We start from the raw sequence: 243793 nt of genomic DNA, 5'->3' as shown, positions 1-243793 counted from the left end.
TATTTATAGTTCCAGCTCCAAGCCCCAGCAATAACCCTGGAGGGAAAAAAATGATTTCCTTCAGTTCCATACTTGTTATAGCAAAAGATATTTCATCATTTCTGACAGTGAAGAGGACTCTGTGTTGTGTGTATGTGTAGCCTGTACTCTGTTTGCTTCCTGCTTACTCCCACTTTCCCAAATGTAAAGAGTTACTCAGTCTTCTGGAATAAATGATTCTTCTCTACCACCAAACACAATCCAATAAATTTGCTTTTTCCATGGTAATCTGGGTTGGTTTTGCCAATTATTAGCTTTTCCTTATGATTCATATTATTGTATATCTTTCAAGTTAAGCTAGTTGTAATCAATACTTCTTTTTTTTACTTAACTTTCTTTTCTTCCAGTGGTTTTGATGAATATTTAATAGAAAATCTACAGTGCCTACTTTTATACATCAAGATATATTCAAATTTACTCAAAGATAAAATCACCTGTACTATTGGAGAACCCTGCATTAATAACACAAGAGCTGTTTCAGACCTGCATGTAATAATATTGCCTACTTTTGATCTGCATAGGTAATAGAAATGTCTTCTTTTAATATGGTCCTTCTGCTCTTTTTCTCAACTTTAACACATTAATTTTTGCTACTTCTGGCAATGCTCTCCAATACAAAAGATAAAATTTCAGTTATTTCACCACTTAAAATAAACATGAAAAGCCAACCAAAACAAATAAGCAACCTCCCCCAACCTGTATTAATAGAGACAGTTATTTTAAGAATTAAAAACTGTCTTAATATTCTTAGGATTACAATGGTAGTTCTTTGGCCAAGTTGGATATAAACCAAAAACAACAAATGTAGATTATGGCACAAGTATCAATCCATTCTCATCACTGTATTTAGACTTCAGGATGAAAATCCTTCCTTATAGTTTTCAATAGTCAAGTAAAACCTGGTTTTTACTAGAACCGATAAAAGGCAAAGTATGGTAAATTAGATGCATGTAACAAACACGGGAGGTCGCGATATGTTTCCAGGATATGGAATCTTGCCATTTACCACAGCCACTTGGAACAAGATAAAGTCATTGAAATAGTTAACAGATGTTAGCCTTACTTGAAATATAAAAGTTCTACTGCTAAAAATTATGTAGGGTCAGATGGAGTTTTGGCACTTGGTCCATAACTTAACTGACTTAGCAAATAGAAAGTCAAGATCCAGAGACAGAGAGCATAACATCAAGGCCACACACTTTGCACACTGTGCAGGAGTTCATAAACCACTGACAATATGTACACTGTGTTAAGCCAGCTTGATTAAGTATTAACATGGCATTTGATACTTAGGGAAATCTGAAGTCAATTTTCACGTCTACTAAATTAAAAAGTTATTTCTGCAAAAGCAAAAAAGTAGACTTTTCTCCAAGTTCAAGAGCATGTCTATAGGTTTTATTATTAATCCTTTACTTGCAAAATTCTAGCTGATAACCAGCATGGCTTTTTTGTTGACTTTGTAATACTTTTCAAAAGTATCTTCATTTTGCCACTCTTTTATATTATTTCAAATTTCAAATAAATTAAGAGTAACGATTTTCAGACCACTCTCCATAACTGAAATGAATCTACTCAGCTTTAAGTCACAAATTTATTCAGGTCAAGCACTGAAGGAGGTTTGTGCTACTTTAGAGTTTGTTGTTTTATTCACAGCTTTGCAAATAAAGTCACCAGCTTCCATCACTTTATAAAGATCCACACCCTAGTGAGAGGAACAAAAAATATCAGGTAGAAAGGGAACTTAGAATAAAGAAGACAATTCTATTAGTAAATAGTCATTTAAATTCAGTAAACAATCATTGTCATTATTGATTTGGAGATAACAAGTTATTTTTATGAATCATTTCAGAGGACATTTCACATTTTTCTGCTTTATTAATACATATCTTGATTTCTCTCACTCTTGTATAAAGTTACTGACATAGTTCACTTATCTGATTGTAATTCAAACTGGCACCTGAACTCTAGAAGAGAGAATGAATCTAGGAACACTATAAAATGTCAAAGTAGACTAATTAAAATAATAATGGCTTGGTGGAAATGTAATAGATAAGAATAGAGGAAACATGTTCAGTGGGGAAACAATTACAGAAACCAGACCTTCCACCTTCTGTATCCCACAATGACCTTTGGTCCATACTCCCAGAGGGTTAAAGAATAGGAAAGCTATCAGAGGAGGGGATGGGATAAGGAGTTCTGGTGGTGGGAATTGTGTGGAGTTGTACCCCTCTTATCCTATGGTTTTGTCAATGTTTCCTTTTTATAAATAAAAAAATTAAAAAATTAAAAAAATGTTTAAAAGAAGAGGAAACTTAAAGGAATTACAGATAGAAAAAAACATTTATGACTGAGTTCTCTCTCTCTCTCTTTTTTTTCTGTCCTTCTCAGTTACCTGACTTTGTAAAGTCAGGTATATGTATTTTTTCTTCATTAAAATAAAATAAATATGCTGGCTATTAAAAAAAAGAATAATGGAAACAGCAATAGTTGATTAAACTCTTAAGAAATGCAGGAAAGATGAAGGTTTATTTTAACCATGCTTAGAATTATTGCTGTTCTTGAACATTTATGTTATTTAAGGAGATATGTGTAGGCCAAATAAAGTGAAGTAGTATTTAGTCCACATCTGAAACTTGTTCGCCTAACTATACTGTCTGAAAGCATAAACAGGATCAATAAAGGCTTAGGTAAATCCATGGATGACAGATAGGTAGTTGGGTCTGAAGGCCATGTTCGGTGTATCATTATCTAAGGTTGAATAGGTCACCATCCAGTTCTCCTGCAGCATCTTTGCTACCACTAGGGGAGGTAGAGTATTGGATTAACCCAGAATTTGCCCTCATATAGTGCTTCATGAACTCTTGTGTCCTCCCTCGTTATGAATACAAATACTGAACACTTTAAACTGAGCATGCGCAAGTTTTCTACTCAAAAGTATTTTTTACTATTTATGTCAGTCATTTTCTTGAACTCAACAAATGTAACTGTTCACAGGGGCTTTTCATAATGATTGTAAAAAGATCATCATTTAATTTAGTCAGTGCTCTCAAGAATGTTCAGAGTACCATTTTTCCATTGTAGTTTACTTCCGTCTATTTGATTTTTTAAAAACTTCTTTTTAAGATATTTACTTATTTATTCAATAGAGAAATTGAGAAGGGTGGGGGAGATTCTTGCAGCCCCACTTCACCACTTGTGACGCTTCTCCCGTGGCCAAGTGTGGACTGGGTGCTTGAACCTAAGTTCTTGAGCATTGTAACATGTGCACTCAACTGGATGTGCCGCTGCCTGGCCCTTCTCTCTATTTGAGAATGATCAAGAAAAATATTTTGAAAAGCTACAGGAGTAAGAGATTTCCATAACCTATTCTAAAGTTGTTGATAGGGTACTAACATTTGCTTTGGTTTGAGGTACTTGGTTTTGATAAGTGATTTCCATAACCTACTTTAAAATTGTTGATAGGGTACTAACATTTGCTTTAGTTTGAGGCACTTGGTTTTGTTGCGATAAAGGAGGAGTAGATGGAGTACCTATTAGGCAAACTTCAGGTCACCATCCTAATGCAATGATAATTACAATTTATAATTAGCTATATGTGTCTTTTTCTAAATGGAATGGTAGGAAGATTTTAGTCATCAATTTTCACTACTTTACAAAGAATTCCTTTCATGAAAGTTATACAATAGAATTTGGCTTCAAATCCAAGAAAACCATTCACATTGTCCTATCATTTTATTAACTGCATATATAATAATGTAATATTGCATTTTTTTCTTAAATAACTTCTCAGGAGCTTTAGAATGCCACATGCACTGGGATATGTTCCTGGGTTCTGAGAAACTTTGAGTGATTTCTGCCTTTAAGATACCTATAATTAAGAATGTAATATCAACCACAAAAGAGAAAAATTCATACTAGAGTTAAAGAGTACAGATGTAGACATGCTTAGACAGTTAGGATAGCAGGGATGCAGGGCAGTCAACTCACTGAGGAAAAGGAAACAGAAGCACTGTTTCCAGGAAGGGTACTAGAAATGTAGTTACCAACATGTGTATTATGTTTAGGGTATCAATAGAAATGATAGGGCATTTTAGCAAAGAGTAGGTGCCTTTATAAGAGTTGTGAAAAATATCATGGCATATGTGGAGAGTGATGACCAGAGGGGACTATAAAATGTTTAAGCAGGCTGCTTATGTAAAAGGACACAGCCCTATTTTTCAGGAAATGAGAATCCACTGATTAAAGTACTAGAAGAAGCAAAGAATAATTAATTTTATAAAACATAATTTTGTTATATTCTATTTATTTTTATTTCCTCCTAGGTTATAGGTGGGGCTCGGTGTCTACATAAAAAACAAAAAAACAAAATCACCATTCTCAGTGGCCATTTTTCCCCTTTCTTTTTTATTTAATAAGACACAGAAAAATTGAGATAGAAGGGAGAGGTAAAGAGGGAGAGAGAAAGAAAAACACTTGCAGCACAGTTGTACTGTCCTTGAAGCTTCCCTCCTGTAGGTGGAGAACAGTAGCTTGTGCCTGGTTCCTTGACTATGGTAATGTGTACGCTCTACCAAATATACTACTGTCAAGACCTAAAATTTTATTTAGGGGGCAGAGCCAAGATTCCAGATGCTAGCAGGATGCGACCAGACTACCCTGGACAGAAAAAACCCACCAACATGCCTTGGAGTTTCACTTCCCCAGAGTCCTTCCCCACTAGGGAAAGAGAGACAGGATGGGAGTATGGATCAACCTGTCAACGCCCAAGTTCAGTGGGAAAGCAATTACAGAAACCAGACCTTCAACCTTCTGCATCCCACAATGATCTTGGATCCACACTCCCAGAGGGTTAAAAAATAGGAAAGCTATCAGGGGAGGGGATGGGATATGGAGTTCTGATGTTGGGAATTGTGTGGAGTTGTACCCCTCTTATCCTATGGTTTTGTCACTGTTTCCTTTTTATATAAAATTTATTTTAGATGAAATTCTCAGGGCTGGGTGGTGGCGCACCTGGTTGAGCACATGTATTACAATGTGCAAGGACCCAGGTTCAAGCCCCCGGTCCCCACTTGCAGGAGGAAAGCTTTGCGAGTGGTGAAGTAGTGCTGCAGGTGTCTCTCTGTCTCTCTCCCTCTCTATCACTCTTGATTTCTGGCTATCTCTATCCAATAAATAAATATAATAATAAAAAAATTCTCTGATGGTAGCATGGTAGAAGCACTCCAACTTATTAAGAAGTCAGCAGACCAGGTAGAGAATGACATATAGGAAAGTAAGGACTTGGTGTTAACTAATGAATCCAAGGATATTAAGGAAAGGGCAAACAGCCACAGAATTTTAGATGTCAAATCAGTTCTTGGTGTTTGATTAGGTTTTGGAGTGATAGTGACTCTGGGCTCTGAAGAGAATTTGTACTTATTAGCTTGCTGAATTATATTCTGATACCCAACATGATAATCTTCCTTGAATTGTCATATTTCTAGCAATAAGACATTATGCATTTGACACGTATCAAGCATCAGCTGGGTTCAATTTAGTCATCTACATAGAAAAGAAAGGATTTCTTTTTTCATATAGTTTTTGTAGTGGTAGTATATTTCTTCTAGAAATGATCATTACTTTGTAAATACAATGTATATTTATTTCTATTCAATTAGCAATAACTATTGTTTAATGCTAAATGATGTTGGTCTTTCAATGAATATTAATGGACAATTCAACAAGCATTGGGCATACATAATGTAATGATTGTTCTCTGGTGCATGGGGACCTAGATAAAGAAACGAAGTCACCATGCATTTAAAATTAAATGTAAAGAGTGGTGTAGCTCCTGGTAGTTGAAAGCACAAGATTAAGTGGTGGAGGTGAAAAATACAATGGTACAGAGTTGATGTTGCAGAAATGTTATGTTTGTGTAAGTAAGAGGAGAACAGAGAAGAAAGATGCTTTAGAAAGAGAAATTTTCATTTTGACATCCAGATGTTGCTTCTACCACTCAGAAAACATTTTTAACCAATTCTACATATAATTAACTTCTGAAAACTTTTCTGTTTCCATTTGTGCATATTTCTTATTTTCTTACAAATCATTTTATTGGGTGGATAGTAATTTAAAGTATGGTTGCTAACACATGCATGTACTTTTTCATCTCCTCAAAAAAGGTGTCTGCACACTCTCCTACCCCCCAACTTAGGTCCTCCCAGTATCTTGCATCAGATCCCTAAGTATTTTTTAACTTGCATATTTCTCTCTCTCTCTCTCTCTCTCTCTCTCTCCCTCTCTCTCTCTCTCTCTCCCCCCCCGTGTGTGTGTGTGTGTGTGTGTGTGTGTGTGTGTGTGTGTGTGTGTGTTTCTTTAAAGCTTTATAGATTAAAAGGTCATGGTAGGTGCCCACCTGTGGCTCACTTGGTTGAAAGCACCTGGGCTCAAGTCCCTGCTCCCCACCTGTGGAAGGGCAGGGGGAGCTTCACATGTGGTGAAGCAGTGCTGTATCTTTCTCTCTCTCATTGTCTCCCATTCGTTCTCAATTTCTCTCTGTTTCTATGCAATGTTTGTTTTTTTTAATTTGTCACGTTAATAATCACATGACAAAACATACTTTTATTATTTATTTATTCTCTTTGGTTGCCTTTGTTGTATTCTTGTTGTATTTATTATTGTTGTTGTTGATGTCGTCATTGTTGGATAGGGCAGAGAGAAATGGAGAAAGGAGGGGAAGACAAGAGGGAGAGAGACACCTGCAGACCTGCTTCACTGACTGTGAAGTGACTCTCTGCAGGTGGGAAGCTAGGGGCTCAAACTGGGATCCTTATGCTGGTCCTTGTGTTTTGCTTCACCTGCACTTAACCCGCTGCACTACAGCCTGACTCCCAAGGGGCTTACTTTCATGGAGATTAGATCTTGTAGAGAGCTTTTTTGTTTGTTTGTTTGCTTGTTATCCAATAACCTACATGCTAAGTATTATTAAGCTCTATTTTCCATTGGCCATTTAAAAAGTGTCTGGGCTTTTGTCCAAAAGTCCTGTTGTCACTGTGAGAAAATCAAGATCTCAGTTTCCTCCAAGAAAAATATCCACACTAAAAAAATAAAAAAAATAAAAAACCTTGGTGTATGCAAATTCAAATCAGTACTCTGTAGGTCATGAAGCATTGTAAAAATGGAAAATAGTAGCATTACTGGTTTTTCTTCAAAGAATTACTGTACACTTGAATAAATAGCTAAAGTACAGTAAAACTTTGACCTCAAAATTGTTTACTAAATCTGAAACACATTTCAATTTGGATCTGTAAGGAATGCGTGAATATTAAAACATGTCAAATTAACTTACTGTGTTGAGCCCCAGGCCATTAAGCATATATAGCAAATCTTCTGTGGCTACATTTCCAGAAGCACCTTTTGCATAAGGGCAACCACCTAATCCAGAGACAGCAGAGTCCACCACGTTAATCCCCATCTGAAAAACAAAGTAAAGCACCCCAGGCTTGTTTATTCATTCCATGGAAAATCTGGCATTTATATTTAACATTTCTAAAGAACCTGTCATCCAAACATTCTTACTTAGCCACCTGCTGCTAGAACAGTCCTTGAGGTTCTAAGGGGAAAGAAGTTGATTTATTTACTAATTCTGTCTTATTCAGTAACAATGTCTAAATAACTTGGATATTATGCTAAGGATATTGGAAACGTAAATAGGTTTACATAAAAATTAAAATGGTACTGTCCATTAGTAATAGAACAAATGTAGGTACACAAAATTTGAGAACCTATATTCCCAGGATGTATAGGTTCTTCAACTAATAGTCTAGGTTTATTATTCTTTTTTTGATTTCTTTATTGGGGAATTAATGTTTTATATTCGACAGTAAATACAATAGTTTGTATATGCATAACATGTCCCAGTTTTCCATATAACAATACAACCTCCACTAGGTCCTCTGTCATTCTTTTTCTAGCTTTATTTTTAAAACAGTATATATAATTAAGCATTCCCTCCAGCATCTCAACTCAACATCATGAAGACAGGTTGAGGGTGGAAGGAGACACTTTATTTGAAATAGTACTTCAACCAGTCAATCCACTCACTATTTCTTGAAATCATTTCAAAATTTGAAATTCTTCAAAAATTATTTCATAATTTTGCACCTCAAACCCTGTTGCTTTGAAAGAAATGAAATGATTAAGCACCAGTTCACATGTATTGTGTCATTAGTATATGCTAAATTTTCAAGTATTAAAATCATATAAAAGTGCACAAGATAAACTCTTCTATAGTTCTCAAAGCATAGATGAAGTAACTTCAGTGTCTTTTGAAAATTTGTAGTTATGATTTGTGACCTCTGAAACTGCAAGTTTGTAAATGTTTTATTTATTTTGGATATTAAAGGTGTAAGAGGTCAGTGTAGCATGAACAAATTATAGAAACTGAACACAAATGAGTCTAAAACAGACACAGGTTATCAGATTTGAATGATGCAGAAGATAGGCAGATATATTCCTCTGTTAAAGGTGAGAGCTGATTGTTAAAAGCCATCAACATACTTTATCTGATTCCTTGCCCCTGGGAATTGGTGAAAAAGTAACATGACCTCACCTAAAATGAGAAACACTTGAAAGTTGACCTCTTGCCCTCTAATCAGATTAGCGGATCTCAATTATGGGATCAGGGTTATAATTTGCTGCATATGCACAGAACTTGTGATTTAAGTGAGCAATCTAGTTTGGGATCTGAAATACTCATTTATAAACAATATCCTAGATACTGGCCTTCAAAGTACTTTCTTTTTTGATAAACTCTTCTTTTTTCATTATTGGGGGGTTAATGGTTTACAGTTGACAGTTAAATACAGTAGTTTATACCTGTGTAACATTTCTCAGTTTTCCACATAACAATTCAATCTCCACTAGGTCCTCCTCTGCCATCATGTTCCAGTTCATGAACCCTCCTCCCACCCGAGACTTTTACTTTGAATTTTAGAATAGTTTCAGATAAAAAAAATAAATAAATAAAGGTTAAAAAACAAAAGTGAAGAACAAAGAATTCCAAGATAGTACTCACTTAGTTTCCCTTTATCTTTCACCATTATGGCATATTTCTTGCAACCAATGAACAAATACCAGTGCTGTTGACTAAATTTCATACACTACTCATAGTTATTTAATTTTCAGCCCAATGTCTTTGATCTGTTGTAGGAACTCTTCCAAGATACCACATTATGTTGACTCTGGTTCTTCTGGGATGTGATAATTTTGCAGGTTCTATCTTTGCTGTTCTTGACAACTTTGAGTGGTACTTAACATGTTTTCTACAATGTTCATGTTTTTTGGTTTATCTGATGTTTTCCTCATACTTTGAGTCTTATACAACTAATGTTCTTCTACAGCTAAATAATGTTCTGAAAATTTGTTTGGAATACAGAGCTGAACTGCAGTCTCAATGCATAATATGAAGGACTTATGTGGACTATCAACATGATTTATGACTGATGAGGTAGTGTCTGCCATGGTTTCTGCACTGTAAAGCCCCCAATCCACCTCCCAATTTACACACTGTACTCTGCAAAAAAAAAAAAAGTCACTGTATAATTTACATTATATAAGCAAATAGAATATCTATATAAATTAGCTAAAAGTATCCCATATGGGAGATTAGCTTATTATCTCATGATTTCTGTCTTTATGAGTAGGGATCATGAACATTGTTTTGTACTTCGAATTATATTCCAATATGAATTTATATAGATTGTTGTTCAGGTTATTTGAAATTTGGTTCTCGGTAGTTCTTTCATTTGGTTCCTATGGCATGCCAAGGGGTACATTTTTTGAGTTTCTCTTCTACATTGTCCCGTGCATGACTTACAATGTCTACCTAGACTTGAGATATAAGATACAAATCTATTCCCAAATCCATGTCACTCTTTGAGCCCTTTAGTAGGTTCTCAAATCTAATCTGTTTGCTCATGCCCCTTTATCACTTTATTCCTCAATATGACAAGGCTTGAATAGCTTTTCTCCAATCATCACAAAATCTCTCCAGTAATGATCTCAAAAGTTCAATTATTTTTCAGTGTTAACAATGAAAAAGCTAGCATAGATCCATTTAAGATAGTCTACATTTGTTATGAAGCAAAATACTAAATACAAGGAACTATGCTCCAGAAGTGAAATCTACAGCATTGTCAAGTAATTGGGAAAGACAAATCTTAAGGGAGTGCAGTACATCTGAAACTTGCAATGTATGCTGCAATATTTCTTCAATAAAATGAAATAAGGTAACTGAAGGGAAATGAAGAACAAAAAGACAATTTTTTTCTAGTGTTAAATTTTTCAGAGCTTTTTTCAGTAATAATTCATGAATCTTAAGTAAACAGAAGAGGCATAAAAGTGAGTAGATATGGCTGAATTTAGGTGTTTTACTATAAAATATAGCACAACTATATACTCACAACAAATAAAATTTAAAATAATTAAAATTAAAAACCAATCCAAACTATCTATATTAATCATACTATGATTATAAAATGATATGATAAACCACATATGGCTAAATTACATATATATATATTTAAATATTCGTTTATTCCCTTATGTTGCCCTTGTTGTTTTATTGTTGTAGTTGTTATTGTTGTCGTCGTTGTTGGACAGGACAGAGAGAAATGGAGATAGGAGGGGAAGACAGACAGGGTGAGAGAAAAATGGACACCTGCAGACTTACTTCACCACCTGTGAAGCAACTCCCCTGCAGGTGGAGAGAAGGCTCCAACCGGGATCCTTATGCGTTCCTTGCTCTTTGTGTGACTAAATTATATTTTAAAGGGAATAAGTAAAATAGAGAATGCTATAACTAAATAGGTTTATCCTGTTAAAAAAAAAAGAGAATGAGAAAAGTACACAAAAATGCTAATAGTAGTGATCACTAGGTAAGTGATGTACTTATAGGCACGTATTTTAATTTTGGTTTTGTTTCCAATGATCTTTCAAAGAATAATTACATATAAAATACAAAATGAAAAAATTATAAACTTTGCCCTATAATGGTAGCAAAGTAAATAAATGAGACTTCAGTATGAGGAAATCTAAAACTCTGGTAAAGTATCTGTATCTTCCTGTATATGAGGCCCTGGGTTAGAGTTCCAGAAGCACATGGAAGCACCACGGGTTGTGAAGTAGGGCTGTGATGTGTGTGTGTGTGTGTGTGTGGTGTGTGTGCATAAACACACAGAATTATTATTGTTGCACTATAAATTACAGAATCAAGAGTATATTTTGTTTAGAAAGTGCATCTTGAAAGTAACCACCAGGTGGCAGTGTAGCACCAGACTCCACTAAATTATCTTCAACTATATTATATCCCAGTCCAAGAAAATGGTTTATAAATAAAATGTTTATTTACATTCAAATAATTTTTTTATTCCCTTTTGTTGCCCTTGTTGTTTTATTGTTGTAGTTATTATTGTTGTTGTCATTGTTGGATAGGACAGAGAGAAATGGAGAGAGGAGGGGAAGACAGAGAGGAGGAGAGAAAGATAAGACACCTGCAGACCTGCTTCACTGCCTGTGAAGCGACTCTCCTGCATGTGGGGAGCCAGGGTTCGAACCGGGATCCTTATGCCGATCCTTGAGCTTTGTGCCACCTGCGCTTAGCCCGCTGCACTACAGCCCGACTCCCTCAAATAATTTTTTACCTTAAAAATGAGGAAGTTTCATTAATGATATAAACCACACAAACTGGCTCAATATATTCAGTATCCTTTCCTTTTAATATGTTTACTAGGCACATTATATGTGCCAGGAACTCAAAATCCTATAACTCAGGGAGCTGCAGCAGGAAGAAGCTTATTAGAAATTTTATTTACTACATATTTTCTGGGTCCCTATGAAGTATTTCATTATTATAAAATGCACAATTCATTATATTAATTCAATATTTCATTATTATAAAATGAATAATTCTAGAGTTCAGGGAAATCATTTTCCTTAAGTTTCAACAAACCCCAAACTCAAAATATTGAGATTTTTATGACTCACATTTTTCTCAAAGGTTCATGATTAAAAACATTAATCCAGTGACCTCTTAAAATGCCATAAACTTGCTGAATTGTTATTTATATATTGTCTGCTTAACTTATCCAGATTGTGCTAAGACTGAAGAGCTGAGGAAGATGAGAGAAATATCAGTAGTTATATTTTATAGAAACTAGGAAGACGGGAGTCGTGCTGTAGCACAGTGTTAGGTTAAGCGCAGGTGGCGCAAAGCACAAGGACTGGCAAAAGGATCCCGGTTCGAACCCGGCTCCCCCGTGCAGGGGAGTCGCTTCACAGGCGGTGAAGCAGACTGCAGGTGTCTATCTTTCCTCCTCTGTCTTCCCCTCCTCTCTCCATTTCTCTCTATCCTATCCATCAACGACAACAACAATAATTACTACAACAATAAAACAACAAGGGCAACAAAAGGGAATAAATAAAAAAAATAAATATTAAAAAAAAAAAGAAACTAGGAAGACTGCTGGAGAGGGATCAGGAACACAACTGTCTGTACTGCAATACTAGATGGGTCCTGAAGAATCAACTTGTGTGCTGCTTACATATCCAGACCAAGCTGAGAACTCACTGAAAGTCCCATCATGACATTTTCTTGCTGTTATATAGTTCCCAAACAAAACAGAGATGCACTAAGGAACAGAAAAAAACAGTGAAATTTATAAGAATTCTCTATTTGCATGATTTCAGGATATCTACACAACTAAATTGTTATGTATTGAGGATACTTTACTTTCATTGAATAAGCAGAATTTTAGTTTTGTTAATATATTTTTTCTCTTTGCATAACCATTATGCTACCTCCCCACCCTAACCCCCACCATCAAGAATATTTCCTAACAAAGGTAACGTCGGTTAAGCGCATGTAGCACAAAGTGCAAGGACCAGCATAAGGATCCCAGTTTGAATCCACAGCTCCCCACCTGCAGGAGAGTCGCTTTACAGGCGGTGAAGCAGGTCTGCAGGTGTCCGTCTTTCTCTCCTCCTCTGTCTTCCCCTCCTCTCTCCATTTCTCTCTGTTCTACCTAACAACAACAACATCAATAACAACAACAATAATAACTGCAACAACAATAAGAAAACAACAAGGGCAACAAAAGGGAAAATAGATATAGATATAGATGATATAGATATAGATAATGTCTGATAGGAAGTCTAACAATGAGTAAGAGCTACTCAAGAGACATTAAGGCCCATTATTCTAGTTTTAGGGGTACTCATTTGGGAATTATCACATTTAGTACTTCTTCCTTGTTCCTATACTCCACACCATGCCTTTAGGCTAAAAAAATCAAGCACTCACATAAATCCCCAAAGCCTAAATGCCTATGAATTGTCTCCATGACCATGATTTTATTTGTGATTAACTAATTAATTAAGATGATTAAGAAAGCAATTGAGAGGAAAGGAGGAGATAGAGATAAGATACACCTGCAACACTGCTTCATCACTAGTGAAGCTTTCCTTCTGCACGTGGGGACTAGATATTTGAACCCAGGACCTTGTACATGGTGAGCACAACCTTGTACATGCTGTATCACTGCTGGAAACTGACCATGATTTCATTTTATCTCATGAATTTGGCTGAAGTTTGAAGCTACTGACATTCCTGGAGACCAACAGTGTTTGCCTGAACCTTAGAAAACAGAGAGATAGAGGAGAAGTAATCTCCAGTATTCTGGGAGGTAGAAAAAGGTACTGATAGAACATCTTTTTTGCTTCTGTTCTTATTTTTCAACTTTTGTCTATGAGTGGGATCATCCCATATTCATCCTTCTCTTTTTGGTTTGTCTCACTTAACATGAATCTGTCAAGCTCCATCCAAAATGAGGTGAAGAAGGTGAAATCACCACTTTTAATAGCTGAGTAGTATTCCATTCTGTTTATATACCACAAGTTACTCAGCCAAGCATTTGTTTTTGGACACCTGGGTTGTTTCCAGGTTTTGGCTATTACAAATTGTGCTGCTTTGAACATATGTATACACAAATCTTTTTGGGTGGGTGTGTTGGGTTCCTTAAGATATAAGGAATTGCAGGGTCATACAGTAGGTTCCAATTGTAGTCTTCTGAGAGTCCTCCAGACTGCTGTCCACAGGGATTGGACGAATGTACATTCCCACAAGCAGTACAGGAAGGCTACTTTGTCGCCACAATCTCTCCAGCATTTGTTGTGATTACCTTTTTGGATATATGACATTCTCACAGGAGTAAAGTAGAATCTCATTGTTGTCTTTATTTGCACTTCTTTAACAATCAATGACGGAGCATTTTTTTCATATGTTTGTTGGCCTTCTGTATGTCTTTTTTGGTGAATATTCTGTTCATATCTTCTCCACATTTTTTGGATAGGGTCATTTTTGTTGTTGTTATTGAGTTTGGTGGGCTCTTTATATATTTTGGTTATTAGCCTCTTATCTGATGTATGACATGTAAAGATCTTCTCCCATTTTTGTAAGGGGTTGCTTTGTTTGGGTGGTGGCTTCTTTTGCTGTATAGAAGCTTTTTAATTTGATGTAGTCCAATTGGTTTATTTTTGTTTCAGTCCTTCTTGCTGGATTCATATCACTAAAGTGACCTATGCAATTTAGATGTGAAAGAATCCTCCCAATATTTTTCCTCTAAGTATTTGATAGTTTGATTTTAAAATCCAAGTCCTTAATCCATGTGGAATTTATTTTTGTGTTTGATGAAATATAGTGGCCCAGTTTCATTCATATGCATGGTTCCCAAATTTTCAAACGTCATTTGTTGGAAAATCTCCTTTCTCCCATTTAATCGTCTGGGCACCTTTGTGAAAGAATAGATGCCTATAGACGTGGAGGCTTATTTATGGGCTCTCAATTCTATTCCAGTGGCCAGTGTGCCTATTATTGTTAATATTTTTGAAATGCTATCTACTTATTTTTTATCTATTTTATGTAAAATTTTAGATACGTTAAGTAAAATAAGCATTTCTAATAAAGAGAATTGTTCACTTTAGATTTAAGATATTTTGGCGAAAGGCAAATACTCATGTAGGATAAAGTAATTAAAATAAAGGTATTTTTCTGAACTTGTTCCTCATAGCCAATGCTCCTTCTAATAAAGTTACAGTTATCCATTTATGAGACTTTTTTTTTAATTTTTTTTTTAATTTATTTACCCTTTTGTTGCCCTTGTTGTCTTTTTATTGATGCTGTAGTTGTTGTTCTTGATGTTGTCGTTGTTGGATAGGACAGAGAGACATGGAGAGAGGAGGGGAAGACTGAGAGGGGGAGAGAAAGACAGACACCTGCAGACCTGCTTCACCACCTGTGAAGCGACTCCCCTGCAGGTGGGGCGCCGGGGGCTCGAACTGGGATCCTTACGCAGGTCCTTGCGCTTTGCGCCACGTGCGCTTAACCCGCTGCGCTACTGCCCGACTCCCTTATGAGACTTTTTTAAAAACTAGGATAGATACCATTGGTGAATCACTGTACTCTTTACAAAAGCTGAGATTTTGTGTTAAGATGTTTCTCAACCAGCACTTATAGCTATTGTACATCGAATTATAGAAACAACTGAGAAAGAATCTTTATTGTCACACACCTGTGTTGTGAACAAAGCAACATACTTTGCACAGATAATATACAGTCCAATACTTAAATGATCTAAGATATGTATAAAATTTCTATGTAACTAATAACAGGTATATATGTTTTTAAAAGACAACTAAATTGAATCTGATTTATTACTAGTGAAAAGCAGTGTCTTAGTATAACATTTTTCTTCTTTGAAACTTAAATGTCTCATTCATTCACAGTGAGGTGAATTACATACTTAACTTTACTGAGTATACTTCAAATTGAAACAGCAGTTGGGAATAAGAAAATGGAAAATATTTTTTTAAATTTCAATAATGAGAAAATAAAGAATATTAGTGAACATATAATGAAAGCTGATTATATACCACAAATATTAGCTCATGTGTAATACATCTGATAAAACTCCACAAAATCAGTGTAAAGTTGGTAAAATAATGCATGTCCATTTTCCTCAGGAGGACACAGGCTTGGAGAGAACAAACTTATTGATATTACTTTTAAAAAATTTTTATTTATTGGGGGATTAATATTTTACATACAATTGTATGTAAATACAATATTGTAAATACAATAGTTTGTACCTGCATAATATTTATCAGTTTTCCACATAACAATACATCCCCCACTAGGTCCTCTGTCATCCTTTTTGGGCCTGTATTCTCCCCCCGGCACCACCCGCACCCACCTCAGAGTCTTTTACTTTGGTGCAATATGCCAACTCCAGTTCTGGTTCTACTTGTGTTTTCTCTTCTGATCTTGTTTTCCTTTCTTTCTTTTCTTTCTTTCTCTCTTTCTTTCTTTCTTTCTTTCTTTCTTTCTTTCCTTCCTTCCTTCCTTCCTTCTTTCTTTCCTTCTTTCTATCTTTCCTTCTTCCTTTTTTTTCCATTTTTTTTTTTAACCAGAGCACTGTTCAATTCTGGCTTATGGGGATGTGTGGGGGATGATTACAGATGATTACTCTAGGGATATTCTAACTTTGTCTGTTATTAAGTGGGTATCAATAGAAAGTTAGGTAAGTTATTCTCAAATTTTGATGAGCATATAATTTTACTTTAATATGTTTGATATGCACCCTGTGTGCCTAAGAAATTTACTCCGATTCTGCTGGTACCAGAATGCACTTAAGTGACAATGGATTCTGGTCCTTTCAGAAACATCTCAAGTATGAAGGTATCCAGCTCCACCTCCTGACTCCTGTAATGCTTCTAAGCCTGAGACAATCTAGCACCTGAGGTGCTGGCTAAACATGCAATTTCTCTCCTGTGCACCCAAACATTATTTCTTTTCTTATAAAGCATAAGTATATGACTTGTTGCAAACAAAAAGAGGACTTTTATGAATAATAGGATTTGAAAATTACTAACCTTTCAAATTAACTATTTTTTATATTTATTTATTTATTCCCTTGTTGTGGCCCTTGTTGTTTTATTGTTGTAGTTATTATTGTTGTCTGTCTTCATTGCTGGGTAGGACAGAGAGAAATGGAGAGAGGAGGGGAAGACAGAGAGGGGGAAAGAAAGACACCTGCAGACCTGCTTCACCACCTGTGAAGCGACTCCCCTGCAGGTGGGGAGCCAAGGGTGGGAACCGGGATCCTTATGAGGGTCCCTGTGCTTTGCACCATGTGTGCTTAACCCGCTGCACAACCGTCTGACTCCCTCAAGTTAAACTCTTTATATGTAACAGAAAGTATTACTATTCTACCAAACATTGGTTTCCTCTTCTAGAACTTAATCAGTTCCAGAAGAGCTAAAATATATATCTCACCTTTCAGCCACCAAGTTGCAGATGCTACTATGATTCTATCCTGACTTCCCTGGGTAGACCACCTCACTGATGCGTCACTGCTCTGGTCAAAAAATAAAAAAGAAAGAAAAGAAAAGAAAACAAACAAAAAAACACAAGAATGTTGGACCATGTTCCCAGAGGGATAAAGAATAAGGAAGATTCCAGTGGAGGGAATGGATGCAGAATTCTGGGGGTGAGAACTATTTAGAATTATACTTTTGTTACTTTACAATCTTGTTAAACATTATTAAATCACTATTAAAATTTTTAAAAAATGCCTTTTTGTTTATGTATATCTAGCCATTGATGTCCAAGCAAAATAATGAAAATAATTTCCAGAGCTACTTTATTTTGTTTTTAATTTATTATTTCTGCTATTGCCACTAGGATTAATGCTAGGGCTCTGTACCCTATGATACATATGATAAATTCACTGCTCCAGTGGCCATTTTTCCTACATTTTTTTAACCCCGTTTATATTTTATCTAATAGAATAGAGAGGAATTGAGAGGGGGAGAGAGAGGAAAGAGAGAGGGAGGAGAGGGAGAAAGAGAGAGAGAGAGAGGTGTACCTGAAGGCCTGCTTCACTGCTCCTTGCTTGTGAGGACAATGGACTGGAACTCAAGTCTTAGCATTTGGTAATGTGTGAGCTCCACCTGGAGTGCCATTGGCTAGAGCAAGACTTTTATTTTTTAAATATTTATTTATTTATTTATTCATTCCATTTTGTTGCCTTTGTTTAATGTTGTAGTTATTATTGTTGTAGTCATTGTTGGATAGGGCAGAAAGAAATGGAGAGAGGAGTGGAAGACAGAGGGGGAGAGAAAGATAGACACAATGCAGACCTGCTTTATGCAACTCCCCTGTGGGTGGAAAGCAGGGGCTCGAATCAGGATCCTTAGGACAGTCCTTGCACTTTGCGCCACCTGCGCATAACCCACTACACTTAACCTGCTGCGCTACGGCCCGACTCCCCCTAGAACAACTCTTTAACAGTCACATGAAGATATCATTGACCGCTTACAGAATGAAAGGTATAAAATGGAAGGATCCGAAGATCATGAATGACCACCTGGAGGAGAGATGCTCTCTGACAGGAACATGTACTGCAGACTTTCTAGTAAGCAAAGAACAAATATCCCTGTGTCTGAGTCATTCATTTTGGCGTATGCCTTGACTTCAGTATAGTTATTAGAATTAATATACTATTTCATGTGGTTAGACAAAAATCTCACTACTTAACATCTGTATCATTTTTTAACTTTTTGTTAACTATTTGGACTTTTATTCCATTTTATCTCATCTAATGATTTAATATTTCCAACTATCCTTTATATTAATTATTAGGTCTCTGAATTACAATATAAGTAAGTAATTAATCTCAATCTATTTTAAAAACCCAAGCTTCATGTAAGGAAGGACCTAGTAGTATATTTTCAGTTCCTTCATGTTATAATACCCTACCTTTTATGTTTACATATATAAGCCAACAATATGCTGCTACTTCTCTCCTCTTTAGACAGTTATCTCTTAGAGCAGTTAACATTAAGAACAATGCAATTTAATATTGATTTATTAAATACTTGAGTTATCTCAATAAATTTGTCTTGAGTAAGAATAGCAAAGCTTTAGAAGATTAATTAGTAAGTGACAAGGAGTTTGGGAGAAAGTTCAATATCATAAGCCAGTAGGGAAAATGTTTCTCTAAATTCTTACACCATACTTATATATGCTTCCACAATTAAAGAAGATGACAGGTTTAAAAATCTACTGGATTTTTCTATTGACAAATTTTGAAATACTTTCATCAAAGGCAGGACAGGAGGAGAACTGCAATAGATTTAAATGCAGATAGGGAGCATATACTATAGTGTTTAAGAGTTTCAAAATTCAGACTTCTATTTGAAAATGTTCCGTAAACTAAACTTTAATCTTGATAGTAGTACTTTATACCCCTTTCTTTTCAACTGTAAAATTGACACAGTAGACTGATCCATAGGCATGTTATACATTCCATAAAGATTTCCATATCATACGCTTAATATATGATGGCTTGAACTAGTATGTGATGAAGATGTAGAGTGAGAATTAGGACAAAGGGCTGATCAAATAATGAAAGTTAGGGAGGGTTTGTGAACAGAGAGACATGGATAAAATGTGAGAAATCTAAATTGGAAATCCCAAAACATACATCTAACTGAATGGGGCAAAGAATGATACCATACATAGAGAAGAAAATGAACCAATAAAACCTTTAAGAAGTGTGAATGAGATTAAGGTTAGGATAAAAAGATGGAGTTGAGCCAAGGCATTAGTGGAGAAACAGTCCATTAAGGTAAGAGAAAAGATAATTACAGAGATATAGTGTCGCTGTTGGCCCGCAACAACGACACGGACACCAGAGTCTTCTTCCTCAATTCCCTTTATTTTCTTCTTATGGCCACCTTAAGTACCTTTCACTGTTACATAGTCAGCCAATGGGCATTAAGCAAGCATACAGCATTCATAGATGATGCAGCCTTCTACCAATCATAAAACAGTTCACGTGTACAGCACGCAGTCTGTGAAGTTGGATCGTCCAACTTCCGCAAAGTTGTTTACCACTTTACTGGTTTAGCCACCACGTGGCCGGTGCCACCTTAGGGGCGTGATGTGCAGTGTCATTATGGCTCCCAACAATATAGTAAAGGAATAAAGACTTTGAAGCTCTTGAAGAAAATAGATGAATTCCTATTAGAAATATAGTACTCAAGTTCATCTGCTGACAGGAAAAGTTACTCTTATTTCTAGCCCCTACTACCAGGATTCTCTTAGACTCAGTTCTCTCACAGTATTCTTCAATGCATATACAAAGAGAGATGGATGGGGATAACGGAAATAAATATAGAAGATGAGGAAAAATAAAAGGTGACACATCAGTAAGTAACACTGAATAAAATAATAGAACATTTGTTCTATAATGGTGAGTCACTGAAGTCATAAGAATTTACAAAATCATGAATTTTTATATCTAAATATTTACTTGAAGTTCCTTATATTTCTAGTTTATTAATCAATAGATTTAAAATAAATGAATCCCTAGAGTTCTTGGGGAGTTACAGTGACCATCAGCTGTCAGTAGAAAGATTGGTTGGATCTGGAACTTAGAACTTAGTGTTTCTGGAATTTCATATTTTTAAATCAAATAACTTCTGTTCCAAAATGGGTTTGAGTGGAGACTTACCTAGTGTAGAGAAATACAACTAATTAAAAAGAAGACTTTTTCCAGAATGAATGTTGAAAGAGAAATATATGAGAATTGTAACTGACAAAGAGTGAATAATATCAATACAAGTCAGGGAGGACTCAGAACAGAAAGGCAAAAAATTTTAGAAGAAAAGTAAAAATAGCAAATAGCTATATGAAGACAAGGACTTCATTCATGTTGACATTTAAGATACCAAGATCATAACAAGTTATTCAGATAGTTTGAAAAACAACTTAATAAATGGATATTAGGTAACAATAATATATTCAATATCACCTCTGGGTACAAGTATGACTAGACACAGTAACTGAGTAAAAATCAATCTAACTGATGATGCAGACAAACATCCTAGGAACACCAAAGTAGATGAAACATCAGTAGATCACTATCATTATTGCTTGCTTGCTCTCTAAATGTTTTCCTCTTGATAGTGCCTTTTCATAAAATAAGTTTGTGTAATCTTTTTGCTCAGTGATTATTATTTCTCGCTGCACTTGATTAGACCTAAACTGGATCAGTAGTAGGGTCCTCCCCAAAATTTAGAATAGAAAGAATCTATCTTTCTAAGAGACATGCAGCCAACAGGCTATGAACAATTAATATTTTTCAATGGGTAATTTTGGGGTAGGGGAAAGGTAGCAGAGGAAATAGAGCTGCAGTAAAAGGGGGAAATGAAACACAGCTGAATCACAGAAATTTCACCTGATTTCCAGACAGATTTTTAGTTTTTTCTGAGATTCAGCTTCATTTGTTTCCCACTTTTGTTTTTGAAGTAACATATAGTGTGAGAGCCATGCCAAGTGCTTTAAATCATACAATATAACTTTAGGAAGCAAGTACCATTACTATCATCCATATTTTATAAATGAGAAAACTGAGCCACAGAATGTTTAATATGATCATGCATAATGTTACATATTTGGTAAGTGGTGAAAGCTGAAATTCAAAATCAGGTGGAAAGCTTCCAAATCCCTACTCTTGACTTTTGTATATACTTCCTCTCAGAGGTTTCCATGAGACAATCTTGTGCCTTTATAATAAAGCCTTCTTTTTCTTTAAGGTAGTATGAATTGGCTATTGTCACTTGGAAATAAAGAATAGGAACTAACACATCATTAAGTTAATGACTTGGCATAAAAGGTATTCATAAATACAAAGAATTAAATGCAAAGTATAATGTGGTAGTTATGAGAATTATAAACAAAGCTATTCAAAAACAGCAGTGCAATGGTTTCTATATTTTGTAGTGGAGCAGAGGTTAGGGTGAATAGGTTGATGAATAATTTGGCTCTGAATTGGTTCTTGAAGGATGTTGACAAGTGGGGGAGGGTAAGGGAAAATATTTTCTATGGAGAGGGGACAAGTTAAGAGAAGACATATGATCTACAGTCGATGGATGTACAAAGATTTGAGTAAGAATTTATTTTAGGGAGTGTTGGGATGTGGATGGTGTACAGCTACTGAACATGTAGGCTCAGGATCTTTCTCTAATGTGTAAACTTTAGTATCTAAGAAATAACGACCTGCCTAATGTTTATGAATAATTATGCTACAATCTGTATTTATTACAGAAGACATATTATATAAAAAATCAAAAGAACAAAACTTGATATCGATAGGAAGTTGAGAAATAAGTATATAGAAATATTAGCTAGAAAATCAATGCATTGCATCAAGTTAATGATGTAAGTATATAAACTGAAGCTGAAGAAAAGATCTATTAAAATGAATTTGAGAGAAATCCTAAATCAGGGGTGGAAAAACTTATTTTCTGCCAATGGCCATTTAGATAGCTGTAATGTCATTCATGGACCATACAAAGTTAATAACTGAAAAATTAGTATTTAATGTTGCTGTGAATAAAAGTTCTGATTGCCTTGGCAGGGCCTGACCAAATGATTTCCCACAGGCCAGAAGCTCTCTATCCCTGAAATGAATGAGGAAAGAAGGTTTATTAATAAAAGCACTGTGATTTCTGCCTTACAGAAATGATCCATTCACTTTAGTGAAATATAGAATCAACTTTGGTGAATGGCAGAAATTACATTCTTAGAAAATATTATATGCATAGAAAATTTTAGTATTTAACACACAATGTTTTCTAGAGTATCCATGATTTTTCAAAACTATCTTTAAATTACTATATTCAATTTTATACCCATATCCACTTTCTTACTTGTATCTGAGATGATTTTATGACTTAGTTAATACTCTAATCCATGATTAAACATTCATCAAACCCAAAGAATTGGGCAGTACAATTATTTTGAAGGTTATGACATTGTGCTTCTTAAGCATTTTAAATCGCTTTACTGGGGGCTTAGTGATTTACAGTACAGTTGTTGACATATGGATACAGATTCTTATATACATATGATAAGATTACTTCTCTCTGATGAGTACCAGGTGTATGGTTGGGGTACTAGATGATAGATGTTACACACCGGTCTAGAGGAGCCCTAAAACAGAAGGGACTTGTCCTGAGTCCAAAGGTAATATGCTAATGATATTAACAAAGACTAAAAAGTTCCCATCCAGGTGGCTAGTGTTACCATGCCAATAGGGAAGTGAAAAGACCTTGCTTTTTCCCAGCCATTAAGACTCAGAAACTGGCAACTGGAACCCCCCTATTTTCACGTGAGACCAGCAGAGACCTGGGCTGCATATCATGACTAAATAACAATGGAATACCTGATTTATCAGCATGTGACTTGACAGCAGGCCTTGAACACTAAGCTGAATGCAATGATCTGTCTAATGGAAGGAGGAAGACAGAGATGGGAAATTAGAGTAGAGCATGGCCCCCAATCTCTGCATGGTACCATGGTTTTACTTGGGTTTTAATTAATAAATCTTTCTTGCTAGCACCAATATTGTCTTAGACTATAACTTATGGCTGGTAGATAAACTTGTAAGGGGTTTCATATTCTGTAAGAGCTATTTCACTAGGATGCCAGGGCATTATGGCAATATATGTGACTCAAAACAGCCTTGAAAATAATACAGCACACAGAAAGCATATAGCAGTTCAAATATTTCCCAGTAGGGTTTAAAGCAAACTGTTGTTTACAAAGAAAATATACACAGCGACCATGGTTAGGGTACTGCACCAAATATGAAGACTAGATAGGTTGGAAAGTGTCATTTCAGAATAAACAAGGGAAGATTAAGGATGCCATCAGACTAGGCAACATTTTAACTGTTGTAGGAAAAGATCCTTTCAAACTTAATTACACACAGGAAATTTAAAAAAAATGGGGTAGGATAAATTTGGAATACTGTGTTATGAAAAATGGCTAAGTTAATTAACATATATTCAGTTACTAAGATATTTACTTTGAGGCATTTAAACTGAAGGATTCATTAAGTTGTACACTATCACAAATTTACATAGATACCAACTTTAAAATATTTTATATTATATCACAGCATGAGTATTGCCACTCATAGTTATAGTTAATTTCAAATATTTAACTTGATTTCTAAATAATCCACCAATAATCTTGCTTACTCTAGAGATAGCACTAAAATATCTCACAAAGTATTTATGATAACAATAGTATCAATTTTTCTAATCAGTGACCATGAATGCCATAAAAATAAGTGCATATGAAATCAGGATGAGTTTATCTCTAGTAAAAGTTATTCAAAGAAGGTAGGGAAATACAAGTAAGCATAATTATAGTTAAGTATATAGGAGATGAAACAGGTTTGGAGCAAACCAATGTGTCTGGAAAACATGATAGAATCATGGTTGAAGCAGTTGTGGGTATTTATTTTGGATAAAACTTGGAGATAGATGATAGTTGTAGTTACATAGTTCAAGATCATTATGTGGTCAAGAAAACATACATATTTTGTTATGATTCTATAGGAAAATAGAGGGTAATTTGAGTTGATTATGAAGCATAACGTTAGTTATGTAAGGCTGTCCATACTTAAATGAGTTAGCTCTCAAAAAGTATTAACTCTACTATTGAAAGTATTAAAATCCTAAAGGTTATAAAAATAATCCTTCTGTAGTTGAATGAATGAGGCTTTTGACTCTGCTGACTTTAGGGTTTAATCTAATGTCAAGGCAATCTGTAAATGCATGCTGAATTGAACTCACTCACTAACACTAATTCTGCCACAAAATTGTAAGCATAGTCAAACAATTTAAATATCAAGCTTCTGCTATTGTATTTTAAGACCACATATTACTATGGTAGGCTTATTCCTTGGTATCTGTGAATAAGGCAAATTCTAAGCAAAGGCACCCTGACTTCTTGAACAACCACATGCAATAAGCCTCCAGATAGGATACACTTATGATATCCGGTGCTAATAGCCAAGAAAAAGTCATATAAAACAGTTATGAAAGAAAAAAAAACTTGAAGATTTTTCTGAAGGGGGCCAAGTCTACACATATTTGGTAGTTGTAGCAAGGCTGTCAAATACCACAATACTTGCAAAAGCTTCCATATGACCTGTAACTTATTTTGGGATTACTTTTGTTAGACTTTAATCTTTTAAGCATCTAAAATTCAACACAATACTAGTTAAGAAAGAAAATAAGGGGCCTGGTGCACCTGTAAGAGCACATACATGAACTGCCTCCCTGTGGGTGAGGTGCAGGGCTATAAACTAGGTCCCTGCGCATGGTGATATGTGCACGTAACCAGTGCACCACTGCCTGGACCTCCCCCTACACAACTCCATCACTATTAACAGCTAAATAGAATATATATATATATGACAAATTTCTTAGCCACTCCGTTGTTGGACACCTGGGTTGTTTCCAAATTTTATTTATTACAATCTGTGCTCCTATGAACACAGGTGTATATAGGTTCCTTTTTTTCCCTTTGGATATATTCTCAAGAGATGAATTACTGGACTATAGGGTAGGCCTATTTCTAGCCTTCTGAATGTTCTCTAGACTGCTCTCCACAAAGACTGGACCAGTATGCATATTAATATACACAAGGATTGGATAATTTATCAGCAATACAGAAGGATTCTTTTATTATCTGAAGCCTCTCAAAAATTTGCTATTATTGTTTTTTCTGATGTATGACATTCTCACAGGAATGAAGTGATAACTCATTGTTGACTTTATTTGCATTCTTTTGACAATCAGTGACTGAGCATTTTTTCATGTTTGTTAGCCCTTTGGGTCTTTCCTTTGGTGACTATCTTGTCCACATCTCCTCCCCACTTTGGACAGGTTCATTTTTGTTGTTGTTTCTGAGTTTTCACAAACTTTTCATATATTTTGTTTATTAACCTTTTATCTGATGTATAGGATGTAAAGATCTCCTACTCTGTAACAAGTCTCTCTGGGTAGTATTTTCCTTTGCTGTGCAGAAGCTTTTCAGTTTGGTGCAGTTCCACTGGTTTATTTTTGGTTTTGTTTTTCTTGTAATTGGACTTGAGTCATTGAAGAGACCTTTAAAACTTAGATATAAAAGAGTTCTGTTAATGTTTTCCTCTAAATACTTTATGGTTTCTGATATAACATCCAAAGTTTTGATCCTTTTGAAGCTTGCTTTTATGTGTGATGAAATGTAGTGGTTTAGTTTCATTCTTCTACACATTTTAACCCAATTCTCCCAACACCATTTGTTGAAGAGACTCTCTTTCCTTCATTTAACATTTTGATCCCCCTTGTCAAAAACTGCATGTCCATTAATGTAGGGGCTTATTTCTGGGCTTTAAATTCTATTCCACTTATGAATGTGTCTATTTCTGTTCCAGTACTAGGCAGTTTTGATTATAATAGCACTATTATATAGTTTGAAATTCAAGACCTCAGTCTTATCCTTTATTTATCCTCAATATTGTTTTGGAAATTCAAGTAATTTTCTTACTTAAGGTAAACATTTGTAGATTTTGTTCTATTCTCTTAAAAGAAATTTGGTGGGACCTTGATTGGGATTACATTAGATCTGTATATGATTCTAGGTACAACAGTCACCTTGATGATATTAATTCTTCCTATATTTTAACATGGGATATCATTACATCTCTTTGTATCTTTTTCTGTTTTATAGTATTTAGACCTCAGTCTATATCAAGTGTTACTAACGTCACTACTCTGGCAACATTCAAAGGAAAACATCACTCATGGGATATAGAAACAAATACAGCAAATATTAATCATGAAAATATGATACAGACAACTAGTCTTCCTGGGTAAAAAGGCATGTTACATTCCTCAATTTACACAACTGAAAAAGAAAAGGTTCCATGTACACATCTTCTCTACAGAAGATATACAGCCTCATGAGTACGAAGTGTCTGTTTGCTCTGACAGGTCTTTGTTGTCTATTACTGTGCTACTACTTAACACATTGGACTTATTAAGGCAGACGGCATTCCTCAAGCTCCAATATGAGTTGAATTACTACTAATTTCACCAAGTCAAAGGCCCTGACCTACACAGAGATCAAAATATGCTCCCCTCTTTCTCTTTGACTACTTCAGGTGGTATTTCCAGAAGAACATGTTTTCTCCATTGCTCCTTTTTACCTTTGGTGATGAGGACAAATCCTTACAAATTTGATGCTGGACTCCAGTAATACAGTCTTCTTCCTCTGTGTATCTAACCTAGAAGCCTCACTATTAATACACTGGTGATTTCTAGCTGTCACGAATATTAAGAATGACTCCTTCAAAGTGAGAGAGAGTCACTCACTCTGTGTCAGGAAAGTATAGAGTCAGAATCTAATAATGAGTGCTTTCTAACTTTTATTTAATTTAATTTATTTTTTTAATATTTATTTTATTTATTTATTCCCTTTTGTTGCCCTTGTTGTTTTATTGTTATAGTTATTATTGTTGTTGTTGTTGGATAGGACAGAGAGAAATGGAGAGAGGAGGGGAAGACAGAGAGGGGGAGAGAAAGATAGACACCTGCAGACCTGCTTCACCGCCTGTGAAGCGACTCCTCTGCAGGTGGGGAGCTGGGGTTCGAACCAGGATCCTTATGCCGGTCCTTGTGCTTTGCACCACCTGTGCTTAACCCACTACACTACAGCCCGACTCCCGCTTTCTAACTTTTGTTCCACAGTGCTTGGTTTGCTTTACACTAAACCAGGCCCTGTACACCTCTATATAGCCTCATTGTCTGATTAGTTTCTAAGCTCTCTCATCAACTATATAACCAAGTTCCTGTATTCAGTCATGAACATCTCATTGCAACCTCACAAATCTTGAGTGTTCCATTCATGAAGTTTAATCCTGAATAATGTATCCCTTGTTCTTGTCAAAACAAGTTTGGGGAAGTCGTAAAGACAGTTTAAGGACAATCTGCTCATCTGTCCAATGTATCTGAAGTCTATTCTTTTATCAGTTTAGTTCACCAGAAATTTATATACATGGATCTCATTAACTCAGACTGCTTCAGACATAGGATTCATAAATCTCATAATAGGGTCATTCTTTTGCATGTATTAAAAGGCATTATAAAATATTAAAAGCAAATGTTTTGTGACTGAGTTACCCCACTTTTATCCTAAAAGTTTCTGCTGGATATGTTGCCTATTAATTTTAATATATTATATCTTGTATTAATCAGGGTGATAAAGCTAATTTTTTCTATCACTGGGCCTTTGTACTTGCTTGCTCTGCTGTCTATCCTCCCCTCCCTTTTCCTCACTTCCCCTTTCTCTTCCTCTGTCTCTCTTTTTACTTTTAATTTAGGAGAGATGTAGATAGATACCTGCAGCACTGCTTGACTATTTCTATAAATAGGAACCAGGGGTTTGAACTCAGGTAATTTTTAAAAAAATATATTTATTTATTTTCCCTTTTATTGTTCTTGTTGTTTTATTGTTGTGGTTATTGTTGTTATTTTGTCATTGTTGGATAGGACCAAGAGAAATGGAGAGAGGAGGTGAAGACAGAGAGGGGGAGAGAAAGACAGAAACCTGCAGACCTGCTTAACCACCTGTGAACTGACTCCCCTGCAGATGGGGAACCGGGGGCTCGAACCAGGATCCTTACTCAAGGTCCTTGCACTTTGTGCCACCTGCCCTTAATCTGCTGCGCTACCGCCTGACACCCTGAACTCAGGCAGTCTTTATGCCCTATCTGGTGAGCCACCACATGGTTGAATTTTTAAGAAAAAGATAGGAGTAAGTTGACTGTGGAGTTTTACGAAAAAAATAAATCAATAATTTTAATATTTAGCCTTCCTTTCTCCTATTTTCCCATTTAGTCTTCCCTTCTTTCCTTAACTTTTTTCTTTCAAGCTTTCCTTATCGCTTTTTTCATCTACTTTCCCTCCCTTTCTTCATTCATTTTCTTCTTTTTTCTCTTTGTGTTTCTTTTTTTTTTATTTCCCCCCTTCTTTTTTTTTCTCATGACTTTTTATCTCAGTGTTGCTTTTGTTTTTTTATGTTATATTAAAAGTAGAGTGTTTTTTAAAAATACATCATCAAGTACTGTTTCATAAAGCATAGCCAGATAGTTCTTAGGTAAAGAATCTTTATTGACATATTTTATTTGCATTTTCTCTCTAGTTATAGAATCTGATGTATAAGAGTACAAATAGGGGGTAGATAGCATAATGGTTATGCAAACAGACTCTCTTGCCTGAGGCTTCATCAAGTTCCAGGTTCAATCCCCCGCACCACCATAAGCCAGAGCTGAGTAGTGCTCTGGTAAAAAAAAAAAAAAAAAAAAAAAAAAGTACAAATAATGTTAGTAGTTAGGCTATGTGTCCAGCAATATACCTAGTAGGAGTATTAGGATATTAGGAGAGAGAGAGAGAGAGTTTGATGGTGGTGTGGTGCTGCAATTTCTAGACCCACAAGAACCACTCTATGTGGTGGGAGAATAATTTCCTAGAAAAAAAGCATGTTCATGATTTCCCTGGGCTAACCACCTCATCAATGTGTCCCAGCACCTCACCTCTCCAGAGCTCTTTCCCACTAGGGAAAGATAGAAACAGGCTGGGGGTATGAATAAACCTGCCAGTGCCCATATAAAGTGGGGGAAGTAGTTACAGAAGCCAGACCTCCTACCTTCTGCATGCCAAAAAGAATTTTTTGTCCTTACTCCAAGAGGGGGAGAAATGTAAGGAGAAGATGACCAGAGGGCTCTGAAGTCCAACTTCATCAGGACTGGTGGACAGAAAAAGAAAAAAGGAGGGCTATTTCATTCAGAAGTAGTAAAAGATATAAGTGTGACTTAGAGAAGACATGAAGATAAAAAATGGCCAACTATATACAAATATAGACATATAGTTGTAGAAATAATAGTTAATCAATATCTACAACCTTGGGAAAACTACTGTAGCTTCCAATAGAAGGAAGGGGGATACAGAACTCTGGTAGTGGGAAGAGTGTGGGGTTATATCCCTGTTACAATAATTGTATAAATTAATATTAAGTCAGTCATAATGTTTTAAAAGGGAATAATAAAAAATAGAGGATGTTGTTTTAAGTAGGCCAAATGATTATTTACTACATTCTTTTTGCAGAAGTTACTCTATATATTCCATTTAAAGTTTAATACCATTAAAAGACTAATTAGGGGTGGAGGTAGATAGCATAATGGTTATGCATAATACCCTTGTATTTAGGGCTTTTAAAAATAATCATTAAATACTTGGTAGTGACAATTATTCATCCCATTGTTGAACTAACTTTTTACATTTTCTGGGTACCAGAGAGAGGACAGTCTACAAAACCTGTTTTCTTATAAAGTCAGCTTTCTGATGGTGACAAAAAAAAAATGATACTCAACCAATATAATACTACTACTACTACTACTATTAATACAGAAAAGGAACTGATAGGGGAAGTATGCTAATTTCTACTGCTCTTTTAAGAATCACTATTCTGGTAAGGAATATTTAAACTGAACCACAATGAAGTTGGACAACGAGCTAGAGCTATGAATTTACATAAAGTAATAATGTTTCAGGCAAAGTGGAAAAAGTCGAAAAAATCTGTGGAAAGTATGGAGGTTTGGTGTATTTAGAGAACAGTAATGAGACTATTCTGAGTGGAATAGATTAAACCTGGAGACAGAAGTAATCACATTACAAGAAAAGAATATTTTAATCAAGTAAATAGCATTACTGTAGCAGTTTGGAGTTCAAGCAGCATGTTTTCCCAGTAATAAGTACAGAACAGAGCTATCCTTGAGCATTTTGCCTTTTTTTTCCATATCAAACAAAACAAAATAAATTCTTATTTGAAAGACCAAAATGCTTTGGATTAATAAATCCCCATCTACAGGGCCTGCATTAGAACACAGTATTTATATGAAGTTAAATAACAATTAACTGGAGTTTTTTTTTTTTTGGTATCTTATTTGAATTTCTCCAACAACTGGAGTTCTTTTTATATTTTCCCATTAAAAACAAAGTTTTCTTGAACACAAGTCACCTATAATTAACTGAAAGAGGGCCTGGGTGGTGATACACCTAGTTAAGCACACATGTTAAAATGCACAAGGACCCAGGTTTGAGCCCCCAGTCTTCACCTGCAAGGCAAAAGCTTTGCACGTGGTGAAGCAGCACTGCAGGTGTGTCTCTTCCTTTCTCTTTCCCTGTCTCCCCTTACACTCTCAGTTTCTGGCTGTCTCTGTCCAGTAAATAAATAAAGATAATAGATTATAATTAACTGAGATTTTATTTTCTTTAATTTTTTGCCTCCAGGGTTATTGCTGGGGCTCAGTGCCTGCACTACTAATCCACTGCTCCTGGAGGCCATCCCCTCTCTTTTTTTTGTTTATCGTTGTTTTTGCCCTAGTTGTTTATCGTTGTTGTTGTATAGGACAGAGAGATATCGAGAGAGGAGGGGAAGACGGAGAAAAAGATAAACACCTGCAGACCTGCTTCACCACTTGTGAAGTGACCCCCTGCAGGTGGGGAGTCAGGGGCTCAAACCAAGATCCTTACACAGGTCTTTGCGCTTTGCACCATATGTGCTTAACCCGCTGTGCTACCGCCAACCCCCCGACCCGAAGTTTTATTTTCTTTTCTATTTTATTTTTTTGATTAATAAAATATAATAGTTCATAAGTGTCTATTACTTGGAGTTCTAATTTCATAGAGATGTCTTCTGTCAAAATTTACAACAGAATGAAAACTGGGAGTGTACTTAGTTGTATGTAAACTGAAGAATTAACCATGAAGTCAGATAATATGTACTATCTCTAACTCGAAACCTAAGTTGTGTATGTTAACACTTAGAGAGAGTCTGCAAAAAACTCTTGTTCAGGGTAATTGAGAAGATATTTCAAGAGTTCAAGGAGGAGAAAATTAGTTCAGGTTGGATTGACAAGGTAGACTTCATGAAGAAAATGCCATTCTAACTTAGCCTTCCAAAGTATGATTCTCCAAAGACACAAATTTGGGAAGCATTTATTCGAGACGAATTAAACACAATGCCAGTGACTGAACTTCTTAACAATTTTTCTGTCCCTGATATCTAACATTAGTTCTCGCCTAATGTAGTTCTCTCCTACTCTGTAGCACAATTTGGTAAAAGTACCTCAAATATCATGCATTCACTAATTACTGAAATATGCTTATTATGTGATTTCTGTAAACAATCAACTATGAGGAGTATAAACAGAATAGGATATAATATCATAAATGGCTAGATGCTTAATAGAATGGGTTTTGATGATTGGACTATGATATCCATATCCATATATTATAAAGTTTACTCAAATGCTACATTGCCAAGTGTGTTTGTTATCTACATATACAAATAAACATACATATGTAGAAATAGTTAGATATAGATATGCATAGCTTTGTTGTGTACATTTTGAGTCTATCACATAGTAATGTTTAATGTAGGATTCTCATTGTTAGATGTTCTTTTTGAGATTCTGTTTTTATAGCCAGTGTCTGTAGGACATCTGTAAGTACTATTGCATTTCTTAACAAGCATGTCTGGTTTTGCTCAGTACTTCAGGTCAGAACCTAAACTTGTATCAGTTACTTAGATCATCTCAAATGCCCAAGAAGAATTTATATCAGTTTGGGAGCTATCTAACAAATGCATGTGTACTTCTGTAGTATGTAGCTATATTTTAGAAATGTTATAGAGGCTAAATTCCTCTGGACATTATATCTCACTAAAGATAAGAGCTATTCAAAACTTCACACTAAATAGTGTTTAACATATTGTATTTACTTTAATAAGTGCTATTTAAACTTAAGTGAACCCCAAATTTTTGCTGTTTTTCTCTAAACTAAACAATTTATGTGCATAACAACTCATTTTTACTTTACTAAAGACAAACGACAATCAAAATCATTGAAAACATTTAAGTTTAATTTTATCTAAGTTTTTGTCCCTTTCTCTAATTATGTATTTATGCTTTAAACTAGACTAAGTTATTTGAAGAAACTTTACCTTCAGTTCTTCAATAACTGAATACTTGTCTTTGAAAAAAAATCATTGAACTTCTTTGGACTTTACTTTGTAATTGTGAAAAATGAGGTATTGAAATAGTCCCTCTGAAGTTTTATATTTCAATGACATTTAAAATTTTTAAATTATCTTTATTTTATTTATTGGACAGAGACAGCCAGAAATAGAGAGGGAAGGGGGTGATTAGGGAGAGACAGAGAGACATCTGCAACACAGCTTCACCTCTTGCGTAGCATTTCCCCTGCAAGTGAGTACTGAGGGCTCAAACCCAAGTCCTTATACACTGTGACATGTGTGCTCAACCAGGTGTGCCATCACCTGGTCCCAAGAACTTTTTTTTTAAGTAGCAGGAATCCTGTTAGAGTAGAAGTTGGCATGTAAAACCCAAGAGGTCAGATTCAGTCCTAACACTACCTTATGCCAAAGCTAAGCCGTGCTCTGCTTCCCTTTCCATCTCTTCATCTCTCTCATCTAGCATTCTAATAAGTAATAATAAAAAATAATAATAAATAGTAATAATAAATAATAAATAAGCAAACAAAATTAAAACAGAAATGAAATATAGTTTAAATATATTTTTGAATTTTATTAGTGATTTAATAATGACTAACAAGATTTTAAGATAACAGATGTATTACTCCATACAGTTCCCACCACCAGAGTTCTGTGTCCTATTACCTCCATTGGAAACTTCCCTATTGTTTCTTCCTCCGGGAGTATGGATCAAATTCTTTATGGGGTACAGAAGGTGGAACGTCTGGCTCCTGGTTTTGTTTGTTTTTATCTATTTATTTTTTTTGGCACCAGAGTTATCACTGGGGCTCAGTGCTGGCACTATGAATCTGCCCCCCCCCCCAGTTGAGAGTGGAAGGGAGAAAGAGAGGAAGAGATAAAGGAAGACACAAGGAGCTGGGGGACTCCAACTGGGATCTTTGCATTTTGTACTATGTACCCTAACACAGTGTGCCACCGCCCAGCCCTTAGGTCTTGCTTCTGTAATTGCTTCTCCTCTGGACATGGACATTGGTAGGTCAATTCATACCCCCAGCCTGTTTCTGTATTTTCCTAGTGGAAGAGGGCTTTGGAGAGGTGATACTTTGGGACAAATTGATAAGATTATCTGCCCAAGGAAGTCAGGATAGAATCCTACAACTTGGTGACTGAAGGCAGTAAGATATAAAATTGGACAAATTTTTTAATAAACAGGAACACAAGGTAGGTAGGAACAGAGCAAATGAAACTAGGGGTCTTTGTGTGGGAAGAAGCTAGGAAGTCTATTTTAGGTATGTTCCAAGGGGTCCATGACTTTTGTACTTTTTGCCTGAGCCTGACAGCTAACATGCAGCTGGACTAAATATTGTCTGGGAAGATGGTGGCAGAATTGAGAATAGGGCTAGAAAGCTGGATTAGGGCAAAGAGTAGCTACCAAATATGAGAAAATTATATAAATACTATTATCTGCAAACCGTATCAATATGAGCTAGGGCCCACATCTATTCATATTTAGCACAGAAGCCTGTGTGACTTTTGAGTCCCTGCTACCCTTATATTGCAGTCCATGGTCACAGCTAGGAACATTCTAAGCTGCACTCATTTCAGAACTAGTCTTTTCGAGGGGCAGAGCAGGATGATCCCATTTTCCTTCAGGGTGGGGCAGTCCCCACCATTGCTGTTCTACAGTTAGGGCAAGGTCCTAGAGAAGCCCACAGAAGGGCTTATGATGATGCTCCTGATAGAAGTGACCAGTGATGGTGGAGGGAGGGATACATTATATGTCTAGGCCCATCCTATCAATATGGGAATCCAAGGGTTTCCTGACTAGAGCCCCAGATGATCAAAAAGTCCATCACTATAGCAAGTCGTGCCCATATACAGTTTTTACAATCCTTTCTTTATCTGATAACATTAGTCTTTCTCCCAGTTGTTCAATCATTGAGTGTATCCAAACTGGTATAGGTTTTATGCAATCTGGTCTCAAGTTAGGGAGGAAATAGACCTACAGTTTAAGTGGAATCTACGTTAACCTTAAGTTTTACTGCATTTTACTTGTTTGATGATTATAATAGAGGTTGTCATGGGGACAATAATTTTCCTTTAGTTGATCTACAGTTTTGTCAGTATACCTCATGGACAATTGTACATAGCATTTCTTCTAGAGATTATTTAGGGGGTAACATTAATGCTACTGCTATCAGAAGTGATAAGGGGATATCTCTTTTGTGTAGTTATTGAGTAGATCAAGTGATTGAGGGAAGTGAAGTAGGGGTAGGAGAGGAGGGTGTCTAGGTCTAAGTGATGAATATTTGATTAAACACTTTATGATGTCTTCCTTAGGTCTTTCTACTTGCTTACTGAGATTATTAAGTCTAGGTCTAATCACAACAGGCTATTGAGAGCACCTTTATGGTTTAAATATTTATTTATCTATTTTTAAAAATATTTATTTATTTATTTCCTTTTTGTTGCCCTTGTTTTTATCGTTGTTGTAGTTATTGTTATTATTGTTGATATCTTCATTGTTGGATAGGACAGAGAGAAATGGAGAGAAGAGGGGAAGACACAGAGGGGGAGAGAAAGATAGACACCTACAGACCTTTTTCACCACCTGTGAAGTGACTCCCCTGCAGGTGGGGAGCGGGGGCTCGAACTGGGATCCTTATGCCATTCCTTGCGCTTTGCACCACATGCACTTAACCCACTTTGGTACCGCCTGACTCCCTGTTTTAAATATTTTTTAAAGGGAGAAATTTTGGAGTTCATAGTTACTCTCCTACTTATACCAAAATTAAAGAAACATGAAAGATCCATTCAAGGTACTAATATTCACACCTGCCAAGTGTCATCAATTTATAGCACAATTTGCATATGGTAGGAAGCAGTATATAAATATTAATATAGCAAATATTGTGTACTTCTGATGCTACTATACTGACAAGTGCATTTATTTTAAAACATATTTAGCATAAAGAGGATACTATTTTTATTGTGCTGTACATCTTCAAGCTTCTTAGGACAAGAGCAAAATATATTATATAAGTCTAAATATTATGTAAGTCATCTTCTATTCATAGTAACAGTTCAAGAACATTTGATTCTTTTATTAGGAAAAAAACCTCACTTTGTGTTTTCCCTTCCTATCCTTGTTTTTAAGTCCCACCTACGTGTGAGATCATCCAGTATTCAATCTTCTCATTTTGACTTACCTAACTTAACAGGACTCCTTCAAGCTTTATCTAGATGAAGCATAGGAGATGACTTCATCATTTTCATAGTTGAGTAACATTCCATTCTCTATATGTATAATATTCTTATCCACTCATCTGGTGTGGCCATCTGTTTCCAAGTCTGGACAATTTACAGATTGTGTTGCTATGTATAAAGGCATACACAGATCTCACTGGATGGGCATTTTAGCTTCCTTTGGATATATCACCAGAAGATGATTTGCTGGGTCATAGGGTAGGTCCAACACAAACTAAAACTTGGATTGAGCTTAGTGTATTACACTAAAGCAAAGGATTCTGGGGATGCAGGGGAAGGGAGGGGGCTGGGTTCCTGGTATGTGATGGTGTAAAGACTTAAGTTGTGGATGTTTTGTAGCCACTTACCACAGGGAGACAAGAAATTAAGCTCATGTGTCAACAACTGTTCTGTGCTCTATTAACCCCCAATAAAGAAAATAATAAAAATAGTTAAAAAAAGAAAAAAACTGTATGTACATATACATATATTCAAAATTGTATGTATTGATCAACCTCTACTAAGTGAAACACTTTCCAAAAACAAATCTATTAATTTCATTTGCCAGCCTTATCCTTACGGGAAAAGCAATTTATTGTCACTTTTGAGCTTCTGGTTCATGTATCTAAATATATCTATGCCAAAATTTTTTACAGAAATTTTCAAAACTAATTATGAAGATAAGTTTTAATATCAACATTCCTTATGTATTGTTACAACACTTGTAACATTTAAACATTCATCTGAACAAGTAAAGCTTGATAGAGAATCTCTCTGAGCCATATAAAGTATAAGTTGTAATATGTTTTCATAAAAAAAAGCCTTAATGTGTTTTATTAAGACTTTTGCCCTTATGGTGCTGCTATAGAATTTGAAACCAAAATTATTTAATATTATGCCCTGAATTTAGAAAATAAAAATACATCCTAACTTATAGAATCTATTCTGTAGTGGCTTGGGGGCAATAGTATAAACATCTTAAAGAATAATGATCCACTATATGTTCAGCCATCTATACATTTTTAAAACCAACAAAGATTTTTTTTAGAGTAAATGGATTTTTTGAGAGTCAAAAGAAGAAACATGTGGAATACATTCTTCAACTTTCTGAAATCTCCAACTGGGAGTGACACATATAGTATTTTGAAATTGCTTTTAATGAAACAATAAAGGCAAGTCATATTATAATTTTCTAGATAAATACTATGTTCACCCAACTTACTGCTATCAGAAAGTTTTAACTAGTCTTTTTAAACCTACAGTTATAGACAATACTATTATGTACAAGATTTGCTAATTTAAAAATATAGTAACAATTGGGAAGACTACTTGGCACTAAAAATAAGAATATGTACTAAATAAATAAGAATATAATACTAAAAATAAGAATATATCTAGTTTCCCTTTAATAATAATTTGACTACTTTCACTCCCTGAAAATTATATAATTTTAATTGATTTCATTTAAAATTAAATTCACCTAATGAGTAAAAGAACTTGTTACCAACTTGTTATGAGAACTCAAAAATAATAACGTAGATGTGTTAACAAAGTAATAGCTTATGTTTTTTTATTGATGAAATGTCATTTCATAAGACTGTGTTTTGTTCCCAAAATATGCGTTTGTACATCTCACCTTCCACTAAATTGCCACATTCTGTCTACTGTATTCCATTGTGTAGGTGCACTTGATTAAACTTGAACAAACTGAAGAAGTACTCAAGACAGTCAATTAGAAACTGGCCACTCTGACCTCTCTAAAATATATAGACGTGAAAAGTACATAACTAATAAAAATAATAATATCCCTCACTTTAGAGATATGATTTGGATTTTTTAAAAGTAAAATTCAGGCTGGCTGTTTATGAATGTGGCTAAATGTATGATTCCTTCAAGTTGCATGAAAAACAAATACAGCAAATAAAGATAGTATTTCGATGCCATCTGATATCCCAAATATACATGTAATTAGAGGACTTTGGGGACATCTCAGTGCAAACTTCGTCAAAAGTCAAATAAGGGAGACTGAAAAGACCTTATAAAAATTTAAACAATGTGACAAGCAGGACTTCTTCCTTTTCTGTGCTTACCTTTCTAAAACAGTTACTTCTCTCTGCTCTCAGAGAGGTCCTGTCTTCCTCAAAAACTCTCACCTTTATCTGTTACAAATGTACACATAGTCATTTCCTCTCTTTCTATGCTGAACATTTTTGTTCACCTTTTAAATCTGATGTATTCACTTTTCCAGTTATATTACAACATAGCTCACCCCTCTCTTCTCCCAGTCCTTATGACTTCCAGAACTCGCCTCTCATTCTCGTTATCTGCCATCTACCTCTATATGCAGAATAACAACTGCATTATTTTATTCTTACATAAATATTTAAATTTCCAAATGTAGTCCATAGTGTTGCTAGTAAAATCTTAAGCAGTTTTTTTAAACTGATCTAAAATACAGCACACAAATGATAATGCAAAAGCTATCTTCACCTCTGCTTGGATAAACTGCTGTTAAAAAAAAAAGTCTAAGGATTACTATTAATGTCACCTAAGATAATCTGTTTATGCTAACATCCTTTGTTGTAAGGTTTGTTCCAGATGCGTAGGTTTTCTAGGTTTCATACTAACACTACATTTCAGTCAGCAGGCTTTGTAGGAGTAGTAAACTGTGGAATATGTAGACAAAACAATGACTCCGTCACAATTAGAAACACTGCTTATGAATGCAAATTGTGTGTGGAAGGTACAAAGAATCTCTAACTGGAACAATATGTGAGGTCAAAATATACAAAAAATAATGCTAGATTTGGAGTGTTGTGCTCATGCAACCTTTGCATGAGAGAGAGAAAGAACATGGAGAAAAAGTAGCTGCTGCAATGTAAAAAAAAAAAAAAGTGCAGATATTTTACAGCAAATATAAAACAGGAGGTTACTTCATAATTTCTAATTTATTCGCTTTATGACTTAATTTCCATGCTTTTAAGACTCTACTGTAAGGAGGACATTCAAGAAATGCATGGTAGAATATGTGAATTTTCAATGACTCCTGGTAAAATAAAATATATTCTGATACAAGTGCTTCAGAATATAGTAACAGAAACATGAACCACTTATTCAACTGCAGACTCAGAATCTCAAACAAAACATCTACTCCCCCCCCCCCAAATATAGTAACCTCTAGGCACCTCTCCAGACGGAATCATCACTGAAAGAAAGCAAGCTTTGTCTTTTGTTCTGTTTCTGACTGAGCTGTTCATTTTTCTACTCCAAATACTCCTGCTTTCCCGAGAGAACACAAGGGATATACTTTCAGGATAAAATATTTCCCCAACTTCTTTTGAATGTCTTGAGTCTCACCTACAGGGCAACACTCAGTATGTATCGGATCATAAAAAGAGAGAGAATAGAAAACAGGTGAAAATAGAGAAACAAACTAGTCTTTAGAATTAAATGTCTTATTTCATTTTTCATTTTAGTTGGATTTATTATTCACTCCTTTATATTTAAACATGTAATACAAAATTGATAAAGAAGCAATTGTGTGAATAATAAGAATTCATTTTCTGTCAAAATACACATTTCTACATACTGTGAACAGTCATTCTTAATGTATCATATCAACTAAAGACAAAAATCTATGCTATTAGATTTTTATGAGGATTATTTTATTGTTTTTCAGGTCTTAAAAGATTACTATAAAATATATATATACTTAGTTGTGAGCAGAAATCAAATGACAAAAGGCATTAAAGTCCTATTATGTAGCCACAATTCTGACTAATATTACATAGTGTGATTGAATTAATCCTGAGTTAAAAAATATTGTTGACAAGGTTTTTATGTGCACATATAAATAATTACCTATATTTTATGTAAATGTATGAAAATATCATCAAATAGACAAATCATATGTAATAGATTTTGCTGAGAAGTCAGATTATGTATAGTCAGATTAATAACCAAATTATGATTAAGAAAAAAGTTCCTTCTTTATGAATCTCCAAAGGTACAACAGAATTTTTACAAGTGTGAGAACTCATACTCAAGAATTCAGTTCTCTCTCTATCTCCTAGTTTGTAGCCTATTAGAAATACTTCAGTTTAGGATTCCAGAGAGAATCATTCTTGCAGGTTTCTTTAGCATGAAGAAAATCTTTGATAAGAACTCGACAAGACAGGTTCCTCAATGTTATCCGAAAATATTTTGGTTCCTTTTTGCTTTTTACATCTCTGGTTTTTATAAGTTTTATTGAAATATAGTCAGCAAGCAATAATGTATGTATTTGATTCATTAATATATTGCAAAATGATAAAAACTTCACCTCCTACGGGAGTTAGGAAGATGGCGAGCTGAGAAGTCGCTAACAGCGAGTGCTCTGATAGCATCGTCGGCAACGGTAGGATTTTCTGCCTTTAGCAGGCCAGTCAATAAGGGGGGACACCAAAGAAGTGATTACAATTTAATTTGGGTTAAGAATTAGAGTAAAGGTGACATGGAGTAGCGGGGCGCCAGAATTTCCAGGCGGCGCCGGGCAAGGCGAGTGCGCCGGGCATTGTCCTCCGCCAGCCCAGGAAAGCGGCTCCTCCGCTGGTTGCAGAGCGTGGCGGGCAGAGGACCCGGAGAGAGCACTTTAGCTCGGGGGCTTCCTCTTGGGAGTCTCCAGGGTCCACCGCGACCCTGAGGGCGGATCCAAAGACTTCTTGACTATAGCTCTAATTGGATCAAAGGACTTGGAGCTAGTTTTCATTTTTGAGAAATCCTTTAAAAAAGTCTGGAGGGGGGGGTTTCCTGGAAGATGGTGGACTGAGAAGCGGCTAGCCTTGGAGCCCCAGACACATCTCTTGTAAACAATAGGATTTTCTGCCTTTAGCAAGCCTGCCAATAAGGGGCCATAGCGTTGACAACAAGGAGGTGTCTATAACTTAATTTGGGTTAAGAATTAGAGTAGGGGAAAAAAATTCTTTTTTCTTCCTTTTAATTTTCAAGCATACATCCTTCCCGCCACCCCCCCCCCCATAAGCAGTGCCTGGGACCAGCTACTAGCAGGATACCCCATACCACCAAACAGGGTGTGTTTTTTTTGTTGTTGTTGTTGTTTTTTTTTAATTCACTGATACACATTTGGGAAGTTCCTTGCACTGCTCTTTAATTACAACTCTTCTTCTTATCTTCTCCCTTTTCTCTCTCTTATCTCTCTCTTTTTTTTTTTAATCTTGTCATACACTTCTTTCTTCTTTGCCTTTCTGAATTTGTGAATTACTTTGGGGAAGAAATCTGACCCAGAGTGGACTCTCTATGTGTGTATCTCTGCTCTAGTTCCCTTTACACTCTTGTTACCCCTAGAATATACACTGGATAGTAGATTTGCATAACTGTCTATTCTTGATATCCTCTCTTTCTTTTCTCTTTCTTCACTGGGATTTGGTTACTATTTTTTCACGGACTGGAGAAATTGTTTGGCTAACTGGTAACGATTAAACGCCTTCAATACTTACTTCAGTTGCTACTGTTATTCCGGAGGTTGGTGAGTGCAATTGTCATAAAGGTATTTAGTACAGTGTTACTTGTGCTCAAAACACAACAACTGAGGAACAACAGAGCATAAAAAAAAAAGAGAGAAACACATAAATAAAAAAAAAAATGGGTAGATTAAAAACAAATAAAACTGCTACCCCAATGAATGAAGACAAGAGCCCAGAAGAAACCACAAATCAGTCAGAAGTAACCATAGATAAGAAAAGTATGCAAGCAATAATAAACTTATTAATCACAGAAATGAAAACAACATTGGAGGAAAGGAATGGCAGTATTAGGGAAACAACAGTTACGACCCCCAAGGAAAATACTGATTATCTTGAGACAATTAGAGAACTGAAAGCTGAAATAGCTGTAATGAAGAAAGAAGCTGAGGCAAGGGAAAGCAGACTAACAGAAGCAGAAAACAGAATTAGTCAGACAGAGGATGAGTTAGAGAAAACTAAGAAAGAGGTGAAAGAGCTTAAAAAGAGATTCAGAGACACTGAAAACAACAACAGAGACATATGGGATGATCTCAAAAGAAGTAACAAGTATAATTGGCCTGCCAGAGGAAGAAAGAGAGGAAGGGGAAGAAAACATTCTAGAGGAAATAATACAAGAAAACTTCCCAGACCTGAATAACAGAAAGGATATCAAGGTTCAAGAGGCCCAGAGAGTCCCAAACAGAATCAACCCAGACCTGAAGACACCAAGATACATCACATAGTTACAATGAAAAAAAGCAAGGATAAAGAAAGGATCCTAAAGGCTGCAAGAGAGAAACAAAAAGTCACATACAGGGGAAAACCCATATGACTATCTGCAGATTTCTCAACTCAAACTCTAAAAGCCAAAAGGGAGTCGCAGGATATCTATCGAGCCCTGAATGAAAAAGGGTTTCAACCAAGGATAATATATCCTGCTAGACTTTCATTCAAGCTAGATGGAGGGATCAAAACATTCTTAGACAAACAACAGTTAAAAGAGGCAACTATCACCAAGCCGGCCCTGAAAGAGGTACTAAAAGACCTCTTATAAACAAGAACATCACTATAATACTTGCAATATATCAGAGCAAAATAAAAATTGTTGAATAATGGCACTACAATACATTAAATCCATAATATCAATAAATGTCAATGGCTTAAACTCACCCATCAAAAGGCACAGGGTGGGGGGATGGATCAGAAAACATAACCCAACCATATGCTGCTTGCAAGAATCCCATCTGTCACAACAAGATAAACACAGACTTAAAGTGAAAGGATGGAAAACTATCATACAGGCTAACGGTCCACAAAAAAGGGCAGGAATAGCCATTCTCATCTCAGACATGATAGATTTTAAATTAAATAAAGTAATAAAAGATAGGCAAGGACATTACATAATGATTAGAGGATCAATCAGCCAAGAAGACTTAACAATTATTAACATCTATGCACCCAACGAGGGACCATCTAAATACATTAAGCATCTACTGAAAGAATTTCAAAAATACATCAATAGTAATACAATAATAGTGGGAGACTTCAATACCCCACTCTCACACTTAGACAGATCAACAAAGCAGAGAACCAATAAAGATACAAGAGAATTGAATGAAGAGATTGACAGACTAGACCTCTTGGACATTTTCAGACTCCTCCACCCCAAAAAACTGGAATACACCTTCTTTTCAAATCCACATAACACATACTCAAGGATATACCACATGGTAGGCCACAAAGACAGCATCAATAAATTCAAGAGCATTGAAATCATCCCAAGTATCTTCTCAGACCACAGTGGAGTAAAACTAACTTTTAACAACAAACGGAAAATTATTAAAAGACATAGAATTTGGAAACTAAACAACATGCTCCTTAAGAACCACTGGGTCAGAGACTCACTCAAACAGGAAATTCAAATGTTCCTGGAAACTAATGAAAATGAAGACACAACCTATCAAAATATTTGGGACACAACGAAAGCAGTACTGAGAGGGAAACTTATAGCCATACAATCACATATTAAACACCAAGAAGAAGCTCAAATGAACGACCTTACTACACACCTCAAGGACTTAGAGGAAGAGGAACAAAGGAACTCTAAAGCAACCAGAAGGACAGAAATCACTAAAGTTCGAGCAGAAATAAACAACATCGAAAATAAAAGAACCATACAAAAGATCAATGAAGCCAAATGTTGGTTCTTTGAAAGATTAAACAAAATTGACAAACCCCTAGCCAGACTCACCAAACAAAAAAAGAGAGAAGACTCAAATTAATAGAATTGTAAACGATACAGGAGATATCACAACTGACACCACAGAAATCCAGAGAATTCTGCGAAACTTCTATAAAGAACTATATGCCACCAATCTAGAGAATCTGGAAGAAATGGAACAATTCCTAGAAACCTATGCACTTACAAAACTGAACCAAGAAGAACTACAAAATCTAAATGCACCAATCACAGACAAAGAAATTGAAACCGTTATTAAGAATCTCCCCAACAACAAAAGTCCTGGACCAGATGGCTTCACAAACGAATTCTACAAAACTTTCAGGAAACAGTTAATACCCATACTTCTTAAGCTATTCCATAAGATTGAAGAAACAGGAATACTCTCTTCCACCTTCTATGAAGCCAACATCACCCTGATACCAAAAGCTGATAGGGACAGAACAAAAAAGGAAAACTACAGACCAATATCTCTGATGAACATAGATGCCAAAATATTAAACGAGATCTTGGCCAACCGGATACAGCAACACATCAAAAAGATTGTTCATCATGACCAAGTGGGATTCATCCCAGGAATGCAAGGCTGGTTCAACATCCGTAAGTCAATCAATGTCATTCATCACATCAATAAAAGCAAAGCCAAAAACCACATGATTATCTCAATAGATGCAGAGAAAGCCTTTGACAAAATCCAACACCCATTCATGCTCAAAACTCTACAAAAAATGGGAATAGATGGGAAATTCCTCAAGATAGTGGAGTCTATATATAGCAAATCTACAGCCAACATCATACTCAATGGACAGAAGCTGAAAGCATTCCCCCTCAGATCGGGGACTAGACAGGGCTGGCCACTGTCACCGTTACTCTTCAACATAGTATTGGAAATTCTTGCCATAGCAATCAGGCAAGAGAAAGAAATCAAAGGGATACAGATTGGAAGGGAAGAAGTCAAGCTCTCACTATTTGCAGATGATATGATAGTATACATAGAAAGACCTAAAGAATCCAGTAGAAAATTACTGGAAGTTATTAGGCAATATAGCAAGGTATCAGGCTACAAAATCAATGTACAAAAATCAGTGGCATTTCTTTATGCAAACACTAAATCTGAAGAAGAAGACATCCAGAAATCACTCCCATTTACTGTTTCAGCAAAATCAATCAAATACCTAGGAATAAAGTTGACCAAAGAAGTGAAAGACTTGTATGCTGAAAACTATGAGTCGCTACTCAAGGAGATAGAAACTGATACCAAGAAATGGAAAGATATCCCATGCTCATGGATTGGAAGAATAAATATCATCAAAATGAATATTCTCCCCAGAGCCATATACAAATTTAATGCAATACCCATCAAAGTTCCACCAGGCTTCTTTAAGAGAATAGAACAAACACTACAATCATTTATCTGGAACCTGAAAACACCTAGAATTGCCAAAACCATCTTAAGGAAAAGAAACAGAAATGCAGGCATCACACTCCCAGACCTTTAACTATATTATAAAGCAGTCATCATCAAAACAGCATGGTACTGGAACAAAAATAGGCACACAGACCAGTGGAACAGAATTGAAAGCCCAGAAGTAAATCCCAACACCTATGGGCATCTAATCTTTGATAAGGGGGCCCAAAGGATTAAATGGAAAAAGGAGGCTCTCTTCAATAAATGGTGCTGGGAAAACTGGGTTGAAACATGCAGAAGAATGAAATTGAACCACTTTATCTCACCAGAAACAAAAATCAACTCCAAATGGATCAAAGACCTAGATGTCAGACCAGAGACAATCAAATACTTAGAGGAAAACATTGGTAAAACACTTTCCCACATACACCTCAAGGACATCTTTGATGAATCAAACCCAATTGCAAGGAAGACCAAAGCAGAAACAAACCAATGGGACTACATCAAATTGAAAAGCTTCTGCACATCCAAAGAAACTATTAAACAAACAGAGAGACCCCTCACAGAATGGGAGAAGATCTTCACATGCCAGACATCAGACAAGAAACTAATCACCAAAATATATGAAGAGCTCAGCAAACTTAGCACCAAAAAAGCAAATGACCCCATCCAAAAATGGGCAGAGGAAATGAACAAAACATTCACCACAGAGGAGATCCAAAAGGCTAACAAACATATGAAAAACTGCTCTAGGTCACTGATTGTCAGAGAAATGCAAATTAAGACAACACTAAGATACCACCTCACTCCTGTAAGAATGGCATACATCAAAAAGGACAGCAGCAACAAATGCTGGAGAGGATGTGGGGACAGAGGAACCCTTTTACATTGCTGGTGGGAATGTAAATTGGTACAGCCTCTGTGGGGAGCAGTCTGGAAATCTCTCAGAAGGCTAGACATGGACCTTCCATATGACCCAATAATTCCTCTCCTGGGGTTATAGCCCAAGGACTCCATAACACCCAACCAAAAAGAGGTGTGTACTCCTATGTTCATAGCAGCACAATTCATAATAGCTAAAACCTGGAAGCAACCCAGGTGCCCAACAACAGATGAGTGGCTGAGAAAGCTGTGGTGTATATACACAATGGAATACTATGCAGCTATCAAGAACAATGAACCCACCTTCTCTGACCCATCTTGGACAGAGCTAGAAGGAATTATGTTAAGTGAACTAAGTCTGAAAGATAAAGATGAGTATGGGATGATCCCACTCATCAACAGAAGCTGACTTAGAAGATCTGAAAGGGAAACTAAAAGCAGGACCTGATCAAATTGTAAGTAGGGCACCAAAGTAAAAACCCAGTGTTGAGGGGTAGCCATGTAGCTTCCTGGGCCAGTGGGGGGTGGGAGTGGGTGGGAGGGATGGGTCATAGTCGTTTGGTGGTGGGAATGGTGTTTATGTACACTCCTAGCAAAATGTAGACATATAAATCAGTAGTTAATTAATATGAGAGGGGGAAATCAATTGTATGTCTCAAAGTTTCTCAAAAGACAAACTGAATCTTCTTAATATATAGGCTACGTATTTGATATGCGGACTCTCTCAAAAGCCTAGACCAAGTAAATTAGAAGCTTCCAATAGCACAGCTATATACAAGATATTGGGTACTGTACAGCAAACCATAACAAAGGGACTTTTCAAAGTTAACCCAATTAACAAATAATGTGATGATAATATTAACTATCGATTGTCTTTTTGAACCCTATTACAGCAGGAACCTCACATATTCACTATAGAGCCCCTACTTCCCCCAGTCCTGGCACCCTTGGATAGGGCCCACTTTCCCGTATGCATCTCCCAATCCAAACCAAATAATATTGCATCCGCCGATCACAACCTAACCAAAGCAACGATTGCCATCTCAACATGCTTCACCTCAGACTGTATCCAGAGACTTCACGTGTGGAATGACAACCCTTCAGCTTCATTACTCAGGTGAGACCTTTCCTTTAAGTACACTCTAATTTCATCTCAGGTAGTTCACTTTCTAACAAAGTCCCATAACCTAGATATACACCAGTTTCTGTGAGAGAGAGCTTATGTGCACACGTATCCATAAACTACTGCAAAATATATACCTGAAAGCAGGATTACACTAGAGTTTGCAGTGATTACCTCCCTAACACTTCCTCTCCACTATTCCAAGCTTGGGATCCATGATTGCTCAACAAATTGTTTGGCTTCATATGTTAACTCTCTTTTCAATCACCAGGTTCTAGATGCCACCAGGATGCTGGCTAGGCTTCCCTAGATTGAAGACCCCACCAATGTGTCCTGGAGCTCAGCTTCCCCAGAGACACACCCTACTAGGGAAAGAGAGAGGCAGACTGGGGGTATGGACCAACCAGTCAATGCCCATGTTCAGCGGTGAAGCAATTACAGAAGCCAGACCTTCTACCTTCAGCAACCCTCAAGGACCCTGAGTCCATGCTCCCAGAGGGATAGAGAATGGGAAAGCTACCATGGGAGGGGGTGGGTTATGGGGATTGGGTGGTGGGAATTGTGTGGAGTTGTACCCCTCCTACCTTATGCTTTTGTTCACTAATCCTTTCTTAAATAAAAAATTTAAAAATAATAATAAAAAAAACCAAAAAACTTCACCTCCTGTATTTGCTAAAATACCTACATTTTATCATATAATGGTTTTGATGAGGAGGACATTAAAGGCTTATACAATAGCAGATCCACAACAGTGTTATTACATTCAAGGTTGTTTTGCTGTTGATGAGAAAAAGATGATCTCCAGTACCACAGTTTATGTGGAGTTTGCTTACTTTCCACATGTCTGCATGAGTTTTCCAAAATACCCATTTCTCCCATTCTCAAAATTTGTCTACTGGACTAATTAATGTGTCTCATTTGCTGTAGTCTGAATAGGTGTGTGCCAAAGTGTGTGTGTGTGTGTGTGTATGCTCCCTATGATGAAAAGGTTTTCTGTACAGAATTACAGGATAAACTTGTTCAGTTACTGAACATATCTCTTTAAGATAGTGACTTTATTTCTTCTGCATATATACCCCCAAATGGGATTGCTGGACCACATAATAGATCACTTTGTATTTTTTAATGTTTATTTTTCATTATAATTTAACAGAGTACAAGAATTTCTTTTTTCTCTAGACATTTGCAATACTTGTTATCTCTTGTTTTTGATGATAGCCTATCTTACAAACATGAGGCAACATCTCATACTTGTTTCACTTATTATTAATGATATTTATTTATTTATTTATTTTCCCTTTTGTTATCATTGTTTTTTTATTGTTATAGTTATTATTGTTGTTGTTATTGATGTTGTCATTGTTATATAGGACAGAGAGAAATGCAGAGAGGAGGGGAAAACAGAGGGGGGGAGAGAAAAATAGACACTTGCAGATCTGCTTCACCGCCTGTGAAGTGATTCCCCTGCAGATGGGGAGCCAGGGCTTGAACCGGGATCCTTATGCTGGTCCTTGTGCTTCATACCATGTGCACTTGACTGCACTACTGCCTGACCCCCTGATGGAAGGTTCTTAATGTGATTAAAAGCCACATTACATAATACATATGCTGTGTTGTTAAAATTTGTAGGCTCTGGCCGGGCTGGCTTGCTTCACTGGCGGGTAACAGAGACGCAGAGACAACGGCTGGGCAGGGAAGCTGTATTTCTTTATTCAGGAACAACGATTCACAAACTAAGACAAACTAATCACCAAACAGAACTCTGCTGTCTCTTTGCGGCGGCGCAAACACTCTTTCTTTTACTCTGGAACTCGGGAACTCTCCAACTCTGGAACTCTCGTACTGGGGAATCCTCTGAAACTCTGGCACACTGGAACTCTCTCTTACTCTGTAACCCTGAAACTCTCGAACTCAGGAACTCAGGAACTCTGTCACTCTCGAACTCAGGAACTCAGGAACTCTGGCACTCTCCAACTCAGGAACCCTCTCCCCGGGTTTTCTCTGGGGCGGGGCCAAGCGGGCCGCGAAATTAGCAGGCCTGATCCAATTCTCTTGGCGGGGGGAGGGCTAGGACAAACCAATGTAAAGCATTCGACAATGCTGTTTCATGTTTTTGTCTAAAATATAATATTTTAATATTTATTTATTTATTTTGAAAGGCAGGCTGCCACATGCAGCACATCATTTGGATGTGTCTGGAGTATTGGAAGCTTGACTACCCTATATTCTCCTACAAATGGACCTTGAGAACTTGTTTGGTGGTTCTAGCAGGGGAGTGCAGCTACACCCTCAGCTGAAGACCGGTCTGTCTATTTGGGGAAGGCTATGCTCTTCACAGAGCGCACAGCTTTGAGAGCGACACACGTGGAGTGGTGAGGGAGAAATGGGACACAGACCTAGCTAGCTGGATCAGCTGAATCAACCCTGGTAATCAGTGAGGTGAAAGATGTTACAGTCAGATCACCCTCACATCTAGTACAATATTATTTTACATATACAAGGAGATGGAGAGAAAGTGACCACAGCTTCCTTCTATGTAGTGGAAGCTGGGCTCGAACCAGGGTTGCACACATGGCATACTGTCCATGTGAGCTATTTTTTAGACTGAAAAAATACAAATTTTCAAAAGAGATGAACTAAATGATTATATGTATTGAGATGGAAATTTGAGTAAAAGTCTCTTAAACAATTTAATTCATAAAGGAACAATATTATTAATTGTGCAAGAAGGAAACATGTATTTGTAGGAAGCTTCTAAGAGACAAGTCTTTAGAATAGTAATAGCTGAGGAGAAAGAATGAAGCAGAAAAGCAAGCACAAAAGTTTTGTCATCAAGTGTTGCTAGACATTGATGACAAAGTCCAGTTTTTTTCCCTTATACCTATAGCCACTGCTTCACCACTTATGAAGTTTCCCCCTGCAGGTGAGGACCGGGAGCTTAAACATGGGTCCTTGTGCTTGGTAATGTATACTGAACCAGTTCCACCAGCACCCAGCCCCCAAAGTCTCAATTTTTAAAGCTAACCTGGTGGGTCAGTATAATAACTCACCTGGATAGTGTGTTGCTTTGTCATGTTTGCAACCCAGGTTCAATTCAGGCCCCTACCACATTGAAAGAAGTTTTGTTGCTGTGGTCTCTTTCACTATCTTAAAACAAACAACCAAACCCAAAAATACAAAACAAACAAACAAACAAACAAAACTTCCTAAAGCTAACCTGATGATCTAAAGTGAATATAGTATTTTATCACTTCTCAATGCCTCTCCCACCCCTCAAATATGATTGTTTTCTGTTGGGGGAGGGGGCAGTAACATCAATTCAAGAAATACAGTATTTATGGATGCTGGGTGGGGCACCTTGTTGAGTGTACACATTAACATGCACAAGGACCTGGGTTCAAATTGTCCTACCTATAAAGGAGCAATAGTAAGGACAGCCCCACTCTCTGAAGGGAGGCTGGGTCATCCTACCCTGAAATGAGTGCAGCCTAGAATGTCCCCAGCTGTGATCATGAACCCAACAGTGACTCAGAGGTTACATAGGCTCCTGTGCTAAATTGAAATATATATGGGCCTTGGGTCAGGTTGATGGGGTAAACAACTGATTTTATTCATAAATTTACTCTAAGATTGGGAGCTACTCTGCCCTAATCCAACTTTTTGGTCCTATTCTCAACTATGACACTATCTTCTCAGACAACATTTTTGTCCAACTACATGTTAGCTATCAAACTCAAGCAAAAGCTATGAAAGTCATAGGCCCCTAGGAACATACCTAAAATAGACTTTCTCACTTCTTTCCATTCTTATGTCCCTATTCTCCTCTGCTCTATTCCTACTGTTTGGTTCCTATTAAATATATCCTTTTTTCCTGATGTATATCTTACTGCCTTTCAGCCACCAAGTTTCAGATGCTATCATATCATGATCCCCCCCTGACTTAGCTGGGCAGTATCACTAACGTATCCTGGAATCTTACCTCTCCAGAACCCTACATGACTAGGAACAGACAGAAACAAGCTGGGGGGTATGGATCAACCTGCTCACACCCATGTCCAGCAGAGAAGTAATTATAGAAGCCAGAACTTCCACGTTCTGCAACCCCAAAAGAATTTTGGTCCATACTCCCATGGAGGGAGAAATGATAGGGGCAAGATGACCAGAGGGCTCTGAACTACAATTCCACCAGGATCTGGAAAGAAAAGAATAAAAATAAAAATAAAGGAAGGAAGGAAGGACATTCAGAAGTAGTGGTCAGTGTAGGTGTGACCTGGAAAGGAAGAGGAGACCATAATATAAATATGGTAAGAATATTATAAATAATGGAGATCCACAAAAGATTTTAATCAAGGAAGTAATATTAGCAATTTAAATTTTAGAAAAATCTAGAATATTTTAGTGAAAATAAGATTTAAAGAATCCAATAAAGTGTAAGATTAAGGTGAATATGAGTATTTGATAGGAAGAAAAAGCAGCTAATGGAATAGAGCCCTGCATATTTCTAAATACTAGCCTGATGATAACTAGTGTTATGCACTGTAGTGCATATATGTGATTTATTAATCAACTAGTAATAGAATACTTGACAGCTATACAGATCCAATATATGTATTTAATAATATTTGCTTGAAGGAACTAAGGGAAGTAAAGAACATAGGTCAAAGCAAGGCATATCACAGACTCAGCTGAACCAAACAAGATAAATTTATGCACTTATGTATAATTATACATTTGTGTAAAAAATAAATACTCCAGAGGAGAAGAATGCTATTAGAAACACATTTAGGAGATAATGTCAGTAGGATTTCATCATTAAAATTAATATTCTATCCAGAGCCATATACAAATTTAACGCAATACCCATCAAAGCTTCACCAAGCTTCTTTAAGATAACAGAACATAAACTGCAATCATTTATCTCGAACCAATAAACACTGAGAATTGCCAAAAACAATACTGAGGAAAAGAAACAGAAATGGAGGCATAACACGCCCAGATTTCAAACTACATTATAAAGCCATCATCATCAAAACAGCCTGGTATTGGAACAAAAGTAGGCACACAGTCCAGTGGAACAGAATTGAAAGCCCAGAACTAAACCCCCATACCTATGAGCATTTAAACTTTGATAAGGGGGCCCAAAGTATTAAATGGAGGAAGGAGGCTCTCTTCAATAAATGGTGCTAGGAAAACTGGGTTGAAACATGCTGAAGAATGAAACTGAACCACCTTATCTCAACAGAAACAAAAATAAACTCAAAATGGATCATGGACATGGATGTTAGACCAGAAAATATCAAATACTTAGAGGAAAACATTGGTGAAACACTTTCCCACCTAAACCTCAAGGACATCTTTGATGATACAAACCCAACTGCAAGGAAGACTAAAGCAGAAACAAATCAATGGGGCTACATCAAATTGAAAAGCTTTTGGACAGCCAAAGAAACTATCACACAAACAAGGAGACTCCTCAGAGAATGGGACAAGATCTTCACATGGCATACATCAGACAAGAGACTAATCACCAAAATATACAAAGAGCTCAGCAAACTTAGCTACAGAAAAGGAAACGATCCCATTCAAAAATGGACAGAGGATATGAACAGAGCATTCACTACAGAAGAGATCCAAAAGACTAAAAAACACATGAAAATTTGTTCTAGGTTGCTGATTGTCAGAGAAATGCAAATAAAGACATAATTGAGATTCCACCTCACTCCTGTAAGGATGGTATATATCTAAAAGGACAGTAGCAAAAAATGCTGGATAAGCTGTGGGGACAGAGAAAACCTTGTGTACTGTTGGTGGGAATGTAAATCAGTCCACTCTCTGTGGAAAGCAGTCTGGAGAACTTTCACAAGGCTAGACATGGACTTGCCATATGATCCAGTAATTCTTCTTTTGGGGATATACCCCAAGAACTCCATTAACACCCATCCAAAAAGATATTTGTACACCTATGTTCATAGCAGCACAATTCATAATAGCTAAAACCTGGAAGCAACCCAGGTGCCCAACAATAGATGAGTGCCTGAGAAATCTGTGGTATATATACACAATGGAATACTATGCATCTATTAAGAACAATGAACCCACCTTCTCTGATCCATGTTGGACGGATCTGGAAGGAATTATGTTAAGTGAGCTAAGTCAGAAAGACAAATATGAGTATGGAATGATCCCACTTATCAACAGAAGTTGAGAAAGAAGAACAGAAAGGGAAACTAAAAGCAGGAGCTGATTAAATCGAGACAGGGCACCAAAGTAAAAACCTTGTGGTGAAGGGGAGGGTGGCCATTGGGCTTCCTGGAGCGGTGGGGGGGTTGGGGGTGGGGGTGGGTGGTTGGAATGGGACACAGTCTTTTGGTGGTGGAAATGGTGTTTATGTACACTACTATTAATTTGTAGTCATATAAATAACTATCTAATTAATATGAGGGGAAAATTTATTGTATGTCTCAAATTTTTTAAAGCACAGAGTCTTTTTAATACATAGGCTGAGTCTAAAGGACATAAATTATGGTGATGTTGGGTATTATACAGCAAATCCTAACAAAGGGATTTTTCAAAGTTAACCCAATTACCAAATAATGTGATTGTAACAATAACTATCTATTGTCCTCTTAACCCTAAAACAGCAGGAACCACCTCACATTTCCACTATAAAGCCTATATTTCCCCCAGTCCTGGAACCTTAGGGTGGGGTGCACTTTCCTGCATGCTTCTCTCGATTAATATCAAATAATATTGCATCCGCCAATTACAACCTAATCAATGCAATGAGTCCCACCCCACCATGCTTCACTTCATACTGTGTCCAGAGACTTCAGGTATGGAATGATAACCCTTCAGCTTCATTACTCAGGTGAGATTTTTACCTTTCATAGTATTCACTAATTCCATTCCAGGTGGTTCACTTCCTAACAAAGTCCCAAAACTAGATATCAACCAGGTCCCATGAGATAGAACATATGTTCACATGTATCCATAAACTAGAACAAAATATATACCTGAAAGCAAAAGTGCACAATAGTCTGCAGTGATTAACCCCCAAAACTTAATCTGCACTCTTCCAGCCTTTAGGTCCATGAATGCTCAACAATTTGTTTGGCTTTGCATGTTAACTCTCATTTCAGCCACCAGGTACCAGATGCTAGCATGATACTGACCAGACTTCCCTGGACAGAGGACCCCACCAATATGTCCTGGAGCTCCGCTTCCCCAGAGCCTCACCCTACTAGGGGAAAGAGAGAGGCAGTCTGGTACTATGGATTGACCAGTCAATGCCCATGTTCAGCGGGGAAGCAATTACAGAAGCCCAACCTTCCACCTTCTGCAACCCACAGTGACCTTGGGTCCATACTCCCTAGGGATAAAGAATAGGAAAGCTATCAGTGGAAGGGATGGGATACAGAGAGCTGGTGGTGGAAATTGTGTGGAGTTGTACCCCTCTTATCCTATGGTTGTGTCAATGTTTCCTTTTTTTTGTAGTTATTTCTTTTTATTTTATTTTTTTAAATTTCATTTAAGAAAGGATTAATTAACAAAACCATAAGGTAGGAGGGGTATAACTCCACACAATTCCCACCACCCAATCTCCATGACCCACCCTCTCCCCTGATAGCTTTCCCATTCTCTATCCCTCTGGGAGCATGGACCCAGGGTCATTGAGGGTTGCAGAAGGTAGAAGGTCTGGCTTCTGTAATTGCTTCCCTTTTTATAAATAAAAATTAAATAAAAAATAAAAATAGCAGTGCTATTACATATTTACTTAATTTTCTATGTATTTTCTCACTTATTTTGACTAGAAATCATTCGATATGTTTAGGATCAGAAAAACAACTTTGAAGTGGCTAACATTTTAGGAGGAATTAAATAGATGTACATATTTTTGTGCATATTGTATTACTATAATTTGTGTTGTAGGTTTGAATATAGGTATTTTTTGCTTTGTAATTTTATTTTATTTTCTCTTTTTCTTATTTATAAAAAGGAAACGTTGACAAAACCATAGGATAAGAGGGGAACAACTCCACAGAATTTTTACTACCAGAACTCCATATTCCATCCCCTCCCCTGACAGCTTTCCTATTCCTTAACCCTCTGGGAGTATAGACCCAAGGTCTTTGTGAGATGCAGAGGTGGAAGGTCTGGCTTCTGTAATTGCTTCCCTGCAGAACATGGGCATTGACAGGTCAATCCATACTCCCAGCCTGTCTCTCTCTTTCCCTAGTGGGGTGGGGCTCTGAGGAAGAGAAGCTCCAGGACACACTGGTGGGGTTGTCTATCTAGGGAAGTCTGGTCAGCATCATGCTAGCATCTGGCATCTGGTAGTTGAAGAGAGTTAATGTACAAATCCAAACAAATTGTTGACCAATCATGAACCTAAAGGCTGGAATAGTGCAGATGAAGAGTTGGGGGGTCCTCCATTTTGTATATAGCTAATAGGCATATTTTAGTTATATTCCAAAGGGCCTGTGACTAGTTTTTTTTTTCTTTCCCTGAGCCTGAAATCTGATATGCAGGTAGATCCTAGTTATTGTCTGGGGAGATGATGCCATGGCTGGAAAAAGGACCAGAAAGCTGGATCAGGGAAGAGAGTATCTCTCTAATAGGGGATCGGGGTATAAATATTGTTTACTGTAAACCCCATCGATTTGATGTGACCTGGGGCCCATATTCAGTTTAGGAGCCTATGTGACCTCTGCATCCCCATAGACCAGAGCTCACGTTCTGTGATCATGAGTAGGACCATTCCATGCTGCCCCAATATTAACCCATCTTCCTCAGGTGTAGCATAGAGTATGTTGTCCATCTTCCCTTTGGAGGATGGTAATATAGGTATTTTTTTAAGAGAGCCTTTTGAAATTGTAATGGATATGTTTATGTTAAGAGGAATTTAGTAGATGTTAAAACTGCTGGAGAAGACTTAAAGAAATAAACCTCATGGTGCAGTTTGAGACAAGGATACATGCTATATGAAGTAGGAATCAGTGGGCAGACTAAATCAGCTTGGAAACTGAAGTTACTAATGAGACACTTAAATCATGTCTATATTTAACATGTGGATATTGCTATATAGAGGCAGCTTCTACAATTTATTCATCTTGAAGACACATTTATGCTACAAATCTAACAGTTACTGATAACAAGGAATTCCAGGTATGGAAAAAATTCTTTTGTCTTAATTGTGAGATGATTTGAACTATATACTGAAAGGGGAGAAATGGTAGAAGAGAAAGTCTGAGTTAACAAGAAGGTGGGACAGACAAAAGAGTAATAGAGAAGGGAAAGGAGAGGAGAGGTAAACACATTCTTGCTACTGTTCATTAATTTCTGCTAGCCAAGTGGAACCAATGTGAATAGGAATAAATTACAAAACCCAAGTGAAAACATGGAATCTGGGAACTTCTTATGTCACGTAGTTGAGGCAGGTATAGATTCATTTGGGGGCACATTTGGGAAATAAAAAAATCTATTTTTTATTCAAATACTATTAAGTTATTTACAACTAGATCTGGAGGTTTCATATTTATCATCATGAAGTATAATGCCAAATGTCCTTTTTCAGGAGCACCAAAGATTAACAGATTAGAATGTTTTCCACATGTCCATTTTTACTGTCAAGAGAATTTTAAAGAAGTTTTCCAGCTTCTGCAGCTGAGCCAGATGTCAATGGGTCCCACAGTGAAATAAAATTGGCAGAGTAGCCTTCTCATGACCCCAGGGTTGTTTTATCAAGGATCAGTTTAATGCCTGAGAGCCATTTCTTGCTGAAGACTATAAAGTTTGGGGCCCAATCTGCCATAATTACAGAAATCTGCTGACATGGTTGAACCACTGAAACCCAGCAATATTTCTTACAACTTTTCTCACATGGTGCTATAATTGTTGTTTGTGTTGGCACAAGAAAAGTAAAGGGTTTCATTTCCACTGTGTTTCCGGTCTCTGGTTTCAAAAACATCAGTAGAGAATATTTTACCAGCCACATTTTTTCTTGTTGTGTAAACAAGTCTTGGTGATTTACCCTATAGGTCCCTTCCACTGTGTTCTCAAATGACTGCCGGCTAAAAAATATCAGATGAACACTTTCTAAAATAACTACAGGAGGTAACATTAAAATGTTTTTTTTAAATTTTAATTGACAGCTTTAGTCCAGGAAATCATGATCAAAATGTATATGTGGTTATTCTGACATAACTCATTTTTTAAAACTTTATTGTTTTTGTTAATGTAAAAATACTAAAATATATGGCTTAAAAAACAGAATGGGCATACTTCTATTTACCACATAGTTTAAAGGATAGATCACCAATATTTTAAAATCCTCTGTAATCTATCCTTGATTGAATGTTCTCTTTCCTTTAGAAACTTTCATAAATCATTCTTTAGATTTTCTTTCATTTTATAAAATTTTGATGAGTTTATTTGTTTTTGAACTTTGCACAACCATATTTTGTGCATTCTTCAACAAACTTTTTTTCCACACATTACTAAGATTCTTGGATCAATCCATGTAACTATAGATATGTGTATTTTTTAAAATGTAAAAAATCATTATGTAAATATATTACACTTTACTCCAGTTCACTTGAGATGGAAATCTGAACCATTTCAGTTTTTTCTTTTCTGACATTTTTGGCTAAATTGGTTTTCTGTGCCTTCTGCTGTACACATAGGATTTTTTTCAAGCATACACAAAGGGAAGAATTACCGGATCATAAGAGTTTGCATATGTGAAAATTTATTACAGTCGAGAATCGGGCAGTAGCTCAGCGGGTTAAGCACATGTGGCACAAAGCACAAGGATATGCTGAAAGATCAGTTTGAGCCCCCCACTCCCCACCTGCTGTGAAGCAGGTCTGCAGGTGTCTATCTTTCTCTCCCTTCTCTGTCTTCTCCTCCTCTCTTGATTTCTCTTTGTCCTATCCAACAACAACGCAGCAGTAACAAGAACAGTAAACAAGAAGGGCAACAAAAGGGAATAAATAAAAAAATTATTACAGTCAACCTTGTTCAAAGTTATTGTATCAATTTATATCACAATCAGATTATGATATTTTATGTAAACATAGATCACTATCAACAATAAATACTTTCTGATAGTCAAATAGTTGCTAGTATAATAAGAAATAAAGTTGAAACATACACTTTAATTTGCATTTTTGATTAATAAAAATGCTGAATATACTTTACAAATGTGTAACATTTGTATGCTTTTCAGTGTATATAACTAGTTAAGTTCTTCCACCATTTTCTTACTGATTTCTTTTTTTTTCTTCTTTATTGGAAGGGCTAGTGGATTACATACAGTACAGTTGTTGACACAGTACAATTTCTCATTTCCCTGTCATAGGTGTCTGCAAAATACTCTCAACTCCAACATGGGCTCTTTTTGACCCACATGTACCAGGATCCCAATGCCCACCAACACCCATACTCCTATCTCTCTCCCCCTCTCCTTCTCCAGAGTCCTTTGCTTTGGTGTTTTTCAAGTGCAATGCACAGCTAGAGAGAGCACAAATTATATGATCAATGAAAATCAATTACATGAAAAATACTACCCATTTCAGATTAAATAAATTTCCTTCTAATTCCAATTCCCACATTATTCTACTTCTGAGTATCTGTTACCATAAACTAGATAAGTGTTTGACTATTATATGAAAGTAAGTACTATACTATGTAAAGGTGTCATGTTTCATTTATCTAATTCAACATTTTTCTGAAAATCAGTTACACTGCACTTATTAATTTATTAATTTTCATATAAGTGTATGTAGCATAAACTGCAAAGTTTATGATTAATATTACTCAAGTTGCTTCTAGTTTTAATTTATAACAAATATAAACATATCTTTTGGTGAATATGTGTAAATACTTTTTAGTTATATATTTAGGAATGGAGCTCTGGTTCCTAGAGTATATATGTGTTACTAAGTAGTTGTCCAACTTAAACTTCCACCAACAATGCATGTGTATGAGATTAACATATGTTCCATATCCTTACCAGTGTTTGATATTGCCAGAATTTACAATTTTTCCACTTTCATTGCTTGTGGTAGTATCTTATTACATTCTTAATGTAAATTAGAAAATGACTAATGAAGTTGAGTACCTCTTTATAAACATTGCTGATGAGCATTATATTTTTGTGGAATTATGTTCATGCCATTTGTATGTTTATTAATTACTATTTTTTAATTTTTAATAGACTAGTCAGAGTCCCATATGTATTTTGCATCCTGTCCCTTTGCCAGATAAATTGCAAGTATCTTATCCCCACATTCATATTTTATCTTTTTGCTGTTGTTGTTTTAATAAACTTTTAAAGACAGCTTTAGATTTCCTGAAAATAGTACAGAAAATTGCTATATTAACCATATTCAATTACTATATCAATTTTCCCATTTACATTTTTCACTAGTGTTGATTATATTATGAATGAATAGTACATTCTTCATAGAATTAAGCATTTTATTTTAATTATTCATATGATTCTATTGTATCTTTTATATTAGAATAAAAATTATACTTTCAATTTTATTATATTCTTAGCTCTCAATATTCAGTTGTATTGTAGACAAATTAAGAATTTAAGAATGGAGTTTACCTCCATTTATTGAGTCTTATATCCTTAACTTCTTTCAGGTTTTCTGACACATACATACCTTCTTACCTATGAAGATTTTCTTTTATCATTTCTAGTAGGGAAAATCAACTGATGATAAAATTTTCCAGAGTCTGTCTGAAAAAAGGACTAGTTTCTCTTATACTTTTGAAGTATAATTTTCTTGCATGCAGTATTATATATAGGCTGGTGGTCTTTCTTTAAATATCGTACTCTATTCTTATGTTACTTTGAATGATTTCTGATATAAAGAAAAAGAGGGAGTGGTATATACAGCATATACAGTAGTCATCATAAGCAAGAACCTTGATGTCATAAAACAAGATGAAAATCAAGCAAGCAGATGAAATTTTGGGTCTTCATGTTTGAAGGAGCTGGGAAGCTTATTTTAGGTATATTCCAAGGGGCCCATAACTTTATTAATTTTTGGCTGAGTTCCAACAGCTTTGTTTCCTGATTATTAAACAATTTATTCTGACTTATATTTTTTTGTTTTAATTACTTTTATTTGTGATTTAATGATAGACAATATTGAGGTATGAGGGGTACAATTGCATACAATACCCACCAAAGTTCCATATCTCCTCCCCTCCATTGGAAGGTCCCCTATTTTTATTCCTCTGGGAGTATGAACCAAAGATCTCTATTGGGTGCAGAAGGTGGGAGGTCTGGCTTCCGAAACTGCTTCTCCAGTGAACATGGGTATTGACAAGTTGATCTGTACCCACAACCCATTTCTATATTTCCCTAGTGGGACAGGGCTCTGGAGACATGAGGTTCTAGGACACACTGGTGAGGTCATCTGCCCAGGGAAGTCATGTTGGTATCATGGCAGCATCTGTAACTTGGTGGCTGAAAAGCATTAAGCAGAGCAATATTTTTTAAATCACCAGGAACCAAAAGCTAAAATTATAGCAGATTAAATTAGTGGTCTTCATGTTGGAAGGAGTTAGAAAATCTAGCTAGGTATATTCCAAGGGGCCCATAACTTTGCTAATTTTTGCCTGATCCCAACAATTAACTAGGAGTATTATCCGGGAAGATGGCATCAGAGTTGAGCAGAGAACCAGAAAGCTGGATAAGGGCAGAGAGATGCTTGCAAAATTTTGGAAAAGTATAAATACCTTAACTGTAAACCCATCAATCTGATCTTGGGCCCATGTCTATTCATATTTAGCACAGAAGCCTGTATAACCTCTGTATCCCTGACAGTCTGAACTCACATTCCATGGTCATACCTAAGAACATTCTAGGCTGCACTCATTTTACAACTAACCTTCTTCAATGGCAGAGTATACTGACCCAGCCTCCCTCTGGCAAGTGGGGCAATTTCTATCACTGTTGTTCTACATTAAGGGCAAGGTCCTTCAGAGGCCCACAAGAGGGTTTATGATGTTGTTCCTGATGGAGATGATCAGTGATGGTGGAGAGATGGATCTGTTAGAGGTCTAGGCCAATCACATCTGTATAGGAATCCAAGGATTTCCTGACTAGGGCCCCAGATGATGGGGTGATCTGGTAGTGACCAAAAGGGCCATCATTAATGTGTGCCAGTCTCTTGCCCTTATTCAGCTTTTGTAGTCCTTACTTTACATAAAAGGAATAGGTGAGGAGGGTATATAGGTCGAAGTAGAAACTATTTGATTAAGTACCTTGTGTTGTCTTATTTAGGTCTTTCTACTTGTTTGCTGCACTTATTGAGTCACTGCAGACTACTGTACACTGAAGCAACCTGGGTGCCCAACAACAGATGAATGACCAAGAAAGTTGCAGTTTATATACACAATGGAATACTACTCAGCTATTAAGAACAATAAACCCACATTCTCTGACCCATCTTGGATGAAACTAGAAGGAATTATGTTAAGTGAGATAAGACAGCAAGAGAAAGATGAGTATGGGATGATCCCACTCATAAAAAGAAGTTGAGACAAGATGGAGACTTTGGAGCCGCAGCTGGCCTGAGCTCCAAGAGGCAGCAGCTTGCAACCCGGATCTGCTGGATAGGGTAGGATACTGGGCTCTCTGTAGGAGGGTGAACATGGGCTGGTCAGAGTGATACCTACATACAGTCCTATAACTCTCTCTTGGGCTGACAAAGGGAGGTCAGGCTGACAAAAGAAAATCCTTTGATTATTTCTGAGCTCAACCCCCCAGCCCAGTACCAGCCCCCAGGGGCAGCACAGCCTCTCCTAGCAGGCTCCCTGCTGAGCTATTTTCTTTACCAAGATTCCTGGCTCACCAAGAGTGTCATTCCAAGTTTCTTTAACTTTTCTCTCTCTCTCTTTCTTTTTAATAAGTGGCTGGAACTCTATTTGAGTGATAAAAATACCTGACCAATTAGAGCCTCATCCCTGCCTGGGAAAGGGAAAGACTAACTACCTAGAAGGTTGTTTTTTTTTGTTTTTTTTTTTGGATACTTCTTACAATTGGCTATCTTTGCTCAGGTTGCCTGCAGCCAATCTAGCAGTACAAGCTGCAGACTTACTGTTAGGGGTTTTCTACTCTATTTTTTTAAATTTTATTTTATTACTACTTTATTATATACACGTGTCCCTTTTCCATCCACCTTCTTCAGGTTGACCAAAATTAACCATTGTTGTATTTTACCATTGGTAGGTGACTAGGTGTCCTATCCATTGTGAGAGGAACTTGTTTCTCTCTACCTCTTCTTTCCACTCTCCTTTTTCCCTCCTCCTAATTAAAAACAAAACAAACAAACAAAAAAACAGGTGGTCCAGGAGGTGGCAGAGTGATAAAGCTTTGGACTCTCAAGCATGAGGTCCCGAGTTTGATCCCCAGCAGCACATGTGCCAGAGTGATATCTGGTTCTTTCTCTCTCCTCCTATCTTACCCATTAATAAATAAATAAAAATAAAAAACTCTTTCCTTTCACTGTTCTTCGTTTTTTCTTCTTCCTTTATTTTTTTAAATTCTTTTCTTCCTCCTTCTTTTGTTTTCTGAATTCACTGATACTCGCTTGTTAATTATTTTGGGGAAGAAATCTAACTTGGAGTAGAATTTATGTGTGTGTGTCTTCTCTACTTCCCTTTCTCCCCTTTATATCCCTAGAACTTATAGTGGACAGTAGATTTGCATAACTGTCTATTCTTCTTTCCCCTTTTCCCTGTCTCTTTCTTTTTCTTTTGTTTAGTTGATATTTTTTCTTGGAGTGGAGGTGTTGTTTGGCTAAATGGTACTGGCTGAACTGAATCAATCCTTGCCTCAGTTTCAATTGTTGTAATTTCTGAGGTTGGTGACTGCACTTGTCATAAAGGTCTTTAGTACAGTCTGGCTTGTACTCAAAACACAGCAACTGAAGAATGACAGAACAGAAAAATAAAAAACACATCAATAAGAAAAAAAAAGGTTAAATTAACAGCAAATAAAACTACTACCACAGTGATTCAGGAAAGGAGCCCAGAAGAAACTCCAAATCAGTCAGAAGTAACCATAGATAAGAAAAGTATGCAAGCAGTAGTAAACCTAACAATCACAGAAATGAAGACAACTATGGAGGAAAGGGTTATCAGAATTAGGGAAACAACAGAGAAGAGCCTCACAGAAAATACAAGCACCTTGAGGTAAACAGAGAAATGAAAGCTGAAATAGCTGAGCTAAAAGGACAACTAGCAGAACAAGCTAATATATAACTGAACTGAAGAAAGAAGCTGAGGGAAGGGAAAGCAGATTAACAGAAGCAAAAAACAGAAGTAGCCACACAGAGGATGAGCTAGAGAAAACTAAGAAAGAGCTAAAAGAGCTCAAAAAGAGATTGAAAGACACTGAAAACAACAACAGAGACACATGATATGATTTTAAAAGAAGTAATATTCTTATAATTGGCCTACCAGAGGAAGAAAGAGAGGAAGGGGAAGTAAATATTCTAGAGGAAATAATGAAAGAAAACTTCTCAGACCTAAACAATAGAAAGGACTTAAGACTCAAGAGGCCCAGAGAGTCCCAAACAGAATCAACCCAGACCTGAAGACACCAAGATACATTACATAGTTACAATGAAAAGAAGCAAGGATAAAGAAAGGATCCTAAAGGCTGCAAGAGAGAAACAAAAAGTCACATACAGGGGAAAACCCATAAGACTATCAGTAGACTTCTCCACTCAAACTCTAAAAGCCAGAAGAGAATGGCAAGATATCTATCGAGCACTGAATGAAAAAGGATTTCAACCAATGATAATATATCCTGCTAGACTTTCATAAAAACTAGACGGCGGGATCAGAACCTTTTCAGACAGACAACAGTTAAAGGCGGCAACCATCATCAAGCCTGCCCTGAAAGAGGTTCTAAAAGATCTCTTATAAAGAAGAACATCGCTAAAATACTTGCAATATATCAGAGAAAATAAAAAATTGTTGAATAATGGCACTACAATACATTCAATTCATAATATCAATAAATGTCCACAGCTTAAATTCACCCATTAAAAGGCACAGAGTGGGAGGATTGATCAGAAAACACAACTTAACCATATACTGCTTGCAAGAATCCCACCTGACCCAACAAGACAAACACAGTCTTAAAGTGAAAGGATGGAAAGATATCCTCCAGGATAATGGACCACAAAAAAAGGGCAGAAATAGCCATTCTCATCTCTGACACCATATAATTTAAATTAAATAAAGTAATAAAAGACAGGCAAGGACATTACATAATGATTAGAGGATCAATCAACCAAGAAGATTTAATAATTATTAACATATATGCACCCAGTGAGAGACCATCTGAACACATAAAACACCTACTGAAAGAATTACAAAAATACATCAATAGTAATACATTAATAGTGGGAGATCTCAACCAAACCAATGCAACCAGTGCCACCTCTTCATGTTCGACTTTTGACTCTGTCCAGAGACACCAGGTGTGGGATGTCAACCCTCCAGCTCATAGAATTACTTAAGTCCATTTTGGGTGGTGCGTTTCCTAACAAAGTTACAGAGCTTAGATATAAACCAGGCCTGCGGGTCACTCCAGATAGCCAGCCTCCCTGGTCACTGGTGGTGTGGATCCAAGCAGCCCCTGGGCATCATAGGGAAAGACACACACACACACACAGCCAGTCAGCTCCGGGAGAAGCTTCTGAGGGTCACCTCGTATATTCACAGATACAAGCAAGCAGAAATACCCATAGTCTAGAGAGAAGGTTGAGGTAATCATTAACCCAAACACAGCACATCTTTACACAGTTAGTTACATCTTGACCTACAAAGTATTTGATCACAACTGGAATGTTACCATGTAAGGCTTGGTCATGAGTTTACAATGCATTTTCCTCTGAAGGTAAATTACAGGCACTTCAGGGAAGCAGGGGAGGGAGCAGTTGAGTAAAACCAGAATATTTGCGTTGAGTTTCAAGTTAGCCATACCTTTGTTTCACGCCCTTTGTTTTAAGGGGATGGAGGAGCATGTGCAGAAAGGGTGACCCATTTAGGGAAGCCCATCCATCGTAAGTTCATGAGGTCAGGAGGGACCTGCCTAACTTCTCCCCCAGGAAAGGAAGTGAATTCAAGGTCAACCCACTCAGACTCTCATGGAAACAATGGCCTGGACTTCCTGGACAGTGGGCCCATTCCCCACAAGGACATATATGCACATGTATCCGCAAGTTCGAGGAATATGTATACCTTAAAGTAAAACTGCTTTATATCTTAATTTTCAGCCACCAAGTTGCAGAAGCCAACTGACTTCCCTGAGCAGAGGATCTCACCAATGTGTCCTGGAACCTCACCTCTTCAAAGCCCTCCCACACTAGGAAAAGATACAAACAGTCTGGGGACATGGACTGATCTGTCAATGCCCATGTTCAGATCAGAAGCAATTACAGAAGCCACACCTCCCACTTTCAGCACCCCACAAAAATATTTGGTTCTTACTTCCAGAGGGATAAAGAATAGGGAACCTTCCAATGGAAGGGATATGGAACTGTGGTGGGAACTGTATGAAATTAAAGCCTTCTATACCACAATCTTGTCAACTGTTATTAAATCACTAATAAAAAAAACTAAGTGATCCCTATGAGTACTCCTTTGCCCCATAACCTCTCCAACAATTGGTGTTTCAGTCTTTTCTAATGTATGACATTTTTACAGGTGTGAAGTGGTAACCCAGTGTTATTTTTATTTGAATTTCCTAGATCACCAGTGATTTTGAGCATTTTTCATGTTTTTTATGGCCCTTCAGATCTCTTCTTTGGAAATGACTGAGCCCATATCTCCTTCCCCTCCCCCTCATTTTTGAATGCGGTTGTTTGTCCTTTTATTGTTGAGTTTGATAAGTTGTATATTTTGGTTATTATCCTTCTGTCTGATATATGATACATAAAGATCCTCTCTCCAGGGGGAGAAAAATTCTTTTTGTTAAGCAGAAGCTTTTTGGCTTAATGTTGTACAAATGGTTTATTTTGCTTTTGTTTACCTTGCAACTGGATATGAATCACTGAAGATATTTTGAAAACTTACATCAAAACCAGATTTTTTTTCTAAGTTTTTTTACTCTAAGTATTTGATGGTGTCTGGCCTAACATGCAAATATTTTTTCTTACAAGAGTCTATTATTCTTTTAGTAGATATTTAATAAGCCTGTATAGTATAATTAGAAAGAGTATTTCAATCCCATTCACAATAGCAGCAAAAGCAATAAGGTAACTAGGAATAAACTTAACAAAGGTGGTGAAAAACTTGTATGCTGAAATTCTGAGTTGCTTTTAAATAGACAAAGTCATTTTGTAACATCCAAATCTTTAATCTATTTGGGCTTTACTTTTGTACATAGTAAAATGTGTTGGTCCAGTTTTATTCTTCTGTACTTTTCAACTACTACTGATTTTTTTCTTTTTTTTTTTCTTTTTTGCCTCCAGGGTTATTGCTGGGGCTCTCTGTGCCTGCACTACAAATCTACTGCTCCTGGAAGCCATTTTTTTCCCACTATTGCCATTGATATTGGATAGGACAGAGAGAAATCAAGAGAGGAGGGGAAGATAGACACCTGCAAACCTGCTATAACGTGTGTGCTTAACCAGGTGTGCCACCACCCAGCCCCGATAACATATTTTTCTATGCAAAAATATACCATGATTTTTCTGACAACCCAATATTATTATTTTCCTGATGCCACAGTTAGATACAAATATCATAGTAGGAGACAGTTTATCATTTCCAAATAACAATTACTCTGATCAGCACAGTCATATACATATTATAGGGGAATTCTGTGTCTTTTATTTTTAAAGAAATAAGATACCAATAAAATGGAATAAAATCTGGAATTTATTGAAGTTATATCTTATTTTTTATAATTTTTTAAATCTTTATTTGCTGGATAGAGACAGTCAGAAATTGAGAGGGAAGGGGGTGATAGAGAAGGGGAGAGACAAAGAGACACCTGCAGCACTGCTTCACCACTTATGAAGCTTTCCCCTTGCAGTTGGTGGCCAGGGGCTTGAACCTGGGTCCTTGCGTACTGTAACATGTGCACTCAACCAAGTGCACCACCACCTAGCCCCTGAAGTTATATCTTATAAACCATTTTTCTTTTTAAATATTTCATATTTTAGTAGATTTGACTACATATAGCTGTTCTTACAGCTGAACTGGGTACTAAATCCTTTTCAGTCTAAAGCCTGTTACCTATAAAGTCAAGGAGAAGTGGCTCAAAATATCTATGCAGAAAAATAAGTAAGATTTTCTTGCTTACAGAATAGAAAAAGTATTTTTTTAAATTTCAACCTTCCGAGAAAACCGTGCTTCGATTATTGAAGCAAATGTTTATTTTAAGAATGTTTACTGCACTTAAAACACTTCACTAGGAATGTGAGCTTTATGTAGTTATCTGTAGTTATTTATAAGATCAAAGTAAAAGAAATGAGAGAGGTGGAAAATTAAGTTTAAAGCTAGAAAGGAGCTTGTGTTAGATGGAAATGAAACACAAAATAGTATTAGAAGATAGATAACAAAGATAGTGTATTTTTCACACATTTTGGTAATTTTGTAAAGTTACATGAGAAGAAAAACACAATTATTGCAAAAATGGTTTTACTTAATTTGTCAGCTGGAATAGTATGCATGCATTATATAATTTTAGTTATTATAGTTTAAACATTTTAATAATATTTTTTTTCTTTTTTTTTTTATTTTTCCTCCTCCATGGTTATTGCTGGGCTCGGTGCCTGCACCATGAATCCACCGCTCCTGGAGGCCATTTTTTTTCCCCTTTTGTTGCCCTTGTTGTAGCTTCATTGTGGTTATTATTATTGCCCTTGTTGACGCAACTCGTTGTTAGATAGGACAGAGAGAAATGGAGAGAGGAGGGGAAGACAGAGAAGGGGACAGAAAGATAGACACCTGCAGACCTGCTTCACCGCCTGTGAAGCGACTCCCCTGCAGGTGGGGAGCCGGGAGCTCGAACCGGGATCCTTACACTGGTCCCTGCACTTTGCGCCACATGCACTTAACCCACTGCGCCACCGCCCGACCCCCTTAATAATATTTTTAAGAGAAAGAGATAAAAAGCACCACACTAGCACATGTAATGCTTTGATTCAAGTCCAGAGTTCCATGCATGCCAGTCCTACAATCTACCTAAAGAATCTATGATAGGGATTCTACATATTTGTCTTGAACCTACCAAGATCCTCATCCTCCATTATCTTTTGGCCTTGATTCTAACCTTTACTGATGCTAATTTATAACTCTGCTTTTGGAAAATAAAAAATAATTTTATAAAAATAAATAAGTGATCTAATTGTAATGAATAAGGATTCCCTGTCTAGACATAATAGAATTAGCTTCAAGACCACCACAACTCTACAATCTTGACTCAGTCTTTCCTATCAGCTATGTTCCTTGGTGGAATAGGGCCATTCACTGGGCTCCTGAATGGAGATTAGTTCTGCTTAATCCATTCCCTGCTCAAGTGTTTCTAGGTTACACAGAAGTTTATGAATATTCCTACCACTCTTCTATCCAAAGGGACACAAGGTTCATGCTGTATGTTAGGTCTGAGGAATTTCCTGTACTGTGGTCTGAGAGCAGTCAACTCTGCCTAGTTTCTATTTGGCTTGAATGTGGATATGCAGGTTCCAGTTCTTGCTGGAGGTTATACTTTTATTGGACTGGGACCCATGTTTCAAATGGATGCAACTATAATTCAATTCTTATAAGTTGGGACTGGGAGAATGTACATCAGGAAACTCACATTGTTTTGTCTTTTTCTTCTCCCAAATCATCTTATTGGGGGTAATAATGGTTGATAGGACAGTTATTGATACATGAATAGTTTCTTTTTTTAAAAATTTATTTTCCCTTTTTGTTGCCCTTGTTTTTCATTATTGTTGTAGTTGTTGTTGATTGTTAGGACAGAGAGAAATGGAGAGAGGAGGGGAAGACAGAGAGGGGGAGAGAAAGACAGACACCTGCAGACCTGCTTCACCGCCTGTGAAGCGACTATCCTGCAGGTGGGGAGCCCGGAGCTCAGCTGGTCCTTGCGCTTTGCACCTTGTGCGCTTAACCCGCTGCACTACTGCCTGACTCCCCATTAATAGTTTCTTATCTTATCTCCTTTCATAGGTGTCTGTACACCACTCCCACCATCCATCCAAGTCTCTTTTCACCATGCTGTTCTGAGTACCTGATACTTTCCCCTATGCCATCTTTCAATCTTCTTATAGTCCAGAGGATTTTGCTTTGTTGCAGTATACCTTGATCAGTCCAGGTTTCACCTTGTGCTTCCCTTTTCCTGCCTTGTCTCTTAAATACCATGTATGAGTGAAATTGTCCTTCAGGCTTATCTCACTTATGATGATTGCTTCATGTTCTATCCAAGATATGAGAAAGGAGAAAATTCCATTACTTCTTACAGCTGAGTAGTACTCTAGTGTTAATAAATACCACAACTATCTTAATGGATCATCTGCCCACTAGACATCTAGGTTAATTCCAGATTTGGGCTATGAAAAACTGTGATGCTATGAACATACGTACAAATAGGTCTCTTTGTATAGATTTGTGATATTTGGATAGATCCCTAGAAGTGGAATGTCATTTTATTGGATAAATTCACTTCTGGTGTTCTGAGGAATCTCCAGACTATTTTCCACAGGGGTTGAACCAATGAAGATTTCCACCAACATTGTAGAGGAACTCTTTCCTCACATCTTTGTAAGCACTTATTAGGAGGTGTCAGGAGTCTTGACATGTAGTTGGTGAAGCTCTGACTCAACTTTCCTGCCTGGGTGTGGGTAGACCAGGCTCCAGGGACAATTAAACCCCCTAACATCATCCCAAATCAGCACTGGTTATTAGAAGCTCTTCCTTTGCCACCACAAACAGATTCCAGTGGTTGTGCTGGTAGATTCCTGTCATCTCCATAGGTAAAAATTAAAATAGGGATTTTCATGTAGTGACCCAAAGTTCTGGGTGAGTAGGTCCTCACTGTTGGGCTCTCACTATAGGAATAAAAGACTTATGGAAGACAGCTTGAGGTTGGTGCTGCATTGAGCTGGGGATACAACAATGTGGTAGTCATTCTTCTGACATTCTTAAAGTAGTCTGTCTGTCTTCTGGTAAAAGATAGTGGCTCATTATCTTTCCTTTGTTCTGAGATTCTCTCACTAGTGGTTATATTGAAGACTAGTTGTTATTGATAATTCTTATGAGGGGAACCAAAATAAAAAGTGACCTCTTGGTGCTCTCACTCCATGCTATGGTGATGTCTTCCACAGCGTCGATGAATTGCTACAGGAGTGGCAGGACTATTCTGGATGTGTTTTCATTCTTGATGAGCTGAAAACATGATATAACTGTAATAAGGTCCATAAATATTAAATAATTTTATATTGGCATGTTACAAGAGAATTCACGTGTTAATTTAAAAGGTTAATTTACTGCTAGTATAAAATAGCCTCTTGCTCAGAAATGGGCCTTCATTTTACTTTATTATTATTATTATTGGTTGGGGGAATTAATGAATTGCAGTTGACAGTAAGTACAGAGTGTGGTCCAAGAGGTGGTGCAGTGGATAAAACACTGAATTCTCAAGCATGAGATCCTGAGTTAAATCCCCGGCAGAGTGATGTCTGGTTCTTTCTCTCTCTGCCTATCTTCCTCATAAATAAATAAGTTATTTTAAAAAATAAAGTAAAAAATACAGAAATTGGTATATATGTAAAATTTCTCAGTTGTCTGTATAGCACTCTAATCCCCACTCCCATCACCACTTAGGTCCTCCTCCACCATCATACTCCAGGACCTAAACCTCCCTCCTGAGAGTCATTTACTTTTGTGCAATACACCAAAGTCAGTCAAGTTCTGCTTTGTGCTTGCCCTTTGTTCTTATTTCTCAATATCTGTCCATGAGTGAAATCATATCATATTCATCCTTCTCTTTCTGGTTTATCTCACTTAACATGATTCCTTCAAGCTCCATCCCATATGAGGCGAAGGAGATGAATTCACCATTTTTAATAGCTGAGTATTATTCCATTGTGTATATATACCACAACTTACTCAGCCACTCATCTGTTGTTGGACACCTGGCTTGCTTCCAAGTTTATCTATTACAAATCATGCTGATATCTCTATCTATAGAGATAGATAGATAGATATCTTTTTGCATGGGTGTGTTTGGTTCCTTAGGATATATCACCAGGAGAGTAATTTCAGGACATAGTATAAGTACATTTCTAGATTTCTGAGGGTTCTCCAACTGCTCTTTACAGGAGTTGAACCAATTTCCATTCCCACCAGCAGTGCAGGAGGATTCCTTTGCCTCTAAGACCACTCTAGCATTTGCTGTTGTAATAGTATCTGATGAATGACATTTTCACAGGGGTGATATTGTATCTCACTGTTGTCCTTATTTGCATTCTAGACTTGGAGCATTTTTCATGTCTGTTGGCTTTTGGGATCTCTTCTTTGGTGAATATTATGTTCATAACCTCGCCCCATTTGTTGATAGGGTCATTTGCTATTTTATTGCTGATTTTGGTGAGCTTTTTATATAATTTGGTTATTAGCAGCCTTTTTGCTAATGTACATCATGTAAAGACCTTCTATTCTATGGAGTAGCTTTGTCTAGGTGGTGGTTTACTTTGTTGTGCAGAAGCTTTTAAATTGTATGTAGTCCCATTATTTATTTTTGTTTTAGTCTTCCTTGCAATTGGATTTACACCATTGAAGATGCCTATAAAATTTAAATGAAGAAGAGTGCTGTCAATATTTTCTTCTAAATACATGATAGTTTCTGGTCTAATAATGGCCCTTGATCCATTTAGAGCTTACTTTTGTGCATGGTGAAATTCAGTGGTTCAGTTTCATTCTTCTGCAAGTTTCTGCCCAATTTTGTCAACACCATTTGCTCCAGAGACTTTTCTTCCATTGAATACTCTGACCCCCTTGTCAAAAACTAGATGAGCATAGGTGTGAGGACTTAGAAATGGATCTTTTAAAAACCACTCTTTAAATACTTACGGGTATAGAGAAATTCATAAAATTATATTATCTCTAAAGACAAAACCAACTGTTCAACTATTATAAATATCTCTATACTTCCTAATATGTTGAAGATAAACAACTGCTCAAGCACTTATTCATTTTTGTTTACAGACTGATTTAATTGAATTCATTAAAGCAAATACAGAAATATAATTTACAAAAGTATATGCAGCAATATACTTTTGTTCATCCTCACTGGATTTTATGGCTTGGGAGTCTTTTTTTTTTACTTCCATAAGTACTAGTAAGTATTAAGTGCCTTAAAGATCTGTAGGAACTATACATCTTCTCTCAATTTTACTTGACAATATACGCATTACCTTACCCTCTTACGACGGCAATTTTCAATAGAACACCATGCTAGAGAAAGTCAGCTTCCTCTAGCAAGAAAAACTATTTCACAGAAGCAAGAAAAATTCTTTCACAACCTGAAAGTTTTTGAAAAAAAAATTAGTTAAACTAAACTAGTTCTCTTCAAAGGTGTATTAATTATGAACATTAACATTTGCAATTTTGTCTGACAAGATATCTGTTTAATAAATTAATGATAGTATTTTATAAAATCTCTGCATGGGCACCCAATTTTCAACACTGCTCTTTCTTATTCAATATTACACTTAATGTCTTAATAAGTGTTTTAGAAATTAAAACTATAGAATACATTTACTGAAAATATACTTGTATTCTGGGGATGGATGGTGGTGCACCTGGCTGAGTGCACATGTTACAATGCACAAGGACCAAGGTTTGAGCCCCTGGTTCCTACCTGTAGGGGGGAGGCTTCATAAATGGTGAAGCAGCTACAGGTGTCTCTGTCTCTCACCTTTTCTATCACCCTCTTCCCTCTCAATTTCTGGCTATCTCTACCCAATAAATAAAGAGAAATATATATATTTGTATTCCTGCCTCTGTTCTTCGATAATTATAAAGTTGTTATTTAGGAGTGCTTTCAATTATAACAGAAGTAACAGGATATATAACAGGATATATAACAGGATAGTCTCAAAGTGAAGTAGTAGTTAGAAGGGCTGGGTTGTGGCATACCAGGTAGAGTATATATATTATCATGTGCCACAACCAGGGCTCAAGCTCCCTATTCTCGCTGACAGCAGGGGAAGCTTCATGGGTGATGGAGCAATGCTGCAGGTATTTATTTCCTTATCTCTCCCCTTACACTGCCTTTCTGTATCAGAAAGAAATGAAATTAAAAAAAAAAAAAGAAAGAAAAAAAAAGGCTGATAATAGTGGTGGTTTATTGTGAAGGCACTGAGCCCAGTAATAGCACCAATGGAGGGGAGGGGGAGAAAAGAAAAGAAAGAAAAAGTAGTGGTTTGAGTTGTAATGACTCTAATGGTTCAACTAACCAAGAGTACTGTTACCAAGGTTACTGTTTTAGTAACTTCATCTCATTTTAAATTTGTCTGATTTGATTTTTTACCATATACAATTTTATTTATTACTTATTGGTTAGAGACAGAGAAATTGAGAGGGGAAGAGGAGAAAAAGAGACACCTAGCAGTACTGCTTCACTGTTCCTGAAGTGTTACCTCTCTACATGGAGACTGGGGGCTTGAGCCTACATCCTTATTGTGATATGTGCACTTAACTAGATTTGCCACTGCCTGACTCTCAAATTTGCTTAATTTGAAAGGATATACCTCACTGCATCCATTCAACTGATAATAAAATTGAGGAACAGGAAGAAACATTTGGTTAGTGATTAGAATTCCAAAATTTTTTTGGGAAGTTAAACAAATTATACAAATAAATACATGTAAATATATTTTCTATTTGGTTCTATTTAAGTACCAATATAAAATATATTTGATGAAAAAAACTAGTTAACAGTTTGCTCTCTAAAGATAATAATAGACATATGAAATAAAAATGAAAGTCATATTAGCTAAGACTTCATTAGCTTGACAATGAAAAAAAAAGTAAAAATTTTATCTGTTTAGGGGTCAAATGAATGCTGTCTGTTCTGTTTTGTCTTTATGCTACCAATTAACTTGATATCCTTATTTTAGTGTTCAATATAATTTGTATTTTCTTCTTTGCCTAGTTATGAAGAGTCACACTATTTCAAGTGGAGGAAAATAAACTGCAAACATTTGGTATTAAGTAGATTAAACTTTTTGTTATAACTAGTGCACAACTTAATTATTAAGGATATGCAGGAGGTTAAGGCTCATTTTTTAATGTAATATTAAGACAAGTATATTCAGTCATGCATGTTTCTGCCATTACTAAAATATTATACCTATGTCACTTCATTTTCTTGTTCTCTTGGTTGAATGGCGAGACATATCCCACACTTAAAACTATAGCCCAAGTGTTATTTTGCTATATTAACTAGTATCTGGTAGTTGTGAATTCTTGACTTCAGTAGCCTACATTCCTATAAGTCATATGTTTAAGTAATAAAAACTACAATAAAACTGGGAACCCAAGAAAGATCCCTCTACTACATAATTAGTATATGCTTCCAGACACAGGAGGATGTTTCATTTATAACTCTCATTTGTTTCCTACCATTGTATCCAACTTTCCACTTATTATATGTTTCCTTGCCTTAATATTAACTTCCAGTTCAGAGCACTGTAAACCATTTTTCTCTACCAGTAGATTAAAGCAAGTGATATTCACTCCACATCCAACATAAGTTTTACTAGAAGCCACTTCAAAGATTCCATTTTACAAAATGAGTATGGTCGCTGTTTCCTGAAACCAAGGTTAGCCTGCTCATAATCAAGTAGGACTTTCTCAGACTTCCCTTCTACTTAAACACAGGCCGCTGTTTCCTAGACATTTTTTCACCCAACAGTAAAGAAAAAAAAAGGCTATTATTATTATTGTTATTATTGCTATTGTTGGTAAAGGAACTAGAGTTAAGAAAATGAAAATAAAGCGGTGTGGACTCTGCTTTATCTGGTGTTGCTTGGGACCGTTCTACATGTGTGTTTGCAGCGGCATGCCAGTACTACATTGGACTGTCTTTACAAAAAGAAAAGTTCCAAAAATATTTAAAGATTACATAAGCAACTCAATTTCAAAGACAGCAAAAGTGTATATGCCTTTCTTATGTTGTCACTGGCTAATGTAACTGGATAAAAGCAGAACACAAAAAAGTTAAAAGAAAAACAAAACTCTCCACAATAACTTTCAGCTTTCTCAGAAGTCTGTGTTTTTTTTTTCACCATTTCCTCAATAACTCATTTATATTAGTCTCTCTAGCTTCATGCTATTTTGCTAATTATAAAAGACACTGCTTCTGTCTTTTCCCACCTACTTATTTAAGCTATGGGACAATATAATACCAACCTAGAAGTACATGGCATCCTTCCTCTATGAAAGCCCATATAGAGAGATAGAGTGGTGGCACACCTGGTTGAGCGCACACGTTACAATGCACAAGGACCCAGGTTCGAGCCCCCAGTCCGCACCTCCAAGGAGAATACTTTGTGAGTGGTGAAGCAGGGATGGAGATCTCTCTCTGTCTCTCTTCCTTTCTATCTTCCCCATACCTCTCAATTTATGACTGTCTCTATCCAATAAATAAATAAACATGATTAAATGAATTTAAAAAAAAATAAAAAGCTTGAAAGTCCACAGAGAATTTTTGCACTGAGTTATAAAATAAAAAATATAATTACAGCTACACATAGACACACTTCCCACTAACAACCACAAGGGCTTTCTGAAAAGCTAAGTATCCACCTTACCAGCACAAAAGCACACCAAATAATACATCTCAAATTGAATCTGTCTTCCTTGAGAAAAGATCTATCATTCTTCTTGGCACCTGATGGTCTACAACCATTAGAAAATAATGGATCTCCTTGAGTATATTAAATTCTGTAGGCAATGTAGAGTTGAGCCTTTAGCCTATATTACAGCCTCCAAAATGTTATGAAGTACAAAGGAAGCCTGAAATTTTTCTTCACATAACCGAGGTCATGAGAATGAATATGCTCACATTCCCCTTTGTCAAGGTTAAGTTTTGTCAGGTCATCCTTTGACCAAATGTATGATTTGGGGGTAGTGGTAGGGGTAGGGGTGGGGCATGTATGTTTAGCTTTATACAGATTCTCACCAATATTCCCCATCTTGGTTGGGCCCAGGTATGTTTTCTGTTTCCCTCCAGGACTATTAAAAGAATGGAAGCATACCCCACAATTTCAGTTCTCATCTCTCTGCAAATAGAAACTGTGCAATTCAACTAATGCACCCAGTATTGTTAAGTTTAGTTTTTCTCTTCTCTAATTATATTAGTTTTCTTCCAAAGCATAGGGCATGATCCTCTCTTCTCTCAAAGCCTTTTGCCTAAGTGTTCTTTTCTCCACTTACTAGAACTATTCTTTCATGCATATGCACACATACATCCATATGCCTTATTGAAATTAGACTGTCATTATTTTAATCTGATTTTAAGATTCTTTTTTCTTTGACAGACTTTCCTTAATCCTTACAATTGCAGGGGAGTATTAACAGTGATTTTGCTTTAGCATATTTTTAAGTCAGACAGTGTCCAAGAGCAAGTGTTTGGGTTCCTATGTTTTACAGTAAATTCCTTTGTTCCAAAGAACTAAACACTCATCTATTATGTAATAAATATGCTACCTAAAACATAACTGGCATAAAACAGACATAAAAGAGAGAAAAGAGAAAGACCTCTTTAGGAGCTTACTGGTCAGAGAGCACCTAATAAGTTACAGTTACAGCTAAACACAAAATACTGAAGTGATGGCTAGGTTTCTATTGTTTTAGAAACTGGAATACCGAGGGAGGAAAATTATTAAAATTCTCATGCCTAAAAGTCCACAGGATATCATTTTCTCTGGCCTCTAATTCAATACAACATTTTCTGCCTCCTTCCAGGAGACAAATAAGGGTCTGTGCACATGTGTTACAAAGTCAAAATAAGCCCGTGTGGGGCTTGATCTTTACATTGTTGTTTTAAGTTCTGCCAAGTAACTATACACTGAGGCTGTGACATTAAGCTTTACACAATGTTCTCAAAATCTTGTATTCTATGAACCTCAAACGAATCTATTTTAGGCAGTTTAAGATTGTAATATTAGTTTTAAAAAAATAGCCTTATATACATTTATATCTATTCTTTCAAATAAAAACATTCAAAATAACTATATAGCATTAGCCTGAAGTAATACTTAATCCTTTGTCTATTACAACTTTTTATTTTGATCATATAACAGAAAAAATACTTATTTAAAACAGTAGTTCATTCACATGCATGCTTGCCAACATTAGGAAGATACTTTTAACAAAATACGTTAAATTTCAATACTATAGAGTCTCATTATCGATCGGCAAATCATCAAAGAGCATTAATTTGATGATTATAATAGTACACTGCTTTATTTGTATTTTGTTGTGACATGTACAACCTGTCACAGTATTTCAGTGAATGATTAAATCAGAGGTTGACAAAAAGAAGACATACATCTCTGTGAGGATTAATATATTTTCTTTTTTCTTTTTCCCAGGGAGTAAGAGACAGATAGAGAGAGACAAAGACTCAATGAGAAGGAAAATCACTCCAGCACCACTCTGCCATTTGTGAAGCTTCCCTCTGAGGGTGTTCCCATGTGGTGGTCAGGGGCTCAAACTTGAGTCCTCAGGTGCACTTTACCTTGGGAGCTGCCTGTTAGTCCCAGATGTTTGATACTTCTAAAGCAACATTTCTTTTTTGACCCCAGGATTATTGCTGGGGCTTGGTGCCTGCACTATGAATCTACTACTCCTGGAGGCTATTTTCCCCTTTTGTTGCCCTTGTTGTTTATCATTGTTGCTATTATTGTTGTTGTTATTACTGTTGTTGTTGTTGTTGTTGGATAGGACAGAGAGAAATGGAGAGAGGAGGGGGAGATAGAGAAGGGTGACAAAGATAAACACCTGCAGACCTGCTTCACCAGTCCTGAAGCAACCCCCCTGCAGGTGTGGAGCTGGGGCTTCAAACTGGGATCCTTAGACTGGTCCTTAAAGTAACAATTTTAGTGACATTCATCAATAAAAACAAGTTAAGAGTAATAAGAGATATCACTGTCATAAGTAATATGTGCAATTTACAATGTTTCTTGAGTGCTTGCCATGTGCCAGCAATGTTTAAACATTATAGAAACACAGTCTAAACAAAACTCTTAATAGTTTTATATTGCAAATAGAAGAAAATACCTGAAGGGCCATTAGTATATTTGCTAAGGCTTGTCCATACGTATCATGACAGTGAACGGCAAGAGCGCTTGGTGGAATTTCTTTCATGACATTTTCCAGCATTCTCTTCATGCTTCCTGGGGTTCCCACTCCAGTTGTATCTCCCAGGGAGATCTCATAACAACCCATACCATACAATCTTTTAGATACCTATTGAAGAAAACAAAGTGACTGTCAAACAATGGAAATGAGTAGGTACAAACCCTGCTGGTCCTTAGAAAACATATTCTAGAAGCAAAACATCAAGACTGAGATCAGCTATACATCCATGGAAAACTTATAATTCAGTTTTATGGTTCTTTCCCTTGCTCATTAAGCCCCAAGCATAATAAAACTTTGATGAAGTTAATGTAATTATCTTTTTAAATATTCAATCTGCCATAAAGTCATGCCTATCAAAGTTCATTTATGAAATGATAAGGTCCAATTCAATTATGGGAGGCTTACTTCCCACCATTCTTTAAACAGAAGTATAACATTCTCTTTGGATATAGTATTACCTATTCTTAAGCTAAAGGTCAAGAAATATTAATACTAAGTTTAACTCTGTCACTAGTAGCTGCAATTTCTTGAGTCACTTATAATTTTTGGATATATTTCCTGCTTCAAAACTACTCTGATTATGTGAGGTATATAACAAGGTTCCTACAAGTTGAATACTAGTGCTCCTTTCAAAGAAAGAAGCCTGGTATATTGACAAGAAACAGGGATTCTGGAATCATAACGGCCTGATTTAAATCTCAACCACCACTTGCCCTACAAATGTTTAGTTGTAGGTATGAAATGAAAATATATGATAATCTACATAAAGCTCTTATCAAGACAGAAAGGTAGATTATCAGGTAAGATATTTGCCTTGCAATACTTGTGGCTGAGGCTCAGCTCAATCTTTGACACAATATTGGAGGCACTATGCTCTATTCTCTCTCTTTTTTCCCCTCTCTCTCTGAAGGAAAAAGTGGCTCAGAGTGGTGAAATCAAGGATCAAGATATGCAAAATAACAATAAAAACTGATACAAATATAATGTAGAGTCGACCATAAATATATTCATTTTGTATTTCTTCAGTGTCAATTTTATGCCAGGAACCCTGTTGGGTGCTGTCAGTATGATACAAAAGAAGAAGCAGCTCATAATGTCACTGAGCCAGATATTAAATGAGGACAAACTTAATTCCACTTAGGAATGTGTGAATACAAGCTAAAATATATTCAGAGCAAAGTCAAAGGGCTCTAAAAGCATGTAGAACAAATGATATTGACATAGTTCTGTCAAACAAGAAGGATTCAAGTGATAGCTTGTGATAAAAACAAAAAAGAAGAAGAACTTACTGAAAAGGTGACAAGGGATGAAATTAGAGGGATGTAGCAGGTGGAAAATAAACTGCAATGGTTGGAGAAGAAATAAAATTCAATGGGCAATGTGTTGAAAAAGCAAAAACTGGAGAGGAATGAAACTATTTTGCAGCAAGCAGGGCTGCTCCTCAGTTACTAAAGACAAACAGCAAGACCAAGAGACACCTGGGAGAATAGGAGTGTATTTATTTACACTAGAGGGTCCAGTTCTCCAGAAAAACCAGAACTCCAGATGGGGTTAGAAGCAGCCTTTTAACTGTGGTCAGCAGAGAGGAGGGGCTCACTGCTTGTGGGGCGCTGCTGGTAGGAAAAAGCTTCAGGCAGTTTCATAGAAGCAGAACTCAGCTGTTAGGATGTAGGCTTTCAAACTTTGCAGGTTGCTTTTAATTTCTCCCAGAATCAGTTTATTATGGCTGTAGTGTCTTGACTTCTCTGTGCCTCTGCCCCATTCCATCCTCTTCACGTATCTCTGAATTCTTCCAGAGTCCCCATGGCACAGCTTATACTCTGCCATTACCATCCTCATCTTTACTGTTTTGATCTGAAACTCGATGAAGCAAGTCCGGCAGTTAAGCAGGAGGGGACAAACATTAGCATCAGGAGAATAGAGACTAGGGGCCTTGTCAGTGGTACCAGTCACAGAACTAAGTGGACCCACCAGGACTCTGTCCCATCAGCTGCCAGGGCTCAATCTTCAAGGCCAAAGCAATCTCTCAACTAGTCTAAAGTCTCATGAACTATGCCTGATGATTGGCATAGATAGACCCAGCACTTTTCTCTTTTGGCTAGACATAACTAACCCTTGGGGAATGTAGAGCAGGTCTACTCTCCATCTGTTTGGGAAGACTACCTCTGCCAAGGAGTTTATGTGCTGCTATAATTTTCTAGCTACTTCTTGGACACCTGTAACTGTTCTATAAGGAGTCTACTGCCCTGCAAGTACTGAAAAACAACTTTGGATCTGTGTCTCCAGCTTTTTACTTGGTGAAATTAAGCAGTATTCCTGTCTTCAGATTAGCTAAGTCTTTCTTTTTTTTTTTTTTTTATTTAAGAAAGGATTAATTAACAAAACCATAGGGTAGGAGGGGTACAACTCCACACAATTCCCACCACCCAATCTCCATATCCCACCCCCTCCCCCGATAGCTTTCCCATTCTCTATCCCTCTGGGAGCATGGACCCAGGGTCATTGTGGGTTGCAGAAGGTAGAAGGTCTGAGCTAAGTCTTTCTTATCAGGGCTGTAAGTCAGGACCTGTTGCATTGTTTCATGATGAACAGCAGGTCATGGTGGTTGGAATCAAAAGTGGCTGAGTTGAATGCTTCTTTGGCAGCCTCTTGGGCTACACTGTCAGCCAGGGCAATTTTGTTGGGTCCTTTTAATGAGCTTGGCAGTGGATAACAGATACTTTGCTTAGGGCTCACACAGCTTCTAAGAGGTCCAAAATTTCTTATAATTTTGCTTTATTTGCCTACATTTGTGAGCATTCCTGGCTCATTGCAAATTGTCTTCTGGATGTGCAGGGTAGTAAAGGCATGCCTGTAGTCCATGTAGATATCGTCTTGTTTCTCTTGTCTTAATTTGAAGGCTCTCCTCAAAGCCATTAGTTTATCACCCTAAAAAAACCAGTGAAATGGGAGAAATTCTGTTGGTAGAACCTTGGTTGCTGAAGTCACTGTATATCTGGTGAAGTTCTGGACAGTCTAGTGAACTGTTAGGGTTTGATTCATAGTTGCTGTTTTAATTTTTTTATTTATAAAATGGAAATACTGACAATACCATAGGAAATACCATAGGATGAGAATGGTGCAATTCCACAGAATCCCCAGCACCAGAGTTCTGTATCCCATCCCCTCCCTTGATAGCTTTCCTATTATTTGCCCCTCTGGGAGTAGGGACCCAGGGTCATTATGGGGTGCAGACGGTGGAAGGTCTGGCTTCTGTAATTGCTTCCCCACTGAACATGGGTGTTGGCAGGTCGATCCATACTCCCAGTTTGCTCTCTTTCCCTAGTGGGGCAAAAACTCTGGGGAAGCAGGGCTCCAGGACACATTGGTGAGGTCATCTGCAAAGGGAAATCATGATGGCTTCATGGTAACATCTGGAACCCGGTGGCTGAAAAAAGAGTTAAGATATAAAGCTGAACAAATTGTTGACTAATCATGAACCTGAAGGCAAGAATATTGAAGATGAAGATTTGGGGTTTCCGTTTTGGAAAAAGCTAGTAGGTCTATTTTAGGTCTATTCCAAGGACCTGTGACTTTACTAGTTTTTATCTGAGCCTGACATCTAATATGCAGGTGGGCACAGGTTACTGTCTGGGGAGATGGCATCATAATTGGAAAACGGCCTAGAAAGCTGGATCAGGGAAGAGAGCAGCTCCCAAACATGGGGGAAAGTATATAAATATTGTTAACTGTAAACCCTATCAATTTGATCTAGGGCCCATATTCAGCACAGGAGCCTATGTAGCCTCTGCATCCCTGTAGGCCTGAGCTCACATTCTGTGGTGACGGCTAGGAACATTCCAGGCTGAACTAATTTTAGGATTCATCTTCCTCAGGTGGCAGAGTATGTTATCCAACCTCTCTTCAGGGAATGGAATAGTCCCTACCATTGTTGTTCCACATTGAGGACAAGGTTGTAGAGGGGCCCACAAAGGGGTCTATTATGTTCTCTCTAATGGAGGTGCTGGTCTTCTTAAAACTGCTCCAGTAGGTGAAGAGTTCTACATCATAGTCCTGCCAAGGGCTGATCTTTTAAGCCTGGGTGCAAAGAATAGACCTTGTTGACCACTTCTTCACAGTCATGTACCAGGTTGCCCTTGTATTCAGGCAGGTAACTAGCTGGGTTAAAGGTCCAAATGGTCTTAGCCCTTACCTGGGAATTTTCACATAACTGGGTTTGATCCTAGATGACTCTCATCCCAGAGAGCCACCCAACGGCTATCCCAGTCAGGAATGACGGCATGTGATAAGATTTTTTTAATTATTTATTTTCCCTTTTTTTTTGCCCTTGTTTTTTTTATTGTTGTTGGTGGTGGTGTTGTCATTGTTGTATAGGACAGAGAGAAATGGAGAAAGTAAGGGAAGACAGAGAGGGGGAGAGAAAGAGAGACACCTGCAGACCTGCTCACCACCTGTGAAGTGACTCCTCTGCAGGTGGGGAGCCAGGGCTTGAACTGGGATCCTTACACAAGTCCTGTGCTTTGCTTTGCACCAGGTGCACTTAACCTGCTGCATTGAGTGTTCAGTATGGAAAATGAAAATTAAAAAGTGGTTTGTCTTCAAGTAGTTTCCTTAGAACGATGGGAAATATGTATGCAAATAACTATGATGTTGTCATCAAAGTCCAAGTATATGAAGAGAGTTATAGATGAGTCCTATTAGAGTTTAAAGTAATATTATGAAATTTCCCTGGGGATATTTAAAGTAACTTTATGGAGTATTGTAAATTTAGATAATTTAAGATAACTTTTTATATAGGAACAATAACCTTTTCAAGTAAGATTATTTATTTATGCCCATGTTCAGCGGGGAAGCAATTACAGAAGCCAGACCTTCCACCTTCTGCAACCCTCAATGACCCTGGGTCCATGCTCCCAGAGGGATAGAGAATAGGAAAGCTATCAGGGGAGGGGATGGGATATGGAGATTGGGTGTCGGGAATTGTGTGGAGTTGTACCCCCCATCCTATGATTTTGTTAATGCCTCCTCTCTTAAGTAAATTAAAAAAATTAACAAATATTTAAAAAGAAAAAAAAACATTTATTTATTTATTTGCATAGCGAGACAGTGAGAGAGAAGTGGGAGGGAGAGAGGATAGACACCTGCAGCATGGCTTCTTTTCTGCAGGTGGACCTAGGGGCTGAAATCTAGGCCCTTGCATATTGTAATGTGTGTGCTCAACCAGGTGCATTACCACCTGGCCCCTGGTCTTGCATTTATTTGTGCAACTGATAGATATTTCATTAGAATGAGTAGCATAAGTTTTATATGATAGAGAGTTGATGGTATACAAGAAATGAAAATCACTACTACAAACAACTTCTTGAAATGAAGATAGTCAATAAAGAGAAGATGCTAAATTCAGCAAGATTAAGAAGTGTTCAAATGAAAGGTGAATCAACATGTTTAAGTATAAATAGACAGAACTTTGTGCCATTGTATATAAAGAGGAGACATGAGAGGAAGAACTACAAATAGGAACACAGTCTGAAATAGTCACTTCAGAGAATATGGAAGTGATCATACTATTCCATGTACCTTTTTACATCCAAATGATAGTAACACATAAATCTTATTGAAGTTTGAATAGTAATAGAATATATATGCCTTTAGAGATAAAGTAAAACTTAAGTAAGTGGCAAAACATATCTTCAAATGTAGTCTCCCACTATATGGTTTTAATTAGTCTTTATTGTGCAGATGCAATAAACACTAAGAAAAATAATGCACTGAAATAATGCAAAATATTTACTATGAACTAGAAAAATGGAGGTTACTTACTTCTGTCACTTTTTGAGGTGTGATATTTCCTTCATATGGACAGCCCAGGGCACAAGATACATACCTAAAATTAAAATAGAGAGATATATGTTTGGGATTTGGATAAGTTATCACTAAAGTTTAATTTCATACAAATATAAGGTAGACAAAAACACATAAAGAAAATTTATTTTATATCATTCTTTCAGTATCATTTTATTTCAAACCCCCCAATTCTAGCATTTTCAGTTTATCTCACTTTGTTTTTTCTTTGTAGTGATTAAAATTTAAATTTAATTGATGACAGATGGGGATAATAAAGCAGATATTTCTCTTAAGTAGTTGTTTACACTATCAAAACTATAAACATCCAAAGCAGAAAATATCCATGAATTATATAGTTTTATTCAAGTAAGTACATACATCCATGTATTTGGATTAATATAGAAAGAACATGTAGATGACAACTGAATTTCTCTCTTTATTCACATCTGGATGTCTTGACCTTATTTAGAAAAAGTCATTAATCACCACCCAAACTTCAAAAAATGACCATAACTTCACCTTGTTTACCAATCATGTACTTAAATCATTCAACAAAGAAGAATGTCTAGTCTGTATAAAAGGCACCATATAAAAATATTTTATAGAATTCAACAATTTACAAGGACAATGTAACATTTCCACCTTAAAGTATTAAGTTTTGGGGAAAACCCATTTTAGTTATTTTCAGCTCAACATCAATTTTTGTGAAGCTTTTCTCAAAGACTTCACAATTGCATTAAAATAAATCTTTCTGTATCTGATTTTCAGGAATAAAACAATTCACATGAGTAGAAATGAGTGATGGGGAATGATCCTGGTGGTCCAGGTCTTCGGGACAGACTGTCAAATGTTTTAGATAGCAAGACACTTGAAGGCCATGCCAAGGAATATTATCTTTGAAATCACAATATTAATTGAAACTAGTCAAAATATTAGGTAAGTTGTGACAAAGAAAACACTTTTCCATAAATGTAGCTCTGGAATAACTCTGGAAGTGGTCATCAAGAGGAGAGGTGAAAATAAAAATACTGGAGATGATAATATCATATTCCTTGACTAGTGAAAATTATGACAGATTTTAGCATATATATATATATGATGTAGAATGATTTCAGAAATAGTAAAATGTAAATTTTTATTTACTTTTTGCTTCCAGGGTTATCACTGGTGCTCAGTGCCAGCACTATGAATCCACTGCTCCTGGCCACTATTTTTTCCATTTTATTAGATAGAATAGAGAGAAATTGACAAGGGTGGGGGAGACAGAGAGGAATAGAGAAAGATGGTTACCTGCAGACATTCTTCACTGTTTGTGAAATGTCCCCCCTGCACCTCGGGAGCTGGGGACCTAATTCTGAATCCTTGGTGGGTCCTTGAGCTTAGTACTATGTGTGCTTAACAAGGTGTACCACCACCAGTCCCTGAATTTTTTTTTTAATTTCCTAATTTTACAGTTGAGAAAACTGACATTCAGCTAGAGTTAGCTCCTTATTGATGATCACAAAGGTCATCATATTTTGCATTAATCATTTAACTATTAATATCATTGCCTATTAGTACCTGGAGATTTAAAGACACTAAGAAATGAGATATCATTACCACATACATGTTTTCTCTTACTTTATGAGTCATAGAAACATTAAAGGGGAGATGTCTCAATTAAGTGAAATATTTTCCGGATTGAATCTAAACATACAGCAAGAACTCTCAATTATTTTTGGAAGTATTTATAGTTACCTATTTTTTCCAAATTAATTTATTTTGGTGGGGGTTGCTTAATGGTTTACAGATAAATTGTTGTCATATAGCTACAATTCTCATCTTCCCATTAAATGTGCCTATAAAATGCTCTCATCCCCAACTTAGGTTATTTCTGTATTTTTCCTGGTGATTCTAAGTTTTGAGTTATTTAAATATGTCTATAAACTAGACATAACTCATCTCTTTCTTTCCCTGCATATATTTCCAGTTCCTGCTAAGTGTTCTAGCTTCTCAACTTGAGTTCTTAAAGATTCATTCCATAAATTGTCAACATATAACAATACCTGGCACAGGTTTCATTCTTGAGGGGGGTCATCAATCCTCCAAGAATATTTAGTTCTAAATGCATGTTTTCTAAGTATAGGTATCCATCCCCACATAGATTTTTCAAATCATATCTCTAAGCCACCAAGAGACATATCTAAGGTAATACCCCATATGCTACTATGACATCAGCTTGCGTGCTTACCATACTATCTTTGGTAAATTTGGGCAGTTATCTGTATATAAGCATATATGTGGTTGTGGGGGCACTCTGGTCAAGTTCATGTACAAGTTCACCACACTGGGTCAACATTTTTTTCATGTTTTCATTACACACACACACACACACACACACACACACACACACACACACACACACGTGCATGGTGGAATCCATCACACAGTAGATCTTCTCCCAGTTTCATGACACTTTCTTGTGGTGTCAGGCTCTAGCCCAAGCTGCATGTATGTATACCTTATCACTCTGAGGTAAACTAACTTCAAACCTCAGAATATGTCTTCTTAAATTTGATAAGTGTTTTCAGAAGTTGTAATGTTAAAAAAGGGCAACGATTGCTACCTCAACATGCTTCACCTCAGAATGTATCCAGAGACTTCACGTGTGGAATGACAACCCTTCAGCTTCATTACTCGGGTGAGACCTTTCCTTTAATAGTACACTCTAATTTCATCTCAGGTAGTTCACTTTCTAACAAAGTCCCATAACCTAGATATACACCAGTTTCTGTGAGAGAGAGCTTATGTGCACACGTATCCATAAACTACTGCAAAATATATACCTGAAAGCAGGACTACACTAGAGTTTGCAGTGAGTACCTCCCTAACACTTCCTCTCCACTATTCCAAGCTTGGGATCCATGATTGCTCAACAAATTGTTTGGCTTCATATGTTAACTCTGTTTTCAATCACCAGGTTCCAGATGCCACCAGGATGCTGGCTAGGCTTCCCTGGATTGAAGACCCCACCAATGTGTCCTGGAGCTCAGCTTCCCCAGAGTCACACCCTACTAGGGAAAGAGAGAGGCAGACTGGGGGTATGGACCGACCAGTCAACGCCCATGTTCAGCGGGGAAGCAATTACAGAAGCCAGACCTTCTACCTTCTGCATCCCTCAACGACCCTGGGTCCATGCTCCCAGAGGGATAGAGAATGGGAAAGCTATCAGGGGAGGGGGTGGGTTATGGGGATTGGGTGTTGGGAATTGTGTGGAGTTGTACCCCTCCTACCTTATGCTTTTGTTCACTAATCCTTTCTTAAATAAAAAATTAAAAAAAAAAAAAAAAAAGGGAAACTCTGTATTAGCTTAGTCACCTCCATAAATTCTCTTGTTATCATACAGGAACAACTTTTAAGCTTTGAAAAACTTTAATGACTTACCATTGTCTACCACATAGACATTGTATTCATGTTCAGAAAATGTGAAAATTCAATCTAATATTCTGTCTTTTATTACAGAGAATTAAAGGCCTCCATCTCTATAATATACATGTTTTTCCATAGTACAGTCATAACAAAAACTACTTTGTGTTACCCAATACCCTTGATATTTCTATTCACTATGACTTTATTTTTTATAAATAATCTTACTTGAAAAGGTTATTGTTCCTATATAAAAAGTTATCTTAAATTATCTAAATTTACAATACTCCATAAAGTTACTTTAAATATCCCCAGGGAAATTTCATAATATTACTTTAAACTCTAATAGGACTCATCTATAACTCTCTTCATATACTTGGACTTTGATGACAACATCATAGTTATTTGCATACATATTTCCCATCGTTCTAAGGAAACTACTTGAAGACAAACCACTTTTTAATTTTCATTTTCCATACTGAACACTCAATGTGTCTTTATATAATTAATCCACAGATATGTTAGCTAGGAAGTCATTTTCACTGTCTGAATATTTTTTCTCTTTTAAAATTAATTAATTAATTAATTTTAGTTAATAGACATGTATGTTAATGCTATTCCCGCAAAAAAAGGTCTGTGTCCCTACCCCAACACCCCTATACTGAAGCAAAAAAAAATCTACCTTTACCCCCCACCCAGAGTTTTTTATTTTGGTACAATACTCCAAACTCAGTCAAATTCTGCTTTGCATTTCCTTTTCTGTTCTTCTTTCTCAACTTCTGTTATGAGTGGGATCATCCATACTTTTCTATGAATTTCTTAAATGTTCAGTGCAAAAAGGCTATGTCAAGACCCCACATGATTTTTTTGTTGTTACTGGAGTTTTACCTCTCTAAACAAGCTTTTTTTTCAGACAAGAGAGAGTGATAGAGAGAGTGAAGGAAAGATATCACATCCTTCAACTTCTTCCAATGGGAGCTAGGGTGGTAAATTTTCTCTTAAAGGGAAAATCAGTTAAGATTAAACACTTAGAGGAGAAAGACTGGCTCTTCATACTAATTAGTAAGAGTGTCATTATGACCATGGTATTCTCACAGGTGAAAAAGACCAATTCACCATTGAATATGATGGTTGTTGTGTGTCTAACATATACAAACCTTAAATTTTAAAAATTATCTTTATTTATTTATTGGATAGAGATAGCCAGAAACTGAGAAGAAGAGATACAGAGAGGGAGAGAGGGAGAGAGACACCTGCAGCAATGTTTCACCATTTGTGAAGCTTTTCCCCTAGAGGTGACGACTGAGGGGCTTGAACCTGGATCCTTGTATATTGTAATATGTGTGTTTAGCCAGTTGTGCCACCACCCATCCCTGACATATACAATCTATTATGTTAAAATATGTACATATTGGCGCTAATTCACTGAGATTCTTTCATCATGAATGACTAATATTGTCAAATGCTTTCTCCACATGTACTGATATGAACATATGACTGTTATCTTTAATTTTGTCATGATTTATTACAGTAATTGATTTGCTTATGTTGAACAATTCTTGAATCCCTGGAATGAATTCCATTTGGTCATGACTTATGAACCTTTCAATGTGTTGTTGAAGTTTACCAGCGGAGATCTATTTGCAGATTGCTGAACTTATGTCCATTAGTCTACTTTTTTTTTTTTTTTGTAGTGTGTTTGCCAACTTTTCAAGTTAGGGTAATGTGACTTCATAAATCGTTTTGGAGAATTCACTATTTCTAAATGTTTTGAAATATTTTGAGAAGCAGTTATCTGTTCCTCTTTAAAAGTATGCTAAAGCTCACTAATAACACCATTTTGGTCCTTAGTTTTTGATGTGAGGGAGATTCTTTATTACTGCTTCAATTTCCTGACTTATTGATTTTCTTCAGCTTTTTACCTTTTCCCTGATTCATTCTAGGGAGGTTGTTCAAGTCTAGATTGTACCTATTTCTCCTGGGCTCACCAATTTAGTGGTGTAAAGTTACTTAGAGTATCTTTCCTATTATCCTTTCTGTATCTGAGGTATATACTCTAATGTCCCCCTTTTCATTTATAATTCTTCCAGGACTCTCTCCCTTATTGACTTAATGAATCCTAATTTTATTTAAACTTCAAAATAATCATCTCTCAGTTTCATCGATCTTTGTACAGTCTCTCCTTAGTCTCATTTATTTCAGATTCAACTTCTATTATTTCTCTCCTACTAATTTATGATATCATTTGTTCTTCTTAAAACATTAAAATATTTAATAGATTTTCTAATTAGAACTAAATAATTAAAACATCAAGCATTTTCCAAATCTATTTTCCTATAATTAAATCATGCCTTACAATAGCCCTGAGGAAAAAAGAAATAGAAAGGATGAGTAAAAGTCTTGAATGAATGTCACATACACTTGTAGTGGAAAGTATTGCTCACTGTTATCCTAAGAAGACAAAAATTATTCTAAAAATTATGAAATGTTATGGTAAAGGTAATTTAGACGTTTAAATATAGGATCTGCTTTAATGTAACCATGCAAAATGTAACAACAATAAAGAAAACTACATAGTGTCCCATTATTAATAAGCTAAAGAAAAATATTTAGAGTCTATTATATACATATTACCTTGGATAATATAAAAAATACTGCCCCTTGGACTCAAGGATAAATATGCTAAGGTTCTCCTTTTGCTATAGAATGCTAATTTAATGAGAAATGATAAAACACATTCTCCCTTTAAGAGTTCCACATGGGGGAAAAAAAAAAGTTCCACAGGGGACCAGCATGCCAACTTTTTTGAAAGGGCTCCTGTGTTTCTATAAGTGCAACCAAGACTTGAGCCCAGCCTCCACTGCAGTGAGGGAAGCTTTGGTGTTGTGGTGTCTTCCCCTTTTCATTTGTCTGTCCTTCTATCAGAAAAAGTCATTTTGAAGTCAAGTCTTGATGAAGACAAAAACAAACAGAAACACCCCCTCAACAATAATGCAAAAGCACAGCTTAAACATTAGATATTGCTGGGTATTTGTTATCTTGGCATAGTGCTATTCTGGAATAATACATCAAGTTAAACAATTATGAACTATCAAGCAAACCATATGCAGAATGTAAAACCAGAATGTAAAACAAATGCCTCATTTTTAGAGTATTATGTATTATGTTTTGGTTAATCTTTTTTTTTTTTTAATTTACTCTTTGAGGCCAACACAAAACCCTGAATTGAGCCATAGATACTAGAAAGGAACCTGAATAAGCTGCCCAGTGATAGGAAGACAATGTCAAATATGTATATAAATCCCCCTGGAGGAGATCATCCAATGTAATATATATTATTATGACGCTAGTCATGAAAAATACTGGCTGTGTGTTTAAAAAAAAAAAAAAAAAAAACCTAAAACCAACTTCTAAGTAAGCAGGGTCATTATCTCACTCAGTGAGACTGCTATGACCTTCAAGGTTAAGATCACAGCCCCTAACATGCAGCATTGGACAGGGAAAGAACAGGAAATAAATTGCTGCAACATAACCTAGAAAGCAATAAGCTGGCTTAAAGTTTCTGAGTAAATGTGTTGAGTTGGAAATTATTTCTCAAAGGGAAAATCAGTTAAGATTAACCACTTAGAGGAGAAAGACTGGTTCTTCATACTACTTAGTAAGAGTGTCATTATCAATACTAATGTTTACCACCCCCTCCTCCCACTGCTGAATGTTTTTTTATCAAATACATTGTTCACTAATATTTATCATGCAGCCTTCTCTGGATGACCTTCAAACAGATTTGATCTTTACTGATTATGAATAAAGTAGATGATGAGAAGTGAAAGTAGTTGAAGAAATGTATAATGTATACTACTGATACTTTACAACTCTAGTAAAATTGAATTATCTATAATATTAGTTAACTATAATATTAATCATATTTTATACAAAAGTTATGATCAAAGTAAGCATTATTGCATTCTAAAACTGTCTTTTTCTGCTAAAATAAATGTTTGTCGATAAATTAGATTTTAATTTGTCGCTTACTACTTGTTTTTATTATTTTACATTTTTGCTCTTTATCAGAATTTGAGAAATCAAGCAGTTAAAATAATTTTTCATATGTCATTTTTAATATTCAGACTTTAAGAATTATCCTTTTAAAAATTATCCTTTTAACTACCAGGTGGCTCAGACATTCAGGACATCAATCATAGATTAAATCAATCGTTCAAAGCGATTTTCTCCTACTTTTTGATTTTAAATAGAGGACATGTTGTTTTTACAAATCTGCTGTAGTCTCTCCAAGATTCTGTTTCAAACATCTCACTCATCACCAAAGTGTCATCACTCACCACCACTATAGGGCAATGGGCTTTCTCACCTCTTTTACACTTTTCTTCTGTCCCCTCTGTGACCACAGATCTGCAAGGGGCTGAAGGCTTATGCATATTTCACCCTATTTGTTCCCTTGTTTTTTCTACATGAGTAAAATTGTCAGTTATTTTCTCCCATTCAAGGTGGTTTTATAGGAGGGGCCTTTATAATTAAACTTTATGTAAGACAATCTTTCTCATTTTATTGGGGGAGTATAATGACTTATAAGAAAGCTGTTGTCATATATGTACAGTTTCTTCTCTCCCAAATGATAGGTGTCGGCACAACTATTCCCCACCACCTAACATTTTCCTCTACCATCTTTCATAGGTCCTCACCCTTCTACCTACCCTCTTCTATCTTCTCATTTACAGTGTTGGTATCTGCTGCAATAGATCAAAGCTAGTCTGTTTATGCTTTGATATATGTAGTCACTAACACTGTGGGTTTGTAATATACATCTATGAGCATTTTAATAGTGAAAATCATAATGGTACCTCAGTGACAGTTTTATTTTTTAGTTTAATAATCCACAAAAGATATCTATGTGATCTCATTAATCACCTCAGACAGGAAGAGAAAAATATGACTATCTTATAAATTAGACCCCTATCTTGTATCTCATCATTTCAAATTTTAAAGGTCCTGACAAGCCAAGATATAAATGTTATTGCTATGAAGAGAAAATGATTTCATCAATCACCAGGTTTTGTTTTTCTTTCCTTTTTTAACTGTTTAAAACTTTAGAGAGATCATATAAAATAATCTAGATTAAAAAAATATGTCATGTGAGTTACACATTAAAGGATGATGTTAAAATGTGGACATTTCACTGCTCACTCATATATTGGTAGATGGGCAGTAGTTAGCTTACTCTGCATTTTATGTCAATGATTAGGCATGGTATCTTTTCTCAATGTGTCACAGATGTTATATAGTTTTGAGCATGTATAAAGATATACATACGCATGAATGTGTGTTTAAGGCAGGAGAATAAAACAATGGTTTTCACATCTTTAATAAAAGTTGTTATTTGTAACATATTGAAATTTTATCGTTTTGTAAAAATGTAAATGGTTTTAATGAGCATTTCGAAAACGTTGCCTCACGAACTTTAAGTCAGACAGCTGACAACATATGTTTTCTGGCTAATGATTAAGTACATGTTGATGCAGCCATTGCCATGCTAAGACTTGCGGAGGCATCTACTTCATTTTCAAGTAGTTGAACATGGTTGTCTTTTCCTTAAATGAGCATCAATAGCCTGTGATTTAAAATAATAGTACCTGAAAAACAAGACTTTAATGAAAAATAAAATCTAATCTAAGCTCTGTAAATGTTTGAGTTGGATGAAGATCATTTTCAACTACACAAATAGTGAACTCATATATTGAAACTCCTGTTTAAAAATATGAAGTGCGGGGACTGGTCAGTGGAACAAGAACCCAAGTTCAAGCCCTCACTCCCCATCTGCAGAGGAGAAGTTTCACCAGTTATGAATCAGTGGTTGCTCTTTTTTCCCTCTGTATATCCCTTCCTCTTTCAATTTCTCTCCATATCATCAAATAAATAAATACAAAAACAAGATTTAAGTAAAAAATAGGAAGTTTTTAAAAATATCCAGTAATTGTTCTTCAAGAAATAAATTTTATTGAAGAATGTAACATCTGTCTATACCAATTTTTCTCTTCCTTTCTAAGTAACACCAATACCTACTACTACTTCTGAATGTTCTTCCTTTTTTCCTCTTCTCTATGATTCTGATAGAACTGGAGTTCAGAGCCCTTTGGTCATCTTCCCCTAACATTTACCCCTCTGGGAATATGGACCAAAATTCTTTATGGGAAACAGAAGGTGAGAGTCCTGGTTCCTGTAATACGACAGTCCTCATCATAAAAGTACAACTTAGATACTCTATGACTTCTCTCTATATAAATTTATGTAAATGGCAAAAATAAGATATAAGTAATTTAGAAGTGATGTTTGCAATAGATATTACATAAAGAGAATTTTTGAAAATGCTTAAGTACCCTCGTGCTGGAATATTCATTTGCCGTGAAGACTTAACAACCTCTTCAAATTTTTCCATACTTTCTTCAATAGAACAATTAATATTCTTCTTAGTAAAAGATTCAGATGCAGCACCAAAAACTGATATCTCCGTTGCTCCAGCTGCAACCTGAACAATTTAAAGACAAAAGGCAATAATTTCAAAAATGTAATGATACTGGTAAGAATACTATTAACTATTCTATAAAGACAGACTTGTATATCTAATATCTGCTTCTGATTTAATATTAGGTTCCTCTAATATTGCCAGACCCGTCTGTGAAGTACAAAAATACAATTAGAATAATTTTACATACAGCACTCAAATCTTATAATTTAATGCTGTTTTCTTTAATTATATGCTATTATTAACTTTAAGTAAGAAAATATCATTGGACCCTGAGGGCAGATCCGAGGACATCTTGAGTACAGCTCTCATTGGATCAAAAGGACTTGGAGCTAGTTTTCATTTTTGAGAAATCCTTTAAAAAAGCTTGGGGGGGGAGGGTGTCCCAGAAGATGGCAGACTGAGAAGCTGCTAGTGGCTGAGCTCTGACCACATCTCCTGGAAACGGTAGGATTTTCTGCCTTTAGCAGGCCAGCCAATAAGGGGTCCTAGCGGTGACACCAAGGAGGTGACTATAACTTAATTTGGGTTAAGAATTAGAGTAGGGGAAAAAAATTTTTTTTTTCTTCCTTTTAATTTTCAAGCATACCTCCTTCCCTGCCCCCACCCCCATAACCAGTCCCTGGGGACCAGCTCCTTTTTTGCTAGGAGCTCCTTTTCTTTACCAAATTCCTGTCCCACCAGGGAGTATCATTAATTCTAAGTCTATACCCTTCTGAAACCTCTGGCCTTTCAGTATTCTGAAAACTATGAATCGCTACTCAAGGAAATAGAAGCTGATACCAAGAAATGGAAAGATATCCCATGCTCATGAATTGGAAGAATAAATATCATCAAAATGAATATTCTCCCCAGAGCCATATACAAACTTAATGCAATACCCATCAAAGTTCCACCATGCTTCTTTAAGAGAATAGAACAAACACTACAATCATTTATCTGGACCCTGAAAACACCAGAATTGCCAAAACCATCTTGAGGAAAAAAAACAGAAATGGAGGCATCACACTCCCAGACCTTAAACTATATTATAAAGCCATCATCATCAAAACAGCATGGTACTGGAACAAAAATAGGCACACAGACCAGTGGAACAGAATTGAAAGCCCAGAAATAAATCCCCACACCTATGCACATCTAATCTTTGATAAGGGGGCCCAAAGGATTAAATGGAAAAAGGAGGCTCTCTTCAATAAATATGCTGGGAAAACTGGGTTGTAACATGCAGAAGAATGAAATCGAACCACTTTATCTCACCAGAATCAAAAATCAACTCCAAATGGATCAAAGACCTAGATGTCAGACCAGAAACAATCAAATACTTAGAGGAAAACATTGGTAAAACAGTTTCCCACCTACACCTCAAGGACATCTTTGAAGAATCAAACCCAATTGCAAGGAAGACTAAAGCAGAAACAAACCAATGGGACTACATCAAATTGAAAAGCTTCTGCACATCCAAAGAAACTATTAAACAAACAGAGAGACCCCTCACAGAATGGGAGAAGATCTTCACAGGCCATACATAAGACAAGAAACTAATCACCAAAATATATGAAGAGCTCAGCAAACTTAGCACCAAAAAAGCAAATGACCCCATCCAAAAATGGGCAGAGGATATGAACAAAACATTCATTACAGAGGAGATACAAAAGGCTAACAAACATATGAAAAACTGCTCTAGGTCACTGATTGTCAGAGAAATGCAAATTAAGACAACACTAAGATACCACCTCACTCCTGTAAGAATGGCATACATCAAAAAGGACAGCAGCAACAAATGCTGGAGAGGATGTGGGGACAGAGGAACCCTTTTACATTGCTGGTGGGAATGTAAATTGGTACAGCCTCTGAGGAGAGCAGTCTGGAAAACTCTCAGAAGGCTAGACATGGACCTTCCATATGATCCAGTAATTCCTCTCCTGGAGTTATACCCCAAGGACTACATAACACTCAACCAAAAAGAGGTGTGTACTCCTATGTTCATAGCAGCACAATTCATAATAGCTAAAACCTGGAAGCAACCCAGGTGCCCAACAACAGATGAGTGGCTGAGAAAGCTGTGGTATATATACACAATGGAATACTATGCAGCTATCAAGAACAATGAACCCACCTTCGCTGACCCATCTTGGACAGAGCTAGAAGGAATTATGTTAAGTGAGCTAAGTCAGAAAGATAAAGATGAGTATGGGATGATCCCACTCATCAACAGAAGTTGACTAAGAAGATCTGAAAGGGAAACTAAAAGCAGGACCTGACCAAATTGTAAGTAGGGCACCAAAGTAAAAACCCTGTGGTGAGGGGTAGACATGTAGCTTCCTGGGCCAGTGGGGGGTGGGAGTGGGTGGGAGGGATGATGGGTCACAGTCTTTTGGTGGTGGGAATGGTGTTTATGTACACTCCTAGCAAAATGTAGACATATAAATCAGTAGTTAATTAATATGAGAGGGGGAAAATCAATTGTATGTCTCAAAGTTTTTCAAAACACAAACTGAATCTTTTTAATATATAGGCTGTGTATTTGACATGCAGACTCTCTCAAAAGCCTAGACCAAGTAGATCAGAAGCAACCAATAGCACAGCTATATACAAGATACTGGATACTGTACAGCAAACCATAACAAAAGGACTTTTCAAAGTTAACCCAATTACCAAATAATATGATGATAACATTAACTATCCATTGTCTTTTTGAACCCTAAGACAGCAGGAACCTCACATCTCCACTATAGAGCCCCTACTTCCCTCAGTCCTGGAACCCTTGGATAGGGCCCACTTTCCCATATGCCTCTCCCAATCCATACCAAATAATATTGCATCCGCCGATCACAACCTAACCAACGCAACGATGGCCACCTCAACATGCTTCACCTCAGACTGTGTCCAGAGACTTCACGTGTGGAATGACAACCCTTCAGCTTCATTACTCGTTCCAGATGCCATCAGGATGCTGGCCAGGCTTCCCTGGATTGAAGACCCCACCAATGTGTCCTGGAGCTCAGCTTCCCCAGAGACACACCCTACTAGGGAAAGAGAGAGGCAGACTGGGAGTATGGACTGACCAGTCAACGCCCATGTTCAGTGGGGAAGCAATTCCAGAAGCCAGACCTTCTACCTTCTGCAACCCTCAATGACCCTGGGTCCATGCTCCCAGAGGGATAGAGAATGGGAAAGCTATCAGGGGAGGGGGTGGGTTATGGAGATTGGGTGGTGGGAATTGTGTGGAGTTGTACCCCTCCTACCCTATGGTTTTGTTAATTAATCCTTTCTTAAATAAAAAAAATTTTAAAAAAGAGAAAATATCATCATTATAATAAAACACCTTAGTACTAGGAAGACATTATTTTAGGCTAATTATAAACTATAATATTCCAAATACTTCCTGATTTCTCTTACTATAGTCAGTAAAAAAATAAATTCCATCTCATTTACTTTTTGTTTTAAATTTTATATGTATTACTTAACCTAACTTCCACAGTTTCATACTTCAACTTCTGTAACATACTCCAGTGTGTCTCATTCTTTTCACTCCCTTGCCACTATTTACATTGAAACTGTTAATTAAATCAGTTTCCTCCTGTGCCTCCTTTACTCTCCATAGAGCTTCCCAACCCACATCTCAGATGTTTTGTTTTCAAATGTAAAGTTTCCTAAATTTACATCCAATTCTTAAAGTGTTCTATTAATATATCTTTAGCACTGTGCTGATACCATACTAATGCCCTAATGAATCCCTAATAATATTAGGAAAGAAACTATTGGACCAGCATAGTATCTTGCTTGGTCATGTGTGTGGACCCAGGTTCAAAAGACATCTTACCATACTGAAAAAAGCTTTGGTGCTGTGATCTATTTCACACTTTCTCTAAGTCTCTTCCTCTTGTATCTATCTAGGGGAGAGGAGACCTGTTATCTTTAATTTAACATTTAGAAATATTAATTTCTAGACCTCTACCCAAGACAAATTATTAATTTTTAAAAATATTTATCTATTGATTACTTAACTATATGCCAGTATTATCACTAATTATCATTTGTATATCCTGCTTTCTAATCCAAGATCACATAAATGAGGTGATCATTTTGTAGTTGTGAATAAATAAAAACAACTGTGGTTTAAAGAAGTTAAGTACTTCAAGGACATCTTTGATGAAACAAACCCAATTGCAAGGAATACTAAAGCAGAAACCAACCAATGGGACTACATCAAATTGAAAAGCTTCTAACAGCCAAAGAAACTATCACACAAACAAGGAGACCCCTCACAGAATGGGAGAAGATCTTCACATGGCATACATAAGACAAGAGACTAATCACCAAAATATACAAAGAGCTCAGCAAAATTAGCAACGAAAAAGCAAATGACCCCATCCAAAAATGGGCAGAGAATATGAACAAAACATTCACATCAAAGGAGATCTAAAAGGCTAACAAACATATGAAAAATTGCTCCAGTTCACTGATTGTAAGAGAAATACAAATAAAGACAACATTGAGATACCACCTCACCCCTGTCAGAATGGCATACATCAAAAAGGACAGCAACAACAAATGCTGGAAAGGCTGTGGAGACAGTGGGAATGTAAATTCGTCCAGCCTCTGTGGAGAGCAGTCTGGAGACCCAGTAATTCCTATCCTGGGGATATACCCCAAGGATTCCATAATGCCCAACCAAAAGGATATGTGCACACATGTTCATAGCAGCACAATTGGTAATAGCTAAAACCTGGAAGCAACCCAGTTGCCCAACAACAGATAAGTACCTGAGAAAGCTGTGGTGTATATACGCAATGGAATACTACGCAGCTAGTAATAACAATGAACCCACCTTCTCTGACCCATCTTGGATGGAGCTAGAAGGAATTATGTTAAGTGAGCTAAGTCAGAAAGACAAAGATGAGTATGGGATGATCCCACTCATCAACAGAAGATGAGAAAGAAGAACAGAAAGGGAAACGAAAAGCAAGATTTGACTAAATAAATGTAGAGTAGGGCACCAAAGTAAAAACCCTGTTGTAAGGGGTGGGTGGATATTTGGCTTCTGGGGCGGTGGGGGGGTTGGGGGGGACACAGTCTTTTGGTGTTGGGAATGGTGTTCATGTACACTCCTATTAAATTGTGGTCATACAAATCACTATTTAATTAATATGAGAGAGGAAAAATTGATTGTATCTTGCACTTTTTTAAGCACAGACTGAGTCTTTTTAATACATAGGCTGAGTCTTTGATATGTTGACTCTCTTAAAAGCCTAGACCAGAGAGAACAGAAACAACTGGTGGCACTGCTATATACAAGATGTTGGCTATTATACAGCAAATCCTAACAAAGAGACTTTTCAAAGTTAATCCAATTACCAAATAATGTAATGATAACAATAACTATCCATTGTCTTCTTGAACCCTAAGACAGCAGAAACCTCACATTTCCACTATAAAGCCTATATTTCCCCCAGTCCTGGAACCTTAGGGTGGGGTGCACTTTCCTGCATGATTCTCTCGATTAATATCAAATAATATTGCATCTACCGATCAGAACCTAATCAATGCAATGAGTGCCACCATACCATGCTTCACTTCAGACTGTCTCCAGAGACTTCAGGTGTGGAATGATAAACCTTCTACTTCATTACTTGGATGAGACCTTTCCTTTCACAGTATTTTCTAATTCCATTCCAGGTGGTTCACTTCCTAACAAAGTCCCCAAACCTAGATATAGACTAGGTCCCCTGAGATAGAGCATATGTTAACAAGTATCCATAAACTAGGGCAAAATATATACCTGAAAGCAAAAGTACACAATAGTCTACACTGAGTACCCCCCAACACTTCATCTGCACTGTTCCAGCCTTTAGGTCCATGATTGTTCAACAATTTGTTTGGCTTTGTATGTTAACTCTCTTTTCAGCCACCCGGTTCCAGATGTCAGCATGATACCGACTAGACTTCCTTGGACAGACGACCCCATCAATGTGTCCTGGAGCTCCGCTTCCCCAGAGACCCACCCAACTAGGGAAAGAGAGAGGCAGACTGGGAGAATGGATCCACCAGTCAACACCCATGTTCAGCAGGGAAGCAATTATAGAAGCCCAACCTTCCACCTTCTGCAACCCACAATGACCTTGGGTCCATACTCCCAAAGGGATAAGAATGGGAAAGCTAACAGGGGAGAGGATGGGATATAGAGATCTGGTGGTGGGAACTGTGTGGAGTTGTACCCCTCCTATCCTACGGTTTTGTTAATGTCTCCTTTTTTTAATAAATAAAAATAAAAAAGAAAAAGAAAGAGGTTAAGTAGCTAGCTGGCACTATGTTACAAACTAGAAAAACTTCTGGAGCTACAATGAGCCAAGGTGCCTTGATTCATGAGCTCTATTTCTTATTCTCTATCAAATGTTGTTCTTTGAAGGTAGATATATTTTCTTTATTATTAGGACTAGATGGCAACAATATATATATAATTCCTTTTTTTAAATTTTTTACTTATTTATTTTATTTTTGCCTCCAGGGTTATCACTGGGGTTCGGTGTCTCCACTATGAATCCACCACTCCTGGAGGCCATTTTTCCCATTTCGTTGCCCTTTTTTGGTTGTTATTGTTATTGTTATTGTTGTTACACCTGTTGTTGTTGTTGTTGGATAGGACAGAGAGAAATGGAGAGTTGAGGGGAAGACAGAGAGGGGGAGAGAAAGACAGCTGCAGACCAATTTCATCACTTGTGAAACAACCTCCCCAGCAGGTAGGGAGCTGGGAGTTTGAACCGGGATCTTTGCAACAGTCCTTGTGCTTTGCATCATGTGTGTTTAACCTGCTGTGCAACCGCTCAGCCCTCTATATAATCATTTTTAAAATACTTTTATGCACTCAAAGAACAATTCAGAGGCAAAAGGCAATACTCGTATGTGTGAGGTTCTGCGTTCTATCCCCAGAATTGCATATTCAAAGTGATAATCTGGGCCTTTCTTTCATATTCACTCACAAACTCTCTTACTCATTCAATAAATCTTCAAATTAAAAAAGTAAGATTCCTTTTAATTTATAATTCTACATAACTAAAATCACAGCTTAAACAAGATACAGTCAAATAACACTGACAACCTCAAGTTTATACAACATAGTCCCAAATATATACTTGAAAAATTAATAGCAGAAACAGCTATAGCAAAACTTCTATAAGACCACATATTCATATCACTTTAGACCTTCACTTAAAAACGTAGTCTTCAGATTCTGTTGAAGTATAATTGACTTTACATCACACAAAATTAAAATGTACAATATATTCAACTTTTATTAACATTTCAAAATGATCACCATAGTGGCTTGGTGGTGGCTCGCCTGGTTGAGCACACACATTACAGTGTACAAGGACATGGGTTCAAGCCCCTTGCCCCCACCTGCAAAGGGAAGGGAGATTCATGAATGGCAAAACAGTACTGCAGGTATCTCTCTCTCCCTGTCTCCCCTTCCTGCTAAATTTTTCTCTTTATCCAAAATTAAAAAAAAACATATATCTTTAAAAATTTAAATCTTTTAAAAATGTCATATTTACCACCTGTCACCATCCAAAGGTATCTTTTCCACAGTGAGAATGTTTCAGATTTGCTTTATCAACCTTCAAATTCATATTGTAATGTTATTACTTTTTTGATAGAGACAAACAGTGAGTGAGTGAGACTAGAAACCAAATGTTTCCTTCAATAAAGTAGGGGTCAGCCTTGATCCTAGGTAGTAAGCATGACAAAGTATTGCCCTACCCAAGTGTCTATTTAGCTGGCCCTACTGTGGTATTATTAATCAAAATATAAAAGTTATATACTATAGTCCTTTGAATTATTATAACTGAAATTTCAGTCCCTCATGGGTTCTTTTGTGCTCAGTTTGCCTCACAACACTACCAAATCTTATCAGGCAAAAAAAAAAAAAAAAACAATTTTCTTTATGAGTCTTGATTTTTGGATTCCACATGTAAGTGATTCATATTTATATCTCTTTCTATTATGCATTTCATTTAGCTAAGTACCCTTAGGATTCATCTATACAGACATAAATAATAAGATTTCATTACTTTATGTGGCTGAATAATATTAATAATATCCATGTACATGTGTACATACCACTGCTTTTATCTCTATACATCTATCAGTAAAATATTTCCAATTCTTGGTTAGTCCAGCGGTAGCACAACAGGTTAAGTGCATGTGGAGCGAAGTGCAAGTACCGGTGTAAGGATCCCTGTTAGAGCCTCTGGCTCCCCACCTGCAGGGAGTCACTTCACAGGCGGTGAAGCCGGTCTGCAGGTGTCTATCTTTCTCTCCCCCTCTCTGTCTTCCCCTCCTCTCTCCATTTCTCTCTGTCCTGTCTAACAAAGACGACATCAATAACATCAATAATAATAACTACAACATAAAACAAGGGCAACAAAAGGGAATATATATATATATATATATATATATATAATACTACAATGATTATACATATGAATATAGCCTTTCAAATTAGGGTTTTTGCATTATTTGGATAAATACTCAGAAGTAGATTTGCTGGATTATATAGTACTTCTGATTTTAATATTTTGAGCAACCACCATGCTGTTTACCACAGTGGCTGTATCAATTTACATTTACATTAACAGGGCAAAAGATGCCTTTTTGTCACATCCTCAGTAATACTTGTTAATTTTTTTTCATCTTGATACTAGCTATTCGGACAGGTGTCAGATGATTTTGGGGTTTTTGACTCAGATCTCCTTGATGATTATCATACAATTGTTGGTCATCTGTGTCTTTGGAAAAATATTAAAATATTCTACCCATTTTTAATTGGTTAAGCTGTATGCATTCTTCATATATTTTGCAGATTATTTCTCCCTTTCATTCTTCTGTCTTTTCATTTCTGTACAGGAGCTTTTTAGTCTGATGTAGGTCATTTTTGTTTAATTTTGCTCTTGTTACACTTGAGTTGAAACCTTATCCACGAAATCACTTGAACTGATAAAAGTTTTATGATTCTAAGTCTTATAGGTAAGTCTTTACTTTGAGGTAATGTGTCTGGTGAAAATAGTGGTCTCATTTCTTCTGAATGTAAAATTGTTGCTATCATCATGGGCCCCAAGGAACATACCGAAAATAGACTTTCTAGCTTCTTTTCATGCTAAAATCCTTATTCCCATCTACTCTATCCCTACCTTTTGGTTCTTGTTTATTAAACATTTTGTCCTGCTTTATATCTCAACTGCCTTTTAGACACCAAGTTGTGAATGACTTTATCCTGAACTACTTTGGCAGACAATCTCACCAATGTGTCCCAAAACCTCACTTCTCCAGAGCTCTACCCCACTAAAGAAAGTTAATGTATGGGTCAACTTGCCAGCACCCATGCCCAGCAAAGAAGCAATTACAGAAATTAGACCTTCCGCCTTCTTCATCCCAAAAAGAAATTTGGTCCACACTCCCAGAGGGGAAGAAATGTTAGGGAAAGATAACCAGAAGGCTCTGAACTCCAACTTTATCAGGGCACAGAGAGGGAAGAGGGAAATAAAAAAGGTAGGACACTCATAAGTCATAGATGTGACTTAGGAAGAGAAGGCGGGACCATAGAAAATAAATGGGCATTTTAAAATCTTTTTTTTTTAATTTTACTTATTTTCCCATTTGTTGCCCTTGTTGTTTTTATTGTTGTTGTAGTTATTATTGTTGTTGTCATTGTCAGGACAGAGAGAAATGAAGAGAGGAGGGGAAGACAGAGAGGGGGAGAGAAAGATAGACATTGCAGACCTGCTTCACTGCCTGTGAAGCGACTCCCCTGCAGGTGGGGAGCAGGGTGTTCGAACTGGGATCCTTATGCAAGTCCTTGCTCTTCGTGCCAAGTGTGCCCAACTCCCGCATTTTTTAAATATATATAAAATGGAAGTATTGACAAGACCATAGGTGAAGAGGGGTACATTTCCATATAATTCCCACCACCAGAACTCTGTATCCAATCCCCTTCTTTGAAAGCTTTCCTATTCTTTGTCCCTCTGGGAATACGGACCTAGAATCATTATGGGGTGCAAAAAGGTGGGAGGTCTGGCTTCTGTAATTTCTTCCATGCTGAACATGGGTGTTGACAGGTCAATCCATACTTTTAGCCTGTCTCTTTCTTTCCCTAGTGGGGTAGGGATCTGGGGAGGCAAATTTATATAAATATAGAGAGATAGTTACAGAAATAATAGTCAACCCCCATCTGTGATCTTAGGAGAACTAGTGTGTTTTCCCATGGATGGAAACTCAAAACTCTGGCGGTGGGAAAGGCATGGAATTGTGTCGTTTTCGACGGGTTAGGTTGTTTTCACCGGGCTGGCTTCACGGGCAGGTAACAGACGACCAGGGACTCATAGTTGAGCTGTAGGCAGTATCTCTTTATTCATGCAGGACGCAGCACAATCTAAGCCGAGCTGAGCTAAACTAAAGGTAAAGTACTCTAAAACTCACAATGCTGTCTTTATATATACTTGACAAGTAGGGTGGAAACAGGGTGTGACATAGAGAGGGTGGAGAGAAAAGTGACTGGTGACAATCAGAGTGTGACAAGGAGGGGGGGTGGAGCAAAAACATATCATGAAACAGTGGGGATTGAACCAATGCCCTGGAGGGAGGTGCTTGTTAACAGCGGTTATATAAATAGAATGAAGTGGTTATGTAAATAGAATAGTGTTAAGCAGGGGGGATTTAAACCAAATGAAACAGAAGGGGTCTCATGCATACCAACAATTCCCCCTTTCTTTTTAACTAATGGCCATTGTGGGGTGAACAGAAACGTATATCCTACAGGCGTTTTCAAAAGAACTGGCATAAGACATGGAAAACAAAATAGGCGAGCAGCAATAACCAGTGTGATGCCAAGTGGAGCTTTTCTTGCCTCAAAGGGCAAGGCCTAGCAGGCGAAAGGGCATTTCTTGCCTCTGGGAACGCTTCATGCCTCTGGGGGCATCTCTTGCCTCAAAGGGCGTTTCCTGCCTCTGTGGGCATCTCTTGCCTCTTGGGGCGCTTCACGCCTCTGTGGGCATAACCTAATAAGGAGGGGGAGTTTTCTGCCTCTGGGACAGAGCCTGCAGGCGAGGGGACATGGTCTATAAAGTCTCAAGGCAACTGGCTGAAGTTAGTCTTTGAGAAACACAGCAGCGTGTACCAGTAAGTCCGATGGAGGTGTCAGTCCAAAGTAGCTGACCACAGAAGAAAATGCCAAGGGATGAAACGCTGTACGTCTTGTCTTGATGGGGAATGTCGGCCACCAGAATTCTGCTTTTCTGTAGAGAGTGAGCTTTGGAGTCTGTGAATCTGTTTCTTCAGGTCATGCCAGGTCTCATCATTGGTTTCCGGGGGCGATGTCAGAGAACAGGGGTCCAAATGGATTTCCAGAAATTTCCATTTGAGTAGATGCTTTTTCATGTGAAGACTTTGACAGCTGAAATTCACTTACTTGTCAAACAAAACTTGTAGCAGATTAGAAGTTTACTATAATTGATAACTCCATTAAAATTGGAAGTCCTTTCTAGTATGATTTTAAGGTTGTTTAAACAGTTTAAACTCAATAAAATGTGGAAAGGTAAACAGAAGAACCACGGTTAAAAGCCTCAGGCATGAGAATAATTAACATAATCATTGCACTATCTGCCCCACCCATAACTCATACAGTTTTCAGGATTAAATGTTTCAGATTCATGTCAAGACGTAAAAGAGAAATCAAAGGAGGGAAAAAACAATTTTTTGCATTGTTTCTGGATGTCTCTAGAAATCATGGCTGCGTCCAGCATTTTTTTTTTAAGTCAATGTCAAACAAAAATTCAGTCATTCAAATCATTCTCTTATGAAACGCAACTTGAACCAGATTATCAAGATCTCACCATGTAGGATTAAGAATCCCCGGAGGGCGACCTAGTCCAAAAAGGTCCTCGAAATTCCATTTAGGGTGTTTCTGACTGTTCCTGCTGGATTGCTTCAGGCACCCATTTTTAAAAGTGTCTTCCCATCGAAGAAAGTATCCAATCAGGAGAGTAGAACTAACCACATGTCTCCATACTTGGGAACTGCCAGGGTACTCGAGAATGTTCTTCAAATTAGAGTCCTTCTCCATGGGAAACATTCGAGAAGAAGTCCAGAAAGTCCCAGGGGAAATCCCCATGCATATCCCAAGTTCTATGATCACAGTCATAAAGAACCAAATTGTGGCCCGGAGCAAAATGTAGTCCTTTTCCTCAGGAAACATGGGAGAGGGAATCCAGAAAGTCCAAGGAGAAATCTCCGTGCATCTCCCAGGCTCTATGATCCCGGTCATAAGAAACCAAAGTTCCCAGTCAGGGAACCGAAATGTGGCCCAGAGTAAAATGTTCCAGAGACAGACTAACTGTCTCATGATGAAACAGTAGAGGCTTTGGCAAACCTCTTCGTAAGTAAAAGAGAAGACCATAGTGCATAGGTAGGCAAAGTCTTCACTTATCTGGGAGTTGCGCAGGTCTGGTCCCACGTTGTTGCGCCATATGTCGTTTTCGACGGGTTAGGTTGTTTTCACTGGGCTGGCTTCACGGGCAGGTAACAGACGACCAGGGACTCATAGTTGAGCTGTAGGCAGTATCTCTTTATTCATGCAGGACGCAGCACAATCTAAGCCGAGCTGAGCTAAACTAAAGGTAAAGTACTCTAAAACTCACAATGCTGTCTTTATATATACTTGACAAGTAGGGTGGAAACAGGGTGTGACATAGAGAGGGTGGAGAGAAAAGTGACTGGTGACAATCAGAGTGTGACAAGGAGGGGGGGTGGAGCAAAAACATATCATGAAACAGTGGGGATTGAACCAATGCCCTGGAGGGAGGTGCTTGTTAACAGCGGTTATATAAATAGAATGAAGTGGTTATGTAAATAGAATAGTGTTAAGCAGGGGGGATTTAAACCAAATGAAACAGAAGGGGTCTCATGCATACCAACAGAATTGTACTCCTATTATTCTGTAATTTTGTAAATCAGTATTAGATCACTAATAAAAAATTTACAAATGCTGCTATCCTGTTATCCCAAAATTTATTTAAGATAGTACCTTTTCCATGGTCTATATTATTACAACCCATACCATAAATTAATTGACCATACACTGGTGTGATCACTTACTATGGTCCATTAATCTACATGTTTATTTTCATATCAATTTGACCGAACACCGTATCTTTGTAATGTAGTTGAAATCGAGGAGGTTATGTTTTCAGTTTTTTTCTTTATTGTTTTCAATTTGGATTTGGCTATTCAAGTCTTTTATGATTTAATGCAAATTTCAAAATTGTGAAGATGTCACAGGCATTTTAGTGAACACTTTATTGAATCTATAATCACTCTGAGTAACATGAACATTTAAACTATTATCCTAAGTTCATAAGAACAGAATATGTGTGCATTTATGTCTTAAATTTCTCTTATGATTGTTATAGTTTTCGGTATGCAGCTATTTCACCTCTTTGGTCAAATTCATTGATTGGATATTTATTCTTTTTGATAAAATTTTAAATGATATTGTTTCCAATTTTTTTTCTCAGTCTTAATTCCATCATTTCTGAATCAAAGCTTTGTTGGGTTTATTATTAGCTGGGTACCTTTTTCTTCTTTTTTCTATTGATGCTGTTGCTAAGGTCCTGTTGTATGATATTGAAAAGGAGCCTAAGTTGGGGTGCAATAGTGTTTTTCAGACACTTACCACAGGGAGAAAAGAAATTATACCGTGTCCACAACTGTACTGTAAACCACTAGCCCTGAAACAAAATGATTTTGAAAAAAAAAAGATATTTCTTGTTAGTCTCCACAGCTTCACCTCTCTAGACTAACTTCTTACCTTTCTCTCTTCTCAACTTTTAGAATGAGAATGTTATTCCACAAAATGCATTTCCATACTTTCTTATTTTTTCTTTTTAAAGTTCCATTTTTCCTTTTGCTGTTCTCTGCTCAATCTGATCTGCTGTTGTGCTTACTGGTGATATTTTTTAGTTATTACTGTATTATTTGATGAACCTCACTTACACTTGTGAGTTCACTGACCATATATATGACCACTACTGAGGGATAAATTATTATTTTTTAAAAATTTTTTCAGAACATTATTCTGACTTTCTACTTGACATTTTCTTTCCATGCATTCGCTTTCAAAAGCAAAACAGTCATTTCTCTTAAGAGTTACATGTATAAAGTGAACTTTATTACTTAATCTTGTCCTTTCTTCTTGTTGTTTCTCAAACAATTGTGACAGTCTAGCAGTCTGAGTTTATTTTATTTATTTATTTATTTTTGCCACAAGAGTTTTCTCTGGACCTCACACCTGCATGGTTCTACCATTCCTCAAAAAATACTTTATTTTTTTGTCATTTAAGATAGAAAGTGAGAGAGGAAAAGACACCACAGCACTGTCACAGCACTCTTGAGGCTTCCCCTGTGCATATACTTCTATTTAAAGACCACAGACTTGAACCTGGTTCTATTCACATAACATTTCCTCTATCAGTAGAGCTATCACTAGTGCTCCCTGCCTGATTTTTCTTCTTGATGGGTTCCACAATTTATCTCTTCAAAATTTCAGATACCTTGGGGGTGCCAAAACTCAAGTCACTTTGATCACAGGCCAGGTGCTCAGGTAGCATTCAGTTAGTTAAAGAGACAGATAAAATACACTTATTAGCTCTACCTAAAGTAATTAAGTAATTATAGTAATAGGAGCTAGGCAGTGCCTTACCTGAACACACACATTACAGTGCACAAATACCTAGGTTCAGTTCTCAATCCTCACCTGCAGGGGAGAAACTTTGCAAGTGTTGAAACAGTTCTACAGGTATCTGTTTCCTCCTTCCCTTTTGATTTAAGCTTCTCTAGTAACATACTATAGAAATGATCCCTGAAGGTCTATGTCTTCGATTTAAGTTTCAAGCTTCTATTCTAAATTATCAATTCTAAAAATTTTAAATCTCTATTTTAAATACATAAAAGATTTTTAAAAATTAAATAATGGTAACAGGAAGACAGCTGACAAGAGAACATATTATAATAATAATATTAAGTTGATAATTATATGCTATATTATATAGTCCTTATCTAAGAAGGAAAAACAAAATAGAACTTCAAAATGGATACTTGTACTTTGTGTTTTGTTAAACTGGAAGAACCACATAAGGAAAGACTATAGTCACAAAATTATGCCCTAAGATTATCTTTACATGTTACCATTAGTATTAACACAGAATTTATGTAGGATGGTAAATCAGTTACATATGATAGCTAGAACTCTATAAAGATATATAAAACTATTAGTAGTGTTCAGAAAAATTAGTAGCATACTCACAGCACGATGAAAACCCTGGAGATTTGGAGTAAGGACAGGATATCGAACTCCTGGATATCGATAAATTCCTCTCAGTACTTCAGTGTGATCTGCCATCTTTAATATAAGTTGATTATTTATAAATAGCCTATTAAGCATGCTTTTAGTTTTTCCAGTAGGTTATTAAAATTACCGATACATAAGCAATTATATTCGATGAAGTAACAAATGTTTGAAATGAAGAAAAACCTGTTTATGTGGCTAGAGATAAGTAGACTTCAGTAACAGGTCTGTGTTTTAATATATTAATATAGAAATATCTTGTTAGATGAACAAGGTTTTTAGAAGGAGATAAAACATGAGAACAGAAATAAATGAAGATTAACTAAACCAAGAACAGTTCTTCAGAAAGATAAACAATATTGACAGATCCTTAGCTAGATCAATAAAAAAAAGAGAGGACTCTAATATGATCTGGAAAGAAAGATGAGAAATTACAATGGATACCACAGAAACACAAAGAACATTGAGAGACTATTTTCAAGAATTATGCCAATAAGCTGGAGAATGAAATGAAAAACCTAAAAATTATTAAAAACATATATTCTCCCATGATTTAATAAGGAAAAAAACAGCAAGCCTGAAAGACCAATTACAAGCAGAAAATTAACACTGTAATTAAAATTTTCCCCAGCCAAAAAAAAAAAAAATCAGTGCCCCAGAACAGATGTTTTACCAGTGAATTCTACCAAATCTTTTATTGTGATCTAATACTTCTCACTTTTAAGTGTTTCAGAAATACTTAATATAAGGTAATACTCCATACTTGTTCAGTGAAACTAATATTATTTGGATACTAAAAGCTGGCAATGCTGAAACAAAACTACAGAAAAGTCTCTCTAAAGATTTATAACTGCTTAGATCATTGGCAATATCTGAGCAAATTGGCTGCAGTTTCATATTAAAAGATTGCAGGATCAAAATGGGCGACATTTTGTCCTTTGGGACAAAATGGATAGAACTGGAGGTGATTATGCTTAATAAAATCAGTAAAGAGATTAAAGACAACTACAAGATGGTTAAACTCATATGTGGAATCTAGAGTTCTGACTGGCATGAAAAATTCACCCTCCCAAACCCAAACAAAACAGAAACAAGGAAAATGTAAGATTTGTAAGAATGATGGTGGTTGGGAGTCGGGCTGTAGCGCAGCGGGTTAAGCGCAGGTGGCGCAAAGCACAAGGACCGGCATAAGGATCCCGGTTCGAACTCCGGCTCCCCACCTGCAGGGGAGTCGCTTCACAGGTGGTGAAGCAGGTCTGCAGGTGTCTATTTTTCTCTCCTCCTCTCTCCATTTCTCTCTGTCCTATCCAACAACGACAAAAACAATAATAACTACAACAATAAAACAACAAGGGCAACAAAAGGGAATAAATAAATTAAATAAATATAAAAAATAAATAAATAAAAATTTTTAAAAAAAGAATGATGGTGGTTATCTTTGGGAGGTTGGGGGTAAGGATACAGAACTTTGGTGATGGGCATGGTAGGGAAATATATACTGTAAATTTACAATCATGTAATAAACTAAGAACAAATAAAAATATATTTTAAAATGTTACACATGTAACAACTATTGTATTTTACCATTAATGTTCCTAGTAAAGGGGAAAAAAAATCACAGGGTTGGAAAGATAGTTCATCTCTATACATGTACCTCTACTACCAAGTATAGAACTCAGATTGAAACCCCAGAGTCACATGGGAGGTGTTATTCCAATGGAGTAATCTCTACTACCAAGTATAGAACTCAGATTGAAACCCCAGAGTCACATGGGAGGTGTTATTCCAATGGAGTAATCTCCAATGCTGTGGTCTTTCTTATTCTCTATATATTTCTATCTGAATGAAAGAGTGGCCCTGAATAGTGAAATAAGAAAGGTACACTGTTTACTAACTAGTTTGTACATCAACTTCAATTTCTTCAGAGGTGTAAGACTAGTTCAACATATGCAAATCAACACAGCAAAAGGAAAGCCAAAGATTACATGGTTATATTAACAGATGTAAGGAAAGCTTTTGAAAAGATCCAGTGTCCATAGATGATAAGGAGAGTGGATGGATAGGCTGTTGAGAACCTGGTGTATGGTGGAGGAAAAGGATCTAAGATGGGACTGAGAATGTTTTGCAGGCATTTATCATTAAGAGATAAATTTTACCCATCTGTCAACAACTGTACTGTAAACCATTAATCACCAAAAAAATGATAAAAAGGAAATATATTTGTCCCTCTATTAAAATAGTGAAGGGGAGGGTGGCCATTGGGCTTCCCGGCACGGCGGGGTGGGTGGTGGGGATAGGACACAGTCTTTTGGTGGTAGAAGTGGTGTTTATGTACAATCCTATTAAAGTGTAAACATATAAACCACTATTTAATTGATATAAGAGGCAAAAAATTGATCATATGTCTAGAACTTCTTAAAACACAGACTGAGTCTTTTAAATACATAGGCTGTCTTTGATATGTTGTCTCTTCCACAAGCCTCCCACAAGACCAGGGAGAACAGAAGCAACCGGTAGCACAGCTATATACAAGATGCTGGGTATTATACCCCAAACCCTAACAAAGGGACTTTCCAAAGTTAACCCTATCATCAAATAATGTGACGATAACAATAACTATCCATTGTCTTCTTGAACCCTAAGACAACAGGAACCTCACATTTCCACTATAGAGCCTGTATTTCCCCCAGTCCTGGAACCTTAGGGTGGGGCCCACTTTTCTGCATGCTGCTCTCAATTCAAATCAAATAATATTGCATCCGAAGATCACAACCTAATCAACGCAACAAGTACCACCCCAGCATGCTACACTTCAGACTGTGACCAGAGACTTCAGGTATGGAATGACAACCCTTCAGCTTCATCACTCGGGTGAGACCTTTCCTTTCATAGTATTCTCTAATTCCATTCCAGGTGTTCCACTCCCCAATAAAGTCCCCAAACCTAGATATAGACCAGGTCCCCTGAGATAGAGCATAGATTCACACATGCCCATAAACTAGGGAAAACTATATACCTGAAAGCAGAAGTACACAAGAACATGCAGGGAATACCCCCAACACTTCACTTGCACTATTCCAGTCTTTAGATCCATGAGTGTTCAACAATTTGTTTGGCTTTGTATGTTAACTTTCTTTTCAGCCACCAGGTTCCGGATGCCAGCAAGATGCTGACCAGACTTCCCTGGACAGACGACCCCATCAATGTGTACTGGAGCTCCACTTCCTCAGAGCCCCATCCTACTAGGGAAAGAAAGAGGCAGACTGGAAGTATGGATCGACCAGTCAACGCCCATGTTCAGCAGGGAAGCAATTACAGAAGCCAGACCTTCCACCCTCTGCAACCCACAACAACCCTGGATCCATACTCCCAGAGAGATAGAGGATGGGAAAGCTATCATGGGAGGGGATGGGATATGGAGATCGGGTTATGGGAATTGTGCGGAATTGTACCCCTCTTATTCTATGGTTTTGTTAATGTCTCCTTTCTTAAATAATAAAAAAATAGTGCTATTAAAACTATAGAAACACTGGCAGAATTAAATTGAACCCTCCTTTCATAAACCTCATAAAGTTAACATAAAATGTTTTAAAGGTTTAAACATAAGGCTTGATACCATAAAATTCCTGGGGAAAATTGTAAACAAGAAATTCCTCAATATTAGTTTTGGCAATAGTTCTTATAGCCATGATGCCAGTTACAAAAACAAGCAACTCAATAATCAATATATGGGACTACATCATATTTAAAATATTAATAGCAAAGTAAAATAATCTAAATAAATGAAAAGACAAGCTATAATGTGGGAGAATATTTTGCATTCATTGTGTAAGATATTTATGTAGAAAATATATAATGAACTCTGAAACTCACAGGTTAAAAAAGGAAAGAAGAGAGCCAGCAGTAGCATGCACATAACCATTCACAAGGACCTGGGTTCAAGACACCAACCTAGCCCCCATTCCTGACTGGGAGGGGGGCTTTACAAGTAATGGAGCAATGCTAAAGGCATCTCTCTCTCTCTTTTTTTTAAATCTCCCTGCCTCTCATTCCCCCCAGTTCTATCAGAAATAATAATAAAAAGATGACCATCTTGAGTGATGGAGCCCTCATACAGGCATCAAGTCCCAAAAATAACCCTTGTGGTGATGGAAAGAGAGAGAGGAATGACACTATACTGATATTTTTCTAGAGAGGGCATCATAATGATTAAGAAATACATGAAACAATGCTCAATATAATTAATCATTAAGGAAATAGAATTTGAAACTATTAGATATCATCTTACTCATGTCAGAAGAGATAATAGATTTGTTGATGAGCATTTGATGAAAAATGTACCATTAATTACTGTTGATGGGAATGTGGAAAAGCATGATTGCTCCTCAAAGATGTATAGATTGGTTATATTATCCAATAATTTAACATCTGAGTATATACTTAAAGGGAATGAAATCTGGATACCAGAAATACTTGATTCTCATGCTTTTTTGTTTAAATTCTTTTAAAAAAATTTTATTTACTTTTATTTTATGTACATTTATTTTATTTATTTTAATGAGATAAATAGAGAAATACACAGAAACATCAGAGCACTGATCAGCTCTAGCTTTTGGTGGTGTTGTGGATTGAACTGGGAACCTCAGAGCCTTAAGCATGAGAGTCTTCTGCATAACCATGTTGCTATCTCCCAGCCTAATGGTCATATTTAATATACCATTTTTATAATACTCAATGTATATAGACAAATCAGGTATACCAGAAACTAATAGATAAAATGTATGAAATATATGCATGGGATTGAGAAATAACATTCACTTGAGGCAGATGAATAGATTTTGAGCACATTATACTGATTTAAGTCAGAAAGAGGTTCATATGTGTCAAGTAAATTTGATCACCAGCATCATATGTTGCAGTATTATGATAATTCTTGCTCTCATTCTCTTCCAACCCTTATCTTTCTCAATAATAACTCTTTTAAAAAATCAAACCCAAAGGAAAAACATACTGTAAAAATGGTATCCACCAAAGGAAAGGAAGAGAGAGATTAACAGGGAAGATAGATAGTATTAAACAGTGAAGATTTGAAACAAGCACAAATAAGTTTTGGGATTTAATGTGCTATGTTATAAATACAGACAATAAGAGTGTACTCTGGTGATATGATGTGATATACATTGTCCTTATTGCCTAAATGACAACTACTAACATATCACAATATGTAGACTACATCAAAGTAATATACTGTACATCTTATATTTAACAAAATGTAACACATCAAATAAAACAATGAGAATATAAAGAACAACACTTTTTGAAGAAAAAAAAATACTTGCCTTTCTACTTTTCTTTTTCTCTTCCAACATCAGTCACATTAAGTTTTGATGTGATTCTAATGTCTAAGGTTTAACTATTTTTCAGCAATAAAGAATTGTTTCATTACTCTGATATTTTGACATTTTAACACAAAATTTTCAACATCTGGCTTGATTTAGCATATTTTTAGGACTTTACTATGATTTTTCATTTAATATAATAAAAAATTACTCATGATTTTGCTGGTAACATACTTTGTCATCATCTGGCCACAGTATGGGAACAGCAATACTTATGTCTATCTAGCAAACAAAACAAGCTACACCATAATTAATCAATTTTTTAGGTATCCACATTTTTCTATGAATTCAAGGAAGTATTTGTGGCTCAATCTGCAAATTTTAAAGTTATACATAGGGTCACAAGGTGTTGTATGCTTTACATTGGTTTGGTCTAGCTCTCCCCCTGCCAGGAAAATTGGTTTAGTCCTGGCAGTTTCACGGGCCGCTTGTCCCCGCCCCAAAGAACCCCGACAGAGTTTGAGACTTCTTGGTGCCGCCATGTGAGAAGGATGCAGGAGAGTTCTGTTTGGTGATTAGTTTGGGTTAGTTTATGAATCGTTGTTCGTGAATAAAGAAATACAGCTTCCCGGCCCAGCCGCGTGTCTCTGGTCGTCTCTGTTACCCGCCCGTGAAGCCAGCCCGGATAAAACAACAAGGATAGCATTTAATAAGAATTTTCTTTATAGGTTTGGTTTTGTTTGCTAATAAGATGAATGCTTACATTTGAAAAGTCAGCATATTTAGACAAATTAAGGATAGTGTAAGTGACTTATCCAAATTCCTCAAGATTAAGGAAGCTTGAAGATAATGTATTGAGTATGTAAATATAAGCAATGATGGCTAGTTTCTCACAAGTTTGTAAAGGAAAATAGTAGTAGCTTAAATTATGTTTTATAAATAAATATGACTGCCTAACAGAAGAAACCAATGTTATTTTTAAAAATATGATAGCAATTTAATGAAAATAATTCTTAAAACATATTTCAGATATCAATAACAAATGCTAGAGAGGTTGTTGGGGCAAAGCACCACTGGTGGGAATGTAAACTGGCCCAGCTCTTATGAAGAGTAGTCTGAAGAACTCTCAGAAGGCTAGACTGAAAGAACTTGTACTCAGCCTATGGCCTATGCATCAAAAGTTTGAGACATTCAATCCATTTTTTTCCTCTCTTTGAATCAAATAGTTATTTGTGAGTCTGTAAGTTAATAGTAGTGTATATTAACACCATTCCCATCACAAAAGGTCTGTGTGTGCTCCCCACCCCCCACCCCCACATCCCCCCATCAGGGAAGCTGAACATCTACCCTCACCCTCAACCCAGAGATTTTCACTTTGGTGCCCTACTACAAACTCAATCAGATTTTGTTTTGAGTTTCCCTTTCTGTTCTTCTTTCTCAACTTTTTTTTTTTTATTTAAGAAAGGATTAATCAACAAAACCATAGGGTAGGAAGGGTACAACTCCACACAATTCCCACCACCCAATCTCCATATCCCACCCCCTCCCCTGATAGCTTTCCCATTCTCCATCCCTCTGGGAGCATGGACCCAGGGTCATTGTGGGTTGTAGAAGGTAGAAGGTCTGGCTTCTGTAATTGCTTCCCCAATGAACATGGGCATTGTCCATACTCCCAGTCTGCCTCTCTCTTTCCCTAGCAGGGTGTGTCTCTGGGGAAGCTGAGCTCCAGGACACATTGGTGGGGTCTTCAATCCAGGGAAGCCTGGCCAGCATCCTGATGGCATCTGGAGCCTGGTGACTGAAAAGAGAGTTAACATAGGAAGCCAAACAAATTGTTGAGCAATCATGGACCCAAAGGTTGGAATAGTGGAGAGGAAGTGTTAGGGAGGTACTCACTGCAAACTCTAGTGTACTTCTGCTTTCAGGTATATATTTTGCAGTAGTTTATAGATACGTGTGAAGATATGCTCTCTCTCACAGAAACTGGTGTATATCTAGGTTTTGGGACTTTGTTAGAAAGTGAACCACCTGAGATGAAATTAGAGTATACTATGAAAGGAAAGGTCTCACCTGAGTAGTGAAGCTGAAGAGTTGTCATTCCACATGTGAAGTCTCTGGACACAGTCTGAAGTGAAGCATGTTGAGGTGGCAAACATTGCATTGGTTAGGTTGTGATCGGCAGATGCAATATTATTTGATATGGATTGGGAGAGGCATACAGGAAAGTGGGCCCTATCCAAGGGTTCCAGGACTGGGGGAAGTAGAGGCTCTATAGTGGAGATGTGAGGTTCCTGCTGTCTTAGGGTTCAAAAAGACAATCGATAGTTAATGTTATCATCACATTATTTGGTAATTGGGTTAACTTTGAAAAGTCCTTTTGTTATGGTTTGCTGTACAGTACCCAGTATCTTGTACTGGGTGTGCTATTGGATGCTTCTGATCTACTTGGTCTAGGCTTTTGAGAGAGTCCGCATATCAAATCACAGCCTATATATTAAAAAGATTCAGTTTGTGTTTTGAAAAACTTCGAGACATACAATTAATTTTCCCCTTCTCAAATTAATTAACTAGTGATTTATATGACTACATTTTACTAGGAGTGTACATAAAAACCATTCCCACCACCAAAAGACTGTGACCCATCCCTCCCACCCACTCCCACCCCCCACTGGCCCAGGAAGCTGCATGTCTACCCCTCACCACAGGGTTTTTACTTTGGTGCCCTATTTATAATTTGGTCAGGTCCTCCTTTTAGTTTCCCTTTCAGATCTTCTTAGTCAACTTCTGTTGATGAGTGGGATCATCCCATACTCATCTTTATCTTTCTGACTTAGCTCACTTAACATAATTCCTTCTATCTCTGTCCAAGATGGGTCAGAGAAGGTGGGTTCATTGTTCTTGATAGCCTTTCTCAACTTCTGTTGATGAGTGGGATCATCCCATACTCATCTTTGTCTTTCTAACTTAGCTCTTTTAACATAATTCCTTGTAGCTCTATCCAAGATGGGTCAGAGAAGGCGGGTTCATTGTTCTTAATAGCTGCATAGTATTCCATTGTGTATATACACCACAGCTTTCTCAGCCACTCATCTGTTGTTGGGCACCTGGGTTGCTTCCAGGTTTTAGTCATTACCAATTGTGCTGCTATGAACATAGGTGTACACTTATCTTTTTGGTTGGGCATCATGGAGTCCTTGGGGTATATTCCCAGGATAGGGATTACTGGGTTGTATGGAAGGTCCATGTCTAGCCTTGTGAGAGTTCTCTAGACTCCATTCCACAGACGCTGGACCAATTTACATTCCCACCAGCAGTGCAGAAGGATTCCTCTGCCCCCACAGTCTCTCCAGCATTTGCTGCTGCTGTCCTTTTTGATGTATACCATCTCACATGGGTGAGGTGGTATCTCAATGTTGTCTTTATTTGCATTTCTCTGACAAGCAGTGACCTGGAGCAATTTTTCATGTTTGTTAGCCTTTTGGATCTTTTCTGTAGTGAATTTTCTGTTTATATCCTCTGCCTTTGGATGGGGTCATTTGCTTTTTTGTTACTAAGTTTGCTGAGCTCTGTATATTTTGGTGATTAGTCTCTTGTCTGATGTATAGCATATAAAGATCTTCTCCCATTCTGTGAGGGGTCTCTTTGTTTGAGTGATGGTTTCTTTTGAGGTGCAGAAGCTCTTCAATTTTATATAGTCCCATTGTTTTTGGGGTTTTTTTTGCATAACATTATGCTATCTCCCAGTCTGATTGCTGTGGACTGAATGATACCACCACAAAATTATATATTTTTGTAGTTTATTGATGAGACAGAGTGTTTGATAGGGCAAGACAATCAAGAGTTTATCTTCAAGCTGTTACTAAATGGCATAAATATTTAGAGTAGAATCCAGAGTACATTTGAGGAAAAATTAAGATAGCACATCTTTATAAGGAACTCTGTAAAGTAATATGCATAAAATTATATACATATGCATAAAATTATATATATATATATATTATCTCTCTTAAAACTATATATTATAGCCTAAATATGAACTCTGCTTTTTCTCATTTGCTGTCTTCCTTGGACCAGTCAGTGTGACTGAGTTGAGAACTGTAATTTGGTGAGTTATTAACCTACTATTTCTTTCTTTGCTCTCATCTGCCTGCTCAAGAGAGCTCAAATCATTTCTTTACATTGCATTTTGACAATATTATCACACTGATTTTTGTATGTTCTTCTTCTAGATATGATGGGCCTAGACAACTGGGAGATCCCTCTCTCCACTATCTCTGGTCATCTCCATCATGAACAGGCTCATGGACCCTCTTGTGGGTCTCTCAGGGGCCTTGCCCTCAATGTGGAACAATAATGGTGGGGACTGCTCCAGTCTCTGAAGGGAGACTGGGTCAACACACTCTGCCATTTGAAGAAGGCTGGTGCTGAAATGAGTGCAGCCTACCATGTTCCTAACTATGACCACAGAATGTAAGCTCAGACCTACAGGGATGCAGAGATTATATAGGAGTCTGTGCTTAATATGGGTCCCAGGTCAGATCCATGGGGGTTATAATTAATGGTATTTGTATATTTTTCCCATACTGGGGAGCTGCTCTCTGCCCTGATCCAGATTTTTAGACTTTCTAGACTCCAGCTTTCTGGTGGTGGGAACTGTGTGGAATTGTACCTCTCTTATCCAATGAATTTGTTGGTCATAATTAAATCAATAAAAAAATAACTTTTTAAAAATTGGTATATTTCTTTTATGTATGAATCCTCTACTTGGGTGAGCTCATAAGTGTCATGCTCTTAAGAAAAATTGTGCAAAAATTGTCCTATATATATATGAACCATGTTACATAAAATAAAGGTTTTTTTTTGTTGTTGTTGTCTCTTTCTTCCTTCCTTCCTTCCTTTCTTTCTCTTTCTTTTTTCATAAGATAGAAACACTGACAAGACCATAGGATAAGAGAAGTGCATTTCCACACAGTTCCCACCACCAGAACTCTTCTTGACAACCCAGAACTCAGTATCCAATTCCTTCCCTTGATAGCTTTCCTATTCTTTATCCCTCTGGGAGTATGGAACTAGGGTCATTATGGGATACAGAAGGTGGAAGGTCTGGCTTCTATAATTGCTTCCATGCTGAACATGGGTGTTGGCAGGTCGATCCATACTTCCAGCCTCTCTCTCTCTTTCCCTAGAGGGGCAGAGTTCCAGGGAAGCAGGGCTCTAAGACACATTGGTGGGGTCATCTGCCCAGGGAAGTCTGGTTGGCATCATGGTAGCATCTGAAACCTGGTGGCTGAAAAAAGAGTTAATATATAAAGCCAAACAAAATGTTGACTAATCACGAACCTAAAGCCAAGAATATTGCAGATGAAGATTTGGAGTCTCCGTTTTGGAAATAGCTAGTAGGTCTATTTAAGGTCTATTCCAAAAGGCCCATGAATTCACTAGTTTTTGCCTGAGCCTGACATCTGATATGCAGGTGGACACAAGTTATTGTTTGGGGAGATTATGTCATGACTAGAAAAAGGGCTAGACAGCTGGATCAGGGAAGAGAGTAGCTCCCAAATATGGGAAAATGTAACATACACAGTTTTAAGAACACTGATAAAAAATGTAGTTCTAACACTAACCAAGGATTTATATACACCATCCTCAACAATACTAGCACCAGAATGATGTAAATGTTTGCAGAGAAACACATTTCAAAAGATACAGAACCTGAAACTAATATATTAAGTGTTCTCCATAAGAGATTATATATATATATATGTATATATATATTAAATAAAAGAAGCATTTTTTATCAATGTGAAATGAAATGGGGAAAATATAGAGATGATACAGATATATAGATAGTTATAGAATTAGTCCATATCAGTGACCTTGGGAGAATTCCTGCAGTTTCCAATGGAGGGGGTGGGGACACAGAACTCTGGTAGTGGGAACTATATTGAATTGTACTCCCACTATCTCACAATTTTGTAAATCAATATTAAATCACTAATAAAATATATAAAAATTAAATAAACATCTTTAACAAATTATTAATATATAAAATATATATAAAGTATCAGCCTGGTGAACACTTATTTGTATAGATTGCAATTATATTCTAACATAGGACCCAAGAATCTGTAGATTCTGAATTTCTCAGGAAATGATAGACTGGGAATTTCAGTGGGTTTAGTTACAAATACACTTGACAGAGACCAAAGGAGTCATTCAAAGTCCCCACCCGATTCTTTATTTTTTTTCACAAGTTTTTATTACTAGTGATTTAACAATGTTGATAAAATTCTAGGCCTTCAGGAATATAATTTAACATTTATGCATGCTGTGTGTAAGTTTCCACGCCCAATAACCAACTCACCCTCCTTCAATAAGCCCCCTCCCCCATAGCCACCATAGTTCTCACAAAATCTAAGAAACAGTTAGTTTGTTTACTATTTGTTTTGCAATTCTTTTCTCTTCTTTTAATTTATTTTATTGCCACACAGTTTATTGCTGGGGCTTGGTGCCTGCACAATAAATCCACCACTCCCAGTGAGACCATTTTTCCTTTTTTTTCTTTCTATTTTATTCAACAGGATAGACAGAAATTGTGAGGGGTGGGGAGACAGAGAGGGAGATAGAAAGATAGATACCTGCAGACCTATTTCACTGCTCCTAAAACATACCCTCTATAGGTGGGAAGTGGGGCCTTGAACCAGGTCTGATGTAGGGTGATACATGTGCTTATTAATTAGGTGCACCATTGCCAGGCCCATTTTGCAATTCTGTTCACTTTAATAATCTATAATCCACACTGTGAGTGAAACCACCTAGTAGCTGTCTTTCCTTCCTTATTTATTTCATTTAGCATAAACACCTCCAATTCCATTTTGTCCCAAATGATATAATCTCATCTTTTTAAAATTTCAGAGGAATTTTCCACTGTGTATATGTGCCACAATTTCTTTATTTAGTAATCTGCTATTATTGGGCATTTAGGTTGCTTCAGTATTTTAGAGACTGAGAGTAGTGCAGCTGTGAATATAGTGGCGAATGTTAGTGTTTTCATGTCCTCTAGATGCATGTCTAACAGTTATGCTGCAAGATCACATTTCCATTTTTATGTAAGTAATTTCCATGCTACTTTCCATAGTAGTCATACAAATACCCACCAAAGGTATCACATACCTCTAATATCTCTAAGGCTTTCCCTTTCCCACTTTGCTCGTATAGCCCAGTCTCACAGGTGTGAGGTGGTATCACATTGTAGTTTTAATGTGCATTTTTGTAATGTTAAGTGGAGTATTTTTCATGGCAATGTGTTCTATCACTGAGATACTTTCCTAGCCTTAGTAAGATTTCTTTGTTAAGACTCTTCGAAACTAATCTTTCTGAAGGACATACTCATGGTGTCTATAACATTCATTTTCCTCACCATTCTGGAAGCACTATCAAGAAAGAAGAAATATCAATTTGTCATGCATTATCTGTGAAAAATCCATAATATTTATAAATATGTCTATGTGCATAAACTCTCTTTTTAACAAACTATTTAAAACTTTTTCAGGAAATACACCTAGACTTGTAGACCTACATATAACCTTTCATTTTCCCTGATCATTCATAGAATTTGCTGAGTAGCTGAAAACATTTTTTGGAGGGCTAGTTTTCTGAGAGACAGAGAGAGAGAGACATGGCCATCACTGGGTTCTGGAATCTGGTGTCAGGGATCAGATCTGTGACACCAATGAAGAATTATTTGCTTCTGTTGGTCTTCCCACTACCACTGATACTAGGACAAACGTCATACCTTTTTTTTTTTTTCCAACAGCATTATCACTGAGGCTCAGCGCCTGCACAGTGAGTCCACTATTCCTACTCACATTTTTTTCCTTTTCCTTTTTTCTGATATAGAGAGAAACAAAGAAGAGAGAAGGGTAGAGAGAGAAAGAGAGAAAGAAAGAAAGAAAGAAAGAAAAGCAGAAAGGAAGGAAGGAAGGAAAGAAGGAAGGAAGGAAGAAAGAAAGAAGGAAAGAAAGAGAGAGAGAAAGAAAAGAAAAGAAAAGAAAGAGAAAGAAAGAGAGAGAAAGAGAAAGAGAAAGAGAAAGAGAAAGAGAAAGAGAAAGAAAGAAACCTGTGGCATTGCTCCACCACTTGTAAAGCTCTCTCTCCACCTCCTGCAGTTGGGGACTTCAGCCAAACCCTTGCTCATGGAAATGTGTGTACTTTAGTGGATATACCACCACTAATCTAGCTCTAAGACTTACCTCTTTTTAAAATAAACAGAAGATATCTCCAAGTATTTTGCCTTATAATGTCTACTAGCTAGATGAGATATAACTGAAATTATCACTTTCTATATGCACTATCTAGGTCTAAGTCTTCTCTTTTTAAAATAAGCAGAAAATATCTCAAAGTATTTGCCTTATAATGTCTACTAGCTAGATGAGATATGGCTGACATTATTACTTTCTAGATGCAAGAGTGCAACTGAAAGATGGATACAACACACACATTTTCTTCAACGCATTTCCATCAGTTACTATGTAAATGGAAATAATATGGTTTCAGAGCTTATAACTCAAAACTCAAGTTGAGCAGTAACTCTTCTTAAAAGTAGAACATTTATAAATTCAGTAATGAGAAAAAATGAGACCAGAGCTCTTCTTGACAACCCAGGGTAAAAATGCTCTACTCAGCTATGAAAAGCATTGTAGTCTGGGTACTATAACCCGGTCTCATTCACAGACTATGCACAAGCCTCATATATCTTAGCCTCAGTAGCACAGAGGAAATCTTGGTCTGCTTGAAGAAGTAAGACAGTTTTAATAAATCACAGCCTTACAATAATAAACACAGGAAATCTCTGGAAAATTGAACATCCAGTTTTTTTTTTTCCATACCCAATATGCTGTCTTGGCTGCCACAGCTAAAATAGTCTGACACTATACTCAACAAAATTTCATAAGTCCAGAAGCCTTAAAACTAATTTTGTGTGATATATAATTTCCTGTACTTCCTTATTCAACATTACCTTTGCATTCCCTGTATCTTGCAAAGCCCTCTACTGGATGGAATGCACATGCTTCTTAAGAATGACCAAAGCATATAGCATTTGATCTTGACTATCTGACTATGAATGCATGCAAGGCATATTTATTATAATTTACTATATATATGTAAATACTCATTTTAAAATTATAAAATAGACTCAATATACCCAATGAATGCATGAGAGACTGGAAGGCCAATGATATAGGAAGAGAAACCAGTCATTTTATTCAGTACCATTCCCAGTTTCTGAAGATAAACACAGCAAATATGCATCAGTTATTCTTTGCTCAGGTCACTGCCTTCTATGACCACCCTCCTCGTCTTCCTGTGTCAAAACAATCATGTTCTCAACATTAGTCTAAAGTAGGGGCAAGAAGTCTCAAAGCTCCCAGTCTAATTTTCTTTCCACTCAAGTCTGTTACCACCTTCATATATCATATTTTTGTATTTTACAGTAATGCTGTCAACATTATTTTTCCCCATATAGAAGAAGTAATTTTGAAAACACCACATCTAAGTATACTCATCCTACTAAATTAAATGTTAATTCCCTTCTGTACATATTATAGAAGATATAATAAGAAAAAAGTAATTTAAGTTTTCAAGAGGCTAAGTCACTGATAATGAAATACTGGAACCAAAAAATACCTGTAACAAAAAGAGTTTATTATTACTGCTACAAGCAACGTCATCACTTCAGTAGCTAGTATGAGCATGATAAAACTACAGTGATTAAGCTACCATATGAATCTGGAGGTTTTACTTTTGGTAAACTGTATTGAAGGCAAAACTTATAAGGTTGACCAAGGACTGAGGCAATAGTTAGATAGTTAAGAGTATCAACTCATACATCTGAAGCTTAAGAGGTGCCAGTTTCAATTCCCAGCACAATCTGATACCAGAGCTGAGCAGTGCTTTGGTTCCCATTCATTCATTCTCTCCATCTCTCTCTCTCTCTCTTTCATAAATAAATCTTTTTTAAAAAGTTGATCAGAGTGAGCAATGACAAACTTTTAAAAATTTTCTGGTTACTAGTTATACTTTATTATAATTATTTTAAAGATATTCACTTGAAGGGCAGGGAAGATAGCATGATGGTTATGCAGAGTTTCTCATGCCTGGGGCTCCAAAGTCCCAGGATCAGCTCCTTATACCACCTTAAGCCAGAGGTAACTTCTCCAGGTTTATGGATGAAACCTATTGCTATTAGCTGATATTAAAACTACTCTATAATGGTAGAAAAAACAAATAAAGCTATTTAAAGCACAAAAAAAGCATTTGATTTTTAAACTTCTTTAAATGAGTCTTACATTTTTAATGACTTATTTATTTTTTCTAATTTAACTTTACACTTAGCTTATCTGGTTGATATCGTGGTTACCATTCACAACTATATGGTATTCCATTTCTGGTCCCAGGAAATAATGTAGTTGAACTCAATAAAAGTAATGAGTAGATGAATGAATAAACAGAAAGGATCCAAGACACGGAAATATGAAGATACTTTTCCAAATAAGAGTCAGGTGTCAAGGTCCAGGCTAACATAACCACGCAGTTAAAAATAAAGAAAACAATATAGAGGCCTCAAAATTTCTCTTACATGTTATTATAGCCAAAGAACAGAGCTAATAATGTTATCAAAAGCTCAGTCAACCTGCAACCTGAAGAATTCTGGAGGTAAGTATGACTATTTGGGGGATACAAGAATATATATATATATATATATATATATATATATATATATATATTTCAAAATTTACCAATCATGCATAAGAGTAGTGTTACAATTTGTTAGTGATTTCCACATGACAGTAATACCAAGTCTAGAATAAGTAGTATGAGTGCTATGAAGTTGTTAGCACGAATTTGCTTCAACATATTGACTTTCATAACACGTTACTGTCCTTTTAAAAGTAAACATGAATGTCAGCACCAAGAACAACCAATCTCCTGAACTATAACGTATGAAGTTACACAATGATAAATTTGAAATTGTCCATAGTTAAAAAATTAGAATCTTCAAGAATGTCTTGCATACTAACAACTACTTGAACCTGAGATATTATAAAGTATTCTATTATTTTTGAGCTATAATATTACATTTAGAGGCAAGGCAGTAGTACTTCCAGTAGAGTACATACATTACAGTGCGTAAGGACATGGGTTCAAGCCCCCATTTCCCACCTGTAGGTTGAGAAACTTCACAAATTGTGAAATGTTACCGTAGGTCTCTCTCTCCCCAACTCTTTAGATTCCTCTCAATTTTTATACAAAAAGTAAGGAATATGTTAAAATATTACATTTAACAGTCATATATACCTAATGAGTTTGCTATTTATTACTACTTATAGAGATAATTACAAAATTTAACCAGATGATTTAGATCTATGTAAGTGTGCCTGTGTATGTTTGTGTGTGTACCACCAAATTATAACAGTTATGATTTGAGAAAGAAACTAGAAAGTACAATTTTTGTAAGCATAACAAAACATACCTTTTATGACTGTTTAAAAGTAATTTAAATATAAATCACCAGTTAATTAATATGAGAGGGGAAAAATTAATTGTATGTCTCGAAGTTTTTAAAACACAGACTGAGTCTTCTTAATAGATAGGCTGTGTATTTGATACACGGACTCTCTCAAAAGCCTAGACCAAATAGATTAGAGGCAACCAGTGGCACAGCTATTTATAAGATACTGGGTACTATACAGCAAACCCTAACAAAAGGACTTTTCAAAGTTAACCCAATTACCAAATAATGTGATGATAACATTAACTATCGATTGTCTTTTTGAACCCTAAGACAGCAGGAACCTCACATCTCCACTATAGAGCCTATATTTCTCCCAGTCCTGGAACCTTAGGATAGGGCCCACTATCCCGCATGCCTCTCCCAATCCATATCAAATAATATTGCATCAGCCGATCGCAACCTAATCAACGCAATGATTGCCACCTCAACATGCTTCACTTCAGACTGTGTCCAGAGACTTCAGGTTTGGAATGACAACCCTTAAGCTTCATTACTTGGGTGAAACCTTTCCTTTCATAGTATTCTCTAATTCCATCCCAGGTAGTTCACTTTCTAACAAAGTCCCCAAACCTAGATATACACCAGTTTCTGTGAGAGAGAGCATATGTTCACACGTATCCACAAACTACTGCAAAATATATACCTGAAAGCAGAAGTACACTAGAGTTTGCAGTGAGTATCCCCCTAACACTTCCTCTCCACTATTCCAACCTTTGGGTCCATGATTGCTCAACAATTTGTTTGGCTTTGTATGTTAACTCTCTTTTCAGTCACCAGGTTCCAGATGTCATCAGGATGCTGGCCAGGCTTCCCTGGACTGAAGACCCCACCAGTGTGTCCTGGAGCTCTGCTTCCCCAGAGACCCACCCTACTAGGGAAAGAGAAGGCAGACTGGGAGTATGGACCCACCAGTCAACATCCATATTCAGTGGGGAAGCAATTACAGAAGCAAGACCTTCCACCTTCTGAAACCCACAACAACCCTGGGTCCATGCTCCCAGAGGGATAGAGAATGGGAAAGCTATCAGGGGAGGGGATGGGATATATGGAGATTAGGTGGTGGGAATTGTGTGGAGTTGTACCACTCTACCCTATGGTTTTGTTAATTTATCCTTTCTTAAATAAAAAATAAATTAAAAAAATAAAAATAATTTATATGTTTCATTGTGAATACTCAGTATACAGGGGTTATGGATTACTAAAAATAAGTGATTTTTGAACATTAAAACTACTGCACAATTCCATTAACATTTAAAATATTAACACTATACACGTTAAAGTACTATACATTACTCTCCATATGAGAATCTTAACAATAATATACTTTAAGAATATTAGTTCTTTTGAGTCTAGTCCCACAAACCATACTCTACTTCTCAAAGAAAACTGCTCCAGTGGAGCTAAAATGGCAGTCAGAAGCAATGCCTAGGGAAATTCTCCTCAAGAATCTCTCCAGTACCCTTCTTATCCATGGTTTTGTTAACATTCCCATTTTATAAATACAAAAAAAATCTCTCCAGATTCTGATTTATCTGTCCAGAAAGGAGAACACAGATATTTCAAGGAACTTCAAGAATAAGATGCAAAAAAGCCACAAAAGAGTCTCGTAACATTATGTGAAGAGCAAAACTAAGAATGCTGAAGGAAAACATAGGAGATCTGTGAGATTTGTCCTTGCCTCTACCACTGTCAAGTATGTGCAAATCCATATACTCATACTTGCTAATTTTTTTTTAATTTTTTTTTATTTAAGAAAGGATTAATTAACAAAACCATAGGGTAGGAGGGGTACAACTCCACACAATTCCCACCACCCAATCTCCATATCCCACCCCCTCCCCCGATAGCTTTCCCATTCTCTATCCCTCTGGGAGCACGGACCCAGGGTCATTGTGGGTTGCAGAAGGTAGAAGGTCTGGCTTTTGTAGTTGCTTCCCCGCTGAACATGGGCATTGACTGGTCGGTCCATGCTCCCAGTCTGCCTCTCTCTTTCCCTAGTAGGGTGTGTATCTGGGGAAGCTGAGCTCCAGGACACATTGGTGGGGTCTTCAATCCAGGGAAGCCTGGCTAGCATCCTGATGGCATCTGGAACCTGGTGATTAAAAAGAGAGTTTTGGGTCCCATATATCCAGTCACTTTATGATGTTCTTAGGAGTTTTGCTCAGGATGATGACACCCCTGTCAATAGTAGCTGAAATGTAGGGCATGGGTAGCTGATACAATGACCACTGAGACTCCTATGTTCAAATAGTAGAGAGACACTGACAAACTCGGGAGTACAAAAACAAGCAAAATTACAATACACACACACACACATCTAAAAGAAGAAGAAGAAGGAAGAGGAAGAGGAGGAGAAGAAGAAAAACAGAACAAATCAAACCTCAATTACCACAATAGAAAGAGCATAGACAGAGAAGGAATAAATGGACTAATAAGGCAAGTAAAGACTCTCAAAGGGAGAAAAAGAGATAAACCGAAACAACACAAAACAATCGAGGAAAAAAATAAAAAATAAGCAAGTCCTACAGTGGATTCTTACCAGAAATTTCAGGCAGTATCTACACACTAAAGTGACTGAAAGCCATAGAGGAACGTCACTGACTACTGAAGTTACTGAAGTTACTACTGCTCCTGCACACAGAATCTAAAACCTGACATAGATTTCAATGGCAAATGCCACAAAATGTGTACACTGATGTAAGAGAAACTTGACTCAAGTAAGTAAGGCAAAATCCTAGCTCTGTGGGGTTCCCATAACACTCTTTCTTGGAACTCAATTGTATCTGTAGAGGAAATAGGCAACACACATCCTGAAAAGAGTTAAATACATTAAAGAGAACATCTGTGCAAACCAACATAGGTAAACATCAGGGCATAAATTTCAAAAGACACCAAATATAATGGTCAAACGAAAAAAAAAAAAAAAAAAGAAAGAAAGAAAATTATGCAGCAATGAACAAGGCCAGAAACTCAGGGGGGGGGGAGGGCGGGAATCCAAAAGACCTGAAACAAATAAAAACGATGAAAACATTACACATTAATCTATGTGATAATCACAGGAGTGAGAAAAGTCTTTGATGGAAATATTATGAGAAATAGGAAAACAACATATGAGACTGTGAAAGAAAACACAAACTAACTTAAAGTAATTAGAGAGTTCAAAGCCAGAATAGCTGAATTCAGAGCTCAACTAGGGGCTGGGTGGTGGCACACCTTGTTGAGCAGATATGTTATGATGTACAAGAACCTGGGCTCAAGGCCTCAGTCCCCACCTGCAGGGGGAAAGCATTGCAAGTGTTGAAGAAGTACTGCAGGTGTCCCTGTGTCTCTCTCCCTCTTGATCTCCCTCTTCCCTCTCTTGATTTCTGGCTGTCTCTATAAAATAAATAAAGATAGAGATAGATAGAGAGAGAGAGAGAGAGAGAGAGAGCACTCAAATAGCTAAACAAGCTAATACACTGAGTATGGTAAGGAATAGCCAGACTAAGGAATAGAGCTGAGTAAAGTGAGAGCAGAAAAACTGTGGCAGACAACAGAATTAGCCAGATCAAGACTGAATTATAGAAAACTGAGAAGTAAAAGAACTAAAAAAGAGATTAATAGATATTAAAAAAAACAACAGAGGCATATGGTATGGCTCCAAAAGAAGTATTATACACATTTGGTTTGCCAGAGGAAGAAAGAGAGGAAGGGGAGAAAGCATAGTAGATGAGATAATAGAAGAAAACTTCACAATCTAAATAGAGGAAGGATACAAAGATTAAAGAATCCCAGAGAGTCCCAAATAGAATATGTCTACATACACTAAGACACATCATAGTTAAAATGGAAAGGCATAAGGATAAAGAAAGGATCCTAAAGGCTGCAAGGGAAAAAGAAAGGCACATACAGAGGAAAATCCAGTGGAGTAAGAGCAGATCTCTCTACACAAATTCCAAAATCCAATATTAAAAATAGGTATGGGGGGTGGTCAGGCACAGTGGGTTAAGCACATATGCCACAAAGTGCAAGGACTGATATCAAGATGTTAGTTTGAGCCCCAGGCTCCCCACCTGCAGGGGAGTCGCTTCATAAGAGGTGAAGCAGGTCAGCAGGTGTCTATCTTTCTCTCCCTCTCTTTGTCTTCCCCTCCTCTCTCCATTTCTCTCTGTCCTATTCCACAACAATGCCATCAATAACAACAACCATAATAAACACAATGATAAAACAACAAGGCAACAAAAGGGAAAAAAAAAAAAAAAAAGCTTCCAGGAGTAGTGGATTCATGGTGCAGGCACTGAGCCCCAGCAATAACCCTGGAGGCAAAAAAAAAAAAAATAGGTATGGACATTACATAATGCTCTGAGGAACATTCAACCAAGGGGCCGTAATAATTATTAACATTTAAGCACCCATTGACGGGTCATCAAAACACATCAAACATCTACTTAAAGATCTGCAAAAATATACCTATAGCCACACAGTAGTAGCAGGAGAAATATATAACCTTCCAAACTGAACCAAGAGGAACTATAAAATACAAGCAGGCCAATCATAGCCAAATAAATTGAAATAGTTACCAAAAACCATCTCAGCAATAAAAGTGTAGGCCAAGATAATTTTACAAATGAATTCTATAAAACCATTAAGAAAGAGTTAGTACCTATAATTTTTAAGTTCTTTCAAATATTGATGACACTGGAATACTCCCACTTTCTATGAAGCTAAGATCACCTTGATACCAAAAGCAGGCAGAAACATAATAAAAATATAAAACTAAAACCAATATCTCTGATGAACAAAGATGCTAAAATACTGGACAAAATTCTAACCAAGCAGATAAATCAGTATATTAAAAAGATTGTACATCACAAACAAGTGGGATTTATTCCAGGAATGCAAGGCTGGTTCAATATATGTAAATCATAAATGTGATCCACCACATCAATAAAATAAAAACCTAAAACCAAATGATTATCTCAATAGATGTAGAGGAATCCTTTGACAAATGCAAACATCCCTTCATGATCAAAACACTACAAAAAATGAGAAGTGGAAAATTCCTTAATCTGTTAGCATTCATATACAGCAAACCTATAGCCAACATCATACTCAATGGTGAGATATGAAATAAGTTCCTTTTAGATCAGGTGCTAGACAAAACTGCCAACTATCATCATTACTATTCAACATGGTGCTGGAATTTCTTGCTATAGCAAGTAGGCAAAATAAATGAATTAAAGGGATACAGACTGAAAGAGAAGTTAAACTGTCATGATTTGCAGATGATATGATAGCATATTTAGAAAAACCTGAAGAGTCCAGCAGGGACCTCCTCAAAATCATCAAACAATATATTAAATATTATATTATTAATATAATATAAATTATATTAATATAATTTTTTTTCCTTTATCTCCAGGGTTATTGCTGGGGCTCAGTGCCCTAGCACTGAATCCAAAGCTCCTGGTGGTCATTTTCACCCCCCCAATAGGACAGAAAGAAACAGCCACCAGGTTCCAGATGTTACCATGATGCCAACCAGACTTCCCTGGGCAGACGATCCTACTAATGTGTCTTGGAGCCTCGCTTCCCCAGAGCTCTACCCCACTGGGGAGGCAGAGAGAGAGAGAGGCTGAGAGTATGAATCCACCTGCCAAGGCCCATGTTCAGCAGGCAAGCAATTACAGAAGCCAGACCTTTCACCTTCTGCACCCCATAATGACCCTGGGTCCATACTCCCAGAGGGATAAAGAATAGGAAAACTATCAGAGAAGAGGATGGGGTATGGAGTTCTAGTGGGAAATGTGTGGAGTTGTAGCCCCCTTATCCTATGGTTTTTATCAGTGTTTCCTTTTTATAAATAAAATTTTTAAAAAAAGAAATTGAGAATTGAAGGGACACAGAGAGTGAGAGAGAAAGAAAGACACTTGTAGATCTGCTTCATTGCATGTGAAGCATGCCCTTTGCAGGTGGGGAACGGGGCTTAAACCCATATCCTTGCATGGGTTCTTGACATAGTACTGTATGTACTTAACCGGGTACACCACTGTCCAGCCGCTAAAAATAACATACAAAAGTCAGTGGAATTCCTTTATGCAAACAGTAAGCCAGAAGAAATAATCCAGAAATCCATCACATTCACTACAGAAGCAAAAACAAACAAACAAAAATATCTAGGACTAAAACTAACAAAAGAAGTGAAGGGCTTGGGGAGTCCGGCGGTAGCGCAGTGGGTTAAGCGCAGGTGTTGCCAAGCGCAAGTAATGGCGTAAGGATCCAGGTTTGAGCCCCTGGCTCCCGACCTGCAGGGGAGTCGCATCATAAGCAGTGAAGCAGTTCTGCAGATGTCTATCTTTCTCTCCCCTTCTCTGTCTTACCCTCCTGTTTCCATTTCTCTCTGTCCTATCCAACAATGACGATGACAATAATAACTCAAACAATAAAAAAACAAGGGCAACAGAAGGGAATAAATAAAATAAATATATATATAAAAAAAGAAGTGAAGGGTTTGTATACTGGAAATTGAGTTACTATTCAAGGTAATAGAAAAATATAGAAAAAAACCCCAACAACGGTAGAGAATGTTTCATTCTCTAAAGGAAGGCTGGACAATATACTCTATGCTCCACCTGAGGAAGATGGTTCCTGAAATTGGGGCTGCTTGGAATGTTCCTATTCACCACCACAAAATGTGAGTTTGGATCTACAGGGATGCAAAGACCACATAGACTCTTAAGCTTAGTAGGGGCGGGCCCCAGATCACATCAAATCGATGGGGTTTACAGCCAAGCCATCTTCAAAGCAGCTTCCCAAGCTATTCCTCGTGGGAGACGTGCTAACTATGCGCCTTGTCTTGATGCTGAATGCGAGCAACTACTAAAGCAGTATGATGAGTCGGGCGACCCAGATGTGGCTGACCATCTCATTGCCTCCCTGGATGCAGCATGCCAAGCCCACTGGCAACAACTCACGGAAAGTCTGAACTTCACCCACTCATGTAGGAATGCCTGGAAGCTTCTTCACAGACTGGGTGCTGGTAGACAACCCCCTCCCGTCTCCCATCCTCCCGTATCTCCAAACACAGTGGCCAGTCACCTAACTCAAGTTGGACGTGCTAAGATCGACCCAGTCTGGAAAAGAGAAATTTCCCATGAGTGGTCATCCCACTTCCGGTTATCTTGTCCATCTCCAAAACCCTCTCCCTTTACACTGTCTGAACTGGAAGACGCTTTGAAGAGGGTTAAACCGGGAACAGCTGCTGGCTATGATAACATCACCCCAAAACTCATTCTTAACTTGGGCCCCGCGGCAAAGAAGTGGCTCACTTCATTCCTGTCCCACATCTTGGAATCTGAATCTATGCCCAAAATTTGGCGTCGTGCGAAGATAATAGCAGTTTTGAAACCAAAGAAAGACCCAACACTGGCCGCCAGCTACAGACCAATTTCTCTCCTCTCCGTGTATTACAAACTCCTTGAGAGGCTGCTTCTGTCACATATTTCTCCTCTTACAGAGAAATTCCTATCACCCGCCCAAGCTGGTTTCCACCCAGGAAGATCTACCTGCGAACAAGCCCTGGCCCTCTCAACTTACATTGAAAATGGATTCCAGAAGAATTTAAAGATGGGTGCTGTCTTTGTTGATCTCACTGCAGACTATGACATGGTCTCCTAGTCAAGATCTCAAGATGCCTGCCTCCATGGGTGGCCAACACTATATCGTTTCTTCTCCAAAACAGAAGATTCCAGGTGCATCTGGGTGACAAGTCTAGCAGATGGAGACTTGTCTCAAGTGGCCTTCCCCAGGGCTCTGTTCTGGCTCCTATGCTATTTAATATTTACATCAAGGACCTCCCAGAAACTTCTTCAAGGAAGTTCATCTACGCCGATGATATCTGCTGTGCAACTCAGGCATCAAAGTTCGACATCCTCGAGGAAACACTCATGAAAGACATGTCTCTGATATCTGATTACTGTAAAAAATGGCGACTAATCCCTAGCACTGCAAAAACGGTATCATCTGTTTTCCATCTACACCATGCCTCGGCCTCGCGTGAGCTTAATGTGCAACTTGGCGATACGAGAATCCGGCATGAAGTCCAGCCAGTCTATCTTGGCGTTACTCTCGATCACACTCTGTCATTTCATGAACATCTCATAAAAACTGCAGCAAAGGTGGGCGCGAGGAATAACATCATTGCAAGACTGGCCAGCTCCTCATGGGGCGCGAGCGCTTCCACACGACGATCATCATCTCTGGCATTATGCTATTCCACTGCAGAATACTGTGCCCCAGTATGGTTCCGTAGCCCCCATGTCCACTTGGTCGATTCCAAATTATATTCCTTCATGAGGATAATTTCTGGAACCATCCATTCCACCCCAGTTCCATGGCTGCCAGTTCTTAGCAACATCGCCCCGCCAGATATTCGTTGGGATGCGGCATCATCTAAGTTCATTTCCCACGTCTATGCTCGACCGGACCTGCCAATATACGCGGATATCTTCGCCCACCCTGTCCAACGCTTGAAGTCTCGTCACCCAATCTGGTCCCCTACGCCTACACTGAACTTCTCTGTTCCAGACTCTTGGAAACAGAGTTGGCAGTCAGCTGCGGTAAAGAACAAACACCTCATCACAGACCCCTGCAAGCGTCAACCTGGCTTTGACCTAGCACGTTATGATTGAGCCCTCCTCAATCGCTATTGAACAGGCCATGGCCGGTGCGCCGCTATGTTCCATCGCTGGGGAGCCAGAGACGACCCGAACTGCCCCTGCGGCTACAGACAGACTATGACCCACATAGTCAACGACTGCCACCTCTCCAGATTCAAAGGAGGTCTCGAAACTTTACATCAGGCTCAACCTGACGCTGTTGACTGGCTACAGAAGAAGGGCAAATGCTAGTAGTAGTAGTACAGTCAACAATATTTCTACCCCTTTCCCATATTGGGGAGCTACTCACCATAAGGGAGCATGAAAGAGTAACAAGAACAGCTGTTTGCATAACCACTATGCTGCCAGTGGAGGAAAATTTCATTGGTAGCAAATGTGGTGTGCAGAGTTACCACTGGGATATAAGAAACAGTGCACATATGACAATTGTAAGCCATGATTTCCCCAAATAGAGTTGACAGTTTAAAAAAAAAGATTTTAAAATTATGTAAAACTCAATGCTAAAAATTTTATAAGGCTTATTTAGAAATGGTATGCCACTTTTGCTTACTTCTTGGAACAATCACCTATACAGCTCTGAGTCACTTATATGTCTAAGACTCTCCAGCTGTGAGGTAAATCCAGACTAGCCTTTGCAAAGGACCACATGGAGAGACTCTGAGAACATTATAAGAAAGAGGGATCTAACAGGCCCACAGTTGCCTCAGCCTCTTAGTTAGACTCCACTGATCCAGTTCTCACCATGTGCTTTGAAAATCTTCTAGCTAGTGGGGGTAAATTGAATCATTTGAGACTTTTTTTTTCCTACCAGAGCATTGTTCAACTCTGGTGTATGATAGCCCTAGGGCTTGAACCAGAGACATTTGGTGCTTCAGGCATGAGTTGTTTTTTTTTTAATCTTTTTTTTTAGGGGTTGATGGTTGACAACACCGCTGCTAACATATGGGTATTTTCTCATCTCCCCATGCTAGGTGTTTGCAGAACACTCTCAATTCCAAACTTAGGCCCTTTTTCTACATCAAGCCGCGGACATCTTTTTTCACAGCCATAATTCTGTCTCCCCAGCACATATTCCTGATTTCTTTATCCACAGAAACTATAAGCAAACACAACTATTGCTGATATTTTAAGCATTGTTACACAGAGAATTAAAAGAATCAGCCCTTTTACTCGGTTTCAGGGATATGTGGCTATTGTACATACATGCACACAGATCTGCACAAACATTAATCTAGAGCATTTGCCACAAGCTATAGAATCAATGAAGAAATATTGAACATACTGCAGAAATCTGAGGAGTCTACAGTGTATGCCATTTAATGTCTGGAACAAAATGAGGCATAATATATATATATATATACTCAAATCTCCTTACGTCATTAAAAGAAGCACTAATGCATGTTTCTAGCCCTTCAGGTAAAAAGGAGACATAACCAATGAGCCAAGAGTGCATAAGCGGTTTATCAGTTAATCTTTATTTTTAGTTGAAAACAGTGTGTGTACTAAGCAGAGAGTTCCACATTCCAAGTCCATTTCCTTCAAAGAAAGTTCGGGTGAAATCTCACTCCCCTTTCAATTCACTATGCCAACCTATCTGTGTGAAATAATTCCTATAACTTTGTGAGATGAGAACTCTGGTCTTGGTAAATTTCACCAGGACCCTCTTGGGATATTGTGGAGGCCAACTCATCTGGGCTATATAATGAATGAAGCTCCCCCTGGAAAACTTCCCAGACTACAATATTACTGTGCATCATATGCCTCACAAGCAAAATAATTTGATGGTTCTGTATTCATATTTCGACTCTTTTTAAAAAATATATATTTATTTATTTTCCTTTTTGTTGCCCTTGTTGATTTTTATTGTTATTGTAGTTATTATTATTGTTGTTGTATATTTCGACTCTTCTATCTAGCACACATATACTAAAAAACGTTGAACGTATACTCATAATCATTCTCTTTTTTGCTTCTTCCCACACACCCATTCCGATGAAGAAGAGCAGAGCAAGGAAGTGAATGAAACCAGGAGAGGACTCAGTAGTGTAGGCAGCAGTCTGCTGTATCTCACCAAAGTAAAACTAAATCTTACACTTTAATCCAATAAATGTGTTGGTCACCAGTAAAGAGTTAGCTGTATTACATAGTAAAAGAAGACTATGAAAAAGATATATACACTCCTCCTTCCCTACGTTGTGTTTTGACTATAATTTTAAAAAGCTAGACTAGGGGAAAAATATATATCTGAAAGCAGAGGTACATAAGAGCATGCAGGGAATACCCGCAACACTTCATCTGCACTATTACAGTCTTTAGGTCCATGACTATTCAACGATTTGTTTGGCTTTGTGTGTTAACTCTCTTTTCAGTCACCAGGTTCTGGATGCTGACCAGACTGCCCTGGACAGAAGACCCCATCAATGTGTACTGGAACGCCACCTCCTCAGAGCCCCACCCACTACGGAAAGAGAGACAGACTGGGAGTATGGATCGACCAGTCAACGCCCATGTTCAGCAGGGAAGCAATTACAGAAGCCAGACCTTCCACCCTCTGCAACCCACAATGACCCCGGATCCATACTCCCAGAGAGACAGAGAATGGGAAGGCTATCAGGGGAGGGGGTGGGATGTGGAGATCAGGTTATGGGAATTGTGCGGAATTGTACCCCTCTTATTCTATGGTTTTGTTAATGTCTCCTTTCTTAAATAAAAAAAAAAAAAACTAGACTAGTTTGTAGATAACTGTTAGCCATATATATATTTCAAATTTTATAGAGAAAACAGGTGCCAACCCCTTTCTCACAAATTACAACTTGTAACCCACTCATGTCTATAGTTAAAAATTAACCAGAGAACTAATATTTCAAATTGATAGTTCTTATATGATACAAAAACACTGTTAAATACTTATTTTAAATTATAATGTTCACATGGATGACTCATGTGAGATGAATATATTGAAAATCACTAAATGTTTATACTGAAGATGAATGCCAAATTCTAGATTACTGTTTAAAAGTTATTATTTTTATAATAGCTTAAATACTGAAAGATTTTTACTTAATATACACACTCCAAAGTTGAAATAACCCTATCTTTTTTTTATAAGTATGCATTCATTCTGTTATTATTATTTGTTACATTGATGTGAAAGAGTATCTGAACTCATGTCAAATTTTCTTATTTTACAAATAATTCTAAGGACATCTTTTTCCAGATAAGTTGTAAAGAACATGTATTTTTTAATGGGCAGTGCTTTATCATTTCTAGTCATTTAGATTATAGGTGTGGGATCCTGTTTTATATGGCACCCTGCTACTTTGGAACTTTTCTTTTAGCTTCTTAGTTAGAAAGCCATTGCCAAACAAAACAGTAGGAGGGAAACAGTAAAAATGCCTTTAAATGCTAAAAAAAGAAGTAAGTGAACAAGCAGCAATCTAAACATAAACCAGAGAACTATTCCCATGACCTATGTTTAAGGAAAAGAAATAAAAGAAGCACAGAATGAGTAGAACACCAGTTTAAAGCTACCTTCATTTTTAGAAGCAAAACATTACTTCAGATATATTCATGTAAAATGTTGTACTGCATTTTTTACCACAAATCTGAGATATGACATTATGTTCAAAAATTAGAAAAAAATTTAAAAGCGATTTATTTGAGTTAGCTCTACTGATTTAAGACTTTAGCATGAAAAAACAAAATAAAATTATCAAGTCCATGAAAAGAAAAATCTGCGCTAGCATACTTGATGAAATATAAAGCACAAACTATCGGGAATTAAACTGCAAAATACAGATATTCTCAATATTGCCCTCTGACAAATACTTTATATGTCTTATCCATACTATGTTTTGTTCAGAAACAATTTTTAACTAATATTTGATTTGAAAAAAGACTGGACTTTTGGTTTGAAAGGCATATAACTAAGTCAATATTAGTTATTAATAAGATGAATACCTCTATTCAGGTTAGACCTAATTTGATATTTAAGCTGCACATATAATTATTTGTTTGTTTATTAGACAGAGACAGAAAATGGATAAAGAAGGGGGAGACTGAGAGGGAAAGAGACAGAGAGACATTTGCAGCCCTGCTTCACCACATGTGAATCTTACCCCTTGCAGGTAGGGACCAGGGGCTGGAACCCAGGTTCTTGCACACTGTAATGTGTGCACTGAACCAGGTGCGTCACCGCCTGACCTCCCATATAATTTATTTTTTAAGGAGAAAGAGAAGTCAGTTAACTTACATAGAGTCTACAATAAATCATTCATTCGGTTCTAAGTTAGAAAACACTCTGAAGTGTGTTGTATGAAAGGAGAGAAGGTTAGCACTCCCCTTGACAAGGATGGAAGAGGCTTCGGCCTGCAACACACATACGGTTAAGGCATTGCCACCTACTTCATGGCATCTAACTGCCGTTTTTGCTTTCTCTTGGGAGTCTCCAGGGACCACCGCGACTCTGAGGGCGGATCCAAAGACTTCTTAAGTATAGCTCTCGTTGGATCAAAGGACTTGGAGCTAGTTTTCATTTTCGAGAAATCCTTTAAAAAGGTCTGGAGGGGGGGTTTTACCGGAAGATGGCGGACTGAGAAGCTGCTAGCCGCTGAGCTCCGAACACATCCCCGGAAACAATAGGATTTTCTGCCTTTAGCAGGCCAGCCAATAAGGTGTCATAGCGGTGACAAGGAGATGACTATAACTTAATTTGGGTTAAGAATTAGAGTAGGGGAAAAAATTCTTTTTTCTTCCTTTTAATTTTCAAGCATACCTCCTCCCCACCCCCCACCCCCACATAAACAGTCCCTGGGGACCAGCTCCTAGCACAGCACCCCACACCACCAAACAGGGTGCTTTTTTGAATTCATTGATACACATTTGGGAAGTTCCTTGCACTGCTCTTTAATTACAACTCTTTTTCTTATCTTCTCCCTCTTCTCTCTCTTGTCTCTCTCTCTCTTTTTTTTTTTTATCTTGTCAGACACTTCTTCCTTCTTCTTTGCCTTTCTGAAATTGTGAATTACTTTGGGGAAGAAATATGACTCAGAGCGGACTCTCTATGTGTGTATCTCTGCTCTAGTTCCCTTTCCCTTCTTGTTACCCCTAGAATATACGGTGGATAGGAGATTTGCATAACTGTCTATTCTTGCTATCCTCTCTTTGTTTTCTCTTTCTTCACTGGGATTTGGTTACTATTTTTTCATGGACTGGAGAAATTGTTTGGCTAACTGTTAACGATTAAACTATTTCAATACCTACTTCAGTTGCTACTGTAATTCCAGAAGTTGGTGAGTGCAATTGTCATAAAGGTATTTAATACAGTGTTACTTGTACTCAAGACACAACAACTGAGGAACAACAGAGCATAAAAAAAAAGAAACACATAAATAAAAAAAAATGGGTAGATTTTTGAATGAAGAGATCGACAGACTAGACCTCTTGGACATTTTCAGACTCCTCCACCACAAAAAACTGGAATACACCTTCTTTTCAAATCCACATTACACATACTCAAGGATATACCACATGTTAGGCCACAAAGACAGCATCAATAAATTCAAGAGCATTGAAATAATCCCAAGTATCTTCTCAGACCACAGTGGAGTAAAACTAACATTTAACAACAAACGGAAAATTAGTAAAAGACACAGAATTTGGAAACTAAACAACATGCTCCTTAAGAACCACTGGGTCAGAGACTCACTCAAACAGGAAATTCAAATGTTCCTGGAAACTAATGAAAATGAAGACACAACCTATCAAAATATTTGGGACACAGCTAAAGCAGTACTGAGAGGGAAACTTATAGCCATACAATCACATATTAAACACCAAGAAGAAGCTCAAATGAACGACCTTTCTGCACACCTTAAGGACGTAGAGGAAGAGGAACAAAGAAACCCTAAAGCAACCAGAAGGACAGAAATCACTAAAGTTCGAGCAGAAATAAACAACATCAAAAATAAAAGAACCATACAAAAGATCAATGAAGCCAAATGTTGGTTCTTTGAAAGATTAAACAAAATTGACAAACCACTAGCCAGACTCACCAAACAAAAAAGAGAGAAGACTCAAATTAATATAATTGTAAACGATGCAGGAGATATCACAACTGACACCACAGAAATCCAGAGAATCCTGCGAAACTTCTATAAAGAACTATATGCCACCAAGCTAGAGAATCTGGAAGAAATGGAACAATTCCTAGAAACCTATGCACTTACAAAACTGAACCAAGAAGAACTACAAAATCTAAATGCACCAATCACAGACAAAGAAATTGAAACTGTCATTAAGAATCTCCCCAACAACAAAAGTCCAGGAGCAGATGGCTTCACAAACTAATTCTACAAAACTTTCAGGAAACAGTTAGTACCCATACTTCTTAAGCTATTCCATAAGATTGAAGAAACAGGAATACTCCCTTCCATCTTTTATGAAGCCAACATCACTCTGATACCAAAAGCTGATAGGGACAGAACAAAAACGGAAAACTACAGACCAATATCTCTGATGAACATAGATGCCAAAATATTAAACAAGATCTTGGCCAACCAGATACAGCAACACATCAAAAAGATTGTTCATCATGACCAAGTGGGATTCATCCCAGGAATGCAAGGCTGGTTCAACATCCGTAAGTCAATCAATGTCATTCACCACATCAATAAAAGCAAAGCCAAAAACCACATGATTATCTCAATAGATGCAGAAAAAGCCTTTGACAAAATCCAACACCCATTCATGCTCAAAACTCTACAAAAAATGGAAATAGATGGGAAATTCCTCAAGATAGTGGAGTCTATACATAGCAAACCTACAGCCAACATCATACTCAATGGACAGAAGCTGAAAGCATTCCCCCTCAGATCGGGGACTAGACAGGGCTGGCCACTGTCACCGTTACTCTTCAACATAGTATTGGAAGTTCTTGCCATAGCAATCAGGCAAGAGAAAGAAATCAAAGGAATACAGATTGGAAGGGAAGAAGTCAAGCTCTCACTATTTGCTGATGATATGATAGTATACATAGAAAGACCTAAAGAATCCAGTAGAAAACTACTGGAAGTTATTAGGCAATATAGCAAGGTATCAGGCTACAAAATCAATGTACAAAAATCAGTGGCATTTCTGTATACAAACACTAAATCTGAAGAAGAAGACATCCAGAAATCACTCCCATTTACTGTTTCAGCTAAATCAATCAAATCCCTAGGAATAAAGTGACCAAAGAAGTGAAAGACTTGTATGCTAAAAACTATGAGTCGCTACTCAAGGAAATAGAAACTGATACCAAGAATTGGAAAGATATCCCATGCTCATGGATTGGAAGAATAAATATCATCAAAATGAATATTCTCACCAGAGCCATATACAAATTTAATGCAGTACCCATCAAAGTTCCACCAAGCTTCTTTAAGAGAATAGAACAAACACTACAATCATTTATCTGGAACCTGAAAACACCTAGAATTGCCAAAACCATCTTGAGGAAAAGAAACAGAAATGAAGGCATCACACTCCCAGACATTAAACTATATTATAAAGCCATCATCATCAAAACAGCATGGTACTGGAACAAAAATAGGCACACAGACCAGTGGAACAGAATTGAAAGCCCAGAAGTAAATCCCAACACCTATGGGCATCTAATATTTGATAAGGGGGCCCAAAGGATTAAATGGAAAAAGGAGGCTCTCTTCAATAAATGGTGCTGGGAAAACTGGGTTGAAACATGCAGAAGAATGTAATTGAACCACTTTATCTCACCAGAATCAAAAATCAACTCCAAATGGATCAAAGACCTAGATGTTAGACCAGAAACAATCAAATACTTAGAGGAAAACATTGGTAAAACAGTTTCCCACCTACACCTCAAGGACATCTTTGAAGAATCAAACCCAATTGCAAGGAAGACTAAAGCAGAAACAAACCAATGGGACTACATCAAATTGAAAAGCTTCTGCACATCCTAAGAAACTATTAAACAAACAGAGAGACCCCTCACAGAATGGGAGAAGATCTCCACATGCCAGACATCAGACAAGAAACTAATCACCGAAATATATGAAGAGCTCAGCAAACTTAGCATCAAAAAAGCAAATGACCCCATCCAAAAATGGGCAGAGGATATGAACAAAACATTCACCTTAGAGGAGATCCAAAAGGCTAACAACATATGAAAAACTGCTCTAGGTCACTGATTGTCAGAGAAATGCAAATTAAGACAACACTAAGATACCACCTCACTCCTGTAAGAATGGCATACATCAAAAAGGACAGCAGCAACAAATGCTGGAGAGGATGTGGGGACAGAGGAACCCTTTTACATTGCTGGTGGGAATGTAAATTGGTACAGCCTCTGTGGAGAACAGTCTGGAAAACTCTCAGAAGGCTAGACATGGACCTTCCATATGATCCAGTAATTCCTCTCCTGGAGTTATACCCCAAGGACTCCATAACAACCAACCAAAAAGAGGTGTGTACTCCTATGTTCATAGCAGCACAATTCATAATAGCTAAAACCTGGAAGCAACCCAGGTGCCCAACAACAGATGAGTGGCTAAGAAAGCTGTGGTATATATACACAATGGAATACTACGCAGCTATCAAAAACAATGAACCCACCTTCTCTGACCCATCTTGGACAGAGCTAGAAGGAATTATGTTAAGTGAGCTAAGTCAGAAAGATAAAGATGAGTATGGGATGATCCCACTCATCAACAGAAGTTGATTAAGAAGATCTGAAAGGGAAACTAAAAGCAGGACCTGATCAAATTGTAAGTAGGGCACCAAAGTAAAAACCCAGTGGTGAGGGGTAGACATGCAGCTTCCTGGGCCAGTGGGGGGTGGGAGTGGGTGGGAGGGATGGGTCACAGTCTTTTGGTGGTGGGAATGGTGTTTATGTACACTCTTAGCAAAATGTAGACATATAAATCAGTAGTTAATTAATATGAGAGGGGGAAAATCAATTGTATGTCTCAAAGTTTCTCAAAACACAAATTGAATCCTCTTAATATATAGGCTGTGTATTTGATACGCAGACTCTCTCAAAAGCCTAGACCAAGTAGATTAGAAGCATCCAATAGCACAGCTATATACAAGATACTGGATACTGTACAGCAAACCATAACAAAAGGACTTTTCAAAGTTAACCCAATTAACAAATAATGTGATGATAACATTAACTATCGATTGTCTTTTTGAACCCTAAGACAGCAGGAACCTCACATCTCCACTATAGACCCCCTACTTCCCCCAGTCCTGGAACCCTTGGATAGGGCCCACTTTCCCGTATGCATCTCCCAATCCAAACCAAATAATATTGCATCCACCGATCACAACCTAACCAACACAACGATTGCCACCTCAACATGCTTCACTTCAGACTGTCCAGAGACTTCATGTGTGGAATGACCACCCTTCAGCTTCATTACTCGGGTGAGACCTTTCCTTTTATAGTACATTCTAATTTCATCTCAGGTAGTTCACTTTCTAACAAAGACCCATAACCTAGATATACACCAGTTTCTATGAGAGAGAGCTTATGTGCACACGTATCCATAAACTACTGCAAAATATATACCTGAAAGCAGAAGTACACTAGAGTTTGCAGTGAGTACCTCCCTAACACTTCCTCTCCACTATTCCAAGCTTGGGATCCATGATTGCTCAACAAATTGTTTGGCTTCGTATGTTAACTCTTTTCAATCACCAGGTTCCAGATGCCACCAGGATGCTGGTCAGGCTTCCCTGGATTGAAGACCCCACCAATGCGTCCTGGAGCTCAGCTTCCCCAGAGACACACCCTACTAGGGAAAGAGAGAGGCAGACTGGGAGTATGGACCGACCAGTCAATGCCCATGTTCAGCGGGGAAGCAATTGCAGAAGCCAGACCTTCTACCTTCTGCAACCCTCAACGACCCTGGGTCCATGCTCCCAGAGGGCTAGAGAATGGGAAAGCTATCATGGGAGGGGGTGGGTTATGGAGATTGGGTGGTGGGAATTGTGTGGAGCTGTACCCCTCCTACCTTATGTTTTTGTTCATTAATCCTTTCTTAAATAAAAAATTTAAAAAAAAAACACTCTGAAGTGCCAGAAACCAGATGCTCTGAACTACGGGCATTTATACACAGGGCCTCATTTATTTCCCTTGTTATCTCTTGAACTCCATCCCATACTGTATCAGGCATACTTGTACATCATTACAGCAATCCTCAAGATTTATGTGAAGAATTCTGTCACTTATTCAGTAATACTTTGAGTCCAGAATGAGTTCATTGAGGTTAAGTGCCAAATTCAAATCAGGATGAGAACATAGTAAGTCATATTGTGTTAAAATTCTTTCACATTCTTATACATAATATGCAACTTATACTATTTACAGACAGTATCTTCCTGTTCCATACAACTTTTCTCTCACCTAGTTTAACAAGAAACATAGCTCTCTAGAAGTGGTTCTAGTCTCAACCTTCTAATTATCATTTTTGTGTCAAAGATCAATCTAAATAATGATCTAGAGATGGAAAAATAGCACACCTGGATAATAGCAAAACTATGGTTTGTGAACCATGTCTGAGTTATGCTCCCACTGCGTTGGACGAAGGGTCATACTGCACTGTAGGTGCTGTGGTATCATTTCTCTTCTTTGTGTCTGTCTCCGTCTCCTATCTGAAAAAGTCAGCTTGAAGAAGCAAAACCCCAGTAACAACAATAAAATAATATTTTGATTAGTTTCTAGTATTATGTAAGAGAACATCACCATGAGCATATTTTGTAGACAATTTTCTGTGATCTTGTAAAAATAATAGTATATTGAAGAAGACTAGTAAAATAATAGGGGGCTACATGTTGGCACAGTACAGTGAAGTAGAGGGAAAATTTCACAAGCAATGGAACAAGCTGCAGGTATCTCTCTTTTTATCTTCCTCTCCTATCTCTCTTTAGGAGAGGAAGTCTTTCTGTGTCTATCATAAAATAATAAAAAAGGAAAATATATTAAATATGATTTTGATTATCTATTTACAATACTAAGAACTATCTTCTTTCCAAACACCAACTCTATACCAATAAACCCAGAATATCGCCAATAACAGTCAAATATGTGAAATGAGAACTGACTCAATTAAATATAAAGGATTTTCTTTTGTTTTTGTTTTTTGCTTCCAGGGTTATGACTGGGACTCAGTGCCTACAATACGAATCCACTGCTCTTGGTGGCCATCTTTTTTCCATTGTTGTTGATATTGTTGTTGCTGATATTGCTGTTGTTGTTAGACAGTACAGAGAGAAATGGAGAGAAGAGGGGAAGACAGAGAGAAGGAGACAAAGACAGACACCTGCAGACTTGCTTTACCACTTGTGAAACAACCCTCCTGCAGATGGGGAGCCAGGGCTCAAAGTAGGATCCTTGAGCCAGTCCTTGAGCTTCACACTATGTGTGTTGCACACAGGCCGCTACTGCCCAGCCGACACTACAGAGGAAATTTTATAAAAAGTTAAAAGATAACTTCAAAAAGAGTCTCATATTCCCTTAAAATTAATAACAGCTGATAAAATACTTGTTAGAGTTTTACAAAATAAAAATACAAAAAAAAGATTAATTTTACCAAAGGAAAAATATAGCCTTAAAAAGTTGAAAGTAATCTGGCATAGTATCTCAGGTTGGCTGAGCCATTATTCATTTCACAATTATTTACTATATACTCACTAAATGGCCAAACATTTGGGATACAGTGATGACCATTGAGGGTTAGTGAAAAATACCAATAAACAGGAAAGCCGAAGAAATATGTTCCTTGTGACATTTTATTACACAATACTAGAAATGAATAAAAATATGATTTTATTATTGTTGTCACTGGGGATTCCCTGCTCCCATTTGACTTTTTCAAATAAGGAAACAGAGACAGACACAAAGAAAAGAAGATATGCCATAGCACCTCCAGTCCAGCAGGAGTCTTCCTCCACTGCAGTTGGAGCATAACTCAATCCTGGTTCACAAACATAGCAGAGCTGGCTCATTCCTTCTAGATAGCTTATAATCTAAGAAGCAGATAACTGAAAAGATATTTTCAAATATTTACAAAATATATACATATCATTATAAACAGTGACAAGTAGAATGAAGAAATGTTAGTCCACTAATGAGAAGTAATTTTGGTGTTTGAATACTATGTTGAAATAATATATAACTTGCACTATTGATTTTATAACTAACCTTACTGTGACTTCTGTTGCATCTAATGCCTTGTATTAAGTTCTTTAGAGTGGTGGGGGGAATACCCAGCATTCCATATTATTTAGTTTTCCCTGCCAAGGCAACCAGAGGTGAGAATAAAAATTCAACAAATTTAGGAGCTTTAGGGGACCAGGCGATGATGCAACTGGTTAAGCACACATAATACTATGCTTTAAAAAAATGTATTCCCTTTTGTTGCCCTTGTTTTACTGTTGTAGTTATTACTATTGATGTTGTTGTTGTTGGATAGGACAGAGAGAAATTGAGAGAGAAGGAAGAAGAGACGGGGAGAGAAAGACACCTGCAGACCTGCTTCACTGCTTGTGAAGTGACTCCCCTGTATGTGGGGAACCCAGGGCTCAAACTGGGATCCTTCCTCAGGTCCTTGCTCTTTGCGCCACCTGTGCTTAACCCACTGTGCTACTCCCACACACATACTATGCACAAGGATCCAAGCAAGGACCTGGAGTTCAAGTCCCTGCTCTCCACCTTCAGAGCAGGGAAACAATTCACAAATGGTGAAGCAGGTCTGCAGTTGTCTCTCTTTCTCTCTTTTCTATATCCCCCTCCCCTCTCAATTTCTTTGTGTCCTAGCTAATAAAATGGGGAAAAAGAAAGGAAAAAATAGCCACCAGGAGCTGTAGTGCCATCTGAGTTCCAGCAATAAGCCTGGAGGGGATATATATATATATATATATATATATATATATATATATATATATATATATATATTAATCATAGAAAATTTTTCCATAGCAACATTACGTTGACAAGTTTGTATGGCCCCAAAATGATGTTATAAATAGCCAAATTCTCCTTGGTGGGTAAAAGTTTTTCCATTTCTACTGCTGAGCATGCAGAAATTGAGATGTATACAAGTTAGCAGGCAGTGCCACATAGCTATGAGACAGGGCATACAAAAGCACGTTTGGCAGAAAAATTGCATGGGGAAATGACAGTTATCCCTAGGAAGGAAAGAAGGGAACAGATGTGAGTAATATTAAAGAGCAGGTCAATGTTTCTAGACTTTTTCAACAGCAAGAGGAAGCTCCAAAGAACTATTTCTAGAAGATTATTTTAGAAGCAATGTATAAAATATGTGAGAAGTGGTATGGGAGGTGGCACAGTGGATAAAGTATTAGACTCTCAAGCATGAAGTCTTGAGTTCGATCCCCAGAAGCACATGTGCCAGTGATGTCTGGTTCTTTCTCTCACCTCCTATCTTTCTCAGCAATTAATCAATAAAATCTTTATTTTATATATATATATATATATATATATATATATATATATAACAACATGGGAAGTGGTGCAGTGTATTGAGCATTGGATTCTCAAATGTGAGAACCCAATTTTTATGCCCTGCATCACTTGTGCTGAAAAAGTAGTATTTTTTTATTTATCCCCTTTTGTTGCCCTTGTTATTTTGTTGTAGTTATTATTGTTATTGTTATTAATGTCATCATTGTAGGATAGGACAGAGAGAAATAAAGAGAGGAAGGGAAGATAGAGAGGAGGAGAGAAAGACACCTGCAGACCTCCTTCATCACTTGTGAAGCGACTCCCCTGCAGGTGGGGAGCCAGGGGCTCAAACCAGGATCCTTATGAGGGTCTTTGCGCTTGGCACCACCTGCGCTTTACATGTTGTGCTACCACCCATCTCCCACTGAAAAAGTAGTATTAGTCAACTTATCAATTTATTATAATTATAAAAAGTTAAAACACTTGGCTATGTGCCAATCAATCATAATATCAGCAAAATGTGAAGTGAAGAGTAGGCCCCTATATGTTTGCGTAAGTGCCTTTCCTCTACTATACACATTTGTGTTTATGTGGTATGTGATGCATACATATACATATACACATACACATATGTATATGTATACAGATTTGTGTATATATATATATATATATATATATATATATATATACATACATATACACATATGATATATTTGGAATTCAAGTTTAGTATCAAGTTCCAAATAAGTTTTTAGGGCTTAAGTAATATGAAACACTTTATCAAAAAGCTTTTTTAAAAATATTGCATCCATGCATGGGTTAATATTTTCTAAGAACTTATCAAACTATTTTATTATCTTAGTATCACAATATCAGATGAGATCCGCACATTCAAGGTGGTGTGACCACAGACATAATACTACAACAAATATCACACAGTTTACTAAGTCTTGGCAAATTTTAATTAAGGTTCTAATTACAAAAAATTATAGATTTACCTACCTGTGGTACCCATCTGGAGGACACAAAACTGGTCACTTCTATCACTGACAATCCAGTTTGGGAAAGTTGGTTGATAAATTCAATTTTTATATCTGTAGGAACTATAACCTATGAAAATAAAGTTTCTGCTTAAGTAACTGTTCAAGGATAATTGAAGCATAAACATAAAATTTCTTCCTACCTGAAAGTCCTATTTTATATTTAGAAATTTAAAGATAAATTTTAAACAAAAATTATGTAACTTATGAATTCCATGTAATTTTTATACATTAAATAAAAATTAACATTTAGAGTTAGCACTTGAAGTAAACTGTGAAAAACTAATACCAAGCTACCTTTTCATTCTGTAATCCATCCCTAGGTCCAACTTCTACAATTTTAACATATTCAGGAAGTCCCAATAACTGGTATGTTTCCTGAAATAAAAAAGGGGGTTAATAAAAATGTATTTGGCTGTTTGAAAAGACAAACATCTATACCTTGTTAGCCTAGGTTCTTATCTCAGAAAGTTCAAGTAGTAAGAAATCAATATAGTAATGGAATCCAGATGCTAAGTTCCTAATATTAGTATTATAAAGTCAGTTTTTCTTACAATTATAAACATTAAGGATAGTGATAATTATAATTCAAAAGATTAAGTACTAAGATATGTGTTGAATCAAAAGAATAAATCTATGGAACAATTCTTCATGTGATAACAAACTTAACAGAGTTAAACCATGAAAATCCTACTCATGACCACAGAATGTGAGCTCAGATCTACAGGGATGCAGAGGTCACATAGGCTCCTAAACTGACTATGGGCCCCATACCAAATCAAACTGATGGGGTTTACAGTCAACAATATTTATACACCTCTCCCATATTAGGGAGCTACTCACTACCCTGATCCAGCTTTCTGTTCCTTTTCCAGCCATGACATCATCTTCCCAGACAATAACTTGGATCCACCTGCATATCAGATTTCAGGCTCAGGGAAAAAAAAAAAAAAAAGGAAAAAACTAGTATATCCACAGCCCTTTAACTAAAATATGCCTACTAGCCATCTACAAAATGGAGGATCCCCCAACACTTCATCTGTGCTATTCCAGCCTTTAGTTCCATGATTGGTCAACAATTTGTTTGGCTTTGTATGTTAACTCTTTTAAACCACCAGGTGCCAGATGCTAGCATGATGCCGACCAGACCTCCCTGGACATACAACACCACCAATGTGTCCTGGAGCTCACTTCCCCAGAGCCCCACCCAACTAGGGAAAGAGAGAGGCAAGCTGGGTGTATAGATCGATCAGTTAACACCCATGTCCAGCAGGGAAGCAATACAAACGCCAGACCTTTCACCTTCTGTATCCCACAATAACCTTGGGTCCATATTCCCAGAGGGATAAAGAATGGGAAAGCTACCAGGGGAGGGGATGGGATAGGGAGAACTGGTGGTGGGAATTGTGTGGAGTTGTACCCCTTTTATCCTATGGTTTTGTCAATGTTTCCTTTTTTTTAAATTTTTTTTAATATTTATTTTATTTATTTATTCCCTTTTGTTGCCCTTGTTGTTTTTATTGTTGTAGTTATTATTGTTGTTGTCGTTGTTGGATAGAACAGAGAGAAATGGAGAGAGGAGGGGAAGACAGAGAGGAGGAGAGAAAGATAGACACATGCAGACCTGCTTCACCGCCTGTGAAGCGACTCCCCTGCAGGTGGGGAGCCGGGGTTCAAACCGGGATCCTTATGCCGGTCCTTGTGCTTTGCGCCACCTGCGCTTAACCCGCTGCGCTACAGCCCGACTCCCCAATGTTTCCTTTTTATAAATGAAAATTTTTTTAAAATCACTATATATATATATATATATATATATATATATATATATATATATATATATTTTTTTTTTTTTTTAAATACTTTCTACCATGCACAGTCACATAGAGGTTACCATGTATATCTTGAGCTTGAAGAGTATGGATTTGCCTTTGTGATTTGTGCTCAGGAAATTATAGCTAAAAAAAGGTGCACTAATTATTTCTTTCTGTCATATAACATAACTAGCTTCTAGACTTTGCTTCCTGAAGGATGTACCCCACCCTACCAGCTAAGATTTCATCCTCAATATCCTACTTGGAATACACTAGCACTACTCTAGCCTAACACTTCATTCTACCTTTTTGCCCAAATCCGAGATGGTTTTAAGTCAGAATTCTGGAACTTTGGTGTTGTCAGACAGCTCATGAATAGGACTCTGGGACTTGATTAGAATATGGCTAAGGCTGTATGTGGGAACATAATTAGCATAAAGCTGAAGTCAGGCTGGCAGACTTTCATTAACCAAGTGATTTAACTTCCAGGCAGCTGAAAGTCTACCCTTTTCCCCAAATTCCTTCTTTTCCTGCACTCTCCATGCCAGCTCAGAGCCCTGAGGGACTGCCATGGTCACTCCTCCCAGGACATGTAGCTTAAGTCTGGTAATTAACTCTTGGACTCATGGACCTGGCCTAGTCTTACCCCTGCTGATAATGACCTATTTTGCTGTGCCTAAAACATACCATTCAGTAATGCTGTAATGCTGTACTGAGATGTAATAAACCTTGATTGTTTTAAACCAGAGCCAGCAGCCACACCTCCTACAAAGTCTCCTTTTTTTTTTAATTACAATACTTTGGTCCTTACACCAAATATAATGGAAATACCATATTTAGAAGGGCAGTTACTCACTATAGGAAAAAATGGAAGCAGTCTTTCTAAACTTCACATTGCAGTTAAAAATTGATGTGGACAACATCTTCAGACTACACAAACAATCTCCAGATGGAAGACTGACAGAATCAACTCAGATCAGCTGAACAGGCCCTTGAATACTTATCTTGCTTTTCATTAGAAATGATAGTAGTGTCTCACTTTGTCCTTTTAACAATTATTTGTGTAGACCGGTGAAATGATTCCTTTGGCTATAGAATTCAGGTTGTCTCTATGACACAAATATTCTTACTAGCCATTTTAAAATAAAGCTGTTATTTGGTTATATCGGCATTCTGTACTATCTTCATGAAATAACCCAGATGGTCCCTGTTACAATGTTTACATACCACTCTTCACAAGTTCCATGAACTTTTACTTACTGGTGATTCAGTAAGTAAAAACAAATCAAGCTGGGGAAGAACTCTCATTTCTGCATTTTGTGAATGGGCTAAGATGCACACAGCTTAATAGGAAGAGAAGTGGTTTAAGAGAAGCACCATGGGTTTCCTTAGTTTTAGACTCAATTATTTGGATGGAAGTCATGATACCATGCTTCATTTACAGAGTGCTAATAATTTCAGACAGGCAATAATAGGTAACAATGCTAAGACAGGTAGAGTAAGTAAAGAGTAAGCCTTAAGTATGCAAAATTGAAAATGAAACAAAATGGAAAACAAAAGTAGGAAGACTTCAGCTATATAATTTTCCTATTGCTGATCATTTACTGAGTCATCATTTTTATAGAAGTTAGCTTGGGATAAATCTGTACATAGGATGAACTTTTAAAAAAAAATTTTATTTATTATGTAATCCCCCCCTTTTGTTGCCCTTGTTGTTTATCTTTGTTGTTGTCATTGTTGCTGAGTAAGAAAGAGAGAAATGGAGAGAGGAGGGGAAGACAGAGAGGGAGAGAGAAAGATACACATTTGCAGACCTGCTTCACCACCTGTGAAGGGACCCCCTGCAAGTGGGGAGTCAGGGGCTCCAACCAGGATCTTTATGCCTGTCTTTGTGGTTTGTGCCACCTGCACTTAACCCTCTGCTCCACCACCCAGCTCCCAGGACCAACATTTTATTAAGCAGAGATGTTTAAGCTAAACAGAAGAGGAATACTGTTAAAAGTGATAAAAAAAAAAAAAAACATTTTGAAACCTTTTTTTTTGGAGTATGTGCATATGAAGTTTCTGTGTCTGTATATATGATTGAACTCAGGACTTCATGCTTGAGAATCCTGTGCTTTATCCACTACACCAGCTCCCAGATGACACTGCATTTCTACTCTAATAGTTATATCTGAACAAGTTCAAATCAGAGGAACACATAAGTACATGGTAATAAGTTTCAGATTGGCCCATGAAAATAGTCCACATATGTTCCTCTTCAGTCAGGTAGATATTAATGACTGCACCAAACAATACAAATTGATAAAGCAAAATAAGGCTATAACCTGGAGTCACAGCTTGAATAAGAATCTCATGACATGGAATGTCAACCCTTTACCCTCATTACTCGGGTTAGACCTTTCTTTTCATAGTATTCTCTAATTCCATTCCAGGAGGTTCACTTCTAACAAAATCCCAAATCCTAGGTGATATATACCATGTCTCATAAGATAGAGCTTATGTTCACATATATCCATAAATTAGGGCAAAATATATACCTGAAAGCAAAAATACACAATAATCTGTAGTGAGTCAATATCCAGTTCATAATGAACTTAGATACCTTCCTCATCTACTTCCTATCACAGATCTCTCACTCACTCCAAAGCTAGCCTCATCAAAATAAGGACTGCAAAAGCTAAATAATAGCAAAAGATTGGCATACCTTAAATATGACTCTTTAGTCACTATCAGGCCACCCCATCAGCTGGGGCTCTATTCAGAGAGTCCTGAGATTCCCAAACAGACATGATGGGCCTAGACCTCAAATAAATCCCTCTCTCCATTGTTACCTGTCATTCCTAGCAGAAACAACACAATAGACCCCTTTATGGGCCCCCATAGGACCTTGCCCTCAACTTGGATCAACAGTGGTAGAGAATGTTCCATTCTCCGAAGGGAGGATGGACAAAATACTCTGTGCTACACCTGAGGAAGATGGGTCCTGATATTGGGGCAGCTTGGATGTTCCTACTTAGGACCACAGAATGTGAGGTCGGATCTACAGGGATGTAGAGGTCACATAGGCTCCTAAGCTAAATATGGGCCCCAGATCACATCAAATTGATGGGGTTTGCAGTCAACAATATTTATACACCTTTCCCATATTTGGGAGCTATTCTCTCCCCTGATCCAGTTTTCTGGTCCTTCTGCCAGCCATGACAACACCTCCATAGACAATAATTGGGTTCCACCTGCATATACGATGTCAAGCTAAGGCAAAAAAAAAAAAACAGTATAACCACAGGCCCTTTGGAATATAAATAAAATATGCCTATTAGCTATCTACAAAATGGAGGAACCCCCAGCTCTTCATTTGCACTATTCCAGCCTTTAGAGGTCTATGATTGTTCAACAATTTGTTTGGCTTTGTATGTTAACTCTCTTTTTAGCCACCAGGTTCCAGACGCTAGCATGATGCCGACTAGACTTCCCTGGACAGACAACCCCACCAATGTGTCCTGGAGCTCCTTCCCCAGAGCCCTTCCCCACTTGGGAAAGAGAAAGACAGGATGGGAGTATGGATCAACCTGTCAACGCCCATGTTCAGCGGGGAAGCAACAACAGAAGCCAGACCTTCAACCTTCTACATCCCACAATGACCTTGGGTCCATACTTCTAGAGGGTTAAAGAACAGGAAAGGTATCAGGGGAGGGAATGGGATACAGAGTTATAGTGGTGGAAACTGTGTGAAGTTGTACCCCTATTATCCTATGGTCTAGTCAATGTTTCTTTTTTATAAATAAAACTTAAATTAAAAAAAAAAAAAAAAGAAAAAATAGGAAAGCTATCAGGGGAGGATATGGGATACAGAGTTCTGGTGGTGGGAATTGTGTGGAGTTGTACCCTTTTATCCTATGCTTTAGTCAGTGTTCCCTTTTTATAAATAAAAAACTAATCCCATGACAAGAAGAAGCAATTTGTACTTTTGTATGGAAAATAAATAAATGTCAACCTCACACTACTGAGATTAGATGTACACTTTTTTATTGAGTAGTGTTGGATGAACAGATTGTATATGTTTTAGTGGAACAATTCCATAACTATTCAAAATATTTGTTTCTGTACCGTATCTACTGCCTACATTGTCTACCATAGTCCACTGGACACTGTCTTTCCTTTACAGTCTCCTTCCAGTTTGGGTAGTTCAATTTTGTGGTCAATGTTTAACAGATATTTTGTTTTACTTTATCTTGATTTGTTTTAGGTAGCAAAATAGGCAGTAGAGGACAACTTTTCTCTCTCTCTCTCTCTCTCTCGTTGTGTGTGTGTGTGTGTGTGTGTGTGTGTGTGTGTGTGTGTCTGACAAAGTAATGGGGAAAGGTTAACTACTTTATTGAATTTACTATTTACCATTTCTGTAAGTTATATTGAAAATCTCTTGTATCTAGCTGATTATTGAGTCCAAGATAGGCATCCCTCCCTTGATAATAAAAAAAGGCCAAAGAATCACCAGGTCTCTCTGACTCAGGTTTTCAATTTTAATAAGAAGTCAATTACAAGATAATGACAGTATCTGTGTCAGTCCTATGAGTCCAGTATCTCAAGTGGCACCTTAAGGTGGCAGCTGCCTGATTTGGTCTCAAACTCCAGTTTATAAAAGTAACAAGTTAAGAGACATTAACAGTTCAAAAGATGCCATTAGGATTTAGAAAGTCACATTTAACTAAATGTATTCTTCCTGAGATTACTTATGCTGCCATGTTGGTAATTAAATACAGAGATTTATAGTCACATACTTTGTCTATTTTTACTATACATTCCTATGTGTAATTAACATTAAATTGGTTTCAAAGATTGTGCCCACAAAAATACTTCAGCCCCCCTTACCAATATGAACATGATATAAAACTCATTCGTTGATTAAGGACTCTTTTTCCATAACACTGAGTAAAATAGTCATTCTGAATACTTAAGAGATCACTAAAAGTTTGAGTTTCTGTTCTTCCCAAAGTTCTCCAGAAAACTCAGATGTATGATCTTGATACACCAGTATTCATCTTTCTTCAATAAAGCAGATAAAGGAGTAAAGTTGTATACAGTTAAAGGACACAGAGGAAGAAATCAACTGTGTCAATAAATAAAGCACATTTAATTTCAGTTGTATGCAACTTAATAGCTGCTCATCAATTCAATGAAGTAAACTGACAATATTTCTGGTGATTACAAAATGCAATACTGAGGGACCAGGTGGTGGCATACCTAATTAAACACACACATTACATTGCTCAAGGACTCGCATTCAAGTCCCTGGTCCCTACCTTCAGGTGGAAGTATCACTGTAGGACCCGTGAAGCAGTACTGCAGGTGTCTCTGTATCTGTCTTTCTCTCTCTCCCTCTCCCTCTCTATTGTTCCCTCCCATCTCAACTTCTCTCTCTTTCTCCCATCCAATACACAAGTACATAATTTTTTAAAAAGGCTATACTATACTAGTCATAAAAATCAGCAATGATGATACTATTTTGATTAGTACTTAAAACTGCATTGTTCTCCTTCAACTCAATGGGTTTTGATCCATGTAGTATATAGGGATATTATACAACCCATTATCAAAATGACATCTCATATGTCCTCATACAATTACAATACTATGGCTAAGGTTCTTTTCTAAAAAAGCAATACTGACTATAAAATTTGTCAAGAACTCAATGGAAATTTTCTTTTCTTTTCTTATTCTCCAGTTGGTTGTCTTTCAGCATTATAATAAGCACAACCAGAAGGATGGTAGGTAGACAGCAGAACCCTACACACACAAGTCAATGACTCATCTGTGGTTCCTCAGTAGTTTTTCTATACTAGTATGATCTGTCAAAGAAGAATTGCTGTTTCTGAATAGTAACCAAACACACAGGGAAAAAAAAAAGCTTTGAGGTTATATACTGTCATCTTCAGTTGTATCTACACTTTGTAAGCTACACTGCAGAATAGGCTAAACTATAAGGTCAGTGTTGATAGTATTATAGTTTCTACTCTTTCCTAGCTGTTGAACTAACACTGCCCAATCCCCCTCTCAATTTCTCTCTATCCTATCTAATAAAAATTAAAAAGAGACAAAAAATGGAAAAGATGGCCACGGGAAGTGGCAGATTCATAGTGCCAACATCATGCCCTAGCAATAACTCTGGCAGCAATAAAAAAATAATAAAATGAATAAATAGGACTACAACAAACTAAAAAGTAACTATATATTGAAAGCAAACTACACAAAGGTAAACTGGCAAACAAGTAGTTAAGTGTAGACACATGCACTCAACATATATAACAAGCAATTGATATCCAGCATATCTATAAAGATACCATACATCTCAACAAAAGAAAAACACTAGTAAAATGGCAGACAAATGAACTAAATAGACACTTTTCTAATGAATAGGTACACATGGCCCAGAGACATATGAAGAAGCAGTGTACCTCACATATTATTAGAGAAAAATCAAACCTACAGTGAGCTTGCACCTCATATCTATAAGAATGGCCTACATCAACAAAATAGGAAATGACAGGTGTTGGTAGGGTTGTGGAGGAAAAAGGACTCTGTTACACAATTGAAGGGAATGCAAACTGGTGCAGCCCCTGTGGAAAACTGTCTAGGGAATCCTCAAATAAAAATGGAAATACCTTATGTTCCAGAAATAGCATAACTAGACATTTATCCAAATGACATGAAAACACTAATTTAAAAGGACATATGCACCCCCTATATTAGTAGCTGAATTATGAAGTTATGAAGCATATATTTACTGGGATATCACTCTGCAATTAAAAAATATAATATTGTGTCATCTGGGACCAAATGTATAGAACTGGAGGTAACTGTGCTTAGTGAATTAAGTAAGGAAGTGAAAGACAACTACCAGATGGTTTCATTATATATTAAACATATATGACTGAAACATTTGAACTTGCAAAAAAATATGCAACATTCTCTGAGACTTTGTGAGAAGTATAGTGGTTATTGTTGTGGGTGTGGGAGTAGAAATTTGCCGGCAGGTACAGTGTGGAACTATACTCCTATAATCTTATAATACTATAAAGTGTTATTAAATCATTAATATTTTTTATTCTGGTCAACATATTTGTTACTGCTTATCATGGACTTCTTACATTCCCTCTAATTCACCTGGAATGCCCCCATCCTTCCTTTTTGCCACTGTTGTGTATCTCTGAACAGCCCATTTTCATCAATAAAACTGTTAAATTGCTCAATGAATAGTTAGCTATAGGCCAGCTAATAAGCATCCCTAACAGTTTTTTTATCTTGTTTGTTTCCAATTCCAATATCACTTTATTGAGGAAAGGCTGATTGACAGGATTTTTTTGTTGTTGTTGCTGTTGTTGTCACAAGAGTACATTTCAACATTTCCCCAAGATAGGTATCAGTACATTTCACCCTCAAGCAAAAGACCACATGCCTCAAATCTCCCCCTTAGTAATGCATCTCCCCCCACCCCATCCTTGAATCTATTGCAATATATTTCACAAATTTTTCTACTATGAACATACGTATACACAGATATCTCTGAATGAGTATTTTTGATTCCTTAGGTTATATCCCCAGGGAAATAATCACCAGGCCTTAGGGTAGGTCCATTTCTTTTTTTTTTTCAAATATTTATTTTCCCTTTAGTTGCCCTTGTTGTTTTATTGTTGTAGTTATTTTTGTTGTTGTTATTGATGTCATTGTTGGATAGGACAGAGAAAAATGGAGAGAGGAGGAGAAGACAGAGAGGGAGAGAGAAAGATAGACACCTGCAGATCTGCTTCACCACCTGTGAAGCGACTCTCCTGCAGGTAGGAAGCTGGGGGCTCGAACCGGGATCATTAAGCCGGTCCTTTTGCTTTGTGCCACATGCACTTAACCTGCTGCGCCACCGCCCCGCTTCCTGTAGGTCCATTTCTAACCTTCTCAGAGTTCTCCAGACTGCTCTCCACAGGGGTTGGACAACTTCCATTGCTACCAGTAGTGTAGGAGGGTTCCTTTATCTCTGAAATGTCTCAGGCATTTGTTGTTACTGTTTCTGATATGTGGCATTCTCACAAGAGTGACGCAGCATCTCATGGTTGTCCTTATTTGTATTTCTCTGATAATCAATGACTTGGAACATTTTTTTTTGTTTCACATGTTTGTTGGCCTTTTGGATCTCTTCTTTGGTGAATATTTTGTTCATATCCTCTCTCCATTTTTGTATGGGGTCATTTTGGTGTTACTGCTGCTAAGTTTGGTGAGCTTTTTCTGTATTTTGGTATTAAGCTTTTTCCTGGCATATACCATGTAAAAGTCTTGTATTCTAAGGAGTCTCTTTGTTAGGGTGGTGGTTTCTTTTGCTGTGCAGAAGCTGTTCGATTTGATGCAGTTCCACTGGTTTATTTTTGTTTTAGTTTTCCTAGTAACTGGACTGTGTCACTGAAGATATATTATTTGTTGAAGACTCTACTTTCCCCATTTAATATTTGGGGGGCCATTTGTCAAAAAGTAGATATCCATAGGTGTGGCAGAGGCCTAATTTTTGGCTCTCAATTCTATTTCACTGGTCAGTGTGTCTGTTTTTGTTCCAGTACCAGATAGTTTTGATTACTGTGGTACCATTACATAGTTTAAGATCTGGGAGTGTGATATCTTCAGTTTTGTACTTTTTCCTCAAGATTTTTTTTTGCATTTCTAGGTATTTTATGGATGAGATAAATTATATAGCTTTTCTTTTATTCATTTAAAAATACTGTTGGGAATTTTATTAGGATTGCATTAAATCTGTATATAATGGGGGATGGAGGATAGTGCATCAGGTTAAGTGCACATAGTACAAAGCACAAGGATCCATGCAAGGATATTGGTTCAAGCCTTCAGTCCCTCACCTGCAAAAGGCTAGCATCACAAGCAATGAAGCAGGTCTGCAGGTGTCTATCTTTCTCTCCCCTTATCTTTCCCTCCTCTCAATTTCTCTTTATTCTATCCAATAAAATGGGGGGAAATAGTCTCCAGGAGCAGTGGATTCATAGTGCTGGCACCAGGCTCCAGCAATAACCTTGGAGGAAAAAAAAATGTATATGGCTCTTGGTAGAACAGTCATTTAGATGTTAATTCTTCCACTCCATAAACATGGGATGTCTTTCTTTCTTTTCTTTTTCTTTCTTTCTTTCTTTCTTTCTTTCTTTCTTTCTTTTCTTTTGTCTTCTTTTTTTTTTGTCTCCAAGGTTATTGCTGGGACTGGGTGCCTGCCCTACAAATCCACTGCTCCTGGAGGGTATTTTTTCCCTTTTGTTGCCCTTGTTTATCATTGTTGCTATTGCTGTCATTATTGTTGTATAGGACAGAGAGAAATGGAAAGAGGAGGGAAAGGGAGAGGGGGGAGAGAAAGATAGACATCTACAGACCTGCTTCACCGTCTGTGAAGTGAACCCCCTGCAAGTGGGTAGCCAGGGTCTCCAACCAGGATCCTGATGCCAGTCCATGCTCTTTGCACCATGTGCGCTTAATATGTTGCGCTACCGCCTGGCTTCCATGGGATGTCTTTCTACTTCTTTGTATCTTTTTCCATTTTCTTTAATTGTGACTCGTAGTTTTTAGTATACAAGTCTTTTGCTTCTTTTGTTAGGTTTATTCCTAGATATTTTAATAGTTGTGCTGCTATAGTGATTGGTACTGATTTCTATATTTCTTCTTCTTACTGTTTGTATAAAGAAATGCCACCAACCTTCATATATTAATTTTGTAGTCTGACACCTTATTACTGTTAGAAGCAGTAGTTTTAAGGAATATTAGAAGTAGTTTTAAAAGTTCTCTTTCATGCAGGTATTTGTTAAGTGCTTTTAGTATAAGTTGTTTGTGGTGTGAGATGGAAAATTCCTTGCCCTTTCCCCCTTGGAAAACAGGACCTAATCAGTGAAAGCCATCAGTTGTTTTGCAGGTTTCTTGAAGGACCCTGCATAGGGCAAGCCGTATCACGGCCTTTGCACAGGATTTGAGGAATGCTGTTTTCCCGGATGGGTGCAGCAGAAGGCCGGATGGTTACAGCAGATGGCAGGAGGATGTGGTGACCCTACCTGGTTAGATTCTATTGGTTGTGTGACTTTGCAATGTTTGAAACTAAGCCCGCACTTTGCTTTGAATGGATCATGCTTTCGTTAAGTTTGAAATGATTGGGTTTTTGTGTTCTCTATAGCCTATTATTGGATGTAGGTTGATAAGGTGATGTGTTCCCCCTCCCTGAATGTATTCAGAAATCCTATAAATTGTATGGATTGAGCCCTGTTTGGGGTTGAGCTTGGTAGACTAACACCAGTCACCATCTCAGCCCGGATTGCAATTCGTGAATAAATATCTTTTGCTTCCTTGCAGTGGATGGTGGTTAATTCTCGCGCTGTAACAATTACCTTGCTTGATAATTTCTAGGAGCTTCCTGCTGGATTCCTTAGGTTTTTCTAGGTGTACTATCAAATTATCTGCAAATAGTGACAGTTTAACATCGTCTCTTCAATCTTCATCCTTTTAATTCTATTCTCATGCCTAATTTCTATTGCAAGAGCTTTCCGAACTCTGTTGAACAATTTGAATAAGAAGATGGGTCAGAAAACACAATCCAACCATATGTTGCCTGTAGGAATCCCACCCTAATCAATAGGACAAACAGAGACTCAAAGTGAAAGGGTTGAAAACTATCATACAAAGTAATGGACCACAAAACAAAACAAAAAGGTAGACCAGCTATTCTCATATCTGACACAATAGACTTTAAAATAAATAAACTAATAAAAGATAGGCATGGACATTACATAATGCTCAGAGGAACATTCAACCAAGAGGACTTAATTATTAACATTTAAATAGCCAATTAGGGGTCATTAAAATTCATCAAACATCTACTGAGAGAACTATGAAAATACACAGATTGTAACACAGTAAAAGGAGACTTCAATACCCCATTGTCTCAAACAGATCATCTAGGCAGAGAATGAATAAAGAAATAAGATAATCATGGGCCACCCTATCATCTGGGGCTCTATTCAGAGAGTCCTGAGATTCCCAAACAGATATGATGGGCCTAGACCTCAAATAAATCCTTCTCTCCATTGTTACCCGTCATTCTTAGCAGAAACAACACAATAGACCCCTTTGTGAGCCCCCACAGGACCTTGCCCTCAACTTGGATCAACAGTGGTAGAGAATGTTCCATCCTCCAAGGGAGGATGGACAACATACTCTATGCTACACCTGAGGAAAATGGGTCCTGATATTGGGGCAGCTTGGAATGTTCCTACTTAGGACCACAGAATACAAGCTCAGATCTATAGGGATGCAGAGGTCACATAGGATCCTTAGCTGAATATGGGTCCCAGATCACATCAAATCGATGGGGTTTACAGTTAACAATATTTATACACCTTTCTCATATTAGGGAGCTACTCTCTCCCCTGATCCAGCTTTCTGGTCCTTTTTCCAACCATGACATCATCTTCCCAGACAATAACTTGGATCTGCCTGCATATCAGATTTCAGGATCAGGGGAAAAAACAAAAAGAAAAAGAAAAAAAAAAACTAGTATAGCTACAGGACTTTTGGAAAATAACTAAAATGTGCCTACTAGCTATCTACAAAATGGAGGAAACCCCAACTCTTCACCTGCATTATTCCAGTCTATAGGTCCATGATCGGTTAACAGTTTGTTTGGCTTTGTATGTTAAGTCTCTTTTCAACCACCAGGTGCCAGAAGCTAGCATGATGCCAACCAGACTTCCCTGGACAGACAACCCCACCAATGTGTCCTGGATCTCTGCTTCCCCAGAACCCTTCCCCACTAGGGAAAGATAGACAGGGTGGGAGTATGGATCAACTTGTCAACGCCCAAGTTCAGTGGGGAAGCAATTACAGAAGCCAGACCTTCCACCTTCTGAATCCTACAATGACCTTGGGCCCATATTCCCAGAGGGTTAAAGAATAGGAAAGCAATCAGGAGAGAGAATGGGATATGGAGAGCTGGTGTTGGGAATTGTGCGAAGTTGTACTCCTATTATCCTATGGTTTAGTTAATGTTTCCTTTGTATAAATAAAAAATTAAAAATAAAAGAAAAGAAATAAGATAATCAAATGAATAGGTAGACTAGACCTACTGGGTATTTTCTAAGAAACTGAAATACATATTTTTTTTTTGTCTACATGAAACATTCTCAAGGATATGTTATGCCACAAAGATGGTGATAGCAAATTTGAGAACATTGAAACCATTCCAGTCATCTTCTCATACCACAATCGAGTGAAAGTAACACATAAAACCAAGGAAAATTAGTAAGAAACACAAAATAGAGAAATTCAATAGTACACTGCTTAATAACTACTGGGTCAAGGGGAAATTAGAGAGAAATTAAAATAATAATTAAAGAGAAATTAAATTAAAGAGAAATTAAAATAATCAAAATATTTGGGACACAGCTAAGACAGTTCTAAGAGTGAAATTCATAGCCATGAGTACACATGAGGATAAAAAAAAAAGTCAAAAAAACCAACATGATTACACACCATAACACAGTTTTGTAGATGATGGGAAAGATATGTAACTCAAATAAGAAAACAAAGAGATTTCAAAGTATTAGTAACAATTGTTAAAGCATTGGTATTTTCCTACACAGGAAAATTCAGGAAAATGGCATTCCTATTTTCCTATCTGAGCATGATAGATGGTCTGTTTGGAGAAGCTGAATATTCCATAGTGGGCAGAAAACATGCCTGCTATTTTCTCTAGAGAAAATGCTATTTGCTAGACAATCACCTTGAAAAAAATATTCCCTAAGTGAAAGAGACAAAGGGACAAGATGAAGGGGTCCTGGTATATCTCCTAGACACCAATCAAAAGGAGATGAAAGGTTTTGCCTATGAGTTAAGGATTATACTGAAAATCATTATCCCCCAGTAAAATTTTTAAAAATCACATGTGAGCAAAAATAAAATATTTCCAAAGAAAGATAATAAATTCCTTGATTGTAGTACATAAAGAAACATAAGGCACTGTTTCTCAGTAATATTATAAACTCAATAAATTCTGAATTATCTCCTTGAACTGTTGGGACCTGCTTGGCCTCGATCTAGGCCCAGCAGACACTCCCTAAGCCTGGCTGGAGTTTCGCTGAAGGTCACTAACTTCCTCAGAGTGACACAGCACTTCCTGTAGGCCATGCCTGAATTCACCTCTGCCCTCCAGCTGATGATGTGTAAAGAGCATAGGCCCCACCAATGGTGACGCCACCTCACACCACCTCTAATGTCATCTCACCCTACCTTTCCATCCCTGCCTCCCCTCCCCCCCCCCACCCCCCGCGCCTATTAAAAATGGCCTTTTCCTCAATAAAGCGAGTCACTGCCTTGACAGAACTCCCGACTTGGTGTCTTTTCTTTTCTCAAGTCTTCAACACTGTCCCTCCCACTCAGCCCCAGAAGGGGTGTCCTGCTGGTCCAGATCTCCCTCCTCGCGACTACCTGTTGGTGAGAACCCGACATTGAACCAAAGGTTTTAGTACTTGTCCAAGAATAAGTTTGTTACCTAGTCAAGATAAAACTTTATTTCTCCATTTGTAATTTCATTTTTGTGATCATATAGGACTTCATAGACACATATTTAAATTATGTCTAAATTACCACTTTTCACATTTGCTTCTACTTTTTAATTATTAACCCTAAATATGACTGAATTTTTGCTCCTGGTGGTGATAGAGTAATCTAACCAGACACATACTAAATACTTGTCTAATGAATTAAGGCACATCTAAAATTTAGAAAACTATACTTGATCTTCCATTTATTTAGCACAATAGCAAACATGATTACAATTTCTACATATATAGAAATGAACCAACCAAATAAAAGTCCATGCCTATGACAACCTTAGCTTGTAGTAGCATAGAAACTTGCATGTTACCTTCTGGCACTTGAAGCAATGGGGACATAGCATTTTTTTCTTATACCCTAAATATGTTAAGAGTTAATGAATGGCTTGTAAGTTCTAAGGATTTAAGTTTTAAAAGAGTAGTTAGAAATTACTAACAAACTACTACATATAAATTTATGTCCTGACCAAATTGTAAGTAGGGCACCAAAGTAAAAACCCTGTGGTGAGAGGTAGACATGCAGCTTCCTGGGACAGTGGGGAGTGGGAGTGGGTGGGAGGGATGGGTCACTGTCTTTTGGTGGTGGGAATGGTGTTTATGTACACTCCTAGTAAAGTGTAGTCATATAAATCACTAGATAATTAATATGAGAGCGGGAAAATTAATTGTGTTTCAAAGTTTTTTAAAACACAGACTGAGTATTTTTAATATATAGGATTGTATTTGATATGCGGACTCTCTCAAAAGCCTAGACCAAGTAGATCAGAAGCAACCAATAGCACAGCTATATATATACAAGATACTGGGTACTGTACAGCAATCCCTAACAAAAGGACTTTTCAAAGTTAACCCAATTACCAAATAATGTGATGATAACATTAACTATCCATTGTCTTTTTGAACCCTAAGACAGCAGGAACCTCACATCTCCACTACAGAGCCTCTACTTCCCCCAGTCCTTGAACCTTTACATAGGGCCCACTTTCCTGTATGCTTCTCCCAATCCATATCAAATAATATTGCATCTGACGATCGCGACCTAATCAACACGATTGCTACCTCAACATGCTTCACTTCAGACTGTGTCCAGAGACTTCACATGTGGAATGACAACCCTTCAGCTTCATTACCGGGGTGAGACCTTTTCTTACATTGTATTCTCTAATTACATCCCACGTGGTTCACTTTCTAACAAAGACCCAAAACCTAGATATACACCAGTTTCTGTGAGAGAGAGAGAGCATATGTTCACATGTATCCATAAACTACTGCACAATATATACCTGAAAGCAGAAGTACACTAGAGTTTGCAGTGAGTACCCCCCTAACACTTCCTCTCCACTATTCCAACCTCTTGGTCCATGATTGCTCAACAATTTGTTTGGCTTTGTATGTTAACTCTCTTTTCAGTCACCAGGTTCCAGATGCCATCAGGATGCCGGCCAGGCTTCCCTGGACTGAAGACCCCACCAATGTGTCCTGGAGCTCCACTTCCGCAGAGACCCACCCTACTAGGGAAAGAGATAGTCAGACTGGGAGTATGGACCAACCAGTCAATGTCCATGTTCAGCGGGGAAGCAATTACAGAAGCAAGACCTTCCACCTTCTGCAACCCACAACAACCCTGGTTCCGTGCTCCCAGAGGGATAGAGAATGGGAAAGCTATCAGGGGAGGGGGTGGGATATGAAGATTGGGTGATGGGAATTGTGTGGAGTTGTACCCCTCCTACCCTATGGATTTGTTAATTTATCCTTTCTTAAATAAAAATAGATTTAAAAAAAAGAAAAGAAAACTTGTATTCCTACAACTATATACAGTTTTTTTTTAATCAAATATACATTGGGAAAAGGAGAATAGCAAACTTTTAAGACTCTCTATGAGAGAGTTTATAAATTTATATTGACACCTGGAGTCCCAAAGTATCATTATATCCCTTTGGTTGCATTGAGAACTAAGGAGATCACAAAATGGACTCCTGAGTTAAATTTTCCCAAAGGTCATTCTTCTGGTACTGAAATACAAAACTGGAATTAGAGGTATTTGGTAGTTAGAAGAGTCTATACACACATTCATTCCTTCACCCATACTAAAAGGATAATAAAAGTTATCATAGTAAGGAAGGGTAAATGAAAGCTTTGTTTAATCCTACTGGTCAGCACAAACAGGCTGGGGTATGGATCAACCTGTCAACGCCCATGGTCAGTGGAAAAGCAATTACAGAAGCCAGACCTCCCATCTTCTGCACCCCATAACGATTCTGGGTCCATGCTCCCAGAAAGATAAAAAATAGAAAAGCTTCCAGTGGAGGGGATGGGATATGAAACCCTGGTGGTGGGAAATATGTGGAATTTTACACCTCTTATCTGTGATTTTGTCGATATTTTCTCATTTTTATTTTATAAGTAAATTAAATTTAATTTTTAAAAAAATTAAAGAAAGGAATAGAGAAAGGAAGATGAATGAGTGAATGGGGGGAAGGGGGTGAAGAGAAAGAAGCAGGAAATAGTATTAGCTTTTGTGGCTCTGTGTCATTCATGGTAACAAGAACAAATCAAAAACTGCCCTAGGTTTATACATGTAGTCACTGATGAGGAGAATATATTCTTTCCTATTATGAATTTCCTTTTTCTCAGGAAAGATATTTATCAAATTAGACATATATAACATTCTCCTAGGACTATCGTAACTCTCTTACCATCTTATATATTTCAAGAAACATGAAACAACTGGAAATTTTACAAACTATCACATAATCCACTACATCAATGAATGGCTAAATCAGTTATAAGAGGATATAAAAGAATAAAACTAAAGGAAATAAAAAGGTCAGCTGAATACAGAGTATTCTGTACTCAGAATTAAGTGTATCAAAGAGTGAGATATATATCACAGAAAAATTTCCTATGGGGCACTATGCAGACCAAAAATGGATAGTATTAAAGCTACCTGGCCTTTATTTCTGGCCCTGGCTGAGCAAATGTAAAGAAAGATGGCAATGTTATATAAGGAATCCAGTCATGATGCCCTAGTCCTTCTGGAAACAGATCTTCTTAGTATAGCTATGTACTCCAGTATAGACCATCACGGTAGATATCAGGTGGATATTACACTCCAAGCTGATACTACTACCCAAATCCAGGTATCAATACAGTGACTGAACCTAGTACCCAAGACCATCTATTTGCCATCCCCAGTATAGTGGAATTGTTCCTCAGATCACTTGGTAACACACTTATTTCTCTATAAGACAGAAATCATAACAGCTTTTGTGTTTAAAATGACAGTCTTACCATCTTCTGAGTCATATGGAATTTATCTCATAAGTGTACTATAAAGATTAAGTGAGATTTTGTATTAAAGCATCTAGCACCATACTTGAAGTTAACTTGAAAACATGAAAAGTATTTTTCCTTTTTAAAAAAGGTCATTATATTTATTTATTTATTGGATAGAGACAGCAAGAGATAGAGAGGAAAGAGGGTGAGAGAGAGAGAGAGACAGATAGATGGAGAGACACCTGCAACACTGCTTCACCACTTGCAAAGCTTTTCTACTGTAGATGGGGACAGAGGGCTCAAATCTGGGTCCTTGCACTTTGTAGCATGTGCACTCAACCAGGTCCACCACCACTCAGCCAGCCCCCAAAGTATTTTATTTATTTTTTTATATTTATTTACTTATTTTCCCTTTTGTTGCCCTTGTTTTTTATTGTTGTTGTAGTTATTATTGTTTTTGTTATTGATGTTGCTGTCGTTATATAGGACAGAGAAATAAAAAGGAGGGGAAGACAGAAAGGGGGAGAGAAAGATAGACACCTGCAGACCTGCTTTACTGCCTGTGAAGCGACTCCCCTGCTGGTGGGGAGCTAGGGGCTGGAACCTAGATCCTCATGCCAGTCCATACGCTTCTCGCCATGGGTACTTAACCTGCTGTGGTACCACCTTACCACCCGACTCCACCCAAAAGTATGTTCTCTAATACTTTAAAATAAGTATATCTTAAAAGTATTTAACTTATTATTTTGAAACATACCTATTTATTTAAGTTTTGCAATGAAAGGCATCATTGTTGATAGCAGAGCAGATTACCTTATACATTTCTTGCCACAATCAAAATAATACATGGAAATTTTTCAAGGCCTTTCAGCAAGGAGCTCAAAACACTTTAGAGACATTATCCCATTCTGGAGCCTGCCAACAATTTTATCCACCTCCAGTGGCGACACTATCAACTCCACCCATCCTGTTCCACTTGGCAATGTCAGCTTCAGTTTGAACCTTTGAGAGGCAACAAATGGGCACTCACTTCATCATGGGAATAAAAAAGAGCTTATTTTCAAGACCTGGCTGAATAATATCATAAATGAACACAGGAGTCACAGATATTTTCATGTTGGAATTTTTTTCACACAAAAAATATTAAATCAGAAAGAATATTAAATGCATTTATACTTCTGATAATTACTGACATCAAAGGCTTAGAAACAAAAGTAGCCTCAAAACTGGTATCTTCTTTCCTTTGTTTTCCTAATTTTTTATTTAATAGGACAGAGAAAAATTGAGAGGGGAGAGGGAGAGACAGAGGGAGATTCTGAAAGATACCTGCAGACCTGCTTCACCACTCTTGAATGGTCCCCCCTGCAGGTGAGGAGCTGGGCTCAAACCCAGATCCTTGCACATGGTAACATGTGCTTATCCAAGTGAGCCACTAGTTAAGTGCACACATGCCCCCCCCCCAAAAAAAAAACTTGTATCTTTTTACAAATTGTAGTGTAATTTATTTCCATGGAGCTTTGTTTCAGTTTCAAAGAGTAATGTTTGAGTATAGAAGCTCTAGTTTTTTTTATCATATCTACATATATATATTTTTTTCACTTGTCACCAGGATTACTACTGTGGCTTTGTGCCAACACTACAAGTCCACCACTTCTGGCAGCTATTTTTCCTTTTTTTTTTTTGTCTCTATTTTATTTGCTAGGACAGAGAAAAATTAAGAGGGGAGGGGTGAGGGTAAATAGCATAATGGTTATGCAAATAGTCTTATACCTAAGTCCTTAAAGTCCCAGGTTCAATCTCCTACACCACCATAAACAAGAGATAGTGTTCTGGTTAAAATAAACTTTAAAAAATGAGTAATATAACAGTATTTTCTCAAAATTATCACACTTAGAATATTGAAATTATAATGGCAGTGAGACATAATTAGAATAATGGAAGTAACACAGAAGGACTAAACATTTTAATAAAATATTATTAATGAAGGCTTACAAAATGGAATCCAAGATAGGGGTCTTGATAGCCCAGGTCTAACAATGGTTTTAAATCTGAGATTTAGAGTGAAGCCTAGAACGTTCCCAGACGTGACCATGGACTGTGAACTCAGACGGACAGATTTACAAAGGCTCCTGTGCTAACTATGCATAGCTATGGGCCCTAGGTCAGATTGATGAAGTTTATAGTTAATGCTATTTATATACTTTCCTCCATATTGGGAAGCTACTCTCTGCCCTAATCCAGCTTTCTAGGCCTATTCTCAACTCTACCACCACCTTCCCAGATAATTCTTTTAGTCCACCTGAATGTTGCTATCAGGCTCGGGCAAAATTTATTAAAGTCACGGGCCACATGGAACATACCTAAAATAGACTTTCTAGCTTCTTCCCACACAAAGACCTCTGGTTTCATCTGCTCTATTCTTACTTTTGGGTTCCTGTTTATTAAATAATTTGTCCTGCTTCACATCTTACTATCTTTCAGCCATCAAGTTTCAGATGCCACCATGATGCCATTCACCTTCACTTTCCTAGGCAGACCACCTCACCAATGTGTCCCATAAACTCACCTATCCAGAGCCGTACCCCACTGGGAAAATATAGAAACTGGTTGGAGGTATGGGTCAACCTGCCAACATCTATGTCCAGTAGAGAAGCATTTATAGAAGCCAGACCCATAAAGAATTTTAGTCCATACTCCCAGAGGGATAAAGAGTAGAGTAACTTCCAATGGGGAGAATGGGACTTGGAACTCCAGTGGTGGGAACTATATTGAATTATCTTATCTTACAGTCTTATTAATCATTATCATTAAATTATCAATAAACTTATAAAATTTAAAAAGTGAAATAAGTATTTTTTTTAATCTGAGATTTAGTTCATTCCTCAACAAACAGTCATTTCACAGGCTTCCCTATCTCAGGAAAACCAGGTATATTTAAGATTGGGTGGCATGTATTGCAGCAAAGTTAAAGACTTTGGGGAAGAAAAGTGAGTGGAGCTGCAGAGAACCTTAGTGTCCTATTGTGTGTGCTTAAGCAGGTTTGCCACCGCCTGGCCCCACCCTTAGTGTCCCATTACATGGTAGACAAGAACCTAAGTTGTGGATGACAATTTGCATGGGGAGATGAAGAGATTGTACCCATTTGTCAACAACTGTACTGTAAACCCACAAATAAAAATGATAAATAAGAAGACTACTTTTTCTTTTAACTTACTGCTGTAGACTGAACATGTACTTCCAAGATGTATACATTGAAACCTAACCCATAAATGTATCACTATTTGAAAGTTGGACCACAAGGATCTGATTAATTCATAGGTGAGGGAGCCCCTGCTTCCAGCACACTTCCAGCACACAAGGACAGAATCAAGGTTAATGGATGAGAAATTGGTTCTCAACAGTCACCAAATCAGTGAGTACTCTAATTATGGGATATACAATGGACTCCATAGCAGAAAATAAGTTTCTATAGTTTATAAATCATCCAGCCTATGGTGTCCTCAATAGTTCAAGATAACTGATAAATGTGACTCAAAGATATATCTCCAACTCCTTTCTTTTTACACCCTGCACTAGGTTAATCTTCAAAATAGTCATCTCTTTCTTGGATTACTGCAAGAGCATTTAAGTGGTATCTATCTTATCTTGGTATCTATCTTATCTTGGTATCTATCTATCTATCTTTCTAGCTTAGCCATTATTTCTCCAAGGCAACAACCTTATGAATACTGTAAAATCATAAATCAAAAATCACTCCTCCCATTCAATAATCTCCATTTCCTATTTCCCTTAGAGACAACTGCAGCCTTCCCTTGGTTTTTGAGACCCTCTGTGATATGTATGACATCTTACGACTTTTCTGAGTTTCTCCACCATTCCTTGTGTATTATTCCAGTCACAGTAAATTTCTTACTATCGCTTAAATATCTGGGCACTAGCAATATACCTATCAGGATGTTCTTCCTCTATATGGACTCTGTGGCTCATTTCCTTATGCCCCTCAGGGCTTTGCCTTCTGAAAAAGTTCATTTAATAAAATATTTAAAACAATAAAATTCATCACTAATTTGCATCATCCATCTTTTAAAACATGATCCCAAGTATGTTTCTAGGCTAGCTCAGGCTGCTACTGAAGCAGAACATATGGGAATAAGGAGACAACAAACAGGAGGTTGTATCTATGTGGAGAAATAGTTTCATCCGTAGATCATCAAACTTTCAAAAATTGAGATTCCTGGTTCTGGCCCTGGCATCACATGTATTAGAGTGGTTCTCTCTGTCTCTCTTTCTTTTCTCTATCATGTGAAACTCTCATTCACATGTAATATATGAAACAAATCTTAAATATATAAATGCATGCGTTGTTTTATTTATTACACATGTGATATATATTACATATCGTGTGTTATACATTATATAGTATATGTTAATTATATATTATGAAGTTGTACCTATAATCCAGAAGAAAGATGATGGTATGGTTTGGATTAAGATGGTTAGAGAAGAGAAAGTGAGAGGAGATCTGGAAGGTAGGGCAATTATTTACCAGGACAAAGTAACTTTACTGACTCTAGCTGGGCTGAACAGATGATGACTATATATTCTGATTTCCTCTGGAGATTGAATTGAAAAAAATGCAGAGAAAGAGTATTTGCAAGAGGGAAATAGCTCCAAATACAATAAAAAAGAAACTGTTAAAAATTACTCAAAATCTGTTGCTCCATTTAGTTTCTTCCTCACTTCCCTCAGAAAACAACTACTAATTCCCCTACCAGAAATATTCTCAAATTTTATCAAATTAAATTTAAATTATTACTTTAGTGATACCAATATTTTTCTCTCAGCATTTTTATCCTAAGTTCCCTTAAAACTAAAAATTCACCAGCAGATATTAATTTACACTAAATAGGCTTAAATGAAGTCAAATGTTTTTTCTGAATACTAAGCTTTAAAAGTATATGGCTGGAGGGGCAGAGACAAGATGACAACTTGGAGGGAGCTGCTGGCATGAGGTCCCCCAACAACTGCTGGAAAGGGTAGGATACCTCACCATCAGCAAGACAGTGAATAAGGGGTCCTAAGCTTGACACCAAGGAGGTGACTATAGCTCAATTTGGGATAGAAAACAGAGAAAAAAGAAAGGAAATATTTTACTCTTTCTGAAGCGTACCCCTTTCCCCCACCCTATAACCAGACCCTGAGAGGTGGAGAGCTACTATTAGCAAGCTCCCTGCTGAGCTTTTTTCTTTACCAAGATTCCTGGCTCATCAGGGGTGTCATTCCAATCTTTTTAACTTTCTGATTCTCTTTGCTCTTCTTTTTTTTTTTCCTTTTCAAGCTCAATTGGAGTGACAATGTATCTGACCAATCAGAGCCTCAGGCAAGAGAAAGAAATCAAAGGAATACAGATTGGAAGGGAAGAAGTCAAGCTCTCACTATTTGCAGATGATATGATAGTATACATAGAAAATCCTAAAGAATCCAGCAGAAAAAGACTGGAAGTTATTAGGCAATACAACAAGGTGTCAGGCTACAAAATCAATGTACAAAAATCAGTGGCATTTCTTTATGCAAACACTAAATCTGAACAAGAAGACATCCAGAAATCACTCCCATTCACTACTGCAGCAAAATCAATAAAATACCTAGGAATAAAGTGACCAAAGAAGTGAAAGACTTGTATACTGAAAACTATGAGTCACTATTCAAAGGAATAGAAACTGATACCAAGAAATAGAAAGACATCCCAAGCTCATAGATTGGAAGACGAAATATCATCAAAATGAATATTCTCCTGAAAGCCATATACAAATTTAATGAGATACCCATCAAAGTTCCACCAAGCTTCTTTAAGAGAATAGAACAAAAACTGCAATCATTTACCTGGAACCAGAAAACACCCAGAATTGCCAAAACAATCTTGAAGAATAGAAACAGAAAGGGAGGTATCACACTTCCAGATTTCAAACTATATTAAAAGGCCATCATCATCAAAACTGCCTGGTACTAGAACAAAAATAGGCAAACAGACCAGTGGAACAAAACTGAAAGCCCAGAACTAAACCCCGAGACCTATGGACACCCAATCTTTGATTAGGGGACCCAAAGTATTAAATGGAGGAAGGAGGCTCTCTTTAATAAATGGTGCTGGGAAAACTGGGTTGAAACATGCAGAAGAATGAAACTGATCCACCATATCACAAGAAATAAAAATCAACTCCAAATGGATCAAGGACCTGGATGTTAGAGCAGAAATTATCAAATACTTAGAAGAAAATACTGGTGGAACACTTTCCCACCTAAACCTCAAGGACATCTTTGATGATAGAAACCCAATTGCAAGGAAGACTAAATCAGAAGCCAATAAATGGGACTACATCAAATTGAAAAACTTCTGCACAGCCATAGAAACTATCACACAAACAGAATGGGAGAAGATCTTCACATTCCATACATCAGAAAAGAGACTAATCAGGGGGTCGGGCGGTGGCGCAATGGGTTAAGTGCATGTGGTGCAAAGCGCAAGGACTGGAGTAAGGATCCCGGTTCGAGCCCCTGGCTCCCCACCTGCAGGGGAGTCGTTTCACAAGCAGTGAAGCAGGTCTGCAGGTGTCTATCTTTCTCTCCCCCTCTCTGTCTTCCCCTCCTCTCTCCATTTCTCTCTGTCCTATCCAACAATGAACAACATCAACAATGGCAATAATAATAACCACAACGAGGCTACAACAACAAGGGCAACAAAAGGGGGAAAAATGGCCTCCAGGAGTGGTGGATTCATGGTGCAGGCACCGAGCCCAGCAATAACCCTGGAGGAAAAATAAAAAAAAAGAAAGAAAGAAAAGAGACTAATCACCGAAATATACAAAGAGCTCAGCAAACTTACCAACAAAAAAGAAAATACCCCCAGCCAAAAATGGGCAGAGGACATGAAAAAACATTCACTTCAGAGGAGATCCAAAAAGGCTAACAAACATATGAAAAACTGCTATAGCTCACTGATTGTCAGAGAAATGCAAATAAAGACAACATTGAGATACCACCTCATTCTTGTGAAAATGGCATACATCAAAAAGGGCAGCAGCAACAAATGCTGGAGAGGCTGTGGGGACAGAGGAACCCATCTGCACTGCTGGAGGGAATATAAATTGCTCCAGCCTCTCTGGAGAGAAGTCTGGAGAACTCTCAGAAGGCTAGACATGGACTTTCCATATGACCCAGCAATTCCTCTCATGGAGATATACTCCAAGGATTACATAATGCCCAACCAAAAAGATATGTGTACACCTATGTTCATAGCAACACAATTCATAATAACTCAATCCTGGAAGCAACCCAGGTGCCCAACAACACATGAGTGGCTGAGAAAGCTGTGGTATATATACACAATGGAATACTTTCCCAGAGACCCACCCTACTAGGGAAAGAGAGAAGCAGATTGGGAGTATGGACCAACCAGTCAACATCCATGTTCAGCGGGGAAGCAATTACAGAAGCCACACCTTCCACCTTCTGCAACCCACAATGACCTTGGGTCCATACTCTTAGAGGGATAAAGAATGGGAAAGCTATCAGTGGAGTGGATGGAATATAGAGATCTGGTGGTGGGAACTATGTGGAGTTGTACCCCTCCTATCCTACGGTTTTGTTAATGTCCCCCTTTTAAAATAAATAAATAAATATAAAAAAACAAAAGTATATGGCTGTATTTAACCTGTTTCATCACCGTAAGTGATGGACTAACTCCTGAGCCAAAGAACTCACTTCTGTCTTTTATGCTGAAATAGTTAAGACTGAGCCAGAGCACAGCAAAATGTCTGTTTCAGGTTCCTAAAAGCACCCCGTGCTCCCTAATAGTACTTGCCATCAGCAACCCTACCTACATCTTAAGTGATTTCTAAAATCCTTCTTTCCCACTGATTCCTCACCTGGTTCTGCTTTCTACCATGTTGGCCTTCTCTGGGCTGAACTCTAATTAAAACATATTTTCTATCCTTAGGGCTCTGAACCCAGCTGATGAGGTTGCTACTGGTTTTATTATACTTTCCTTGCCAGGTGGTCAGTTTCATTTAAGAGACAACATATCTCAAGCCCCAGAGGTATTTCTAATCTTGGGAATGTGAGCAGGATGGTAAGGGGTGGTCTGGGGTTGCTGAATTTCTGATCTGTCTTAAATCACATCATGTGTGTATTTTTTCATTCCATGTAAGTCTAAATCTGGCCCTGCTTAAATGTTCTCACATACCTGGGAGTAAAGGGTTACTCAATAAATTATGTTGCCTGAATACAGCTGGTATTCATACTATACTTAAAAGTGCTTCATATTTGGAAGACTATGCCTAATTCATTCCACAACCACCTATTTTCAAGCTGAAAACAGCAGAGTTCCAAGAAACAGGATACTTAGATAAAAGTTTAACCTGTTGAGGTCAGACTAAAAACATCCGATTTTGCAAGATGGCAACATGTAAGCAGCAGCTGGGGTGAGTTCCAACAAGCAGAAGCTTGTGACCGGGGATTCTCTTGACAGGGTAGGCTATTGGGCCATTAGATGAGGGTGAATAAGGAGTCCTAAGGGTGAGACCACTCTTGGGTTAGAAAACGGAGGCCAGGGGGTAAAAGAAAGGAAATTTTGACTATTTATGAAGCTTACCCCTCCCCCTACCTCAGAACAGCCCCCAGGGACTGGAGAGTCACTCCTCACAGGCTCCCTGGCTGAGCTATTTTCTTTACCAAGATATTTGTCTCACCAAGGCTGTCATTCCAAAGCTTTGTCCCTTTTTGTTTTCCTTCTCCTTTTTTAAAGTGGCTGGACCTCTTATTTGAGTGACAAAATACCTGACCAATCAGAACCTCACCCCTGCCTGGGAAAGACTACCTGGAGGTTTTTTATGTTTTTCATGAATACTTCTTACAATTGGTTGTCTTTGCTCAGGCTGCCTGATCTTGAGCTGTCAAGCTGCACACTGACTGTTAGGGTTTTTTACTCTATTCTATGTTATTATTACTATTATTATATACATATGTCCCTTTTGCCCTCTCCTTCTTTAGGTTGACCAAATTAACTGTCATTGTTTTCTCCATTGCTAGGTGACTGGGTGTCCTACCAGTGTGAGTGGAACTTGTTTCTCTCTACCACTTCCCTCCACTCTCCCCTTTTTCCCTCCTCCTAGCTAATTAAAAAAAAAATAACACTTTCCTTTACTGCTGTTTTTTTTTCTTTTTCTTTTCTCTTATTCTTGTCTTCTTTTCTTACTTCCTCCATCTTTTGATTTCTGAATAAACTGATAAGCATTTGTGAATTATTCTGGGGAAACACTGTGACACTGTGTGAATGTGTGTGTGTGTGTGTGTGTGTGTGTGTGTGTGTGTGTGTTTGTGTGTGTGTGTGTGTGTGTGTCTTCACTAGTTCCCTTTCTCCTCCAGAATGCTATCGCTAGAATTTACAGTGGACAGTAGATATGCACAATTGTCTATTCTTGCTTTCCCTTTTTTCCTTTCTCTTTCATCTTCCTTTGGATTTGGTTGCTATTTTTTCTTGGACTGGAGCTGTTCTTTGGCTAACTGGTATTGGTTGAACTCCATCAATATTTACTTCAGTTACTAATGTTGTAATCTCTGGAGTTGGGTGACTACATTTGTAATAAAGGTATTTAATATAGCGTGGCTTGTACTCAAAAAACAACAATTGAAGAGTGACAGAAAGAGAAATATAAACAACACATCAATAAAAAGAAAATGGTTAAATCAAAGCCAAATAAAACTGATACCACAATGAATCAAGACATGAGCCCAGAAGAAACTCCAAATCAATCAGAAGTAACCATAGATAAGAATAGTATGCAAGCAATAGTAAACTTAATAATCACAGAAATGAAGACAACTACAGAAAAGGGCTATCAGAATTAGGAAAACAACAGATGAGACCCTCAAGGAAAATACTAGCTACCACTAGGTAATTAGAAAACTGAAAGCTGAAAGAGCTGATTTAAAAGGCTAATTAGCAGAACAAGTGAATACTATAACTGAATTTAAGAAAGAAGCTGAGGGAAGGGAAAGCAGGTTAACAGAAGCAGAAAAAAGAATTAGCCAGACAGAGGATAAGTTAGAGAAAACAAAGAAACAGCTAAAAGAACTCAAAAAGAAATTGAGAGACACTGAAAACAACAGAGACATATGGGATGATCCCAAAAGAAGTAACATTCACATAATTGGCCTACCAGAGGAAGAAAGATAGGAAGGGGAATTAAACATTCTAGAAGAAATTATAGAAGAAAACTTCATAGAACTAAACAACAGAAAGGACATCAAGATTCAAGAGGCCCAGAGAGTTCCAAACAGAATCAACCCAGACCTGAAGACACCAAGACGCATCATAGTTACAATGAAAAGAAGCAAGGCTAAAGAAAGGATCATTAAGGCTGTAAGAGAAAAACAAAAAGTCACATACAGGGGAAAACCCACAAGACTATCATCAGAATTCTCCACTCAAACTCTAAAAGCCAGAAGAGAATGGCAAGATATCTATTGAGCCCTGAATGAAAAAGGGTTTCAACCAAGGATAATATATCCTGCAAGACTTTCATTCAGATTAGATGGAAGGATTATACCTTCTCAGACAGACAACAGTTAAAAGAGATAACCATCACCAAGCCTGCCCTGAAAGAGGTTCTAAAAGACTTTTTATAAACAAGAACGTCACGATAATATTTGCAATATATCAGAGCAAATAAAAAATTGTTGAATAATGGCACTACAATACATTTAATCCATAATATCAATAAATGTCCATGGCTTAAATTCACCCAGTAAAAGGCACAGAGCAGGAGGATGGATCAGAAAACACAACCCAATCATATGCTGCTTGCAAAAATACCATCTGATCCAACAATACAAACACAGGCTTAAAGTGAAGGGATGGAAAATTGTCCTACAGGATAATGGACCACAAAAAAGGGCAGGAATAGTCATTCTCATCTTTGACACAATAGATTTTAAATTAATAAAGTAATAAAAGATAGGCAAAGCCATTACATAATAATTACAAAATCAATTAACCAAAAGATTTAACAATATTATCATGTATGCACCCAATGAGGGCCCATTTAAATACATCAAACATGCACTAAAAAAACTACAAAAATACATCAATAGTAATTCAATAACAGTGGGGGATTTTAACACCCCACTATCACACTTAGGGAGATCAACAAAGCAGAGAATCAACAAAGAAACAGAATTACATGAAGAGATGAACAGACTATACCTCCTGGACATTTTCAGAGTTCTTCACATTCTTTTGAAATACAGCACATACTCAAGGACAGACCACATGTTAGGCCACAAAGACAGTATCAACAAACTAGAGAGCATTTAAATCATCCCAACTATCTTCTCAGACCACAGTGGAGTAAAACTAACATTTAACAGCAAACAGAAAATTACCAAAAGTCACAGAATTTGGAAACTCAAGAATATGATGCTTAAGAACCTCTGGGTCAGAGAGAAACTCGAGCAAGAAATTCAAATATTCCTGGAAACAAATGAAAATGAAGACACAATCTATCAAAATATTTGGGACACAGCTAAAGCAGTATTGAGAGGGAAACTCATAGCCATACAATCACATTAGACAACAAGAAAAAGTTCTAATAAATGACCTTACAGCACGCCTTAAGGACTTAGAGGAAGAGGAACAAAGGGACACTAAAGCAACCAGAAGGACAGAAATCACTAAAATTAGAGCAGAAATAAACACTGAAAATAAGAGAACCATACAAAAGATCGATGAAGCCAAATGTTGGTTCTTTGAAAAATTAAACAAGATTGACACACCCCTAGCCAGATTCAATAAAAAAAAAAGGAAGAGACTCAAATACATAGAATTGTAAACAATAGACGAGATATCACAACTGATACCACAGAAATCCAGAAAATCATGCAAAACTTCTATGAAGAACTATACAACATGAAGCTAGAGAATCTCAAAGAAGTGGAAGAATTAATATGCCCTTCCAAAACTGAACCAAACAGAACTACAAAACCTAAATGCACCAATCACAGACAAAGAAATTGAAACAGGTATTAAGAATCCCAGAACTAAGAAGCCCAGAACTAAACCCCCACACCTATGGACATCTAATCTTTGATAAGAGGACCCAAACTAGTAAATGGAGGAAGGAGGCTCTCTTTAATAAATGGTGCCATTAATTTATGAAAATGTCATTTTTGTACACTACCTACTTTTTTATTTTATCTTAAACAATTTAATGGACTAATCTTTTCAGAGTAACTTTTTCTAAAATTATATAGTTTCTCACTGGTCCTCTAGGATTAGCACTATGTAGTACTTTTTTTAAGGAAAGTTTATTTTATTTATTTATTTATAGAAATAGAGAAATTGGGAGAGAAGGGGGAGATAGGAAGAGAGAAAGAACAGATGCCTGTACTACCGCTTCACCAATAGTGAAGCTTCTCCCCTGTAGGCAGAGACTGTGGGCGTGAACCAATTTTTCTCAAGAATTTTAGCATGTGCTCTTCTTATCCTTGTTGGGCTAGGATAATTAACACTATCTCCTTTTATTTTCAGAGTAGCTTAATTTTTGGACTATAAATAGTAGAGTCATCTCATTTAAATTTTCTATACATATTTACTTGAACAAAAAACAGACTTAATCTCATTCTACATACCTCCTAGCTCCATAGTCATATAGAGATTTGTTCCTTTCTCTGACCCTGCTTATAATTTCCAAAGCTCTTTTATGTGATTATAACAGCCAAGAACAGTCACAAATAACTTCCTTCTCCTCTAAGAATCATTTAATCTCAATATGTGGACCACCCTAGAGACTGAGCCTCTCCATTTCTGTTTCTACAAAACATCTATCTGAAAATGTTATATAGAGAGTAACCTATAGACTAGATGAAAAGTCTGGTTTTCAATTCTACTTCCTGACTATCTTTTTTTAAATTTTTTTATAAAAAAGGAAACATTGACTAAACCATAGGATAAGAGGGGTACAACTTCACACAATTCCCACCACCAGAAGTCTGTTTCCCATCCCCTTCCCTGACAGCTTTCCTATTCCTTAACCCTCTGGGAGTATAGACTCAAGGTCATTGTAAGATGCAGAAGGTGGAAGGTCTGGCTTCTGTAATTGCTTCCCCACTGAACTTGGGCATTGACAGGTCAATCCATACTCCCAGCCTGTCTCTCTCTTTCCCTAGTAAGGTGGGGCTCTGGGGAATTAGAGCTCCAGGACACATTGGTGGGGTTGTTTGTCCAGGGGAGTCTGGTTGGCATCATGCTCGCATCTGGAACCTGGTGGTTAAAAAGAGAATCAACATACAAAGCCAAACAAATTGTTGACCAATCATGGACCTAAAGGCTGGAATAGTGCAGATGAAGAGTTGGGGGTTCCTCCATTTTGTAGATAGTTAGTAGGCATATTTTAGTTATTTTCCAAAGGGCCTGTAGCTATACTAGTTTCTTTTTTTTTTCTTTTTCTTTTTTCCCGAGCCTGAAATCTGATATGCTGGTGGATCCAAGTTATTATCTGGGGAGATGATGTCATAGTTGGAAAAAGGACCAGAAATCTGGATCAGGGAAAAGAATAGCTCCCTACTATGGGAAAGGGGTATAAATATTGTTGACTGCAAACCGCATCAATTTGATCTTATCTGCGGCCCATATTCAGCTTAGGATCCTATGTGACCTCTGCATCCCTGTAGATCTGAGCTCATATTCTGTGGTCCTAAATAGGAACATTCCAAGCTGCCCCAATAGCAGGACTCATCTTCCTCAGGTATAGCATAGAGTATGTTGTCCATCCTCCATTCAGAGGATGGAACATTCTCTACCATTGTTGATCCAAGTTGATGGCAAGGTCCTATGGGGGCCCACAAAGGGATCTATGTGTTGTTCCTTATAAAGATGACCAGTAACAATGGAGAGAGGGATTTATTCAAGGTCTAGGCCCATCATGTCTGTTTTGGAATCTCAGGACTCTCCGATTAGGGCCCCAGCTGATGGGGTGGCCTGATAGTGACTAAAGAGTCACCTGACTATCTTTTTTAAATAGAAAACTGAAGAATAAACTCATGGCCTCATGCACATGCAGTATGGTTGAACAGTCTCCAAGGCACATTGTTTTCCTTCCATTCCTTTACAGAGTAGAGAAAGGAGGGGTATCTCATCACTGTCCTACCATTGGTAGAGCTCCTCCTGTGCATGTCCATGGTACTGCCATGTGTTGCTAGAGTTGGCATTCAGGGTCTCCTGCCAGCTTAAGTATGTGCTTCACTGGGTAAACTACATCCTGGTCCCTTTTATTTTACTTTATTTTTTGCCTATAGGGTTATCTCTGGTATTCAGTGCCTGCACTATGAATCCACTGCTCCTGGAGGCCATTTTTCCCATTTTGTTGCCCTTTGTTGTTGCCCTTGTGTTTATTATTGTTATTGTTGCCATTTCTGTTACTGGATAGACAGAGATAAATCTAGAGAGGAAGGGAAAACAGAGAGGGGGAGAGAAGGACAGGCACCTACAAACATGCTTTACCTCTTGTGAAGTGACACTCCTGCAGGTGAGGAACCGGAGGCTCCAACCCAGATCCTTATGCCAGTCTTTGTGCTTCGTGACAGATGTGCTTAACACATTGCCCTACCGCCCAACCCCCCTGGTCATTTTTTTTAACTTGAAAAAAAAGAGATTTTTGTTTTCTACTCCTCAATGGGTCTTCCATTCTCAGAAACATGTATACTACTGCTGTTTCCCTAATCTCATCAAAATTTACTAGATTCTTCTTCAGGACTGTATCCTCACAGTGAACTAGCAATGGCAGGGACCTGCCCCCCTGTCTAAAGGCAGGCTGGGTCATCCTATTCTGCCACTCATGGAAAACAGGTTCTAAAATAAGTGTAGCCTAGAATGTTTCCAGCTATGACTATGGATTGTGAGCTCTGTTGTTGCGGTGGTCTGGTGCCGGGCTGCACCGCGGAGAAGAGAGCGGACGTCCAGAGCAAAGGGGTACACAAATCTTTATTATAGGATGGGGGGGGGGAGGTTTGGTTCAGACCACGTGCAGCCAGCCGGCAATGGCCCACCACGGGGGGAGAGCAGGGAGCGAGACCTCAGAGAGGGCCGACCACGGGGGGAGAGCAGGGAGCGAGACCTCAGAGAGGGAGAGCCGAGAGCCCAGAGAGAGAGAGGGGAGGGGTGAGGGGGCTTTTTATTGGGCGACAACCAGGGGTGCCGTGTAGAGCCAGGATTGGTTGAAAGGGGGCACTCTAGGATTTTGCGGGGCATAGAAAAACCTGGGGGCGGAGACTGCATCAGAATAACTCCTCAGCAACAGAGCTCATTCTGACAAGGACTCAGAGGTTGTATAGGATCCTTTGCTAAATATGAACAGATACAGGCCCCAGGTTAGATCACTGTGGTAAACAGCTAATTGTATTTATATATTTTCTTCAAGTTTGAGAGCAACTCTCTGCCCTAATCCTGCTTTATACTTCTGCTCTCAACTCTGACACCATCTTCCCAGACAACATTTCTAGTCCAATTCCATGTTAGCTATCATGCTCAACCAGATTATTAAAACATAGGCTCCTAGGAACATTCCCAAAACAGATTATAGCTTCCTTCTATCATATGGTCCCTACTTTCATATGCTCTATTCCTACTTTATGGTTCCTATTTATTAAATATTCCGGTCTGCTTTCCAGCTTACTGCCTCTCAGCCACCAAGCTGCAGACGCTACTATGATTCCATCCTGACTTCCCTGGGCAGATTATCTCACCAATGTTTCCTGGAACCTCACCTCTGTAGAGCCCTACCCCACTAGGGGAAAACAGAAACAGGCTGTTGGTATGGATCGACTTGCCAAGACCCATGTCCTGCAGAGAAACAATTACAGAATTCTCAACTTCAGCACCCCAAAAAGAATTGTGATCCATACTCCCAGAGGAGTAAACAATAGAAAAGTTTCCAATGGAACACAACTCTCGTGGTGGAAACTGCATGGAATTATAGCCCTATTATCTTACAATCTTATAAATCAATATTAAATCACTAATAATAATAAAAGAAAGTAGCAAGTGCAAGGCTGAACTAATCTTGGAAAGTCATACTACTTACAAAGTCCTTTCAATAGGGATTGTATTGAAAATGGGATGCAACCTATAAAAAATAGAATTTTCAAAGTTAAAAGTATACTTCTCATTTAAACAAAGAAAAGAAATTGCCAGATTTATCCATAGTCTACCATGCCTGTGATCTTCATCACCCTGAGGTATCCAGAACAATCCCAGTAACCACTGAAACCAGCAACCCTAAGATACACAGGACTTCCAGCATCACTTGCTGGAATAACCACTTCAGAGAACACTAAAGAATTACTATGTTCCAAGATTGGACAGGACAGAACAGAAAGGTATTTAAATAGAAGTAAATGAAAATTTTTGTTCTAACCTTTTTTTTTGCAGTTTTTGAAAATTAAAGTTTTGTAATTAATAGTAGCCTACAGGGTTGTAGAGTTACAGGATATAGTTCCATACCACACCTACCACCACAATTCTGTACCGTCACCTTCCCACTATAGCCACCATAGTTCTCACTGAGTCTTAAAGACAGTTTATGTTTTCTTTTTTTATTTGCTTCTTTTTTTCTTTTTAGGGTCATATATTCCAGTTCTCTAGATTCTACATATGAGTGAACCCATCAACTAGTTGTCTTTCACCTTTTCATCTCTTTATTTATTTCACTAAGCATAGTTACCTCCAGTTTCATCATCTACTTTGTCTCAAAAGACTCAATATGATTTTTTTTAACCACAGGGTAGCATCCCATGGAATATATATTCCACAACTCCTTTTTTAATTTTTTATTTATAAAAAGGAAACAATGACTAAATCATAGGATAAGAGGGGTACAACTTCACACAATTCCCACCACCAGAACTCTGTATCACATCCCCTCCCCTGATAGCTTTCCTATTCTTTAACCCTCTGGGAGTATGGACACAAGGTCATTGTGGGATGAAGAAGGTTGAAGGTCTGGCTTCTGTAATTGCTTCCCCGCTGAACATGGGCATTGACAGGTCGATCCATACTCCTAGCCTGTCATTCTCTTTCCCTAGTGGGGAAGGGTTCTGGGAAAAAGGAGCTCCAGGACACATTGGTGGGGTTGTTTGTCCAGGGAAGTCTAGTTGGCATCATGCTAGCATCTGGAACCCAGTGGTTGAAAAGAGAGTTAACATACAAAGCCAAACAAATTGTTGACCAATCATGGACCTAAATAAAGGCTGGAATAGTGCAGATGAAGAGTCTACAACTTCTTTAAACAGTCATAGGTCAATGGACATTTAAGCTATTTCCAGTTTGTGGCTGTAGCAGATACTACAGCTATGAATATCGGGGTGCATATGTTCTTTTACTTAAGTATTTGCATAACTTTGGGTAAATACTTAAGAATATTAGTTGTAGAATAAAAACTACACAAATATCCCTCTATTTAATCTTCCCAGTTACTTTTCCCCTGAATTTATCCATTTAGACAGTTTTTTAATCATTTAGAAACAAAGATTATCTAGAGATGTTACACAAAGATAAAAACTACAATTTATGTATAGTAGTGGTGCTATATATCCTCTTCAGCCATTCGCATATATAAGTAGAGCCATTCATATATATAAGTAGAGCCATTCAAATGATTTCTGGGAAATGGAGTGAAGCAAAGTTCACTTAAGTGATAAGAAATGTATGTTTCTTTCCTCTGATACATTATACCTTCCCCACCCTCCTCCAGATAAACAGAAAGGACGTAGAAGAGAAGAAGTCTGAGTTTCTGAATAACTTCTTGATACATAATGATCAAATCATCCATACTTGACTTAAACAAGAAATAATCTGTAATTATTTTTAGCCATTTGAAACGAAGCACTATTTGCTAAAATCCCTAGGTACACTGGCTAAAAAAATCATACTCTTAGATGTTAAGCCTAGAATAGAAATTAACCTTTTTATTTACATATCTTTATCTTTATCTACATATCTCCATACATTTAAAGGACTCAGGTGATTTTTTTCTTGGAAGAATAAACAAAATTTAAGGTGGACACTAGTTTTTAGAGAGTCGTCTTATCTTCCACACTTTCTAAATATATAACTTTTCCAAATGATCAAATAACTGGTATCAATATGAAAAACTTATATTCAGAAGTAGAGCCCATTTCTTTTTGAGGATAGATATAAGTCTTTGGAGAGAACAACTTTCATCCTTAATAATATAAACTATGCAGAATTGTATTTGTTCATCACTCATCTATACTGGAAGTCATTCCTTAGTCTGTAAGTTAGAATGAATTATTGTCAATAAGAAGATAAATGGTCCCAAAGATATAATCAATTAGTCACAAGAAGAGTAGGAAAATATGTAACCAACACTACTATATTATGAGAAAATTAGTATCAATGACTAAATTAAAACCATTGATTGGATTAAAGTAGGGGCTTTTTATTTCTAAAGCTGAAAGCTTTCTTCACACTTTAAAGTAGGTACAATATAACTGGAATTGGTGTACAAAGGTGGAAGAGCAGATGTCTTTCCCACACTAAGAAACTATTTCCAGGAGGGGCATGTGGTGGTACAACTGGTTGAATGCACAAATTACAATGCACAAGGACCCAGGTTTGAGCCCCCAGTCCCCACCTGCAAGGGGAAAGTTTCATGAGTGGTGAAGCAGGGCTGCAGGTGTCTCTCTTTCTCTCCTTCTCTATCACCCTATTCCCTCTCTATTTCTGGATGTCTCTATCCAATAAATAAATTAAGACAATAAGAAATTTTTTAAAAAGAAGAAATTATTTCCACTGGCTCTAAATAACTAGATACCACCATTATCCATTAATATTGAAAACAAGTCAATATAGCCTTTATTATATGAATCTCATGTTCTATTTCACATAACTATAAGCTGTTCTGTCCAAATTCCAACTCCAGTTTGTTTTTGTTTTTTTATATAAGTTCAGCTGTGATCTATGGTTCATTCTGTTAAGTCTTTTCCATAGTCCCTCTATTACATATTATATACACACCTTCAGTGCTTCCTTTTCTCTCTCACATCCTAACACCTTCATTTAATCACCTCTTAATCATTTGCCTGAAAAGTAAAACCTCCAGTCACTTATTGTTTCCTTCCATATGCTGCTGTGAAATGACTCCCCATGGGATTCACCTAACATTCCATCCATGTTCATTTGGCTATGTGAACTGTGATTCCAGCACTCCAAAGCTTTTAAGCTCCTTCTTTCCAAAAAAAACTCATAGCTAACACCATTATTTCCTCACAAAACAGCTAACATCTGCAGATGAAACATCAAAACAAAGAAAAAAGTTTTGCACAGCTCTGCTAAAGTTGGATGCAACCTTTATTGGCCACTTTAGGCAATAAATCAATGTTGTATTTTCATTATCTATTAAAAAATAACCATAGTGGCTGATTTTTAATTCCCCCTCAGAGAAAGTCAGTAACTTGGTTGTTTACTATGACTAATTAGTCTTTTGGCCATCCAGTAACTGATTAAACAAAATTTCTATTTGGAAACTAATCTCTACCAAAATTCATCAGGTTTCTCAGAAGCATTAACTTTTATTATGCAAATGAGCAGTTTTTAGATACATTGTTTAATTTAGTCAGTAAGATAAAGTATACCAACAAATTGTTTATCTAAAGTAAGAGTTCAGTGCTTATTAGAATTATTCTAAAATTATTCATATTAGTCACACCTAATAAAGTTAAACCATTTTATCTTTTTAAAATCATTTTTAAAACTTTTTTATCTATTTGTTATACAATCTTAGATAACATAGGTTCATTTTAGAACTAAGGAAATATGGCCCCTGCACTATAAGACTGAGAAAAATCCCAAGTTTCCTAATTCCAGCTGTTTCCTGTATATCATAATGGTCTTTAGTCATAGCCTATTCTTTTTTTTCAGGTTTTTATTTTTATTTATTGATAGAGATAGGCAGAAACTGAGAGAGAAGGGGAAGGTAGATGGAAAGAAAAGACACCTGCAGCACTGCTTCATCCCCCTGCAGGTAGCCTATTCTTTTTGATTAGTATGTATCAGATCAGATTTTAATGTGTATTAATCTTCTGTAGAGTTAATTAAAACACTGTTTCCTGGGACCATCTCCAGAGGTTATACTTTGTTCAGTCAAGTCACTCATGAAATTGTCATTCTAATCAGCTCACAGATGATGGCAATGTCACTGATTCCAGGACAACAATTTAAGAACTACAATACTTACTTAAGCCCACTTTTAACAAAAAGAAAAAGGAAAGAAGTTATTTTACTAGGTTTAAAACAGTCCATCTGCAAGGTAGCGCAAAGCACAAGGACTGGCGTAAGGATCATCATTTCTCCTTTGGCTAGTTCTGCTTCTGTTTCTATCCCTGTCATGCCAGGTTCCCCTGCATTGCTTAATGCTGTGGTCTATTTACATAATCATTGTTTTGTTTGGTTTAATCCCCATTGGTTTAATCCCCACTGGTTTAATCCCCACTGGTTCCTGCTCTTTATCCACTCCGCCCCCTTATCCTATGTACTTCCTTTTTCCACCCAACCACTCCATCTCAGAAGATATTTAAAGGCAGATCAATAAACGCAGCCTTGTATTGTGTGTTCCCACTCCTAGAGTCCCAGTTAGTTCCTGATCCCTTTCCAATGCAGCAGCCTAGGTTGGCTCTGGTCTAGTTCTCTCCAACCCAGAGAGTATGTGCCTGGGAAGAAGCACCCTCAGGCTAACCTGGCAACTTTCTATCAAACAATAAAATTCAGGGGGCCAGGCAGGAGCACATTGGGTTAAGCGCACATGGGGCAAAGTGCAAGGACCAGAGTAAGAATCCCGGTTTGAGCCTTCAGCTCCCCACCTGAAAGGAGTTCGCCTCACAAGCAGTGAAGCAGGTCTGCAGGAGTCTGTCCTTCCCTCCCCCTCTGTCTACCTCTCCTCTCTCAATTTCTCTTTGTCCTATCCAACAACAATGACAGCAAAAAGAAAATAAATAAAATAACAACAATAAACAACAAAGGCAACAAAAGGGAAAAAGGAGAATGTAAAAAAATTAAAATAAAATAAAACTGACTAAAATTCCAATTGCATATATTATGCATTCTAACTGCACAGTTTGAATAGCACATTCTCTCTCCTTTAAAATACTGCTTCATTTTATGTGGATATAACTTATCTTTCCTTACTTGAATTATTTCAACCAATCAAGAAAAATGGTCTTTTTCATAGGATGCACCAAAATAAAAAATAAAATAAAAATTCACACAACACTAGTCTCAAACAATCATATATATATATATATATATATATATATATATATATTCCACAAGTCATTTAAACATATAAATATCTCAATTTAAGTTTTCTAGTGGTATTTTAAAAATTCTAACACCAGAAATACCTTCAAATGTTAGAGAACACTGGAAACACAAATTATTCTAATGCTGAATAGTTTGAGAGAATGTGAGGTGATTCTTTAGGAAAGGTTTCAAGATATGCTCCTCCACCAAACCACCACATACCCTCTAAAGGTCTCCTTTCTGTTCTTGTGGAAAAAAGTAATTTAATCCCCCTCAAGTTTTAAAGGTCAGGTTTCAGAATTAAGATTATATATATAATATAATTGATTTATTTTAATGGAGATACAATGGGAAAGATACAGAGAGAAAGAGACCTGAACACTGCTCAGCTCTGATTTACAATGGTCTAGGGTATTGAACCTGGAATTTGAGTCTCAGGCATCAAAATCTTTCTGCATACTATCTCCCCAGCCTGAGCTATATATTTTTAACGAGTATGATTCAGTTTATTATTTTGTTTTAAATTATCTTTATTTATTTATTGGATAAACAGAGCCAGAAATTGAGGAGGAAGGGGGTGATAAAGAGGAAGAGAGATAGAGAGAGACCTGCAACACTTCTTCACCACTTGTGAAGCTTTCCCCCTACAGGTGGGGACTGGGGGCTTGAACCTGGGTTCATGTACATTGTAATATGTTTGTTCAACCAAGTGCATCAACCACCTGGCCCGATTCAGTTTGTTTGTTTCTTTTCACTAGAGACAAACTGAGAAGAGAGGGGAAGATAAGGGAGTGAGAGAGAAACACCCCTTTTATCACTCAAGAAGCTTCCTCCCCTGCAGGTGGGGACTGAGGACTTGAACTCAGGTCCTTGTGCACTATAATGTGTTCACTCCAGCAGGTGCACACCTCCTGCCCCAAACTATATAATTTTATGTCATTTATGATTAGCTGCACTTTGCTTCTTTAAAATGATAGGTTACAATCACGGAGATAGACAGTGGTAGCACATGCACTTTCATGCCCTAGAAGTCTCAAACATCCCAGGTTTGATCCCAAGCACCACCACATGCCAGAGCTGAGTAGTGGCTCTGGTCTCGGTTTCTCTCTCCCTCTCCCTCTCCCTCCCTCCCTCCCTCCCTCCCTCTCTTTCAATGTTAAGGAAAAGTTCAAGATATGACAACTTGGTAGTAGGTAAGGTATGCTGACATCTTGGAGAGAGTAAAAATGAGGCCTTAAGCAACAGTCTTGTAAAATAGCATTTCCTCAATAAAGTGACAAAAAATAAAACAGATTTATCTACAACTTTACTAATACGTTAAAAAGAAAAGATTATAATAAATGAGCAATAGTGGGGGTAAGATAACATAATGGTTATGCAAAGAGATTCTCATACCTGAGGCTCCAAAGTCCCAGGTTCAAATCCCCTCTACACCACCATAAGCCATAGATAAACAGTGCTATGGTTAAAATAATAATTTTTTTAAAAAAATGAGTAATAAAACATTATCTTCTCAAATTCAAATTCTTACTGGTCAACAGGTTGATATGAAATAGTGGAAGATGAAGGCTCTGGAATCTAGCATGGGAGTAAGAGGTAAGTCCTGTGTATCTACTGAGGATGTCACCAACAGAGCCTTAGTAATCCCTTGAGACTTCAAGTTCCTCAACCTTCAGGTTAAAGTGATAATAACAAGATCTTTGCAGAACAACAAGAGTTAAATTATGTAATGTGTTTAATGCTATCACTAAAATAAGTTCAATTGGTTAAAGAATGACTAATATTATAGTTATTACTGTGTAATTTCCAAAATTCGTGTTAATACTACAGATAGAAACAGTTAGGTAGTATTTCAGATAATATGCACACTTTCATTTGTCCAATGGAAGTCAGTTGCAAATCTAGAGCAGGCAAGCTAAAATAAAAGCATTGCCCCAAATAGTACATTATTTTAAATTTATTTCATTTTTGAGGTAATCTTAATTTATGACTATAAATGTTTTAGAAGTACAACTTTACAACTATTCAAAATTACTACACTGAGGAGTCAGGTGGTGATACAGCACCTGTTAGAGCACACATGTTAATAAGCATAAGGAGGCAGGTTTCCACTTAGGGAGAAGTGCTGCAAGGGTCTGCTCTCTGTCTTTTCCCTTTCCCTTTCTCTCTTTCACCCCCTATAAAAATAGCCAACAAAAATAATGGAATCTATAAAGCATGGAGCCCAAGCAATAACTCTGATGGAACACACACACGCACGCACGCACCCCGCACGCACGCACGCATGCACACCCCACAGTTTGCCAGAATACAACCTCCACCAAAGGCCATTAGACCCTTGCTGATCTCAGAATGACTGATGTCACAACTTGCATTTGAATTGCCACTTTTAATTTCTTTTCTTCCAATAGAAAGTTGTTGGTATAAAATTATAATGGGATTGGGGTGCTGGGAATTCAGTACAACCCGCTCTTCTCTTCAGAAGGATATAAGGCCCAATATCTTAAGAGCATTCTTTCTGATCTTTGACTGTGAGTTGCCTTCTTTTTGAGCAGATTTACCTATTAATCTATCTAGTTAGTTAATTAATTAGTTGGTTAGTTTCTTAAGGAAGATTACTTCTCTGTGTTTTCATTACCTGGGTGCCAGCCCATATTCCATCTCATGGAAGCTTGCCTAGATTTCAGGTCAATTTTTTGCACAGTATTTTCCATGTATTACTGGGGCTTTGCTGTTGCTGTAGACTAATAATATTTTCTGATTAAGACAAAAGTTTGACATTTTACTTAACAAGTTATCACTAAGCCTTTTCCATCAAAAGGTCAACTTCTGTATACATTTTTCAAAGGATAAGTAGATTTAAGAGATCTGGCTCTCTAGAGTATACTAGCTTATGTTCCATCTCCTTTAACACAAGCTTTCCTTTCAGTATTTCATAGAGCAAATATTCTGCTGAATTAAATATTAAAATCTTGCTATAAGGGAATCAGGACTAAGTGATAGCAGACATTCATTAGTGAAACTTTGAATAACTACATCTGTTTCTCCATAGGTCTTGCAAAAGTCATTTTAAACACAGCCTTAACGCCTTTGCAAACAGAGCTCCAAACTGCCCTTAGCTTTTATGTTTGACTAGATGCACAGCTTTCCATAAAATACAAGGTTTGAACTATTCCATAGCACTTTAAAAGCTAGGAAATTCTTGATCCTTAAGTCAAAATTCTCAAAAAGTAGAAATTGTACTTAACAAAAACAAGAATCACATTTTTACTTCAATATCAACATATATTTGGCTTCTATTTCACTGTGAAATAAATACAGATTGAATAAAAAAAATTAAAGTGAATTCCAGACTCTCTACACCCAGTGGGTTACAGATGTATGAAAGAGGTGGCAGAGAGCCACTCCATTTCTTTCCGATCCAAAAACATTTGGAAGGAAACCCCAGAAAGAAAGACATCTGACTGACGTGTTCTTTGGGGGGTTTCCTGTCTCCTGGTTTGCCAAGCTTCCTAGACCCCATGACTTGTTAATAAAGTTCACCAAAAAGATTTTATAAAATGCTGATTTCATAGAATGAAACTTATTGAAGGCATTTTATGTCACTGATGTTTCCTGACATCTGCATTTTCCAACTTCACAAATTCAAGGAAGCGTGACTTGGAAAGTTGCAAGTAATAAAGTGACATTTGATGCCCTTACTATCGCACATATTCACCTCAAAACAACGAATCCAAAACTGCAGACCACAGCTAAGATACTGCAATAGAGAAGCTGCCTCACCCTGAGGGTATCATTATATCCCCTAATGTTTCTACAACTTCTCCTATAAAATAGAATCCTGAAATGATGCGTATTGTACATTGTGAATTAATCCAATAGAAACACAATCATGAAAATGAATGGAAAGCTAGATTCTATGCTCTCTGGCATTCGTAATGCCAGATTAAAAAAAAAAAAATAGGTGTTCAAACTTCCAGAAGCAGCACTTGGATTTACAATTATACATTATAGTTCAATATAAAAATTATAAATATGGTTTAAAATTCGCCTGCCCCACTAGGGAAAGAGAGAGACAGGCTGGGAGTATGGATTGACCTGTCAATGCCCATATACAGTGAGAAAGCAATTACAGAAGCCAGACCTTCCACCTTCTGCATCCCATAATGACCCTGGGTCTATACTCCCAAAGGGATAAAGAATAGGAAAGCTATCAGGGGAGGGGATGGGATATGGAGTTCTAGTGGTAGGAAATGTGTGGAGTTGTACCTCTCTTTTCCTATGGTTTCTGTCAGTGTTTCCTTTTTATAAATAAAAATTTAAAAAAAAATTCTTTTTAAAAAACATTTTTATTATTGGGTAGAGACAGAGAAGAATTGAAAGGAGAGGGAAGATAGAGAGGAAAAGAGACACAGAGACACTTGCAGCCCTGCTTCACCACTCATGAATCTTTCTAGCTAGAGGTGGGGACTAGAGGTTTAAACCTGGGTCCTTGAACACTATATATAATTTGTTCACTTAGCTGGTGTGCCACTGCTTGGCCCCTAGCCCCTAAGGGTTAAAATTCTTAATTCTAGCTTATGGAAATAATAGATTTGATGTTATTAAATACCTTCTTTTACCAAACGGAAAGTTAATTTGGGTAAAAGCATCTGAAGTTTATATTATGAGTACATTCTATATTTAACATACACACATAAATCATATAATAAGCATTATCTAATCTACATATTTAGGTTTTTTGGGCAACAGGTATATATGGTGTTACCCCTTGAAAAAAAAACTCCATCTAGCACTAAACTTACTTTATATTTAGTAAAGAGATACTTCTACGTCTTTATATGTAGTTGGCAAGGAGTTTTTCTTCAATGCAGAAAATAAAGATGGGTCCACTAAGCACTATACAAGAATTGGACTCAGAGAAGAAAATGAAAAGGACAAAGAAGAAACACTTATAAGAAAATTCTCACCATTTGTAAAAGTAAATATTTAATTTCAAATTAAAATAAAAAGATAACGATATATTTGTAATCATAAAGCACAGAAATTATTTGCTCTATATGAGACAGTAAATTATCTAAATGATAACTAGTTAGATTGTATGATACAAACAGGAGTTAATACAAATACAGGTAGACACCTGTGTCTAATATACATTGATAATCAAATGAATATTTATCCATGATTTCACTGTATCAGTTCCACCCATTTACCGAGAAATATTCAGTCATCTCATTCTGACCAACAATTCCTTCAATTCAGCAAGATCCTAGTTGATTGCAAATTCACTTTTACCACAAAGGATGATTTTTTAATCACTCGCTTCCTACATTATATACAAAGAAGTGCACGGACTTGTGTTTTCAAGTCAATTACAAGGAAATACTGGAGATAAAAATCATGTGACCAAAATAAAAAGCAGAGGGGAAAAATTAGGAATTACATATTAAAAGAATACAGCAATGAAAAATGAAAATGTAGTCTGTGCTCTTCTCTCTGTCAGGGACGGAATTCTTTCTATTGAAAACATGTTACGAACTCACATTTCTGGTCCCTGCATCACTGACTAGATACAATAATTTTGCTTATATTTTCAGAGAGCTTTTCAAATTCTATTACGTGGAACTTCATAAAAATCACCCAAATAAAATCAGTGTAGAATATAAACTCTATACACCTGAATGATAAAATAATTTCACTTAAATTTTCTTTTTAAATAGGATATCAAATTAAATAACTAAAATATAAATTCCTAAAATTATGTTTAATTTAGGAATGAACATAATTATAACAACATCCATTAACCAGTATTATTTTCTTCTGTAAAGTAAGAGGTGAACTCTAATTGGTCAGAAAAAGGCTCATTCAAAGAAAAGTTGAAAATGGTAGAAATTTAAAGAGCTGACCACTGGTTATGATTATTATTAGACTATACACTGTTTAAAAACATGCCAGTGAATCCCTTTCCTGGGGATATAACCAGAAAATATATCAGAAAAGATCTGTCACATCTATATTCAGAACAGCACATTTTGGAAGCAATCTAGATGCACAACAGCAGATGAGTGGCTAAGGAATTAGTGGTACATATACAAAATGGAATATTAGCCATTAAAATCGCAAGATTATCTCCTTTGCAGTATCTTTGTCAAAACTTGAAGATATCATATTGAGTGAGATACGCTAAAAAGAGACAAACCAACACCAAATGATCTCACTCACAGATGGAGCTTAAGAAAAAAAAACTAAGAGAAAACAAAATGTGAAACTTGGACTGGGTGTAGTGTATTGCACCAAAGCAATGGACTCTGGGGAAGGAGGGAAAGGAATGGAATGAAGGGACATTGGGGTACTGGAGTATGATGGGGGAAGGGTATAGGTTGAGGAAGCAAATGTCTTGCAGATATCTATCAAGGAGAGCTGAAGTCTTGTGCCTCTGTGTCAGACTGTGCTGTAAACCAATTAACCCTTTAATAAAAATTTTTAATATGTTTTAATAAATTTTAATGTTCAGAAATATTCCTAGTAACTGAGTAAACATACACTTTAGTTGTCAATCAATGACATAGATCTATGAATTAATCCCACTTTAAAATAATCCAGGCATTTTTATCATTTAAGTATATCTCAGCAAAACAAATTTTAATAGAGGTTAAATTATTATCAGCCATGTAGTTGTGGACTTGAGTGTTCTACTTAAGAGTAACAACAGAGAGATGTACAATTGTTATGTAGCATGCTTTATGTTCCTTTTATTATTAGGACTTAAAGGTGTCTGAACTATCACTTCCAAATCAAAATTCTGTTGTGTATTCTTCATATTTATGATTTATTTTGTTTAAACACCACTAACTACATTACATAAAGACATAGAACTGCAGAGTGGGTCTCTATCCCTTGGATGATTAGGAAAAATAAAAGGAAACAAAAATAAAATGGAACTTGGAAATAGATAGACCAGAAGAGAATAAAGGGTCAGAGAAAGTTACAGCACAGAGAGAATAAGCATAAACAAAGCCAGAAGACTTGGAGGAGCTTAGAGCTAATGAAAAAAACAAGAACACAGTCTGAGGGGCAGGAGGTGGGGGTAAAGGGGGGTGTGGACCTAGATGTGAAAGCCAGCTGGAAGAGGAGAAAGCAAGGAATACAGAAGCCAACAGAAATCCAAGGACAGAAAGTATTGGAGATTGAAGGGAACAGGAAATTTATTGGAAACCAAGTTGTTTTTTCTTTTGTATCCAGTGCAGTTCTGTTCCAGAACTCTAGTCTCAGCCTGTAAGAGGCCATAAAGGAAGTCTAAATTCATAGGAATCTATCATGGGTAGGATCCAGGAGTCTGGAAAGACATATTGGAGGAAACATGATATTACAACATACTTTCTGACAGTAGACATGATAATAGAGAAGTGGTAGTGTCACCTAGTTCACAGTTTACCAAAATTAGGTAGGGTACAAATGAAGATAATTGGGCTCCAACACAAAACTACCAAACCAGAATTTCCAGTACATTTAATAAATAACCTCAGGTGACTGTTATTTCCAGAAACATTCAGCAAGTACTTGTTAAGCAGGATAAAAGAAATAGGAAGGAAGGAAGGAAGGAAGGAAGGAAGGAAGGAAGGAAGGAAGGAAGGAAGGAAGGAAGGGAGGGAGGGAGGGAGGAAGGAAGGAAGAAAAATGAGAGTTCTGGAATGAGAACTACCATAAGTCAATTCTTTGCTCTGCTACTCATTACCATGAACTCATTTAACCTTTCTGCATCCCAGTTACTATATTTATAAAACAGACTGTTATGAGGATTAAATGAATTGCTGTAGATAGAGCAATTGGGCAGTGCCCAAGACACACTGAACACTAAGTAATGATAATTATAAAAATGTATTTTGAAGGGGTCAGACAGTGGCACACCTGATTGAGCGCACACAGTATAATGCACAAGGATCAGTGTTCTAGTCCCTGCTCTTCACAAGCAGTGAAGCAGGTCTGCAGGTTTCTCTCTTTCCCTCTCCTTATCTATTTCCCTCTCCCATCTCACAGGGAGGAAGGAACAACTCTCCCGGTTTCTGTTCCTAAGCTCAGTGCACAAGTCAGGAAGCTGTTTTGGGGTACCAGCTAGGAAGCAGCCTTGATCAAAATATTTTTATTTTTTTCCAGAATCACATGTTAAGGCAATTTATGTTATTAATGATTCCACAGTTTAGTGTCTGCATGCTTGAGATACAGTATTTTTTCATTTATTTTTTTAATGTATTGTTTATTTCATTTTTATGAGAGATGGAGGGAGAAAGAGAAAGAAATAGAGACACTAAAGCACTGCTCAGTGCTATGGCAGTGCTGGAAACTGGGGACTCAAAGTCTCAGATATGGAAGTCTTTTATATAAAAGCATCTTCCCATCCAAGAGACAAGATTCTTAAACCAGAACCTGGTTTATACTGAGATATCCAGAAACCCATATTCATCACAAGTCTGTTGAGTTTCAGTCACTCACTTTATTTCACAATTCTTATTTCTTTAACAACTTTCCAAACTACTATTAGCAACCATACCTATTCCTTCTGAAGAACACCAAAGAGTTATTTGTCTGTCCTGTCTCTAAGACTCAGCTCCTACTTTTCCAACTATCAACTCTGCTGTCTAATAACAGACCTACCACATCACCAAGGACTTTAATGAACATTTCTATTGTCTTCTAGCCTCAAATCAAGTCTGGATTTCCCTTGTGGACTCGTCTCATTTGTCACCTAATGTAGAGACTTTGACACCTTGCTTATGACTAGTAGTAATAATGGCATCTTCACTAACTTTTACTTATAAAATATCCAAAGTCGGGCCATGTGGTGGTGCATCTGGCTGAGAACACACATTACAATGTGCAAGAATCCAGGCTTGAGCGTCCCATCCCCATTTGCAGCGGAAAATGCTTTGCAAGTAGTGAAGAAGGGCTGCAGGTGTATCTCTGTCTATCTTTCCTCCCCTCTCAATTTCTAACTGTCTCTACCCAATAAATGAAGATAATAAAAAATTTAATAAGCAAAATAACCAACTCATTTGAGATTCTTGTGATTTGGCCACATTGTCTTATTACATCTATAGAACTTTATCCCTATATCCCAGGTCCACTAAAACTTATTTAATCAGGAGTCTGGCGGTAATGCAGCGGGTTAAGCGCACGTGGAACAAAGCTCAAGGACTGGAGTAAGGATCCCAGTTCGAGCCTCCGGCTGTCCACCTGCAGGGGAGTCGCTTCACAGGTGGTGAAGCAGGTGTACAGGTGTCTATCTTTCCCTCCCCCTCTGTCTTCCCCTCCTCTCTCCATTTCTCTCTGTCCTATCCAACAACAATGACAACAATAATAACTACAACAAGGGCAACAAAAGGGAATAAAAATTTAAAAAATAAAGATGTTAAAAACAAAGTTCAATCCCTGGCATCACATGTGCCAGTGATGCGTTAAAAAAAATTAATGATTTCATTCTTTGAAATACATTTCTTATTTCAAACAGTAGTATTGATTTAAATATATAATTAACACTAGAAAGAATAAACAACCTTAAATATGAAAAGTATAAAGGGGTCAGTGAGGTTGATAGGTATGATATAAAATAAGATAAATAGACAGATCACCAGATACATAATTAGGAATACAGAACAATCAGAGAAGCAGCTTATAAGTAACACATCTAAAGAAAATGATCTGGTAATGGGCATACATCAGTTTGACTCCTGGAATAGCCTGTTTTTTTATAGAAAAAAGCTTTTTATAAAAGTCTTAACTATGGGGGAGTCGGGCGGTAAGGCAGCGGGTTAAGCGCATGTGGTGCAAAGCGCAAGGACCGGCGTAGGGATCCCGGTTAAAGCCCCCAGCTCCCCACCTGCAGGGGAGTCTCTTCACAGGTTGTGAAGCAGGTCTGCAGGTGTCTGTCTTTCTCTCCCCCTCTGTCTTCCTCTCCTCTCTCCATTTCTCTCTGTCCTATCCAATAAGGATGACATCAATAATAACAACAACAATAAAAAAAAACAAGGGCAACAAAGGGGAATAAATAAATATGAAAAAAAAGTCTTAACTATGCCTGAGTATTCTAAATAAGAAAAAATTATAGAATACTAAAGCAAGGAACAGAAGCAGAATTTTTAAAAGTAAAATTTTAAAATAGTGATACAAAAATCAATTTATCAATAAGAGAATTAACAAGGCTATAAAATACTTTCTGAATAAACTGCTAAAATATTGAGACTTCTAGAAAGTTTTATCAAGAGACAGAGCAAAAGTAGAGAAAAAGTAACCATGAAATTCTGAAAAAAATATATAATTTTTAAAGCTTAATTATAAGAAAATATAAATGCCCATAAATGACAAAGATTTAAAATAAGCTTATGCCAAGAGAATTAAAATTGTAGAAGTATTCTATTTAATCATTTATTGATTCACTTGTTTATTTAACAAGTTATTTTGATCCGCAGCCCACATAAAGAAGGAATAAGTAGTATATTGTTTCTGCAAAGCCAAATACCACAATGGGTATATTATTAATTTTTATATTATAAAAAATGTCATTGTTTATGATTTATTTATAGTGATAAGTACTGGGATCTCTGTCTCTTATTAAAAATATTTTTTAATGCAGCATTCTATGGCCCGGTGGTAGTAAACCTATTAGAACATAAATATTACCATATATAACAACCCTGTATGGGAAAAACTCCATGAGCAGTACCACTGGTGTCTCTTGTGTCTCTCCCTTCTCTTTCCTACTTCTTTTACTTTCCACCAAAATTTTTTTTTCCTTTATTGGGGGATTAATGTTTTACATTCAGCAGTAAATACAATAGTTTGTATATGCATAACATTTCTCAGTTTTCCACATAATACAATCCCCACTAGGTCCTCTGTCAACCTTTTCCAGAACCTGTATTCTCCCCACACCCCCACCCCAAAGTCTTTTACTTTGGTGCTCCACTAAAATAACTTAAAAAAAAAAAAAAGCAGTATTCTGTCTGTGAAAACTGAAACCATATTATTTAAATCACATAGCTCATGATTCTTATAAAAGTTGGGAAAGCTGTATGACTAGAGAAATAGTTCAACTGACATAGCATTAGATTTAGTATGCCTAAGATTCCCAGTTCAATCCCGGGAACCACAAGTATCACAGTAATCCATTCCCTATCTATCTATCTATCTGATGTGTAACTCTCTCATATGTAATAAAAGAAATAAGCTGATCAAAATACATGACTTAAGCTGTACTTGAGAAATAATAAATAAATAAATAGGCTTCCCAAGCAGAGTAGTTGGAGAAATAAAAGGCAATCACGAAAGTGTAACTATTTCTCTCAAATGAAGCAAAGATTAGACTAGTGTTGCCCCAGACTTGAACCTTTCGCATTCCCTGATTAGACACCCTAGTTATTATCACTTGTCCAACTTCCACAATTTAAGTGGGCAAAGTGGACACCCTAGCAGCCTACTCTCTATCACTGTCTCCCAAACACACATATGCAAAAATAGAACATTGGGAGTGGGAGGTCAAAGTCTTAAGACTGTGAATAAAAGTTAATTTCTGATTGTGCAAAAGACTGAATATGGAAGTCAAAAGAAAAATGACAATACAAAGATCAAATCAGGAAGCTGGAAAATAAACAGATAAATAAATATGTGAGAAGATAATATTTCTTCCATTGTCAACAACAAGCTCTGAGTCAAGTAACCACAACCACAATTTCTTTTAAATAATGAGAAACAGTATCTCTTAGACAAACAAAAAAAGAGTCAGGTAGCCTGATGTGTTGGAGCAGGATTTGCATACTGAGACTTCTATAAGTTTAGAACTGAGAGGTGCTCTGGTCATAATAAATTAAGAATAAATAAATTTTTTAAAGAAATACAATTTGAATAAATATTACTACAATTTCACATACCCATACAATGCAATGAGTTGAGGATATATATATATGTGTGTGTGTGTGTGTGTGTGTGTTTTTAATAGCAAAATTATGCCTAAGCACTAAAATATCATAACTAGTTTGTTATATTGCTTATAAGATGAATCAAGAATAATTCCTACATCCAACAAAACTTTTAAGAAAACTAAATTCTTATTGCAATTTCTTGCCTCTTTTCTATTTTTAACACTGATGTAACAATTCTTACTATTGTAATCTTAAAATTTTATTCTCAACAGAAAAAAAAATTTAACATACACATTTTCTTTATTACCTGTTATTTTTGGTTGAGAATGCATTAAGCCTTAAATGTGTGTATTACATGTCGTTTAAGTCCCTTGTGAATAAATTTTATTTGGAAAGCTAGTTACAATTTGTGGATATTCTTAAACAGTGTTTAAATAAGTATATTGGATACAATTAGTGATATGATGGATTACTTCATACTACTATGCTTTTCTAGCCTCTGTTAGCTTCATTCCATTTTCTGCCTTCCTGGCATCTTTGTCACCTTTGTTACAAAGAGTGTGCTGGAAATTAGGGCACTATGCTTGGAGTACTCTCAACAGATGCAAATTCTATATTCCATCTTCCCAAGGAAAAATAGAGGAGAAATCGTTTCCTAGATAACTAGCAAATGGTCAAAAATAGGGATTTTGCTGGTTTAATCTTTATGGGGCGGGTCTACAGTTTTCCATCAGAGAGATGATGGCAAACCTCTTATGGAGTGAGGCCCAAGAAAGAGGAACTGCTGTAGGGAGGGGCCTAGGGTGGGGAAGTGAGGAGACTAGAAGCTTGACAGGGGAGAAGCCAAGCGGCCACGTGCAATAAGGTGGGGGGAACCCTAGGTCACGAGGTAGTACCTGCGCGGGGTCCAGTGCCCCAGTAACTGAATCCCCGGTCCAAAGATGCTCCCGGAGAAGCTGCTGGTAGCTGAGGCAGTGCTTCACCGCGGACGGCACATTCCCCATGGTGGGGATAGAAGGGATCCGTGAGGGATGCAGGGCGGGTACCCGGCTGGGAAACTGCGCCAGGCCAGCGGGGAAGCACGCCCCTCCCATGAGCAGTTGGCTTACTGCGGCGGCGCTGAGGGCGGGAACCAGACGCGGCGCCCGCTGGGCCTGAAGGTGCTAGAGGCACCTGCAGAGGACCTACAACACCCATCTGGGGCGGGGTGGAGGGAGGGAGAGCATAATTGAGCCTCAGAATTGTCACATGTGGCGTATTTCCCTCCGTTCACTAAGCTTGGGGAACTGACAGACTCTGCTCACTCGCCACTTAAATTTTTTGCACCAGGTTCAGATCTTAGGAAGAAGGAAAGAAACGGATATAAAAGAATAGGGAATTGAATTGCTTGCAAGACCATGGCGCAAAATCACTGAGGCTCAAAAGGCAAAATCTATTATATATGAAAATTCTAAACAGACTGTGAGGGCATTACAATAGGAGTGGCCTTTGGTGAAGAGATTTAGAAATGAACCTGATATAGAACACCTCACTGTTCCTGTTCTCCCTTTAACAGACACACAGCTTACCAATGATCGTTTCAAAACGCTTCAGAGCAGGTTCAGCTGCCTGAATTTGAATAAATATATTTTTGTTCAATAATATTCAGGTGTGTAACCATGGCCAATGAACCTTGTGCACTTGCTTCACAAGTAAAAATGAGGAACTAGATGATGCAGTCACATAAACAAGTGAAATGATCCAAATGTTACCTAGAAAAATATATTAAAATAAAAGTAGAAGGGGGGTCGGGTGGTAACACGGCGGGTTAAACGCACATGGCGCAAAGCACAAAAACCAGCATAAAGATTATGGTTCAAAACCCCGGCTCCCCACCTGCAGGGGGAGTCGCTTCACCGCAGGTGAAGCAGATCTGCAGGTGTCTGCCTTTCTCTGCCCCACCTTCCCTCATCTCTCCATTTCTCTGTCCTATCCAACAACAACAATAATAATCACCACAACAATGGCAACAAAAGGTATAAAAATAAAAGTAGAAGAAATCTAACATACCACGTAAGCAAAATATCGTTAGTACTTGTGAGGGTAGCTACTAATAGTAGTTATACAGTAGAGTATCCTGAGTACGTTATATGTTATTCTTGCTGTATCAGATTACTAAGACATTGGCATTTCATTACATTTCAGTAATGCAACAGAGAATTCATCATGAAAGTATCAAACTTCAGCAATAACCCTGGGGGCACTAACAATAACAATAACGATAGAGAGTACAGGTCCTAGAAAAGGTTGACAGAGGACTTAGTGGGGGTTGTATTGTTATGTGGAAAACTGAGAAATGATATGCACGTACAAACTATGGTATTTATTGTTGACTATAAAACATTAATCAAAGTAGTAAAATATCTTAATTTTTGCTCTTTACTCTTAAAAATAATATCAAAATTTTACCTGTAAAAAAACCCAAAAAACATTAATCCCCCCAGTAAATAAATTAAAAAATAATAACAATAAATGAGCTGGAAAAAACATTAATCCCCCCAGTAAATAAATTAAAAAATAATAACAATAAATGAGCTGGAATATATGAAGTGTTCAACACATGGTCCTCAGCACATAGCAGATACCAATACATATACTATTATTATTACATTGACTTGCTTTGCTTTGTTTTATTTTTCATCTGTCAATTTCTACTCTATAGGATTTAAATTAAAAAAAATAGTGTCCCTATATCTTTTTTAATAAACCTTTTTAAATTATATTAATTAACTTATTGAATAAAGACAGAAACAAGTGAAATGAGGTGAGAAAGAGAGGAGAGAGAGAGAGGGAGAGAGGGAGAGAGGGAGAGAGGGAGAGAGGGAGAGAGAGAGAGAGGAAGAGCTGCAGCAATGTATCACCATTGCAGGTAGAGATCAGAGGTTTGAACCTATGTCTTTGTGCACTGTAACATGTGCACTCAACTGACTGTGCCACCACCTGTTCCCAAGTACCTCTAACTCTTTCCTGACTTGGAGTGTAACTGGTAGAGAGCATAGGCTACTATTCATGAGATCCTAGACTCAAGCCCCCAGTCCCCACCCAGGAAGCTTTAGCTATGGTGGACCAGGGTTGCAAGTGTTTCTCTTTCTTCCTTCAACTCTATCTCTTTCTGTCTTACCAGACAGGTATTGAGTGGGGTAAAGCCTTACAGGTATCAAATGCCTACAATAACCCAGGTGGAGAAAGATAAATTATTCAACCATTTTTTTTTCTTTCCTGGATCCAGAGCTTCACAAATGTATAATTTCACTGCCCCAGGACACCTTTTTTTCCATTCAGATAAAGAGGAAAAAAGAGAAGGAGAAATATCACAGCACCAAAGTTTCCTCTAGTGCTATCACATGTCCATGTGATGCCAGGACTTAAAGCTGGGACACTTAGCATGTAAATCCTATATGCCACTGCTTCACTATCTCCCCAAAGTCATTAGATATACCTACAGCTCTCCCTCCACTGCCTCTCCAGCCCCAATTTTTGGAAATATTTATCCCCTGAATATGTTCTTGATATTAGTGTTTCAGGTACAAAAAAGTGGCATTTCTCATGTCAGTTTAGTTGTTATATTTATCACAATCCTAACTTGAATTTTTTATGATTATTGCATTTGCTTCATGTTTTCTAATACATTCTAGAGCTTTTATCCCATCTAGGAAAGTAAAAGTAGGCACTAAGAGATGTTAACCATGGTGCATTTAATTATGATAGTTCATAGAGTCTAAAACCCTTGCATTAAAAAAAAATAGAAGCCAAATACTCTATATCAGCTCCTTATGATTTCCTGTATATAATGACAACAATAAATTACAGACTTTCATGTTGTCTATATAGTAAAATCTATATGAGGACTATATATATTTCACAGATCAGTCAGCTCTATGGTAGACTGACCATATTAGTCCTTCAGTCCTATGTAGGGAGAATGTACTAATTAAAACAGATTGTTATCTTGCAAGTTATTTTGGTTCCCAAAATGGCTATTTAAGGGTTTGTATGATGACAGCATGAATAGAATCAGAAGCAAGTGGAAAATAAAAATCAAAAGTATGGTAGTAAAAATTGCCAAACTGGCATATAGCCACGTACCTACTGGGAAGGGATCAAAGACACATATGGTGAGCTTCAAAAAATGATGCCATAGAACTTTGGCTAGTATCATAAGAGTAATATACTCCAGTCTTAAACAATAAAAAGAAAGAACAAAAACAACTAGTTACCAATACTGGATGATACCTAAGGGGAAGCAAAGCTTTCATCATCTCAGTTTTATTGCTGAAAATTTTAGATAACTTCTCACATATGTTGTGTCTGGATGATCTAAATTAATGGGAAGGATAACAGACTGTTTAAAAACATTCTTGGCATTTGGTCTCTCTCTCTCTCTCTCACACACACACAAAAAAAAATCAAAGCCCTATTAGCTATATCATTGTTCTGAAAGAGAACATTCTTTTGAGAATAAGTAATAGGATGTATTTTTACCAAAATACACTCCACCCAGGTGATGGACACCTGGCACTAGATAGAGAAATCAGAACAAAGCTACAAACCACATATGTCCAGATGTAGAAGTCTATTTATTCTTTCACTAGCTCAGAAAGACTGAAAAGCAATAGGTTTTCCAATTGTATTATAAAATAAGAAGACATTAGTTCATTAGATAGCTGCAGTGCACATACATTTTGCCAATGGATGTTGTGCTGTCCTTTCAATTCATTACATAGAAATTCAAACTGTATTTAGAAGACCTTTTTATCAAAAAGTTAATGTGTTTTAATTGGTTATTGAATACATGATATAAACATGTAAACTATATTAACACATGTCTGTGGACCTTATAATTATTTGAATCCATAAAAGTAGTATTTAATTAGAAAGCAAGTCAAGGTGTTTCTCTCCTCTCCTCTCCTCTCCTCTCCTGGGTCAACTAGGAATACCAAAGGGGACCACCTGGGACCACAACAAGACAAGACTAGAATAACTTCAGGAATCCACCAAATCACCATGAGTACAAACACTTGTGGCTCATCGACAGAGAAGAGCTTAGGGAGAGATTAAGTGGCTGGTAAAAGTCGGCAGTTTACCAGTTGAGACACCACCTCCAGTCTGTTTCACCAACAAAGGGACAGGTGAAGGGAGGAGAGAACTCCCCTGAGACTCACCAAATGCAACTGTCAGTCTCCATTGTTACTGCCCTCAGAATCTGGAGCAGTGGCAGGGAGGCCCTGTGCTGACACCAGGAGACAGAGAACTAACTAGGAAACTCAGGAGAAGATCTATACCTCACTGGCCTAGTGGTAGGGCTGTGAGAGTCTCTTTGCATAGCCACTGGATAATCTCTGTCCCATCCTACTGTTGGGACTATGTGTAAGCTTGATAGAGCTTGGGGAGAATTACCCCCATCCTTGGATGGAGGTCTGAGAAGATACCCTCTTGGTAAGTCTCTCTCAACCGAGGTTAGCAAAAGGGGGGGGAACTCAGACTTAGTTCTTTCCTTCTTGACTCTCAGGCCCACAGAAACCCCAATACTTCTCCCCATTAACTGCAGGCCACAAGGCCACCTACTTTAAGATTCACTGACTCAAAGTCACCTTCTGATCACAGAAGAACACACCTTATCACACACTCCTAGCAGTGCCCTTTGATGTTCTTAATTTGCATCAAACCTTGCTTATCTTCTCTCTATCTTGCCTTAACTGGTTCAACCCCTTTCCTCCCCTCAAACGCCTTTGGGTAATTAAATGTCTGCATCAGGAGACTAATTATCTTGACCTTTATGTATCTGCATCAATTCTTGTTCTACCAACCCCCTACCATAGCGGCAAGCTGACCTTTAAGAAACCTGTAATTTCTGACATATTTCAATAATAATTCCCTTTGTTTGGTTTTCTATTTAACTCATGTCTACCTGCTAATAAACAAGTTCTGAGCATGCTGTAGGACTCCCCAGTGTCTTTACTCTAAAAAGAACTGGTCCCTTACCTTTCCCCTTGAGATCACCCTGCCAGAGACCCTGACACCCTACTTTATCTCGTGATGAGGAGTCAGTGATTAAGCTAATAAACCTATTTATACTTTAAAAGCCCTCAGGCTCCCATAGCATACAGGGAAGAAAAAGAACAAAAGAGGCTTTTAAGCCACTGAGCTCCAACTCAGGGATTAAAATAATATTGAAACAACTGTCAATTTCCACAACTGTAAACCCTTTAATTACCTTACTTAGACACAAGTCAATCCAGGCAAGAGTGATCAGTAATTTGAAAAGTACAGAGAGAGAGACCTCATAACATACTATATAAATTGGTTAAACCAACAAGAAGAAATATTGGAGAGATGAACCAGGACAAGAGTCCAGCTAAAAGTCCCCCAGAGGGTGAAGCACAAAATAATGAAGTCAATATACAAACACTAGTTAAGGTAATAATAACAGGAGTGAGTAAAGAGTTTGAAATAATTGTCATCAGAAATGCAGAAACAACAAATAAAATACTAGTCATCTCAAGGTTATTAGACAGCTGAAATCTGAAATAGCTGAGCTAAGAACACAACTAGCTGAACAAGCTAAAACAATATCAGAACAGGATAACAAAATAGATGAACTCCAGAAAACAGTAGAGGGGAGAAAGAATAGAATAAATGAGGCTATAGACAGAATTAGCAGGATCGAGGACGAATTAGAGATAACTAAAAAAGAAGTAAGAGATCTCAAAAAGAGATTAAGAGATACTGAAAACAACAACAGAGACCTATGGGATGACTTCAAAAGAAATAATATATGCATTATTGGCTTACCAGAGGAAGAAAGAGAGGGAGGGGAAGAAAGCATTCTTCAGGACAAAATAGCTGAGAACTTCTCTAGAATAGACAACATAAAAGACATAAAAGTTCAAGAAGCCCAGAGAGTCCCAACAGAATTAACCCAGACTTAAAGACACTAAGACACATCCTATTTATAATGTAAAGGAATAAGGATAAAGAAGGGATCCTGAATAGACACACTGACCAGTGGAATAGAATTGAGAGCCCAGAAGCAAGCCCCCACACCCATGGACATCTAATCTTTGATAAAGGTGCCCAGACTATTAAATGGGGAAAGCAGAGTCTCTTCAATAAATGTTGTTGGGAAAAATGGGTTGAAACATGCAGAATAATGAAACTGAACCACTATATTTCACCAAACACAAAAGTAAAATCCAAGTTGATCAAGGACTTGGAAGTTACTATCAGATACTTAGAGGACAATATTGGCAGAACTCTTTTCTGACTAAATTTAAAGACATCTTCAATGAAATGAGTCCAATTACAAAGAAGACTAAGTTGAGTATAAGCCTATGGGACTACATCAAATTAAAAAGATTCTGCACAGCAAAAGAAACCACTACCCAAACCAAGAGACCCCTCATAGAATGGGAGAAGATCTTTATACACCATACATCAGACAAGAGGCTAATAACCAGAATACATAAAGAGCTTGCCAAAATCAACAACAAGAAAACAATTAACCCCATCCAAAAATGTAGGGAGAACATGGACAGAATAATCACCACAGAAGAGATGCAAAAGGCCAAGAAACATATGAAAAAATGCTCCAGGTCTTTGATTGTCAGAGAAATGCAAATATGATAAATAGATACCACTTCACTCCTGTGAGAATGTCATACATCAGCAAAAGTAGCAGCAGCAAATGCTGGAGAGGTTGTGGAGTCAAAGGAACCATCCTGCACTGCTGGTGGGAATATCAGTTGGTCCAGACTCTTTGGAGAACAGTCTGGAGAACTCTCCAGAAGGCTAGAAATGGACCTACCCTATGATCCTGCAATTTCTCTCCTTAGAATATATCCTAAGGAACCCAATACACTCATCCAAAAAGATCTGTGTACACATATGTTCTTAGCAGCACAATCTGTAGTAACCAAAACCTGGAAGCAACCCAGATGTCCAACAATAGATGAGTGGCTGAGCAAATTATGGTACATATACACAATGGAGTACTACTCAGCTATAAAAAATGGTGACTTCACTGTTTTCGGTTGTTCTTGGATGAAGAACCTTGAAAAATTCATGTTAAATGAAAATAAGTCAGAAACAGTAGGATGAATATGGGACGATCTCACTCTCAGGCAGAAGTTGAAAAATAGGATCAGAACAGAAAACAGAAGTAGAAATTGAACTGGAATTGGCATATTGCAACAAAATAAAAGCTTCTGGGGTGGGTGGCGGAGGGGATACAGGTCCAAGAAGGATGACAGAAGACCCAGTGGGGGTTGTATTATTATATTGAAAACTGGGAAATGTTATGCATGTACAAACTATTTTATTTACTGTTGAATGTAAAACATTAATTCCCCAAAAAAGAAATTTAAAAAAAAAAAAGAAAGAAAGTCAATTAACTCACCTGGATAATGCATCTGTTTTGCCTTATAAGTAACCTAGGTTTAAGCCCAGTGTCCCTACACTGGAGGGAGTTTTGCTGTTATGTATCTTCCTTGGTTTCTCTATTTTTTTAAAAAAATTATTAGTTATTTCATATTGATTTACAAAAATACAAGATAATAGGGGAACAGCGCCATGCCATTTCCATCACCAGATCTTTGAATCACCAATCCCTCCATTGTAAACTACAGCAATTTTATTAAGTTTGCAGGCATAAAATGATTATTTCCACAGCTTTCTTTCTATATTTATATATATTTTCCCCTCTTCCCCCATGGTTCAATATTCACTTCTTTTCCAAGTCACATATACATATGCCTATTACTACATCCAAATGTCCCTCCTTCTTTCCTCTTCTCTCTCCAGGTCCTGATGGAGTTGGAGTTCAGAGCCCTGTGATCATTTTCCCCTATCAAGTCTTTCTTTCACTGGAAGTATGGACCAAAATTAGTTTTGGGGTGCAGAAGATGAGAGATCTGGCTTCTGTAATTGCTTCTCTGCTGGACATGAGTTTTGACAGGTCAATCCATATCCCCAGCCTTTTTCTATCTTTCCCTAATAGTGTAGAGCTCTGGAGAAGTATGGTTCTAGGCAGGACACATTAACAGGAAACTAGAAGTAGGAACATAGCAGATGATAATATGGACCCTAGGGTGGAAAAAAGGTAAGAAGTCCATTTTAGTCATGTTCCTAGGGGCCCATGTCTATCAGAATTGTCTTTTTTTTTTTTTTTTTTTAATGTCCCATGTTCTCTATGGGCAGGAAAGCAAGACTATAGTTATCATGTGAATAACTTATGAAGAACTTCACTGGATATTTTGACTATGTGTATGAAATGTCATCCTCATTTAATATATGGGTAAAGTGAGGTTCAGAGACCTTAAACAACTATGTCAAAATAAATAGGAATGACTCTCCTTTTAGTACTGTGATTAGAACTAGACGGCTTCATGTTGAGTGAGGCAAGCAAAACTAAAAGAAAAAACAATACCAAATGATTTCATTTGTAGTTGGAACTTAAGAATAAAGTATTGTAAGGGAAAATGTAACATGAAAGTTGGGCTGAGTATTACAACAAAGCAAAGGACTATGGGAAAAGAGGTTAAAAAAAGGATAAAAGGATATTAGGGTCTTGGTGTGTCTCTTAGACACTCATCAAAGGGAGATGAGAGGCTATGCTTATATGTTAAAGACTATACTGTAAAATGGCTCAGGGGGTGGCACAACTGATTAAGTGCACACATCACAATCACAAGGACCCAGTTTTAAGCCCCTGGTCCCCACCTATAGAGGGAAAGCTTAACAAATGATGAAGCAGGGGCTGCAGGTTTCTGTTTCTCCCCCTCTCTGTCTTCCCCTTCCCTCTCAATTTTTCTCTGTCTCTACCCAATACATAAATAAATAAATAAATACTGTACTGTAAACCATTAGTTCCCCCAATAAAATTAAAATACATAAATATGAAACTGAGATTAAGCCTTTGTCAAGGTTTTACTCTTTCTTTTTCATCTCAGTATGGCACTATTCACACATTGTCAGCTTTTCCTCATTTTTTTCTTTTTAAGAAGAGTAAATCCTTGTTTAGAGAATTAAAATACTTCCAAAGGAAATGCTTTAGAGTTTGGACTTGAATTTTGATTTCAGATTCTGGTAAGAAACAGAAATCAAGAGAGAAAGAGAGAGAGAGAGACAGAGAGAGATTGAGAAAGAGAGAGAGAGTGAGAGAGAGAGATTTTTCTAAATAAGTTATATAGATGGTCTCTCTCTATATATAAAAAAAAAACATTTCACTTATTATTAGAGAAATGCAAATTAAAACCACAATGAGATACCACCTTACATCTGTAAGAATGCCTACATCAGCAAAACAGGAAATGTCAAATGCTGGCAGGGGAATGGAGAAAAAGAAGGAATTCTAGTATATTGCTAATGGGAATATAAACTGGTGCAGTCTCTATGGAAAGCAGTATGTAAAATCTCAAAGCAAATAAAAATGGAAATAATGCAAATACCACTCCTAATCACCCATCCAAAAGACATGAGATCATTAGTGCAAAGAGGCATGTGCACCCTTATGATCATAACAACTTTATTGCCATTACCATAAATGCAAACAGTCTAAATTCCCATTGACAGGGAAAAAAAAAGTAAAGATATGGGAAGAAATTTATAAAGAAGATAAAGAATTATATTAAAATATATATTCAATGGAATACTACTCTGCAATTAAAAGACATAAGGACATGAAAGATAACCCCTAGATGTTTTTGCTCATATTTGGAATATAAGGAATTAAAACATTGCAAAAAAGAATAAAAGAAGTAGGAAAACTGTCTCTAAGACTTTGTGAGGGCTATGATGATTATCCTTAAGAGTGTGGCGGGGGTAGTTACACACAAACACACACACACACACACACACACACACACACACACAATTATACAATATATGGAATAAGTAGTCCTAAATGTGAAAGTAAGAGTCTTTTCAAAGTAAGCCACATCGAAAGTACCATCCACGGGAATGACATAGCGTTAAATAACTCAGTTTTAGCAGCTATATACTCCATCTTGTTTGAGGCCTAAACCTATAGGTTTGCAAAAAGTTTTGCAAAGAGTTTCATCTTGATAATCATGAGCTGCTGGTGATGGCCTTCTTTCTGTTCCTTCTTTCCTTTCCTTTCCTTTCCTTTCCTTTCCTTTCCTTTCCTTTCCTTCCTTTCCTTTCCCCTTCCTTCCTTCCTTCCTTCCTTCCTTCCTTCCTTCCTTCCTTTCTTTCTTTCTTTCTTTCTTTCTTTCTTTCTTTCTTTCTTTCTTTCTTTCTCTATTTCTTTTCTCTCAGAAGAACTGATGTCTCAAGAACATGCAATTTCAATGATCCTGGGATATTTTTTCATTTAGACACAGATACAGAGGGAATGAGGAGATTAACTGCAACACCAGAACAGTCTCTAGTACCTGTGGTACTCACATATGGTTCTGTGGTCTGAACTTTGACCATGTGCATGGGAAAATATGTGTCCTACCCAGTGAGGTATCTCTCTGACTATGTATTTCTCATTTTATAAGTCATTTAAATGATGAGTGTATTCTGACTCTAAATTTATCAACGCATATATTTATCTAATATGAAATATAATTTAAGCTCTTGATAATTTCTTTTAATTTTTTTCTCTCTATGGTCTGGCATACTCATTAGTATATATTCCCATGTATCATTTTCCCGACCATTTGAGGGAAGATTTTCCATCATGGAAAGTAATTATAAGAATACATTAGGGAGTCGGGCTGTAGCGCAGCGGGTTAAGCGCAGGTGGCGCAAAGCACAAGGACCGGCGTAAGGATCCCGGTTCGAACCCCGGCTCCCCACCTGCAGGGGAGTCGCTTCACAGGCAGTGAAGCTGGTCTGCAGGTGTCTATCTTTCTCTCCTACTCTCTGTCTTCCCCTCCTCTCTCCATTTCTCTCTGTCCTATCCAACAATGACAACAACAATAATAACTACAACAATAAAACAAGGGCAACAAAAGGGAATAAATAAAATAAATATTAAAAAAAGAGTTAAATATCAGAAAAAAAATACTTTAAAAAAAAAAGAATACTTTGGGGGAGAGAGCATAATGGTTATGCAAACAGAATCTCATGCCCGAGGCTCCTAAGTCCCAGGTTCAATCCCCCAAGCCACCATAAGCCAGAGCTGAGCAGTGCTCTGGTGTTTCTCTGTGTGTGTGTGTCTCTCTCTCTGCATCGTTCTTAAAAAATAAATAAAATTTTTTAAAAAAGAATACTTTAATAAATTACATAAGCTATTCTCTGTAAAGGGGGAATAATCACCACAGATCATAATATTTACCTTTTGATAGGTGAATTAAATCAGAAGCTCTCTATTATAAGATTTATACACTAAAATAAATTTCTGTCTTAATTATTGTGCCATTCATAAAATTTTTGTGACAGAAAGTAAGAATTTTATTTTAAGAAGAAAAGACTAAGGGAGTCATGCGGTAGCGCAGCGGGTTAAGCGCACGTGGCACAAAGTGCTAGGACCAGCATAAGGATCACAGTTCAAGCTCCTGCAGGGGAGTCCCTTCACATGTGGTGAAACAGGTCTGCAGGTGTCTATCTTTCTCTCCTCTTCTCTGTCTTCCCCTCCTCTCTCCATTTCTCTCTGTCCTATCTAACAATGATGACATCAGTAACAACAACAATAATAACTACAACAACAATAAAAAAACAAGGGCAACAAAAGGGAAAATAAATACGTTTTAAAAAGAAAAAAGAAGAATTCTAAGAATAGCCTTTAACCAAAGGTTATAAATTATAAATTTCTTTTTTTCTATTACTTCAAATACCTGCCCCCATGCTTTTCACATTATCTATACTATAATATTCAATTTTATCTTTTTTAATTTTTATTTTTTTTATTTGTGAGTAACAATGTGTTACAAAATTATAAGATTACAGGATATAGTTCCACACCACACCCAACACCAAAATTCCATGTACCCACTCTCCCACTTCAGAATGGTAACCACAGTAGTGCTCACAGTCTTAGAAACAGTTTATTTACTTTTGCAAGTTCATGTGTATCAGTTCTCTTGTTTCCACATGAGTGAAACCATCCAGTAGTTATGACCAAGTTTCTCAATTTGCATGTTCCAGTCCTAGGTTAAGTTTATTCTGGTGTGGTATCCTGTACAATTAAAATGTCCTTATAAGAACCTGGGCTGGAGTTGGTGTATTGCACCAAAGTATAAGACTTTGGGATGGGTAAGGCAAGAATACAGGTCCTGGAAAAGGATGACAAAGGACCTAGTGGTGGTTGTATTGTTATGTGGCAAACTGAAAAATGTTATGCATGTACAAACTACTGTATTTAATGTCTAATGTAAAACATTAATCCCTCAATAAAGGAAAAATGTCCTTATAAATAATAAAATGTACTTCTAATAAATGTATCTCTCATTGTAAACACAGAATGATGTTTAATAAGTGTCTTTAAATAAGCCAGGATGTCTAGAGTTGAAATTGTACTTGCAACCTCTGGCATAATCATGTTTGGCACTGAGTGAGACATTTGTTCCCAGCATGGAGTTCTCACTTTAACATGCAGCTAAATCTGTAAGATGACCAGCAACAACTCTTTTCTTTATATGATCATTTCCAGATGCAACACAGCTACTATCCTGCTTGCAAAATGAGCCTGTAGCTTGCCAACTGATAAAATAAAATGTGCTTTTATGAGAGGCAGCAACAGACAGCTAATTCCTTCTGGTTTTAGATAGTAATGGTGAAGAAATTTCCCCTTGTACCCCTGATGGTCCCTTGATCTATCAGCAAGTTAATTGTTCCTTAGTACTTTTCTAGTCCTGTGAGATATCTATAGAAATATCAATCTGGACTTGGTAGGGAGGGGTGGTGGTTACTGCCCTAGTTGGTGATGGTGGAAAAACACCCAAGTTGGTAAGATGAGAAATTACACCCATGTGCCAACAACTGTACAATAAATAACACCCAAATAAAATGATAAGCAAACAAAAAGAATGGCTTGAGCATATAGAATAAATAATAAATAAATCAAATTATATATATATTTCCCCAGGAGGTGTTGCAGTAGATGATGAAGTGTTGAACCAGCAAGCATGAGGTCTGAATTCAATTCCCAGTATTGCATATTTAAGAGTGATGTTCTGGCTCTTTATGAGAGAGAGAGAAAGAGGAGGAGAAAGGCTCCTCCTCTTTCTCTCTCATAAATGAATTAATGAATAAATACAACATTAAAAATATATCAGTCCAATATCACAGAAAGGAGGGCAAGAGAAAGATAGACACCTCCAGACCTATTTTGCCACTTGTGAGGTATCTCCCCTGCAGGTGGGGACCCAGGGTTTGGACACAGAACCTTGAGCCGATCCTTGTGCTTAGTATTATGTGAGTTTAACAAGGTGCACCCCTTGCCCCCATTTAGTATTTTTCTATTTATTATTTTTTATTTTGTAATAAAATGTTTATATGGCACTTGAATTGGAAAACAAAAAAGAACATTTTAAAAATAAGTTCTAAATTTTTATATTGCAGGAAAATTGATAACATTCATAGCCCAACCAAAATGTATTTCAGCAGTTACTATCTGCCATTAGGGTTATATTGACCATATAAAATCAGAAAGAATTAAAATACAACAGGAACATCAAATATTTTAGAAGACTATTTACATTCACAGTGTCAAATATGTAAGGTGGAATGCTTATTATCCTATAAACCAAAATTTTAATCCAGATAAATGATACATAAGTCCTGCATGTACAAATTCTTAGGCCATGTTTGTGATGTGTGTGTGGTGGGGGAATCTTGATAGCAAAGACTGCTTATTGGTTTATATAATTAGACTCTTAATTTCAAAATGTTATTAATTGTCTTGAGAATTTTCCAATAGTAGTACAGCTAAACAATAATAAAATTTGATTTGTCTTTTATCTACATTTATAGAATTAAACTAAAGCAATATTATTCAAAAGCAAATTATGAATTTACTGTGAATGTTACTTAAATTCAAATTCAACTTCAATACTGAACATTTTTTTGTCTATTTGTGTGCTGTGATTAAAATAAATGGACGTGCTGTATAGTAAGCAGAGTAACACCAGTAAAGTAAAAGACAAGCAATGTACTTATAATCAGTAGTGAAGCACAAATAAGATGTATATGACCAACCTGGGAAAATATTCTACTAATCACTGCTGAAAATATAATGTTAAACTTTACATGTGTTAGGATCCATGTGAGTGAAATATATATATTTGTGATGTTGAAAAGCACTAAAAAGGGGTCAAGAGATGTATGTATGCAAAAATTAATGCTTTAAATATGCATGAGGCTTTGGGCCTGATCCTCTGACAGTACATGAGCATGCCATAGAAAACACCTAGAGGGGGTTGGACAGTGGTGAGGTGCAAGGACTAGAGCAAGGATCCTGATTCGAGCCCCCGGCTCCCCACATGCAGAGGGGTTCACTTCACAAGTGGTGAAGCAGGTCTGCAGGTGTCTTTCTCTCCCCATCTCTGTCTTCTTCCTTCTCTCTCAATTTCTCTCTGTCTTATCCAACAACAATGACATCAATAACAACAACAATAATAACCACAACAACGATAAAAAAAAAATGGCAACAAAAACAAAAAAAAATAGCCTCCAGGAGTAGTGGATTCGTGATGCAAGCACCAAACCCCAGCAATAACCCTGGAGGCAATAAATAAATAAATAAATAAATAAATAAAACACTTAGAATGATGTTTGAGTATTCCTCCTAATTAACTTCATCCTCTTCCTTTTCCTATACTCCTGCTCTTCAGCTACTTCTCCTCTCCTTCTCTCCTCTTCTCTACTATTACCTCATACTCTTCCTTTTATTCTTCCTTTCTTTCCCTCTGTATGTATATTATATGTATGTGCATTAGTCCAGGGAAGCTGTTTAGTTGTGTCACAGGTGTGTATGGTCCACAGTTCACTTCCATACATAAAATAAAAATAAAACATTCCTTCATCACTTACCATTTTCTTCACCTTCTTCATGGACTTTGGAGATATTACTGTGTTTGTGAAAAAACTAATAAATCATTGTCTCCAGTTCATATTGAATGCTTTCATAAGAGCAGTACTTTCAATTTAGGTGGAGTAAAATCTTTAAATTTAGGTGGAGTAAAGTCTTTTAAATACATTTGATTTAGAAGATAGTTTCCTGAACTTAACAAAAAGTTAAGCAACTATATAATAATTTTTTTCAGTAAAAAGATATAATTCTTATAGTACAGTTCAATAAATAAGTAAATTTTCAATTTTAAATATATATATATTGAAAAATGAACATTACCTTTTCTAGTTCATATCAAAAAACTTATATACACAGACACTTTTACAAAATACCAATATGCTATAATTTATATGAGTCCATATTTTTACTTTAAAAGAAATATGGATGGTCTGGGAGGCAGTTCATAAGGTAAAGTGGAGATGTTATTGGTATGAAACTCAGGTTTGAACCCCTGCCACTTCATATACTAAATCAGAACTCTAACATATCTTCCTCTCTCTCTCTCTCCCTCTCCCTCTCTCTCTCTCCTCTCTCATTAGCAATACTTCAAAAATACTATTGACAATAAATATTTGTTTTTCTTTTATTAAAAATGTGATGAGGAAACATTTTACAGGTCTGTTGTTATCTCAGAGGGCATAATTTCACACCTTCCACAAATATGTGTTGGCATACCTCACACCATCAAAATGCTATTTTCTCTCTACCACAATTCATGGCCTCCTCTTCACTTATAACTTCCCCCACCATATTCCCTTAGTAACTTTAGATTTGTAGAAAGAAACCAAGAATTGTTTACTTTTCATTCTATCTGTTCCTTTGTTTTGTCTCTGAAACCCCACATATGAATGAGAGAAATATTTCTCCTTCTCTTTCTAACATTGTTTACTTAGTATGTTTTCATCCAGTTCCACTGATGTAACAAAAAGGCAAAACTTTATCTTTTTTAAAACTGTGTAACATACTATTTTTCCACAGTGTTTATATGTCATTTTATAAATGCAATAATATACTAGTAAGTAAATATTTCAAAAATTATATAATTCTCATATTTTAATATACTTTTAATGTGCAAGAGTTTCAGTTTTCATAAAATCAAGTGGTCACTCTATGTGATTAAAACCATAGTGCACATGGAAACCAGTAATGAGATTATGTTAGTTCTCTTTTGCTATGGAATAAATTACCACTAACTGAGCATCTTCAGACATTATACATTTATTTCTTTCAAAGCACCACATGTGAGGGTTCTGAACATAACCAAGTTCACTCTGCAGGGTCTTAACAAGGCTTCAATCAAGACACATGGGATTTATTCTCAACTAGATGCTTGACAGGGGAAGAATTCACTTCCAAGAGTATTTGGGGTTTTGGCAGAATCTACTTCTTTATGACTGTATGATCACAAGTCATGACTGTTTGTTGGCAGGAGGCAGATATCATATCCTAGAGGGCATAGTATACATTATCAAGACTGAAGGAGGTCCAGATCCAGTCTACTAAGATAGCACTTCATCTAAGGCAATACAAAATCACAGGCACGACAATGTATCCCCTTATTCTATCAGTTATAAGCAGGTTAGGAATTCTGTCCATATTCACATAGAGAAAGTTGAACCATGTTGAACACCAGGAGGTGTGAATCATTAAGTGCTAAATTTTTCTATGACAAAGATAATCCTATATATTTCATGATAAAAATATATTTTACTGACATATAATCATATATCACAAGTATTTTGCATTGTTTTTAAAATGTGTCCACAATTAAAGGAAAAATACGTTTGTAAATTATTTGAACCATGCCTTGAGAAGTGATGTCCAGGTTCAACCTCAGTAGATTCTTTCTTAAATGAGAGTGCCCTGTATAAGTTATTGTTTGACTCTGATACTAGATTAGAAAAGACTAGAAGGCTTTTTTGTTTGCTTATTTTTTCTTCTGATTAGTTCCTCTCACTTACTCTTTGGAGATCTCTCAACTGACATGTCCTACTGCCGGGATAGCCTGAGGGTACTTCTTCCCGAGCTAGTGCTCTCTGGGTTGGAGAGAACTCAACTGGAGCCATCTAGGCTGCTGCGTGGGAGAGGGATCAGGAACTCGTGCTGCACTAACTTCGCAGGAGATACACTCTGGAACTCTCGGAGCCGGAAAGCAATTTCCAAGTGTCTTTAATCAGAAGAGCAGCTGTTTTTATACTCTCCAAGTAGGGTGGAAACAGGATGTGATATAGAGAGGGTGGAGAGAAAAGTGACTGGTGAAAATCAGAGTGTGACAAGGAGCAGGCGAGAATCCTATCACTGAACCACCAATGCCCTGGAGGGAGTGTGGTGCTTTATGTAAATGTAAAAGTGATTTATGTAAATAGACCAAAGCTTTGAATGGGATTAAATCTATCCCTATATAGGCATATGGTTAAGCAGAAGCCAGGGGGAGCTGGCATACTATCCAACATCCTACTAGAACCTAGCCACTATGCTTTGAGAAACAAACATGGCAAAGCTAAGTCAATAGATCTAAGCTAGATGCCAGAATGTTGGGTGAAACCACTATAGAGATACATCCCCAAAGTCAGATATACAAGACCACAGACATCCGTAGGTCTCCTCAGCTAAAGTTCTGAATACTGTAAGAATTATTTTTTCCCTTCTATGTTCTTTCTTTTTAATAGGATGAATGAGTATAATAAAATAAATATGTTTTATAAGACTATGGTTTATGGTAAAGTTATTAGACTACAATAGTAACTTGAACATAAGCTAGGAAATTTTATGCAGTTATTGGCTTAAATCATAATATTAGCTATAATATTTTTGTTGTTGTTTTAGCAAAATTATAACTAAAACCATAGTGAAGGGATGGGGAGATATCTCAATGTGTTGGAACACAGAATTTGCATCTATGATGCTCCAAAAGCCCTGCACTCAATGCAGCACCACTGAAACCCAAAGTTGAACAGTCATCTAGTCTCTCTCTCTCTCTGTGTTTATCTCTCTCATAAAAATAAATAAATAGTGCAGAGGTAGATAGCACAATGGTTATGCAAAGAGACTCTATTGCCTGAGGCTCCAAAGTTCCAGGTTCAATCCCCTTGCATCACCATAGGCCAGAGCTGAGCAGTGCTCTGGTAAAAATAAATAAATAAATAAATAAATAAATAAATAAAATTCTAAAAATAAAGAGAAAATGTTTAAACTTTGGTAACTTCATGGATTTACATATGTGGAAGATAGAATATTAAAGCACATAAACTTGGGGGAAGGCAACCAAATGGCCTCTAAGACATTGTGAGAACTATAGCAATTAGTATTGGGGAGTGGGGCTTACAGGGCTTTGGTGGTGGGTACAGTGTAGAAATATTTACTTATAATCTTGTAAACCACTGTTTAATCACTAAGAAAACATTTTAAAAAACTTGCTTTCCCTCACATATTTGAGTAACACATATACTTAAAAAAACAGCACTTCTTTCAAATCTCTTATCAATACATCAATACTTCATGAAAGTTACACTACTATATATTCAATTTTGTATGAAATTATTTTTTCCAATTAAGAATTTTACATTAAAAACAGTTTTCTGTCACATTTCTATTTGCTACACAGATAATAAAAATCAATGACGAGAACTAAAATATACATAATCTAGACACACTCACTTCACTTGCTAAATTATAAACATATAACTATTCTAAGGGAGTCAGGCGGTAGCGCAGTGGGTTAAACGCATGTAGCACAAAGCACAAAGACAGGTGTAAGGATCTGGGTTCGAGCCCTTGACTCTCCATCTGCAGGGGAGTCGCTTCACAAGTGGTGAAGCAGGTCTGCAGGTGTCTATTTTCTTTCCCCCTCTATGTCTTTACCTCCTCTCTCCATTTCTCTCTGTCCTATCCAACAACAATGGCATCAATAATAACTACAACAGTAAAACAAAAGGGAAGAAATAAATAATTTTTTAAAAAAAAATTGAAAAAAGGGAAGTGAGTGGTGGTGTACCTAGTTAAAGGCACACATTACCATGTGCAAGGATATGGGTTCAAGCCGTGATCACGCCCACCTTCAGGGAGGTGAGGGGGATGCTTCATAGTCGGTGAAGCATATCTGCAAGTTTCTATCATTCTCTCTTCCTCTCTACTTCCCATGTCCATCTTCAATTTATCTCTACCCTATCAAATAAAATAGAAAAATAAAAATAAAAAAGGGAAAAAATAGCTGCCAGGAATGGCGGATTCATTGAGCCCCTGTAATTACCCTGGTGGCAATAACAATATATTCAAAATAAATACTAGCCACTAAATGGAAAAATATATTAAAACATGTATTATATGAATAGTAAAATATTGCCTGAAATGTAACTGATTCTTTGTTTAGTCAAGTGTGGGTACCAATTTGTCTTTTTATATTTCTCTGGTTTTATTTCAAACTTAATTTACAGCATTTAGTGTTATAACTAATGTAAGATCTTCCCTCCAACCTGACATAATGGAATAAAAATACTTGTTTTTGGCTTTCATTAAAATACCATGTCAATCAATTTAATAATCTAATAGTGAAGAAATTCTGAAAAAAAACAACAACCTGTAATTAGCTCCTCTGGGGGAGGAGGTAAAAGAGCATAGCTATGGAATAGCAGCTACTGAAAGTTCACACTCATGAACAAATAGATCTAGCAATGAAAAAACACCTGTAATATCACAACAGTTCAACTGGAACATCTGAAGAAATCCATTGAGTTAGATATGGGTGTAAGTGCATGTAGTAAAAGTTGCAGGAGACATTTTCAAGAAAAAAAAAAAATCTTGAATCAGAAGCCAGCAGCAAAATGGACAATGATAAAACCAGTGTTGGTGAATCAACACCAACTATCAAAAACCTAGATACTGGACCAGAAACACTACAATTCCAATCTTTGCCTTAACTTTGATGGAATCTGAAGGGAAGTATTAAGTGGGATGAGTTAGTCAGGAAGAGAGGAATGCATACTAGATAGCCTCACAGGTAGTTCAAATTCAGGAGACTGGGAAAGAAAGGAAGAGCACAATGTGAATCTTAAAACTGGGAGTGGTATACTATACCAAATCAAGGGATTCTGAGATAGGAATGGAGAGGGCCGGGGAAAGTTGTGGTCCTATGTTGGGATTGAGAGTATATTGCAGGCACCTGTTGCATGGAGCTGAGGAATTATGCCCACATGTGGACTGTAGACAACTGTGCTGCTAATCATTAACCATCTCCTCTATTAAAATTAAAAAAAATTCTTGCAATCATATATATTTTATAAAGTCCAAAATATGTCTTTCAGAGATTTTCTGTTTAATCACAAAGTAGTAAAATCATTTTAATATAAATGGTTAAGTGTGAGTAATAGTCACTTTCTATCTTTGAAGAAACAGTATCTTCCATACCAAAGCAGTTCTGAAGGTATCCTGTTGAGTGAAAGAAACCAGAAAGAGAAGGGTGAATACTGGATGATCTCACTCAAAAGTGAGAATTAAGAAGCAAATACAGTAATTGAAAAATGTAAGATGAAACTTGGAATATTGCACAAAAGCAAAGGATTCTGGGGAATAAGGTAAAAGGTAGGAATAGAGTAATGTTGGTCTCCTGGGGAATGCTGGGGGAAGAGAGTGTCTTACAGATACCAATCTAGGAAGATGATAAGTTGTATTTATGTATCAATAACTATACCATAAAATGTTAACCTACCAATAAAGTGAGAAAAGTGAAAATAATTAAACCCACATTTTCAGAACTGAAATTAAAGATGACATAGATGTTAAGAGGAAACTGAAATTCAAGATATATTAAGAAACCATATAAGCAAGAGGTTATAATAAGAGTTCAGAACTCCTTCTCCAGAAATTGCATACCTAGGTTCTGTGGAAATAAAAAAAAAAAATCCTTGCACTTATCACATTATATATCAGAATTGGTGGGAAGCAAACACCAATGACAAAGGTAAAATGAATTAAATAATCTCAAAATTAAGACTGTTAAGTATTTTGATTCTGACTGTACCCACTGCAAACTGAGACAAACTGAGGCTGACACAATAAATAGAGGAAGCTGAAGTTATTCACACAAACACATGGAATAGCCATTACTACAAACTTTCCCATGTATAGACACAGAGTAGACGCAAAACACTGGGACCTCAGGAAACCTGAGGGTTCCCCCCCCCGCCCCGCCCAAGCCGGAGTACCAAGACTGGCCTCCTTTTTGAGAGAGACCCAGATGCTAGAAGCTCATCTTCTTTTAAAGGGAACAGGAGTGGGGGCTTTTAAGGGGGTTGCATGCGCACATTCACAAGTACAATGTGGCACCAGGAAGCAAGTGGGCAGGTTAATGATAACCATCAAGGCACAAACGTTACAAGACAGAAGAGTTTCGGTAACATTCTTAGTTAATCAGAAATTTTCTACTGTCTTTGGGTAGGGAAAGGGGGAAATTCCTTCATTATCTAGTCCTCTAAAGGTTTGCTCTTAATCACTAAAATCACCTAGCTTTCTATATGGGGGATTTCTAATTGAATCAACTTAGGGGATTTATACATTCACAAGACCTTAACTAATAAGTTCTGGTAAGATGCTAATTGACATTATAAATATAAGAGCTTATAAGTACAAAAAATAGAAACACTAGCCATATAGCAAGTATAAATTCACAAATATAAGTCATTTTAAGTTAAACTTTTTAGACAGATAATTGTTAGGCTGCTAAAATAAGGGAAAAAATCTGAGTTTTGGGGCAGAGTCAAGATGGTGGCCTGAAGGCAACAGAAGGCAGATTCTTTTAAAAAATACATTCAAATCCTAGGAATTCTAAGTGGGAACAGGATTTTCAGGCCTGTAGGAGATAGACTATAGAGGAAAGGACAAAAGGAATCACAGTGGAATATTACATCTCATCTATAAATCAGGAAAAAAAAAGGAGCTGAAAGAACAAAGGAAAAGCAAAACTTTGAGTCTCTCAGCCCTAGCCCCAACCCCCATCCTTCAGGCCAGAGATGGCCTGTTTAGGGAAATAGAGCAAAGAGAAAGATGCCCACCTGTGAGGTTGAGCTCACTAAGCAAGATTCCAAAGCTGAACCTTCTGTGGGAACTCAGTGGAGAGTCATCTAAAACCACCTTATTGGATTTCAGTTAAAGACAGTACCAAGGGACAATTTGGGTATGGTGGGGTATTTGTTCTCTTAGTTTGACTTGACTTACAGAGTGTCTTTTACTAGTTATTTTGTAGTTTATTGTTATTTGGTGTTGGTCTGCTGCTAATTCTGCTTCTAAGACCCCTTCTGTTTTGATCATGATTGTTAGGTTCGCTTGCATTGTTGTGGTCTATTTACATAATCATTGTTTTGTTTGAGACCCACACTGGTTTAATCCCCACTGGTTTGCACTTTTATCACTCCTCTCCCTCTCTTAGTCACATCCTGTTTTCCACCATTTAATCCCCACTGGTTCACAAGCTTTTTCCTTCTCCCCACCTCCTATCCAACGTACTTCCTCTTCTGACCTGACACTTCCACCTCAGGAGATATAAAGGACAGGATTTTCTAATGAATAGAGATTAGATAGATTGCATTGCGTTCCTGTTCATCAATAAAGATTGAAGTGTGTTCACAGCTCAGCCATGAGTCCCTGGTCCTTTGTCTCCCACCCATGAAGCTAGCCCGGCAATTTGGTTGATGGTTGAGGGTTCTTTGTGATTTCCACCTGTGGGAAGAATTTGTGTTGGTGTGGTTTTGCTTTTTTTTTTTCTTCCTTTTTCTTTTTCTCTGGTTTGATCAGTCCTCCATTTCACTTTTGTTGTGGTTGTTGTGTTGGAAGATGGTTGATTTGGTTCTCTTTTTGGAGGGTGGGGGGTTGGCTTGGTTTGGCTCTTTTGTTTTTATGATTGATTTTTGTTTTTTTCTTTTTCCTCTCTGGTTTGCCCAATCCTTGATTTTGTTGTTGTATTTGCTGAAGTTTGTTTGTGACTTCACTTGTAAGAGGAGTTTGGTGTGTGTGTTATGGCTTTGCCTTCTTCTTCTCTTCCTTCTCCTCCTCCACCTCCTTCTTTTCTTCTTCTTTCTCTCTGGCTTTATCATGCTTTTGAAATAGTTTTTGTTGTGGTTGTTGTGTTGGCTAGTGGTGGAAGGGTTTGGTTTGGTCTGGCTGGGGCTTTTTCTTTGTTTCTTTTTCTTTTCTTCTTTTTTAAAAAAATTTCTTTATTGAGGATTAATGTTTTATATTTGGCAGTAAATACAATAGTTTGTATATGCATAACAGTTCCCAGTTTTCCACGTAATAATACAACCCCCCCTCGGTCCTCTGTCATCCTTCTTGGACCTGTATTCTCCCCTCTACCCACACCAGAGTCTTTTATTTTGGTGCAATACACCAACTCCAGTTCAGGTTCAACTTGTGTTTTCTCTTCTGATCTTCTTTTTCAACTTCTGCCTGAGACTGAGACCATTTCCTATTCATCCTTCTGTTTCTGACTTATTTCACTTGACATGATTTCTTCAAGCAACATCCAAGATCTGCTGAAAACGGTGAAGTCACTATTTTTAATAGCTGGGTAGTATTTCATTGTGCATATATACCACAACTTTGTCAGCCATTCATTTGTTTTTGGACACCTGGGTCGCTTCCAGGTTTTGGCTATTACAGATTGTGCTAAGAACATAGCTGTACACAGATCTTTTTGGATGGGTGTGTTGGGTTCCTTAGGCTATATCCCCAGGAGAGGAATTGCAGGATCATAGGGTAGGTCCATTTCTAGCCTTCTGAGAGTTCTCCAGACTGCTCTCCAAAGGGGTTGGACCAATTTATATTTCCACAAGCAGTGCAAGAGGGTTCCTTTGACTCCACAACCTCTCCAGCATTTGCTGCTGTTACCTTTTCTGATGTATGACATTCTCACAGGAGTGAAGTGGTATCTCACTGTTGTTTTTAATTTGCATTTCTCTGACAATCAAAGACTTGGAGCATTTTTTCATGTATTTCATAGCCTTTTGGATCTCTTCTGTGGTGAATAGTCTGTCCATGTCCTCTCCCCATTTTTGGATGGGATTATTTGTTTTCTTGTTGTTGACTTTTACAAGCTCTTTATATATTTTGGTTTTTAAACTCTTCTCTGATGTATGGCATGTAAAGATCTTATCTCATTCTGTGAGAGGTCTTTTGGTTTGGGTAGTGATTTCCTTTGCTGTGCATAAGCTTTTTGATTTGATGTAGTCCCATAGGTTTATACCTAGTCTTCTTAGTTTAGCCTTAGTCTTCTTTGTAATTAGAATCGTTTCATTGAAGATGTCTTTAAAATTTATGTGGAAAAGAGTTCTACCACTATTTTCCTCTAAGTATCTGATAGTCTGGTCTAACATCCAAGTCTTTGATTCACTTGGAATTTACTTTTGTGTTTGGTGAAATAAAGTGGTTCATTTTCATTATTCTGCATGTTTCAACAGTTTTTCCGACATTTGTTGAAGAGACTCTGCTTTCCCCATTTAATAATCTGGAAGCCTTTGTCAAAGATTAGATGTTCATAGGTATGAGGGCTTACTTCTGGGCTCTCAATTTGATTCTCTTGGTCAGTGTGTCTATTCATGTTCCAGTACCAAGCAGTTTTGATTACAGTGGCCGTATAATACAATTTGAGATCTGGGAGTGTGATGCCTCCAGTTCTGTTCTTTCTTCTCAAGATTTTTTTGGCAATTCTAGGTCTTTTCTGGTTCCAGATAAACATTGGTAGCATTCGTTCTATTCTCCTTAAAAATGTGGTTGGGATCTTAATAGGTATAGCACTAAATTTGTAGATGGCTCTGGGTAGTATATTCATTTTGATGATGTTAATTCTTCCAGCCCATGAACATGGAATATCTTTCCAATTCTTTCTGTCTTTTTCAATTTCCTTGAGTAGTGACTCATAATTTTTATTATACAAGTTTTTCACTCTTTGGTTAGGTTTATTCCTAGATATTTTATTATTTTTGTTGCTATAGTAAAAGGAATTGATTTCTGGATTTCAACTTCTAACTTAGTGTTTACATAGAGGAATGCCACTGACTTTTGAATGTTAATTTTATAGCCTGACACCTTACTGTATTGCCTGATGATATCCAAAAGATAATTGCTGGATTCCTTAGGTTTTTCTATTATATTATCATGCCATTTGAAGATAAGGAGAGTTTGACTTCTTCTCTTCCAATCTGTATCCCTTTAAGTCCTTGATTCTGCCTGATTGCTATGGCATGAAATTCCAACACTATGTTGAATAGTAATAGTAATGGTGATAGTGAGCAGCCCTGTCTAGTACCTGATCTGAAGGGAACTGCTTTCAATTTTTCCCCATTGAGTATGTTGGCTGTTGTTTTGCTATATATAGACTTCATTATCTTCAGGAATTTTCTATCTATTCACATTTTTTGTAGAGTTTTTATTATAAAGGGATGTTGGATTTTGTCAAAGGCTTTCTCTGCATCTATTCATATGACCATGTGGTTTTTGGTTTGCTTTTATTGATATCGTAGAGCATGTTGATTGATTTACATATATTAAATCAACTTTGCGTCCCTGGAATAAACCCGACTTGGTCATGATGAATAATAATAATCTTTTTAATATTATGCTGTATCCAGTTAGCTAGAATTTTGTTCAATATTGTAGTATCTATGTTCATCATAGATATTGGTCTGTAGTTTTCTTTTTTGGTTGTGTCCCTGTCTGCTTTTGTTATCAGAGTGATGTTGGCTTCTTAGAAGCTGGAAGGGAGTATTCCTGTGTCTTCAATCTTCTGGAAGACTTCTTTGAAGGTTTTGTACAATTCATTTATAAAACCATCCAGTCCAGGACTTCTTGAAAGTAATTACTTTCCTAGGGATATATCCTAAAGTGTTAAGCACACCCATCTCAAAATAAAAAAAAAAAAAAATATATATATATATATATATATATATATGTTCATATCAGTGCAATTCATAATAGGCAAAAGCCTGGAAACAAACCAGGTGCCCCAAAACAGATGAACAGCTGAGAAAGTTGTAGTATATATACAATGGAATACTATTCAGCAGTTAAGAGTAATGAAAATACCTTTTCTGACCCATCCTGGATGGAGCTAGAAAGAATTATGTTAAGTGAGAGAAGTTAAAAAGAGAAAGACAAGTTTGGGATGATCCTCATAAACAGAAGTTGAAAAAGAAGAACAGAAAGGGAATTACAAATCTGAAATTGACTGCATTTGGAATATTGTACCGTAGTAAAGAACACTGGGGGCGGGCTCCAGTATACTGGGGTGGGTGTAGGGACATAGACCTTTGGTGGTGGGAATGGTGTTAATATATACTCCTATTAACTTATAGTCTTATAAATCACTTATAAATATAAGCAGAGAAAGACAGATTATCTCAAACTTTTGTTGCATAGACCCCAGTTCTGAGTATATATTCCATCAATCTAAGCACTTAATGTCTTAAACTGGTAAAGCACAAACAGACTTACATGAAGAATTAAACCAATGGGACTCTCAAGACAGTACAAAATACTCCACCATTAGTAGGCTAAATACATATTGTTCCCTAGAGATCACAAAACAAAATCAAACACAGGTCACATGCTAAGACACAAGATAAGTGTCAGTGAATGTAGGAAGATCAAAGTTATTATCAATATTTTTTCATATCAGAATGGAATTAAAGTGGAATCAACCACATTCAGAAAACTGAGAAGTGTAAGTATATATACAACATATTATTGAGGAATTATTGAAACTAAAAGAAAAATTTTAAATTCCTAGAAACAAACAAGAATGGGGACACACACTACAGAAACTATGGTACACTGAAAAAATAGTAAGAGAGAAGTTCATAGCAACTTAAATTCATCAGTTAACAAGAAAAATCATAATAATCTAACCTCACACCTCAAGGGAATAGAAAAATAATAACAAATGAAGCTAAAGTCAGGAAAAAAAAAAAAGGTTAAATAGAAAAAAAAAAAAAAACCAACCATCAAACAAATGAAGTCAATGTAAAATATAAATGGGTAAGAATGGGTTCTTTGAGAGTGTAAACAGAATAGATGAATACATAGAAATTTTCACTAAGAAGGAAAGGATAAAAACCCTAAAATGGGATCAGAAATGAAAGGAACAAAATTAAAACAGTAATTGAGAATGGAGAAAGTATCAGAAAAGATTACTATGAACAACTTTATGCTACTAAATTGGAAAATGTAGATGAAATCAATAAACTCAAACTCATGCAACCTACCTAGATTGAAACAGTAAGAAACAGAAAAACTCAATGGACTAATAATAATTCAGAAAACTGAAATTATAATCAAGAGTTTCCCAAAAACAAAACCAGGAAGAGGTGGTTTACTAGTAAGTTTTACTAAAGCTTCAGAGAGGATCAGAGTCTACTCTTATCAGATATTTTCCAATATTCTGAGGAAAAAATTCTCCCCAAAACTTTATGAGTTTAAAATCATACTGGTAATCAAATCTGACAAAAATATCGCAAAAAATAAAATTACAGATTAATGAGCAAAGAGATTCAACAAACTATTAGCAAACTGAATTCAATAACATTAAAAGTGTCATAACCAAGTGATAGACACTCCAGAGATACAAAAAAAATTGGGGGTTCAAAATAAAAACAGATCAATGTAACACACATTCTGAAAAATAAACATGAGGGGGGTCGGGTGGTAGTGCAGTGGGTTAAATGTACATTTCGCAAAGCACAAGGACTCATATAAGGATTCAGATTTGAGCCCCAGGCTCCCCACCAGCAGGGGGTTCAATCCACTGATGGTAAAGCAAGTTTGCAGGTATCTATCTTTCCCCCTCTCTGTCTTTCCCTCCTCTCTCCCTTTCTCTCTGTCCTATCTGGCAATGACAACATCAGTAACAACAATAGCAATAACCACAACAACAATAAAAACAAGGGCAACAAAGAGGAAAATAAATAAATAAATAAATATTTTTAAAAGATAAGAAATTAAAAATGAGATGTTCATTATGGTAGAAAAAGTTGACAAGTTAGTGGAGGGATACTATCACTGAAATAAAAAGAAAACCTACCAAAAGGAAGAAAATATCCACATAATGCATGTGAGACAGAGGACTATTATCCAAAATATTAACAGAACCCACAATATTCAACAATAAGAAAATACATGATCCCATAAAAATAGGGAGAAGTAAAAAAATGACAAAAGAAAAAAAAAACCTTTACTAAAGAGAACACAGAGATTACCAACAAGCATATGAAACAACAAAGTTCATCATCACTCATTCTCATCATGAATAGTGCAAATCAAAGCAAAACTGAGATACCACCTTACAGTTGTGAGAATATCTTACTTTAAAAAAGGCCAGAATAGGGGCCTGTGGTGGTGCACCTGGTTAAGCACCTGGGTTCAAGACCCTGGTCTCCACACCTGCAGCAGGAAAGCTTCATGAGTGTTAGTGAAGCAGGGCTGCAAGTGTCTCTATATGTTCCCCTCCTCTCAATTTCTGACTCTGTCTATCCAATAAATAAAAAAATTAAAAAAAAATTAAATTCACTGTCAATGGCAATTGTTTAAAAAGAAAGAAAGAAAACATTCATTAAAAAAGCTAGAAACAAAAAATACTGATGAGGATATGTAGAAATGAGGACATCTACTATTTGTAGAAATACCAACTAATCTAGCATCTATGAAAAATTGAAAATCAACTTCTCAGAAAATTAAAAATATTTCTGCCACATTATCCAGCACCCCTCTCCTAGGTATCTCTCCAAATAATACAAAAGTACTGAACACAAAAGTCCCTGATATACAATATATGCATTATGGTATATGTTGTTTTCGCTGGGCTGGCTTCACGGGCGGGTAACAGAGGACCAGGGACTCATGGCTGGGTTGTATGCAGTATCTCTTTATTCATGCAGGATTCAGCACAATCTAAACCAAACTATGCTAAAACTAAACTAAAAACTAAACTAAACTAAAAACACAATCCTATATATACTTGCCAAGTAGGGCGGAAACAAGATGTGATGCAGAGAGGGTGGAGCGAAAAGTGACTGGTGCAAATCAGGGTGTACTACAAGAGGGGGCGGAGCAAAAAGACATCATGAACCAGTGGGGATTAAACCAATGCCATGCAGGCATGCTGGTGCTTCGTTATGTAAATAGAATAGTGTTAAGCAGGGGGGATTAAACCAAATGAAACAGAAGAGGTTTTTAGAAGCAGAATTAGAAGCATACCAACAGATATATAACTCAGCTTTAAGATTAAATTTTATTTTTGCTACAACATATATGAAAATTGAGAAGGTCATGTTAAGTGAAATAAGTCAAAAGGAAGACAAATACCATGTGATTTCACTTATACATGGGATATAGGGAAAAAAGCAAGGGAAGAAATAAAGTGAAACAAATTCATGGCCTGTCAGAATGCTGATAATCTTATGGGTTTTCCCCTGTATGTGACTTTTTGTTTTTCTCTTACAGCCTTTACGATCCTTTCTTTATCCTTACTTCTTTTCATTGTAACTATGATGTGTCTTGATGTCTTCTGGTCTGGGTTGATTCTATTTGGGACTCTCTGGGCCTCCTGAATCTTAATGTCCTTTCTATTGTTTAGGTCTGGGAAGTTTTCTTTTATTATTTCCTCTAGAATGTTTGCTTCCCTTTCCTCTTTTGCTTCCTCTGGCAGGCCAATTATATGCATGTTACTTCTTTTGAGATCATCCCATATGTGTCTGTTGTTGTTTTCAGTGTCTCTCAATCTCTTTTTGAGCACTTTTAGCTCTTTCTTTGTTTTCTCTAGCTCATCCTCTGGCTAATTTTGTTTTCTCCTTCTGTTAGCCTGCTTTCCCTTCCCTCAGCTTCTTTCTTAAGTTCAGTTATAGAATTAGCTTGTTCTGCTAATTGACCTTTTAGCTCAGCTATTTCAGCTTTCAGTTCTCTAATTACTTTGAAGTAGCTAGTATTTTCCTTAAGGGTCTCATCTGTTGTTTCCCTAATCTGGTATCCCTTTTCTCCATAGTTGTCTTCATTTCTGTGACTATTAGGTTTATTATTGATTGCATACTTTTCTTATCTGTGGTTCCTTCTAACTGATTTGGAGTTTCTTCTGGGCTCATGTCTTGATTCATTGTGGTAGTCGTTTTATTTGCTCTTGATTTAACCTTTTTTTATTGGTCTTTTTTTTATTTTTCTGTTCTGTTGTTCTTCAGCTGTTTTATTTTGAGTGCAAGCCACACTATACTAAATATCTTTATGACAAATGCAGTCACCAACCTCAGAAATTGCAATAGTAACAGAAGCAAGTATTGATTGGTTAAAACCAATACCAGTTAGCCAAACACACCTTCCGTCCAAGAAAAAATAGCAACTGAATCCAAATGAAAAAGAAAGAGAAAGGAGAAAAAGGAAAGCAAGGGTAGACAATTATGAAAATCTACTGTCCAGTATAAATTCTAGGGATATCAAAAGGAGAAAGGGTAGTAGAGAAGAGAGACATGCACAGAGAGTCCACTCTGAGTCAGATTTCCTCCACAAAATAATTCACAAATGAGTATCAGTGAATTCAGAAAGTAGAAGAAGGAGGAAGGAAGAAAAGAAGACAAGAACAAGAAAAAAAAGAGCAGTGAAAGAAAAGAGTTTTTTTTTTTTTTTAATTAGCTAGGAGGAGGGGAAATGGGGAGAGTGGAGGGAAGAGGTAGAGTGAAATAAGTTCCTGTCACAATGGATAGGACATCCAGTCACCTAGCAGTGGAAAAAACAATAAGGGTTAATTTTGGTCAACCTGAAGAAGGATGGGAGGAAGGGACACGTATATATAATAGTAACAATAAAATGGAATGGAGTAAAAAAACCTTAACAGTCAGTCTGCAGCTTGGACAGCTCCAGATGGATTGGCTCAAGCAGCCTGAGCAATGACAGCCAATTGTAAGAAGTTTCAAAAAAAAAACCCCAAAACCCAGGTAGTCTTTCCCAGGCAGGGGTGAGGCTCTGATTGGTCAGATATTTTGTCACTCAAATAGAGCTCCAGCCACTTAGAAAAAAAAGAGAAGGAAAAAGATTGGAATGACACCCTTAGTGAGCCAGGAATTTTGCTAAAGAAAGTAGCTCAGTGGAAAGCCTGCTAGGAGTGGTTGTCCAGCCCCTCATGTCTGGTTCTGGAGTAGGTGGGGGGAAGGGTGAGCTTCAGAAGTAATCAAAAGATTTCCTTTCTTTTTCCTCGTTTTCTAACCCAAGAGTGAGCTATAGGACCCCCCCTCCTTGGTTTCACACTTAGATACCCTTACTCACCCTTCTTCTGATAGTCCAGTATCTGACCTTATCCAGCAAATCATAGGTTATAAGCTGCTGCTTGTTGGAGCTCAAGCCAGTAGCTGCCTCCAAGTCACCATTTTGGCTCTGCTTCCCACTTTATTTTTGCTTAATGGTAGTATACTAAGGAAAAGAGCCATAAGCTTTCTCCTGGATATATCATGTACTAGACAGTTAATATATTTAGTATAAAAATAATGATATTAGTCCATATGTACAGACAAGAGTTACATTGATTCAACATCCATCCCCAGAAAGAATTAGTTTGCTGGTGTCTGGAGAGTTGGAAAGGAAGACAGGTCATTGAGAAAACTGTCTTGCCTAAAATTTTCCTTCTCTCTTTCTTTCTCAAGAAGCAAAGTTAAGTACAGCAGGGATCTGGCCCAGTTTCTGCAGGCTCCACCACCAGTTAATGTTTTATCTACAGTCCCTGCCAAGTTTCCTACTGACAAAAAAAACCTGAAATATGAACTTTTAAATCAATTCATTTATATTACATATAAATTTGCTTGAGGGAAAGAAATAATACACATTATTTCACTTTCATGTGTATTTTGAACCAAAACAAAAGCTCTTACCTTTGCCAAGATACGTGGCAAATACACATAGCTAAAGGTATAGTTTGTTTTAATATTAAATTATTTTTTGAGTTTAGTATCAATTAACTTTCATGCTTCTCAAGTTTTCTAGGTTTATATTTTGTAGTTTGCAATTACATTTTAAATACTGCTCACATAAAGCTATTGTACAGGTAAAGAGTGATTAAGACAAAAGAAATTTTGAAATATTAGTGTATAAACAGTTATACTTATTCTTGGGGGATATATTAAAAACAATGAAAAGAGATGATTTTTTAAGGAATCCTGACAGGAAATTTGCAGTTTTGAGTCTCTTTCAGTTTATAAGTTGATAGTCAATTGCACATTTTTTTCTGGAAAATTTTACAACTATAGAACATTTAAACCTACAGGAAAATTTTCACTAAATTATACCAGTTGGGATAGGCAAAATTGCTCACAGGAATAGAGTGCTGCTTTGCCATGTCTGCAACCCAGGCTCAAGCCCAGCTTTTATCTTGCCACAATGAAGAAACCTTTGGTACTGTGGTCTCTTTCACTCACTCTCTATTAAAAACAAACAAACAAACAAAAAGTACAAGTTGTGAAGAGTTCACCATCTCTACCATCTCTGGATCTAAATTCATGTTAATATTTAAAATATATAAATATTCACATTCATATAGTTAACTCTATTTTATAATAAATATTATACTCTTTTTTACATATATTATTTGCAATAATTCTGTGTAGAAGTGACTATTTTAAAATACACTGAGGCTAATTAGCCAAAAGCATGTATTTCCATTTATTTTATCTAAGTCTGGAGTATTTAATCCAATAATGTGTTATATATGTGGTAGAAAAGATATCTGCTGTTGAGATCTTCCTAATGAAGAATTTGTAACCACAGCTGCTAGAATGCTCTCTAGGCAAAAAGACTTCAGTTAGCAGTGCTTGCAATTATTGCCTGTTTTCTAACAGTACCTTTCTTAGGGCATCCTACATATAATGATAGGTAGAAAACTGAAAAGACATGGTCATTATTTCCAAGATGAGTCAAATCTGGCTGGCCACATTAGTTCCAGAACTATTTATTTATTTATTTATTTACTTATTTATAAAAAGGAAACATTGACAAAACCATAGGATAAGAGGGGTGTAACTCCACACAATTCCCACCACCAGAACTCCATATCCCAAACCCTCCCCTGATAGCTTTCCTATTCTTTATCTCTCTGGGAGTATGGACCCAAGGACATTGTGGGATGCAGAAGGTTGAAGGTCTGGCTTCTGTAATTGCTTCCCTGCTGAACATGGGTTTTTTCAGGTCTATCTATACTCGCAGCCTGTCTCTCTCTTTCCCTAGTGGGGCAGGGTTCTGGGGAATCGGAGCTCCAGGACACATTGGTGGGGTTGTCTGTCAGTGAAGTCTGGTTGATAACCTGCTAGCATCTCCCAGATCTATTATCAGGTTTATATTCCGGCTTGACTATATCTTCTACCCAGCCCTGCTTTATTCTCCACATGTGAAAAGCATTAATTCTAACACTTCTTAATTCATAGCACGTATAATAAACTCCATCTCAGAATCTGCTTACCAGATAACCTAATCTGGGAAACTATCTGCAAAATGATAAAACACATTTGTGTCTATCAGATATATTTCTTATTATTCATTTGAATACCTCAATAAACATCCATTTACATGTACTTGTAGATACTGATGAAAATTCATATTCAAATGGATATGATTTTTATCACTTTATTATTTCAGTTAGTATTTTGATTCATAGTATTCCACAACTTATTCTTAATATGCATTATCACACACAATCTTGTTTTACAAGACACAAGAACTCTTGAGTTGTATATCTCCCCCACCACACTAAGATTAATGATCTTTTGTTATCTGTTCTGCACTGTGCCAGTTCTGCAGTAACAAGTAATCTATATTAGCACTAGAGCAATATTCTGAACCTCCCTAAGTCCCTTACTTAGAAATCCACTCCAAATATTGTACATTTGCAGGAAACATTTCTATTAGATAAACCTTATGTTTACATCAAGATCATACATGCTTTGCAGTTTGCCTAATCAAGATAACATAGAATAACATTATTTACTTACTTTCCAAAATAAATAAACTAGTATATAAAATCTTCACTTTTTAATTATTTGCGTAGATAAAAAAGGTAGTGTATTAAATAGCTAACCATCCAGTACGAAAACAATCCTTTACTGGGCTTCCATTGCTCTCTTTTGAACATTTTACTGCCTTATAGAGTATTTTTCCCCTGTGATAAGAAGGATATAATTTTCAAATTTAACATATTTAGAAAGAAAAACTAAGAAGCATGAGTTTTCCCAATCAATTAAGAGTAGAGACAAAATTTGAACCTAAGTGTATTGGTTCCTGACCCAGTGTTCTTTTACTAGCAAATCCATGAACCTCCCAAGCAGAGTTCTTCATTTCATCTTCTATACAATCGAAGCTGATAGCTAAGTAAATATTTCTAATAGAATGATCTATATCTCTATGTGAGAGAATCAGAATAAAGTTCTGGTATCTCAGAAAAAAATTAGTTCTCGAGTTCCCCCATGAGATTATCTTCTTGAGTCACTAGTCTGGCTTTTCCATTTACTTTCTCTTACTTTTTCCTTCTCTCTCCCAGGTGTTGGTCTTACAGTCTTTAATAAACATCTGCTTGTGAAACTCAACCTTGAAAAATCTGTGTCATTCAGAACCTATCACGCAAGAGCCAAAATCTGTTGGAATCTAGTTTCACCTTTGTCATTACGTATTTCTAAGATGTAAAGAAATTCAATGTTCCTGTGCCTATAATTAAAATTTCTTTCATATGAATTATAAATAAAAATGTTTTTCATTTTTATATAGTTAATTCTACTCCCTATTCTTTTAATTATTTATTTTATTAATGAAAGAGTGCACAACAACAGATGAGTGGCTGAGAAAGCTGTGGTATATATACACAATGAAATACTATGCAGCTATAAAAAACAATTAACTCACCTTCTCTGACCCATCTTGGATGGAGCTAGAAGGAATTATGTTAAGTGAGTTAAGTCAGAAATATAAAGAGGAGTGTGGGATGATCCCACTCATAAATGGAAGTTGAGAAAGAATAACAGAAAGGGAAACTAAAAGCAGAATTTGACTAGATCTGGAGTAGGGCACCAAAGTAAAAACCCTGAGTTAAGGGTGAGGGTGAGTGTGAGGGTGAGGGTGAGTGTGAGGGTGAGGGTGAGGGTGAGGGTGAGGGTGAGGGTGAGGGTGAGGGATGGGGGGGGAATGAGACACAGTCTTCTGGTGGTGGGAATGGTGTTTATGTACACTCCTATTAATTTGTAATCATATAAATAACTATTTAATTAATATGAGAGAGGAAAAATTGTATGTCTCAAACTTTTTAAAGCACACACTGAGTCTTTATAAAACATAGGCTGAGTCTTTGATATGCTGACTCTCTTAAAAGCCTAGACCAGGAAGAACAGAAGCAACCTGTGGCATAGCTACATACAAATAATGTCAAAGGACATAAATTATGGTGATGTTGTGTATGATACAGCAAATCCTAACAAAGGGATTTTTCAACGTTAACCCAATTACCAAATAATGTGATTATAGCAATTACTATCTATTGTCTTCTTTACTCCAAGACAGTAGGAACCTCCTCTGGGTTTCCTCTACAGAGCCTATATTTCCCCCAGTCCTTGACCTCTAGGGTGGGGCTCACTTTCCTTCTTGATTCCCTTAATTCATACCAAAAGATATTGCATCAGCCAATCCCAACCTAATCAACACAAGTACCACTTCAGCATGCTTCACTTCAGACTGTGTCCAGAGATATCAGGCATGGAATGTCAACCCAACCTTTCAGCTTCATTACTCAGGTGAGACCTTTCCTTTCTTATTTATTTATTTATTTATTCTCTAATTAGTATTTATTCTCTAATTCCAGGTGGTTCACTTTTTAACAAAGTCCCAAAACCTAGATATAGACCAGGTCCCGTAAGATAGAGCATATGTTCATATGTATCCATAAATTAGGGCCAAATATATACCTTAAAGCAGAAGTACACAATACTTTGCAGGGAGTCAGTATAAAGTTCATAATGAAATAGTGTCTACTTAGACTTAGATAACCTCCTCACCTACTTCCTATTACAGTTCTCTCACTGACTCCATGTAAGTACCTCATGCTAACCAATTGAGCCACTGGACCTCTCTCTCACTTACTCCAAAGCTAACCTTATCAAAGCGAGGACTGCAAAAGCTGAATAAGGGCAAGAGACTGGCATACTTTAATTTTAAATATTTTTTAAAATTATATTTATTTACTGGATAGTGACAGAGAGAAAATGAAAGCAGAAGGGAGACAGAGAGGGAGAGAGACAGAGACTCTTGCAGTCCTGATTTACCACTTGTGAAGCATCCCTGGAGATGGAGACCAGCTGCTTGTACCCGGGCCCTTGCACACTGTAATATGTGCATTCAACCAGGTGCGCCACCACCTGGCCCCTAATTTTGACTTTTTAGTCACTATCAGGCCATCTCATCAGCTGGGGCCCTATTTGGGTAGTCCTGACATTCCCAAATAGACATGATGGGCCTAGACCTCAAATAAATCCCTAGCTCCATTGTTACCAGTCATCTCTATCAGGAACAACAAAACAGACCCCTTTGTGGGCCCTCCATAGGACCTTGCCCTCAACTTGGATCAACAATGGTAGAGAATGTTCCATCCTCTGAAAGGAGGATGGACAACATACTCTATGCTACAACTGAGGAAGATGGGTCCTGATATTGGGGCTGCTTGGAAAGTTCCTACTCATGACCACAGAATATGAGTGCAAATCTATAGGAATGCAGAGGTCACATATGTTCCTAAGCTGAATATGAGCTCCAGATCACAATAAATTGATGGGATTTACAGTCAACAATATTTATACCCCTTTCCCATATTAGGGAGCTACTCTCTTTCTTGATCCAGCTCTCTGTTCCTTTTCCAGCCATGACATCATATCCCCAGACAATAACTTGGATCCATCTGCATATCAGATTTCAGGAGGAAAAAAAAAAAGAAAGAAAAAACTAGTACAGCCACAGGCCCTTTGGAATATAAGTAAAATATGCCTACTAGCTATCTAAAAAATGGAGGACCCCCCAAATCTTTATCTGCACTATTCCAGCCTTTAGGTTCATGATTGGTAGCAATTTGCTTGGCTTTGTATGTTAACTCTCTTTTCAGCCACCAGGTTCCAGCTGATAGCATGATGGTGACCAGACTTCCATGGACAGACAAACCCACTAATATGTCCTGGAGCTCCACTTCCCCAGAGCCCCACCCTACTAGGGAAGGAGAGAGGCAGAATGGGAGTCTGGATAGACTTGTCAATGCCCATGTTCAGCAGAGAAGCAATTACAGAAGCCAGACCTCCACCTTCTGCATTCCACAATAACCTTGGGTCCATACTCCGAGGGTTAAAGAATAGGAAACCTATCAGGGGATGGGATGGGATATGGAGTTCTGATGGTGGGAATTGTGTGGAGTTGTACCCCTATTTTCCTATGGTTTAGTCAATGTTTTCTTTTTATAAATATATAAAAAAACAAATACAAAAATTATTTTATTAATGAAAAAGGTGGGGAAGGAGAGAGAGAGAAAGAGAGGGAGAGAGAGAGAGAGAGAGAGAGGGAGAGGGAGAGGGAGAGGGAGAAGGAGAGAGAGAGAGAGAGAACACCAGGTGCACAGAATGCTAGAGATTAAACCAGTATTTCATGCTTAAAATTTCAGTGCTTTATTCATGCACTACCTTCTGAGCCACTCTGGTTCCTCTTCTTGCTTAACTGAAAACATCTCCTGTATATTAATCTACTCATTACTTTATTAAATATCTAGTAGATAAATACTGACATTCTTTCAGTTTTCTCAACTATTTAGCTTTTTTTTTAAGTCACTTTAAGTCACTTAACTTCTAACCTACTATTAAAAGACTTTCAGTATATCGTTAAATATTTCATTCATGGGACAATATTACATGTACTATCTTTAAAGAAAGTCAGTGCCCTGCTCTTGTCTCTGCCAAAGATAAATTATTAGCTTACTTGTGAAATAAGTCACTGGCTTTAGAGAAACTTGTATATATTTAGTTTCTCCTTGGCCTTCCTCCAGATTGACGAAAACATACTGCCAACAGTTATATATTTTTGCTACAGAATCAAATCAGGCACTCTTTAGATAAAGGTACTAAAACTGAAAAAAAAAATTAGGGTACCAAGCTATGTCAGATCCTAAGAAAGTTTATTTAAGATCAGCTAAAAAGATCTATTAGAATAGCTTCATCAAAATAAGGGGGGGAAAGTCCAATTCAACCTATTAACACAATTTATCTTTCCCTAATGCATGAGTTAAAATTAAGGAAAATAGCTGCTTCTTTGTAATATCATTTAATTTATAAACTCGTACTTTAAATAATTTAATATTCCCTTTATAAAACTCGTATCTAACAACCACAATAGTAACTACAACAAGGGCAACAAAAGGGTATAAATTAATAAAAAATTTTTTAAAAACCTCCTATCTAGAAAATAAACACAGGAAGTCCCTAATTATTAGGACTATTGAATTAGGACTAAATGAATTATTAAATTGAATTAGGACAAAATGAATTATTAAATTAATTTGAACAATAAATTTAAAGTTCTGTTTAAGTATACTTAAAAATACTAGTATTTCTACTTTTGTGAATAAAATGCTATTAGATTCTGAGCAAATGCAAGTATTGCTATATATTCATACGACGTAGACCAGGAAGAAATTCAGCTTGGAAGGGTTGCCATGCTTGTGACCAGGTTTGAGTCTTATACCAATGCATCAGGGAAAACTTCAGTGCTGCAGTGTTTTTCCTTCTCTCTTGCTGTCTATTTCTGTCTCTCTGAAAAAGATTTGTAAAGATTCAGCAAGGGGTTCCTAATCGGGGAGTCCTGAGATTCCCAAACAGACATGATGGGCCTAGAACTTGAATAAATCCCTCTCTCCATTGTTACTGGTCATCTCTCTCAGGAACAACAAAACAGACCCCTCTATGGAACCCTCAACTTGGATCAACAATGGTAGAGAATGTTCTATCCTCCAAAGGGAGGCTGGACAATATACTCTATGCTACACCTAAAGAAGATGGGTCCTGATACTGGGGCAGCTTGGAATGTTCCTACTCACGACCACAGAATATGAGCTCAGATCTACAGGGATGCAGAGGTCACATAGGCTCCTAAGCTGAATATGGACCCCAGACCAAATCAAATTGATGGGGTTTATAATCAACAATATTTATACACCTTTCCCGTATTTGGGAGCTACTCTCTTCCCTGATCCAACTTTCTGGCCCTTCTGCCAGCCATGACATCAATAATTAGTATCCACCTGCATAACAGATTTCAGGCTCAGGCAAAAACAAACAAACAGACAAACAACACTAGTATAGCCACAGGCCCTTTGGAATATAACTAAAATACGCCTACTAGCTATCTGTAAAACAGAGGACCCCCACCCCCCACTCTTCACTTGTACTATTCCAGCCCTTAGGTCCATGACTGGTCAACAATTTGTTTGACTTTGTTATGTTAACTATCTTTTCAACCACCAGGTTCCAGATGCGAGCAGGATGCCAACCAGACTTCCCTGGACAGAGGACACCACCAATGTGCCTTGGAGCTCCACTTTTCCCAGAGCCCTTCCACACTAGGGAAAGAGAAAACAGGCTGGGAGTATGGATCAACCTGTTAAAGTCCATGTTCAGCATGTTCAGCGGGGAAGCGACTACAGAAGCCAGACTTTCAACCTTCTGCATCCCACAATGACCTTGGGTCCATAATCCCAGAGGGTTAAAGAATAGGAAAGCCATCAGGGGAGAGGATGGGATACAGGGTGGTGCAAACTGTGTGAAGTTGTACCTCTCATCCTGTGGTTTAGTCAATGTTTCCTTTCTATAAATAAAAAAATTTTTAAAAAGCTTCAGCAAGGACAATATATGTACATACACATAAATATGCTATGTATATCACTTTAGTAAATGTTATTTTCAAAATATCAAGTTTCCTAGTACTAGTTATGCATATGTGCCATGCCCACTCAAATATAGAACGATGGGTCTGACAGGGTCAGTACCCCGGAAAACTCGCTTCAAGGAAGAAGAATTCTGGGAGTAGGTCTTGGCATCCTGAGCAGATCTAAATTGGAAACTCTGATTATTGTTTTCATTATGTACATGGTAATGAGCCATGTAATCGGGGAGGAACAGCCCCTGTTCCCAGATTAGATACAGATGAACAGGAAATGAGGTGGACAAAGTTATGGGTCATCAAATACATAAAGTTTTAGGAAAAATTCTTAATAATACTTACTCACCTCCTCTTATGAAATATGTTAAAACTCTATGTAAAATACTATCTGCTAAGCCTATTATTCAGAAATACATCACCCCATAAAGTACGACATTTCTGTGTAAAACCACAAGGTCATCTAATCAAGAAATGAGCTTTACTTTCTGTTTCAGATATTGTTTATGTAAGACTGAAAGATATATAAACTCTCACTAGCTGAATAAAAATTGAGCTCAGATTCACCCTCCAACAGAGTGTGGTATATTCTGTTCTCCCTTGCGCCAACTCCTGACCCACCAGGTGGTCA

At 37.1% G+C, this 243793-nt stretch overlaps 1 protein-coding gene and 1 non-coding gene across 3 annotated transcripts; one reads left to right on the top strand and one right to left on the bottom strand.

Moving 5' to 3' along the window:
* Positions 1–1412: 1412 nt before the first annotated feature.
* On the bottom strand, positions 1413–203329 carry HMGCLL1 (3-hydroxy-3-methylglutaryl-CoA lyase like 1). 2 transcript variants are annotated; one of them, XM_007516493.3, is made up of 9 exons: positions 203054–203327; positions 150449–150529; positions 150114–150221; positions 110013–110108; positions 94515–94663; positions 84694–84757; positions 78793–78981; positions 7367–7492; positions 1413–1741 (listed from the first exon to the last, which is right to left on the bottom strand). In XM_007516493.3, the coding sequence occupies exons 1-9, from the start codon at positions 203249–203251 to the stop codon at positions 1640–1642; spliced, it is 1113 nt and encodes a 370-aa protein (XP_007516555.2). In that variant the 5' UTR covers positions 203252–203327; the 3' UTR covers positions 1413–1639. The 2 variants fall into 2 exon arrangements, with proteins under 2 accessions (XP_007516555.2, XP_060045993.1); XM_060190010.1 differs by lacking the exons at positions 150114–150221; positions 150449–150529 and having other exon boundaries at positions 203054–203329.
* On the top strand, positions 139933–140055 carry LOC132538541 (U6atac minor spliceosomal RNA). The gene has a single exon (XR_009549890.1). It is a non-coding gene; the product is annotated as a U6atac minor spliceosomal RNA (small nuclear RNA).
* Positions 203330–243793: the final 40464 nt, after the last annotated feature.

The sequence above is a fragment of the Erinaceus europaeus genome, chromosome 4 (assembly GCF_950295315.1).
Source record: "Erinaceus europaeus chromosome 4, mEriEur2.1, whole genome shotgun sequence".
NCBI lineage: Eukaryota > Metazoa > Chordata > Mammalia > Eulipotyphla > Erinaceidae > Erinaceus > Erinaceus europaeus.
Note: the sequence above shows the minus strand (reverse complement) of the source record. Positions and strands in the feature narration are given on the sequence as shown.

Coding starts and splice junctions, on each gene's coding strand:
- HMGCLL1 (XM_007516493.3), bottom strand. CDS start 203,251: ATGGGAGGGGCGTGCTTCCCCGCTGGCCTGGCGCAGTTTCCCAGCCGG. Junction 150,530..203,053: donor GGGCACTGGACCCCGCGCAG/GTACTACCTCGT, acceptor TTTTTATTTCAG/GAAACATACCAGTTATTGGG. Junction 94,664..110,012: donor TCCAGGGTTTTCATCGTGCT/GTGAGTATGCTA, acceptor TAAATTGTTCAG/GTTGCAGCTGGAGCAACGGA.